Source organism: Crocodylus siamensis, chromosome 5 (genome assembly GCF_052110815.1).
Source record: "Crocodylus siamensis isolate JL-2025a chromosome 5, ASM5211081v1, whole genome shotgun sequence".
NCBI lineage: Eukaryota > Metazoa > Chordata > Crocodylia > Crocodylidae > Crocodylus > Crocodylus siamensis.
Genome location: NC_143399.1, coordinates 2,314,084 through 2,532,225, shown reverse-complemented (window position 1 = coordinate 2,532,225; position 218,142 = coordinate 2,314,084). Strand labels below are relative to the sequence as shown.

Here is a 218,142-nt window from a genome sequence, read left to right as displayed (position 1 = left end):
TAAAGGCTGGTGCCAGAGAGTCCACAAGGTACCTGATGACAAAGGATGGGGGTAATGTGATGGAGGTGTCTATGTTTGTCATGTAGATAGAACTGCTTTTTCATGCATAGGAGGTCTGGAGAGCTTTGCAATGTACCAGGCCTAGGGGAGGCGCACCGTGACAAGCGGTGCCTGTGCCTTACCACTGCATCCACCTCTCTGGACAGGTGTGCCAGTGATGTTGTGCTGGATCCCATCCTAAGCTGTGAGGGGATGTGGGCATGCTAGAAGGGAGGAATAGGCTGCAATCAGACCCAGACAGGTTATAGGGATGGGCAGATGAGAACAGGATGGGATTCAACACCAACAAATGCAAGGTGCTGCACCTGGGGAGGAAGAGCCAGCACCACACCTACAGGCTGGGGAACTCCCTTCTCATCAGCGCAGAGGCAGAAAAGGATCTGGGGGTCATCATTGACTCCAAGATGAACATGGGCCGGCAGTGTGGGGACGCGGTCAGGAAGGCCACCCGCACCTTGTCCTGCATCCACAGATGCATCTTGAGCAGGTCCAGGGAGGTGATCCTCCCCCTCTATACGGCACCGGTCAGGCCGCAGCTGGAGTCCTGCATCCAGGTCTGGGCACCACACTTCAAGGGGGATGTGGACAGCATGGAGAGGGGTCAGAGGAGGCCACTCGCATGGTGAGAGGGCAGCAGGGCAGGCCCTACGAGGACAGACTGAGGGACCTGAACCTGTTCAGCCTCGGCAAGAGGAGGCTGGGGGGGACCTGGTGGCTGCCTGCAAACTCCTCAGGGGAGATCAGCAGCAAACAGGTCGAGCCCGTTTCTCCCCAGCACCGCGTGGGGTGACGAGGAGCAATGGTAATAAGCTGATGGAGAACAGGTTTAGGTTAGAGATCAGGAGGCAATATTGTACAATTCGGGTGGCCACAGTCTGGAAGCAACTTCCCAGGGAAGTGGTCCTCGTCCCTGCCTTGGGCAAATGCAAGAGGAGGTTGGATGATCCCGTCTGGGGTCTTGTGAACCCAGCACTCGTTCCTGCCTGTGGCGGGGGGCAGGCGAGATGATCTGATCAGGTCCCTCCTGACCCTAGCGACTACTATGAAACTTTGAAATTCCTTTCTTAATATTATGCCTGATAGTTGTTACCAGATACACTGTCTATAATATTATAATGAATAATTGCATAATGTATTTAATTCTAATATAAAACCTGCACCTTTTTCTTTAAAATAATAGGGGAAAAAAAGAAAAAAAAAAAGAGATATTTTTTTATTCTGTGAATGTACAAATACTGTGAATTCAGTTAGCCAAAATAACCTTATGAACTAACTGGAATAGACTGAAAAGCCCCCCCCCCCCCAAATTAAGGAAGAATTTAAATTAAAAACAGCTAGTTTAAAACAACCCCCCCCCAAAAAAAATCAGTGTCCAATGTACACAGACTGGCGTGAAAAAATGTACTGCAAGGCAAGGTGCTATGAAACAGTACATGTTAAAAAAGTTAAATTGCAGCAGTGTTACTGTTCATTCTGGTTTAGTTAATGCCTGATATATAAACTTTTGTACGACTGTCGTGTACTTTTACTTGGCAGGGTGGGGAAGCGAACAAATACAACCATGAAACTATATGAATTGCCCATACAAAAAACACATGAAGATCAATCCTTTGAAGTCAGAGAGTAAAATTAGGTAAAATACACGGTATCACTCTTCCCCGGAGACCCCTTCCATGATTATCACAAAAATGAGCAGCGTGCATTCGGAAGTAATTCTGCTGTCAGGTTTTTGAGATGCTAGACTATTAGAAAGCAATTGCTAAGCAATTGGGAGGACCTACACATCTCACTTACATCAATAGGAGGAGTTACAGATGCTCCGCACTTCTCAGGAGTTGCTGCTGTGGCACTAAGCAAAACATCAGGTCAGGTATCAACGAAAATAGCTTAGCAAATCGTAACTGCAGTAATTAAAGATTTGCAGAATTCCAGTGTGACGGTAAAGCTACTGAAGAAAAATCCTAAAATATCAATGATACCATACTGGGCACTGTAGGCTTTCACTTTATTACCGAATTCTAGAATATTATACCATCTAAAAAACAATCCTGTTCTTTTACTGTGAGAGGCAACGATTTCTTAGGGTGATATCTTTTATGGGACTAACTATGTACTTGGGATAGAGTTAGACAAACTGCCAAATGCAAGATATTCTTTGTCAAGTCCGTTTATTGTGTGCCGTCATGTTAGTCTCTCAGTACATAAGCAACTTGATGAGAGATAATTACAAAAGAAAGTATACTCATCCCAGAATCAAATCTGATCATGCCCGCTGTTATACATCTGCAATTCTAACATTTACTTTCCCTTTCTATCCAATATGGTTTATTTCTGTGTATCTGGTGCATAGTCAACATCTCAGGTTCTCCCAAAATTAAACTGTTATGTTATTTAAACAAAAGTTCACTCAGTATTTTACTTTCTTTACCCAAAATAAAATGTGAAGATAAACACATTACAAAAGACATCATCAAAATTGTAACAGTGGTCTTAACTATTTAACGAGTGAATTTCAACACAAAATATTTAACTTTTATAAAGTCAAACTCTGATAAAAAAGTTGTAACTTCAGTATAATTTCTTTCTACATGACAGTATTCCAGGACGTTGATCTTGGTACCAATATGGATCCTTTAGTACAAACTTGTAGTAAACTCCATTTCAACTCTGTGTCAGTTAAGAAAAAAAAAAGGACCACAGTAACAGTGTAACCATAAATAATTCCAAAATAAAACTTCCAAACTGAAATACTAAAAAAATTCCAGTACCGCACATTAAGTTGTAACCTAATATATGCTTACATACATAGAGTGCGGGTGCCACCACACACATTTTGGATCATGCCATGGGAAGAAACAGCCAGACACTTTCCACGCTGGTCCCTTGCCTTTCATTCTCAGCAGCACCTTCCCTCTCCTGCCTCTTGCCGCTGAGGACTTTGGGGCTCTCGTTACCCCTGGGGTCAGCCAGGTGCAGTGGAGGCAGAGGAGGGGGGCAATGGGAAGGGAGGGGGTGGGCTGCTGCTGAGTATGAAGAGGAAGGACAGGGATGCTGAGAAGGGGGATCCTTACCTAGCCCAGGACTTAAAAAAAAAAATTAAAAAAAAAAAATCCCTGGATACTATTTCTGCAGTGCGATCTGCCTGCCCTGGTGGGGAGGCTAGAGGGCTACCAGCCACCCATGCAATGCTGGTCACTGCTCCCACACCCCTTCACAAAATCCTGGATCTGCCTATGCACATATGCAAATATATTACTGTTGTAACCCATATTGTGCACAATGATTTTCAGGTGCATCTAGTCTCCTCTTGAAATGCACCAATAAGTACATCTCCAGACACTGCTATATCCACCAGACCATATCTCGAATGAAAAGTGTTCTTGTTTTCCCTCTTCAAAAGCTAAAGAGGGAAAGAGACTAAGGCAGAGGACAACGTAAATAATGGGTCAGGTCATCTCAGCAAGAGAATATGAACAAAACTGATGAAGACTGAAATTCCAGTCTTAAGTACCACTTAATTTCATAGAAATTAGAGTTTGAACAATCAGCCCTAGTGCAAGTAATCTTAGCAGCAGCCTTAGAGGTGTGCTGCTAAAATCCATACTTTAGATTTTACTGTGCATATCAAAGTTGTCGGCTCCATTTCAAGAGTCTGTAATAATATTTTTTGGTGGAGGACACTTGCCTTGGGAAAAAAAACCTTGAACGTTTACCAAATTTGCAGCTGGGGAAGACAGAACAGCATGTTAAAGTGACTTGTTTAAAAGTACACAGGAAAGATGGTAGGGCAGGATGGCACAGGCAAGATGCTGGAAGACTGTATCTAGTACATGGGAATTCCTGGCTTGCAATACTATGCTTTATTTAGTCTATGCCATCTCATGGTGTTGTAAGGTAATATCCTTCATTACTCATGGTAAGATCCTTCATTGCATCAACCCCACTGATGCCCTCTGTAGTCCTTTCCTCAAGTATGAGCAAGGATTCAGTTTGTTACAGGGTGCAATATGCTCAAGTAGACCAATCGGTGTGAACCCTCATCTTTTAGCAGCTCTTTAGTGATCTAAGCAGTGTGAAAAAAGGACAGAAAAGCAACAAAGCTTCCCAACCAATGCTATGAGAGGACTTTGGGGAGGCAGATGCTAAAAAAGTTAAAATAACTTAAAAAGAGCCAGCTATTCTTACCCTGGCAGTGGAGAGGGTGCTAGGGACCCTGGCAGTGGAGGGCGCTAGGGTCTGATGAACAGGACTGAATGAAACAAGATGAGCTGTGCACACATAGAAGTTGCAAAGAAATGGATCACTCAGCCTAGCTAGTATGTGCCACCCTGTTCAGATGGACTTAAGTTAAAATTAACTTTGCTGAATTTCTGACAAGCAAATTCTTGCAGCAAAGTCTACCTTAATGTCTAGGTCCACAGAAATGATGTAAAACTACAGCGTAAATTACAAACGAGAGACCTGGTGCTTGATGCTTTACGGGATTGGAAACCCTCAAGTTATAACTATAAATAATTAGCTTAGTGCAGGGGTTCCCAACCCCCGGGCCAGAGTCCCATACTGGGCCACGAAGGGTTGACTGCTGGACTGGAAGTGACCAACATACTGCAGATCAGCAGCCAACCCTTTTTTTATACCGATTATAAAACAGGGTTGGGGTTGGCTGCTGGCCCGCCGTATTCTGGTCACTGCTGGTCTGCAGTTTGCCAGTCCACGGTCATTTCTGGTCCACAGTATAAAAAGATTGGGACCCCTGGCTTAGTGTATAGAGACTGGTTTCACTTATAGCTTTAGTATACATTTATATTAATCTCCCATTTCCCATGCTCCTTTAAGCATGATTCAATTTCACGGGACAGCCATTTAAAAAAAAAAAATGAAGGTACAGTTCTGTCTCCAAATGCTACGTCCAAGAACGCAAGTATAACACAAGAACCAGAGAGGTACAAACTCTTCGTCTCTTGGCTTGCTTACTCTGTACATGGGACAGCATATATATTAACCTACAGATGCATTCAGCCAGAAAGCTTGCTCACTGCGTGTGCATGTGTGTGCTTCCTCACACAGGAAAAGACCAAAGCCCTCTAGCTGTACAAAAGCATGGTGTCTAGCTCTTCCAAGTCAAAAAATAGGGTCCACTCACAATCAAACTACCTTAGGTTGAGTTAAATTTCTGGACTAGATTTCAAGGTGCATGCCCTTTAAAACATTTTACCTCATGATATAATCTCTCAGGGCAGTAAAAGTGCTAGATATATGTTTGGAAAAAAAATCTGCCCTGAGTTCATCCAAAGACAAACTGTTTTGCAGCCATTTTTTTGAAAATTAAATAATTCCTTACTATTAAATTAAATAAAATAAAAAGTCTCCCCAGATCAAAAATAGTCAGTCTTTCCAAACAGCAGCATAAACGTCCCAGCCTCGAGGGCACCTAAACTCTGCCCAAATGAAAGCCAGGTGATACTTCACGAGGGTCCAGAAGGATACGTCTGTAAATAGCAATAACCTCGAGCAGACTTGCAGCTGCCTTCCTGTTTACGTCTAGGCAGATGCCAAACCCTGGCACGCAACGCTCCATTCTGACCTGAAAGGGCAGCTTTTGGATTGAGCTGGAGTGTATGATGCTAGGATGTCATCTCTATACCATCAAATCCCCTTTTCACAGCTACTAGAAAGGATTATGGGGCTTGCGAGCTGCACTTTGCTCGCTCCCTGCCTCGTACACTAAACTATGTAACTCAGTAAAATGCATTTCTTTGGATTCCTCCTTGTAGCCCCAACAGTTTGAAACGCTCTGCTGGAGGGGTTGCAAAGTACGTTTTCTGCTCCTCTGAGTATCGTTCCTTCACTTCAATGATATCCCTGTAGCTCCAGTCCTGCCAGTGGAAATTGAACTTCTCCAGCAACTGTATTCTTTTCTCCTCTGTGGTCACGCAGTCGATAGGGGCATACTGCTCCAGGAACGGCACCTGAATTTCTGGAAATATGAGGATAGCCCGGATGGCAAACCAGCCTCCATACTGGGGATGTATACACACACCATAGATCTTCTGAAAGAGAGAGAAAACCTGGTACATGTTACTCTTTCTAAACATTGCCCTGCCTCTGAACATAGACAGACTTTGAGGGAACCATGTGCAGACCTGGCCAATTGATATGGTACAGTAAATGCAAGAAAAGCAAATTCCTTCTTGCTGTTATGCTCCAAAGAATTTGCTTTGATCCCTCATTGCTTGTGCCCCTCCCCTGCAGTAAATCAACCACAAAACAGTGTTTTGGAAGGGTCATCTCTCTTTTTTAAATAAAAACTGATCGCACTGCAAGTTTTGCTTAGGCACGGATTGCCAGATTTCTCTCATGGAAATGGAAAGGTTCTAGTTTGTTTTCTCATCCTTTTTTCTCTGCCTCAGCCAGAATTGGTCCCTATGCTACATCTGCCAGTGTTTTTGCCTTATTTAGATTAGGATAGCCCATTCTTCCCCACCTTCCTTGTAGGTTTTATAGATCTCATAGATTAGGATGATTTTCCTGTCATTTTGCTTACATTCTTCTCACTTTAGTTGGTTTTCTTCCATTTATGCCCACTACAATACCACAAAGAAATCTACTCCAAAGAAATCAACTGTTTGCACCTGTTGCCAGTGCTAGTGATATCTGGGAGAGGCACATAAAAATCACTGTGTCGGATTTAACCATTTAATTTCCAAGAGAAGGAACCAGTGAACAAATAATGTTTTTACATTCCCGCTACTGGAGTGGCTCTTGAAGGACCCTTGGGTTTTGGCTTGTAGCTCACCTTTTCTCCCCAGGGATCACACTTCACATCCTTCCTCTGGTAATAATATGCTGCTCCAGACACATGGGCGGCTGTCTGTGCCAGAAACTTGGGTTTCCGGTTTGGCAACATCTCATAGTCATAAATGATATGCACCTTCTCATCAGGGAAGTGCTGGAAGAAAAGCTTAAGGCCAGAATGACTGGAAAGAGCATGCTCAAGGCCCTGTATTTTTTAGTTTGTACCATGTGCACCTAGGCTAAAACACAGACACTACATTTCTCCCAGGGCAAAGCCTTGCATATTTGTAGGAATACAGAATAAAAATCCACTGTGAAGTATTGAGATGACCCTCTTTCCACCAGGGCAATTGGGTGAATTTAAGTTAATTGTCACTGAAGGTGCTGTATATAACTAACTGTCCCCACACTAGTCAAAGCCTGAGACAGTTCCATCTGGGATAAACCCCTAAAGGCCAGCATAACAGGAGAGAGAAAAGGAAGTCAAGCCCTCACTGGCACTCTCAACGGGGAGAGTTAAATTTATTTGGCCCTGTGGGCTGGATCCAGACTGTGGGGTTTCTCAGACTGGATCCAGACCACAGAGCTTCTCCTGGGCCAGGTGACCCACAGTCATGGGGCTATTTCCCTGCAGTTGCTGCACCGGGGAAGCTCCAGAGCCCACGGGCCTAGTGGCACTGCTTGTTGTCCCCCTCTCCCCTTTTTGCCCTGTTTCCCCAACAGTTAGTGTTTCACTGGGGCAGGCGGCGAGCAGTGGCAGTGTAAACCCCTTGCGTTCTGGAGCTGCACTGACGCAGCTGATCTAAATAGTAAATTAGCATTAGGAATAATACTTCGAGTTTACGTGACCGCTTTCCAATCATGAAAAGAATTTTATGAGACAAATCCAGTCACCACAACCCCATCAATACCACCACTTTACAGTTAAGAAACTAAGAGAGGGTAAAAGACTTCCCAAGAGTTGTCATCAGCTCCCTGCTTGGTCCATGGTTTAGCAAGGGGAAATTGTCTTTAAAAGGCTTTTACCTCTTTCACAAGTGATAAGTGATGAGAAATGCACTGGTCCACTGGATCCCGGATCCTTTTCAGCAGCTGTTTGCTCACAAAGGGTTTGAAGGCTTTGTCAAACATGGAAGGTGTGCTGAGGACAACAAAAGCCAGGGTGCTGTCTGGGTAGGCCAGGTGAAAGGACGGCTGAAGAACAGTGTTGTACCATCCAACCTGCAGTGAACACAGAAAAAAACCCTCCGTTAGGACAGCAGCACCAACATTGTGCTGGCAGCAGGAATTATAAAATGGAAGAGGCTGCAGCTGCCTTCACTGACGATTCAGACATGCAGTCTGCCAGCTGCAAAGTGCACCACTCAAATCAAGATGGTACACTGCATGCAGGGATATACAGTCTCTACAAGCTGCACTTCTATGTGAAAGGTAAGGAGGGCCTTAAACTGCTTGATATTGCACTTTGGCCAGCCCTGACCTAGAAACCAGTATGCAGCCAGCAGTCCTGCCAATGCATATCAGAGGTTTGATTTAGATGCGATTTATTCTGCATGACAAATGTGCCTTCTCTGCTTCTCCTTTGGCCTCGGTTATTTATTGCTCAGGGCAAGGCTTTGGCTGTTGATACTGCATATTAATGTAAGGCTGGAAGGAATCTCGAGCACGTATCCAGTCCACCCTGCACATGGTATCAAGCATGTCCAGAATACCCCTTCTTCCCCAGACCTGAGGAAGGGCACTATGTGCTGAAAGCTTGTCTAACATCTCTTCCAATTATGCAGCTGGTCTAATTAAAGATATTACCAAACAAACCTTGCTCCCTGCATACTCGCCAGACGGCTTCAACAACACTGTGATCCTACAACAGCAACCCTGACAAACGCGAATTGGAAGAGATGACACTAGGCTCCATACCAGTAACATGGGTTATTACAAATTAAAATAGCGAGCTGCAGTGCTCAAAGTCTGCTTCTTCCACAGGACAGTTTACTGTATATAATGAGACTGTACAAACAAGAAGACGGCATGCCAAGAAATTGAGAGCTGGTCTTATTTAGTCTGCAGAAGAGACAACTGAGGGGCGACTGAATAGCAGCAGCCTTCAACTCCCTGCAGGGGGGCTGCAAAGAGGATGGAGCTGGACTGGTCTCAGTGGGGGCAGACAACAGGACAAGGAGCAATGGGCTCAAGCTGCAGCAAGGGAAGTTGAGGTTGAATATTAGGAGAAAACTTCTCACTAGGAGGGTAGTGAAGCGCTGGGACAGGTCACCCAGAGAGGTGGTGAAAGCTCCAGACTTGGGGGTTTTCAAAACCCGGGTAGACCAAGCCTTGGCTGGGATGTAGTTGGGGCTGGTCCTGTTTGGAGCAGGGCGTTGGACTAGATGCAACCTCCTGAGGCCCCTTCTCACCCTAATTTCTATGACTGTATGAGTCACACCATTGTATGATTCGTCTTCAGAGGAGGTTGGATAAATTTCCGACTGGGGTATTATGATCCCAGCACTTGTTCCTGCCCAGGGCAGGGGGCCAGATTTGATGATCTATTCAGGTGCCTTCCGACCCTAGAAACTATGCCTGGTGTCTCCTCTGGGTCCATTGTGCAGACCTTGCAAATTCACTCTGCTCTCCGATTGTTAGCTGTTTGGTTGATCCTTGCTTTCTTTTAGTCCATCCCTGTTATTGAGGGATGGCCACTTTTGTTTTTTTTTACACGGACAAAATGGGCCCAGAGACTGCCACTCTGCCCCCACTGAAAAGGAGTAAGCAGCTCTTCAGTCACTTGATAGGTTGCATGCTTTGCTTCTTGAGTTTAAATATTCATTTGTGAATGCAAGTGGTGCTACACGCTCAGCGGCACGTTTATTCCCCAGCGGAACATTAGGTGCATCACACGGATTATGACACATCTAGACTTCAGGATTTCCCTTTGAGGCGGGACACATCATAATGCAGCGTAGTTGCAGTGTCAGAAATTAGGAGGCAGAACAGGCCAAGACAGCAAGGAGACACGAGCAGGAGAACAGGGGACTCAGCCCAAGAAGTGCTGAGGACAGCAAGGTAATTTATAGCTACTCTGAAAACAATACCCTAACCCTAACCTGGCTATCCAAATGACTTGACTCTTTTTATGGACCACTGTGACCCAGCAGCTGCTTCCAGCTCTGCCTCTTGGTGTGTCACAGAGGTCATGGCTAACGTGCAAAATTAAATCCAGCGGTTTTGGAGATAAATGCTTTCTAAGGGTCTGAAGTGGCAGGGTCGGACCACCTTCAAGGACAAGTGAAGCCATTTTGAAAGTCACTTTAAAGGAGTGGAAGGTGCCCAGCAACATGCTGGATCAGGACCCGGAAAGGAAATGAAGTGGCAGTAAAGCAGCCTCTTTACAAGCTCAGGCCTGGGAAGTCAACTCAGACACAGGGATGCTTTCAAGATGGCGATTTTAGAAGAATTAATAGAAAGATTTTAATTTAAGTTTTATGCCCACCGGGAAATCAGTAGTCAATAAACTACCAACAGCTGCATCTTACAGAAAAGCCATAATAACAACATTTTCTCTGGGTAGTTACAGCCTATTTGGGGAAAATGGAAAGTAGACCAGATTTTGCTTGAAATACTAGAATGATTGCTTCTAAACAAAGCCTGTTTTCCTTTGTGTTTTCACTGGATGAAGATTAGATCCTGTGACAAATCAGGAAAGGCAGCAAGATTTAGTTTGCTAAATATAAAGATTAAGCTTGATTTCTTCCCCAAGAATCAACTCAGACTATACTAAAATGTTTTAAAAAAATGTTCTTCCTTTCCCCATTCTCCACTCCTACTTGAGGTCAATGCTGAGCTTATAACTTGACCTGCATAACAACTGCAGATTAAAACAAGTAGTGAAGCCTTAATTTCTGATATAGAATTAACCACTAAAAAACCCGAAGTGAACTGAATTAGGACACTAAACAGCCAGATGATTTTTTTCCTACTGATCCAGTGTCTGGGCTGATTGAGGTAACCAACATTTGACTTAATATTAGAAAAAGGAATCTCCACTTAAATTTTCTAGATGGTTTCATATTCAGATATTAAATTTTAGAAATTGATTAGAAACATTTAGGATGAAACTCTGCTCTCAGTTACATTGGTACCAATCTGGAATAATTCAACTGTCTTCCAGTGGGCTGGAGACTGCTAGACACTGAACCCAAAATCAGAGCAGGACCTTGGTTCAAATCTTTGGTTGATCTGTGCTGTGCTGTCATACGCACATTGTTATTAGGCTCGATCTAGTTTAACACCCTGCCTGTCTGGACTTTTTCCTTAGCAAGGACCATCATTACTGCATTGCAAGCTGTGCATCATGCTTCTCTGTAAGTAAGGACCTACCAAAAAAATCACACAGGGATTTGCGCGCGGCGCCAGTTTTTGCGGTGAGCCCCCTCCCTCACTGTCAATTGGCTACGGAGCCCCAGCAGCTCTGCTCCTTGCTGCTAAGTGGCAAAAACTACAGCATAATTAAATAGAAAAGTCCATGGAAATATCAAATATATTGCCACGTTATTATAAATCTAAGTATTACATCTAAATCTAAGCATATTATGATTATCTAGCTTCTTAAAAGACAGCACTGTAACTCTTTGGCACCTTCATTGAATCTACGTCACAAGCTCAGGCTCTCACACACTCCATGGCTGCAGGGATTGCCATGCTTTCCTTGTATCCCAGTAAGCTTTTATTTTTTTCAGATGATTCTACACAGAATCACGGGAAACACGGTTTTTCACACTGATCGTGGAAACCGCTGTTTTCCGTGACAATCACAAAACTGTGATTGAAGGGAGTCCCTGTCTATAAGCATTCCTTGGTTTCAAGTGACAAATCACTACTCTGAGCTGCAAGGAGCCATGCAAAAATGCTGTGGGATTTATAGGTGCAGATCTGGGTTCCCCAAAGTGTTGATATGCTGTGCAAAGGTGTGGACTTAGGTTTATGGGTGTGCATACTCCCTTTCCACTAATGGTGGGGAAAGGTAAGGAACAGATTTTTCTAATCTAAAAGCCTAACCTGAACATCTGGAAGGCAGCGCCACCTACCGTCTCCCCACAGCCGTGGGCCTGCTCCCACAGACCTGCACCAGTGGCCACTGAAATCAAAGTCTTTCCATGGGTATTATTGGGTATGGCACTGAGTCCAGGTGTAGTCCCAGCACACAAGTCACCTTGCTGCAGCCACTGCACAGTAAGGACACGGAGCACCTCTCAAGGGCACCCTGCAGGAGCTAGACCGCAAATGGTAAACACCTGGAGCAGCTAACGATCCTGCGATCATTAGCAAACATTAGTCTTCGCAACACCACAGGCAAGGAAGTAACCCCCGCTGACACTTTGTGAACAATAAACTGAGGCACAAGTCAGTCAGATGGAAGGGGTCACCCAGAGAGGCGGTGGCCTCTCCATCCTTGGAGGTTTTTAAGGCCCAGCTTGATAAGGCCCTGCTGGGATGATGCAGTTGGGGCTGGCCCTGCTTTGGACTAGACATGACCTCCTGAGGTCTCTTCCCACCCCCTTGTCTGTGATTCTGTGACAGATGACCTGAACACATGTAAATAACTCCGGCCAATAAGTCAGCCAGCTCTTCAAGGATGACAACATACAGTTTAGCAGAAGTGACTCAGAGCTGGAAAAATGGCTCTAAAAATACCATTGGGACATTCTTTCTTTATTCTGCTTCAGCGATCAGCAGCTCTCATTAGCTCAAGGTATAAGTCAAAGAAGATTTCCCCAAGCAGTCAGCTTGTCTGCAGACAGCAACTCTATTTTTTTTTCTGTCAGCTAACTTAATATTTCTTAAAAACGTTAGCTTACAAAGAGTTTAATTTGCACAATGGAAGAGGGCATTCAGAAGCTGCACAACAGGACGCATAATGACTTTGTATAATCAGGATCGACTGACGCTTGAAGAAAATCCTGGTTTTCCCTTTGCCTTGTTAACAGTTAAACCTCACATCAATAAAACCTTCACTTGGAAGGCAGTCGGGTACTGGACAGTCGTCAATATTTAACTTCCAAGTCCATCTGAAATGTTTACCCCAACAGAAGCCAATTATTCGTTCAGCGTCATCTCACGCAGCTTGTCTGTGAAAGGGAACAATCTTTCCTCCTCTTTTTATCCTACGCTGGCTGTGTCCCAGTCAGCTCCTCTGCTGATTTTTTTCAGCCGGATGTTACTCTCTTCGTCGCCTTCTGCATTCGCTGTCTCAGTACCCGGGGAATACTTTTCCTTCCACCTTTACTAAAAAACACTTGCCCAGCTTCAGTGGCTACAAAGAAAATGGCACAGCCCATAGAACTGCGCAGCAGCTTTCGGGAGCCATCTGGAAGGGCAGTGATGCCCTCCCTCGAGCTGACAGACACCCTCCAAGGAGACACTAATACCACATGGCAAAATTAAAGGGAGAGGGGAGGCATCCAGCACTCTGCAGGAGCAGGCTCCTTATAGGGAGGCCTTAACGCCAATGCTGAAGGAGACTGACCACGTCACCGTCCCACCCGGCGGCAAGCAGTGCCAGTAGAAAGCAGGGAACGGTGACCAGCAACAACAATGGAAGGGACGGCAAGTGTGAATCACACATGGATTTCCCTCCCAGTGCAATGTAATCCAGAAGGAATTACCTGCTTATACTCACAGGTTTAATTTTCATAGATTTCATCGACATTAGGGGCTGGAAGGGACCTCATGAGCTCATTCGGTCAACCCTCCCCCCCGCCACCACCATAGGCAGGAACTCAGCTGGGATCAAGTGACCCCAGCAAGAAATATATCCCCTTGTTTTTCTGAGAGTCCAGAGCAGGTGCTCCATCCATCCATTTTATTTTAAAGGAAAATTTTGTGCGTCCCAGGTCAAGTCAGTTCCAAATCCTTCCAGTCATTCAAGAAACACGTGTGGCCCTACCTTTTTTTTTTGGGTAAGTATTATTTTTAAGGAAAATGTTTTGCATTCCATGCCAAATCAACCAAATCTGTGAGTCATTCAAGAACCAAATGCGGCTCTGCTACCGGCACGCATCCTCCGCCCCTGCCCGGGGCTTCAGATGCTGCCAAGTCCTTCGGCCCCCGCCGCTCCTGGCACGTCCATGGAAACCGGCCGCGGCGAGGTGAGCAGCCACCACCGTTCCCACCGTACGGCCCACCCTGCGGACCCAAAACACGTGCGCGCCCGACGTTTAACGGGTGTTTTAGCCAGCTCCCGGGCTCCTGGAGATTGAGGAGACCACCGGGGCGACGTCACACGACAGATGGGTGACGTCAAGCGGCCGGGGCTGAGGCCATGGCCCCGTGACGTCACCCCGAGCCCCCCCACCCCGCCCCGCACCTGGAGGGGATGCAGCTCGAAGCCGAAGGCGCACAAGTAGTCGCGGAGCCAGCGCTCCACCAGCGCCGCGTGCAGCTCCATCGCGCGGGGGCTCACGGGACATGTAGTCGCTTCGTGGCCGCGCGCGGGGCAGGCCGGGATCGCGGCGCGGGAGAGCTTGGGAGGCAAGCGTCCCCGCCTTCCTCGCTCAATGCATTCTGGGGGAGGAGGGAGCGAGGCGCGCAGTGCATGGCGGGAAATGGGGGTGTCGCTTTGCTCTCGCGATGCCTGCTGGGAGATGGAGTCCTGCCGCAGCCGCGAGCGGACTGCATCTCCCGGCAGGCCCTGTGGCCCGTTGGGGGAGGGGATACCCCTCAGGCAGGTCGTCCCCGGGTGTCTGAGGTGGGGGGGACAGGATTGGAGCTGTGGGGGTGGGGCAGGGGGGTGAGGGGGGCAGAAAGGAGCCCCCCACAGTTGCCCCCTCCCCTCCATTGATTTCTCTGCTTCCTTGTAACGCGGCGATGCCCCCCGGCTGGGGAGCCCAGGTCTCTCCTCTGCACCCCGCAGACCCATTCGAGGGCCGGGCCGGGTTGTGTTGGCGACAGTAAACACTTAAAAGCCCCGGTCTCCTAGCAACATGAATTGGGACACGCGGCTGAACTCCATACTGACTGAGACAGATGCCAGCGTGGCCAAAATAAAGGCAAGTTCAGCTGCAGCGTTTGGACACCCGAACCGCGTGAGCCGGCGGCACACCCGTGTAGCCAAGAAGGCGACCGGCGTCCTGGGCTGCACTGGTAGCAGCGCTGCCGGCAGATGGGGGCAGCGATCCTTCCCCTCTGTTCGGCACCGGGGAGGCCACATCTGGAGTCCGGTGTCCAGTCGTGGCCCCCACTGCAGAAAGGACGTGGACACACTGGAGAGAGTTCAGCAGAGGGCAATGAAAACAGTTGGGGGCTGGGGGACAGGACTGGTGAGGAGAGGCTGAGGGAACTGGGCTGACTGAGTCTGCAGAAGAGAAGACCGAGGGGGGTTGAACAGCAGCCGTCACCCCCCTGCCGGGGGGCTGCAGAGAGGCTGGAGCTGGGCTGTTTCCAGTGGGGGCAGAGGACAGGACAAGAAGCAATGGGCTCACGCTGCAGGAAGGGAAGGTGAGGTTGGATATTAGGAAAAATTTCCTCCTGAGGAAGGTAGTAAAACACTGGAACAGGTTATCCAGAGATGTGGTGGAGTCTTCATCCTTGGAGGTTGTGAAGACCTGGGTAGACAAAGCCTTGTCTCGGATGATGGAGTTGGGGCTGGCCCTTCTTGGAGCAGGGGATTGGACTGGACGTAACCACCTGAGCTGCCTTTCCGCCCCTGTTGTCTGTGTTTCCAACACATCACTAAGATTCCAGCTCTGGGAAAGAGCTGTTTAAACCAGTTTGTTGTGCAGTGCTGGCAGTGTTGTGGACCACTGGATGTCAAGTCTCGGGGATTGATTTTTGTAGCTGTTTGTGCTCCTGTGGTGAGGTTTCAGATTCGTAAATGATTCACTAAATTCTTGGTGCTAGTACTTGGTCAACTGAAAAGATCAGTTTCATGCAGGACCTCTTGTCTTTGACTGTAGCAAATAAAGCTTCCTTTGCTAATGAAAGTGCTTCTGCCAACGTGCCAAGCATGTGAGCATGCAGGATAGGTGATAACTCACCTTAAAATGAAGAGGAAGGGGGTTCAGCATAAGTAGGGCGCTGGACTGGGGAGGCATGGCTTGTGATTCCTGTGTTCTAGAAAATTGTGGGATCGGACAGGTGGTAGCATAGCAAACACCATCGCAATTGAGTCCTTTTTGCCCTAATAAAATCCACCAGGACACCACGTGCATTGCAGACGCATCTGGAACTAACACTCTGCAGCTTTTACTAACCAGTTAACTAACTAACTCTCTACAGTACTTTCTAGTCTGTTCATTGAAGAGCGATTCTTTTTGCCTTCCCCAAGAATGTTTAATCCCGTATTGTGATGGACTATTTGACCAGGTTTACAGACCCTTCAATACATCGTAATTCAGAGGGAAGGGGCTTGCTCCTCTGAGACAAATATTTTCCGTAAAGACCTGCCGCTGCCTCTCAAAAACATAGGTAGCCTCCTTACTGTGATCGCTGGTTGATTAAAGCAAAGGAACTTGCAGAAAAGGAGGAAGTGCTGCTTTGATGTGTATATTTTATTGCTGCTAGAAGCATGGCAGGGAGTTCTGTTAAAGAGGAAGCAGTAGCAATATTGTTAAAGAGAGCATAACTCAGCGCTCAGGGTGAGAAACTGGGCTTTGGGATTCCTCGGTTTTGTTCCTAGCTCTGCCCCAGGTTAGAACATGGGTTATAGAAATGTGCTTTAGGTGCAAATATAATTTAAAATCTACTGATGCTGATCCTAAGCAGTTAACGAAGGGGTAAAGGATGCAGTACCTTGTCAGCTTGGTTATGGTTGTGTAGGGCTCTGGGAACTCCACAGATTTTCCTTTCTTTGTAACTGTCCCAATGCTGCCCAGCACTGCAAAATCATATTTAAAAATGCAAATTTCTTCCGAACACTTTGATGCCTGCTTTTTTTTCTAGCAGACCTGAACCCTCTACTTCTCTGTCATCTTCTCACTTAATTGCTCTTGTTTCAGCCCAGTTTGCTTGCAGGGTGAGTTGAGCAACAAGGGAGCGCTTCTCAATCTCATTCTTTTAGGCCTATCCCCTGCGATGGCTTGGATTTTATGCCAGGTTTCTTCTGCAGGCAGTGTGTGAAGCCTGTCCTTCCTAGGTATGCAATTCTCACCTGTTCTTGCTGAAAGCAGGTGTTAGTATCTTTACTACATCATCTGGTTTCTCTTTATCCCTTACAGCAGCGACTGAACACAACCAGCATCTCTTCCAAAGGTAAATCCTCATCTGACTTTCTAAAGCATGTGGCTCTAGAGCATCTAGCATTTCATTGCACAGCAGTGCTTTGTTTCTGTATTTCAAATGGATAGCTATAACTGTCTTTATTTTTATCTCTGTTTCGTAAGAGCTGCCAAAGCCCTGGTTTCAAAATCCAGGTTTTTCTTACCCCAGGTGGCAGACCCTTTCAAACCTTTTTTTATTGGAGATTGGGTGGGTCATTTAGGCAGAAGTTCCAGGGTGAACACGCTAGCCTTTCCCAATGAGAGTGTGTACGATCGCACTATTTAAGCAGGAACAGGAAAGAATCTGACTGCTACTTGTACAGCTTCAGCTTGGCTACTTGTACAGCTTCAGCTTGGCTTTTTCCTAAGTTCCCTGCCTTAGGCATCAGCAGCAGCAAATTTAAGAATGCAGAAAACCCCAGGGGGTTCCTATCCTTGCAGCTCCTAGTAACACTTCTTGCTTTTCATCTCTTAGTGGATCTTCTGCTTGATAAAATAAACACAGAAGACGCTGCATTTGATGAATCCCTGGCCAGATCTGTGCAGCCGTGTCTTACCTGCATAAGTCTTCCACACTGCAGGATGGCAGCAGAGGAGCTAGCAGCCATCCGCAGTCAGCTGCATTCTCAAGCCAAGGTAACCCCAGACTTACTGTGACATTTATCTCTGCTAACAGGAAAGAGATGACTTTTGCTAGTGTAGTAGTAATGCACATCCTTTCAATTGCATACCCAGCACATGGTATATGAAAACCTGTCCCCCCTGAGCTAGTAGAGGCTCTTTGAGACATCTAGAATGGTCTCTGCATAAAGATATGGGATGTTTTCTTTTTTCCATCATCCTGGGGGAGAGCATATTACCTGTGTGGCATCCCATGTCCTGCTGGTCTGGGGCTTCAGCTGCAAGCTTGGATCTGGGTCTCTTGTGGCAGTGTGCTACAGGCCCTATAGTGTGACATACTTAGAAGATAGGTAGGCAGTGACATCTCCGGCTTTTTCATCTGGCAGAAGCTATATGAATACTCTGTCTGCCAGTTCACATGTCCCTTAAAGGAAAGCAGGTCCCTAGAAGCACTGGCTTTCATTTGCTCTCCTGTGGTCCACTGTACCGTATAGAGGCTGCCCTTCAACATTCCCCCAGCCAGGGAGGTCTGTCTTGCTCAGCCAAGTTGAGTTGCTTTCAAGTCAGTCTGTAGGGGCCCATCAGCATTCCCATTTTTTCAAGCGAACTCTTTGCTCTAGCCAGCGGAGTCCTCTCTTAGCCTAAATCTTTTTTATGTAAGACTTGTTCTAACTTATGTCTTCCCTTCAGATCATTGAGTCCCTCACCCAGTCCGTAAATAGACTGAAACAGGAGAGGGAGCTTCAGCAGCAGCGAATCAATAAACTGGAAGGTACTGAAGAATTGCCCAGTTTGAGGTCACTGTGAGATGCTTGGAGATACTTGTTATACAGATTGTGTCCCTGTCTGTCGGGGTGCTGTTGGTGAGACAGCAGATTGCGAGCATAGATCTTGAGTGGGGCTCAGTCCAGTGCTCTTCTTTGCTAAACAGGGAGAGCCAAGGCTGTCAGATATACCACAGGACCTTGAGTCCGATTGTCTCGTTTTTCCCTTTTAGTGATACTTGTTATACCCTCTGAGCACTGTGTGGGGAAGGATCAGGGGTGTCGGCTCTTTGTTACATGCCAGGATACACAGCTGAAGCAATTGGCCTTTCGAGTGTCCTAACTGGAAATGAAATGTCCCAACACTAAATCCCTTTCTCTCATCCCTAGACCACACAACTTTGTTGACACAGATGCTCATAGGAGGTCAGCTCTGACCTTTGGTTTGTGCTTGTTACCTATTCTGCTTGAAATAATCAGTTGTATAGGATTGGCCATGAGAATTGAACTCTCCTCTTGCCCAGCAGGCTTGCTGGGGGGTTGTGGGGAGCTCTTAAACTGACACTGGTTGTGCCATACCCCTTTTCAGGGTGGGCGGGGCGAGGGTTAGCAGAGGTGCTCAATACCTCTGGCAGTTTTATATCAGCATCTTCACCCTTTCTGTTGACATGACCGAGACCTAATTGCTTCCTGCTCTTCCACTTGCTGTTGCAGGGGAGGTTCATCGATTGCAGAACAGTCCTCACAGTGGCTTGGAGTCCCTGCTGGGACACAGGATTGAGGGACTGAAGAGCGAGTTTCATAACCTGCAGCAACAAATGTTTCACCAGCCAGATGGAGATCGCACTCCAGATGTGTACCCCAGCTCCAGCATCCTGCAAGAGATACACAAGAGGTCAGTACTGCATCTGGCAGCAACCTGGCTGATGGAGCAAAGGCTGATCTTCCCTTTTCTCTTAGGGGGTAACCCCTCTTCCTTTTCTTGCAGCAAAAAGCTTCTGTGGCAAGAATATGAATGTGTGAGGACAGAGGTAGAGCAACTGAAGCACACGCTGAGTAAGTGATGCTCTGCACTGCTCACTGGGGGTGGGCGGGCAGAGAGGGTGTCTTGGCACTGCCTGGGCACGACAAGCCAGCAGTGTCTTGGGAGCCTGACCAGGAGAGGAAATGGTCCTCAGTTGGGAGTATTGGGGTGTTTAGTTCTGTTGACAGTCCCCATTCGGGAGGGAGACAGCAAGGGACATTGTGGCAAAGCGGGCCCAATGCACTTCATGCAGTACATTGGCAGAACTGTGGGAGAGCAGTCTCTTGTGCTGTGGTGCCTGGGAAGATGGTCTTTGCCTGCAGGGCGCACTGTTGCAGTGCGCTAGCCATTCACTCACTTCTATACCTATGTTTTTAAAAAATGGCACAAGACAAAAATACTGGGAAGGAAAAAATGCGCTCCTGCTTGGCCTTTCTTGGGGACGACTATCTGGTGGTACTTTGCCTAAATAAAAGTCCATCCCCAAAGTACCCTATGCTTTAGATTATCAAACTCTGCATCTTGTCTTAAAAGCAACTGTAACAACCCCTTCCTACTCATCAGCCCCCCTCTGTCAGATCTGCTGACTAGTCACCAAAACCTGTTTTACCTGCTTCACTTCTGTTAGGTCCCAGAGCTAATATGGCTGTAGAAGAGGGTGCAGGATTTTATTTGTGCTCTGGAATTTCTGGTAATGGGTTGTGGGGTAACAGTAGGGGGCATCCCTCTGGAGGCTGTGCAATATATACTCCCTATAACGAAGGGTAGTGTTTGAGCTGTGGAATTTTTTTAGCATCGATGCAAGAAAATGAAAATACCTGCCTTGAATCTCGGATCTCAGGCTCGTTATACTGCGTTGTTTTGCATTCTGGGGATACCTAAAGCGCTCAGCCAAGACTGGGTCCCGGTTGTACTCGGTCAGTGTGAGCACAGAGTGCAAGACCACATCCTTCTACAAAGTCTGCCAATCTGAATAGACAAGACAGACACATTGTTGGGAAGCAGGTTGACCCACTGTTTACTTGTAATACGCCAAGCTCAGTGATGACAGTAGGCAGTATGTGCAAAATCCCACTGCCATCTTGATCAGTGATTCAGAGCAAAACTGTGTTAAGGAACTTGGACCAAAAAGACCTTTCTGATTTGAGCCTTTTATGCACTTATGAAAGTAATGGCACTGGGTATTGCACGCAATTCCCAGGGGGGACCACCAGGCTGTGCTCACTGTGCAGATGAGTTCTCAGTGGAAAATGATTCTAGCATCAGAGTTGCCCTCTGAGCTTTTATTGAGACTGCACAGACACATGAATATAGAGGTGGCTGTTTAAAAACAGGCATAGGATTGAAGCAAATTCAGCTATGCCCAAGACCAAATCAAGTCAATTAGTTGTCTCTGTCCAGGCAAAGCCAAATTGTTTTTCTTCTCAGACCGGCAAGAGGAGGATCTATTCCATCAGATGTCTGCAACTGATGAAATGAAGAGAACTCAAAGTCGATACTGCAAGGTACCTTGTTTACTGGATCACTTTTCCCAAGAAAAATCTAAGCATGTGCTGTTCTGATGACCTGTGGAACCCATTGCCTCGGGGAAAGGCAGAAAGAGGGCGAGTAGGATTCCTTATGGGAGCAGATGTCATCAGACCCACATACAGATAGAATTTTCCATTTTAATAGCATGGGCAAAAGTTGCATGGCTGTGAATTTGTGTACTTCAGCCCTACACAGATCACCAGTTGGGGGCAGGAAAGATCTCCTGTCATGGACCAGCATGGTAAGAGAATCCAGGAACTTCATGGAACTTTATGCTCCTCTTGAAAACTGGAGCAAAGATCTCAATTTTTGGTGGCCTGCTCCTGTATAGCCTTTATTTTCCAGGTTTGCTGCCTTACCATTGCTATGATGCTTGGTGCTACATTGACAAAGGCTGGGAGGTGCTTACATTTACCAGTCTTCTCATTGCTGCTGAGAGTAGACCCAGCCCTTGTCTCTGCATGGGTGTGGTGGTTGTATTTTTTTTTCTCCTTATGTGACCATGTTGGTGGGATTAAACATTGATCTTGTAACAGTCCTCCCTGTGAGGGTATTACACAATTTGTTGGTATTTCTGAGATTCCAAACATGTGGGTGACTGGTTGCTGTATATGGAACATTAATATCAGTGTGATTACAATCTCTGAAAGGAAGGAATTTATTTCTTCTTTATTTAATATCAAGGTTGTAGTACAGACCCCAAACAAGAGACTGCTATGCAGTATGTATGCAGTACATACACATTTCTAAGGGGATTGATATGTAAAGGGTGGGTAAGACAGGTTTATTCAACATGTATATAGGAGTGTGTGTGTGTGTGTGTGTGTGTACCTAGTTGGGAAAAAGGCATGGGTACTTGTATGTAAACACCTTGACTGCCCCCAGCCCCACTTAGCCCGCTGGCACCACAGGCAAAGTGAGGGAGCTTCAGAGCAGAGGTCTGGTGCCTTTAGAAGCCCATCGAGGAAGGATGTTCCATGCTAGGGTGTGGATGCATTCACAGTTGCGACTGGTAGCTGCCAGGACATGGGGATGAAGGGGGCAGAGTTCTGAAAGGCCTAAAATACCCCAGAGCTAACGAAAAGATCTAGTGCTAATTTTCAGCAGGCAGCAGCCCTGGTGATTTTTCAGAACCCACCTGCTGTAGAGCCCCTTCTCCATACAGTAACCTGTCCAAGAGGGGCTGAGCTTGTTCTCAAATTGACTGTATTATTGGGGGAGGAGGAACACAGAGCTTGTGGGTGAAACCTGGCTAGCAAGAGGTCTTCAGAGTGGTTCCTGATGTGCATTAAGGAGGACTCGTCTGAGAAAGTGATCGTTATGTTGCAGCCTGTTGCTTCATGAGGGAATGGCCTATAAATACTGCCTTCTGTGGGGGCAGGGTGGAGTGCTCCTTGTCATGGAGCTGTGGGTCTCCATGGCTCTGTTTTCTGGAGCTGTTTCAGGCCCATAGTCTCCCATAGTGCAAGTCGGATGTCTGTTTTCTGCTGGGTTCAGAGCTGCAGGGTAGAACCAGGGACCATTTTTAAAGAGTCCTTTGAGGTAGTGTCCCCTCTTCTCTTCAGATGCTGGAAGATCTGATGAACAGCTACAAAGCTCAGTCTCACGACTTGGATAAAGCCAAGGTGGAGACGCGGAGCACCCAGCAGGAGCTCAGCCACGTCAAGTAAGAACGTGTCCTGCCAGGGGCGGGTCTCATGGGAAATGCAGCACTGTGTATGTGTGCATTGCATGGTGGGGTGACTCCTCTCCCCTTGCCACGCTTGCTGGTATGTGTCCAAGTGCAGCTATTGTTCCCAAGGGCTCTCATCCCAGCTGGCACCAAGAGACCCCTTGTTTGCAGTCATAGAGAAGCCAAAGGCTGCACTCCCATCTGAGCCTCAGGCAGCCCCTCCAGTGTTAGGGTCCCATGTCAAGGCAGTGTGTAAGGGAACTGGCACTGTACCGACTAAGGCTAGGGGTAGAAAATATCCCTCTCCAGTCACACTAACCAGGGTGGGACCATGGTACTCAATTTTCTAATGCAGAAGGTGCTGGGTTGCCAGCTCTGGAGGTTCAAGTCCCCTGTTTAAGCCTGGAACACACAGGGCATGGTTTGCTGCAATTCAAGCTTGTCCCCTATGCTGGAGAAGATCTCTGGCTTGGGGCAGGTGTTGCATTTGATTGGAGATCTCTTTGCCAAGACATCCAAGATGGCGACTGGTGTTGGTGTCCCTTTGTGAGAAGGATACCTATACGTTGACAGCCAGGTCGAGCACTTCCAGTTTGTTTCACATCGGCATGAAGCAGCCATCTGGTGCAAATGACTTCTGCCATTCCCACGCTAAGCTGACCCTGAGCTGGGGCCTTGGCGATGAAAGGTTTTGTATCAGACAGCTGCTCCCCTGGGCCTCCCAGTCCCTGTGTGGGGATGCACTGTGGAATGGTGCCTGCTCATTTTCCCTGGGTCCTGACATACTGGAAGATCCTGCTGTCTCGGAGTTAACCCATGTGGTTCCCCCTTTACTTCCTTCATTTCCTGTCATCTCGGCAGGAACTGCCTCTCGCCTAGGGCCCCTCTCAGAAGAGATGCCCGCTTGATTTGCCTAAACTTCAGCTGTTTACCAGCTTGCCCTCCTCTCCTCTCTCACTGCATTCCACCAGTGGGAACAGGCTCTGCCGTTTGTCTGCAGCCTTTGCTCCACCAGGCCTTGTGGGCTTTGGCTTGGTCCCTGGGGAGGATGGTGACGTCTGAGTTTCTCTCTTGACAGTTCTTGCATCTGCCTTGCTTTGTTTAATTGTACCCTTCTCTGTTCAATCCCAGCTGTCCTGGGATATCTGCCAGGTATAGGAGTTGATGTGGGTTTAACTGAAGATGGTGGGACTCTCTCTAACCCTCATTCCCACATACCCTAGTACCATGGCAGGATAATGTTTCACAGAAGAGCTGGCCCATCCTTCTGTTGTCAGTCACTGATCCCTGACAGCTCCTTCTCAGAGGAGTCTTCTGCCCACAGCAGTCCCATTCATCATCATCAGTCTAATACTGAAGTCCTTTGTGATACAGCAATGCTAGGCTTAGTAAATATTGTTCCAGAGAGGCTTTTGTTTGAAATATCTATGGATTTGGCAGGCTTTTACCAGCCAACAGAAACATTATGTGCCAGTTTGGGACAGGAAGTGGAGAGTACGTTATCCCCAGGACTGTGGGGCAGCAGCAGCCTAGGAAGGCAGAATGTAGCTACCGCAGTTAGAAAAAGGACAGGCTGCTGGTGGCAGCATCCTTAGCACCTGCTGGAAGGAGCTCTTCCCACCACTCAGCAGTGTCCTGTCCAATGGCATTTGGTCTGCACAGAGCTGTCCTCTTGTGATACAGGGCCTTGGACAGATGCTGACAAGGACTGGTATTATGGCATCCACAGAGCACAAAGCCCTTCTCAGATACTGAGGTAATTCTTGCAGTCTTCCCTTCCCTCACCCCTGTGAAATGTATGGGGACATGACCCCCTCACTTCACAGCTGTGTAGGTTAGATGCCGAGGTGGCATGACTTGCTCCTGGTTGCACCATGAGTAAATGACAGAGCTGGTATTATAACACAGGGGCCTTGCCTCTGTCCTTTTCCTCTGATGCCTTTCCCCACCTTCCCCCATTAAGAACCAATATTACTGGGAAATACGCGAGATAACACCTAGTTCTCGCTCAGCATTGAGCTCAGCAGGGCTCTGTTATTAAATTCATGTTGATTAATCTTCCTCTAATGTCAGAAACCAGACTTCTCTGCCAGTCTATAGCTTACCACCATGGAGGACATTATATTAACTTGGAAGCCATCTCCAATAATGGGATTTTATTGTAGTTTGTGGTTAAATATTGATTCTTGTTTCTGTTATGTCTCTGCCTTATATAATATTAGTTGCTCAGAACTGCATCCAGCTGCTATAAACCACGTATAGAGGGAGTTTGCCAAAATCCCGCTTAGAATTGCCCCCAAAAATGAATTATGCTTCTGTCCTTGAAGCTGATCAGTGTTTGTTTCCATCAGATCTACAGTCACTGACCTGAAAGACCAAATGAAAAGTCTGTGCTTGGAGGAAAAGCCACTTATGAAGCTCATGGGAAAGAAGAGAGCTTGTCAAAGTAAATAGCATGAGCTTTTACATCACTGATGCTCTGGGGATTTGTTTCTGGAGCCTGTTGTTGATTTTTGAAGCTGCCTGGCTTGGAGTCATAGCCATGTCACTTTAGTCTATTCCAGAGGGGGTGCCTGATATATCCAGAACTGGGGAGGAGATCAGGCAAGGAAGGATGCTGAGGAGTCTGGGATTTTTCATTTCTCCTGGGAAGTTTATGTTAATTGCACATTCATGAAAGTCAGGGTTGGGAAAATTCAGTGCAAGGGCATTCCACTTGATATGCATCCCATGTAAGGTTATGTGCTTTGGGACCTGTCTGCCCATATAGTCATTCCCACCTGTGCCAGGTACAAGGGAAAGACTGTTCAAACAGGTTAGGAGTATTTTTCCAGGTACAAGAGACAGCACAAATCAAAGGCAGCAGAGAATTAGACCTTGGCCTTCAATCATGGACTCAGCTTTCAGCTTATCCTGCTTCTCGGTGCATTTCTCCTAGAGAGAATCAAGGACTCGATGAGAAAGGAGATGTTTACTTCCTCCGTGATTGATGATTCCACCTCTGAGCTCAGTCTCACAGACGTCAGCTCCGATGAGCTTTCCAGCACCGCAGAGATCAAGGAGCCAGAAGGTAACCATAGCGTGGCTGCTGTAAAATTCCTTGGTATTTGAAGATTATAATATTTTCAGTGGGTTGTGAATATCCAATGCCTGAAGACCTCCCTGTATGCGTCCTGCTTCCTTTCCCTTCCAATGTCTTAGTGAACCCTAAACTGAGGTCACTAACAATTGGATCAGAGCCCCGAAGCTGTGCCAGGACTGGTTGGTAGGTATTTGACACCCAAATATAGGGTGCTTCAGTCATCAGGGTACTAATAGATTTGGGACTTCTGGGTTCTAATCCCAGCTCTCCACTCACTAACAGATTTGCTCTCCTGGTCCTGGGTCTGACCTACACAACAAAGGTTTACCCTAGGTGGCTAGTGGGGAAAAGATCGCACCCCCTAGCTGATGCAGCTATGTTGGGAAACACTCTCTAGTCCAGTGGTTCTCAACCTTTTGTACCAGGACCCATTTGTAAACATCAGTGGCCAGTGCCCCCAGGCCCCAACCCCCTAGTGTGTGGGGTGGGGGCGAATATGTGGGGCAGGGGGGATGTTGGGCATGGGGGGGCTCCTAAGCAGCCCCTCACAGGCTGGAACTCTGCCAGCCTACAAGGAAAAAGCCACCATTTCTCAGATTTTTTTCCTTTAAAGTTTGTTAATCCATTTTTAAAGTTTGTTCATGCTTTCCTACATTCTCGTGAACCATTTTTGAGAAGTGCTGCTCTAGTCTGGACACAGCAGTTTGAGATCATGTAGCTACACCAGCAGAAAACCCCCTTTTGCTGGCCACACTCCCTGTCTCCACCAGGAGGCTGTGCCAGCATGGCTTTGCCTGCATGCCTATTGCATCAGGACCTCTATAAGGTAGACGTGCCCTTGAGTTTCGTTGTCTGTGGGCTGTTAGGCTTGATCAAAGGTGTTGTGTCAAAAAGAAGTATCGTGCATGAGACAGAACCAACCATCAACCTCTTGCATCTGAGCTGTTGAGTAGCAGCCCTGAGATGACATTTCCCTGCGTGCACCATGATGGCAGGCGCCTCTTTGCGTGGAGGTGTCTGGTCTGTCCTAGCTGTGTGCTAAAGATGAACCCTGCTTGTGGCCTGTGCTGTGAAACTGCACTTGGCTGGCCCCTGGACCAAGGCACTTTCTGCTGCTTGCTTTGATGAGGAAAAAATATCAAAGTACACAAGCCATAGTTAAAAATACACTGCCCTGTGAGCACTGCTGCCTTGCCAAAGACTGGGGCAGTGTATATATATGTTCTCATCTGTTCCTTGATTCCCCCCTGCCCCACCCAGTCTGGCTTCGGGGTAACACTTGGTTGGGTGTGAGGCCAGTTGTGATATCTGATACTTCCCCTGGTGGGGGTAGGCATCAGATTTTAATGTTGTCATTCCTCTTTGAGGTTGGTGCTGGCACTCAGTGAGATTAGGAAGAAGGTGAGAATTACCAGCTTCAAAAAGTTTCCTCTTTCAACCTGTTTATCTCTTTGGATCTGCACAGTTGTTTCTTGGGATATTAAAGTCCCCCGTGTTTGCAGTAATATTTAGCCTCGGGGGAAATCCCAGGCCCAAGAACAAAGTGGTTAATATTCTTTTTAAGGACATTCATGCCCTACTTTGGTAAGGTGCTTAAGATGCTCATGAATGGGAGTTTAAGGCATATTAAGCTGCCTTGCTGTTTTTTCCAAGTACTAATCCTGCTGGTTTAGTCTTTATTAACAAAGCTGCTGCAATTAACTGCTTTGCAGACAGTTGTAATTAACTGCTTTGCAGACACAGTTGTAACATGTCAAGCTGCTGTTAGGACATTCCCTAAGGCATTCTCTCCATGCCACATCAAAGGGTTAAGTTCCCTTCTTCAGTATCATTCCCAGGCACACGCCAGGGATTGAATTTAATGTTTACTCAGCAAAGTTCTGTGTCAAGCAAAATGTACCATTTTATAACAGGAAGTTCGTTATCTTATGTTATTAGCAGTACATATTTATATCATAGGAGCAACCACAAGCCTAATTAGTATGAAAGCAAGGGCACCCAGTGAGTGCACTGGCAGTTTGCTAAGAGCTTGGGGCCATGGTTAATTTAGAGTGGCACCTAATTCTAGTCAAACCCCTGTAGTTGGCATTTTTACTTGTATTTTATCTGCCTTGGGAGAAGGTGACTGGGTACTGCTGGATGTTGGAGCTCATCAGTGACTGCAGACATGCAGAGAATCAGTTCCAGGAAGGCTGTGACTAGGGGCTGCAGCTTCCTCCAAGCCATTTTCTCTTCAATGCTTTGAGCTTGGTTTCTCAGGAACAAGGTTCAGAGCATCGCTAACTTCTCCGCAATGTCCCTGTAGGTTCCAGAAATACTTCCACCCCAAGCCTGGAGCTGAAAGCAAGCATGCCACGAGAGGAGGCCGGAAGGATGCTGGATGAGGATGAGGACGAGGACCTCGGCAGTGACCTGTCAGACAGTCTGCCTGAACTTAACCTGAATGACCTGTAATGTGTAGCCAAAGAAAGCCTGCTTCTGTCGCATAAGAAAATAATTAAAGGTGGAAAGGGAATTGGCCTCCTGGAATTACCTACAGTGATGGTGGAGTTTCCATCCTTGGAGGTTTTGAAGACCCGGGTAGACAAAACCTTGGCTGGGATGATGTAGTTGGGGCTGGTCCTGCTTTAAGCAGGGGATTGGACAGGACGTGACCTCATGAGGTCCCTGCCAACCACCATTTTCTCTGATTCTATGAATGGGCAGGCTCCTCAGCTGACCCTGCACATAGTCACCAGCATGGTGGGCTGTGAAGGAACCAAGGCAGGTTGCATATGTTGATAGCATTGGGTGTGCAGTGCCTTCAGTGATGCATTCAAATGCTCTTTTTCTAGAAGACAGCAGTGGGGTTTCTTGGTGTGGGGTTGGACTTCTGGCTCAACTCTTTTTTAGCTTCAAGTCTAGGGCATGTCTGTGGAGCCAGGCCCTGCATGTAGAGAGAACACAACAGACCTTTAGCTGCTGGGCACAAATCTGCTTGGTCAGCTAAGAGCCAAGGAGAAGCAGCTGAGCTGTGCCAGGTGCTGGGCCATGGCTTCCCCGGGGGATCTGAAACGGTCTGAGAAGGTCCCTTTGTTGAACAGCGTTTCCATGTCTTCTGCAAGGGGAAAGTTGCTTTGGTTTTGGAGAAGATGGCTGCAGTGAGGAAAAGGTGTCTTATAAAATTCTGCTCTTCCGATCTGTGCCTTGCATCTAGATGTTTTAATTGATTTCTCTGTGGAGTGACTCTGATTTTACGATGACTGTAGTGAATGCAGGGGAGGAGAGGAGAGGATGGTGTTTGCTTGGAAAGACTTAGTGGTCAGGGGAGGAGAGCCAGGGTCCTGATGGGGTGGTCATTCCTGCTCTGGCCAAGGGGCAGTGAATAGGAGCTACTGGAGCTTGCCTGCCCTTGGGCGGGGAGGCTTGGATGTGCCTAGACTGGAGCCTGGCGCTGTGTTTGGTGATCTTGGATTCCAGAAACTAAAGCTAAACAAGATGCTAGGGAATATCAGGGTGCAGATGTTTCAGTGGGGCTGTGTGAAAATTGTTTGAGGTTGTTTCCCTTTAAAACTCCCTGCCATCTCCTGAAGGACACCTGACTCCCTTGCCTCCAGACAGACACAGACAAGGCTGTACATGGGTGTGGTGTTTCGATTGTATGGCTCAGCGTGCTTTGCAAAGGTGGTCAAGATCTTTTATCCTCATCTGCCAGGTAGGGAAACTGAGGCACAGATCAGCTGAATGACTCCCCCATGTTACAACAGTGGGGCAGTGGCACTAATTTAGTTTGGTTGCAGCTGCCCTCAGCAAAACCCTCCTCGCTGAGTCAGTCGCACTAACAGCCTCAATCCAACTGGGATGTGTTCAAAGCCCGCGAGCCTCATCTTGTTCCAGATGAGGCCTGTAATTTAGCCTGCGATTCTAACACAACATTGAGCTTTAAGCACATGCCAGAGAGGGCTGACGCTGCTCCTCTCTCTTCCTGCAGCTCCTGGGAAAGGCCTGTGCTAACGGGAACACTTCCGTGCTTGCCAGAATCATCTGTGGCAACCCAACCAGCGTGTCTAATTTCAGAGTAAAAGCACTTTAGAAGGGGAGAGGATTAAAATGCGGGGGGAGGAATTGCCCTGCAGGAGATTAACTCAACAGATGTTCCATTATAGTTCAAAGAGTGTTGGCAAGTGGGTGCTGCAGCAGGAGCGTTTTAATCCCAAGCAGACTGTAACACGGAGACCTGTTTAGGCTGCTGGGATGCATTGGGCAACTTATTTACCTCTTCCTTCATTAGCACCATGGGCATGGGTCTGGATCTGCCCATGAGTGCAGAGGGAGCTGGGCAGCAGAAGCCAGGGTTTCGGTCCATCTCCCCCCAACTATTGCTACTGCTATTCTGTTGTTACCTCTCTGGGCTTGGGAGGCTTCCAGGCTCCTTTGCCCCTTAAGAGAAAATCACTGCATGTGAAGTAAGGCTAAACAGTAAGCTAGCTCCTCGCACGTTGGACGCAAAGCAGCATTTGATGCTCTCTACCCCCACACATCTCTTGGACACAAAACAGGGAGTCTGATAGGCAGGGTCATGCAAGCCAACTGCAGTCTCCAGTTGTGGTCTCAGGCCACTAGTGGCCCTGAGGTTGTGATCCATGGTCCATAAATTACAGGAAGTCTGTGTGTCTTTAGAGCATTGTCAATGAAACTCTTTGGTGCTGAGGCTGCAGCTGGTCCGCAGGAAACAGCTAAGGGTTGGCAGCGAGTCTGTGGAGCCCAAAGGTTTGGGAACTATGGGCCAAGGACATGGTTTAAAAATGCACAAGTCCATGAAGAGCCTGGATCCTAGACAGCAATGTTGTTTATGGGCAGCTCAGAGCTAGACTCCCCCATAGAGATTTTAACCATGGTTATTGCTGATAAGGGCCTCTTACCTCAACCTGTACAGGAGGCCTGATTCGCGGTCAAGTAGGATGATGTGGACAGGGCTGAGGGCTTCACTCGGCTCCGATTATTCTGAAGTTGTGCCTCGGGTGGTTGGAGTTTTCTTGTTGCAGAGCCGAGAGCTGGCATTCCCTCCTTTGGCAGCAAGGACAGGTGGCTCACCTAAATGTAGGACACAAGGGCAGGTCTTGTATGAAAACCAGCTTTAAGGGTTCTCCGGGTCAAAACAAATCCGTCTACAATAATCTGGAATTGCTGGCTCAGACTGGCCAGCCCAGTGCCTGGTGCCAGTACTGGCTGGAGCCCAGACTTCTCCAAGCCAGCCTGGAGCTTTGGCAGCTGGTTGCTTGCTGCAACACCAGCATCATCACAGGTTTGAAAAGCACCTCCTTTCTCCTCCTGCTCTCTCTGGCAAGGTGGAAGGAAGAAGACCCTCTTCTTCTCTACAACTGCAAGTGATGATCAGTTGGGTCACTCCGGTGGGGAAACCCCCTGGCACACTCTGGGTGAGAGCGGGGCTAAAAAAAATGTTCCTCTTGAACCTGCATTTCTATAGGAGCTAGGAAGAGGTGAAAGTCTGTCTACCGTCTCATTCACAGGCTCCTCCACTGCATCATAGCACGTTGTCCCAGCTATGCTGCAGCCAGACGCTGTGACGGACAGCCTGGCATGCAGAGCGTTGGCATCCAGCACAGGTTTTTCCTGCTCCTTGGAGGTACAGGGACCTGCCCTTTGAGAGAAACGTCTTTGGACAATTCAGCCTTCTGCTGCTTCCCCTTTCCTGCGGACGAGTCCTCTGAGGGCAGCGGGGGTGGCCGTGGGGGTCTCGGCAATCGTATTCTTTTATCTAGGCTTCTTTCCTACCCACTTGGCTTCAAATGAAACTGATCTGATTGATTTCTTGTCCCTCACTAATGAATTATAATTAAATCCAAGGTTGGAAAGCATAAAGACTGAACTCGAGAAGGCCATCAAAGGCTTGAGCTGTGTTCAAAGGACATGCATGAATTGGCTATGTGCCTGCTTTAGCACCATCAAAAGCTTTTTGCTTGGCCACGTGGGGGAAATTGAGCCCAGAAGACCTCTCCATGGCCCATCCCAGGAGAGTCACGGCACCAGAAGCTGGCTAGATGCCTGGGTCACCAAGGCAGATTTCCCCCCCCCACAATCTCCTGCTGGTGTGGTTTCTTGCACATCAGAGCTGGGCTGCAGACAGGAGCTGGAGGGAAGCTTCCCTGCTGCTGCCTTTGGCGCTTAGTCTGTGGTTACTGCTTCAGCAACGGTATCTTTTTGGAGGGCTGGGGCTCTGTGGATTTGCCTTGCTTCCAACCATCAGCGCAGCTGATGTAACCAACCCAAGCTATTTGCCCCTTGTTGTTTGGCCTGGTTTCAAGGGCAGCTGGTTGCTGATGTCTGTAATTGAGGCAAACCCTTGCATAAGCCAGGACCGAGTTCAGGCGAAGGGCGGGCTCTGGAGCGCGTGGTGCATTTGTGGCACCCGTTCATTCCATCCTTGTAGCCCTCGTGGTTGCAGTGGCTGTTACCTCGGGCTCAAGTCGCATTGGGCACGATTCTCTGTAGGGGAGGATCTCTTTTTTAGGATTGGGAACATCCTGTACAGGTCCTTGCAGCAGTGAGCCATCACCAAAACCTCTGGACATAGCCTCAAATTTACCTCTTGGATCCAGAGCCAGGAGCCTTTTCCCCAAAGATTTAAGCCTCAGAGCCAAATAGTTCAGCCTGCACGTGTTGCTCACAAACAACTGTTGGAAAGTTTTGTCTAGTTGGCGCTTGTAACTGCTCCACAGTAAATGCAGCCCTGGCACTATGGGTACTTGAGGGAGGTTTTCTTTTCACATGGGTGCTAGGAGTGGGGGGTGCTGAAGCAGGAGGTCCCACAGCTTGGTACTAGCCAGGTGAAAACCACTGGTTTATCAGAGCCTCCCAGCACAGAATGGTCCCAAGCCACCAGGCTTGTTCAGTATTATCCTTTGGGCCTATGGTCAGAGACGAATAAAATCAGGATAATCACCAACCTAGAGCTCAGCTGCCAATCAGAGTTGAAAGGTTGCCTCCCTGGCACATGACATACCCAGCATGTATAATTACAGCCCCACACCGGCCTGTCCTAGAGACTCCACCTGCTCAGTCCCGTCTCTCTTGCATTTCTCTCTACACCCATGTAGAGCACCTGAGAAAAGTGATGCAAATGCTTCTGTGCCCTGGAAACCTAGCCCGCCATTCCTCGCAGCACGGCTCTACGCGGTGACTTCCAGGCGGCTTTGAAAGGGCACCTGTCAGCCCAGCAGCAGTCGAGTGCCATAACCCTGCAGATAGCCACATCTGTCCCATACTGCAAAAGCAGAGAGGAGGCGCAGAGTGGAGGTAGCTCAGCCCCACTTCATCCCAGAGTTTTCCCAAGAAGTGCTTCTAACGGTCTAACAAGAAGCGCAGAGAACTATGGCATCCCCTGGGATCAGTTAAAACCAAGCCGAGAGTTGCAAGCACACCTGAGGCTGCGGGTGAGAAATGGTGCTAGAGAATCCCAGGGAGGGCTTTCCAGTCCAGCCTGACAGCAGGGGAGTGTCCTAACCCCAGCAGCCCCCACCCCAGGAGTGACCCAGGTATCGCGGGACTTCGGCGGGGGAAGCAGTTGCAGCGTGTGAGCCAGCACTTGTGCCGCCCTGGAGCAAACAGACAGGTGCAGCTTAGAGCCCCTGGCTTACCGAGCTAAGCCAAGTCATCACCATTTTGCATACAGATGCACAGGCAGGGCAGGGCGTTACTACCTTTACTGAGCACAGCCGAAGCCTCTGGCTGGTACAAAAGGGAGGCAGAAGCTCCTACACAGCCTCCTCCTGAATGGCCAGGTAGAAAATAACTGTGCAGTCCTGTGAGGAGGGCAGCATGCAAGGCCATACCCTTTGTCTCCCCTTATAATTCTTCCTTGCTTCAAAGCAGGTGCATCTGGGTTTTTTGGAGACATGCAAAGCACTTGGGTACCCGTCTGCCTGCCTTGCACACCTTGCAAGTTCACTCATTATGCTCCACCTCACTCCTTTGCCTGTCACAGTTTGCAGCAGGGAATCCTAGAAAATGAAGGTTAGAAGGGAGCTCAGGAGGTTGCATCTAGTCCAACCCCCTGCTCCAAGCAGGATCAGCCCCAAACTCCATCATCCCAGCCAAGGCTTTATCTATCTGGGGCTTCAAAGCCCCCAAGGATGGAGACTGCACCACCTCTGGGTAAAAGCAGTTGGGTTCAGCTGGGGTTGATGGTTGCAGTTTGCCTCACTGTAAGCAAGAGGCTGTTTATCCATCATGTGTCTGGCTGTGCAGCACGGGAGCAGCTCTGATGAGGACACTGGGGAGCACCTTTGGCAGTTATAACTTTTATTGCAGAAAAAAAATCCACTATCAACATATAGAAGAGAAAAAGTTGCACTTTGGTGTTTGCTGAGATCCCTTCCTCACCCCCACCCCCCCAGGTCTGAGGCAGGGGAGGTGGGGGTAGCCAGGCAGTGCCCTTACTGCTGTCTCAGCCACGCCAAAGTTGTTTCCATCAGGAACAGGCTTCTGTCTGTGCCAAACAGTGGCAACACCCTGCCCCCAAAGCCGGGAAACAAGTCTGCTGTCTGTAAACTGCTCCGTGCAGAAGTGTTCTGCCCTCGAGAGCCCGTGAATCCCGCCCAGGGCCTGCAGCACAAACCACATGCCCTCACTCCCGTCGTTACTTTTGAGCATCTCAGTATCATTAACAGACCTGCACCCAACGCCAACAGAACCCAAACGACGGCGCAGGGCCTGGTACCAGCTACTTCCAAAGTCCCAGCCTGCTGCAGAGAGGGGGCAGCCCCCCTGCCTGGCTCCTCCGCCTTGTCCCTCTGCCACATGGCCTAAATGATAATCTCATAAGCCAAGGAGGAGACCTGGGCCTTGCTGGTGGGAGAAGAGGTCCTGGAAGCATAGCGCAGACACTACCATAGCTGTGGAGATGGGCAGCTGGGTGTTAGTGGGGCATACGACTGATGGACAGGCTCCGTCTCCAGCGGTCGTGTGCCTGAACTCTGCTGGGAGCAGCTGGGCTGAGAGTACTGCCCTTCCCCGTCTCCACACCAAGCCCGGATGCACCCAGTTCTGGCCCTGGAGGATCTCTGGCTGTTCCCAAGCCTGGTGCCTCTTGCTTATACAGCTGTGGCAGCTCCAGGTGATGTTCAGCCCCTGCCCTGCGACCAGACAAGGGATAGGAGGAGCTGGAGAAGAGCCATGGCTCAAGCACAGCGCAGGGGATATTGTTTATGCTAGTGGCGATGGAGGTGGGGAGGCAGGACAAGCCCAACAGCTCCGAGGAAGAGGAAGGGAGAAGAGTAAGGCTCTTTTCACGAACAGGCGCCAAACAGCTGAGGCAAGGACCAGGGTTACCAAAAGACTGAACAGGGGAGCTCTCAGCTATGGGCAGGCCGGTCTCCCCCTGCCAAGGGGTCCAGTGCCACTAATAGGCACAAGCTGACCTCTGAAACTCAGGCACTCGGGCAAGGGCAGCAGGGGCAGGAAACGGGCAAGGGCACCCACCCACAGCCTGCAAGAGGGGGTTATGTGCTGCTCCGGGGGGGAGAGAAGCAGGGCTGGGGGCACTCAGCCCTGCCAAGGAGCCACTGCTGATGCCACAGCTCTGTGGACATCCAGTGCGACAGTCTGGTACCCCTGCAGGCAGGGGGCACGCTGCTCCGGGTGGCGCGGCGGGTGGAGGTGTTGTGGTTTGCCAGCTTCTCTGGGCTGACCACGCTGCTAAGCCAGAATGGGAACAAGAGGTGCACGAAAAGCACAAAGCAGGCGGGAGCCGACCTGCTGCCTGACTCTGGTTCCCGGCGTCCATGTGGAAACCCAGGAGCTCCTTGGGCTCGAGGCGTCTGCCCTCTGGCCCTGGGCAGCCGGTGCCAGGGGGCACTGGTGAGTCCTCGCCAGAGATGGGCAGTAAAAACCTTGACACAGCCACGGGGCTAAAGCCCGAACTGGAAAATGCCTCCTGGGGGAGCGCCAGGGCATTTGCAACGCAGCGAGCAGAGGGCCAGGGCCAGGCAGGGGCTCTGGCCGGCTCTGGCTCTCGGCATAAAAACTTGAAAACCAAACGTTTAAAAAGTCTAAAACCAAACCAAACTGTCTGAAAGGAACGTTTCTGTCCCTGTGCAAAAATCAGCCCCCGTCCTCCAGGGCCTGCTCCTGAGGGCACTCCAGCCTCTCCGATGCTGGGTGGAGGGTCACCTTCTGGCGGCCTAGTAGCTGTACAGCGAGAGCGGCGTATCCTCCATCATGTCATCCTGCAAGCAAAGGAGAAGCACGCAGGGCATTGGCCAGTGTTCACCGAGGCCTGGAGGGTGATGGGGTGCTGCCTCCCGGCAGGGGAGCATATACAGCAGTAGCTGCACTGCCATTTCCAGCACTAAGCAACTCAAATGCTCCCTGCCCAGTGCCTCTTCCAGGACTGCTGCCCTCCCCTCCTGCTGTGGCCCTCGGAGAGCGGATGAAGAGAGGAAGAAAAGCCACTGCAGGCAGACTCCATTCGTCCTGATAGCACCCACAGCCCCAGGGCACTTAGTCCTTCCCGGCTGAGACGGCCCCAGCCTCCCCCGGCGGTATCTGGGCTTGAGATCCCTCTCCTCCATCCCTCCATGCACAGGGTGACCACCCCAGGTGCCTTTTTTCCCCACGGGTTAAACAGTGCTTCATCCGCTGTGAAACGGCAGCCGCTTCCGGGGTGGGGCACGGCAGCTGGCTATCCCCAGGAACACGGCACAGACGCCCTGGAGCAGGGGTGAGGAAGGAAGTCGAATCTGCTGGAAACTTGGAGCGGGACTGAGGGAGGGAGGGAGGATGGAGCTGCTCGCTGGGGAGTCTGGGCCGCATTCGCTCTACTTTCTGCACATAATTTATTCACCGTCCCCTGCAGCGGGGAGGGCGTCTCTAACTCGCCTCACCCACGTGCCTGGAGGGCGGCTCCCCAGATGCCCCCCTCCACCCCGATCTGCTCCTCACCAGGCTGGGCGGGGATCAGCAGTGACCCAGCCGCCCGCCAGGCTCAGGGCCCGTTGCTCACCATGGGCAGGTCCTGCAGGCGCCGAAACTCCATGCGGCTGCTGTGCTGTCGGTACTTCAGGAAGCCCACCAGGCCCAGCACACCCACCGTGATGACGAAGACGGAGATGATGGCGATGACCAGGGGGTCAGCTCCCGCCACCCCTGTGACAGGCGAGCTGGGCAGCTCTGCTGGGAGAAAGCAGCAAGAGTGAGGCCACGGGACGGTCCGTCCCCGGGTGCATTCGGGGCTCCCCTGAGCAGCATGGCCACCCCGTGACCTCCCCTCCTGCCCCGCTACCCTCTGCAGCAGAGACGAGAGCACATGGGGCTCAGAGCACTTACCCTGATCCTCCTCATCCCCCACATCTAGCACTGGCACTTTCTCGTGCACGGGGTCCACTGCTTGCCGTGTCACAGCCGCTGGGGGTGTCCTGATGGTGGTACTGATGGCGATGACGGTGGCGGTGGTGGCAGAGGCAGCTACAGAGGTGCCCGTGGTGGCGCTGGAGGCAGTCGTGGCCAGCCCAGCCTCTGTGGCAGGCTCCGTGTTGCTCTCCTTAGTGGCACCCTCGTGGGCTGTCCCGGGCACGGGGTCGGGCCTGCCCGTCCTGGGCCCCGAGGGGCTGAACTCCGAGGGCGGCTGGGCACGGCCTTGCGTGGCTGCAGGACAACAAATGGCCAGTGCCCCTCAAAGCAAGAGCCAGGGCCTGCCCGAACCCACAGCACGAGCCACGGGCCACGGGCCACGGGCCACGGGCAGGGCGGCAGGAGGAGCTGCTCCGTGGTTCCCACCACCCCAGAGAGGACCGTGCTGGAGCGGTCAGCAGCGCCATTGGCTGGCCAGCCCTCTTCCCCACAATGCCATTGGCCAGACTGTGGCAGTAAACCCCTGCCCCGTGACACCATTGGTGAGGTTGTGCTAACAGATGCCCGCCCGCCCACCCTGCGATGCCATTGGCTGGGTGGCGGCAGCGGACGCCCACTCTGCAATGTTATTGGCTGGGCTGTGCAAGCCCAGGGGGAGCTCAGGGCTGCAGCCTCTTTGGCAGGTGTGCAGGGAGGTCCCCTTGACCTCCACATAGGGAGGGAAACACCCACCCTCCCTCCTCTGGGTCCGATGCCGCCCTCCCCACGTCCAGCTGGGCAGCAATCTGGGAATCTGCCCCCAAGGCCTCTGTGCCAAAATGCTCCAGGGATTCAAGACAGGCTGTCAGCCCCCCCCCCCCCCAACTGCTCCCCCCGGCAGCAGGGTCCCCACAAGCGCACCAGAGAGGAAGTGCTTGCTGGAGCCTGCCTGCAGACTGCTAAGGGGAGCTGAGATGTGGCCTGGGAAAGGGAACAACTGCTCACGTGACGGTGCCCTCCAGGGAGCACAACTGCTGCTCTCAGTGGCAAAAATAGCCAGAAAGTCCTATGCGATGAGGTGTGGAGGACAGGCCACCCACAGACTCAGAGCAGCGGGGCTCGCACCAAGTCCAACCCCTGCCCGAGGCAGGATCAGCCCTGCCCAAACCAGCCCAGAGACGCATCCACTCTAGTCAGCTGCAACGCGCTGAAACCCCAGCTCAGGCAGGGTTGGTCCCTGCTCCCTGTGGAGAGGATTCGGGGCTGGACATCAGCTCCCGGCCTGCCCCTGGCATTGGCCCAATCCTGACCGGTCAGAGTGGCTAAGCTGGCAGCTGCAGGCAGGGGGATCCCGATGCGCTGCACTCCCAGCTGCAATGCGTGGAGGGGTAGGGTGGCCTCCTTGCTCCCCGAGGAAGGTGGAGGGCAGCTGCTGCCCAGGGATCAGCGGTCCTGGGGGGGAACTTGGCTCTGAACACAGCCCATGGGAACCCAGCAGCATGCAGGACTAGGCCCTACATCCCCAAGCTGTGCCTCCGAGGGCAGGCCTGCTTGTGCCCCATGCAGTGGTGAATGGTGGTCTCACCTGCAGAGTCCTTGGGGGTCACGGGCGTTGGAGCCTCTGTCCTGGCGCTGAGCTGGCCGGGGGTGCTGGTGGGCTCTGTCCCTTCGTGGCCAGGCTGGTTGAGCTCTGTCACGTTGGCAGTCGGAGGAAGAGAGGGGAAGTCCAAGCTGCTGTTGGCTGCCTGGCTCTCATTGCGGAGCCCTGTTGTGGCATCTGGGGCGCTGGTCACGACAGGAGTCTGCAGCCCCTCTGCCTCGGTGGCTGCCCGCAGGCTGGGGGGCAGAGATGGCTCCTCCGGTTCAAGTGTGCGGGGGCCGGTTGCGCCGAGTTGTGTGGTGGCCACGTCCTGGTCTCTGCTTGTCACAAGAGGGGCCACTGGCTTTGCACTGAAGCCGCCCGTCTCAGGACGAAGTGAGCTCGGCGTAGTGCTGGGCAGGGCCGAGGGCGCTGTGACGTTGTGCCCATCTTCTAGTCCAGGGGAGAGAGAAGGAGACGCTGAAAAAGAGGCAACATCGCTGTGACAAGGACGGGCACGTGCCACCCACCTGCGGGGCACCGAGATGGAGAGGGAAGAACAGCATCCCACAAGCAGCCAGGAGCCGAGGGAAGGGCTTTGGGCAGCTCTCCTGCTTGCACAGATGGACAATGGTCTCAAGCTGCAGCAAGGGAAATTGAGGTTTGATATTAGGAAAAGCCACTCACTAGGAGGGCAGTAAAACACTGGAGGCTCCCCAGAGGTGGTGGAGTCTCCATCCTTGGAGGCGTTTAAGACCCGGGTAGACAAAGTCTTGGCTGGGCTGATATAGTCAGGGCGGATCCTGCTTTGGACTAGATGTGACCTTCTGCGGTCCCTTCCCACCCTCCCTCTCTCTGATTTCCAGACACAGGGAAGGAAGGGGGACAGCGGTCAGACCTGCACTTCTGTAGGGCATCCGATGTAGTCGTCCACCACATCCCAACAGGAACACGAACGCTCCACGGTACCAGTAATGCACACACGCTGCACAGGTACCGGTGGCTGGCGGCTATCGCGACGGAGCCATTGCCTACCGGGTTTCTTCCCCCTCGAGGCGCCCGAGAGGGTTGGAGCACGGGGCGGCTCCCCGGAGCACTCGGGACTGCTGGAAAAGCCGGGCCCAGCCAAATAAAATGCACCTTAAACACACGGCTCGCCGCACCTCTGGGCCTGCACGTTGCAGGCTGCGCCTGATCGGGGGCTGTAGCAAGCGCTGCTGGGACCCTGGGAAGGAGGCAGTGGGCGCGTGAGCTCTGATTAACCTCGTGTGTGTGAAACCAGGGATGCCAGGTGGAGATTTCAGCTGCGTGTGTGACACTGAAGAGACCAGCCCTGGGGAAAAAACCCCAAACTGGCCAACCCCAGTGCCCACATCTGAAAACAATGGAAGCCGGTGAGAAGATGCCCCCAAGTCACCGGAGAAAACACACACCTCATCTTGTGGCCTGGAACATAGCACTGACCGGGACCCAGGACCACCAGGTTGTATGCTTGGCTCTGCCACTGACCTACCAGGTGACCTTGGGCACGTCACTTCACCTCTGTTGCTCCATTACCCCGTATGTAAAAATGAGGATCGCAATCCCAACTTCCTTTGTAAAAGCACTTTGGGGTCTGCGGGTGATTCTCGCATCACAGATCCTTCATTCTCCCTAGTGCAACACACTTATGAAGCACCTTGGGAAAGTTTCCTCCTCCTCTGTGAGCTGTTTGCGAGTGGAACCATAATCCAAAACGACACTTGTTCCTGCACGGCCGGGAACCGGCAAGCAGCTTCAGAAATACCACAAAAAGGAGCAACCCGCCTCATTCCAAACCCACGTTCCCTTATCTGCCCAGACAGACAGTGGGAAGCCAGAGGGAAGAGCACCGAGCACCCTCACGCTGCACCTTGGATACTGGGTGAGGTGCTCTCTGCATTCCTCGAATAACCAGGTGCAGAAACCAGGTCCCAAGAGATGCAAGTCTGTTCAGCAGACACAGGGTAGACCCAACCCGACTAATCCTCACGCAGGAAGGGGGTGTATTGAAGTCAAGGGCAAGAGGTCCATGCCCGCCTTGGTAGCCCATGAGGGAAGGCCGCACACACGCGATGCTGCATCTGCCGCTAGCGTGGCCATGTTCGCAGGAGCACGGCCTTACAGGTGCCCACGTTGGCGTAGCCTGTCCAGAGCCACCTGGCTCATCGACGCCAGCCGGCGGGAGTGCAACGCCCCAGCATGAAATAACACGCGGCTGTTCGTATCCCCGCGGCTCAGCGCCCTCCCGGACTCGTCCCCCTGGCCTCTCCGGGAAAGCCCTGGAGATAACCTCAGAGAGATGCAGAAGGGGGAACACCTAGCAGAGAGGGCCAGTGCCAGGGGCTGGGGCACGGAGGTTTATGGCCCAGGTTCCCCTCCCTGCATCCTGCGGGCTGCGTCTCCGGCGCCACCCCCTGAACAGCCTCAACACCGAGCAGGAGGCCAGTCGTCTCCGAAACCCCAGCCGCGCAGGGTGGGAATAAACAAGTCCTCCCTCCGCAAACACCCGCTCGCTCCTGTCTATTTATAAGCTCAGGGATGGCAGAACAAACAGGAAGCGGGGTAGGGCCGGGCAGGCTGGCAGCGCGTTCGCGTGGCACCTCCGCCTCGGGAAGGCTGTGCAACTCGGGGAGTCGGAGGCGGTGGTGGGAAGCCGTGCATCCAGAGCCAGGGCAGGCGAGAGGACCCCAGCCTATCTTAGGGGGGAAATGCTTGCATTGTTGCAACACCTCTCGTGCCTGGGTCCTCCACAGCGTCCTTCCCATCTCACCCAGAGACGCGGGCTTCCCCAGGGTGGACAAAGATCCACTTTCAAAATCAAGAACAGCCACTTCAACCTTTCTTGCTTCAAAACCAGGCTTTAAAAAGCCTTGTCCAAACGAACACCCTATCATAAGCTCCGATTTATTATCACCAGGGATTCAAGGGACGTCTGCGCAAGCCTGCAAAGCAACCCGGGGAAAGTCGCACGCCCCTGGAGCCAGAGCTTGATGAAGCTCGCAGCTGCCTCTCTAGCAGGGGCAGGGAGAACGTTTCCCTTTCGGCCTCGGGCAACGACGAGAGAGCCGCTCCTGCCCCTGAAGCCCTGCCTGGCTCTTTGGAAGTGGCAGCAGGGCCCAGCGGGTGGAAGTCAACGTCCTAAGGACACACGGAGCCTGGCTGGGGGACAAGTGGGAGAGAGGAGCCTGGGGCCAGCTCTCCCAGCCATGCCAGTCTGCAGAGCAGCAGCTGGAGAGATGAAGCTGAATGATGGCGGGGGGGGGGGGGGAAGGTGGGAGATGCTTCGGAGACATGTGCAGTCCCGAGCACTGCACGGCACGTTTGCAGAGCAGCCGGGAGAGCATCCTTCTCCCCTGATAAGCGGCTTGTCAGGAGCCGAGACAGAAGCTGAGATCAGATCGGGCGGGCAGCGCGGCTCTGCAGAAGATCAGAAGGGCGGGCAGCGTGGTGCCAACCTCCGCCGAGGCTCAGGTCTCATTAGGGAGCTGGGTTACCCCGAAGCCTCTGCGCCAGCCGGGCTAACGAGGCCAAGCGTCGCCAGTCAGGAACGGTAACACCCACGGGAGCCGCATAACGAGGAGCAGACAGCCGGGGGCCGTGAGACGACAGCTGGCTGGGGAGAAGCGACTGGTATTTCGTGGCCTGGTTTCTGGGCTAGAAGGACGACAGTCCATGCAGGAGTGCAGTGCTGGAGGGGGCAGGGAGCGCTGGTAGAGCAGCTGCTTTCCAGCTAGGCTGTTAATCCAACATCCTTCCTACCAGGCAAGGAAAGACCCCAGGGCAGCTCTGCAGAGGAGAGGCTCCCCCAGGGCCTCACACCTCTGCTTGCTTTACACCCAGGCGCCTTCTTTGGGTGGCGATAGGAGGGACAGGCTTTCTAACCAGAGCCCGCGGGCTCGTACAGCTCGGCCTCCGTTGCAAGCTCGCTCAATTCGGGAAGCCTCGTGCAGACCTGCCATCCGCAGAGCTTACGAGGGAGAGCCGCTGGCAAGGGAAGCTTTCAAACCATTATCGGAAAATTCATCAGCCTTCCCCCCCACCCTCTTGCAGGGGAGGTCAGCCGTTGCTTGGGCCACGGAGGCTCGGAGAACAGTCTCCTCTACTGCTTCAGCAGCTCCCAAGCACCAGTGCAGACCTGGCAGCATGGGGAAGACGCAAGGACTCTCCCAGCACCGCGCAGCACGTCGGTGGCAGAGGCAGGGACCGATCTGCCCCTGGCCCCGCTCCCCACCTCAGACAGGAGGGCATCTCTGCTCCCTACCCCCCAGCCCTGCTATGCAGCTGCTCCTTCCCCCTTTCAGCCCTGCCAAGCACAGGCAGCAACCCTCTCGTGGCCCCAGCTAAAGCATACGCAGGCCTGGCCAAAGCTTTATAGCACCGCGCTCCTAACAGGAGAAAGACTAGACCCTCCTCCTCCTTCCTAATGCGTCACGGTGGATCAGATGAAGCAGAGTGGAGGGGCTGCAGCCCGGCTGCTCGCATGCTTCAACATCTGTCGTGTCCATCACCACGAAGGGCGCGTTGCACGCCCTGGTCTCGGGGAGTGTCTCTTGCAGAGAGCAGGAGGGAGGTGCGCGTCCCCTTAGACCAAAGCACCTCAATCCCCCGGGCTGAGCGCGAGGCGTGGAATCAGGGGAGGCTGTAAGGGAAGGACCCCTCTACTCGGCACTGGGGAGGCCACATCTGGAGTCCGGTGTCCAGCTGTGGGCCCCCACTACAGAATGGATGTGGACATGTTGGAGGGAGTCCAGTGGAGGGCAACAAAAATGGTTGGGGGCTGGGGGACAGGACTGGTGAGAGGCTGAGGGAACTGGGCTGTTTGAGTCTGGAGAAGAGAAGACCGAGGGGGTTTGAATAGCAGCCGTCACCTCCCTGCCGGGGGGCTGCAGAGAGGACGGAGCTGAGCTGCTCTCAGTGGGGGCAAGGATGACAGGACAAGGAGCAATGGGTTCAGGCTGCAGCAAGGGAAGGTGAGGTTGGATATTAGGAAAAGCTCTCTCACAAGGAGGGTAGTAAAACACCGGACTGGGGTGTCCAACCTTTTTGAACGTGGGGCCGGATCATGAACTTTTTACCACCCAGGGGGCTGGCGAGTCATATTCAAAGACCTCACGGGAAGTGGTATCGCATCACCCCCCCGAAACAAAAGTACAGTGTTTACTTTTGTTTCCTGTTGCAACACCTTGGGCCTCAGAAAACAGACTGGCGGGCCACATGTTGCACAAGCCTGCACTGGAACAAGCTCCCCAGAGAGGCGGGGGAGTCCCCACCCTTGGAGGTGTTTAAGCCCCAGCTAGACAAAGCCGTGGCTGGGATGATGCAGTTGGGGCTGGTCCTGCTTGGAGCAGGGGGCTGGACTACGTGCGACTCCCGAGGTCCCCTGCAGCCCTCACTTCCCATGAAACGAAGAGAAAATGAAGCAATGGCAAAGATTTGGGGCTTCTGATGATGAAGCTCCTGCAGCAGCTCTTCCGTGCCCCCGGCGTAGGAGGACTCTGGGCGTGGACACTTTCCCCTTCACACCAAGCGCATTTTTAGGCCGCTTTGGAAGTGGAATAAGCTCAGCCGCTACAAGGCCCTCGGTGCAGAGCCAGGGTGTCCGCGCAGGAGCGCATGCAGAGTAACCGCTGCCCTTTGAAGGAAGGTCTGTCCCGAGCAGACAGCCTGAGGAGCGGCCGAGAGGACATGGAGATCTCCAAGGACAGCAGGGGGAAGCTACGAACCAGGCGATGCCCGCAGCTCGGGCCCAGCAAAGCTGCCACCGCTGCTTCTTCCCAGGCTCAAATTGAAGATCAAACCCTGGAGGAGTCCGGCTGCGAAGGACAGGGCTGGGCGGGCTGCGAGCAACAAGCAGCAGCGGGCGGAGGAGGGAGACCTGGATCAGGGGACCGTCTCCATCCCAACACGGAGAAGAGCAAGATGGGGAGTCTCTAAAGTTTGGGTGGAAAAATGAGGTCTCAGGGACGGTGTCGGCTCTGGGATGGGGTGGAAGAGGGGCAGGCAGCAGCCTCAGGACCAGTCCTTGACAGGGGTACAAGGGTCTATAAAGCGCAGCTCGTGCGAGAGCTGCAACTCTGCCAGCTGGAGTACGGACCGAAGGAGGACTGGGAGTTGCAGCCGCGCCTGGGCTCGCAGAGCTGGCAAGACGACCTTCTCTGCAGCGTGAGAGCCAGGAAGGAGCTGGAGCAGAGACAAGCCCAGCTCTGTGCGCTCCAGCTGCCCTGCCAGCCCCAGCTGCTAATGCAGCTTTCCACGCAGGGAAGGAAAGGAAAGAAGAAAAAAAAGCACCCGAACACCACCAAGGTGGAGAGACAGAAAGGCAGCGCCATGTGGAGAGACAGAAAGGCAGCGTCATGGCCCAAAATACTCTCAAGTCTTATTTCTGAGTCACCAGGCTCCCGAAGGAAGCGGGTTTCTGGCGGCAGCGAAGAAAGACGGCATTGACGGAGCCGAGGCAGGCGGGGAGCGACGGGGCGAATGAGGACCAAGGGCGCCAGCGTCTCCTGGGGGAGTCGCCTCATCCGAAAAGCCCTCCCGCGCTCGGAGGGCTGGCACCCCCGGGAGCTCAGGCAGACGCTGCCTGCGCTTTGCTTGCACGGGAGAGGACAGCAGAGCAGCTCTGTCTGCACCGGGGAAGCCTCCCGCACGGGCCGGCTGCTGCCACGGCCACGAAACCCTGCTCGGGGTCTCTCCGGGGCGACCACGTCCAAGGGGATTTAGACACCCGTGGTCTGGCCCGCCAGCCGGTTTGCGTTATACAGCGGGACCAGGACAACTGATAACGCGGCTGCAGTTGGGTGGAAAGGCACCTTTACACCAGCGTAACAATCCTGTTTTACGGGAATCCATAAAGCACCCTTCTTTCTGCAGGACCCCGCTGCCCCCCAGGACGGCCCCGCTCCCTGGAGCCGTGCGGAAACTTGTCTGTTCACCCACACCTCAGTTATGCCACGTCCACACCCTTGAGCGGTACGCGGAAGTACAAGTCTCTGCAGGCGGATGCGAGGAGGGTGCGTTGGTGACCTGTTAAAAAGTTGCCCGGCATTTCTAAACAGGTAGCACTGAGGGAGTCGCTTGGCTTCACCGCTCATCATCACCTGCCAGATCCCATCTTTGCTCTTCATCCCACACATTTAACAACCCTCTCTTCTTTTTAATGGGCTTGCTGTTCCTTTTAATGCCCTTGAAGCTCTCCTGTCTTCTGCATTTCTGCTCTGCTAATTGCTCCTGGTCACAAAGCTCCTATTTCACAGCCCTGCAAACTGTTTTCAACTCACTGCAATGCAGTTATGTCCATTTTTGCCTCCATCTTAAACTGAGTCGTCCAGCCCCGGGCTTAGCAGTCATGCTTCTGGATGATTAACTGGAGCATAACGTGTGTGGCCGTACGTGTGAGGATGCACCGCACCATGTGTGCTGCACCTCCCTTTTCAAAATCCTACGTCCACCCATGCGGATCTCCTGCTCAGACCGGCCTCGGCCTTACTGGAAACCACACAGACGGGAACACAAGTCACTTCTGAAAATGGACCTGAAGAGCTTCCCAGAAGCATACCCTTAATTAGCCCTCACAGCAGCTCCACCCACACTGGGGATCTGGCCTTGGCTTGGCTGCAGAGAGCGTCTCGAAAGCAGCCCGATGCTTTAAATACCGCGTGAGCCCAACCCGCGTCAGCTTTCAGCTCTCGACCAGGCCGTGCTGCAGAGCCGGCTCAGGGCTGCTGCTGGGGGATGTTCAGAGCTTCTGGGCTTGGTGCAGGGTCAGAGCCTGGAAGTTTTACAGCATTTCCCCCCCACCGATTACAGCAGCCCAGCAGAACTGGACAACGTCCCCCGCCCCGGAGGGTGCCCATGCAACGCCGGCTCAGCTCGGATACCAGTGGTGCCTTCAGCTACAAGTGCACGGTGGTCACGGAGGAAACAGGAGGCTAGGGGGCCTGCTGGTCCACAACGTTGGGGAACCGCTGGTTCAGGCCGGAGGCTTTCCCAGGGGGTCACTACCCGTGGTCCTTATGACTCCTCTCCTCTCCGTTTAGCAGCCCTGCCCCTGCCAGTCCGGTCACAGCATCTGACAACACCAGCTCGCGCTTCTCTGAGCCAGGTTGTGTCCAGCTGCGGCCTTGACCTGGGGGCCACGGCCTGCCCGGTGCAACCACTCATCCCAGTCCACCTCCTCGGCTGACCGTTGAGGTAGACAGAGTGGGTCAGCACCTGAGATCTGGGCTTAGCCTCCCAGCCGGCCTTGCAAGCCGAGTGGGCAGCTAATCCCTTACCCCTTCCTGTAAAAACCCCTGATTCAGACGAGGATGCATCGGGGCGACAAGGTTCAGTCTTGCACCCAGGCTGTCTTGCCTTTGGCTGGTGCTTTTATGGATTCATCAGGGAGCCAGCACCCCGAGTGCGGCTCTACCCGACTCCGGTTTTGATCTCCAGGATCCCTGGCCAGGCTGGTACCTTGTCCTCTGCCCGACCCAACTCCGACTTGGGTCCCTGGATGGATCCGCTGGCTCCCGTACTTTCAGACTCTGCACTCCCCTTGGATCCCAGTTGCTTCTTCTGACCCCCAGACCTGGCCGCTCACCACCTGGCATGACAACTAGTCTACAAGGTGCCACCCCATTGCGAACGCGGGCTAGCACCGCTAACTACCCCCCAGGTTGGTTATGGTCTAGGTGTCTGGCTGCAGCAGCCAGCTGTGGCACGGATGCTGAGCCCTCACACTTGCAATCAGAGCCAGCGGAGCTGGTCTTTGGGCTCAGACAGCCCGATCGTGGTGGAAAAATAAATAAATAAATAAATACATAAATCAGCTCCTGGGCATCCAGCGGATGTTTTCAATCCTCCCCCTGGGCCTCGGCTCCTGCCTCTGTAAAATGCAGACAGTCCCTCATCTCCCCAGGGAGCTAACAAGAGCCATTACTATTTGTCACACGCCGCATGGCAGGGACGCGCACCATAAACCTCCCCCGAGGAAGCGCCCCGCGTGTCGAGAGCGCGGGTGGAATCGCCGGGGGCCGCTCGCTAAACAAGGAGGAGAACAAATACCGCGCTGCGGCTCAGCAGGGAGCACGGGCCCTTCTGCGCCAAATACCAGCTGTGGAGACCACCTGCGAAGCCACTGGTGCTCGAGGCAATGAAGCAGTTCAGAGCAGTAGTAGGTTGTTATCCAGCCCGGGGACCAGCGGGAAGGAGCTGGCATGTGTTTGGGGGGGGTCACAGATGGCAGCAGGCAGAGCGGTGACCTGGGGGTCTCCAGGCTCTGGCAGGGACTCTGCTCTAGTGGGAACAAACTCCCCCCCCCAATCCTTCCTGCTCTGTTCCCATCCCAAGTCCTCTCCCCTTCCCAGTTTACCCCAGCTGCTGAGGTCCTGTGTCCCGCCTCCCCTCCCTGCCACCTAAACCCTGCAAATCACGCCCCCCCCTTTTAAATCAGAGGTTTCCTCCTTCGCGCACCCAGGACTCAGCAGGGTGGGCACAGACAGCACAGGGCGGGCAGGCTCCCTGTCCCAGCTCCCAACCTGGTTGCAGTCCACAGCAGCAATTACTAGTGCCATTCGGCTTGACCCCTGGCCCACGGCGGGCCCTGAACAGCTGGGGAATTAAAGCTTTGCCTCCACGCAGACTGCCCCAGGTCTCAGGGGTGAACCGTGGGTGTCAGCTGAAGAAAGGAAAGCCCCCATCCCACGTCCAGGCTCTGCACCAGAGCACGGGGCCACCTGTCCTCAAGGCTACCTTAAAAAAGCGAGCAAAAGCATTTCCCCCTGAAACAGCTGCAGTCTGCCCTGACACGGCCAAAAAATCCAACCCCTGGCTTTCACCCACCACAAACTTTAAGCCCGTGCATGCAAAGCCTGGCAAAGCCATGCGTGACAGAAAACAGGGGCTTTCAGTGGAAAAGACCAGGCAGCCTTAGCAGCCCAGCACCAGAACCTGGGCTACAGGAGGCCGAACGGGCTAGCTGCATGGCGCGGTACCCTGCTAAAACAGCAGCGTTGCACTGCTCGGCCTGGGCCCCCGATGAACTCGCCTCTGCGAGCGAAGAAACTTCTTGCCCATGCACCCGGGGCTCCTGCCAGCACTGCCAGGTCTGGTGAGGGCGTGATTATCCACCCCGTGCTCCCAGAGCAGACTGGCCCAGAACCAAGCAGGAAGACCGTGGTGCAGCAGGAGCCATGTGTTTCCACACCCACGCTCCTGGGCTGGGCATTTTCTCTTTCGCAAGCTCCTGCTCACCCTAATGCAGATGAAAGGCCTTTTGGTCATGGCAGTCACTGCCGGCCGCTGCTCTGGGCGAGCGAGGCAGTCACTGTCCGCTAGGCTTTGCTGCACGTTTCCCCTGAAGCAGCCGGGGCCAGGAGCCGACCACTCGGTCCGCTGCCCTGCAGCAATGCCTAGGATTGGGGAGGGGTGTGAATCACTTCTGATTTCCTTCCCAACTTCCCCCCTATAAGTCTGAGCTTCCTCCTCCGAGGCATTTACAGACAACAGGGTCCAGGGCACCAGCGTTTTACCCCAGTGCTGTGCTGCCCATCTACTGCACTGCGCAGCTGTTTGCATCGCTGCTTTCTAGGAAAGCCCAAGCAGCTCCAGCGTCCAGGGGCAGGGACAAAGCACCCATGCGTCTTCAAAACCCGCCAGGGTGGTTTCCCTGCACCGAGCCCTTGGAGCTCTGGTTCACCCCATGCCAGAGGGCTATTAGAGCAAGCTGCAGCCGGAGAGGTGAGCTACCTGCAGGCCCACGCGGCTCAGCTGCGCGGTTTGGAGCGATCGCGGGCGACGGGCGCAGCCAGCCCCGTCCCATGCTCTGCGCGGGGAGTTCTCCTGCAGCGCAGAGGAGCTCTGCCGAGGTGGGACTGGAGAGCTGCCCCCAGCCCGAGCGACGGCACCAGAGGCGTAAGCTGCACACCCGCAGGCGAGCGAGTGGGACTTTCGAAGCCAAGCCACCCCGGCTTCAAGTCCTGCCTGCAGAAGAAGTTACAAATATCCTGGAGTCTCCTTTCTTGCGCTACAACCACAGCAAAGGCCTGGGACACGCACGCATCTGCCACTCGCCTCACGGCACCCAGACCGCTGGTGTAGAGACTTTAGGCCGGCAGGGTGGGGGAGCCATGATTTGCACCCTCATATGGCCGCATATGGAGGTTTGTTGAGCCGTCACGGGCCAGGTCAGCATCGCCCCCCATGCAACATCTCACTAAAGCTTCCTACGTGCGATGGGACCACGAGCAGGGGCGGGCTGGGGTCACGGATGGACAGGGAGCTGCATCCAGGATCTTGGGGTGATGGGAGCGTGGGGCTGGAGCCGTGATCTGCTCCCCACGTGCCCCTGCCCGTGGCAGCCATGTGCATTGCAGGGATCTGCAGATAGTGGATCACTATCACTGCCCCAAGATCCTGGGAAATGGAGTCCAGCCGCCGGACTGCCCCAGCCCTGCCGTGCCCCTGGGGGCAGCAACACCAGCCGCACACACCACGGCCCCCATGCCTGCGCCAGGCTGGGCCGAGGGACCTGCTGCAAGCCAGACAAAATCTGTCCTCAGTGGCCTGGATCCAGTCTGTGAGCTGTATTTTGCAAACCCCTAGTTTAAGCTCTGCAGGCAGCCAAGTCTAGCACAGCTTTCCTGGGGCACCTGCCTAGGGAAAATGTGGGCAGCACCACGGACCAACCGGCAGTGGATTTCAGGGTGAGACCAGGAGAAGCAAGGCGGATACGAAGCAGAAACGGAGCGCGAGCTGTGCTGTACCTCTAGCACGTAGCTTTTGGACTCATCTTCTCCACGAGCTGGTTTTTGGGCAGCAAGTCTGCATGGCGCTGTGCAGAATGGGCTCGGAGCCCTGCAGGTAAGTCCACCTGAAGCCTTTCACCTTCTGAATGTGGTTGAACACCACGGTAGAGACTGGGTCTCATCAGCAGATGCTGCTAGCAACAGCAACACTTGTGAGGTCTTGGGAGTCGAGGAAGCCTAGCGCAGGCACAGCCTGGGGGCAGGGGTCATCCGCTTTTCCATTCCTTTTAAGCCACAGTTCAGTTCAGCTGGCATCAAGCTGGAATCCAGCTAGTCCTACACCCCAGATGCATCTGCACACAAGACCACCCCGTTTTGCAGCTGGCACCAAGATCCAGAGCAGAGATAGCGCCAAAGACCTGTGATTTCAAAATATGTGGGCCAAAGCCCCTTTGTCTTCCCCTCCACCCACTCGCACATCAGCTTCAGGCATCTCCCAGTGCTGCAGCCACAGAAGCAGGAAAGCTTTGGCAGATGCCTCCTCCTCGAGGGCACCGGGTCCCACATCAGACGGTGCAGGTGACCGCAGCCTGGCGGAGACGCAGGATGCTCGAGTCACATTCGGGGGAGGGATGAAACAATTAAAAGGGTTTAACGCAGGTGCAGCGAGGACTGCAGGGCAGTGCCCTGTTATCACCAGAGCTCCTCCTCTGGCAAACTGAACATCTTTGACTTCTGGGGGCTTACAGCCGTCAGGCCCCTAGAAGCAAAGCCGGACCCAAGTGCAAATTAGGATATTCCCCAATGTTCACGGAGTTTGGATGCGGGTTTCCAGGTAAGGATGCAGAAACACCAAAACCATCACAGGAGAACAGCCAAATGGCAAAGCCAGGCCAGCCGGCAGGGACGCAGAAGAAGAAAGGACCGCGACAGACTGCACCTGGCTGCAACCCTCAGGTAGGTGCTTCCCGGCTGAGCTGGTCAAAGCCCCTCTGGAGGGCGGGCGCGGAGAAAGCTGCCCCGCTTCGCACTGATGTGCTGAGAGCGCGCTTAGCTCCTTTCTGCACATCCATCCCCTCAGGAGTCTTCCCACCGATTCCACCCGCTGAGGATCAGGTCCTTCGACTCCCCCGTCCCACTCCCCTCCGTCAGCAGGCCCGCGGAGGATGAACTGCCCTCTTGCTCCCACTCCCAACTCACTGCCGACTCTAGGCGCTCTGTTAGTTACTCTTAACAGACCGGCGCAGGGCACTGGTGCCGCGGTACTGAACATCTCAACACCTAGGCCAGCGCTTTTCAACCTTTTTCCTCCATTTGCAGACCCTGAAAAAATGTTGAAGTGGAAGTGTGGGTATCCGCGCACTTTTGATTGGTCACGGTCACCTTTTGCAGACCCCTCCGAGCGTCTGCGGCTCCCCGGGGTTCACAGGCTACAGGCTGAAAAGCACTGAGCTAGATCGCTTGGATCAACTTGGGCGGGGGAAGCGCTTTGAATCTGAAAATTGTTTTCATCTCCCAGAAGGAAGAAAGTCGCTGCTACAGCTCCTGAGGCCTCGCTGGCCCCGCAAGCGGTTCGGACCACGTATCATTCAAAAGCTTCACGAGCCCCTTGCAGAAGCTGCAAAAACAAATAGCCGCCAGTGTGCCCCCCCCACCCCCGACATCATGTTGGATGCTTGTCTTGCCTACGGCCCCAGCTGCCTCCCTGCCCCCGGGGCGGCGCCGGGCTCGACGACTCCCGAGGTCCCCGCCAGCCCTGGCGTCTCCGCAGCCCATGAAAGCAAGCGGTTCCAAGTCAGCGATACCCCGATGACTCCCATCAGCCTGCAGGCACAGGCGCCGCGGACCAGGGCGAGAGGGGCTGCGGGGGGCCGAGCACCGCGCGTCTCCGGAGAGCGGCGCCGCGCCCCCCCCCGAACGCGCCGGGACCCCCGGGCCGCGGGGCTCCCACACGCCGGCCCCGCGGCCCGGATGTGGAGGGGCGGGGCTGCCCTCCCTCCCCGCCCCGCCCCGGCCCCGGCCCCGGCCCGGCCGGTACCTGCGGGCTGCGGCAGCGCGGCGCGGAGCAGGCAGGCGGCGGCGGCCAGGAGGAGCGCGGCGCGGGGCCCGGCCATGCTCGCGGGGTGCGCGGCCGCGGCTGCCACGTGGTTCATTCACAAACACTGCGAGCCCCGCCCCCCGGGAGCCCCGCCCCCGGCTCCTGCCGGGTGCCCCCCCCCCCCCCCGCCCCGCCCCGCCCTTTGCCGCCCCGTACTTGTGACCCCGCCCTGTTCTCCCTGCGCAGCCGCGCCCGCCCCCACACCGGGCCTGCGGGGCGCTGCTCGTCTGCTGGCCGGCGAGGCCGCGGCGCGCGCTGGTGCCCGCCGGGCAGCCGCGCGGTCCCGGGCCGAGCCCCAGTCCGCGCTAGTCGTGCAGAAGTGCCCCACGTGCCCGCGACGCAGGACAGCCCAGAGACCCGAGGGGTGAGGTGGCCCTGGAGTAGGAAGGGCACCGGCGGGACTCGAGGGCCTTGGCGTGAGCAGGACGGCAGACGGAGCTGGGGCTGTGACTCCAGTATCGTCTTCCCTTAGGCAGCACAGACGGGGCCAAAACAAGAAAAGCCGAGAACAAATGCCCCCCGTGTGGTTTTGCTTCCTGTACTCAGGTGGGAAATACTGATAGCTATTTTCCCCTCCTCTGGTTACAGATGGGACTGAAGAGGCCATGGGTGTTTGGGTTTAATCGCAGCAGAAATGGTGATAGCCTGCTCTCAGAGCAACCTCTGTATCATCGCAGCCAGGGCAGCCTTTGTTCGGTTTGGCTCCCATCCCCGGAGCAGTCACTGGATTTTTTTCTTCCTTGGTGAATTTCTCTGGGTTTTATTTTTATAAACCTTATTTAGAACATGAGAAAATGTCAGAGCAAGCTCAGGGAGAGATTTTGCAGGGTGAAAACATAGTTTCCCCAAGGGGGGGGGTGGCTCTGGGGCAGAGACCGTGTGTTTATCCACCCCTTTGTAAAAAGGGGTCCAGGCCACTAGTCCCTGTTTAGCACTCCACTACACCGCTGGCTGTATGCATCCACCACTGCTCTCCGCTTGATGAAATCAGCATCACTCAAGAGTTTACATATAGTCCCGTGTTGCCAACAGGTGAAGGAGATCCTCTTACAGGCACTATAAGTGCTCGTATAATAGCACCTGAGTTGCCACCATAACGATGTGGTTGTGATGCCGTAAGTGGAAGGGCATTTAAGAGCAATTCAAGGGCGCTTTTCCCAGGAAGCAGCTGCGTGCGACCTTGGCTCTTCCACTTCGGAGACGCTGCTCATCCATGTGCTGAGAGCTTGTGTGCTTGTAACTCGACTTCTCGCTTCCAGGGAGATGGACTCTCTCTCGGGAGATGCTACAAATGTCACTGCCGGCCTATGGACAGAGAGAGGCTTTCGGTTGCCAGGGTTACTTGTCCTCTGCTTTAATTAAGCGGTGATATATGGACAGGAAATTTTCAACAGGCAGAGCCGTACTGCTGCCCATCCCTAGAGATGGGTAGTAAATAACCTGAATATTCTGGGCAGATGAGCCCCTCTCCAGGTCACAGCTAGAGTTCAGTAATCCGGCACACTATTAATTACTATTATTAATAATAAATTAACCAGTGCCCCAGAGTGCTCGTTTCTGCAAAACAAAGAAGAGATGACTGTAAGGACACAGAAGGCTGCAGTAGTGATGTCACGCAATCGTTACAATGACACTCATTGCTCTTCCCCTAGAGAAAAAAGGAAAAAAAGCTTTTGAGTTTGACTGGGCGTAGGGGTATTTGGATGGAGAATACTACCATTAGATGCATTAAATTAGCAGAAGATATCAAGGGACTCAGAAGCTAGGATGACCCTAGCAAAGGTTTGCAGCCCATTTAGCAGCAAGTTTTCAACGTCATGCTTTCAGGTGTGTAAACCAATATGAAAAACCAAGCTGAAAATATCCACTGAGATCCACAAGCCTTTCTGATTAAAGTTGCACATGTGATAAGCAGTGCATTGATTCCTGCCAATGTCATGTTTGCTTCTCAATGTGCTTTAGCTTCTCTCTGGTTGTTTCCGGCTGAGAACCACTGCAGAGACTGGATCAGAGATTATAATAATAATTAGGTCATTTTATAAGGAAACAGATGATGGAAAACAAAGGAGAGGGAAATAAGGAAGAGAAAAGGAGAGGCTGAGGGGGAGAGAGAGATTTTCCATCTTGAAAAGACCAGAGATTGCAGCTAGAGGAAGGACACATTCATACGATGGCGTGGCCCTGGCCTCCACAGGGTGGATTCAGCCTGGCTCAGCTGTGCGTCCTGAGCCCTGTACTGCTAACACCAAAACTGTGTTACCCCTTCTCCACCTTCCCAGAAGTATGGGCAGAGCCGGTGTCCCATCTCTCATGGACCTGGAGTGCTATTTCCATTGCTGTCATGAAATCCCGGCTGTGCACTGTGAAGTCCTAGGGGGGCACATCTTTGCTGCAATACAGCACACAGGACAGCTATTTGGACACGATAAGGATGGGGGATGTTGTTAGGCAAAAAGCTCAGCAGAGGAGGCTTGATGAGAGGCATGGAGAGAGGGAAAGCCTGTGATGCTGGGGAAAAGGGCAGCTGTGCTAAGCGTGAGATTGGCATTTAGTAGCCTTGGCCCTATGCCCAGCTCTGTTGGATGTCCTTGGGAAAGTCACTTAATCTACTTGTGCCTTGGTTTCCCTATGGGCACAATGGGGTCAGTGCTACTGATCTCCTTCGTGCAGCAATTTGTCCTCTACAGATGGACATTGTGGTATAAGGCCTGTGTGTTGTTATTCCCAGGCTTAGGCAATGCGTGTTGCCCATTTCTCCTTCCTTCAGTTTTGCAGAGCTCTTGCAGACTCAGGTGAACGCAGGGGAAACCCGTCAGCCTTGTGCATCTTCAGCAGAATGAGTCACTCCGTGCTGATGCCAGGATGGTTGGTGACAACTTAGATTTGTCTTCCATCAGGCATGCACCATGATGTGGCATCTGACCTGCGCACACCTCCAAGCGCCCCAAGGAGGTGGATGGACTCAGGGACTGGTCTCCAGTCGTAGTGTGTTATATAAACCCTGTGCAGGGGGGAGAAGGGCTATGACCAGGGGAAACTGCTTGAAGCTGAATAGCAAACCAGAAGAGACAGCGCGGGTGATTGCTTCTTTCCCAAGGTCAGCACATACGACAAGCACATTTTTATAAAAGGCAAATTAAAACCCAGGAGGCCAGGAGTGAAAAAGCACTTGTCAAAGAGAGGCAGCTGCCTCGGGGTGACTTGCAGGCACAGTTTGCTCTGTGGCTCCCTGTGATGTTACAGCTCCTCCGTCATTGCCTCCTGTGTTCAGAGAGATGCCATTCATCTATCTTTAATAACGGTGACGCAGGCTGGAAGCGCGTCTTCCCCCCCCCCCGCATATCTGCCTCCGTCATCTTTCCCTCCAAGGACACTTCATGGCTTCATAAGGAAGAAAGGGGAAAAGTAGTTAAATAAAAGAGATCAGACAGGAACACCTCAGAGCTGAAGAGTTATCTTTGGGGAGGGATTACCATCAATGCAGTTCACATGACTCAGAGAAATGGCACTGGGCTAAGTTGCTGACTGGTTTGAATCTAGGTTTGTGTAGGGGAAAGGGTTTGGGAATTAGTCACTGGAGGGGGGGAGCTGGAAGACAAGATGAGAAACTGGTGCTTCACTGCAGTGCCAACTCCTAGCCATTTCCCAGGCAGGATTCAGCAAGTAGCTAGAGGTCTCTTGGGAGACATCCTGGGGTCATCAGAAGTGTTGCTGGATAACTGACTCATGATGTTTGTGCCTGAAAGCTTACAATTAATCTTTTTTTTCCCCAGCGATTTGAGTTGGTCTAATAAAAGATATCAGATTTACCCAAAGAGCATTGTCCTCCTCTGTCCTTAGACCAACGTGGCTACAACCTATACCCAGCACTAAGAAGACAGAGGCTCCTTAACCCAGGTGTTTTGTCTCTGGGAACCCCAAGAGGTCACCGGGAACCTTGGAAATCACCACATCTATCAACAGCATCACTACACTGGCAGCACTGCTGCACTGGGCATGTGAACAGCAGCTGGCAAGCACTTGGGTGTTGTTTGAATCAGTTACTGCTGGGCCTGGGAGCACACCCAACCTATACCAAGTGGCACCTCTCCCAAACTGCTGTTGTCCTAAGGAATCTTAGCTTTCAGTTAAGCAAAGCCAGCTAAGCCTCTTGCTAATAGTGATGCACAGAACATGGACAGAGTGTCAAGGAGGCAGAGATGAGTCTCTGTAGAGAACCAGGAACTGTTGTTGGAGAGGCAAGAAAGGCCCCATTCATTCCAGAGAGGTGTGGTGCGAATGGCCCCATTCATCCCACAGAGGTGCAAACTCAGCCCAGCAGCAAAGATAGCTTTCAAGCCAAGGCTGTTAAACTGCTTCATTCCTCAGGTGAGACAAGCAGCAGCAGATCTTGGGCACAGACCAGCACCCTCTACTCACCTGGACCTCTCAGTCTGGTGCCAGAGACAAATGGGATTTGGCAGGTGCCAGCAAGTCTCAGCAGTCGAGGATGATCATCTTTCATGGTTGTCTTATCTGTGGGTCTGAAGATGGCTGATGGGATTGACAGGCTCTGTCGCATCTCGGACACCTGTTTCAGTGCAGGGTGAGTGACTCCAGATTCTTGATTCAGTCCGCAACACACTGTTTCTGCCAAAACCAGCAGGTACCTTCCTCCATTCAAAACCCCTGGGCATATTCAGGCCTGCAGAGGAGAACAGGGGCTCCAGCAGGCCAGTACATCTCAGACTGCTGCATGGAGATGGGCTGAGCACATGTACCACCTGCTGTGATTCTCTCTGCAGGTCATTTTGACAAGGAAGCACCCCCTCCCATGGAAAGGGTGAGCATCAGCTGAAGGCACAAAACCTTCTCACCATACCTTGTGTTCTGGACAGAATCCCAATGGAGCCTGGGCTTCGTACATGTCCTGGGGGCCATGGCACCAACCTCTTCCGCAGCAAAAGACAGGCTCTGCCCATACTGCAGCACAGAGCTCAGCACAGGCTAACTCCCTCTTGAGGCTAACAGCTCTTGGCTGAGTTTTTTTGCAGCTTGCACTGAATTTGGTGCTGCCATGGCTATATTACTACCAGTTCCCAAGCTAGTTAACTGAAACCTAGCATGGATAGATCTGTGCTACACTGCAGTGACAGCAGTGCTTGCAGGGTAGACATGCCCTGAGTCTGTAAGAGAACAGATGTGAATGACAAACAGGCTGGCCCCCACAAAGGAATAACGAGATAAAAGCCGTGTTCTCTGCAGAACAGCTGCCTCCCTATCACATCCATCTGCCCTTGAGTTTCTAACACAGGGTTTCCTTGCAGTCCCACAGATCTCTAGCTAGTTTAACAGGAGTGTAGTTAAACGTGAGCAGACCAGCAACCTCTGGAAAGTCCAGTGTAGACAGGACACGCTGCCTTTCACATGCACGAAGCCAGGTGAGTGACGACTTGGCTTGCATGTATTAGAGCAATCACTGCTTTGCCTCTGCTAGACATTTCAAACATATTAGCTAACACATTAACCACTGTGTTCTGCCATCACACCTTCACATCTTAATCCAGACCAGGCACACAGACAAAAGGGCTCTGACTGCCATGCTTGGAAACATGTCACCACCAAGGTAACTAGGCAGAGAAAGGGGCAAGGTGGGCTCCAGTGCTTGGCTTCATTGTTTGAAAGCAAAGTGGGAATTCTTTATCAGCAGATAGAGCTCCAGTGACAAACCCATCTGGGATACATGGGAGGGGACAGGAAATGGGAAGAACATCCTCGAGGGGAGCCCACCAAGAAGTCTTTTGAAAATCTTGCGTTTGATGTGCTGCAGAAGCCCTGGAGGATTCGCTCCTCAAGCTGCTCTATTTCATTTCCACAGGAACAAAAGCCAGTGAAGAGACATCAGATGGACCAAATTCTCCCTAGTGGCACTGATTTACACCCAGCACAATTCCAATGCCTTCAATTAAATTCTTCCAGATTTACACTCACAATGTTTTAAAAAGAAAATATCCCCCTGGTGTCCATTGCCCAGACAGTTATTCCAAAAATAAATCTCTCAGAAACATTGATTTTCATATATTCTTGCAAAATAATTAGCAACTTAGCAAGTCTGTGGCCCTTTGTTAGTTGCTAGTAGTATAGGACCAATACATCCAGCTACACAGATCCATCCAGCTGAAAGCAGCTGTAATACATACTTCTCCCACGCTTCCTTATGAATGTCATTTGGCAAGGTGCTCTGTCCTGAGACCCCCATACAGAACATACAGGACATGTGTGCTTCACTTTAAGCACAGATTGAATGTAATTAGAGAATGTTAAGAGTCATGAACCAGAAATGACACAGCCATAAGGGAAAGACAGTGCCTAAGTGAGGGACTAGCATATGGGGGTGAGGAGGAGAATGCAACTAGGTTAAAGAAACTAAACCCTTTCCTGGATCAGACAGCGTAGCATCTTTTGTGCAAAGATCGCCACCCATCACATAGCCAACCGGGCTTATTGTCTCCTTGCACTTCCCTGTCTGTCTGTATTCCTCTATAACCTCTTGTTTTATACTTAGCTGGTGAGCTGTCTTTGTCCCAAGTTTGTGTAGTGTCTGGCATGGTGATGGCCTGTGTTTAGGGTGTCATGCTGGTGCTAACATGCCAACCTTACTAGGCTAGAAGGGAATATTGCAATCATTTTGCCTGACTTCTGGGACAGCACAGGCCAGAGAACCTCACCCAGAGATTCTGGCCAAGCTAAAGCAGATTTTTTAGAAAAAGACCCCTCCCCAGCATGATTTACAACCTTCAAGTGATGGAAAACCCACTACACCCCTTGGGTAGATGCCCCAGTAGATAATTTCCCTGCTAATTTAAATGTGTGTTCTTTATTTTCTGTTTCCAGCTCTTGGAACTTGATTTGCCTTTGCCTGTTAGATGAACAGATCTCACTCTTAAGAGATACCTTCTTCCCCTGGAGATACTTAAAGGTTGTGATCAAATCACCTCTGAAATCACCTCTGGTAACTTTTTTCATCATTACTACCAAGAGCATTTTCCAAACCTTGGACTATTCTTGCAGCTCTTTTTCTGAACCCTTTTCCAGTTTGTCAGCCTCCTTTATATGTGGGCACCCAGACTGGACACAGGATTGAAGTAATGGTTTCAGTCGTGCTGCATACAGTCATCTAAACCCCTCTCTCCTCCCATTCCACGTTCTCCTCATTATTACTGGTGTTCAGAGCCCTCTCCAGGACGTAGGCATTCACAGAGATGGTTTTCTTTGGTAAAGAAGGAACATCTTTCTATCCTGCAGTCCCAGGGGCATTTCCCATGCTCTGCAGCAGAGACTTCCCCTCTTACCGCCTATCACCTGAGCTCTTTTTAAATCAAATTTTGATTACTGTGGGGTGAATTCATGTTTGGCTTCTTGCATGGCCCATGACAATTAAATAACCCGAGCAGCCTCTCTAGAGAAGGGAGTTCTACCGAAAGTAGAAAGAAGTCAACCACAAGCCACAGAACAGTTTTTTCAAGCATTTGATCATTAAGCAAGACAGTCAGCTCAACGGCTGTGTGAAGAGGGTGTGGGGGGTGATACCCAGGCTGTGCAGAGCTTCCTGTAGTGGTATTTTCAGGATGCATGACTCTTGCCTTTCTTCCTGAATACCAGATAAAGATCGTTACTAATAAAGGTGACCCTTGTGGATCTTTCTCCGATCACTTTCTATCTACCATTAATTTTCTTCCTTCAGGAAACAATTAAAAGTTTTTTAAGCCACTTGCCTATCTGCAGGTTTGAGAGCCAGTGCTACAAGCATTGCGTATTTTTGTGAGTGAGGGAAGTGGCAAGTAGGAAGCAATCAGCTTTGGTTTCAGACAGGGCTTTTGCTGCTTCTGCATGTGCCTATGAGATCATCAGCAAAACTTTGGTTCTTCTTATTCCCAAACACAGGCTGCTTGCTCTTGAAAAAACAGTAGCTATGCTTATAACAATGTCCCAATGTATAAGCCATCCCACACATATGGATTGTCCCTCTGTGTAATTATGAGCGTGAAGCTGCCTGTGATGAGTATATGAGAGAGAGCTAGAGATGTGAAGAGTGCTTTCTACAGAGTAGGTAATCCCCAAGAGAGCTTTGTCATACTAGATTATACTGGCATATGGCAGTAGGGAATTTCCAGACCTTTGGTTTGCTTTAAATGCCAGCACCTGAAAGCTGTCAACAAGGCCACTGGTGGGGAAAGAGAGAGAGCCATTATCTGTGTTGAAATGCAGGACCTGGGTGACATTGCTGAGGGACTGAAGGGGGAAAAGATGATGTGTTTGCTTCAGTTCAGTGATTCTGTCCTAAACCAAATGGAGGGAGAGAAGTGTAAGCCATGAGGTGTCAAAGCAGCAGCTGGTACAAACGGAATAAAGGGAATATCTGCAAAAGCTGGAAAATACTGGAGTTAATTTAACTGAGCATAAAACAGCAGCAGACGTGTGATTCTAGAGGGATCCTTCACATGCTGAATATTTGGGATCTGCAGAACACATATAAAAGCATTGGGATGTTTAAGAGTTTACTCTATGTAATCTTTTAAACTTAGATCAAGGTAGAGATGCCTGAACAAACTTCCCTCTGAATTTCTAGCACTGAAAACGTAGCTTTTAAATATTGTAAAGGAATTTAAGTCTGGTGGGAAGTGCCATCCTGGAGCCAAGGTTGTCAGGTGTCCAGGAGCTGTCAGGCTGCTTTGGAGGCAGCTCCCGCTTTGAGCACCAGAAAACAAAAGTAGCTGACAGATCTGAATAGGTTTGTTTGCTTTCCTTGGCACAGATCAATTAGGTTATGATGAATAAGAGGGAGGAAGCAAACTGCCTGAAATGGTGGGGAACAAGAACTGGAGGAAGGAGTAGACCGGAACGAGGAACCCCAGGCATGGGCAGGACTCTCGTGGGAAAAGTAGTACATACACAAGTAAAATGCTATTTCATACACATGGGAGAACCCAGTTACAGGTGCAGAAACCAGATTAATTCTAGCATGTCTTAACTTTGGAATCCAATTATGTTAGGGTGAATGGGGGCCAATCATGAGTTTGACAACGTGCCAATGAGATTTTAAAGCTAGAATCTAAGAGGCTGGATTTGCCGGTTGCATAAGATTATAGTCAATATTGGAATTGGATTAAATTAAAACATCCTTTTTAATTAATCCAAGTGAGTACTCACTTCGTGCTAGGTTTTTTTTTCAGGTCAGCTCTCACTGTGGGAAGTATTTCTTAGGTAGGGCACTTGGTTATTCTTAACCAAGCAACAGATTATATAATCGCCAAGAGTTGTGTAAGTATATAGCCAGCTGCTCACTGGTCAGGTGCAGACTAAACAAGCATTCTAGACATGGACAGGACACAGACTACAGGTACATAATTACCTGTATGCAATTCACACAGACCAGTGCTGTGCCGTGACATCTGTAGCAGGGAATAATATATACCTCTATGTGCTTCTGGTTGGTAGCTGCTATCTTATGGGCTTCCTTTTGATTGCCAGAAGTAATATTTTTAGAGAGGTGACAGGTCAGTGGATCAAGGAACATTTGGAAATGTTTTCATTCTCTCTTTCTTTGATTTGCCAATCAGCCACACTGGCTGTTTATACATTAGAAGCAATTAACTGAAGTCCTGGACAGATCTATCCCTATTAAAATGTAATGGAATAACATTTGATGAGAGGCTTGCCTTGGAGAAATCATTCAAAAAGGGAAGAGAAGATTAAAAGGTTTTTGCATTATTTTTTTCCTTTGACCCAGGTGTGGGTATTTATTTATAAGAGTCTGGTTTCCAGATGAGAATCTCAAATAAGTGTTTGGGTATTTATTATTTAAATCAGACCCAGTATAAGGCTTTAAGGATCACAATTCCCCATCTCTCTCTTAGCAAAAGTTGAAAAATTGGCCCAGAATAATTCAACAAAAGGCAATGAGGACAGGGTGAGCTGCCTTTCACAGCGCCTCCCCAGCACAAATGGGAAAAGATTTTATTGTGGAAGATTTTCCTAGACCCTATACTGCTCTGAGAATGTTTTCCTTCCATGCTCAAAATTTGCATGTGCCATCCGGCAAATATACACTTGCTATCTAGATTCTCCTTCACTGAAAGTTTTAAAAAATTAGTCAGATACGTACTAGTAAGGAAAGATTTAGGACTAGCATTCCTGCATTTGCACTGGGCCTTAAACCGGGTGACCCACATGTTCCCTTCCAACTCTATGCCTATACGGTTAAAACTTCATAGTTTCATAGCTAGTTTATAGTTTCATAGTTAGTAGGGTAGGAAGGGACCTCAGCAGATCAAGTCCAACCCCCTGCCATGGCAGGAAAGAGTAACTGTCCAGCAAGGTGTACATCCAGCCTCCTCTTAAAGACCCCCAGGGTAGGAGCCAGCACCACTTCTCTTGGAAGTTGGCTCTAGATCCTAGCTGCCCTGACCATGAAGTCGCGCCTCCTGATAGCTAGCCTAAACCTGCCCTCTGCCAGCTTGTGACCATTATTTCTAGTCACTGGCCTAACCAGTGCCGCACAGAGGGGGAGGATCACCTCCCTGGACCTGCTCGAGATGCATCTGTGGATGCAGGACAAGGTGCGGTTGGCCTTCCTGACCGCCTCCCCACACTGCCGGCCCGTGTTCATCTTGGAGTCAATGATGGCCCCCAGATCCTTTTCTGCCTCTGCCCTGATGAGAAGGGAGTTCCCCAGCCTGTAGGTATGGTGCTGGCTCTTCCTCCCCGGGTGCAGCACCTTGCACTTGTCAGTGTTGAATCCCATCCTATTCTTGTGCGCCCACCCCTGTAACCTGTCTAGGTCCGACTGCAGCCTATTCCTCCCTTCTAGCGTGCCCGCATCCCCCACATCTTAGTGTCATCAGCAAATTTGAACAGGTGCTTTTTACCCCCTTGTCCAAGTCACTGATGAAGATGTTGAACAGTGCGGGCCCGAGGACCGAGCCCTGGGGGACCCCACTGCCCACGTCCTCCAGGCTGAGAAGGACCCATCCACCACCGCTCTCTGGGTGCGGCCCTCCGGGCAGTTGGCGACAAATCTGACTGTGTGGGTGTCGACACCACAGCCCCCCAGTTTCTTAATGAGAACGGGGTGAGAGAGTGTCAAAAGCCTTCCGGAAGTCCAGGAAGATGATGTCCACTGCTACCCCTGCATCTAATGATCTGGTGATCTGATCGTAAAAGGCCACCAGGTTGGTCTGACACGACCTGCCTTGAATGGACCCGTGTTGGTTGCCTCTCAGCATGGTCTCCCCCCAGCCCCTTGTGGACATGAGCCAGAATAATTCTCTCAAAAAGCTTGCCCAGGACCAAGGTACGACTAACTGGCCTGTAGCTCCCCGGGTCCTCCTTCCTCCCCATTTTTGAAGATGGGAACCACGTTGGCCTCTTCCAGTCCTCTGGCACCACACCAGAGCACCACGAGTGCTCGTACAGCCGTGCCAGGGGTCCTGCAATGACCTCAGCTAATTCCCTCAGCACTCGGGGGTGGAGATTGTCCGGACCCGCTGATTTAAGTACGTCCAGTCCCTCCAGACGTTCCCTGACTAGATCCTCACTGACCCTAGGCCTGGGTGCACCTCCCTTGGGACCTATGGAGGTCCCGGTAGGGGGTGTGATCCGGTCCCTGCTCAGGAAAATGGAGGCAAAGAAATTGTTAAATAGGTTAGGTTTGCTGTCTGGTGCAACGACCAGATTTCCTAGCATGTTTTGCAGGGGCTATGTTACCCGGTACCTTCTTTTTACCCCCTATGTATTTAAAAAAGGACTTCTTGTTGTCCTTGATCTGGGTCGCTCATCCCAGTCCCATCTCTGCTTTGGGCTTCCTGACACCCCCTGCGGCCCCGAGCAACCTCAGTGTAGTCCTCCCTGGTGATGGCCCTTCCCTGCCATTGGGTGTGCACCTCCCTTTTAGCTAGGAGACCTTCCCGGATGCTTTTGGTGAGCCATGGGGACTTGTGCGCCCTCCTGCCCCCTTTGATCCGTGTTGGGATTACCTCCCTTTGGGCTTGGAGGATCCTCTCCTTAAGGAGCGACCACTCTCCTTGGACACCCAGCTCCCCTCCCCTCTGGGACCTCAGTGTGTCCCCGACTAGTCTCCTTATCTCACTGAAGTCTGCCCTCCTGAAATCTAGGGCTGCTGCCTTGCTGCTGGCCTTTGCCACCTTGCGCTGGATGGTGAATCCCAGCAGGCGATGATCGCTGTCGCCCAGGTGGTCGAGCACCTGCAGCCCCCGCACCAGGTTGTCACCTGTGGCCAGCACCAGGTCCAACAAGGCATCTCCCCTGGTGGGGCTGCGCACTCCTGGGTTAGATGGAGGTCCTGCACTCTGGCCAAGAACCGATGTGAGCGGTCAGACCTGGCCGACTGCTCTTCCCAGCAGATGTCTGGAAAGTTCAGGTCCCCCATGATGACCACATCTTTTGACCTAACTGCCTCTGTGAGCTGACTTAAGAATTCCTGGTCTAGCTCTTCCCCGTGGTTGGGGGGTCTGTAGTAGACCCCCACCATTAAGTCTCTTTCCCCACGACTGCCTTGTATTCTAACCCAGAGCACTTCCGTGTGCCCCTCCTCTGACTCTGTGCTACCTGATGAGGATGTGTATTCCTCCTTAATGTAGAGTGCCACACCCCCGCCTCTCTTCCCTGTCCTGTCCCTCCTGTACAGCCGATAGCCCTTGATATTCACCGCCCGGTCATGCGTTGGGTCCCACCACATTTCAGTGGGCCCCACTATGTCTGGATTGGTGTCAGCTAGTAGGAGGGTGAGTTTCTCCTGCTTGTTCCCCATACTATGAATGTTTGTGTAGAGGCATTTGAGGCCTCCTGTGGATGCGTGCACTGGCCCCCTAATCACAGCATTGCCCGGGCCCCTGTTGCTTACCTGTGTATATGTCCATTCATCGGTCTAGGCTGGGCTGTACTTGTGAGTGCTGCTTGGTTTAGCGGCCCAAGGCTTCCTCCTCCCTTGTCTATCCCTTCCCCCGACGAGCCTAGTTTAAAGTTTAAACTTCTTCTATCAGGTATGTCACTGATCCCAGAATGCTGGAATTATTACATCTTCTTCAGGGAGTTAATCATATTTGCCCTTCGGGTCTCTTTTTCTGTTTTCTATCATTAGAAATGCTCATGTTTGAGCACTAGGTGTCAGCCTCATTTCATACAAATGGACATCTGTGCTTTTCTCCAATCATGGAGCCACACTGACAACTTGCCGGGAGCCCACAGGTCATCCAGAATCCTGACGAAGTTGCATTACATGGATGAGGCTGCAGGTTTCATGTGGAGGATCAGCTCCAGGAGGCAGGGCATGGAAACCATAGCAGGATCCTACACACTGTCCTGCGTGACTCTGCCTCCCCCTTCACTACTGCTCTGTGGGGTTGTAGCAGCTTGCCCCCTTCTTGTAACTAACTACATGAGCCTTGCTATTCTGGGGGTCCTCCTACACATTCAAATCAAAGTTGGATGGAAACCAGCTGTAGAGTTGTCACACCTTTTCAAGCACTAACTTTATAGCTGGTTGGCTCGTTATAGCTGGGTAATCATTTTTATCCCACAATAATGAGTTTGCACATGGGGCTACTTGAAATTTACTGCATGCTTAACCAGTTCATTATATAAAGTTTAACTAGTTAATTGTATGATATATGTAATGAGTAGCAGGGGCCTGGGAGCCGGATAATCCAGCTCAATCTCTCCTGATGGCAGGGGGGATCTGGTGGTATGCACTGGTGCATATGCACCTCACTTAGGGCCCTGCTACAAGTTCAAACTCAAGCTGGATAGAAACCAGTTATATAGAGAGTTGTTACACCTTTTCAAGCACCAATTTTATAGCTGGTTGGCTCTCTTTATAGCAGGATGATCATTTTTGTGATGTGATGATTACTTTGCACAGGTGGCTAGTCTAAAATGGTTGTGCAAATCACCAGTTAATTATGTGATAATTACTGTTTATGTACAACTGGTCTTACTTTGCACAGGTTGCCAGTCTAAATTTATTGCATGAATCACCAGTTAATTGTGTGATGATTACTTTGTACATATGAACAGTCTTACTTCGCATGGATGGTCAGTCCATATTGTGCAATTCACCAGTTATTACGTTGTATGTGTGAACAGTTTTACTTTGCACGGGTGGCTAGTCTAAATTCCTTGCACAATTCACCAGTTAATTATGTGACAATTACTTTGTATGTGCGACCAGGTTTACTTTGCACGGGTGGTCAGTCTAAATTTATTGCACGATTCGCTAATTAATTGTGTGATCATTACTTTGTACATATGAACGATCTTACTCTGCACAGGTGGCTGGTCTATATTGTGTGATTCACCGGTTAATTGTATAAGGATTGTTTTGTACATGCGACTGGTCTTACTTTACACAGGTGGCCAGTCTAAATTCATTGCATGATTCACCAGTTAATATGTGATGATTACCTCGTACGTGTGAATGGTCTTACTTTGCACGGCCGGGGGGTCTAAACATCTTGTGCGATTCACCTGTTTCAGTCTATTCGTGATGTAGCCTTAGATGCCCGCTGCTCCCAAAGTTTGAAAGCACTTGGCACTGTTTCCAGTCAGCTTGTCATCATCTCCCACAACCCTTCCCCACTCTTCATTCCCCAGGTGTTAATGACTCTCTCTTCCTGTTAACAGGCTTGATGTCCCCCCATATTGAGCTCCCCTTTATTTCTGCTGCGTTGGCTGCTCCTGGTCACCGAGCTCCTATTTCACAGCCCCGCACGTGGCTTCTCACTTGTGCCAATGAGATTATATCTGTTTTTGCTTCTATCTTAGACTGAATCTGCGCCGCCGTAGGCCCCCACAGCATTAGGAAAACTTCTGGTGTATTTTGAATTAGAGAAAAATGTGTGTGGAGGGTCCCGGCTGGGCTGGTGCGGCGCTGAGGGAGGAGTGGGCACTACGGCGCACTGCCTCGTGGCTGTGAGAGGCCGGGGTGGAGGCCATGCCATGGCAAGGGCCTCTGAGACCCGCCTCTGGCCCCTGAGGCAGGGCAGCGCGGTGCACGCCAGAACCTGCCTCCCCCCAGATGCCTGCCTGGCTGACAGCCTCGCACCCCCGCCTCTTGTCAACATTTTATAATTGGTTCGTTGTCCTATCCATCAGCACAAGACTGCCTTCTGATAGGCTAGCTTCTTATTTATATCCCGCCCCTTGCAGCTGGCCAATGGAGTCGAGGCGCCCCTAGTAACCTCCTCCCTCTTTTCCCAGCCCCATTGTTGCTATGGAGCGGAGGGGTGGTGCCTGAGTGTGGTTGGCTCAATCAGCCGTCCATTGAGAGTCCCGACAGCCAACCCAGAGGCGCCGCTGACTCAGAGAGGCTTGAAAGTGGCGCCGCGTGCGTCGCCCTTTGGCATAGGCTGGCTTGACACGCCCATCACCCCTCCCTCGGTGCCCATTGGCTAAGAGGGCGGGGTGCGGGAGGGGGTGGGGTCGCGTCTTGGCCGGGCTGAAGGAGCCGAGACCCGGGACCCCGCGCTCCTCCGAGCCCCGGGCCTGGTGGGGCGCCGCCATGACAGCCTGCCGCGCTTGTCGCAGGTACAGGGCGCGGCCAGCTCCGGGCCCAGCTCCGCTCGGGTGGCTGCTGGGGGTAGTTGGAAGCGGGCTAGGGGGGCTCAGGGCAGGCTGTGGCCTGGGGGGAGCTACCTTGGGGCTCAGGGCAGGCTGTGGCCGGGGGGGGGGCTACCTGGGGGCTCAGGGGGAGCTACCTTGGGGCTCAGGGCAGGCTGTGGCCTGCGGGAGGCTACCTGGGGGTTGGGGGGCTCGGGGGAGCTACCTGGGGCTTGGAGAGGGTTACCTAGTGGCCTCGGTGGGGGGATACGTGGAGGGGCTGGGGGGCTAGAAGGGGCTACTTGGGGTTTGGTGGGGGCTCAGGCTAGAAGAGGGAGCTGGTGGGGGCTGCCTGGAGGCTGGGGGTTTGTGGGGGGCTGGAGGGGGCAGGCTGGGGGAACCTGGGGGCTCAGAGGGGTGGTGGGCCCGGCTGGGTGGAGGGCCGTGCGTCATATTCCATGGGGAGTGCTGCTATGTCGGTGAATGAGCCACAAACCACTTCTGTTCTCAGTCTTTCCTCCTTTTTCTTTCTTGCTTTCTTTTTTTTTTTTTTTTTTTTGCTTGAAAGCGCGCGTTGCTGCACGATCGTCTTGCTCGGTTACTCCAAGATGCGGCTGTGCCCTGTCAGAAAGCCCGTGGTGCGGCTCTGGCCCCTGGGGCAGCAGTCTGCTTGCAGTAACTTTTTGTGGCTGTGTGTAAAACATGATTAGCATGAATGCAAACGCAGTCTTTTCCAGCACTTTGGTGGGGCGGGGAGCGGCACACGTGCTGGTCGGGCTGTGCGTTGTTTTTAATATAAAGCTGCTGTTGTGCCAGCTGTTTATCTGCTTTTCCATTCTGGAGGGGGAGCAGTTGGCTGGAGCTGGGGTAAGAATCGGGTGTTTTTCCTTCTCTAGTGTAGGTGTGTCCGTGGAAAGACAAAGCTGTCAGAAATGAAACGTGTACAGCATAGCTTGCCTGTAACTTGGGCGTATCCTCAGGTCCATGCCTGCTTACTTATATTTGTGACTCTTCGTGTAAATGGTTTCACAGTTCTTTGTGAAAGGTGTACCAGGCTTAAGGGTAGGTGCTCTTCCACATAGCTTGGAACAAAAAGAGAGCAGCAGGTCGTTACCATCCACTTGTTTCCTTTTTGGCTGTCCAGATCCTTGCACACATGCATACGGATACATGAGAAACGTGCTTACGTTCTCTTGCAAAACTGTGTGATGTAAGATGCTTGACCTTTCAAAGGGAAAAATAGTCAGTATTTGTCTAGAGTATTGAACATGTAAATGATTATGTAAGCTGACCTCTGCTCAGACCTTCATTCTCCAATCTTCAAATCTTTAATGCACCAAAAAAGAGGAACTATCAAGTTACACATGTAATAACATCTCTCCTGATCAGTCACTTGCATCTCTCCCGTTGCCCCCAGCTGCTGTTTGTAGCCAAGCCCTCTTGTGTTGTCTTATTTAGATTGTAGAGGTCTGGTCTTGTCTTATGGATCTGTTTGTTTTAACTGCGCACCAGTGGCACTGCTTGTGTATCGTTATATATACTTACTATTGCCATAACTGGTTGCTGTGCAGAGCTACAGTGGTCTGCATTGCCATGGAGCTCCCATCTAAAATGCTTGTGCCTTTTGAAAGTGCAGTGCACTTCCTTCTGGCTGCATTATGAATAATGCAGACTGTGTTTTATAGTTTAACACATGGCATATGTTGGAATAAAACAAAAAAGTGGCAGAAAAGTCAGTAACTTTTTTTTTTTTTCTTTTTTTATGGTGGCTGCTTTTGTTTCCTGTGGCTGAAGTGTTTGATCTTCTAGTTGAATCCTGCATGTAGAAAAAGAAAAGTAAGAATGACTCTTTACTGTGGAAGTGTGCAACCCAGGGGTGGGCAGTAATTTTGGGCAGAGGGCTGCTTACTGAGTTTTGGCAAAACATCGAGGGCTGCATGACGAGCAGCTCAGGGCAGATTAATATTAATTTTCTAAATTTTTAGGGGCCCCGAGGGCCAGGTGGAAAGGCCTGGCGGGCTGCATCTGGCCCCCAGGCTGCATTTTGCTCACCCCGGTGTAACCTAACAAGCCCCAAGGATGTGGTTGGTTTGTTTGTTTGTTTTTGGGGGGGGGGGGTTGTGTGTCTCTGCTTTTTTGTCTTTCTAAGCATTTCCTTTATCCTGTGTTGCTGGGCTAGATTTTCATTGCTGTCTGACCTTTTTGGATTGGCTGTGCCAAGGCAAAGGGTCTGTAAAAGGGTTGAAAATTGCTTCTGTCACATGGGAAGAATCCTGATGACACTGTGGGGCACAATAGAAGGTCTGCCTCTCCCTGATAATCCAAGCTGAAAATGTTGTGAGAGGATCCCTGTTGGCACTTGAGGCAGGAGTGAGCTGTCCTGACCTGTGCCATCTGCGATCCAGGAGACATGAGACCCCCCTGTCCCCTCAGCACCTGTGCTAAGCACCAGTGCAGGGGTGAACTGAAGCTATCGTGTCTTCAGGATAACTTTTATAAATGTCTCCTTGTGGGAAAGTACAGTGCATTTAAATCATCCATCTGAGGTGTTGGTATTGTGCATGTCATCACTCTAGAGCAGGTCATTGTCCTTTGCTTGGTTGTGGAGCAGAGTTAAATTCCTGCCCATGCTACAACTTGGCGCTGTTACAAACCCGGTAGAGGACAAACAAGCTACTACCAGATCCTGCCGTAGGCTTGTTTTTTGCATTATTGTAAATGGGCCCTAGACCTCGTTGGCAGGGCACAAACCTAAGGATATCAAGACTATTGTTTGCCGTTCCTAAAGGTGTAGCAGGCCCTAAAAATACTTGCACATCTGCTATAGGGCAAAGACCTGTAACCCTGGGCTCTGTTCATTGGGTTAATGACTGCTCCCTTTTATCAAATTCACACTGGGCTTTGCTTGCAAATTTTAAATGTGTTGTTTGTTTCGGCTCATCTTCTTGTGAAGGCTTGTTCACATCATAAAACTATCGCAGAGTTTAGCAAACTGACAGTCTCTGGCTGGGAGCAGCGGGGGTAATATAGGTCACTTCTGAGGAACGTTGGCTCTGTGTGTGGGAAGCTTGCACTGTGATAGCACTGGCTAAAGCCAGGAAGCGTTTTCCTTGTAGAAGTTCACAGAGAAACATAAATTAAACTTACTGTTCAACTTTCATATTTACATAAAATAAAAATACAAAGTGAGAGGAGTTTTACATTTTATTGTAACTTTGCACCTTAAGTTCATCAGGACTGAAGGCTAATCTGTGAAGGTAATGATAACGTTTGTGGAGAATTGCACTTCAGGGTTCTTGTACTGCTTTGAAAAAACAATTTGTTCTTCATCTCATGGGAGGGCGTAAGGTAGATCTTGCCCCCACCCCTCCAGAAAATGAGAGCAATAAGAGACTGAAGAGTAGGCTGTAAACAGATGTTGCCAAATGAAGTGGGTCAGCTGAGCCAGGACCCATCCTGGCAGAGCTGATTTGCTTCACTGGTGAAACAAGCATTGCCTGTTGTCTTGCAAGATCAGTTCTCTTGCCGCTCCCTGCAAGGGAGTTCCTGGGGCATGCAGAACTGGGCCTCTAAAGGCTTGGGAGCACCTGCCCTGGGTGCTTGGGGAGTGTGGGTAGTTCTAGGCTGGCCCCCCTCCTACCTCAAAATAAATAGATGTCCACCGCAAAATACCCGCACAAATTAATATGACCTTTTATTGTGGCCATGCACTTGGGCGTTTGTGGCCTGATGAAGGGCAGGAACATCTGTTTTGCTCTTACTTTAGGCCACTATACATTTTTTTTTTTTTTTATGGAGGTACAAAGGCGACATCTGTTTGGAGCATAAGTTACTTGGTGAAAAGCCGCAGCAAGCTAATGGTCATGCCAGGATCAGAACATTTGAGTCTGTCTTCTAGCTTCATGCTGAGTCCACAGGATTAGGCAGCTTATGTGGATCCAGGGTCTGGGGACAGCTTGCAGAAATTCACTGATGGCAATGGAGGAGCGTTCTTTGTTAGTGATACCAAATCTACTGAACATTGAGTTCTGAAACCAGCCTAATTAAATGTGCTGTTTTAATGTGGCCTGTTAATGTGGAAAATCTTTTGGTCTGCACTGGGAATGAGATGGTACAAAATGTTAGTCCTGAGAGCTGAAGCACAATTATCCTTGGAGAAGTCTCCATTGCAGAACAAAATCTTTTTTCATTTAAAAATTGAGTTGCATTATCTGGTCACACAAACAGATAGCAGATGAGACAAGAGGGGAAATCCCAGTAAGACTGTATTTGCCTGGATTGGGAATTTACTCAGTCAACATGTTGAAATACAGTGTAAAACACTCAGCGTAGACAGGCTAACACTATGTTAAGCACGTCAGCCCTTCTCAATGAGTGTGCAACTACACTAATGTAAATTCCCAGTGTAGTGGAGTACAGTGTTTATCTCCCATTAAAACTATTGGAAGCGGCTGGATTGGACTGTTGTACAGAGGTTAACGTCACGCCTCGGTTTCCTAGTCTAGTCTAGAGACGGTCCTGACTTTGGGGAAGCTGTGGGAATTGGTTAAGTAACATGCCTGTGACTAGGTGGTGGTGACACTTGGGAAGAGAGTACCAGAGTTCTTGGTTCTGAGCTCTTGACTTGTTCAGTTTGGTCTGTTTTTTTACCTCTCCAACATTTTGCAGATCTCAGAATGGATCTTGTGCTTCTCAGGTGGGAGTATTCTTTTGACAGAGTTGGGATGTGTGTGATTTGTAACCTCGTTGTACAGCTTTGACTTAGACTTTTATAGTAACGTTGCTATCTGCCATCTAACTGTTTCTCTTTTACAGTAACACTGGGGATTCAAGCTAGATCAGAAGCTATAGGTGCAGGACAATTGGGAAAGAGTCCAGTACACAGCAACAAAAATGATTAGGTGCCTGAGAACCAAGATGTGTAAGGAAAGGTTGAATGAGCTCAGGCTATTTAGTCTGTAGAAGAGAAGACTGAGGGGGAATTTGATCACTGTCTTTGGATACCTGAAGGTCTGTGACAGAGGATGAAGATGAGCTTTTTTTTTCTTTGGGGCTGCCAGAGACAGGAAAAGCAGCAGTGGCCTTAAGCTTCAGCAGGGGGAACTTTAGGCTGGAGATTGGGGGGGGGGGGACTTTCTGACTCAAGGTGGTCATGCATTGGAACAGGGTGCTAAGGAAACTGTGGGATCCCCATCCCTGGACACTTTCAAGAGCAGGTTGGACAGACATTTATGAACTTTGTCATTATTATCTGTTTTCAGAACCAGTGCTTATCTGCAAACCAGACCACAAGTAAAATTACTACAAACAAATTCTACCACCTCTTATATCTGTCCAACAGTAGGCTCATGCAATGGAAGAAAATGTCTTGATTAGAAATCAAATTCAGTTCAGGCTTCCAAGAGATCTTGAATTGAGAAATTTTAAAGAATTTTTTTTTAAATGTACCTGGACAGTGTTTGTCTGAGCAAATAAGTGATTAGGTGAAGGCAAAGCAGGGAGTATTTTGGGGAAGATATCACTGCAGCTGTTTTCATTCCTGTAAGAAACTGGTGATTTACCCTGACAGCGGGGTAAAAACATCCAAGAAAGAGGTCTGAAAGCCAATGGATGGAACACACTTTTCAAACATTCCTTGTTCTTGAATTGACTGTTGAGCATAATTTAAGAATCTTCAAAGCTGAACCTTAATATTAAAAAAAAGTGCTGTTTTGCAACATGATCATCTTGGAATCTGTGCAGTACTCTTTAATTTACTACTTTGTACAGTTAATTAAAGTACCCCAGACTGACTTGACAGTCGATTAAACCCCGGTTGATTTAATTGAGGATGTGATCATTAATGTAATTGGCCAAAATGACAGGAGGCCCATTTGGAATGCTGCCCACTAGAAATTTTCCTCTTTCTAATCCTACATGTGCAATCCTGGTCAGAAAACTAGACGGATGGTGTTCCTATACCAGCACTTTCTAGGGGAGATAATATATTTTATGTTATAACAGTCTGGAAATGAGACTAGCTTTAACTGGCTTGGATGAAGGAATGGGTAACTTGGGAATCCAGATGGTAAAACCTTTTGGGTTTTATGTTCTGCATTAAGCCCTTTGAATCTATTTTTATTTTTATTTATTGTGGGACTTCAGGTTTCTCTGTAAGACCCCCATGTGATTTCAGTCACAAAAACGGCACGTCTCTGTCGTCCCCCCCCCCCCCACACACACACACTTGGCTTCATCTGGAGTCTTCATTACTCCGTAGAACAGTTTTTCCACCAAATGGCTTGCAGTGTAATCTGTGTTTGGAGAACACTTAGCACACTTTGGGTGCTACTGCATTTAATGTAATAGATTCCCTTCTGCAAGTGTTTTTTCTTTTCTTGGAGGTCTCTAAAGATGTCTGAACGGGAAGCACAAGTAAATTGCTGGCACCACAGCCTCCCTTCTGCACCTTTTCAACCTTGAGCATTTTCTTCATCTCTCTTTACAGGCTCTTTTAGAGCCTGGCGCGGCTCTATGAGCACTCGTGGTGGTCTGGTGAGGTGCCGGAGGACTGGAAGAGGGCCAATGTAGTCCCTATCTTCAAAAAGGGAAAAAAAGAGGACCCGGGAAATTACAGGCCAGTTAGTCTTACCTCAATCCCGGGTAAGCTCTTTGAAAAAATCATCCTGGCACACATCCAGGAGGGCCCTGCGGGGGAATGCATGCTCAGGGGCAACCAACACGGGTTCATCAGTGGCAGGTCTTGTCAGACCAACCTGGTGGCCTTTTACGATCAGGTCACCAAATCATTAGACGCAGGGGTTGCTGTGGATGTAGTCTTTCTGGACTTCCGGAAGGCTTTCGACACTGTCTCTCACCCTGTCCTCATCAAAAAGCTGGGAGACTGTGGTGTCGATGCCCACACGGTCAAGTGGGTCGCCAACTGGTTGGAGGGCCGCACCCAGAGGGTGGTAGTGGATGAGTTCTTCTCGACCTGGAAGGACGTGGGCAGTGGGGTCCCCCCGGGCTCGGTCCTCGGGCCCGTACTGTTCAACGTCTTCATCAGTGACTTGGATGAGGGGGTAGAAAGCACCCTGTTCAAGTTTGCTGTTGACACTAAGATGTGGGGGGATGTGGGCGCACTAGAAGGGTGCAATAGGCTACAAGCTGACCTTGACAGGTTGCAACGGTGGGCGGATGAGAATAGGATGGGGTTTAACACTGATAAGTGCAAGGTGTTGCACATGGGGAGGAAGAACTGGCACCACACTTACAGGTTGGGGAACTCCCCTCTTGCCAGCACGGAGACGGAAAAGGATCTTGGAGTCGTCATTGACTCCACGATGAACATGGGCCGGCAGTGTGGGGAGGCAGTCAAGAAGGCCAACCGTACCCTGTCATGCATCCACAGATGCATCTCGAGCAGGGCCAGGGAGGTGATCCTCCCCCTCTATGTGGCGCTGGTCAGGCCGCAGCTGGAGTACTGCGTCCAGGTCTGGGCGCCACACTTCAAGAGGGACGTGGACGATATGGAAAGAGTCCAGAGGAGGCCACTCGTATGATCAGGGGTCAGCAGGGCAAGCCTTATGAGGAGAGGCTACGGGACCTGAACCTGTTTAGCCTCCACAAGAGAAGGCTGAGGGGGGACCTTGTGGCCTGCTACAAACTGGTCAGGGGGGATCAGCAGGTATTGGGGGAGTCCCTGTTCCCCCGTGTGCTGCCAGGAGTGACCAGGAATAACGGTCATAAGCTGGCAGAGGGTAGGTTTAGATTAGATATTAGGAGGCGCGACTTCACAGTCAGGGCGGCTAGGGCCTGGAACCGGCTTCCAGGGGAAGTGGTGCAGGCTCCTAGCCTGGGGATTTTTAAAAGGAAGTTAGATGAGCACCTTGCCGGGGTCATCTGACCCCGGTGCTCTTTCCTGCCAAGGCAGGGGGTCGGACTAGATGATCTTCCTAGGTCTCTTCCGACTCTAGCTACTATGAAACTATGAAACTACAATGCCTCTAAATAAGTGGCAATGTTGGTCCAAGGTCTCTGTTGGATCCCTGAGAATTGCTATTTGTTTTAAGCCTGCCTTAATTTTCTGGAGCATTAGTCTTATGGCTTAAGAGACTCTCTGCTGAAGAGCAATGCTAAGTGGTGTTTCTTTGCCACCCATCCTGCTTCCATAGCACTTTTAGACCCTTATAGCTTGCAGAATGAGAACATGACGTATGAAACTGGATCTCTTGCTCCTGCCTGGCAGTAAGCCACCGCATAACGTTCAGTGTGTACAGTGCCACTGTCTGAAAACATTGGACATCTATGTGGCAAACTTAAGCAGAGTAAAAGCATTTTGTAGGAATACTGTAATGGGTGGCGAGTGGGGGGGAGGAGATTTAATATTGGCATCTGCTGGGGGTGGCTCATGTTTTTCCCCTGTCTCTTGTTAAGGACATTTCTCATGCAGCCAGATAACAGAAGAGATGTTGCACGTGTGAAACATATCACCAATCTGGAGAAAGTTAATCTGAACATTATTCTGCACTGCCCAATAAAGGTTACTGTTGAACGGAGAAGGGTAGTGTCTGTTTTTTCACAGCATTTTGGCATTGAAATAGCATGTCTTAAAAGATGCATTGCATACAAAACCTACTTATAAACAGTATTGCTGTGTGTCTGAAGGACAGCTGGCGAGCCTCTATTTTCTGATATGCTCCTTTAAAATGTGTGTATATCTTAAATCTTTGCTAATGATAATTTCAGGTTTAAAAATCCTACATTTGTGTAAGCAGAAGTAGAACGGCTTGATTTCATTACCAACTTGTCTACTTCAGTATATGTCAAAACCGTTTTTCTTTTGTCTTGGACACATTTCTTTCCTTCATTTTACCCTTAAAATGCTGGTCAGTCTGTGTGACAGTTATTTTATTCAGATTTACCAAGGACTCATGGCTATAAATGAGCAGTTAAATAGGAAAAGATGAATGTCTTAGTGAGTCTAAGGTTAAATAAAAAAAAATAGGTCACTTGTCAAGTCCCCCAGTACAACCCTGGTTTGATAGGCTCCAGAGTCATCCTGGTTACTCCAGTATCCCCTTTTTTTAAAAGTATATTTTTTATTTAAAAATATAAACCTATTGCTGTTCTTCCTCCCGCCTTCTTTTTTTTTTTCCTACTTGACAAATAACTTATTTTCTGTGTTTTAGCTGAGCCGAAAATAATGTAGGTTTAAAAAAGCAAAATGCTCACTCTGGCACTTTACCTTGAGCATTTCCCCCCCTTATGCAGCAGCATCGCTTGCATAAGCTTGGGGCTAAACCGTCAGCTGGTGTTAACTAGCTCTGGTAAGCGCAATGGAGCTAGGACTGACTATACCAGGTGAAGAGTTGGTCCTGAAGCTCTTGTGTAAGGAAGCTTGAATAAAGTGTGTAGGTGCTACCACTATTAATGGCAGCAACAGTAGATTCTCCTTTCCTGAACCTGAAACCGAAACAACTTCCAGTTCAGTTAAACACCTAGTCCAGCCTCAGGATGGCCCCTCTCATGCTGGCAGTGGACTTTCATGAGCTGTTTATTAACTATCACTGATGTTGAGTAAAGCCAAAAATATTCCCTCCCCCATTGGTCTACAGACTAATAAATATTGGTGGTTTTATTTCATGCACTGAAGAATGTCTTATGAAGAAGACAAAATCCCTTCAGGAAGGGAACTTTTTTTTTTCCTTATCAAATTTTTGGGCCCAAAGTACTAAGTCTGTCTCCTTATCTGGAAGTATAAGGCATTCTTAGATGGAGAATGCTCTTTTAGACTGTCCAGTTAATCTCTGTGACAATATGAAACTATTCCCTGATGCTGTATATGCTTACTTGCTGATTTTGTGTTGCCAAAAGAGAGCAAAAAATTGGAAGGTAAACTGATGTGAATTGAGTTGAGCTCCTCAACTATGTTTACAATAATGGTAGCTAATCAGACTTATCTGATGTGGTTTTTTTTTTCTTTTTCTTTCTGTGTCTAGCATCCAGCAAAGACGGAAGAAAAACGAATCCAGCACCTAAGATGTGAGAGATCCTTCCCTTTGCAGAAGGAAAACTTCTTTGCAAAATGGATCGAAGTAAACGGAACTCAATCGCGGGATTTCCACCACGTTTGGAACGCATTGAGGATTTTGATGGGGGTGGCGGAGGTGATGGGACTGTGTCCCAGATGGGGAGAGTTTGCACCTCTTCGTACAGAGCCCTGATAAGTGCCTTTTCCAGACTTACGCGTCTTGATGACTTCACCTGCGAGAAAATAGGCTCTGGTTTCTTCTCTGAGGTGTTCAAGGTGGGTGCCTAATCTTTCATGGTGCTAGTGCAGAGAATGTGATTGAGGCTCTGAACGAGGACTCTCTCTAGTCATCTGCAGTCCTTGTACGTGCTTTGCTTGGGGTGACTGATTGATGGGAACCTTGGCAAGTGGCATAAATATTCTTTTACCTGTCTCTGCCTACTTATGAAATTGTGGGTCACTTATTTTAGGGAAGCTGCACAGGAGCTGGGGGGAACGAGGGAAACTTTGGGCTTGGCTGCTACTTTCTCGTACGTATTTTAATGTGTGTGTATATAATTTATTAAATATAGATGCCTCGTATGAGAGAGCTCCTGGTTTGGATGACTTCCATTTGGCTTGATAATCAGCCTCACAGGACTGCACTTGTTTCTGTAGTACAGGTTGTTGATTATCTTTGCCTACTAACAGGAGAATCAGACATGTTGGGATTTCAGCATGTGACTGTCGTCTCTGAAACTATATGTTTTATGGCACACGCACAGCACATCTGTAACCACTGGCTCTCTTCTGCTTCTCTTTGTTCTCTTTATTTCCTCTGTTCACTTGCTCAGTTTTTCATTACAATAAATCTTTGATTCTTTGAGCAGATCCGGGGTTGTCAGTGACCTGGTTCTCCTTGTATTTGGAAAATCAATAAAAGCCATAAAACTGAAGTTGAGGTTATGCAATCCTCTGTCTGTCAGCCATGTTCCTGCTGTGCTGAGGGTTCTAGACGGTTTATAGTTCTTTGGATTTTTGATAGTTTTTATTAGGCCATGAAAAATATTTAAGCTCTTTTAAATAATCTGTCTCCTATCCCCATGGCACAAATTAAAATGGTCTGACTTGGGTCTTTCGGGTGTTAGAGTTGAATAGTTTTTTGTCTCGGACTATGGCTTTGGATAAAATCAAAATTGCATTTTGTATTCCTGTGACCTGAGATTTTTTTTTTTTCCCCAGCATTTTCATCTGTGACGCTACACTTCTGGTCATCTTATACCACGTGATGTTTTAAAATGTTAACTCCCCCTTGCCTGAATTTGCGGATAGGTTCATACATTTTAAGTTGTAATTTAGGTAATAAAACAACATTTAATTTTATACCACTCCGGCAGAACAGAAGCTTTTAATACTTTCTATGTAACAAGCTGGGTTTTGGATTAAGACTAAAAGAATTGTGTTAAATAAACTCTTGGTAACTATACCTCTGAAGTTTAACATCACTTGATAAGATTATCGGGGCAAGTGATCCAGGTCATTGTACATCTGGAGGGTTCAAATGGCTTGTTTGTTTAAATCAATATTATTTGTACTAGCAGTAGATCTGAGTGTTTGTGCTTCCATTTTTGTCTTTAAATCTTTCCAAAGTAATTGAAATCATTGTAATGACATGTACGGTAGTGAAACTGCTATATGTTTACATACCATAGTAGATCGTGTGTGTGTATACATGCATACAAATACACATGCAGTGAGAGCGCTCTCTCTCTCTCTCTCCCCCCTCAAAACTACACAGGAATATAGACAATTATCCATGAGGTTTACTGACGGACGGGCCGACTTTATTTAAATATTTGAACAACTGGAGAAAAAAGGTGTAGAGCTTGGTATTAGAGTTTGTGGTTTGTTTTTTTTTTTAAACCTTAGTATCTGAATTGGATTCCTGGGTACTTGCACCTTTTTATGTCTTGATGCTTCCCTGAAGATGGAACTTGCAGTCTAATCAGGCACATAGTAGACAAGAGCTGGATGTATTTCCAGGTATCCAGAGAATGGACTGATGGCCTAGCAGCATTGAGGGTGATTTACCATTGCTTAACTGCAGCAGGGACTCTAGACATTATTGCAGTTTGGCCATTATCCGTGCTGCACAAACAGGTTTTTAGGTTAACTAGCTGGCTTTCCTTTGTTCAATATTAGCAGATGTTGTGGGAGAGGATCCTTGAGGAGAAGGTGGATGCTTCTTCCCTAGGATGGGTAGAGTGTTAAGAGTTAGGGAAGGGTGGGGGGAAATAATATGGTTGAATATTGGGGAAACAAAGCTGTTCTCTCTGAATCCTTCTCTTAAGAGTGAGGGCTGGGCAGAGCAGAGATGAATTGCTAGCATATGTGATAGCTGATATATTGCCTAAGGCTTCCGGATGAGATGATCTTATCCTTGAAGAACACTTGGTTTAGCGTGGTAGAAGATGTTTACTTCCATGTTCTGCTTGGGGGGCCTTTTTTAACTGAGAGAAATCTGTGGTATTTGGCTCAGGATGTCAGCTGCAAGTCTGGGGGAAAAAAAAAAAAGATTGTCCTCTTCCTTATAGGCTCGGGTTTTTTCATCTTTTACATACAGCCTGAGAAATGTTGTCTTTTCCTCAGGTAGAATTTCTGTCAGTTGTGTTCATCTCCCTGTGCAACTCACCTGGGTCTCTTATACACTAAGCCTGTGGTAGGTAGTGTAGATCTAAAAACTAATCTATCTGGGACCTACTCCTCTAGAAGCAACAGCTCTGTCTGCAGAGGGGCAAAGCGTACCCACATGGTGAAGTTGTATCCAAGTTTTTTTTTCCCCTCCCCACTGTCACTGAAGCTAAGGTTTTATTTCATCCTTTTGGAGGAAAGGGTGGGAAGTGTTTCAAGGCATTAATCCAGATGCAGCTTGTGTTCATTTGGGCAAGTTTTGTGCCCTGTGGTGATGTCAGTGTGGCCACCTAAGCAACTAATTCAAGTGTGCTAACGATCAGATTTCATGCTGAGTGCCTTGATGTACTTCCAGCAAGGGGAGAGCCTCATGGTTCAGTGCAGTTCAAGTACAGTCTGGTCTGCAGCCTCCCAGTGGAGGGATCAACATCAAGTCAAATCCAAGAGCATCTTAGAGGTGATTTTTAAGCAACTTAGTGAGTGCAGAAAATCAACTTTTTTTTCATTTAGTGAAATGATATAAAATAAGAGGGGAATAATCACTCTAAGTATGTAGTAAACACCAGACTAAGTAGATTTTGCACCTGTAACATAACATAACATAGCCCTATTTTGAAGGCTATGTTTTATGGCTATATACCAGACTCATTCTTTTTGTTTAATTTTAGTGATTTATCACAAGAAACTCTTCTCAGTGTACAGTCTTTCACAGTGGGTGTAAATTGGTTGCATTTGAAGTGGAGGTTGGAATACATATGAGTATAGGAAAAAAACAAATACTAGTTTTGCAAATACAAAATTGCAAGAGAAAACTTGGATATCCTAACAAGAGCATTCTTGGTGAGTTTTAATATCAGTGGTTTTGTAGGCCCCAGTAAGCGCAAAATGCACTATTCAAGCCTTTTTTTAAATGCTTCCTATGAAAACTGCAGCTGAAAATTTCAAGTGGATTTTTTAAAGCTTATAGCATAATGTCAGTGCAAAGTTACTTATGTACAGATGGTTCTCTGAGTTTACCTCCACATGTAGTATTAATCTAGAATTTCATTAGCCACCCATGTAGCACTTTAAGTATCTTTTAAACATTAAGCCTAATATTTTTCTCAGCTGTTGAACTATAATAGATGCAGCTGGCTAATTGGCTTCAGGCTTAGGTTCCACAGGCCTTTGCAAATGATGGAGGACTCTCTCTTTTTCAAATGGTGCTAAGCATGAAAAATCTTTTTATTAATAAAGCAAAACTTTAAAGGTTCAAGCTAAGAAACAAATATATTGCAAGACCTGTAGGTACTGATAGAGCTGCTGTTAATGTGGGAGAGATGTGTGTCATGCACTGAAACTAAATAGTGAATTATGAAACTTGCTGTTCATTATAGAATATGCGTTGTACAGTCTGAAGTATGAGAGCCATTAATTTCTCTTCTGTTAGATCTGATAATTACAAGTATATTGAATACTTGCTCAAAATTTCTTGCTATAAATTTGTTCTGCCAAAATTATACACTTTATTAGCCTTATTCAAGGCTTTGTGTATTCTGCATTGAGCTTGAATTCTGTGACAGACTGGGTGTTCTGTTGCAAGTTTGGGTGACCCTTTTTTAAAGTTTTTTGGTTTGGGATTTTCTTACTCCTTGACTACAGCATGAGTAATGTAGCCAGCCCAGAATCCTTTGTGGTGCTTATTCTCATATTCATTTAATTTAATTTCCACCAAGCCCTGTCCTTCCCATCCCTGTGAATTCTCAGTGTCCAGAGTGCTGCAGACATACTTTGACAACATTAACAGAACAGTAAGCTTTCAGTGATGAAGGGATCAGTGGAGTTTGGTGGCATTCAGGAAAAGTGAAAGGGTATCTTGGGTTGTGGGATAAACACATGAAGTGTCCTTGTAGAAAGGTGCAGTAGCTAATGATGGTACTTTATTTTATTGCCACCAGCTTTTCTGTCTCCTTAGATGAGAGCTTCCACCTCTCTGGTGGTGGCCTAATAGGAGGGAAGTAATCGGAAGCTGGCACACTCAAGTTAATTCTGTAGCGGGGATACTTCATTAGGGATGTTTTGAGTTGGAGTGGGCCACTGAGGCTGCCTGTCCCTCCCTCCATACAGGTCCTTGATTTGGAACAGGAGGTGTTTGGGCAGCAGGGCCTGGCCTAACCCTATATTTCTTTGCTGTTCCTTCAGACTTGCTCCTCTACTTTACTCTCTTTGTGTGACTCTTTTTGGTTTCTTGACCCAGGTCACTTCTAGACCTCCTTGCTCTCTGACTCAGTGTCTTTGGAGTCCATTCACCCATCCTGACTCGGCCACACATGTCCTGGCATGACAGGCGTCCACTGTGCAACAGAGGTGTGCATGTCAGAGGTGCCAAAAGTGGAATTTGTGCATTGGCATATCTTTATTTTCCAAAACCCTTGGTTTGGGTTTCCCGTTTTTTGTTTTTTTTTTGTTTTTTTTGTTTTTTTCTTTTTGCCCCCTTTTTGCAAGGAAAAAATATTCCATGTGGTGAATTGGAATGGCATGGGCATTTTGGCGTGTTTTCATTGCCCAGCTCTTGTCTTGTTCAGTGATGCACGAATCAAAGTGGCCTGTGAAACTGGCTCTGCAGTGCTAAGGGGCTGGAAATGTGGGCAGTGGAAGTACGAGGAGGCAGGAAGGACAGGGCTGTCTGGATGTTTTAACTAGGTAAACAGCCATGTACTCGAAGGTGGGGGTTAATGCGATGAAGCTTTTCTTAAATACCTCGCTGTAGGAATTTGAAGATTTTTTTTTTTTTAAGCATCTAAATTTAGGCTCATAAATGTGTAGGTTGACTCTGCTTAAAAATGCTGAGCAACCAGCTGGGAGGTACCTAATTATATACCCATGAGTTTAAACCTAGGCTTCTATTTTTATTATTTTTGCATGTGTTGACTTTTTAATGTTTGTGAAGTGCTTGGAAGATGTGTGCTAACTATTTAAGGTGAACAATGGAGGCAGTTGATGTATGATGTATTTTGCAACCTGCATAGAGAGTACTACCTCTGTAAGTACTTTGTTCTCCCTTCCCAAGTTCTTGCACACAGAAGGATTCCTTAAGAAAGTATTGAAAGTTTTGCTATGAAGCACATGTAGGAAGTGAATGTCCTTTAAACATTCCCCAAGGGAAATAATGTTGCTAGCTGGCTTGATGTGCCAAGTTTATAAGATGCACATTTAACACGTCCGAGAAGCACATCTCCCCTGAATGGTAGGTTTAAAAGTTCTTTTAAAAAAAAATTGTATGCTGCTGAGCGTTTCTGTTACATTAGCAGGAGCTACATGATTTCTTTCCCCTTCCTCTTCAATACTGTATCTGTAGCATGTTACACTGATCAAAATTGGGACATTAGTTCTAAATTGTGAGTTCATATGTCCAACTGCCTGACAGGCTGTGTGAGGGACCAGCTGGTAGGATTTCACCTGTAGTTGCTATTAAGGCAGACAGATCATTTGTCTATTTTATACGTTTCTGTGGAGATTAGAGAATGCCAGTGACAGCCTCTAGGAGTATTTTTCTCCTTGCTGTGCTTTTGTATACAAGGTATAACCTCAAGGGAGGTTGGATGTTTAAGAGTAGTAGTTGCTATTTCAGAGATGCATGGGGTTTAAAGCCAGAAGGGATCATTGTATCAAAGTCAAACCCACAATCCTATGCCATTATGTTTCACCAGTTACCTGGCACAGAGTCAAATAGTGTTTGGCTAAAGCTCGTCTATGCGTTTATGCTTAGATGTGAAAGGGTGATAACAGCCCTTACATTTTATTTGCAAAGACCAATCTGTTCCTGTTGCAGCAGAAACTGGGACTTCATTTAAATGATGAGTATTGTGTAGGGCGTATCATTGGCTCATACAGTTCACATATTCTGGGTTTTTTGTTTTTGTTTTTTTAACCCTTAACTTCACTGGACCCCCTTCCATTCCCATCTGTCTCCTTTTTGAAACAGAAAATTCATTTGTGGAGAAGGTGGTTCACTTGTGTACAATCTTCAGTGCACAGATGAAGACAGGAAAAATAGTGGTTTTGATTATGTGAGCCGTTAGGCCATGAAGTCTGTTGAGGGGAGCTTCTTGCAACCACAGCTTGCTTCATGTTGCTTGTGCAAACATATTTTTGTTCCTTGGACTTGCAGCATACTAACAAACAGTTTTCTCTTTGTCCTCCTTAGTACATGAAATGCTTCTGCTCTTAAACTATCCTTTGTAGTGGCCATTACACACAACAGTTCTTTGGAGCTTTTGCATTTGCCATGCTTTTGGTAGGATCTTTTAAGAGAGGTAGGCAGCTGTGTTAGCCTGAAGTCAAGCAGAAGAATTAAGGCTGCAGTCTTGGACCTACCATGGTCAGGGTAACTGGTAGCTGCTGTATCGTTCTTTTAGCACCTTTGCTTCATAATTCTCCTCTGAGATTAAATAAAATCTTGTAAGTAGCTTCTTGTTGAAAGGCATCTTACCATATTTCCAGCATTTGTATGGCTTCAGGTTTTTGTTTTTCTCTTGTGGTACATTGCTGTCTAACTTGGGTGAGGTAATGGAGCTCAGATCTTGAGAGGGGATTCTTTTATTAATAGAAAGTGTGGGTCTCAGCTGCTCACCCAGGGGGGTTTCTGTGTCTGTATTAACCATGCATTGTTAGATCCTTTGTAAGTGAGCTATCTCTTATATTAGTAGCAGTAAAGTTGCGTTAAAATTCCCCCCTGCCAAGCATCTTAGGAATTATTTTATTATACTTTGAAATACTCACAGTGCAAATATCCCTGAAATGTTTTCTTTCTCCATTTCCAGTTACCTAGCAAAGTTATGCTTGTACACTAGACTTCTTTTGTGTGTGCATGGCTAACTTCAGGGAAATCCTATCCTGCAGGCAGTTAACACGGTGCTGTAAGAGTGTACCTATTAGACTGCTTGATGTGCTGAGCTCCACAACTCTATTAAATGGTTCTGCAGACCTACAACAGAACAGGTTTCAGTTGAATGTATTAATGACCTGCAACTTAGTATTTCCAGCAGTGGGATTAAAATATTATGAAAGCAACACTGGAGAAGTTAGCTAGTAACTTGCTAAAGCACACAGGAAACCTCAAATCCAGCTCTGCGTTTTCGCCTTGTCTTTACCACTTGATCTGAAAGTTCTCTGTCCCTTGTCCTTAACATGTCTCTATGAACACTTATTGCCAGGCCCATAGCAGGAAAACGAATTCATTGACTGCACTGAAGTGTAAATAGGGGGTGTGTTAGAGTAACCATCCTTCCATAGTTGCTTAAAACAGTGATGTGATGATGTATGATAACCTTGTTGTTTGTGGGCCCTGCACAAGACCATTAGGTGACTAGCTTGTAAAGGGCTTGATTTGTTTATATAAATTTCTAAAATGCTAGAAGAGGACACATTTTTATGCTGTAGACACTTTCAATTTATTCTAGGATCAAGACTTTTTTTCAAGTGCTGTTGCCAGACCTATACAGTTTTCTAGTACTGAAGATGGGGAAGAAGATAATGTTACACTGGAATAAGGGTAGAAAAAAGCTGTCAATATAACGCAAGGGCTGGAGAAAATGCCTTCCAGCTGCAACCAGCAGTTATTCTGTAGCTTTATTGGAGAGAGAATTGAGAGGAGACTCTATCACAGTGTGTAGGTAGAAAATGCCAGTACTAAAGGGCTTCTTTTGGGGAAACTGCTTTGGTGGTGGTTTGTTTTTTGTTTTTTGTTTTTTTGTTTTTATCACAATTTCCAGAAAGAGGTAAAAATCCAGGTCTACAATGCAGTCACCCTCCTCTATGGCTGTGAAACATGGGTGATCTACCACTGAGTCTGGAGCGGTATCATCAGTGATGCCTTGGGGAAAATCCTCCACAACGGGAATTGCCCCACAAATGCCAGCTTCCTTGCTGAAGCCATTGTTACCAGCACTGAGTCAGTGATCTTCAAGTACCAATGTCACTGGACAGGACGTTGTGTGCAGCTGCCCAACTTCGACTCCCAAAACAAGTGCTTTGCTCCCAGCGTAGTAACACCTGAGGTCTCGCAGTAGCCAGAGGAAATGCTACAAGGACATGTTGGAGGCATACCTCAAGAAAACACATCCTGAATTGGAAGGAGCTGTCTGCCAACTGAGTTCAGTGATCCTGCAACCTCAACTAAGCATCAGCCAGTTTCAAGGTAAAGTGTCTTGCCCTCGAAGCAGAGAAGAGAGAACAGAGGCAGGAAAAGGAGAGGAATCTCAGCCTGCAGCCTGTGGAAAGGCCTGCAACTTCGGTGGACAGATCTGTGGCTCAATGGTTTGGACTCTTTTTAAGTCATCTTAAGACCCATCAATGAGCCATGGTAGAGATCATCATCCTAAAATTAAGGGATTGCTGATGACTACAGGGCTTCTTAATTAAACAGATAAAGCCAAAATGAGAAACTGGCTAGAAGCTGAATTTAGGCCAGTTAAATATGCACCCAATTTCTAGTTTATAGTGTTGAAAGGTGAGTAATCACTGGAACAAACACGAAGTGAAGCAGTGGATTCTCTGTCTTCAAATCAAGCTTGGATGACTTTGAGGAGGAGGATCTACCAATAGTCAGACACGCTGAGTTCAGTACAGGAGTCACTGGCCTGAACTGTAATGGTATGTATTTATAGAGGGCATCAGACTAGATTACTGTGCTCCTTTCTGGCCTGATCAACGCTGTAAGTAGCAGTACAGGTGTGTCCCATAACTACCAGCAGCTTGAGCAAATTTAGTCTCATCTCCAGCAATCTTTTTCTCAGACAGTTCTCCCATTTTTAGTTGCAGGTTTTTCATCTGGCTTCTTTGCTTTATGCAGTGGAGGCCAGGAAACATCTTCAGCCTAAAGTGGGAGAGGGGTGTAAGGTGAGCAGGTTCTGGCTGAAAACGCAGTATGTTTGTGTGTTTGCCTTTCTGCAGTTTTTCTGTATTGAGTTGAAGTTCTGCTTGGCTCTTGCTTACAACTTTGACCTTTTTTGGCACAGTTTTTATGGGCCAAAGGATGCACAAAAACCAAGCAAGTAAAGAGGTATTGCCAGTTTCTTGAAGTATTTCTTGAAGAGGGGACCTGACCTGTATTCTGCTTGATCTAGGTGCACCTTGAACTGAATATAGCCTTTTTTTTTTTTTTCTTCAGACTTCCCTCCCTATGATAGCTCCATAACCTGTTTTGAAATGAGGAAATGATACTGAGGGATTGCTTCACCCACCACTGAAATAGCTCTCATTTAACAGCAGTGCTGCACCACAAGAATTTAGAGCAGGCAATGAAGTACACTGCTTTATAGAGAGGATGCTGAGGAATTTGGCCAGGCCTCTGGAGCTAAGACCTTTTACTTATTTTAATTGTCATGGGCTGTTTAACATAGTGTCAGATCTATGGCTCGTCCAAAAGAGAGAACTTGCAATGATGATGATCTATAAACCTCATTGGTCTCAGGACAGTGCTTGATGGTGCCTGGTGTATCAGTACTTAGTGTGTCTGTCTCCAGACTTCTGGATGCCTTCTGCTCCATCATGCCTGCCAGACTTGCCTTGTCTGTAAATGAGGGCCCCTTGAAGCCCGCAGAAGACTAGGTGTGGCTAAAGTAGATGCTGGCCTCAACGAGTAGTGGGCCAAAGGAGGTACCAAGCCCTCTCCTATAGGTTGAGTGCTTTTGCTCCTACTTTGTTATATGGTCCCTTGCAATAAGAAGTTACTGACCATGAGGATCTGGTTCTTCAGGACACGATGTCCATATGGATTTCCTCACCTGCCGTCTTTGCCCCCTGCTTCTGCTTTTATTGATCCTTGCTCCCCTGGGCTTCAGTTTTGGCAAAGGAACTACATGCTGGTTGGGCCTGCTGAACCATTGGCATACTTGGGTGGAGAGCTGGAGAATATCTAGGGTGCATGCAAAGCTCCAGTGAACGTTGGTGTCCAGAAGAATCTAATTTCCCCATGCACAGGCACATGCACAGAGTGGAGTCCATGTGGGCAAGAAGTCTCCAACAAAACAATTACTTAAGCAGCTGTTCTTTCCTAAACAGTTTCAAGTTAGGTCAGTCCCAAGGCTGCTGTGACCATTGGGGGGCACCTTGGATGCTGTAACAACCCTTAGTTTCATTCCATCAAATATCTGTGTCTTTAGGTCCTGAGGCTTGGTCTTAAACACCTGTGGTAGTCTAAGATGGCTCTTCTTGAAGAAACAAGGAGAGAGACTGGGAACAGAGTAAAGCAGGGGAGGGGAGGAGAAGTGGCACAATGCTTTTTTTTGCTTTTCTTACCATGTTGGATCATGAAAGCAGGGAGAGAGGTTACCACAGTGTGCATTCAGTAGTCCACTTGCCACAGCATCACTTGGTCACTCTGGTACTTGCTTTAAAAGCAGCCACCAAGTAGCAGATCTGCTGCATTTGCATGCAGTGTCTTGGAAACTCATTTTCAGCATGAAATCCATTTTGCTATGGACAATTTTGAATTTGCTCGAGTTACAAGACCAAAGATTACTGTGACTGAAATAAATTGTCTATCCTCTCTCCCCTTTCTTTTGGTTTGTTTCCTTTGCATGGTCTATCTCTGTGTGTTTTCCCTCCATGGGTAGTCTGTCCTGGGCTAACCACTCTGGGGTGGAAAGTCTTTCTTATATCTAACCTGAATCTCTGTTGTCACTTGTGTCTGTTCCACATCAGATGGTGGGCTGTACAAATGTAGTCACAGAATGATAGAAAATTAGGAGCAATTAGAAGCAAGAAAATTAGTCCTACTCATAAACCAATGCAAGAAAGCTGGTTTGTGCCCCAACCAATCTAGAAATAAAAGTTAAAAGAAACTACTGCAGAGAACTGTAACTTTTAAAACTGTGCTACCCTCAGCCTAAGCATCTGGGATAGCCATAACTTCTCCCTATCAGCAGATGTAGCAGTGAAGCGAGACAGTAATTTCCAAAAAACCCAGTGATGTTGTTTCTTCTAAACCATTAGTCATGATGGCCACTCCCCTTCTCTGCCTTCAGCACATGTGGAGACCTCTTCGTCTTGCCCGGGGTTTGGCTAGGCCTCCTTCTGTTGGTCTCTTGGGGGGGGCGTAGAAGAGTTGTGGGGGTTTTCATGGTTAAAGCTGGGGAGCGAGCAGGGGGTCCTGGTTGACACTGGTCTGCCTCTGAGGCCGCTGCTGGTGCACGTCTCTGACTAGCTATTAACATTATGGGAACGTTGATCAGAGCCGACTACTGTCACTTAGATGTGAGCAATTGTGTTACTACTGTCTTAGTTGCTCTCCCCTCACTTCAGTAAGTAAAACGCAACACTGGAAGCTACAGGACACCCCAGGCGACGTCTTGGAAAAGTAAGTTTAGCTATTTCTAACCTTCGGAGCTTTGTGAATAAATAACAGTGCTCGGTCAAACTCTGCCCCTTGGACGCTGAATCAGACCAATACTTTCACTTAAGATAGATTAGGAGATTATTCATCGCATTTTAAATATTAAGTACCTTTTGTAGCAGTACTGGAAGCACTTCAGGAAGGGCTTTTAGATGCATCAGATTATTGGTACATGGATATTTTCTTCCTTACTATGTTTCACAGCAACCAAAAATGGTACTCTTGTACCCCAAATCTCCTCTTCTTTAAAGCTGTGGCAAAATCATAAATGCAGTTTGAATTCTACCATGGGCACTTCCCTAGCATCCCGAACACGGCCTGTTAGGATGAAGTGTAAAGAGAAGCTTCTTAGCAAGTTTTCAATCATAAAAACAGAACTTGGTGAGAGAAAAAATGCTGTCAAGACATTTTTTTGCTAGAAATGTTTCTTCAAGTTCCCCATGAAGATTCTAGAAAGGAAATCAGCAGATATTATTTTGGGTAACTTGTGACCAGCAGGTCACTTATGCAGCAGGAAGGGGGTTAGAGTACCAGATGCAACATATAATGTGATCCAAAAGACTGAAGAGACGGATCATGTAATCTTCTATCTCAAATTGTGCTCCAGGCTTTGTATGGTTATTTTTATTCCATTTAATTTTTTCAACAGGCTTAGAAAACATTGTAGTTTAATGGAAATGTATTAGCTGTGCATTATAAAATCCAAGCCATAAAGGGAATAATTACCAGGTAATATTTAGCTTTTGGGTGGGGAAGATTAAGTTCTTGTCTCTCTTGTGGTTCATCATGAAGATATGCAAGTACTATGCAAAAGTGGTCTATGAAGGTAAAGCTCATAGCTCCCCTTGCAAGCAGATGAGCTTAATCCTCTTCATTTTACTGATGGGGGTAGGAAGACTAGAAGTACAGAGATGAATTACTGTGCCCAAGGCCTCTTGGTGAGAGCTGGTTGTAGTGCAGGACTGAGTCCACTCCTGAACTCTGTTTCAACATACTTTTGTTGCCTGCCTTATCATAGCTGTATCATGACTTTTAAAGCACAATAAAGAAATAAGCTCCCTTTATTACTTTTTTTTATTTGCTTGCCACTGTGTGCACTGTTTGCTGACACTGTTAAATTGTGTGCATCTCTGAACTTGCCCATAAGAGGTTCAGTGTGGCTTTATATAATGGTACTAAATGACCTTGCAAGGTCTCTTCCAGCCCTGCTTTCCTTTCCTACTCTGCTGAAATAGCAATAAAATGAGTGAACTTCTCTGGAGCACTGGCCATGCTGTGTTTACATAGATCTGATCTCAAACTCTGGGCCAGTACTCCTTTGATAAGACTGTATAGTTTTTTTCCTCATAAAAGCAAAAGGTATAATAGTCTTAATGATTTTGATCAAGAACAAACTAATGATGGGGAAAAATGCAGGTTCTTATCAGTAAATGGCACATACAAATATTGTAGTCCATATTCCAGTTCTGAATTTGTAGTGTGTGATGGAGATAACATAGAAGAAACATGAAGGGATTTTTTTCATATAATGAATGAATAAATGAATTTTAAAAGTAACAAACTATACAAGTTTTTCATTTGCTGTAAATTTTTGCTTGTTTTGACAAAGATTACATTAGGATAAACTTATTTGATCTTTTATAATATACAGTATATCATCTCAACTTATTACCTTTCAGAATATAACATAATTTTGCTTTAACTCCATTCCCACTAGCACATCTATTATGGTCATAGAAGGACTTCTTAGGGACAAAATCCTTGAAATGAAGAGTAGGTTCTCTCTCAAAAGACATCAATGGTAGAAACCTGCAGCAATTTTGAATCTGTTCCATCTGTGTTTTATGAGGGGGCAGTATTTGGAATTACTTCTGAACGTGTGTTTTAAGTCCTAATGATACAATTCCAGTTGGTTTTAGTTGGGAAAGCGTTGTTCTCTTGTGCATACATTTCCCTCCCTCTGAAGAATTGAAAGTAGCGGTGTTAATATAACAACTAATCAGTATGAAAACCATTCTAAACCAATGTTACTACTTCTCTTTTTCTTGGAGTAACTTAGTTTTAATAAACTCGTACTTGGCACCCAGACTACCCTAGCGTCATCTTCCTTTGTAACCTGAGAAATGTTGGTCTTGAAGAACTTGTATTATAAGGTATGGCTGTCCAAAGACGCTGGTGCGGTGAGGGAGAGCTCAGGGCTCCATGTGCGACCTGTGCAGTAGGGGGGGTTCTGCCCAGCGAGGGTTCCCATGGGGCTGCCTTTGTAGCGTGCGTCACATGTCCAGCCTGGATGCCGCCAGAGGCCACAACCTGATTTTAAAGGACCCTGTGTATAGGGGTAAACTGGAATGTTTCTTAAATCATAGAAAATTAAGGGTAGAAGGGACCTCAGGAAGTCATCTGGTTCATCCCCCTGCTCAAAGAAGGACTGTGCCCAGCTATTTCAGCCCAGCCAAGGCTTTGTGTAACTGGGTGCGTCTACACATTCATGAATGCGCTATAATTATAGCACATTAAGTTTTTTACCTATAATTATAGGTACTATCTTAATGTGCTGTAATTAGTGCTACTGCACATTAGCGCTGGCACATGCTTTTTTGGTGACACTAATGCCCAGTAGACTAATTCTACTGTGCATTAGCATGGGTTTTTGCCTGCCATGCTAATGCCCAGTAGAATTACTCTACTGCCCTCAAAGCATTTCATGTAGATGTGTCCACTGGGTCTTAAAAACCTCCAAGGATGGAGACTCCACCACCTCTCTGGCTAACCTGCTCTACTGCTTTAGTACCCTCCTGGTGAGAAATTCTTCCTAATATGTAACCTACACTTCCCTTGCTGCAACCTAAGACTGTTGCTCCTTGTTCTGTTTATCTGCCACTGTTGAGAAAATTGGGAAAGTGAAACACTTGTTTATAAAGGGGGGAAAAAAATCTTGGTTTTGGAAAACTAGGGGAAATCTAACAAGTTAGAATAAGGGGTGGCAGGAATTAAAGGAAAAGAACACTTATACAATCGAAACTTGTACTTTCAGGGATGGCCCATCATTTGACAGCTTCTGCCATTGAGATACCAGAAATGCTTACTTAAGTAAAAGAAGATTCATCCACATGCAAGATGTGGGCTGTGTCACTCTGGTCCAGATTGCTGCTGTTTTATGACAAGACTTTAAAAGAGAGTTTTTTGCGGGTATAACTTTCACTGAGCCCTTCTGCCCTGATGCAAAGGTGTCTTTGAAAGAGGAGAGAGAGAAGGAGAATTCAGGCCGTGGAGAGGAAGAGCACTGTGCTACTTTGGATGTGATTGGATTTGCAGGCGAGCTGGGATGTCTGCAGATGAAGTCTAGCAGTGGGAGAGTAGGGTGGGAATGGATGTTGGTGACTAAAGATAAGAAAGTCCCATGATTTGGTGAGAGACATGAGTTGAGGTAGAGCGGGAACATGCATATGGTGCTGGTGAGTTGTGGCAGGTGTTCTAAAAGGCGGTGAGGTGGGAAGATAGGGAGCTGGAGAAGGGGAAGGCAAAAGGAAGTGGAAGGAGTAAACTCTGCTTTGGAGAACTACTGTGGATGCCAGTGAAGAATGCAAAAGGAGGCATTGGCGATAGAGATGGTTAATAGCCTCTTGTTGCTGAGGTATTAACTGACTAGGGAAGAATGAATGTAGTTAATGAGAAGCCACAGGAAGAGCTGAGACCTGTAAATGTGTCAATCTGATTTCACCTTTAGGAAGCATTCTTAAGATTTATCTTAAGGACACACCTGGAAAAGGTCAAATTAAGTCTGAGTCGGCTTGGCTTTGGGAAGGTAAGTCAGGTGTCTATGTACACATCTGTCATTCCCTTCCCCCATGTGAATTCTGCTCCTTCTCCTTGGCTTAGTTGGTTTTCTTAATGTCTGCATTTCAAAAAGCTTTGACAGTTTTTATGTGCAAGATTATTTAATAATCTCTAAAAATGGTTTGGCTTCCTTTTTATGAAAAGGGAGAAAAAATTAACGAATGCAAAGCATAAATTTTGACATTAAAGAGGCACGCTTTGGAAATATATATGAAAGTCCTTATAAAAAGGCAAAGCTTTAATAAGTGAAATTTTTAAATATTTACAGAGGATTTGAAGCAGGAGTGGAGCCTCGGAGGATATTGCTGACTTTTCTTCTCTCTCTCTCCTCCCCCACAATTGATAATGTGGGGATCAGGTTTAGGACTTGTTTGCACTGATGCAAAACTGATTGTGTGAATGACAATTAGTTGTACATGGGGCAGCACTGCTCTGAACTGGTAAATTGCTTCTGAGATTTGTTTCCTGTCAGTATGGGGAGTAAGTTCCCATCAGAGTTGTGTATGTTATAGTTATGTTAATATGATGACCTCTGTCCTCCACAGTGTTCAGGTGATCTGTCAGTGGCTTTCTCATGCTGTTTCTACCTTCACTTGTGGGCCTGTGTACTTGTGGGACCCCTGCTGCTCTGTGGTCATGGTGTACCTTTCTGTCTTCAAAGCTAGCATGCAGTCGGGGTTTGCCTCTCTTTGGACTCCCAGAATCCCTCTAGCTAGCCCTTTGCTGTGCTTGTCATGCTTCCAGTTGGACCTGTGCTGCAGTCCTGCATCTCCTTGTCCTCGGGAGAGAGATGAAAGTACAGGGAACTGCTATGGCATTGACCAAGCAAGGTCACAACCAGGATGTCATGTGAACTGTGCCCAAATCATGGGCATGCCTGCAGGTTCAGGATTAAAACAAGGCAGCTGATAGCACGCCAGCCACCTGTCCATATTATGAAGACTTAGACTGGATTTTGGCACAAGATGCTGGCACAGACCTTCCCTTTCCTTTGGGCATGACTGATAGAGAAGATGCAAAGGACTACACAGCTGACTCCTACCTGGCAGCCAGGAACGCTGATGCGCTGGAGCCTGGCCAAGATGCTGCATGCATACAGGGCTCAGGTAAACGGTCCTGCCCCAGTTGTCAGCAGCCTTTTGGCCCTGAGCACAGTCAGGCTGTAAGCAGTACTGGCAAGCATCGTTGCATCTGTCTTCTATTATAAGTGAGTGGTATTGCTTGCCAAGACATGACAGGTGTTTGCTTTATTCCAAGTACTGGATGCTGCTTTCTTGGGCAGATATGAGCAGTATCTTTTGCCTTCTGTCCCCTTTCTTTAGCTATAGTCTCCTTGTACTTGCCCAAAGCACTGGCCACAGTCGGTAGCAATGCACTAGAGAGGCTGCCTACTCTGCGATGGCCAGGCAGTCTTTCCTTCCCACTTCTATCCCAGTACTCTCTCTCACATCCTCCTTTCAAACAAACCTTTTACCTCTTGTGCGTTCACACCAGTAATTCTAGTCGTCTTATTAACTAGCTGCCTCTCCTGTCCCACCAGCGTCTCTGTCTTCATCTCCGAATATGCCATGTACTTGCTACTTAACTGCACCATACTGGGGGAGGGGGGAGAATAGCCTGTCCTCATAATGTGTTTGAGAACCAGGCATTTAGCATTCGTGTTTATAAATTAACCAGCACCTTTTGGATCAGGCTGGACACTGACTTCATTAACATAATGCTTGCATGCCAGCAATAAATTGTCTAATCAGTGCCAATTTCAAGAGGTTTTTCTCAGGAGAACCTTACAAAGGGATTTTTATCAATAAACCATGGGCACTTCTATCAGTAAAGCATCATAAATGCATTTTCCTGTTCTGTTAAGAACCATAATGTAACCATAAGCAAGCTGTATCTAGACAGCACATTGCATAGTGCAGTTTACAAGGCACCAGTACTGTTGATTTCCTCAGTACCTACAACACGTTGCAGAGACGATATAAAAAGAACTTTTAAGGCTGCCCTCTCCTTAGCTCCTGAATAAGTGGCTAGGTCCCTCCAGCTATGCAGAATACCAGAAAGTTGCATTTTGGTGAATGACCACAATGTGTTGCTTCCTGGCTTCCCTTTTAATGTTCATAAATGGATTGCTGTGTTGCCATTTCATCTCATGGCAAAAACCTTCCTTTACCATGCACATCTTCCTGAAGCCAGAATGCAGGCGTTGACAGTTGTGGCAGCACCTTCTCAACTCTGCTTCAGGCCATGTCCCAAATCTGCTCTTAAGAGACCTGGCCCCATGCTGAAATGAAATGGAGCACCACAAGGCTTCAGCATGGCCTGCGTTGTGGCCAGTTGGCCGTACAGTCATGAATATAGCACCTCCCTGGCTCAAAAGAGACTGTCTCCAGAGTGTCGCGAGTGGGCAGAGGCCCTGGGGATAGCATCCTAAAATTGGTGGATGAAGTTTTTCTCTCTGCTCCAGTGGAGCCTGAACAATGAAGAATAGAAGGGACGTGTTTGGAGAACCAGCCTGAAGTTCTGCATGCATCTTCCACTGTTCCTCAGAAAAGAGGGACCAGCTGAGAGAGGACCCTGTGGGTACAGGCAGCTGGCAGGGGGAGGGTTCACTGTGGAAAGGGAGAGGCTGTGAAGGAACAGAGCTTTGGTATGACTGTGTGGGCTGTAGGAATGGACTGGAGGTGCTGAGGCAGTGGATGGAGGTGAATAGATAGATATCCTTGCTGGGAGAGCAATCCTCTATCCAAGCTGCTGCTTGCCTGCTTCACCTCCCTTCTCCGCATGCACTGTAGCCTCCAGGTCTGCCAGTCCAGGTTCCACAGGCTCTGGAGGCCTTGTGTGGGAGGCATAGTTTGCCAGCAGATTTCCTTCCAGTGTTTTGGGGAGTCCAGTGCCCTGCCACTCTTCACTCTAAGCATGGGTGGGTGATGCACCACTCCAGGTCCTGGGGGATTCCAGGTGGGCTCCAAGATGAAAGGCAAGCCAAAAGCTCCCAGCACAGTGAGCTGAAATCTCCCTTACCACTTCATTTAAATTCACGCTATTTGCCTGGTTAGAAAAATAAAGTTTCTCTTTTTAACTTTGATTCCCCTCACCCCACAGCCAAGGTGCTGCTGTTTTGTAAAACTCCACGTGTAACAAATCCTGCACGGAGACATTGAGCCTCCCTATGTGAAAGGCATACATCAGCAATTCATCCGAGTGCATGCACAAGAATGCCACAGAGCGATTGTACATCCCTTCCCTCTGCTGATGTAACATATTTTATTTAAAAGCAGCAGAAGCTTGCAAAGGAAGCAAAACCGCAGCAGAATACCCTATGTAGCCCAGCAGGGCCTGACTCAGGCTAATGCTGTAATGCACCACAAACCACGATAAGCAACTCGGAAGTCCTGGGCCAAGTACGTATCCAAAACATGATGTCCTTTTTCTTGGGGCTGATGCAGAAGTCAAGTGAACAGGGCCAGGCAGGATGCATCCTAGAGTGCTCAAGGAATCGGCTGAGGTAATTGCAGAGCACTGGGTCTTCTCGTTGAGAGGTTGGGGGAGTCCAGCAGACAGCAACAAAAATAGGGTCTGGGAAATGTGAGGAAAGGTTAGGAGAAGTGGGGTTATTTAATTTGGAGAAGATAGGGTTGAGTGGGAGGTGGGGGTGTGTGAGAACAGTCCTCAAATACCTGAGTAGTGCTAATAAAGAGGATAATAATAAGTTATTCTCTGTGCCTGCAGAGGACAGGGCAAGAAGTAAATATCTTAAATTGGCACAGGAGAAATTTAGGCTGTTTTAGGAAGAACTTTCTCGCTATGAAGGGGGTTAAACATTTGTATTTTGGTTGTAGAACATCCATCTTTGGAAGTTTTGGAAAACAGATTAGACAAACATGTGCCTGGGATGGTTTAAAAAGGGCTGATTTTTGCCTTGACCTCCTGAGGGCCTTCTCACTGTGACCTCCCGAGGGCCCTGCCAACTGGACTCTTCCTTGATTCGAAAAGGTCTATATGGTCATGGCCGGGGCATGTTGTGATTTAAATGGCGGTGTCGTGCAGAGCATTCAGAATAGAGCAGACGGATGATTTCCCTTGGCTTCGGAGATTCAGAACGTGGCTGACCTCCCCGTTCTCGGTGAGGCTCCCTTGCTCTTCTGTGTCCTGCACAACAGACTTCCTAGTGAAAAGTTTTGCTGCCTCAACACTTCCACTCAGGGGTGGCCACCTACCCTTCAGTCCTTCCAAGCCAAACTCCCCTGCCATCCTGCAGCTGCTCAGACAGTAGTTAAAACAATTACTTTATACATTCAATGCCTTTAGTAAAAAGGGTTCACCAGCCACGATGGGGTCTCCCAGGATGAGAGGAAGAGCATGGATGTCTCATTTCCACATTTTAGCTGTGTGCTCTTCTCTCCCTTGGGGAAAGGCCACAATCCTAAAATTTTAAGGATCTCTTCCAGCCCAGCCCAGCCCACACTGACAATGCTGCGGAGCGCACGCCTTTACATTTATGATCTTTGAAGGATGCTGCAGATGGCTTCTTCCCATTGTTCCTATGCAGTTGTGGACTCCCTGCATATGCAAAGCCGTTGATGATGGCTTGAGGATTGGCAACCGCACTTCTATCACAGCAGCCCCATGAGGTGACATACCCACAGCAACCTGGTTAGCAGCTGACAGGTAGCAGATGGGGCTCTGAGTTTTTCTGATGTCCAGATGGATGTGTCCTATCACCATGGGGTGCTCGGTTGCCTGTGTAGGTCTGGGCCCTGTTCTGGTTGCTGCCAGGTTGGCATCTCAGTTGTCTCCACCACTTGTGAACCCAGGAATAGCGCTGTTTGCAGCGAGGTTGTTTCATTAGAAGTCCTTCCTAAAGCAGTCTCGTGCTCAGCCTTGTTCCTGTTCTCCTTTGGGTTCAGCTGCTGGCAGGAAAAAGGAAGCTATAGCTGCTGCTTGATCTGCAGCCCAAAGTGCTGGTTAGCAGAGCAGTGAGCTTGCAAAGCTGCAGCCATTTGGCAGTGACCTGACAAATGCATACAGCAACTGCCTATGCCCAGCTTCTGGCTTTGCAGCAAGGAGAACTATTTTTGTCCCTAAAGATATTTTAGGGGACTTAAGCAGCAGCAGCGACCTGAAAAGAGGACAGTCTTTGAAGTGAGGGGAATTGGTGGGACATTGAAACATCAGCATTAACCAGCTCCTTCCCTGTCATTGTAGTGGGTGTGCCTGAGTTTGTGCGTTTTGAGAACTTGAAATAGCTGTTTGGGGAAATTTGGGGGTAAATGATTGCTTGAGAACATGGGGGCCTGGACTCAGTCACTCAAGGCCCCTGTTTTCAAGTTGAATTTGATCACTTCCAGCTGGCTTCTACATATCCCATTATACCACGGGGTCACTCCTACGATGCACAGAGCCAGGGTGCAACGCAGAAGTGCCTGGGGAAATTCATCCAGGCTGCTGAGTGCACAGTTGGGAAGCAGCTCTTCTGTGTGTGGAGGAAGTGACTTGCCGTGAAGTAAGAGCCAGCTGTTCACTGTCATGGGCCACTGTACATCAGTTCACTTGAACCAGTTGCATCGAGAATCTTGCCTCAGAGTAAATCCCATCCTTTGGCATGTTTTTAGAGATGAGCTATGCGATGTGATCCATCTTAATGTAGACAGTGATATACTAGAGAAGAAATCCTGTCCAAATTGTATTGCAGTTTAAAGGGTGCTGAATTCCTCTGTAGGGGAGAGGAAAAGGGTTGTGATCAAGTGTGCAACACCAGCAACAACAACAGCAACAGAGTAAGTACGATGTTGGCTTATATTCGGAAGGTTGAAGGTTTGTGCTAATGAGTTAAGTGCTGGTTAGACTGTTTCAGAGTGCTCTATTCAGATTCTTTTCATTTGCTTTGGAGAAAAGTTATCACAAAGGAAGAGTTTGAGAGTTGAGAGCAGCAACATTAAGGACATGGAGGACACATCTACATGAGCTGCTTACTGCAGAGTTGCCTAATTAGTTCCACAGTAAACATCTGTATACATGTGCTGTTAGGATGGAATAAGCTTATTAACTCTGCTGTAGGTTAGTACTTGTAAAGACAAGTACTATCCTCTGGTGGAGTTTTTTATTCCATAGCAGTGCATGTGTAAACACTGATGAGGCTGGCTGGGGCACAAGGGTGCTTTAGTGTGGGGCTGCCTGCTGGCTAGCCGTGCACTGAAGTACCCTCTTGCCCCAGGCAGCCCCTCTGCAACATGCTGAACCAGGTTGGAGCAGCCCTGGGCTGGCAGACTGACCATCCAGACACCCTGCCAGCTGGGGCTGGTGCAACCCAGACTCAATGTGCTGCGGTCCCAGGTGCATGTTCAAACATGGTGCCCAGGAGCAATTAATGATGTGATATGCACTGGAGTTTACTGTTGCATATTAATTGCACATGTAGATGCACCCACAGGAACCAAATATAAGCAATATTGGGATGGTTGCTCATGAAATGACTTATCTGGCAGAAATGTTGAAATCAGGTAAAGGCTGTTATAATAGCTGAAAGCAGGAAGAACGGAACTTTGTGCATAGGTTTGAATTGTGGAACAATTGTTAACATAGATTTGTTAAGGAGTTACTTTCATTGAGTGACAGATGCACAGAGTGTTGATCCATGTAGTGGAATAGAGCAAAATTAATAAAGCTGAATGGCTACAGCAACTTTATTTGGTCCTAAAATTTTACTTTAGTTAATTTTTTTTGGTGTTGTTTGTTTGTTTTATCCCAACACGACCAATACTTATGTAGACCTTCCTCTACAGTTGTTTGAAAATCAAATTCATGCTGGGCATGTCTACATGTACAATTAATTCTATTTGGTTTTAGTGCACAGCAGACTAATTTACTGCACAGTAAGATCCTGCATGTGTAGATGGTAACACTTTACTGTGCAGTAGATTAGTCTACTGTGCAGTAAAGCATCTCATGTGGATATGGCCACTGGATCTGAAAATGAAGCTGGCTGACTTTTCTGAACTTGAGAAAGAGATATAAAAAGTCAGGTCGGGTTAATTAGTAGCAAAAGTATTGACTTGTTAACACCTCTTCTCTTAATACTTCTGGAGGATAAAATATTGATTTGGCTATAATTCAGGATTTTACTGTGACAGTGTTCCTTGGAGGCTACAATGGCTGACTTGGGAATATGATGGTTTAAAGGAGAATTTAATTTGTTGTTCCTTTGTATCTGATGCCTTTTTTTTTTTTTGGGGGGGGAGGGGGAGTCTGAAGTTCATTGGAGAGGTAAGTATGTGCATGTGTGCACATATAGGTGCACAAATATCAAACACTAATGTTTGTTGGCCTGTTGCTGGATGCCGAGCCTCTATTTTCAGAGTCCTCTAACATGTTGGCTTTTGAGATGTTTCAGCCATTAGGACCTCTCAGAACAGCCACATTTATATGGAACAATAAAACTGACCTCTGGTGGCTCAGGAGGCATGGAAGTGACCACTTCTGGGACCAGTCCTCCAACGCTTCCTTTGTTCTTGCTTACACAGACAAGCAAATGACCTTCCCTCCCCCTCTTCCATCAAGTTGTTTTTCCTACAGGTTGAAAAGTAAGAGAGAAATAGCCGTTTTAAATACTTGGAGCCCTTGGACATGAGAGTGATGTTAAGTGATGCCATGGCTGGTTTGCAGGTTACAAAATAAAGTCCTGGCTTTCTTTTTGTATGCTCCCATGTTAATGGCTCATTGACCTTGTGCCTCTTGCCCTTAAGACCTTTTCACCTCTGTTTTCCTTTTATTCTGTAGGTGAGACACAAAACTTCAGACCAGGTGATGGCTTTAAAGATGAACACGCTGAGCAGTAACCGAGCAAATATGCTAAAGGAAGTCCAGCTCATGAACAGGCTTTCGCATCCAAACATCTTAAGGTATCTTTTTTTCCTTGATTCTCAGGGGGGTAAATCAAGGTCCTTTTGAACAGTTTCTCTTCAGGTTCTGTGTATAACTGATTCATAATAGATCCATAGGGGAAAGAAGGACTTTGCATACTTTCTCTGTGGCTCTGAAGGCAGATGAAGGCTTCAGTGGGATGGAGGTCTCTAGTTGTCTTGGACATCCCTGCCACTGGGTTCAGGGCTCCCAAGTAGAACATATGCCCACATTGTTGAGTGGCTTGCACCTAGTAAGAGCTAGTCACTTTTTAAAATCAGGCTTCGAGCTGAAATTGTCCCAGCAGGAGAATTTATGATGTGAAGCTTGAGCTATGGTTTCTTCTTGCTCACTTAATTTGCATGGTTGAAGACATTGTGGATGGTCACAGATGAATTGATCTTTAATTGACTGCTCCCTGTAAGCATGATTTTCACTGTGTTACCTGCATGTTGTGCAAAGCAGGATTCCTTTTTGTTTTGCTTTTAAGTGTGCTGTGCTCGTTTTGTGTTCCCTGGTCCATGTGGGACAGATCATGAGGCACTGAGGAGTAGGAGCAAGAGTGTGATCCTGCTAATGCTTTTCCTTTTGAGGTTAAACAAGCCTGGGCTTTGCAATAGCTTGTCTTGTGCATGTTTCAAATGCTTCGCAGCGTCTTTTGTTGCTGCCCTTTGAACCTTTTGAGCAGTGGCAAGCAGCTGACATGATTGTTCAGGTGAGGCTGTAACATTGTGAGATACCTAATGCAGTGATGATTATAATCTTTTTCACTATATCCAAGAAACCTATTTTCTTTCTTTAACTGCTGCTGCTGTTGGCCAGGTCTCTTGACTGAGCTATTGTGAAGGCTCAAGTCTTTCCTCGGGGAGTTCTTGAAAGCTCAGAACGCCTTGGGGAGCTTGAAACCGTGTCATGTTCTCTTCTTCCTGCCGACTGTTAACGCAGGTCACAGTACCAGTTTCTGAGGCAGTGTCACTGTCCGCTTTTCTGCCCTGCCAAATGACTTTTTTTTTTCCCCACTCCCCCTTGGCAATCAATGCGTGGCAATACTGTACCCTGTTTATCCCCTCTAATATTAAGTTACTTGGAACCTTATCAGAAAAAACTCCTAGAAAGGGTCCCATCAGCTCCTGGCTAACTTCTGTTTTGTTTTTTGTTTTGTTTTTTAAGAGAAAGTTTGCCAGGTTAGAGAGGCATAATTTTTGCTCACAATAACCATGCTGGTTGTAGGTTATCAGATTATGCTTATCCGAGGGTTGCGCTAATCTACCTTTTAATTAAGCTGTCAATCTGTTTTCCCTGTAGCAAAGTGAAGTTTTAATTCCTGACGTGTATCTGTGTGTGTCTGTCATCTATCTTTTAATGGTACCATAGGGGAAGCTTTCAGTTCTTCAAACCCATTATTATGTTTTAAGAATACATTTCATTTCAGTGCTTTGTGACTCTTCAGAGTGGCATGAGGTCCTGGAGGCTGCTACAGCTGTGCTTGAAGTACAGTTTAGAAAAGAGGTGTTTTAGAAATGATATTGTAAGTCTGTGGAGCCCTACAGCTCAGTGGCTTCCATTTTAAATGTGCTTAATTTTGTAAATACAAAAAAAGCTTCTGTTGATTTGCCGGGGCTGCAGACCTGCTCTGAAAGTCCAGATGTTCTTATTCGTCCCTTCCTAGATGGTCCATCCTCATTAGGAAGAAAGCTCCAGCAGGCCAGGTGCTGTGTTGAGTTACACCCAAATGTAGGTTTCCTGCCTTCAGCTGGGTTGTACAGGTGTGACTGTGACCATGAGTAATGGGATTTGATTCTGGGATAACTGGGTGAAAGATGGCTTGTGACACTCGGATGATCTGTCTGACCAAATGCCCCTTCTGGCCTTGACATCTAGGAATAATTTGAAGATGGTGAAATTGCACAAATGGAATAATATTGTTAGTTATGCACAAAGCAGAAGAGGACCTCAGCTTGGGCTCTTACTGGTTCTTCAGGGTTGATGAGAAATAAAATCTTCATTTCTTCCCCATGCTCAAGTACACACGTGTGACTAAATGTAAAAGAAGCAGCTGAACTGAGTAAGAAGGTGGCATGTTTATGTAATGAGTTTTCAGAGTAGATCTCACATGTCTAATGTGCTTGATTTGTGGCTTCTTTCTAAGGGGGGGCTTCACTCTGTTAATCACTGATTTTTTTGTTTGTTTGTTTGTTTGTTTCCCTGCCCCCCCCAGTCTTATTAAAGAAGGTGATTAAAGGGATTGCCTCATTGTTTGTATTAAATGCCAGTGTAAAAATGTATTTAATTTTGTTAGGTCTCCAGTCTGTCTCTCAGTTCTGTGGTTCCCCTCCACTTAATTATTTTATCTGAGTCCTAACTGATGTCTCTGTGATACTTACGGCAGGATTTTGACTCTTTTTTTTTTTTTTTTTTGAAGACTTGGCCCTCTTTCTGTTCACTAGGGAGTATTTTCTCTTTAACTCCGAGCATTTTATTCTACTTCTTCATTCATATAACTGCACAGAGATCTACAAGGCTAGGTGCAGACATTCAAAATGCCTGAGACGGCATTGATCTAAGTTGCATGGTTTTCTGTAAGTGGTGTAGTTGAGATCGGTAGCAGACAGGACGCACATTGGGCCTGTGGTGGTGCGGGGGGAGACCTTAGGGCACCTCTACACGAGTGTGGCGGCTACTCTGACATGCTGTAAATCCAGCGTGTTGAAGTAGACTCAGTTGCGTTTGCTGGAGCGTGGCAATTGCCGTGCTCCAACAGCCTCCTGCATCTCCTGTATCAGCGTCCCTGTGTTTAAAAATGTCAGCGGAGCACTTGAACTAAAGCTCATTTGATGAGCTTTACATCAGGACGCTGGTACAGGAGACGCATTTTTAAACAGGGGGACACTGATGCACAAGATGTGGCAGTGCTTTTTATTTAATTTAAATTAAAGCGTTGCATGCCCCCCCTGCCCGAAAGTACCCTTAGACTGTGTTCTGCCATTTTTAAACCAGTCAGTGTGTGCCAAACTTCTGTTCTGGTATGGGTATAGACTGGTTTCTGGTTACCCATACTGGTAAAAATGTATTGCCTGTACCTGGCCCCTGTCACCTATGCCCCAATGCGCTGGAGAAAGAAATTAGCCTAGGAGTTGTTAAATACTTCTGAAGGAGTTGTTGTTTGTGTGTATGTACACACATGCCAGCATTTTGCTTTTTCAGTATAATGAAAGGAAAAAACTCCATACGCTGACCTACTAACGGCAGCTAGGAGCAGGATCCAGCAGAGAGATTAATCGCTAGGAGAATGTTCTGCCACAGCACGGTTCTGCTGAAACACTTTCAGGAATGATCTTCTGGCGTTTTTATGTTGGGATTAGTCAGTACTTAAAGAGAACAAGTCTTTTGCAAGAAGCAGCTTTCTTCTTCCAGGGATTTTCAGTTTGCTGTTACCACTCTTCCATTCCCTTTTAACATTTTCCTTCTGAACCTTTTTCCCCATGTTTATTGCTGGAGTTGTTCCTTTTTCTCAGCATGATGTTGATTTGTGTAGTGTTTGGTGTTTGATCAGTTCACCTCCTCCACCTGCCTCCAATATGAGCTCTGGTCTTGTGTATCATGCAATTCTGAGTCTCTTCAGCATTCGTAAGCTCTGACACTACCTGCTGTAAAAAGTGATTGTATGTGATCGTGGTTCCTAAACCCTGATCTGCAGCTCACCAGTGAAATCCATCGTGCGCTCCTCAGACTGAAACGTTTTGAGATTCATGCCCTGTTGTAGTTGTATAGTGTGGCAAGCATTGGAAGATCTCCCTCCAGGAAGTGGTTTGCAACATTAAAGATGGTTAACCAGTGGTTTTATGGCACAAGAAACTGCTCGTCCTAACTATTGACAGCAGCATCATTCAGCTAGTTTGATGGTGTGGCAGTAACGGTCATTTCTGCCATAGCAGGCTCTGTAATCTGACTTGATTTCTAATATACTAAGTTCCTTTTTAATTGTTCTGGGGTCTTGTTGTATCCTTGGGGATCTTAGCTGAAATTTCCCTTACTTGAAACGAACCATCTTAGTTCACTCCATGGGGGGTCTCCCCCTCCCTCTCCCTCTCCCCTTCACAGCATGATTCTCGGTAGGCATTTCATCCCACTTTTAATCATTCCAGTCTGCCAGATACCAAATTATATGGCTTCTTTCCATAAAATGCACATTCCTGCATGTTCACATTTGGCTTTCAGACTCTACACCAAAGTTAGCAGTAAAGATGCAAGCAGCATCATTATCACTTGCATGATTTTCTGTATCAGATGAGCCTTACTGTTGGAAATCCTTGCTTGGTTTCTTTCTCCTAACTTGCAGCCACCTGCAGCATTGGAGGTTTGACCCCTGGGGCCTATCAGGATTGCATGGTTTTCTTCCAGTTCTTGGCTTTTATGGGGCTTATTTAGATGTATGACCAGGTACCTAGTTCACTTGCGGGGAGAAGCCCATTGCAGTCCTCTTCTTGGTGCTTGATTGTGCCTGTTTCATTTTTGAAGGGTATCTGGGTGATGCCAAGGTGCTCTCATTATTCTCTTTCCTGGGGCTCAATGAAATGGAATTTCTTTTTCCACAGCCAGACTCTGGGAATCATTCATGGAATGATTTCCTTCAGAGAAAGTGGAGGTATTTGTGAAGAAGTAGTAAAGACTAGCACTTGGGAATAAGAAGCTTTCACACTTAGAAGCTGGAGAAGCTTGGAATGGAGTATGGGGTTGACTTGGGAATATGGGGTTGGCTTGTTTTTCCTCCTGTCTTGCTTCCATCAAATTGTTCAAATTCTGCTTTTAGACAGCTGATTATATCAGATGAGTCTGATGAAATGCAGACAGTGGCTGGGGACAGGCCTAACTTGAAACAGCTTTACAGGGGAGGGGATGTGGTCGCTCAGGTGTGCACAGCAGTTCATTCAGAACAACTGGTACATCCATGGGTTTCCAGAAGTGAAGTGAATTAAATTGCTGCACCTCTAACCCGAGTGGAACAGATTTTATAATGAAACCATTGGTACCAGTGTATTTTGTACCAGCATGACTGTTGTCTGTCCACACCCTTAAAATGGTTCTTCACCATTAGGAGACAGTGGCCCAAGGCACCTTGCTGTCTCCCTGAAGACTGCATGCATCCACAATAAATATGAACATTTATTAAATAAACTCTTAGTCTCCAACACACACGTGCCCGTGCTGTGGGCAACTTTTTCCTTTTGTGTAACAGTGTGGTAGGTGGTAGATCACCAAAGCAGAGGTAATTTGTCAGGCTCTGCTGGGGGTGTTTTTGGAAGAGATTCCAGGTTCCTTTTTTGTAGCTGTGCTTATACTGCTGGACTAGCTGAAGCAAAAACCAGTAAAAGCCAACTTCCCTCATTCGTATTGAGACAGGACTCCAAACATGCAGAGAACAGATTATGCAAAAATTTATGCTTTTTTACCCAATCCCATTTTGACCATGATTTCTCTTGAACCTTGCTGTTGAGCAGTATTTCCCTCTGCTGATGTTGACATACCCCGTTGTCACGAGGTCCTAGCAAAAGCAGCCTACACCCACTAATTCCCTTTTTGTCCTGGTGGAAAGTCACTTCAACAGTCCCGGCTAATGGACCAGCCTCAATCTGCTCCTTCCTCTCCTGTGCGCTCTTTCAAATTAGGGCACTGTCAGTGCAAGATTTGGATTTCAGCCTTTTAATATCACTACTGTTTGTATGAAAAAGTTCTTTATTTAGTATGTACTTTGGGGATTTTTCATATAAAAATATTCTGTACGCAGAAGGTCTTAGCTCATGTCTTTTAAGTGCTCTCGGGGGAGCATTTTGAAACACTGCTTCGTGTTTGGCAGGGAGTGTGCAGGCAGATTGACTCATTGATTAAACCTACTTTCTGAAAATATAATAAAAGCTAAAATAAAAAGGCTCTGTGTATGTGTGTGCGTGTGGTGGGAGCTTTTTCAAGGAGAATTTCTGTCATCTGCTCTTGTATACAAATCTAGCATGCTGGGAGTAGTGCTGAGCTGTTTTCTTTTTCCTGCAGTTGATTCCTCTCCTAAGGCCTTGTTTGTGTGGCATAATTTGTGGTTGACTATAGGTGCAGATAGAAGTGACAATTCTTGCATGATCTGGCCCCTGAAAGCGCTCTACAGCTGTGAACAAACACAAGTGTATGGTTACAGAGTGCTTTAAAAGGGCCCGATTCCACTACAGTCTGAACCTTCATTACCAGGGATCCTGGCTTTCTCTGTTTTTTAAAAATCACAAATTCTTTTTTTTCTTTTTCTTAATTTTTAATTTTATTTTTTTTTAAACCCCTGCCCCTGCGAACTCTCTGATTTTTATAAATTTTCAAATACCTATAAATTTTGGTATTTGATTTTCATAGTTTCATAGTAGCTAGAGTCGGAAGGGACCTAGGTAGATCATCTAGTCCGACCCCCTGCCTTGGCAGGAAAGAGCACCGGGGTCAGATGACCCCGGCAAGGTGCTCATCTAACTTCCTTTTAAAAATCCCCAGGCTAGGAGCCTGCACCACTTCCCCTGGAAGCCGGTTCCAGGCCCTAGCCGCCCTGACTGTGAAGTCGCGCCTCCTAATATCTAATCTAAACCTACCCTCCGCCAGCTTGTGACCGTTATTCCTGGTCACTCCTGGCAGCACACAGCGGAACAGGGACTCCCCCAATACCTGCTGATCCCCCCTGACCAGTTTGTAGCAGGCCACAAGGTCCCCCCTTAGCCTTCTCTTGTGGAGGCTAAACAGGTTCAGGTCCCGTAGCCTCTCCTCATAAGGCCTGCCCTGCTGACCCCTGATCATACAAGTGGCCTCCTCTGGACTCTTTCCATATCGTCCATGTCCCTCTTGAAGTGTGGCGCCCAGAACTGGACGCAGTCCTCCAGCTGCGGCCTGACCAGTGCCGCACAGAGGGGGAGGATCACCTCCCTGGACCTGCTCGAGATGCATCTGTGGATGCATGACAGGGTACGGTTGGCCTTCTTGACTGCCTCCCCACACTGCCGGCCCATGTTCATCGTGGAGTCAATGACGACTCCAAGATCCTTTTCCGTCTCCGTGCTGGCAAGAGGGGAGTTCCCCAACCTGTAAGTGTGGTGCCGGTTCTTTCTTCCCATGTGCAACACCTTGCACTTATCAGTGTTAAACCCCATCCTATTCTCATCCGCCCACCGTTGCAACCTGTCAAGGTCAGCTTGTAGCCTATTGCACCCTTCTAGTGCACCCACATCCCCCCACATCTTAGTGTCATCAGCAAACTCGAACAGGGTGCTTTCTACCCCCTTATCCAAGTCACTGATGAAGATGTTGAACAGTGCGGGCCTGAGGACCGAGCCCTGCGGACCCCCACTGCCCACGTCCTTCCAGGTCGAGAAGAACCCATCCACTACCACCCTCTGGGTGCGGCCCTCCAACCAGTTAGCGACCCATTTGACTGTGTGGGCATTGACACCACAGTCTCCCAGCTTTTTGATGAGGACAGGGTGAGAGACAGTGTTGAAAGCCTTCCGGAAGTCCAGAAAGACTACATCCACAGCAACCCCTGCGTCTAATGATTTTGGTTTTTATCATAAAAAATCAGAGCTCCTCCTGACCCCTTCATTCACCAGGATGCAGGTGCAGGCCCTTCACCCCCCCCACAGTCCCCTTGTCCCCACCAGACCTGCCAGAGGGGGCCTCCAGCTGTCAGGGCAATGGGGCCAGGGACCCGGGTCTCCAGCCCTGTCTCCCACAGCACTGCCTGAGCTGTGGCTGCTGCCTGCAGGAAGTGGCAATGGCTGCTGCGGTCTGAGCAGGGAACAGCGCAGAGCCCAGCTCCCCCATCCCTGCAGGCAGCATGGCCAGAGCACAGCCCGTGGGGTGGGAAGGGGCAGGCTGCCCCCTGTGGCTTGGGGCTCCCAGCCCTGATGCTTCTTCCTGGGGCTTTGGTGGCCCCACAGGTGGCACCTGGTGTGGTAGGGGCTAGCAGAGCATCCCATGCTGGCCCAGCAGCAGTGAAGGGTCCAACTCTATGCCACCGCTGCTTGCAGCAGCAAGGAGCTTACCCATCTGTCCTGTTACACTAGATCTCGCCAGCTGGGCTATGGAGACCCTGGAGGAGGGCCTGCAGTGGGCAGCCTGCACCTGTTTCCACCCCACGCACAGAGCTGGGGGGCATGTTCCACCCCCCGGGAGTGTGTGCAGTAGTGGGGAGCCAGTCTCTCCACCCCCTAGATGAGCCACCCGCAGCTCCATCCTGCTCCCTGCCCAGGCCCTGCAGCTGCACGTTCTGGCCCCAAGCCTCAGCCCTCCCTTAATGTCCTTCCTTCCTCCCTGTGGGCACCTCAATTCCTGCCCGCCCCCCCACTAGACTTACCTGTAGGAGCTGCTCTCCAGGCTGCCTGGTGGCCTTGTGCATATGCGTGCATGTGGCACCCCCTTCCTGAGCGCCCTCCTCCTGCTCCCCCCAGCCCCTTGCAGGCTGCAACTCTGCCAGACTTCAGAGAGCTCTTTGCAAAATTGGAAAATCCGTATGTTTCTCTGTTAAAACGTGGATTTCCCATTTTTCTTGGTTAAAAGGGAAAATCCCCCCTCTTTTCCATTTTTCTGTGGGAAATGGAAACCCGGATCCCTGCTCATTACATGAGGGCTCTGATGAGGACACTCCAAAGTGGAGTTCCTTCATTACCTGGTTTCTGTGTGTGCTGGGAGCAGAGCTGGGGTGATGCAGCCATGCGTTGTGCCTAGTGCTGCTTTTAGAATAAGGGGGAAGAGACTGGAGGGAGCTTGTTCTAGGAGTTGCCCAGCTGGTACTGGAGAGTGGGGTCCCCCCCAGGCATGGCTGGAGAAACCCCAGAACAGACTTCCCTCCCCTGCCTTCTCCCCCTCCCATACTGGGACAGAACAGGAGCTGAGAAGGGGAGGAACAGACCTTCAGTGGAAGAGGCTGCAGAGATGCAGCCTCTCTCTCCTCTCTCTGGATTGTCTCCGAACTGGATGTCTCTCTCTCTCTTTATTTTATTTTATTCCCTGCCCCCTTCCAAGCCAACAGCTGACATCTGTTGGGTTGGAAGGATTGGTCTAACTCTTGGTGTTTTCTGTGAAGTGCCATAAGTTAGACCTAGGAATTGCACTTCTGTCTGTGCCTTATGTTACAATAGACAGAGCACAGGCATTATTTTATTAGCATCTAATTTTGAAAATGTAAAACCTGGCAACACAGCTCTACCACCCTCCACAACAGAACCATCACCATTCTTGGATCTTACACCTGTACCTCCAATAATGTAATATATCTCATCTGTGCACCAAATGCCCTGATGGAAAATATGTAGGAGAAACCAAAGAACAACTGCGTACCAAAATGAATGCATACCAAAAATCTATCAAAGACAAAAATACCCAACTACCTGCAGGTACCCACTTCTTACAAAATAGCCACTGTCTTGCCAGTCTCTCAGTTGTAATCCTCAAAGGAAATTTGCAAAACGCCATTTGCAGACAAGCCTACAAACTTCACTTCCGTAAATCTACTGGCTACAAAAAATCATGGACTAAATATAGACATTGGATTTATGGCACACTATAACCTGCCTGACATCTGATAACCCCAGGTAATCTGTGTGCATTTTACCAGCTGCATTTTACCACCACCTTCCCCTTTTCTCCCTCCCCCCGCAACTATCTTTTCACACTCATTGTATCCCATTCCCCTACTGCCACACATGCGTTTTCACAGACCTGTATTTTGCATTTTGGCGTCTGTTCTTCCCAGGAAAGCAGACAAATGCAAACAGTCGCTTTCCCCTATGCCTGAAAAAGGGCATTTGTGCTTGAAAGCTTGCGAAGAACAATTTTTCCAACAGTGTAGGTTGATCTAACAAAAGATTCTACATCTACTCAAAGAACCTTGTCTACCTCGATACAGTTTACACACATAACCATAAGTAAGTGTGCCTCAATTTTTGGCATGGTGGAACAAACCTATTCATGCCTGACTTTGTTCTCTCCTTATCTGGCTGTGTAGCTTTAGAGGAATCCATTGCATATCTTCTGTTCTCTGTCTGCATGTTTGAACTTTTTTTGTTGTCTTTAATCTGCCATCCACCTAAATCCCAAGTGTTATTGCAATCCAGGAGTCTGACATTTTCTACTGTATGATGCAGGCAGTGTATTAGGCAGGACATCAGCTCATATGCTGGTGCCATGTTCAGTGTCTTCCACAGATGAGCGCTGTGTCCAGTTCTGGGCACTGCACTTCAAGAAGGATGTGGAGGAGCTTGAAAGAGTCCAAAGGAGAGCTACACGTATGTTTAGAGATCTGAAGGATAGGCCATATGAGGAGAGGCTGAAGGACATGGGACTGTTCAGCTTAGAGAAGAGAAGACTCAGAGGGCACTTGTTGGCAGCTTATAAGTATATAAGAGGCAAACATCGGGGCTGGGAGAGTATCTGTTCACCAAGGCACCCCAGGGGAAGGCGAGGAATAATGGACATAAACTGCTAGAAGATTGCTTCAAATTGGACATAAGGAAAAACTTCTTTACAGTTCACATGTCTAGAGTTTGAAACAAATTTCCCTCAGAGGTGGTATAGTCACCTACCCTGGAGATCTTCAAAAGACGACTGGACACTCGTCTTGCTGGGGTCAGCTGACCCCAGCAGTGCTTTCTTTCCTGCCTAGGAGCAGCGGGAGCTGGACCTGATGATCTTGTGAGGTCCCTTCCAGTCCCCAACTTCTATAAATCTATGAGTGATATGTCCACCATAACATCCTTTTCCTGGGAACCTTATACAACCTATAGTTGACCCACTGTAGCAGTACAAATGGGATATTAGGTTGTTCTTGTAACTTGCCCATGAGATAAGAGCCATCCACAATCCAAGGCCGCTATTTTTATTCTCCCTACCTCCTATTCATGACTTGTCTGATTTTTGGTTTTCTTCTTCTTCTTCTTCTTTTTTTGGAAGAGTGAATTCTGAGGGCAGAGGCGTTCCTCCAAGAGATGGGTTTCAAATGTCTAAAGGCCTCTAATGTTCATCAAAAGAAGTGCTTCCTGATGGAAATGTTTTGTGTCCTACTACCAGAAGCGGGCTCCAGGAAATTCCTACACCTTCTAAATGTGAAAGCCTCCTATTCCCAAGTGCTATTCTTCACTTTTTTTTTTCACAAATACCTCCATTTTCCCTGAACGAAATGGATTTCTAGGATATTGGGCTTCCAGGCCCTACTTGGCCACATTTAAGAGGAGGAATTTTATATCAACTGTCTCACCAAGGCCTCTTCCAAGTAGAGCACTTGGAAGTGTAGCCTTTGGCTGGGAAGAGACCGTAGCTGCTGGAGTTCACGTAAAAGAGCATCTTGGCACTTGGCAGTGCATCTAGCCAAGAGAAGTGATGCAGAATAGATTGGACAAACAGGTCAACTTTCGGTCCAGATATGTGAAATCCCACTTGGGCAGTCATGTCCTAGTAGCAGCTGTCTGTTACCTTCAGCAACATTATTTTCCAACAGCATTTGGATTAACGGTGAAGCTTGCTATTGCCTCATGTAGCAATGTTTTTCCATGCAGGAGGACTTTCCAGGAATTTGGATTGGTAGAGCTATTAATTTCTTTACCAGATTAAAAAAAATTAAATTCTTGGCAGTATTTAAAGGACTAGATTTATGTGGCTTGCAAATGCATTAATAGCCCAGTCTTCAATGGCATGGTTGGTTTCTCTTTTCTTTTGTAGCAATTTCACGTTGTGTTGGTTGAGAAATTTATGCTTAATTCTTGCTTGTCGTATGAGCTCATGCTGCTTGTCTCTGGTTTCAGGTTCTGAAACGGGTTTCTGTTTCCCAGATCGAAAACCAGAATGCTTCACGGTTCTTAAATATATTGCTCCTTTCAAAAAAGACATGTTAGGAATTTGTGCTGCTTTGGGCTTTTGAACAGAAGTACCTGGCGTCCTGAGGAGCAGAGCATGACATCTTTCTTGCTGTGTATTTCAGGGAAGCTGTCAAGACTTACTGACTTTTGTCTTATTTTGACTTTTTTATAACATCCCAGTAAAAGAAAATGAGAGAGGAATTGGATTCTGTCTTGTCTTTTTTGTCCTAGTCTCTTGTTTTTTCTTGAACTTAAGTTTCCAAATCAGTAACCTAGTACTTCAGAGTTACTGCTTCCTGTCTCCTGTTAAAAGTAGGCATGAATGCATGAGTACGTGTGTTGCTTCAACGTGGTTATTAATATTTTTATTAGTGTAAATGAATATGGTTATTACTTGTCTGTTGAGAGCCCTTTTTATACAGGAAAATATTGCAATGCTGAAGTTTTAACAATAGCATGTCAGCAATTGTTTTTCACAAAGGGAAGAATAAAGTTGTCAAGACCTCAGACCTTGTGCGATAGTGATAGCTTCTGGCGTCAATGATCTGAATGAGTTCAAAGGCTGCAGTTGTGTATGTAGCAGGCTTTTTTTTTTTTTTGGAGAAGTTGTTTTGTATTTTGTGTTAGTTTTGTTTTTGAGAAACAAAAGAAAGCATTGAAGTTGTTGACTCAAGAGCCTTGGTTCAAACAAGGATATTGCAGTATTGGTGTGCAGCTAGCATATCTGAGCTGTCCAACGATTCTAAAATATTAAAAGGTGTGTCCACAGTCTGGACACCCTGACTATGAAGAAGTGTTTCCTAATGTTTTGCCTGAATTGATCTTCCAGGAGTTTGTGGCTGTTACTCCTGGTTTTCCCCTCGAGTGCCCTGGTGAACAGTTGCTCACCAAGCCCTTGATGTACTCCCCTAGTGTAGCAGTAAACTGCTACCAGGTCCCCTTGCTTGGCCTTTCCTCATATGGCTTGCCTTTTAAGACTCTGATCATGCGGGTGGCCCTTCTTTGGACTCTCTCAAGCTTGTCCACATCCTTGTTGAATGCGGTGCCCAGAACTGGACGCGGTACTCCAGCTGCAGCCTCACCAGTGGTGAGTAGAGCGGAAGAATCCCCTCCTTGGCTTTGCTGGGATGCATGGCATGCCTAGCTTGGCTGCAGAGAAGGACCTGGGAGTTGCAGCTGACCGTAAGATGAACACGAGCCAACAGTCAGCTCTTGTTGCAACAGAGGTCAACAGCTTACTGAGCTGAATTTAACAGGAGCATCACTTGCAAATCAGAAGAAGTGATTCTGCTCTGTTTGGCACTGGTGAGGCCTCAGAGTCATCTGTCCAGTTTTCGGCCCTGCACTTCAAGAAGGAGGCTGACAGTTTGGAAAGAGTCCATCACAGAGCAACAAAAATTATTAAGGGTCTAGGAAGCAAGATTTATGAGGAAAGGCTGGAAGAACTAGGGTTATTTAGTCTGGAGAAGAGAAGACTGAGGTGGAATTTGATAAGTCTTCATACCTGAAGGATGATTACAGAGAGGATGGGGATGGGCTTTTCTCTATGGCTGTAGGGGACAAGGGTAAGAGCAATGGCCTCAATGCAGCAGGTTGGAGATTAGGCGGAAGTTTCCAACTCTCAGGGTGGTCATGCATTGGAACAGGCTGCCTAGAGATACTGTGGCATCTCCATCCTCGGAAATTTTCAAGAGCAAGTTGGACAGACACTTTTTTGGGATGGTTTAGTTGGGGATGATCCAGGGAGCTGGCCTAGATAACCTTGTGAGGTCTCTTCCAGCCCTGCTTTCCTAGGATCCTATGAAGAGGCAGCAGACTGGATAGCTGTAAATCTGTTTTTGGACTCGGGTGATGCCGTGCTCTATAGTTTTGCATTATATGAACCAAAGAGCATTTCCATTTGCACACTCTTTAAAATGGGGTAGTGGTAGGAAGAGTTATTATGTGAGGCAAGAGCAAGTGAGAGGTTTGACAGTGCAAACTGAGTCTCTTTTTCCAGTTACAAAAACAGATTCCCACAGCTTAGTTTAGGCAAAGGACCCTCTCTATATTTTTCTTGGGCTGCCAGTAATTTACCAGTCAGCTTTTAGACAAGGGAGCGGTGAGGATCATTAACTTCTTCAAAAGCAGCTTAGCTTAACTAGTACAACATGTCTCTTGCATTTCTTTGTTTTTAGATGCAGAAGTGCTCAAGCATATAAAAGGTAATTTCTTTCACCTGCAAATCACTCCACAAGATTCCCTTGGTGCATTCAAAATGTTCATAGTTACTGAAATCATGCCTTTCTGCTCCCTACCTACTTCACAATTTAAACCCAACACCCTCCATTTACTGAAACAGTATTCAACTTGTGTTTGCCCCTCAAGTGACCAAATTATAAGTGGAGCAATTGGAAATCAGTTCCACAAAGAAGCTTGTGCCTGCTTCTTCGGTTACCAACAATACAGTTTTGGACTCTCAAGCCTGTAATATGCATCTGTCTTGACTGCCAGATGTGGTCTGTGGGCCAGGGTAGAAGAGCCTGTTCCAATGACACCAAGCTGTCCAAAGGGATGGTTATAAGAGAACTTTTAATACACACATTAATCTGAGCATACAGTAAGCAAGAAAAATTACACTGCAGGAAATGTATAACAGAGTTATAGTTGTTATGGTAACAAATGGTAGAGAGTTCATGAACCTGAAGGAGAGAAATGGTTTAAAACAAATGGTGAATTTCTCTTGACATGAAAGAGAGAAGAAGGTTACACAACTCGAAACAAAGAAAGTTGCTTTAGTACTTAATTTACTAAATTACTAAATTCTAACATTTTTAAGAATCACTGACAGGTGGCCAGTCTGCTAAGAAAGAGCTTACCCAAATTTCCAAGGCTAAGTCCTGAAAAAGCAAGGGTATCTAACGTCTGCCAGTGGTTTCCTGCGTGAGCAAGAGTGAAGTTCATGGGGAGTGCTGCGTAAGGGCAGAGCTCTTCCTTTTATTAGCTTATCAATAATATGAAGCTGCAGCAGCCCAACTGTGGCAGACATCTGCCAAAGATGCATAATTTTGTCATTCTGCGGTTAAAGTAGTTCTAACTAGCTCAGAGCTAAAAAAAAATCCCCCGCTTCTAAAACATTCCTCCGATGTGACCCAATTCTGTAGATCTCTAGCCTGCAATGTTTTCTAGCCTAGTACCACTTCCTTTGATCCCGTTTCCCTTAGTAATTTGGCTTGGTATAACTTAGGATGCATAATGGGAGTTAGGCCAAGTCAGCCTAAGCCTTACTAAACTGTGCATGTGTCAGGTTTTGGTGAACTTCCTGATTGGAGGTATTGAGTTTATCAGTGTTTGCAAGTGTGGATTCACATTCAGCCGCACCAGGGATGAGATCTGCTACATTGAAAGGGAAAGCTGCCTTTTTGTGGTAAACACCAAGACCTTTAACCTGTGGGAAGTGGGGGAGTAAGATGAGGTCTCAAGTACAATTCCATGGTCTAAGGTGGAATATTCTCTTTCTCTTTAACTTCCTGCTTGGATTTTAGCAGGACAGTATTGCCAATGAAGTAATGCTTTGGAGCAGCTCTTGCTTCCGGTTCTGTCGTGGTAGGCATGCTACAGGTGCCCAGCAGAGGTGGTCCATGCCCTCAAGTGTTCAAGGATCCCTGAATCCTAATGGTGACGTTACTATTTAGTGGGGGGAAAAAAAAAAAAAAAAAGGACTTGCCTTGTGTGGCTGTGCAGGAATGTATGGGAAGCACGAGGTACTTCTCCCCTCTCCCCAGCCCCTAGCAATGGTGCCAGCATAACTGAGAAGACAGAAGGGAAAATAACATGCCACTTCTATGGGCCAAGAGCAGATTACTTGGTGTTGTCCTTCCTGAGCAAGGGAGGGGCATGGGAATAAATCCTGATTCTGGGACTGTTCCTTTCTGTGAGTGGCACAGGTGCAGCCACGTGCTGGCCATCCATCAAGTTAGGAGAAAGTCATCTTCTACGTGTGAGTCTTGTCTCCACTGAGCTGCTCACTCCAGGTATATTGTACCACAGCCCCCAGCCTCCTTGTCAGGTTGGGATTTTCAGACTCTGTGTCTAATTAAGGATGGAGATTTTGCTAGGACTGCTTCTTGCATGATCGTAGTACTTGAACATTGAACTGGCTCCTTTGTTCTCTTCTGCCTACAGTCACTCAAAAGGCTTTGTTTCGTGTCTTGCAGGTTTATGGGTGTCTGTGTACATCAAGGACAACTTCACGCACTTACTGAGGTAGGACTGGCTTATATTCAATAGTGAACTCTCCATGTTTATGCTTTCCTAGAGCCAGATTCTGCAGCTGTTCTGAGCGGCAGGCATGCCTTGTCTTCGAGGTTATTCCCATGTGCGAGTAAGTGTAAAGACTGCAGAACCAGGCCCCTTAATTGTATTTCAGTAATAAACTTATAAGGCTCAGCTTTCACGTACAGACCCTTAATAGGATGAAAAATGAACAGATGGTAGCCACCAACAGAGCATCTAAATAAGATTTGGTTCACCATTAAGATTTCTTTATTTGAAAACATGTATGTGCGTGATTATTTCTTCCATTTATCTTTATATTACAGTTCATGAGTGAGAGCATGAGGGAGAACTCTGTAGAATAGACATACTTTGCCTTTCATAAGGTATTGGAGTCAGTTCTCACGACCTCTTCATTTAGCACAATGCCAAGAATAAAAAATAAAATCAAGGTGTCCAGGGAAGAAATTCTTTAACTGTCTATATATCAATGGTGAGAGCTTGCATAGTAAACGAGAATAACTGGAATTTCTCATTGACATGGTTGGTGTTATGAAACATGGTGGGAAGATTCATGTCCCTTGATGTATGGTGATAACTTGTTTTGGGAAATTTAAGCAAGGAAAAGGGGTGGGGGAAGTGCTACCCAGTTCAAAATGGCATTACTTGTCTGAGTCTGTGATGATGACAAAACTTGTATACATTGCTTTAAAAAAAAAAAAAAGCAAACTCAGATGAGTGATGATGAGAATTTTTAATTTTTATTTAAAGAATAGCAAAAGAAATCTGTAACTGATTGGACATTTTCTGACAATAGCCTGTGTTCTGTAAATGAAAAATGCAAAACCATGTGAGAGAAACTAATGTGCATATGATTTTACTAATGTTTAAAATGAGGATAAATAATAAGTAAGTAATGTGCATGTCTAGGAGCTGCTGTAGAAGGGGAAGATAGGATAGCCAGGGGTGTGTGTGTGTGTGTGTGTGTGTGTGTGTGTGTGTGTGTATTATATAACAAACAAACCCCCCAAAAAACAACCTAGTGTTTTATTACCAATACAGAGCATTACAGGGCCAGATGCGTCAAGGTGTGCCCACACTTTCCCACCTGTCCAGCTTGCATGTACAGTCACGATTTGTATGCAGCCCATACCTAAGCTCTCAGCAGAGATGCGTCCTCATGGAGAGCTACGTTTGGATGTTCTGGCTTTCGTCCACCACTTCAGAGTTCTTGGCAAGCAAAATTTACTTAATCTTGAAAGCATGATTTTTACTTGGGTTGCCCATAATTAAACGTGACGGCAAAACGATTCCTCAGACTTTCATAATGTTGTACACTTGGGTTGAAACCAAGAATGAGATATTTCAGACTGAAGGAGACTTTTGAAAAAGTTATGAGCAACAAAAGCTGGGGAAGCCGAGAGGCATGCTTTATGCTGGAATGCTGTGTGCCATTGTAATTACAGTGTGTGCGACCACTCATGTGAGAACCGAGGTAGAAACATTTAACGGCCTAATAATAAAAGCACTGTTAACGGACATTTGTCATGGAAGCAGCGAGCACATACAGGCACTCATTAAATGCAGGAGCTGTTTTATGAGTTACTAGTTAATATTTGTACAGTGCTTTAAGAATGTAAAGTACCGTGTCGGCTCCAAGTAGTTTTCTGCTAATTGTAGTGTTGTTTCTCTTCTGAAACACTGTGGATAGAAATGGTCACCTAGCTTAAGGGAGTCCTTGGGGCTTGGAGCAGAGGGGCAGATGTGCACACCTACAAGAAGTGGTAGAAGGGTGTATACTCTGTCTCTAGAGCCACCATTTCAAATGCAGCCCAGGTAGATGAAATAACCAAAGCCGGTTGCCATCTGGTGTCTATCTGCCAGCTTCTGTGAAACCAGTTGGTGGTGGGCTCAGGACACGGGCAGATGACACGTTTACTGTGCTATCATTGGCATTACGCTGGTGTTTTTAAAAAGGTAGCAGGCACATAATGCAGCCCCCACAATCGGAGCAACTTCTAACACAGTGGAGGATCATTCTTGACCGAATCGAGGAAGACAACTCCACTTATGTAGAAGTACATGCGTTTTAAACTTAAGTTGTCCCTGTCCATCCCAAAGTAGCTGCTTGCTTCCTAAGTAGGGACCAGAACAGCCACCTCCCCTCGGGCCCCCGGGGGAGACACACCTGGGCCAAAGGTTAGTGTGGAACTAGTTAGGGGGCTTCCGGCGCTGGACATGTTTAAGTCAGCCAGCCCGGATGATCTCCACCCTAGAGTCCTTAAGGAATTGGCCGAGGTCATTGCAGGACCCCTGGCACGGCTCTATGAGGACTCGTGGTGCTCTGGTGAGGTACCAGAGGACTGGAAGAGGGCCAACGTGGTTCCAATCTTCACAAAGGGAGGAAGGAAGACCCAGGAAACTATAGGCCAGTTAGTCTTACCTTGATCCTAGGCAAGCTGTTTGAGAAAATTATGCTGGCACACATCCAGGAGGGGCCAGCAGGGGACTGCATGCTTAGGGGCAACCAACACGGGTTCATCAGTGGCAGGTCCTGTCAGACCAACCTGGTGGCCTTTTACGATCAGATCACCAGATCATTAGATGCAGGGGTAGCAGTGGACATGTGCCTTCCGGAAGTCCAGGAAGACTTCGACACTGTCTCTCACCCCGTTCTCATTAAGAAACCGGGGGACTGTGGTGTCCATGCCCACACAGTCAACTGGGTCGCCAACTGGCTGGAGGGCCGCACCCAGAGGGTGGTGGTGGATGGGTCCTTCTCAACCTGGAAGGACGTGGGCAGTGGGGTCCCCCAGGGCTCGGTCCTAGGGCCCGCACTGTTCAACATCTTCATCAGTGATTGGACGAGGGGGTAAGAAGCACCCTGTGCAAATCTACTGATGACACTAAGATGTGGGGGGATGTGGGCACGCTAGAAGGTAGCATCAAGCTCCAATCAGACCTAGACCGGCTACAAGGGTGGGCGGATGTAAATAGGATGGGATTCAACACAGACAAGTGCAAGGTGCTGCACCTGGGGAGGAACAACCGGCACCATACCTACAGGTTGGGGAACTCCCCTCTTGTCAGCACGGAGGCAGAAAAGGATCTTGGAGTCGAAATTGATCCCAAGATGAACATGGGCCGGCAGTGTGGGAACACAGTCAGGAAGGCCAACTGTACCTTGTCATGCATCCACAGACATCAGGAGGCGCGACTTCATGGTCAGGGCGGCTAGGGTCTGGAACCAACTTCCAAGAGAAGTGGTGCTGGCTCCTAGCCTGGGGGTGTTTAAGAGGAGGCTGGATGAACATCTTGCTGGGGTCATTTGACCCCAGTAATCTTTCCTGCCATGGCAGGGGCTTGGACTAGATGATCTGCTCAGGTCCCTTCCGACCCTAGAAACTATGAAACGGGCTATAACTTGCTCCCCTGCCACCTTGTTATGAGGTGCAGTAGTAGCAGACTGCTGTGCGCCACTAACATGGGATAGCTGCACATCTGTCCTTTCCTGATCCGGGTGTCATTAACATTAGTAAGCCAAAGTTATGTGAAACACCAAGGTATGTATATGTCTATCTGTGCCCTCATTCTGGTTTCTGGTGAACATTTCCCCACTTACCAGACTTGTCAGTGTGATTGATTGTAATCTGTCCCCTTCTCATTAACACTTCCAGAAATGTTGCCTAGGACTAATTTGGCCTGCGAGACTGGACTGTGTCTAGATGCTGTTGCTTTCTAGAAAACTGTTCAGATGGTATACCAGGAGAGTTTTCAGCTATGGGAGTCTGTGCTGCATCTGTTCTTTGGCTGAATAAAGACCTTCATATGCTAGCATGTTGAATATATTACAGATTAATTGAACCTAGGTCAAGACTACAAAAACAGCTTTAAAAAGAATTAAAATCTGTTGAGGGTCATCTGGGCCAACCCCCTGCATGAAAGCAGGAATGCTATTCCTAAATCATCTCCAAGTAGTGCTGCAGCATCCTCTTGAAAACTTCCTGTGAAGGAGATCCCATAACTTCCTTGGGCAGTCCATTCCACTGCCTCACTCTTTTAACAGTAAGGAAGTTTTTCCTAAGGTTTAGTCTAAATCTACTTTGCAATTTCAAGTCATATAAAAGCCACTCAGTAAGTGTACTCCACTCCTGTGCTTCTGATTGTCTAGCTCCCTTGCAAAAATGTCTCGATTTCTGAGGAAGGGACCAATATAAAGTCCAGAGAGGGAAAAGAGGTTTCATATAGCGCTTTTCATGCCTAAGATACTTGAAACTACTTTGTACAAAGTGAGTTGTATATTGGGAATGCAGCGACGTAGAAGGAAACAGAAGCCCTGAGAGCTTTGTGTACATAAGATGGAAAAACGTTGCTGTAAAGTACTGGTAGGGACAACTTAAGGTTGTAGTGTGACTTTTCATTCCCAAGCATTGTACAAGCCTTACTTGTGCAGGGTGGCAGCGACATCAAGCATGAAATCCCCATTCTAGCCTGGTTGCTACTGATGCAGTCTACAAAAATCTCTACCCATTGTAGACAGAGACCCACATGCAGTGTTGCTGCGTTAGCTGAGCCAGTCCTTTGGACTTCATCAGACATCGGGATGCTTTGTATCGGGAGTCCCCAAGCGTCCTGGGACAGCCATGCTGTGCACGTGGATACAGCTGTGCTCAAACAGTCCTGTGCAAACTGGAAGATATGCTGAGAAGGGAATTGGAGGCCACCTCTCTTTCCAGGCAGTCACTGTCTTGGCAGTGGTTTCCTTGCTGAGGAGGGTAGGCTCTGCTGCCCCGTTTAGTGGCCCTGCACACCAAACCCTTCCTGCATCGTGCCTGACTGATGTTATACTGCAGTGCCTGGAAGTGCATTGAAGTGTGATGATTTCCGCCCCCCCGGCGTCGTTAGGATGCTGCAGTGCTCCCTACCACAGTACATGTTGGCAGCCCACGGTATAGGAAGACAGGGTGTTAATGTGGATGTGCGTGCCAAAATGCATTAAAAGGGAAATATCATGACTGCTGCTTAAGACATCGGGAGAGGGGGGGAAAAAAAGAGCGTGAGAGAACCTAGCCAAGGTTAATTGAACTTGTGCAGTTTCAGCACAATGAGGGGTTTTTTTTATAGCTGTGCAATAAACTTCAGGAAAAACAGTTTACAGTGGAAATGCTTCCAGACATGTTCATTTTCATCTTGGACAAGGCAACCCCTATTGGACTTCTCTGACGCATGGCATTGGAATGGCTCACAAAATAAGCTGCTGTCATCTTTATTGCTGTTGATTTACAATTGATTATCCAGAGAGAAGGTTGCTCCTATGTAGCATTTTTGTGGGGGAAGAAGCGGTGCATTTTTTTTTCTTGTGCTGCAGGTCCCTTTTATAAATTGTACTCCCAACTCCTTTAATGTTACTTGAATGTGTGTCGTGTTTCTGTTTGTCTTGCCAGGACATCTGCCCTGCCCCCCCCTCTACAGCCCCAGCATAGGTAAAGTGCCAATGCAATCAGTGGGATTTGAGGACTGTTTTATATGTAGTACTTAGAATTTACTCTTGGAGCCAGGCATCAAGTGGGAAGAGAAAATGTCAAAAGCTTATAATTTCCTCATGTTTAAGTGGTTTTTCATCCTTGAAGCTAGCATAACATCTGATAGCAGAGATCCTTGTGCTCACTCCTGTTTCTTAGCATGGAGCCTCCACTTAGGAGCATGTCTCAGAGGCTCATTAGTATCTCCACCTCTTGCAGATCTCAGGATTTGGGTTTTTTGGCTCTGGGTTGGGAAAAGCAGCTGAGCCCTATTTGATTCTCCTTCATTCCCAATCCACAGGTTGCAGCAGTGTCAGATGGATGATCTGCTGCTTGGTGCTGCTCCACATCTTGCATTGCCTCCAAATGAAGGCTTGAGGGTTTCATGATGGGTTTCCCCCCTTTAATATACAAGGATTTTGAGGGCACAGCCCATGCTCCCCCTTCCCTCTACCATGGGTCTGCGTTGTGTACTTGGGTTAAAAACCTTGCTATAATGTGTTGATAGGGACATCTAGGGGTTGCAGTGCCTCACAAACCCTGTGACTGCAGTTCCCAAGCATTTTACAAGCTGTTAGCCTGGTTACCACTGATACAGTTTACAAAAATCTCTACTTATTGTGGAGAGAGAATCAAATGTGGTGTTGCTGCAGGAGCTGAGCCAGCTCTCCAGACTTCATCATACACTAGACTGTATGCCGCTCCATAACTGGGGTTTTGCAGGACACTAATACCCTGCATTTCCCCCCAGTGATCAGGGGATGGGTTCAGTTGGGATCTCTGTTAGGTAGGTCAATCTGTGGAGAAGAGAGTGAATCTGTGAGAGCTGTCATCCAGGGTCAGCTCTGGAGACACCTTGTCATCGCTGGATCTCCTGGCCTCTTTCCTCCCTGCTCTGTAGAAGCAGGCATTCACCCAGATTCCTCTGAGGAGGACTTCTCCTTCAGGTTGCAGTCAGTTCCTAGGCAGGGTGGCACTTGCAAATAGGGCATTATTGTTATTCTGTCCCATCTCTGATTAACCCTGACCAGTTGAGAATGGAGTTAATGAGAAGAGCTGTGGATGAAGGGCAAAGGAGTGGTGGTGGCAGAACTTACCCCATAGCTCCTGGTTCAGATCCAGCACTGCTACCTATTTGGCACTTCACTGTGATCCTACCCCACCATGTTTGAGTGCCTGAAAATCCATGACTGCATCTGTTTTTGTAACGCACTTATTTTTGCCTTAAACCCAAGTCACAAAAACAGTGAGGAGGAGAGGAGGACCTGCCCAACGTTTGTACTAAGTTTTATAGGGACTTGAGCAGAGTGGAATAGGATCATACTTGGGTGCCTATGGCCACTTAGGCAGAATAAGATCTGGCCTAAAAGCCTTGTCTCTGGAAAACTTGTATTTGATAACTCTAGGCATTACCCTTTTTAAACTGTCACTCCTTTTCTCCCTCCCCTTCTCCCTTGCTGGTGAAAGTCTTCATCACTCTGGCATGTTTTTGAACAGTGCCCTGCCTCTGTCATTATGTCCAGAAGGCCCCAATGTTACTTTAGCAAACACATATTCTTTCTCTTCTTTTGGCCAAAGAATTATTTTGGGGTTGGAGGTCTTATTTTTCATGTGATTTGAGTGCTTAGTAAAATCTCTCAATGTTTTAGTGTACATTTTGTGCAGTTATTTTTAGTAACTGCAAAGCCATTGGAGAAACAGGAATCTGGTGTTGGCAGCCAGTCCCCGCTAATAATGGATGAGTTTTTGTTACTTTATCCATGCCGTTGATTTTTCCTTGCTCTACTTTCCTACAGGCAAACCATAGCAATGCAGAGCTTTCAAACCAGAATGAAGATCCATTTGTGCGCCATATTGTCTTGTGCTTTTTCATGAGCCAGATTCATTGGAGTCTTTAGTATGAATAAACTGGTGGTAGTGGGAGGAGGTGCTAACTTTTCTTATTTTTAAGTCTAGGCATTTATTCCATGCTTCTTATGAGAGCAGCAGTTCACCAGGAAAGGTTCTTACGCTTATGTTTTCCATAGGGTTTGCGGCCTTGCATGTCTTTCCTTTATGAGCTGAATTTTGAAATGTGATGTTATTACCATGTGTATAGCTACATAGCACTTCACTGGGGACTGAGAAGGAGTGTGGAGGCCTGATTGGTGGTAGGATGTCTATCTACCTTATTGTCATAGATTTATTGTAGTTTCCATGGGTAAAACTCATCTGAGTACTCTTGGGGGACTGGAAGGGTGGCTCTGGAAACTTTCTCTGGGAACGTCTGGCTGAGCCAGCTCTGGGAACTCCAGTTTATCAGCTAACTGTGTAGTTTCTTGTTGTATTTTATGGGCATGTGAATCCTGATTTACAACGTTTCATAAAGATTAAAATTTGCTTGGAAAGCAGACTGGTGCTGCTAGTGAATCCTAGAAAATGAGGGCTGGTAGAGACCTCGGGAGGTTGCATCCAGTCCAACCCCTTGCTCCAAGCAGGACCAGCCCCAACTACATCATCCCAGACATAGCTTTGTTGAGCCAGGCCTTAACCTCCAAGGTTGGAGACTACCACCTCTCTGGGTGACCTGTTTCAGTGCTCTTCCTCGTGAGTTTTTCCTAATATCCAACTTAAACTTCCCTTGCTGCAACTTGACACCATTGCTCCTTGTTCTGTCCTCTCTCACCATTGAAAACAGTGGGTAGCTTTGAGGTTGCTTTTCCTTTTTAAATGCCTCTCAGTTCTGAGTTGCCTCAGAGGTGTTAGTCTGAAGGCAGATGAGTAGGGGACGGTGGCACTTTAGAGGCTGGTTCAGAGAGGCATGAGCTTTTGTGGGCAACAACCTACTCCTTTAGATGCTAGGAATGGACAGAGGAACTGCCTTACATGCTGTAGTGTTCCAAGGGTAAAGCTACACAAATAAGTTATTGTGAGGTAAGCGATGGTATGAGCTTGCTGAGTGTCAGTGTAAGCAGTAAGTTTTGGTGTAAGAAGTAAGTGATGTCAGTGGGGGGGGGGGCACGAGTGCCTGTCGGTGCTTGGCACCCACCTGCAGATGCCACTGGCAGCAGCAATTGAGGACAGTCTTCACTGCTGGCGGCAGCGGGGGGTGGCAAGTGTGGTGAGTGCTGACCAGCGGTCAGCGGTCGCCTGCAGATGCTGTCAGCGGTGGCCAGCGGCGATCAGGCACTGCCGACAGACTCTGCTAGTGGTGTTGGTGGCGAGCGGCGACTGCCTGCAGGCATTGCCAGCAGCATCAACGGTGCTTTTTGCAGGGGGTGCACCACCAAGCTCAGGGGGTGCACATGCACCCTCGTGCACCCTCTATGCATTGCCAATGCCCAAGTCAGTCCACATGCAGTGTTAATGTGCTTTAATGCCTACACATGTAGACGCTGACCTATTCCTGCCTACTGTGCAGTAAATTTTAAGCCAGCATAAATGCATGTGTAGACATGCCCAGTAAGTAGGAAGTAGCTTGCCTTTCAGTGAAGCTGGGTGAGCTCCTTTGCTTTGCTGCTGTTTGCTGATGGGCAGTGACTGTGGAGTATCTAACAGGCTACACGTTTGCTCCCTTGCCTACTGCATGGTAACTTGTTGTGTGGCCGTGCTGTAAGTACATGTAAAACTCTGGTGGTTAACTTTGGGATTGGCTCAATCCCCATGATCTTCAGTGTGATTTTTTTTTTTTGGCTTAACACTAAACCAGCTGTGGGCAACTTTTTAAGGCTGTGGGCTGGATTGACTTAGTTTAGGTCAGAGGTGCTAGGACTCAGCTGCTGGTGTTGCTTTTCTCCATGGCAGCAGGGGAAGAGCATCCATAGCCAGCACTTTTCCCTCCAACGGCAAGGGAAAGCAACTGCTGCCAGAGCCCCCTGCTGCCAAATACTACTGAAGCTCTGTGTTTGTGGGATGTCGACAGCATGGAGAGGGTCCAGAGGAGGCCACTCGTATGATCAGGGGACAATAGGGCAGGCCCTACGGGGAGAGGTGACGGGACCTGAACCTGTTCAGCCTCCAAAAGAGAAGGCTGAGGGGGGATCTTGTGGCCTGTTATAAACTAGTCAGGAGGATCAGCAGGCATTGGGGGGGTCCCTGTTCCCCCGAGCACCTCCAGGAGTGAGCAGGAATAACGGTCACAAGCTGGCAGAGGGCAGGTTTAGGTTAGATATCAGGAGGCGCGACTTCACGGTCAGGGCGGCTAGGGTCTGGAACCAACTTCCAAGAGAAGTGGTGCGGGCTCCTACCCTGGGGGTGTTTAAGAGGAGGTTAGGTGAACATCTTGCTGGGGTCATTTGACCCCAGTACTCTTTCCTGCCATGGCAGGGGGTTGGACTCGATGATCTGCTCAGGTCCCTTCCGACCCTAGAAACTATGCAAGTGCTTTTGCTGAAAGTACCTTCCATTAGAGGATTTTAAAGGAAGAAAAAGTGTAATTAATTACATAATTAAAAGAACAACTTTCTTACTGTCTTTTGTATGTAAGATAAAATTGGCATGGTTGTTAGAGCATCATCTCAGTCCTTTTTCTTCTGAGGTCCCTTCCTGCCCTAATGTCTATGAAGTCTATGAAGGACTGAGAAAGCTAGAGTCCAGCCCCCCGCCCAAAGGGCAGGAAGTCAGCTGGGGTCATAGGATCCCAGCAAGATAAGCATCCAATTTGCTCTTGAAGGTGTTCAGTGTAGGTGCTTGAACCACCTCCGGTGGCAGGCTGTTCCAGACCTTGGGGGCTCGCACAGTAAAGAAATTCTTCCTTATGTCCAGCCTGAAACAGTCTTGCAGGAGTTTATGACCATTAGACTTCGTCATCCCTTGGGGTGCTCTGGTGAACAAACATTCCCCCAGGTACTGGTGGTTGCCCCTAATAAACTTATAGGTGGCCACCAGATCACCCCTGAGCCTGTGCTTTTCCAGGCTAAAGAGCCCCGTGGCTCTCAGCCTGTCATTGTAAGGTCTGTTTTTTTGAGCTCTGATCATGCGCGTGGCTCTTCTCTGGACTCTCTCAAGCTTCTCCACATCCTTTTTGAATTGTGGAGCCCAAAACTGGACGCAGTACTCCAGCTGCGGCCTCACCAAGGCCGAGTACAAGGGGAGAATGATGTCTCGGGATTTGCTTGAGAAGCATCTGTGGAATCAAGCCAGCATTTTGGTCACTTTACTAGCCGCAGCATCGCACTGCAGGCTTGTGTTCATCTTGTGGTCAGTGATGACCCCAAGCCTCTTTCCGTAGTGCTAGCCAGCGTAGCACTGCTGAGCCCATAAGGATGCCGCAGGTTTTTCCTCCCGAGGTGGAGACCCTTGCATTTTTCGGTGTTAAATGCTATCAGGTTCTCGTCCGCCCATTTGCTGAGCTTGTCCAGGTCAGCCTGGATCACCCGCCTGTCTTCTGGTATGGATGCTTTGCCCTAAAGTTTGGTGTATAGTGAAGTAGCATAGTAAACAGACAAGAGCCAACAAGGTTTGGTGTCATCGGTGAACATATCCATTTCCTTTCCTTATTGCTTCTCAGCCTCTTCTTGGCTAATATCAAGGTAGACGTGAGAAATGAGGGGATGGACTGACCCCCACCCACCCACTATAGATTCGCAAAGGCCATTAATGCCTATGAATATTCCCCACCCCAGCACTTGTAGACCACGTACTAAAATCATTGTCAGAGAATGTCTTGCACCCTGACCACTCTGTACCAATGCTCTTACTATGCACAGGGCCTTGTCTCTCTTCTTTCTATAGTATTACGCTGCAACTTTTTACCCACTTTACCCCAGATTGGGATAGTCTTCATGTCCTAGATTGCACTGCTATACACCAACTACATGCCTATGTAGCTACTATACATGGGATCCTATATTACCTTCCATATAACTGATTTTTAATATTTTCTAATAAAGGTTTAAATCTGCAGCAGACTATATAACTTTACTGCATGGAGGGTTGGTAAAGCTGAAATGAACCTGCAAGTCACAGTACCTCTGCCACCCAGTGCTTGGTAAATCTGTCATCTGAATAGGGGCACAGTACTGCTGGATAAGAAGATAATGTAGAACATTTAAATATGTTGCTGTTTGTGCTGCTGTCCATTTGAGCCAGTTTTGGGGCACAGTGTAAAACCGAGTGCGTCACCTGCAGCATGGTTTCACCCTGGTTAGATTAACAGTTAAAAGAAGGCTCTGGGCAGCTTAGAATAAAAAACAAGACAGGTTATAAAAACCAGATAATACATTATAAAACAACTCCTCAGAACTTAGCCATGTGTGCTGAAAGCCTGTCCAAATAAAAAGGTCTTGCAATGTTATGGCTAATGAAGAATAAATAGTTTCTGCTAACTATTGCTTTGCCATGCAAGAACAATCTCCAGGTTGATGACTTGTTTGCATGGCCAGGATGGCACTCTGAAAAAATGAGGGGTGGTTGAACTCTGCTAAGGCCCTGTGGGCAAATGCTGGCCATGGTACCATCCAGGGCACAAAAGGAGGAAGAGGTATTGGATCCTCTAGAACAGTGGATCAAACTTTTTTGAACGTGCATCCCTATCAGTTAAAAAAAATTAAAAAAAAAATTGAGCATGCCCCCCCCCCAATATATGTATATTTATATAAATAAAAGTTCTGGTATTTTCTTCCCACACCCCAATGGATGGTCTTGCGCACCCCCTGGGGTGCACGCACCTCACTTTGGAGACCACTGCTCTAGAAAACCTTCAAAAACTTCTCTAGCTTCCTTCCTTCCGTATCCCACTCAGGCTGCCTTGTTTCAGTAGTGCTGGAGAAATCCAAGCTGAACAAAAGCATCCCCAAGTACAAAGCTGTCCAAAAGCCTCAGTGTGTTTGTAGTCTCAATGACCCTACAGGCAGTCAACCAGGATTTAACTGGCCATGTTGTTACTGAAAACTTCTAAGCTGTTTTTGAACCGGACACCTCAAACAGGGCACTGATGGGGCCTTTGCTATGCCAACAAATCCCTTTGTAGACAAGTTCAAACCTTATTGACTCTTGTCTGTTTACTATGCTACTTGGTGGCCTTCAAGCTCTTCATGCTGATGATATCGCCTTAAGATAGCTGAAACCATATGCCAAAACTGCATATATTAAATAAATAAATAAATGTGCTTGAGAGAGAATCCAATTCCTTGGCTCCCTTCAGCTGAAGGTAGGGAATTGTTGAGCCCTTCCCGTCAAATATGACTCTGACTTGATGTAGGGTGGTGCTCTTTTCCTCTCAAACGTCTCCTGGAAAAAAGGCTAAAGGAGTGATGAAAGCAAGAGATTTGGTGGCTATGACTCTGCAAGTGGCAACGGATGCTCCTGACACGTTAAGGCAGATTCATAGCTGGATTCCAGTAACATGGTATTAATCCTGGCAGGACCACGTCAGGGCCAGTCCAGAGAGCGTGGCTTTCCGCAACTGCCTACCTTGGTGTCAGACCAATGGGTATTTTGGATATTGTAGCTTAGGGCTACCCCATCGATCTACTTTCCCCTTCAGAGACCTTTGTCATGCGAGTCTGTTACTAGAAGAAGTGGCTTCATCCAGGTGCTGTAGAGCAGTTAGCACAAGGAGGAAGTTTCTGCTTCTGTTCTGACGTAGCCCAAAGAAAAAAGAGATCTTTTCCTTTTTATGGAGATTCAGCAGACAAGCAAGCAATCTGGGAGACCTCTTCAGCAGAGCTGTGATTGATGGATCATGGAGATGGCTAGTGACTTGCAGACCAGTTCCATCTGGTGAGAAGGCTGCAACCCGTTCTTTCTGACTCAGATCTGACCACAATCATCCATGCCTTTAACTTCGAAGCTAGGTTTTTGCAATGCGCTCTATGCAGGGCTGTCCTCGATGGCTGTCTGGAAGCTGCAGCAGTGGGTGGGTTGCCAGGAACGTGCAACTCCAGTGGTCCAGTGCCTGTATTAGCTCCCAGTAACTTTCCAGGTGCAATTCAAGGTGCTGGTTTTGATTTCTAAGGCCCCAAATAGCCTGGGCCCTACATGCCTAAGGGATCGTGTCTACTTGTGCTGCATCATTATTTCTGAGGTCAGGTGAGAACGGCATTCTGCAAGTACCATTAGTGCACCTAGTCTGCTTGATGGAAACACGTAGGAGGTCGTCCTCAATAGTTGCCCCTTAATCCTTTACCCTGTCCAGAGCCTGAGCCTGGGCATCTTTCAAAAGTGTTGCAAGACCCTTCCTGTTTGGGCAGGCATTTAGCAGACAAGGCTAAACTGGGATGTTGTTTTTGAGGGTTTTTGTTCTATAGGTTATCTTCATTCTCTCATCAATTTCTATACGTTTCTCCTGTTCTGCTCTTTGGTTTGCTTTTGATAAGTTATTTTGCTCTTTTCTGTAAGCCACCCTGAGTCTTTGTTGGGAAAGGCAGAATATAAAACTAATACATAAGATAAGGAGTTTTAGTAGTTCAAAGACTTTAGTAGTAAAATGTGGATTTTTTTCTTGAAAACAGTGTCACTTTTAGTCTTAATTTAATCATTTTGCAACACAGAAAAAGCAGCATGGTATGCGTAAGGTACTGAAAAGTTATTTCATAGTTGTTAAGACAAGTGCATATTCTCTGCTGTGTTTATATTATTTTCCTTGGGAACCAAATATTTTGTGAACCTCCTAAAAGAAGCAAAAAGAATTCAGTCTGCAAACACAGCTTGATGTGCTCCACATACCAGAAAAGTCCATTTCAGATCACACAACAGGGCCTGCTTTTAACTGAAAAAAGGGAGGGAACTCGAGAGTTCTGGCTGAACCTCCTGGTCATGCTCTCACACCCTGATATTACAGCATGTGTGTCGTTTTTGACTGCAGTTCTTGCTCAAGCCAAAGAAATAGATTTATTTGGAGTTTGCACCAAGTCCTTATGATTGTAATATTGCCAAGTTTAACTAGTTTAAATCTCCTCAGGGAGGCTTCCAGAAAAGCAATAGATTGATTTACAAACCTAACATTTTTTTGTCTTCTGTTTTTGAAACTTTAGAGGACTCCTTGCGTCGCATCTTAAGCTTTTTCTACGCAGTTGAGGGCTAGAGACTTAGCTTATGAAAAGTTAAACCTAAGTCTTGTCCTATTCCTTGTATCAAGAAATTCAGTAAAAAAGGCCAAATGTTGCAGATCTTGCAGTCAAAATTGTGAGAGTTGGTGTCACCGGATGGGCCCATGGTACATGGATTCTCTTGTGCTTGCAGTCCTCTCCGGTAGGAAGATTGGAGCTGCTATGCCTGGTCGCAACATAACCGGTTTAGGACAGAAGGGTTTGTCACAATTTGTTTTTCTTTTACTGCCTACATCCGGGGAGTTTCCTTTGGTGGGGCTATCCATTTGCTTAAAAGTAAATACATAGTTGAGTTTTTAGTGCCGTAGCATATGCCACACTCATATGCACTCAGCTTTTGAGGCTTCTGTAGTCCAAAGGACCAATTGTGAGTTTATTTTGAGGACAAAGTTGCCTCGCCCATCTGCTTCCTCTCCTGTAGGTTTTTCTTTTTGTCTCGTGACTTCAGTCCATCAGTAATTCATTGCTCTTCAGAGACAAGGAAGAGGTCGTGAAGTCAGGGCCTACAAGAGGAATGAGCCAGCCCTGACCCCTGAGTGCTGTGTTTGGTCCTGTCCTTGAGGTGCTTTGCAGGGACACGCAGGGAGACTCCCATCACTATCTGGTGTTCTCTGAGCCGATCGGGCAGAGGCTCCCAAACTCTCTCTCATTGCATACCCCCTCCCAGATTTACCTGCATATGCTGGCAGGGAGACGCTTTATATTTTAATCCCTTAAATGCCAGTTATGATGATAATGACAACTCCATCTGCCATTACACAACTTCTCCCATGTAGCCCCTGAGGAGATGTCTTGTGTACCACCCTTTGGGAACCCCTGCCATAGGGGGTGGGAGTTCTGTCTGTTCAGCATACTGTACTGGTGGAGATGACCCAGAGCTTGTCACCATGACTAGCTAAGGAAATGGCATAGAGCTGACTTGGACGAGCTGTGTCCTGTCTCCTTTTATCTAAAGGACATGAGCAGTGAGCTGACTCTTGAGTATCACCAGAGTGGAAGGAGGAAGGGACCTGGCAGTTGCATTTGCCAGAAAGAGCTGGGAGCAGGGCTCAGGAAGTAGATGGTAGGTTGTAATAAAGAAAAGGGCTTTACATCTAAAGCAGCACAGAAATAAAAAAAAAACACTAACTGGAAACGTTAACTTAGTACAGACTCTGTGACAGGAGTGGAGGAGTCTAATTTAAGCTCCCATATCCATTTATATGCATGTAAAGAAGTGCTCGGGTTTCTAGAAGTGATGAGAATCTACTTGCTTCAGTGGGAGCTGCCAGGCGTGCAGACTCTTGAAAGTCTAGCCATTTATTTTAGCCATGTAAATAAGGTATAAGAGTTGAAGGAAAGCTGTTCGGTTTTTTGGTTTTGTTTTTGTTTTTTTAAAAAAAAGGCAGGTGGGTGGAAGCTTGACCAGAGCATCGAATGTGTTGTATGGACTGAGCACCGGAGGCATGCTGCATTCAGCCTTTTGAAAGTTGACTCTGGTTGGGAGCCCAGATGAGCAGTCTTTCCCTTATCTCATGTAAAACAGAACACCCTTTCTCATGCACTTCTGTGGCATTTTTAGTATTAAAAAAAAAAATGGTTTTAGTCAGGCTAAAGAAAGACACGCTTCTTAACCATTGTGAGAGGGGATGTTGTGCTGTTTTCAGGGATGGATTTTCCTTTATTGCTTGGATATCTGATCACACATGGGCTTTACAGCCCTTGTATATATTGGACATTAATGTCAACCCTGGAATCTTTCAACATTTTCTGTTCCTTATGACATCCTCCAGTGGTTTTACAGACCCCTGCGCTCTCCTTCTCTTAAAACTAGATTCTTTACTTGACAAATGTTTGTAGTTATTTTTGCTTATTAACTGTCCAAACTAAAAGAGGAAGAGCTCTTTACTATTGGAGTGGAAGAGCTACTAATACTAATGGAAGCTCTTATACTCATGGAAGAACTGACTATTTATGTGCGCCTATGACCCTCTTCATCTGGAATTTTTGGCACTTCATAAACTTCTGTAAAACTTCACAGTTCCCTTCAAGGTAAGAAGATGCTAAGGCATATCCACATAACATCTGCCAGGGCTAGAAAAAGCTACTGGTGTTCTGCAGCATGGTTTGTGTGGCTTGATCCTGTCTATAGAGTCTGTTTGAATGTGCAAGGAGCACCATTTCTACTTTAAAGCTTGCACACAGTAGGCAGACCCTCATACCCACTTTGCAGATGGGTAAATGGAGACAGATCAGTTAAGTCACTTGGATGAAGTCATGCAGGAATTGAATCCATGGGTCTCAGTTTCTAGAGCTTCTGTGGAGCCTAGATGTAAAAACATATTTAGGCTGGCAGCAGTGTGGATGTGGGAAGGCAATATAGCCACAGATCACGGAGGTAGTTATTGGCTATAACTGCACTTCCTTTTTCAGTGCTAGCACAGTCAGAGCTCAAAAACAGCAGTTTACCAGGAGCTCAGTCTGGGTGCAGGTACGGTCCTCTCCTGCTCTGGAACCACCGTGTTTACATGGAGATGCTGTTTCTGTTGCCTTTGACAGCAGCAAGGTGCTTTCCCTCCTCTATGCAAATTCAGTGACTAGTCCACTGCTAGCTTGCTATAATCTAAAGCTTTTCTTTTCATTGTGCCTAAATCTGGGCCATGCCTCGCTGTTCATAGGTGGTGCATACAGATTACAAACTCTGCTTTTCTTGGCTGGGTCTCTCTTGCTTTCTGGGTCTGCATTACTATAATTGCAGGAAAATGGTTATCAAGGTCAGTTTGCACAAATATACTGGGAGGGTTTTCCGGTTCCAGCAAAATTAAACTTATTTCCTGGACTATTTCAAGCATGAATGTGAATCTGAAGTAACCTCCCCAAACCTTTCTTCAGAAACCCAGATTGCAGCAGTGCCTTGTGGTTGCTGTACCCCAGCAGCTGAAACTTGCTGTAGAGTATGTTCTCTCCAGCTGCACAGCCACTAGATGAACAAATACTTTTTAGTTGGAAGAATGGACGTGGAAAAAGTCTTATGCAGAGGAGCTGCTGGGCAGGCAGAATTTGGAGGGTGGGATAGACACTTGCCTTCTCTTATTCAAATAACCTGTTTTTGCTCCCAGTATCTTTAAACCTGAATGGTGACAAACGTTGTCATTACACAGCGCTTTCCAGAGCAGCACAGTACTTGACCCTTTGAAGTAGAAGCATCCCCTCACACCCTTCTTCTTTTCATAGGTTTGGTAGACATTAGGGCTGGAAGGGACCTTTTATAGAAGGGAAAGACAATTTGTGACGTGCCCAGGGCCACAGCTGAGTTGCAAGAGGCAATTTGAGCCATTGTCTATATAAAAAGCCATATCTTCTCAGAGTACAATGGGGTAGGTAGGTAATTAACTCTTAATCCTCTGAAAGGTTACTTGGGGACTGAGCTACTTTTCTTCTTCACTTGTATTTTTTAGAACATTGTAGATCAGTAAGTGTTTGTAATCAGATTGGTATTAAATTGCATGTTTCTCTTTCGTTTTTAGTTACCTAGAAACTGGAAACTTGCAGGAATGAAAGGCAACCCTTCTTGGCCTTATCTCTTCTAGGAAAAGTCCAGGCTCCTTCTCCAGCAGTGCTCTGCTCCATACTTCTGTTTGCAAATTGCTTGGGTCCTTCTGGTTTCTCATGCAGGGTCTTTTGAGCATCGTTCTTGTGAGAGGTACTTCTTTGCCCCAATCCCTTATCCTGTCTGGTTCCCTTGCAGGACTTCTCCCGGCTTCTGCATTGTGCCCTCAATACCCAGCCCAAATCCAAATCTCAAACTTGTGCTTTCCAGCAGAGGCTCGTTCTCAGGTGTCCACTGCCTGCAGAGTGTTGGGCAGTTCAGGCATGAAGGAGGCCAAGTCACTATCCCAAGATATTTAGGCCTGCTGGTTGACTAACGTATTTTGTTTTAAATTGTGTATCTCTTGATGAATAAGCAGAGCTTTGGGATCAGTTTGAAAACTGATAAATGTAATCTCGTAATCGAGCCACTGCATGCCAGCCTGTGGGATCTGATATCTGAGCTGATGCTAAAACAGTGTCTTGGTATAACAAGCCTGCGTGCACGAAGTTGATAAACGCAGTTATAAAAACTGGGAAATTTCCAGTCCTCCCACAGGAGCTAATTATGTCGGAGGTGGCAGAGGGGTACGTGGGCTGGCTGCAGTCATCTGGTTGTCCTGCAGCCAGCAGCCTAGTAAACTGCAGAGAATAACTGGCTTCTTACAGCAGGAGAAATAAACACTGAGCTCTGTTCTCCTTAATACAGGCTGCTTCTAAAGCCTTTTTTGTTGTTGTTGAGAATACTCAGCAAGTTGAGTGTATGGGAAGAGCTGATTTTTCCCTTCACTATTGAATGCAGGAATTATCTGTGTTCTTCCAGGCTTAGAAACAATGGTCTGCGAGCTTCTTGCCTCTGACACTGCCAAAACTCTGCTCCATGCTCTTGTAACATGGTGACGTTATTATAATTGCTTATCCAAGTCCACCCGTTAGCTCCACTGTTCCAAACCACAATCCCTGGCCATGTCTTGGCTTGCTGTCTCCTTGCGCTAGTCTTTGATGGATTGCGTTCTGTCGTAATCTAGTCCCTTTCCCCTCCTCGCTCCCTGCCCAGGCTCTTCATTCAGCTTCTTGCTGTAGTTCATTCATCCCTTGCTCTCTCCCCACCTCGCTGTTTCTTTTTTGGCTCTCCAGAGCTCTCCCACTTGCTGTTTCTCACTCTGCTCATCATGTTCCAGGTCCTCTCAACGCACGATTCCTCTAGCCACTTCGTACACATGCTTTGTGCGCTGATGTTTGTGTGACCAAACTTTGTGGTGGTGAGGGGAGCCTGTTCAAATTGTCCTGCTTAGCTTGTGACGTTTTTCTTATGCTGCACTTGCCCAGTACCTGAGTATTACAAATGAGATGTTATATGAGGTCATAGCACAGGTGGTTAGTAGCAGATTAGTGTCAGTGGTAGCCTTGCTAAAGGCAATTGAATTGAAATGCATGGCTCTGATCACAAAGGGTGCATCTACACATGCACTTTAATGCACATTTGCCTGTTTTAATGCTTATTAAAGCATCACTAAAAAAATTGTGCTATTTAGCTAATGCACGTTAAAATAGGCTAATGCACATTAAGTGTCACTTAAACTGTGCTCTTTAGTTAATGTGTATTAAGACAGGTTAATGTGTGTTTTCCTAGCTCCTCACAGTGGAGATACCAGATTTAATGTGCATTAACTAAAGCGGGTCAGTGCACATGTAGATGCACCCACTGAGCCCCTGAGCTTGGTCCTTGCATTAGAGTTGTGTGAAGGCGTTGGACAGAGCCACCAAGGACAGTGTTGCCACGAGCTGCGCTGTTCCCATTGTGGCAGACTTTAGGGATCTGTGCCTTTTGAGTGGGTTTCATTGGGGTGATTTGTGTTACTTTTGCTTTCTTTTGCACAACAGGCTTATTTATGTTGAGACTGAGACCGAGTGAGAAGCCACTGGTGTTCTGTAGCACTGTGTGGTCTTTTATCTCAAATTCAGTGATACTTGGAATGTCTTTTAAAAAAAAAAATCCCCCTGTTGCTGGAGTCATGTGGTTGAGATGCTTCACACTTACTTTTTTAAAAAAGGGTCTACCTCTTAAGCACAGAGGAAATCCTTGACAGCCTGAAGCTTAAGCTAAAAGCCGGATGGCAAAGGAAATGCAACACTTAAGCCCGTACTATGGGATTTTGAGGGCTAACTTGATCATTATTTTTGTTTTTGACAGTGTGGGGCTGACAGCGCTGCTGTAGCTGGCCTGCAGGCTAGCTCACTCCCAAGGTCACTTGAATATTCTCTCTGGTTGCAGCGCAGAAAAGGAGTCCCATGTCTGTCTGTCATTGTGGATGAAGCTATGATGGAGGCCTGGTTCAGGACCAAGCAAGAGAATGCCCTGACTTGTTTGACCTGTGAGGCAGTTTGATTTCTTTTTCAGGAAACTCACCCCTCCTCTAGGAAGAGGCACAATACAGATTTGTTCCTGTCGAACCAGCAAGCTGAACTTCTGCTTTGGCACCAGGAGCCTGGGTAGATTTCAGCATGGATAAAGGTGTAGGAAGGGAATACTTCTACCTTTGCTGCGGTGCCAACATCTGTGCTATGCCAAAGATAACGTTGTTCTGTTGAGTCATCGAGGCAAAAAGTAAATGAAACCCATAGCAATTGCTTTTAATATCTAGCAACCAGATTAAATTAATCACTCATCTGCTGTTCTTCTGAGCTTGTTTGTGATGCAGTCAGTCAGCCGCTGTGGCCCTGCCATGTGATGACACACGACTTATGAGTCCATTGTGACAAGGTGCCAATATCGCTCCATTTTTTCAAGTCTCCACGAAACTTTTCCAACAGCATCCTTCGTGTTCACGCTTGCAGCCTGATCTAATCTCTTCCCCCGCATGCAAGTACATGTGTGCAACACCTGTTTTAATGCCTGCAGCGTTGCTTTGAGACTAGGACCGTGCTGCAGCTGTACGCACTTTCTGTCTGAGATCTCTGGCACCACAATGTTTCGGGGGCATAATGAAGTCCAGTGTTCCTGGAGCAAGAACGACTTTCCCTCCTTCAGCATATTCTTATCGCGCAGAGCTCATTCGTGGTGGCAGCAGGGTAAACAGCAAGTATTGGGAACAAAGCTTTCTTTTTTTCCTCTTGCAGTAGCAAATAGGCCACCCTCCTTCTCATTCTCTGTGTTTAGGGCAGAGCAGCAAATAAACACAACTGAGCACAATGGCATTGTTGGAGGGTTCGGGGAAAGGAGGCTTCAGGCTGGCCTGACTGCTTATAGCAATGACATGCACTGCAGCTGCTTCAACCAGCATCATTTGCATGAGGAACCGCAAACCAGGCCTGCTGGGCCACAAGGCAAAGCTATGAAAATCCTCTGCCTGTGGGCTAAAGTGTAGGGCTAGAAAGCACGGTGTGTGACACAGCATGGTGTATAACACAGCATGGACAACTTGGTTGGGAAGGGTCCCGCTGTGCCTGGGAGTGCAGGAGAGATTGGACCCCAGAAACAGGACTTCCGTCTCCAGCAGCTCAGTGCATTTATTAAGATTTTTTTTGTAGCACTTGCCAAGTATGGCAGGTTCCTGCTAGGAGGCCTAGTGGCTTCTGTACACCATGCACTGCAGACTTGGGTTTGATTTCCCTGTTTTAAATCAGTGGCTGGGTTATGAATACAGTGCAGCTGCCCTGACTGTTTCCTGCTGGAGCAAGCTAGCTTTCCTCTGCTGCATTTTTGTTAGTGGGCTTACACCTGCTGGACTTTATCTTGAAGTGGGGCAGTTGGACCCTCTCTTAATAACCAGTAAGTGTCAGTTGGAAACCTGTTTGCTCTCTCTGCCAGGGTGCTACGTATTTGGTTATAATATCTTCTATCAAACTAGTGTATGCAAATGATCAATAGGTGAGTGAATTTTTAAAATAGATTTTAGTTGGGCTTTTCTCTTCTCGGCTCTTGATCATTCATTCCTTTTTGATAGTCCAATATTAAAGCCTTTTTTGCCTCTTTGCTTTGGAAGAGGCCAGTGTAAAGGAGAAGTGCGCATTGTAGAAAATGTAGGACCGGAAGAGATCTCAAGAGGACTTGTAAATTCAGGCTCCCTACCAAAGTAGGGCTAGGTATACCCAGTCTGGCCCCTTACAGGTTTGTTTGACCTGTTCTTAAAAACCTTCAGCAAAGGAGATTCCCCAGCATCCTTAGGGAGCTTCTTCCAGTATTTCGCCATCTTAACAGCTAGAAAATTTTCCCCGATAACCAATCTTTGCCACAAATGAAGCTGATTTTTCTTTCTTGGCTTTTCTTTATGGAAGTGGGCTTGGAAAACAAGTGATCACTGTTTTCCTTGTTAATAGCCTATTTATGTGTTATCAGGCACTCCTCTCTTTCAGTCTTTTTTAGACTAAACAAACCCAATTCCTTCAACCTTTCCTTATAGGTCATGTTTTCTCAACTTTTGTGTCGTTCTTTTTGAACTCCTTCAGACGCTCTCTAGTTTAGGACTGTCTTAATGTTTGGTACTTTGAGTTGGACAGCATTCCTACTGGCCTCACTGATACCAAGAAGAGCTCAATAACTATCTCCTGTGTCTTGCATGTGATAATCATAGCATCAGATTCGCCTTTTTATTTGAAACAGCATCACATTGTTGACTGACTTAATTTGAGGTCTACTATCATCCCCAGATCCTTTTGTGGTCTAAATTGCTGTTTAGACAGCTATTTCCCGTTCTTTATCTGTGCATTTGTTCTCCTTTCTGAGGTTTTTTACGTTTTGCCCTTTTTTGTTGTTGCTTTTATTGAATTTCATCTCACTATTTTCAGGACACATCTCGAGTTTGTCAGGATGCTATTTAATCCCAATCTCATAAGCACTTCCACCTTTATTTTAGGTGTACTTTCTGTTCATGTAATTTAATGAAACAAATTAAAGAACTTGCAAGCTGTTTCTAGCATGGATTCTGTGTTGGACTTGATAATACCAGATATAAATGGTGCCTTGCCCAGGTGAGAGAACCTAAAACTGGCACACATCAATATGTATATTAGACCAGAATCGCCAGCCCCCTTTCGTGATATTGCCTTTTCTAGCTTTGGGAAATGAAACGTACAACTTTTAAAATTCTTTCCAGATGTCTTATCTAGGTTGGAGCAGTGAGAAGAAACTTCCCTGTTCCCCCTTCCCCCTTGCAGTAAAATATAGATGCAAGGTCAGGCCACGATAGTATATTGACACTTTTAAATATGAACCTTTGGCCAGATCATGGTAGAAGGAGAAAGGTCGATGCTGGAGGCAGAGGGCGTTGTGTGCCAGGTACGCGGGGACTTCCTCAGCAAAGTGCAGGGGAGCCAAGTCGATACCTTTTATGGGGAGGACTGTGAATCCTGGTGCAGCTGTTTAAATTTCCCACCGCCATGTGCCCTGCTGAGCAAGCTTCACTCAGTCTCCTGGTCAGGGGGAAGTGCAAGGAGGTGGAAGGGAAGACATTATGGAGGAGTGGCGTTTCACATTGCTTTACAGAGCCCCTCTCTGGCAAAGGATCTATTCCAGGCACACTCAGTAGCTGTCAGGTGCAGCCTTAGCTATGTACATGGAGCATATTTAATCTGGTTGGCGCTGAATTTGTGGACGGAGCTAACAACCACCCGACGCTACTGTACCATGCATCACACAGTATTTAGGCATCTGTTGTGCTTTGACTTTGTGTTGTATTTAGGACACCAACTTCTGCAAAACACTTTGGGGCTCGTGGCTGCATAGCTGACGTTTCTGAAGAGCCCATCACCATAATATCCAACTGCTGTGAGAGGAGTACGGGGTGGCTGCCTATTAGAATTTTAGTATCAGTATATTTTAAAATAATTAACATGAGTCTTTTTCTAGGTCATACCAAACGCAAAGAATTTTTCTGAAAACAGCAACAGCAAAATCTTTCAATTGAACTGTTAACATCAAGCTTAATGTAAGTAATTAATGGCAAATTCTGTTTTGTCTTTTCAGTACATCAACTGTGGTAACCTGGAACAGCTCTTAGACAGTAACCAGCATCTGCCCTGGACAGTGAGGGTGAAATTGGCCTGGGACATTTCTCTGGGAGTCAGTTATCTTCACTATAAAGGCATTTTCCACCGGGACCTTACGTCAAAGGTACCAAGCATAGAACAAAGGGGACTTTAATGGATGTATTATTCTCTAAGAGCACTTCCTTGCTGGCAAATATAACTAGTAGCCCAGTCCAGTCCTTCACCTCCTCGCCCTGTTACATAAAACATTATTTAGAAGAATGTGAGAAAGTTGAAATGCAGTTCACAGGATTAAAACTTTTCCACAGAACAAATTATTTTGGGCAAGTTGACTGTAAGCCAAAGAAGTAACTGACCTGGAAGGTTGTTGCTTGTAAATGAATCTGGATTAGGGTTTCTGAGAAGGCGGCTGAAAAGTTCAGCTCATAATTGCATTTAATTTATTTAAGTCTCAGGCTACTTAAGGATAAAATTCTAATGATTGGAACTAGATAAAAATCCTGTGATGGTACCAGAAGAGTGGAGGGAAATTTTTCTAAACCCAGTTTAAAATCTTATTCTTATTTTAAACATCCCAAGCTGTGTGTCCAAAGGGAAGGGTGCGGGCTTGCCATAGATCCAACCTTCACTCTTATTTTCAGACCTCCTCTCCTCTCCACCAAAGTTGAATACATCAGTCCCTCCAAAAAATTCCATGTGAGAGAGGGTCCTATGGAGAAGGAGAAATCCAGTATGGGAAATAGGAGGCAGTCACTTGGAGAGGCATGTGGTTGCCAGGGAAGAGCTTTAAAGTTAAGGTTCAACTTGGCTTTTTTGTAATATGAGCATGTGAATGGCTAGAGCCACCAGTACAATACCAAGCCTCTCCTCCCCCTGAGCATAACTTGGGGATATCCACAACACCAGCTCAGGCAAGATAACTTTTCCATTAATAACTGCAAAGACCTGCCTCTGGAGCAGATCCATAGTGTTGTCTCTTTGGAAGTGTTGTCCACGGGGTATTCTAGGGGTATCTGTCTGTGCTGCAATGGGTATGGCTATAGCTTATGTAGATGACCCCAGGTAGCTTTATAATGGCTAGCAAAGATGGGCATAACAGTATGGTTGCAGTAGCATTGAGCTCTAAGCTAATTACCAGATCTTAACCCTGATTCTTAATGGCCTTTGCAGCCCAGGCTGAGGTCTGTACTGCTGTGGCTTGCCTGGTACTGTCCAGGTCCAAGCTGGTTTGGGTACATCTACACGAGTTGCATGCTGCAGGGTCCACCTGCCACAAACCAGTTCTTGAGAAAACCTTAGATTGTACTTCTCAGAAGGTTTTGGCTGAAGTGGCGCATTCTTTCAAAGTTAATAGCCTGTTTATTATTTTTTTTGCCTGGGAATAATTTGAATTTGGAACAGTGGTAAAACGAAGGAGTTTTGACAGCTGGGAAAAGTGTGCATGTTCATGTGCATGCATGTGCCCATGTGTGTGAACCCAGAGTATATGCCATTCTTAATTGCAGGTGACTGAGATTTCCTGAGTGAAGGTTAGTCCTAATCACTTGATTAGTTTCCTAGCCGGGGTAACTTTGTCCTGCTAAATTCCTCCCTGCAGTTTAAATTTAGCTAATAGTTTTCTCTGTGTCATATTTAAACTTTTTTCTGTAGCTGTAGGGTTAGCATTTGAACAAATGTCCTCACTTCAGAGGTGGCAGCACTTAATTGGTGAGTGAAATGATTCATTTAGGAGGTTAGCGGAATTGGGGACCTACCTCAGTCGTGGGGAGACAGTGGGTTTTTGGTGGCGCAGAGCCAATTTTGTGGTGGCCCGCCCCTCACTGCTGACTGGGGGGGAACCTTTGCTCAGTCTGTCCCTACTGCTTTTTTTGGGTTGGTTTCATGGGAAATCATGGCCATTGCACGCAACAATGTTTTTTGCTGTTCCCACAAAATCTGTGAAACTGCAGTTTAGGTAGGTCCCTAACTATAAACATAACTCGCCTGAACTCTTCAGGGATTTCTAGGATGAGTTGGATGTTTGACCCTGACTTATCAAAAAACTTCACTTCTGTTACTTCAAATTGTCTAGTCAAGTTAAGCACAATATTGATGAGCTAAAGATGTAGCTCAAGAGTATCCTTTGCTATTCTTCCGGCTTTTGAGGAGTTTTAGGGTGGTCTGTCACAAAGAACCAATGTCACATAGGGAAAACACTGTGCTTGCAGTGTTCAGAATCGGCAAACATGCCGGAGTAGCCAGTCATATGAAAATCCATTTTCCAAGTCCTCTGTGAAGGCTTTTGTTGCTCTGGAGCTTTGCATAATTGTGTGTAGTTCTTGGGAGCTGTCCTATCAGTCCCTCAATGCTGGCTATTGTTGTAGCATTGAAACAGCCATTTAGAAACTACACTGCTCCAAGGAGAGCTTGGTGCGAGCGCAACAGCAAACCCATCTGTGCTGCTGGGAACGGAAAGCGCGATGGCAAAACGTGGGCCTTGCCCCACAGAACTGGCAGCTCTGCTCTTTGTTCAAACACAGAAGATAACGTGCATTGACAGGTTGTGGTGGGGGCTGGAAGTGTGAGCCATCGGTTGTGCTGTGAGCTTCCCTTCCTGGCCCTCCTGTTCCACAAAAAACATTGAGCAATAATTAGTGCTCATCTTCAGTTTTTGCAAAGAAAATTGGACAAAATGCCTGCTCCAGATGTCTGTGAACTTCAGCGCAGCGTTATCGATCTGTTAGGGACATATGCTGTAAATGAAACCAGTTGTTCTGTAAATGCTTCCTCCTGAATGGTAAATGGGTGACTCTCCTTCACCTGAAAGGACGCAATTCATGATGGCAGGGTGGGGGAGAATCAATAAATCACTGTAGCAGAGACATGGGTCGCACAGATCAGGTGTCTTCTGGCTGTGGCTCATGAGGATGTGGCTAATTGTTCACTGTTAGGAGGAACAAGCTCCCACTCTTATTAGCACTGCAGTTAAAACGTTTAATGTCAGTTCAGGAAAGATCTGACGTGCTCGAGCCTCTGAGCAAGTGTTGTGGCAGGGTTTGCCGTGGGTTGGCAGGGGTTAAGCAGGAACACCATTGAAAGCTCTTTGTAACTGACCCACTTTTCTTTCCAAACGCAGCAGCATTTGAAGCAATGATCCTGGTAATCAAAAGAGGGCAAACACAAGGGATTTTGAGTGTTTGCAAACATTGGAAGGGCTGTGGCAGCCAGAGATTCGCTTGAATGGCTGGAGCCGGCTGTACCAGTCAAGGCGAGAGCAGCCACTCATCAGTTTTCTTTTTCCTTTTACTTGTTATGTCGAAATGGGTTGAGATCCTTCTGCAAAAATATACCTCCATAAGGACTTCTTCATAGAGGGGGCAGGCTCTTTTATCGAAGCAGCTTAAAAAAACTGGCAAGAATAGATTTCTCCTCTGTTTTACCTTTTTCCCCACTTTCTAGCAAACTTTGATTGCTTTTGCTTTTTCTTGTAGTAATTACCATTCCTGAACGTTGTGTACTCCATCAGCGACGGCAGCAAAAATAGGTCTGGTTGTAGCAATAGTTCTCTGTGGGCATGTGAGGATCAATGGTGCTATGCCTCACAAAAATAAAAGCCTTGTGCGGGGGGCAGGGAAAGGTCCTGGAGTGAGATACTATGCAGATTTTCTTTTTGTCACATAGTTTAAATGATAAAAGTTGACTTGTGGGTTTCCCCCAAGGTGAAGGGGAGGGGTGAGGCTCTTGACTCTGCATGCAGGAGGTATGACCAGAGGTTGATTTAGGGCAAGAGCTATTTTGAGCTCCGTTGGCACTTAGGATGGTTGAAGCAGCAGTACGTCCATATCTCTTTCCTCTCCATGGCTGTTTGCAGCCTGTGTGCACCTGTGTCCCTGGAAGGGAGGTGATCAGACGTAAGAGTCGATGCTGCCAGTCAGAGGATGAGGCCAGCGGAGAGGTAGTGGCAGGACGCAGACACTTAAACAGCCCTTGACTCACAGAGCTGGTCTCCATGGCTGTCACATGCTGCTCGCCGTTCCATATCTAAACTGCAGCACGGCCTGTCTCGGAGCCGGTGGGTCACATCTTCCATTTGCCGCATATTAAAAAAGCATGGAAAATTTTGGCCTCAATCGTCAGACCTTTTTCCAAGTTCTAACCACCCGAAAGTACATCAGGTTATGGCCTTAACTATGCGGATGTCTCTTAGAAGAAAAGATGGTAGAGAAACAAAAACGTATTACAGGAAATGCTTGAAAGACTGTGAAGGAACCAGTGGACAAATTCTCTAATGTGATTTTTTTTGGGCAGCATTTGTCTTCTCTGCTGATGACCAGATATAATAAGGCTAGTGAGGTGCATAACAGGGTGTGTGGAAAGGAGCAGGTCTCCCTGGACAAAGCTGGGTTCTTGTGTACCCCAGAAAAACTCATCCACCTGTAATGGCTAAGCAAGGAGTGTTTCTGTGCCTTGAACTCCTCAAACTCGGGTTTGAAAACAAGGTAATGAATTTTCTCGGGGGCTTTCTGTGACATTCATTGTGATTGTATGTACTTTCAGAAATATTGATGCATTTATTTTCCACAGTAACCCAGTGAGATGAAGGTCTCTGTTGCCATTTTGCAAGCACAGAGGTTAGGGTTAGGAGGGCCTAATATGGGGTACCTTGTTCGGGACACTCTGACTTTTTCAGAGTGCTTGGCATTTTGCAGCACTTTGTGTGCAAGGCATGGCTCTCGCTAGCTGTGTTGACCCCGGGGTCTCAAGGTGGGCCTGCAGATAAGGAGCACCACACAGCTGAAAGGTCCTGGTTTAAGCAACTTCCTAGCACAGTGCGAGAACACTGAGGCAGAAGGAAAATCCAGTTTGCAAGCACATCGTTCAGGTGTCTGTGCCATGTGGCCATCCCTGGTCTTTGGGCCACCCCAGGTCATGCTCGCATCTTCCAGCTTCTGCAACAAGTGAACCAGGGGTCCTGCTTTCAGCTCTACTGTCTCCTTCACATACTGCTCTGATTCATCCCAGAGCAGGTCCCTCCTGGGCTCTGGGCAAGGGTAGTTGTGTGGAAAAATGTGCTATATAATCAGATGATTAAAGTCCTTTAACTGTAATGAATGCACCCAAGAGAACTGAATTCAGGTTTGATGGGGAAACTTTTGCTTTCTTAACTTGAATGCTTGAATTCACAACCTTATTCCCCCCCCACACGCACACTTAATTACGGGTGGTTTTGTGCAACTTCCTAGCCTTTTAATAAACCAAACCAGAAAGCAAACTAGAAACATTGCCTGGCATCATCCTGGTGCTGTCTTCGAGCAGGCTGGGGATGCTGAGATCCTCTGCTGCTTGAGCTGGGGGAGTAACAGCAGTAGCAGGTTGTCATTTCCATGGGCTAGCATGACTGGAAGGTAAGAGCCAGATTTCACCAGTTGTTTGACAGCAGAGGAAGAATAGGTATGGGGATCTTGAGGCCTTCTGCCCACTTCCCAAGGTTGACCCCTTCTGTCCTGTCTCTTCCCCATCCCAGCCTTTATTCCAGCTCCTTCTCGTCTCTTCAGTCCTTGGGCCTCTCCTAGTCCCAAAGCTTTTCCTTGTCTAGCGATTCCTAGTTTCTAGGCACCAGCTCCATGTCCTCAGTCTCTTTGCCCAAATAGATCCCATATCTGCCTTCCTCAGGTCCTCGTCCTGTCTGTCTCTCCCTTTTGACCTCCGCTCACTCCCCTCCCAAGCTACCCCTCCAGTCTGTCAGCCCTGCCACCCTAGGCTCCTTTTCCCAGTCTTTGTCCAGCCAGTCCCAGTTCTTTGCCCGCATCTCAGCTCTGTCTTTTTACTCCCCCACCTTACTGGTTCCCAGTTTCTCCAACCACTGCCTGTCTTGGCTTCCAGCCTGCCCAGGGTTGTTTTCCAGACCCCCAAGGCACCCCATCTCGATATGCTTCCTCTCCACTGGCTGGTCCAGTCCTTGCCTCCTCTTCATTCAACTCAGCAGCTTGTCTTCTATACCGCCGGGGCCCCATCCGGGAGCAGTCGTCGTGAACACGGGGCAGAGACTCTCACCTGTCTAGCAATGCCTATTACAGGCCAGAGCCACCATTGCATGGAAAGTCCTGCCCAGCCCCAGGCTGGCACGTGCCTCTTGTCGACGCCGTCTCCAGGGAGCTCAGCTGCCAGTTCTTGCTAGTCTCTACAGAGACTGTGCAAACTATCGTTATTCCAGAGGTTTGTAACTTGGTCCAGTTGAGTGGATTTTCATGTGGATATCAGCCTTCATCCTTGCAGGGTAGGACACCTCCTGCCAAGCTTCAGGTCCCTCCAAAGCCAGAGGGCAGTTGTTTCTCAGAGAAAAAAATTGTCAGTACTCAACGGGGCAGAGTGTGCCGTGTCCTAGCTTGGTTCAGAGAGAGGGTTTCGCTCCTGGGGCCACTGTCAACCTGAATCGGTCTGGCGCTGAGAAAGCTGCAGTCCAAGCCGCCCAACCGAATTGTAAGCAACTGGAAACGGGGGCTTAGAATAGGAAGCGTTAGGCCAGCCTAATGATAATGATAGGTGGTGCTGCCAGCTTCCCCTACGCAAGCTGTGGGCTCGCTGCAGTCTTTTCATGCGATGTGCTGTTTGCTTACTTTAGAAACCCAGCAACTATTTCTAGTCGTAGCAGAGTCGGTTGAAAAGCATTGAAACGCAAACCGGGACTGTGTCGCTGAGGAAATGTGCTGTTGTGGCGATTGAGAGTTGTCTGGGACTGTAGCATTGCTGTTGGTCGCCTCCTTGTCTGCGCTGTTCCCGGCAGGAGGAAGCCAGCTGATGCCTTCCAGCTGACGCACAGGTTGTTGGACTGAGGAGCAGTTGCCAGAGGCCAGCGGGTGACACAGCAAGAACGTTAATGAAGATATTGATACGAACTGGAATAAAATCCCTCGCAAAGGAATTCATGCTCAGTGTCAGATTGAAGAACAAAATGCAGCAGGCTCTTCACTTGCCTGGCTTATTTTTAACTCCCAAATTCGTGAGTCTATTTCCATCTTTGTTTACGTCGAACAGAGAGGAGACCACAGCTCTCGCCCGAGCCAGGTCGGGCTGTGCAGAGCAGATGTGGAGCTCCCCGAATGCACAAAAGGGGCTTTATGCATGCTCACATCTGTCTCTGCATAAACAGCTTGGTTAACCCTTGCGAGCTCATACACAGAGCACCTCCCTTTCATCAGAGCAAATATCTGGTGTCTCCCCCATTTAAAAAGGAAAACAAGACATGGTGTTGCTGGGCTGTGTAAAACCTCCTGGAGAAACAAGGCATCTAGATCTTTGTGGGGATGTTCAGCGAGAAAGCTTTGAAATCCATCATGTTTCATTGCACTGCAGCTCCTACCAAGAGCTGGGGAGGAGGAGGGAAGGGGTTTTTTTTGATAGCCTGTTGTAGGACAGCTTGGCTCTTCATTTCCCTGGCTGGCCCTGCTGTCACCCTTTCCATTTCTGAACTCGGTTCAGCTAGAAAAAGTTCTTTGCACCAAAGCAGTTGCTTTTCCCCCCCTCCCCCCCCCCGCTTCCACCCTGTTTTAGAACCCAGTTTTGTAGTTATCCTACACTTACTTTGGGAGCAGGGTGTGTGGGCACAAACGGCCTTCATAGGGTGCATGCGAGTCCCATCACTCCTACTTATGGGAGGCCCTCACGGTAGCCCCTTCCAGTATGGCATGTTAAATCCAGGCATGCTTTATGCAGGCTCTGAATTGCCACGTGATTATATGGCGCTGGGAAGGTGAAGATGGATGTAGTGGTGCAGGGAATGTTTCTTCATGGGCTATTTGGGGTGTGGTTGCAAGCACGGAGGGAGGCACAGATCTGCTTTTTCAGGCACTGGCTCTTTGGCTCCAAACCATCTCAACAGGTTGCAGGTGGGGAATCTGGCTTCTGTGAAAGCAATGGAGAACTCCCAGTGACCCTGCCATGGTCCACGTGGTGGCTGAAGACTTGGAACTTGTCAGTAAACTTGCACCTGTTTTAACTCTACCATTTTCTTTAATATAAGTACACCTCTTTGTAACCAACGGAGGGCTTGTTTCACCTGTGGTTAATTGACCTCAAGCTAAGGCCACTTGTACTGGAATTAGTGCACCTGCAAAGGGGTTTGCAGTGGTTTAACTATTAAAGGAAAGCCATAGGTAGAACTTCTCCACGTAGACAAGACCTCAGACTCGCAGCAACAGAAACAAGGATGTTCAGAAAGCAGATAACAACTTAACCCATCTGTGAAGCCCAGCAGGGCTGCACAGCTAATAATGAGTGCCTGGCCTAAAGGGAGGCCCCAAGCACGCTCTCCCCTCACCTCCCCTGGGTTCTGGCATTGTGCACCGGCTCGCTGGCAGTAACATCAGACACGGGGATGGGAGGGTGCTCAGCCAGCGGGGTGTAGTAACTGCTTTGCTTCCTTTTTTCCAAAGACCCACTTCAAAACAGACTCTGGAGCCAATCTGCGAGTGCTGCAGAGCCATCTGCAGAGCAACGAGTTCGCAGCTGTTCGCAAACATCGCTGGGGAGTCAGGCTGTGCGGTGTTAATCAGGCACTTGGAATTGGGGTTGGCAGTAGCTGAGTGCAGGACGTGGGCATGAAGGTTGATTAAAAACATGACTCGCCTTGATCAAGGGACCCCATTATACCAGGGGCGTCAACCTCAGTGCTCCTCACAGGCCAGATCTGGTCTGCAAGGTTTCTTGTGGGCTGGATCTGCACACAGCAGTGACGGATCACTTGACCCCTGCTGACAGCACATCCCCAACAAGGCTCCAAACCCTGAATTTTGGCAGCAGGCCCTGCCTCTGCTCACCCCCAAATTCTTGGCTTCTCTGGACCTCCTGGGCCAGACAGCACAGCTCCATACATGCATTCTGCAGGTTGTACGTTTGACACGCCTGCTTTTGACTAAGAGTTGGTTTTACAGGTGCGAACAGATGCTGCAACCATGGCACCGAGTGATAAAAGGGGTCCCTGATGTCAGGTTGATGCAAGTTGGAGGTTGCTTTTCAAGAGGACACGAACATTTGTGGAGCATCAGGGTGGTAGAAATGTCCCTATATATTTCCAGTTCCAGCACAAGCATTTCTGAGTTCTGCAGTCTTTGCAAACTGCTCGCTGAAGCAGCATGCCAGTGCAGGAGAGCCAGGGGGTGAAGGGAACCGGCCGATTCTCTCCGTTTTACCTGAGCCACTAAACGGTGGGTATGAACGGGGAGAAGCAAACCCAGCTCCAAGTGTTCTTGTTGTGTGAATAATGAAAGGGGTGTATAAAACCTGCCAGGCAGCAGTTTCAACATGACTTGTCATCTGACTTTCCATTGTAAATGTGACCTGAGTAGTGGGTATGGTTTAAAAGTCCAACCTTTCACTCCACCAACCTGTCGTATGGTGCTTGTGACATTTAGTAATGTCCTTCTCTGCTTGGTTCGGTACTGAATATGATGCAACGGCGCCTCCATTCAAGCCGTGACAGTAGGGCTCGAAAAATGTTCTAGCCGTCTAGGACGCGGTTGCATTTTACAACGAACACGTGTTCAATCCCAGGCGAGTGAGATGAATGCACTCTTTGATAAGAGATAACAAAGCCCATAATTGAGCAGCTTCATTGCACTTTGGGCCTGTGTGGTTCACTTAACTGAGTATAAATGTAGGAATCCCAAAGCCAACTATTTATTATAGTTGAGTCATGTTAAACAAATAGGCCTTTGCACTTAGGAATCTAAGGCAGCCTGCCGGATTTTCTTTATATGAGAATGGCCTATTTAACCTTTTTAATCAAGAGGAGGAAAAACATATTTACTTTGCAGACGGGGCTAGTGTAATCTCTGTATATAATGGATAGTGATCTGCATTTGATCTTCCAGACAAGGGACTCATTCTTTTGAGCAGATGCTTTTTCCGGACAAACACAGGGGTGGGGAGTGGTGAGGGGTTTCGCGCACAGTGAAGTGAGCACAGCGAGTTTCCTGCTCCTAGCTGTTATCACAAGGTACCAGTCTGGGGAAGTCTGCAGAGGGCTGCCTATCGCTGCCATCGTATCTTTGTGTGGGCAGCAAGAAATGCAGCCATGGGACGCATTCTTCTGTGGTGGGTGGATGGAGTAAAACCCAGTAAGAATCTTTTGGGAAGAAGGAGGAGGAAGAGATTGCACTGATCCTCCCATCCTGTGTTTCCCTGTGCTGGAAGACTGTGGGACTGGAGCGAGCTCAGCTCCTGCCTAAATGTTTCATTAAATGAGAGGGAGGTGGGGTTAGGAAGGAAAAGAGACTGCATTTTTTAATGGCTTTTTTTCTTCCTCATATCTACACCCTTCAAATGATGCTTTATGGTGTGCTGCGGGTCACGACTGTGGCTTAATTTGGGACTTAACAGCCTGTTAGGACTTTCATTTCTTACTGGAAGCTGCTCATAAGGAAGTGCCCTTACAATATGGTTTTAAAAACTGGGTTTTTTTTGGAAAACCATAGGACAAAAGTATGTTAAAGATCCCTCTCCTCTCAGATAACATCAGTCATACAGCTTGAGGTGTTCTGGCTTAGTTCAAGCAAACTCTGAGGGTTGTTCAGGGTTTACTTCAGACCAACAGGATGGGATTAAATCACTCTAGTTCTTGCTAAAAGCTGGGTATTTGCCATCTCTGGTAATCTGCTGTCTCAGCAAGTTTTTTTAAATGTGTAACTGTATGGCTTTTTTTCAGCACCTCTAGGTTTGATTGACGTGTGCATAGTTTGGCTCAAGTGTGTCTCCTGTCTTCCAAACCAATTCTAATCATCTTGTTGCAATTAATATATATGGATTGGTTGGAGGATTTTTAACCCAGACTGTCTTCAGTTTTTCCCCTTTTTCTTTCCACTTTCAGAACTGCTTAATAAAGCATGACGATAATGGATACTCAGCTATCATAGGGGACTTTGGCTTAGCAGAGAAAATCCCTGATTGCAGGTATGTATGGTCTTTGGTTGCTACTCAAGATGAGGAGAGCGAGTGTGGCATGGTTCTACGCCAGAGGAGGGCTGTGATCTGTGAAGCTGAATGCCGGAGGGTCATTATTAGGCTTTGATGCGACTCACAGAGAACAACCTCTGATTTGAGGCAAGAGCTGTGAGTTGAATAGAGATGGGCAAAATGCTCCAAAGGCTAATTATAGTGTGCAGTGATAGACTTTGATGGTGGCACTTATCCTTTAAAATGCTTCAGTGATTAGAGGGCTTGCCCAAGCATTTCACTGGATTTCCAGAGCAGGTGTTTGGGTCTTTTCTGTACAGAGCTATCCATCATTCTGAATTGGGAATCCATTATCAATGCCCTTGCCAGTGATTCCAGATGTTTTTAATTAGCTGCTTCTTAATTTCATGGGCTTCTGGCAAGCTGCTGAGATCCATGGTTGCAACCAGACCGCATTGCCATCTGGTGACTGTTTGGGCTGCTGGGGACTAAGATGCTACTCACGATCCATTTGAGGGGTGAGCAGGTGAACATCTCTCTCTAGCCATCATTGTATTAGCCCTCCAGTAGGGAGACCAAGGAAATAGTGCTGTTACCCCTTCTCTGTAGGCAGCCTCCTCCTGTGGGTGTTGCCACAAAATGACACCTCAATCAAAGATTTCATTTAATGCTTTTAGCTTTTCAGCTGTTTTCCTTGTGGACATAACACGAGCCCACCATAGTGTTGTCTGACTTAAGACCAGTGATTCTCCACCAGGATGCCATAGCACCTTAAGGTGCCTGGGATCCTTTCAGGGGTGCCACACAATGTTAGCGGTGGTAGGTGTGCAAGCATGATTCACAAATAAACCCAGAGATTGCAAACAGGAATTCATAGGGTTACAAGCATCCAGACCTGTTGCAACCTTTCTTAGTTCTTTGCAGCATACTAATTGCTCTAGTATTTTTCTGTAGTCAAAAAAAAGAGTGAAAACAATGATCTGGCATTTTCCAAGGGGCATCTTGAGACCTATCAAAGGGCGCCTTGAGTTTAAACAGGTTGAAAACCACTGCTTTAGATGTAAAACGGTAGTTCAGGGAGCTGTAATGGGTCCCATTCATCTAAGTGGGGCATTGATGCAGAAACACATAGCGCCTGAAAAATGCAGGGTTCTCCACCTTGGAAGGAAAAACCTGCAACATCCTTATAGGCTCGGCAGTGCTACACTGGTTAGCACTACAGATGAAAGAGACTTGGGGGTCACGGTTGACCACAAGATGAATGTGAGCCTGCAATGCGATGCTGCGGCTAGTAAAGCGAGCAAAGCGCTAGCTTGCATCCATAGATGCTTCTCAGGCAAATCTGAGGACGTCATTCTCCCCTTGTACTTGGCCTTGGTGAGGCCGCAGCTGGAGTACTGCATCCAGTTTTGGGCTCCACAATTCAAAAAGGATGTGGAGAAGCTTGAGAGGATACAGAAGAAAGCTATGTGCATGATCAGATGTCAGGAAAACAGATCTTATGATGAGAGGCTGAGAGCCATGGGGCTATTTAGCCTGGAAAAGCGCAGGCTCAGGGGTGATCTGATGGCCACCCATAAGTTTATCAGGGGTGACCACCAAGATCTGGGGAAAAATTTGTTCACCAGAGCGCCCCAAAGGATGACGAGATCGAACGGTCACAAACTCCGCCGTGACCGATTCAGGCTGGACATAAGAAAGGACTTCTTCACTGTCTGAGCCCCCAAGGTTTGCAATAGCCTGCTGCTGGAGGCGGTTCAAGCCCCTACTTTGAACGGCTTCAAGATGCATTTGGATACTTATCTTGCTGGGATCCTATGACCCCAGCTGACTTCCTGCCCCTGGGGCGGGGGGGCTGGACTCGATCCGCTGGGGTCCCTTCCAGCCCAAATGTCCGTGAAATGTCAGTGCTGTTAACTCCTGCCGCTAGTGATACATTTGGCAGGAAAATCAAATGCATTTTATTTTTCCAGTGCTGCCTCAGGTGCTGAAACCTCCTGCCAGCCTTGATGAAGGCATGAAAACATCCATCTTCCACATGCTAAACCCCAGGTGGACTTGGGCATTGTCAGTGCCCTTTTCTGAGACTCCCAGAAAATGGGGAATGTAGAGACAGCTTGAAATTGGGCACAAGTGTCAAAATAATGTGATGGGTCCATAATGATTACACCACTTCTATTTATTTCAGTCCAGTCTCAGTTTTCAAATTTAAATCGGTCCAGTCACATAATTTCCAGCTTGGACTGGGATGCCAGAGAAACAGAGGGACGCTGCCATGGCATAGAGCCTGCTTCCCAGTGAAGACGCCTGGTTTTCGGATGTAGTTCTCTGTGGTCAGGCTTGGGATAAGCGTGCAGTGGTGCTGTACGTGTCATGCTGGTAACAGAGGCTGCAGGCTCCGGCTGTATGGCAGTATTGTAGGTTATACAGACCAAACTGACAATCAGCTGTGTCCTGACTCCTTCCCTCTCTTTCCTCACTTAAGTGAATCACACTAGAACTCAGTTCTTTTTGGCTTTATTTTAAAGCAACTATTTGTCAGTCACCCGTCAAGGATTTTGTTTTTACATTTAACACATGGGCCTCAGTCTAAATGTCCTTCTTTCTCACTAATGAAGGGAATGTCTGAATTTTGAAAGGCCATATCACATTGCCAGATATTCGACTTCCCAGGATGAGTTCCTTTCAGAACTGCCCACAGCAAAGCCTCCAAAACATGCAGCAAATCAAGGAATAGGTCCCTTTCCTCCAGGAGAATCCAGATAGGAATAAAGACCTTCGTGAACCTGAGTCTAGGGCAGGGAGACTGCTCTGCCTGTAGCCTGGAGATTGATAGGGTCCAAAGTCTCCTAGTGAAAGAGGCTACTGCTCTTAGAGCAGCACTTAGAGAAACAGAAATAATGTAAGTTAGCAAAAGTCCACTACTTTTATTCCCTACCTGGCCCTTGGACTGCCTATCACCTGCTGGGCACAGAAAGCAGAATTCAGTGCGAATGGCATGCAAACAGCCAGCACGATCTTCCTCCTGCTGAAAGCTGCTGTTGAGGCTTGGAAAGTGCCATGCTGATTTTGATATTTAAAAAAAAAAAAAGGTCTGTACTTCATTCACTTCCTCACCACAAGGAAAATGTGTATGAAAATGAACTTTTCTTTCAATATTGGTTCATTCTTCTTTCAAACTGCAGCACATACGCAGTGGTTACAAGGAAAGAGGGAATCAGTTGTTCTTTTTATCCTCTAGGTAGGAGGAAATCAGCCTAATTTGCAAAAATGTAGCCTCAGGTTTAATATTAGAACCAATTTTCCTATCTAGGAAAGTAGTGACACGGTGAAACAGGTGCTTTGGGTGTTGTGGGATTTTTGTCAGTGGAGGTTTGTAAGAACAGGTCAGACAAATGTCTGTCGGAGACACTGAGCAGGGGGATGGACTGGGTGACCTCTTGAGGACCCTGCCAGTTCTGATCCTAAATGCCAGGCCAAGAGCATGTCATGAACAGCTTCCTTCCTCTCTTTTCTCCCCTCCTTTGCATGTATAAAGTGAGAAGCTGCCAGTGGTGGGCTCGCCCTTCTGGATGGCACCTGAAGTTCTCAAAGACGAGCCTTACAATGAAAAGGTGGGTATGTCTAATGGAGCTTGATTTTTGGAAGCGTCTCTCCAAGGCAGACTTTGTGGTTTATCAGAGGCTTTGAAGCTTGTCCGTACCTCTAATTGAACAACATGACTGCTTCTAAATTAATTGAGATTAAGGTTGGGTGCAAATTCAAAAAGGAGCAGCTTTTCTTGAACAGCTCCTTGCATACTGTCAAGAGTCAAGGTAGCTGCCTTTTTTTCCAGTTTGGTTTCATTCATGTATAAAGTGGGTGAAGCTAAACTGGAACAAAATGCTCTTATTTCAGTATAAGTGTGTTCACACATGGATTTCCTCAGAGACAAAATTATTCCAGAAGAACTATTTCCAAATAACCCCTTATGTAGACAAACCCTAACTTGCATGGGTGTCGAACTCTCCTGTGCCATGGAGTGGATCTGGACTGTGGAGCTCCTTGCAGATCGGATCCGGACTGCAGCGTGAGGAAGTTGCAGCAGCAGCGGCAGCTCTGGCTTCAACCGGAGCAGGTGTCAGTGGCTTCACCCCACCATGTGCCCCATCCTGGGGCCAGGGTTGATGCTGCTGTGTGCCCCTTGTCCTGTGCCATGGAGGCAGCTCCAGCTCCAGCAAAGGTGGTGCATTGGGTTTTGGTGGCCAGGGAGATGGGGCTGCAGCAGTACAGGTGGACAAAGCAGCTAGGGGGTGGCTGGGGTTGTCAGCCCTTGCTTGCCTTCCTGCTGCTGATTGCCCGAGAGCCCTGGGTTCTGTGGCAGGCCATGCTGGTAGTTTGGCAGGCTGGATAAAGTGGCTCCATGGGCCAGCTCCAGCCCTTGGGCCATATGTTTGACTTAGTGCATCTTTGCTTAGCAGAGCTTAGCACAACATGAGTAGACAGTTTGATGGACTCCTCTTGTCTTTTGGACCTGAAGGGAGCTTTTCTGCAATAGAAACTTAAATGGAATGAGGGCAGTTGCATGACCATGTACAATATGGAATTGAAAGAACAACAGAGGTTCCACATTTCATCACCAGATTTCTAAATCTGACTTGCCTAGACAGGACCTGTTCCAAAGAATCTTTCCAGCCCCCTTTCTCATGGCATCATGTAGCTGGGGCAGAGAAGGAACGAAGAAAGGCAGACTGGAAAGCAGTCTTTGGGCTGCGTGGGTGTGCGTGCATGCATGTGCATATAGACACGCACAATCCTGGTGGAAACTGACTTTTAGTGGATTCTGTCTTGGGAATGCTGCTTTGCTGTATGAAGTCCACGCCTTCCGCCCTCTTTGCCAGCAGCACCAAGTACTACTCCTGGATGTAGACATTACCATGGCAAACTGGTTATCTTTAGTTGTGGGCGTTCCACTTTTCATGTCCTGCACAGCCTTTCCTGCTCTCCTTGGGAGACCCAAAGCTGTAAGGCCATCACATTACCCTGCTTGTTAATTAACACAAAAGCTGACAGTCATGTAAATAGACCTTTATACTCGGTATCTGAAGAGGAGCCCTGCTACTGCTCTGTCTGGATTCCCTGTTTGCTTGAGCTTTATAACGTGGGCAAATGTGAAGTGAGAATCTGGGACATGCAGAACATCGGAGTGTGAAGGACAGGTGATCAATAAGCATGGTGCATGTAGGATGCTGCAGCTGGAGTGGGTGGAGGTGGCTGGGTTCCTGGCACCTGGGTGGGCATGTCACAAAGCAGTATTAAACCTGGAAAAGGAAGAATGGACTGAGTTTTTAACCTGCATTAACGTTGTAGGCAGACAGCGATCGCTTATCTTCTCAATTCTGCTCCCCAACTGCTCCAATCTGCGGTCATGTCATGTTTGGCTGCATTTGTGATTGCTCACAGCTGTGGGATATCAGCTGCGATTTTACCCCTTTTGGCTTGGAGTGGGCTTTCATCTTCCGTCATGCTCTGGAGCAGCAGTGACTGGAGGAAATGTTTGCATGCAGGTGAAAGCATTGGGGCTGGTCCTGCTTGGAGCAGAGGGCTGGACTAGATGTGACCTCCTGAGGTCCCTTCAACCCTCATTGTCTGTGATTGTGTCATTCTTTCTGGCATTAGTGCTGCCAGAGCACTCTGCCATGGGCATGTATTTCCTCAGCTGCAAGTGTGAGTTGTATTCCTGTTAGTGGTTGGGGTCAGAGTGGTGGGTTCTGGATAGCCTCTGAAACCCCCTTACGACAGGGGAAACCTGGTGGCAGGTGAAAACACGGACTGCTCCTAACTGAGCCATCTGTTTTGTTTTGTTTTTTCCCTTCATCAGGCGGATGTGTTCTCCTACGGCATAATTCTCTGTGAGGTTATAGCCAGGATCCAGGCAGATCCGGACTATCTCCCCCGCACAGAGGTAGGTGGTGAGTGTTTTATATGAGCTGTGGGAAGGGGGGAGCACTTATGAGTGGTGGCTGGTCATTAGTAATTTCAGCACAGCTGCCAGGGAGGTGATGAATTAGCTCAAGTGTTTAAGGAGGCCTTGAACGAAGATCCCATCCTCTGGCAGTGCTGTTTGCAAAGAATGGCACGAAGGCCATATTTTCGCATAGGTTTCCTCAGCCTTCATCCAGTGACAGACTGCCTTGGAAACATGCTGGAGGAGTTGGCATGGGATCGTAGGAGGATAGGAAAGTAGGGTTGGATGGGACCTCCTGAGGTCATCTAGTCCAGACCCCAGCATTGCATGGAACAGATGAACGCCACCTCTTGCTGGAGAGAGTGGGGCAGCTGCAGAGACTGTGGGGCCCAGCTGGGCTCTGCTTTGCATCTAATTCATTGGGAATCCAGGGAGATGCTCGTATGGGTTTTGGGCCAGGCCTCGTCCCTGAGGGTACCCCTGTCCATCTTCTTCAGGTAGCTGTGACATTCCCTCCCCCTTCTCTGGGTGCAGGCATGTTACAGGGGCTTGGGATTTCAGCTGTGGCGATGCAGATGTTTTTCCTTCCTTCCCCCCTCGCTTCTCTGAGAACAGGAGACCTTGCAGGAGGGAGTTTCAGGGATCTGAAGATTTTTATAACTAGTCCCCGCACAGTCATGGCAAAATAGACCGTTTCTATGAGCTGGCTGGGATGAAAACGTGAAGTTTCAAATTTCATCAGGCTGACTGTGCAACTTATTTATACAGTGCGAGTCGTGAGGGCCAGGCATTGTAGTAATACAAGTTGCGACTCTGAGGACCACGTGAACAGCCCTGCATGTGGTTAACCCATCTGCAGGAGCCTTCAGACCGTGCTCTGTTCTCCTGGCTGATGTGATCAGCGGCAACGGGAATCACCTGCTATAATGAAATGCCCTACAGAGCTGTCAAATATGGGGCCAGATCTGAAGAGTGGTGGTTTTAATTTTAGACATTTTTAGGCTGGAACCAGGCCAAACCAGTGTTCTTAACGTAAAACCCGTAGACGCAACTTAATACTTTCCCAATGCGGTGCATTACCTTCCCTGATCAGCTTTCAGCCTTTGGCACTTGTTTCTGCTCCCATCTGTTTTGCCTGCATGCGTCTCCCCTTCCAGACTTCCTCTGTCTCTCGTGGGTTCCATTCCTCTCCTTCCCTACTTTGTTTCATTCACTTTGGTATGTTTTAAAGTTCACTTTTTTTCTCCCTCATTGTTCTTCCTGTCTGGTTTCTTAGCCTGGTTGTCCTAAGACAAGGTTATCATCTCTACTACTGTTTTTTCCCCTCTCCCCTATTTGTGTATCTCTTCATTTTTACTCTTCTTTCTTTCTTTCAGTTCATTTCTTTTCTCTCTCCATCCCTTCCTTTTCCTACTAGCAACAAGGCACTGATTAGTCAGTGCCAGTTGTTCAGACAGGGGTCACACTGCAGTGTTGTGCATCTCTTCAGTTTTCACTGGATAACACAGGAGCTCCTAGATTTTTTTTTTTTTTAATGCTAATTTAAACCATTCAACCAGATCTACATGAAACAAAGAGAAATTGAAATAGTTGTCCTGCTTTGAGTTCTGTTTGCTCAAATGCATGTGTTGGAATAGTGCAAGAATCTGGCACTGAAAGGTAATAGAGAATTATGATGCCATTTGGGAAAGAGCATGATTTTGAAGTCAAACCGTCCTCATGGAAGATCGCGCCCATGAGGAATGCAGCTCAGCATCCCCCTGATGTTGGCTTGGCGATGAGCAGGATGGGTGGTGAGGGTAGGGGGCTGTTCCCAGCCACTGTAGGAGCCTGTGAAAGAAAGATGGTGTGTGCCAGGCAGAGAGGAGAGTATAAACTGGGCTCAAGCTCTCAGCCACAGTGTCCTCTTCTTTTTGTGCAGAATTTTGGATTGGACTATGATGCCTTCCAGCACATGGTGGGAGACTGTCCCCCCGACTTCCTCCAGCTGGCCTTCAACTGCTGTAACGTGAGTATCTTGCTGCGAGCAGAAGGGCTGACACAGACTCCTCCTCTGGGCTGCTTGTAAGATGGGGATTGCATAATGTGGGGCCCCCAGTAGCTGACCCAGGTTCTTTCCCATCCCAGGCTCCTTAAAAGTGAGCTGAAAAACACTTCTCACTCTGTGCTTCCTCCTGCTGAGCCACCAGGCTTCTTGCAGGCTGGTCCAGCACGCTCTGGTTGTACTTTATGGACCTTACAAGACTACCAGAGCCCTTGGAATCCAGCCAGTGTAATGCCAGCACATGCTGTTTGGTCGGGGATGAGCTCTGAGCCCTTCTGCGTGTAATAAGGACAACAGGAAACCCACAGGGAACTGCCCCAGAGTGTCCGTAAACCCTCGTAGGGGAGAGGGTAGAACCCAAACCCTGCTGTGTTCCATGGAGGGAGCAGGGCTGTGGAGCTTCAGTTCAGCTGCCATGGGTGTAACACTGAAATAAAAGCCATGAGAGAGGTAGTACTTTGCACTGTCAACGCACTGAAGGGATTCACTGACCCTTGCACACATCAGAGGCAGTTGGGCTCTACAATGCTGCTGTTACAGCTCAAGGAACCAGCGCAGAGAGACAGGAAGGCTGCAGCTTTCAACAGTGACCTGATTTTTGACAGCTCAGTTCACTATCACTAGGCCTGATTTCCACCCCCCGAGGGACCGGGCCCCTGCACCTCCTAGTGGATTCGGTGCAAGTCAGAAGTGCTCAGCGTCTCCACTCAGCTTCTGGGGGCATCAGGTTGTTACCCAGCATTAGAGGGCACTTTTGAAAATGTGGTCCAAAAAGACTTCATCCCAGGCAGTAAGCAAGCAAGTGCAGAACCAAAGAGCATGTCCCAGAGATTTGTGGATGAAGGAAGTTGGGAGCGCCCCATTCGGTGCCTGGCTCAGTTAACGTCTGAAGTGCTTTGGCTGCCTGACATGTTCTACACAGCAAGTGCTAAAAGCACTGCTTAGAGGAGCAATTGGATTTTGGGAGTTTGCAGCACCCAGCTCAGACCACGGCACTTCTAAAGGCAGGAGTCAGAATAGTTTCCTAGTATCGGAGAGACAGTCTGAGAAGCAAAATGACCTGCTGTATTTATTTCACTGTCTTACGTAACAACCAGCTCTCTTAACAGAGGGAGAGTTTGGGAGAGTTGTCACTTCTCAGGTTAATAAGCACGTTGGGGATGGTCCTGGCTTAGAGCAGGCGGTTGAACTAGAGACCTCCTGAAGTCCCTTCCAACTCTCATTTTCTATGATTCTTCATCTTTCCTGAGGGCAGCTGGTCCCAAGCACAGCACCAGTGAACAAACTGGAGTGACTGTCACATTGACTTAACCATTGACAGAATTGCACCCTGGGCCCAGCCTGGATCATTCCTTTGCTCAGCACATGTGGGATGAAAAGCAACTGGGAGAAGGTGGTCTCCTACCTCTTCTAGTGCCTGTTTGTGCTTCACTAGACAGTGACTTGGGCCTCACTCTGCACCATGGCTGGGCCGGTCCCTTTGTGTTTTCTTTGTTTAATAAGCTGTTGGACAGCCCGTGTGAACTGCGTGGCTCAGCCTAATCATCTGCACCATAAATATGCAGAGATGCAGGTTTTATGCTGCAAGAGAATGTGCATTAAGGTAGCCCAGAGAACCATCAGACCTCAAATACATTTCTTATGCATTCAAAAACTCCCTAAATTCAATGTTAGTGTTGAGACTAACACGCACAAACCTCAAAGTCCCAGATTAGGAATCTACTTACAAGTCCAAGTCACATTGCCTGTGTGTGTGTGTGTGTGTGTGTGTGTGTGTATGTGTATGCAGTCGTGTATGTGCATGTATCCAGAGATCCAGCCCTTGAGTTACTCAATGCAGTCCGTCTACTTCAACCTAGCAGCTTGTTTCAGTGGCAGCTCCACAGATCAGAGGCATGGCCAGGACAGTCCTACAGCTGAGTGGACTGAATGCTTTAGCAGAATTTAGAGCTGCAGTGAAGGCAAAGGTTGCTCAAAGCTGCCTCTTGATGCCTTCCTCTGGCACAAGCTAGAGCAACTGAGACTGTAGTGGGGCTGTTAGGAAGGCTAAGGCGGAGACAGAACTAGTGACCAGAATCAAAGACAAGAAGTCCTTTTTTAAATATATAGGGAGTAAAAAGAAGGCACCAGGCAATGTGGGGCCCCTGCAGGACACGCTTGGCAATCTGGTGATCGCACCAGACAGTAAAGCTAACCTCTTTAACAAATTCTTTGCCTCCATTTTTCTGAGCAGAGACTGGGACATCCCCCACCAGGACTCCAGACTCACGAGAGACTCTGCCAGGCCTAGGGTCAGAGAGTACTGAGTCAGGGAACTTCTGGAGGAAATGGACATGTTCAAATCAGCAGGTCCAGATGATCTCCACCCCAAGGTGCTGTGGGAATTGGCAGAGGTCATTGCGGGACCCCTGGCATGGCTGTACGAGCACTCGTGGTGCTCTGGTGTGGGGCCAGAGGACTGGAAGAGGGCCAATGTGGTTCCCATCTTCAAAAAGGGAGGAAGGAGGACCCAGGAAACTATAGCCAGTTAGTCTTGCCTTGATCCTGGGGAAGCTTTTTGAGAGAGTTATCCTGGCGCATGTCCCCGAGGGGCCGGGGGGGAGGTCATGCTTAGGGGCAACCAGCACGGGTTCATCAGCGGCAGGTCCTGTCAGACCAACCTGGTGGCCTCTACGACCAGGTCACCAAATCCTTAGACGCAGGGGGAGCAGTGGATGTAGTCTTGCTGGACTTCTGGGAGGCCTTCGACACTGTCTCTCACCCCGTTCTCATTAAGAAACTGGGGGCTGTGGTGTGGACACCCACACAGTCAGATGTGTCGCCAACTGGCGGGAGGGCCGCACCTAGAGAGCGGTGGTGGATGGGTCATGTTTGACCTGGAGGGATGTGGGCAGTGGGGTCCCCCAGGGCTCGGTCCTCGGGCCCGCACTGCTCAACATCTTCATTAGTAACTTGGACGGGGGGATAAAAAGCACCCGGTTCAAATTTACAGATGACACTAAGATGTGGGGACACTAGAAGGGAGGAATAGGCTGAAGTCGGACCTAGACAGGTTACAGGGGTGGGCAGATGAGCATAGGATGGGATTCAACACCGACAAGTGCAAGGTGCTGTACCTGGGGAGGAAGAGCCAGCACCATACCTACAGGCTGGGGAACTCCCCTCTCGTCAGGGCAGAGGCAGAAAAGGATCTTGGAGTCATCATTGACTCCAAGATGAACACGGGCCGGCAGTGTGGGGACGCGGTCAGGAAGGCCAACCACACCTTGTCCTGCATCCGCAGATGCATCTGGAGCAGGTCCAGGGAGGTGATCCTCCCCCTCTGTGCGGCACTGGTCAGGCCGCAGCTGGAGTACTGCGTCCGGGTCTGGGCGCCGCACTTCAGGAGGGGTGTGGACAGCATGGAGAGGGTCCAGAGGAGGCCACTCACATGGTCAGGGGGCAGCAGGGCAGGCCCCACGAGGAGAGGCGATGGGACCTGAACCTGTTCGGCCTCCACAAGAGAAGGCTGAGGGGGGGACCTGGTGGCCACCTATAAATTTACTAGGAGGGGGGACCAGCGGGGAATGGGAGAGACCTTGTTCCCCCGAGCACTACTGGGAGTAACAAAGAATAACGGTCAAGAGCTGGCAGAGGGGAGATTCAGACTAGACATCAGGAGGCGCGACTTCACAGTCAGGGCGGCTAGGGTCTGGGACCAACGTCCAAGAGAAGTGGTGCAGGCTCCTACCCTGGGGGGCTTTGAGAGGAGGTTAGACGAACACCTTGCTGGGGTTGTTTGACCCCAGTACTCTTTCCTGCCATGGCAGGGGGTCAGACTTAATGATCTGCTCAGGTCCCTTCTGACCCGACCAACTATGAAATGATCATTGTTCGCTGCTCTGTTTAAATTCTCAGCCCTTCCCTTGCTGGTCGCCATTCGAGCACTGAGCGTCTGTTTCAGCTCCACCTGGTGAAACGCTGCCCCTATGATCTCAGCTGCCCTGCACCCCTTTATATCCCTCTAGCCGTCGTCCTCCTCTCTGCACGTGGACAGCGTGGAGGAGCCCCCTTGACTTCTTGGGGCACTTTTGTATGTTCACAGATGGACCCAAAGTTACGTCCTTCATTTGCTGACATTGTCAAGACACTGGAGGACATTCTGAACCGCCTGAAGAACGAGGAGTCGGAACGGGAGAGGAAGTTCCTGAATCTGGATAGCGCTGAGAGAAAACCCATTTCCAAAGGTGGGTGGGTGTGCACGCGGGTGTGCATGTGTGGCAGGGGTCGTTTCCACAACGGCTGTTAGAGATGATTCCAGTGAGGATGTGATGCTTGTCATCACAGTGACCGCTCCTTCCACCCAGTTCCCAAAGAGGCCGTCAAACCAGGTGTAGTGTTTAAAAGCACGTGTGCGTGCGTGCGTGCGTGCGTACACCACGTTTTCTTCCAGCTCCTTTAAGAAGCTCCATCGACAACCACGAGCTGGAGCATATCTTGGCTTTGGTGTCTGGGTACGATAGAAATATCAGAGCTGCCCCTCCGAAACAGTCCGGCGGCTCGGATCAGACAGAGTGCATCGAGTATGTCAAGCACTCTTATGAGCACAAAGCCCTGTCGTGGCCCGCATGGAAGGCAGCCCTGCCCCATCCAGGGCCCCTGTGTCTTTTGCCACGTCGCCCTGCATTTCACAACGCTCTGCTGCAACTCCAGCCTTTTTTCAGATCCTTTCTTCTGCAAAGCTAGGTGCTGCAGCACAGCGAGGCCAACTCCATTAGAGGAGAAAGGACACTTAAAGGTGACCTCTGTGGGCATAAACCAGACCGGGACAAATGAACAATACCTCCCCACAAAGCCCAGTGGCTCCTGCTGCACAAGTTAGATCTTTACAGTCTTGCCTTCGAAGGCCAGCATCCCAGAGCCAGCGGAGAGGGCAGGGGGTGGCCCAGTGGCACAAGCAGCCTCTGGGTGTGGCATGTGGCAAGGTAGGGAGCAGAAAGCAGAGCAGTGGATCAGGCAGGGGAAGGAGCTCAGAGTGGCTCTGGGGGGTGCCGGGCATCTGCATTGCGCCCTGCAGATGTTCTCACAGCGCCCCCTGGTGGCAGAAGGGGTGGGAGCGCTCCTTTGAGTTTGGGGAGCAAGCTGGCCAGACCCCTCCTTGCACGGATGTTCGGCTTTGGGGGCTGACGGCCCGGGAAGCAGAAGCAGGGTAGCTCTGAAGCCGAACAAAGAGCGCGGGCACACAGTGGAAGTTGTCCACAGAGGAGAGTAGGGAGCAGTCCTCTGTGCCCCAACTTCTCCCCAAAAGTTCCCTGATGGATAAAGAAACAACACAGGGGGTTCTTTTCAATCACTTCCACCGCCACTTTGGACTAGCAAGTTCCTTCAGGCTTCAGCTGAGCTGGAGCAGGGTCTCAAGGAAATACGGTGTACATGTGTCACTAGCAGAGGTAGAAACCAAAAGGAATAAATCCAGCCTCGTTCCTACCACGGAGGGCGGATTCAACAGTCAGCTGCAGCAGAAGTGTCCTCTTTGCTGCCAAGTGCAGACACAGAAGTAGCTTAGAGTGAGGGGCAAAGGGTGTCTTTGAAGGAGGTAAGGCTGGGTAATCCAGGGGGTTGATATGCAGCGAAGGAAGGGTTTCCTTTCTTTCTTTCTTTTTTTTTTTTTTTTTGAAGGATGCTTGAAACATTTAAAAAAAAAAAAAAAAAAAAAGGCAGGGGGGGAAATGGGGCAGTTTCCTCTGGGGTTGCTGGATCTGTGCTGCTCTGTCAAAGCAAGCATGTGTCTAGGCAACAGGAAAAAGGAGAGTTGGGCTAATTTATGACCCAGGAGCACATGCGTGAGAGAGAGAGAGAGAGAGAGAGAGAGGGTGTATGTGTGTTGGGGGAGGTGGAGGAAGGATGCTCCCTGTTAAAGCGCAGCTCTAGGAGCTGAGGAATCTCCCTCCTTCATCTGGTTGCCCTGCCACAGCTCTGGCATGAAAGTTGAAGGGTGTCTCTCTCTCCCACCCCCTCTCCCCCATTCAGGCCTGATCGAGAAAGGACAAGGAGTGAAACGCCTGAGTTCACTGGATGACAAGATCCCACCCAAGTCACCCCGTCCGCGCCGCAACATCTGGCTGTCGCGCAGCCAGTCGGACATCTTCTCCCGCAAGCCCTCCAGGAAGATCAATGTCCAGGACCCCTACTACACACCCAATAAGGGGGCAGGCCGCAAGGTCAACCCCTTCAATGCCAGGGAAGACCTCAAGGGGGGAAAGATCAAGTTTTTCGACATGCCGAGCAAGTCTGTCATCTCCCTGGTGTTCGACTTGCACTCCCCTCAGGCAGGGGGCTTCCCCAAGGCTGGCCAGTCCCAGTCTCGACTGGCATACAGCACGGACTGGCAGGAGTCCTCCCTCCCGGGGAGGCGGTGCCGATCTCTCCCGGTCTCCCCTGAGATCCTGCATAAGGACTGTGCTCCTTTTGGGGGTCTGTCTTCAATGGTGAGCAGGTGTGACTGCAGCCAACTAGGGGCCGAGGTCCGGCAAAAGCTCTTGAGCAGCAGTAAGTACGGTGTGGCCGAGATCCCCCCCTTCCAAGCCAAGTCTTGCAGGCAGGAGTCTCCTTCCCTGCCTGAGCCGGAGGAGGACATGGACTGCTCCAACGGGCCGGAGTCCCAGGAGGAGAATGGGTTCTATCCAGTGAGCAACACATACGAGACCCCGGCCTGCTGCCAGCCCCTGGCACCAGCTCGGCCTGAGGTGCTGGCCTACAAGGAACTCTCCACCCAGAACTCGGTGACCTCTGAGGAAGGCGGCTCCTTGGAGCTGTTTGCCAGCGGTACTCCCTCGGAGGACATGGAAGTAGAGGACGAGATGCAGAAGAACCTGCTGCCGGCATCTTCCCAGGCTCTGTTCAGTGTTAAGCCCTCTCTGGAGCAGGACAAAGACATGCTGCCATTCAGAGGTGGGGGAAGCTCTGCCCCACACCCACTGGCACCCACTGGTGCGGCAGCAGCTGGTGGTGCGCAGTCAAGGTGTGACATCTGAGGAGAGCGCATGAGCCCCCACACCCGTCCCTGTGGGGTCAGCGGTCCCCAGACACTGGGCGTCTAACTCTCTAGTGCTAAGTCTCAGAGCTCAGGCAGCCCGGGCGCATCCTAGGAGCAGCAGGAGGCTGCCGAGGGCATCTGAAGAGATGGTATTTAATTTTCCAAGTGTCTATCGCTCCTTAGCTCACTGCAGCGGGTGACTACTGCAACTGCCAGTGGGCAGGATGCCCTCCTGGCTGGGGTCCCAGAAGCCTTGCAAGCCTGCATGCAGCAGGAGCTGGTACTGTGCACATGGTGGGACCGTGAGCTCCATGCAGCTTCCAAGCACCTGCTCTGGCCTTGGGGATAAGAGAGGTGCGTTTGTCTGAAGGACCATCCATGCCCTTTTACATCTCTGCATTGCCCTGGAATTGAATCGGAAGCCTGCCCAGCTGTCTTGGGCAGAGCTGGGCAAGTCTAAAGCATTCGGAGGAGTAGGAGCAGGGGGTGAAGTTCTGGCTGAAGGGCTGAGCAAGGAAAGAAGTGTCCGTCTGGCAGCAGGGGAGCACATAGCAGCTTTGCCAAGCACCTGCTGACCCACGCATATACAACAGGACCTTCCCTTGTTTCTTGTTCCTTTGGGAGTCCGTTCTGATCTGTCAGCACTGCTGCACTAGGCTGGCCCAGCAGCCCAGTCCCAGCCGTAGCACCAGCAGGACACAGGCTGCAGCAGCTTGTGTGCACAGCCCTCAGTGTGTCTCAGTCCTGATGGGGAAAGAGAGATGCCTGCAGACTCGAGGAAGACTCGAGAGCGCAGGTACCAGGCAGTCTTGGGAAAGCGCCAGTTGTGCTGGCATGTTTTTGTGGTGTGGAGGAAGCTGAGTTGTCACCATCTCAGTGCTGGTCTCCGCTCTGGGAGCCACCACTGGGGCACTGCTGATCCCAGCCGCGCTCACACCAGGCCCCCTTGCCTGCTTTCGGCCTTTGCACCAGGCCGTTCTGAGGATGCAAGGCTCTTACCACCACAATAACCATCTGCCCCTCTTGAAACCAAGCAGCTTGCTCCATAGGTACAGCCAGGAACAGGAGGCTGCAGGGCAGTGGAAGCGGCAGCAGTTTTTGGCCATGTGAGCGCAATGGTGAAGGACCTTGTCTTTGGGGGAACGTGCTGGATTCTCACGGGCAGGCAAGAAGCTTATCAGAGAACCTGAAAAAGATCCATTTCTCCCAGTGAGCTCCTTCCTGTCTCTTGGGCATTAAGGATGATAATCTCTGTCCTTTGGTGGACACTGGAAGGAAGCAGAGGTGCGTTTGAAACCCCCCTTGGTGGGAGCCCTTGTGGATGTTGGAGCCTGGCCCGGCCCTGCCATGGAGGCAGAAGGAAAGCTTGTTCTAGGATAGTAATTTGCACAGTTTCCCACACAACCCTTCTTCACCCACACCTCCCCACTCTCTCCCTGCACAGCCACTCTCAGCCCCGCTGGTCAGCTTCTCTGCAAGAGGTACGCTCGCTCTGGCCCCGTCTCAAAGCACCAAAGACGGCAGAAGAGGGCTTGTCAGAGCCCATTTGAGAGGGGTCAGTAACTCCTTCCTGGGCCACGAGGAATGCCAGAGGTGGTGCTACCTGTCTGAACCCAGCCGGCAGCATCGCCCCGTAACGTATTGGCCCTGAAGAATCGAATAGGAGCCTCAAGCTCCTTTGTGCAGCCCTTGCCAATAGGCAGCTTCCAAGAAGGGGCATCGATGTCCCCCTGCCCCCACACTCCTGCCTCACAAAAGTGCCAATTCCCAGCACGATCCTTTTCCTGTCCCATGTGGCCTCCGGGGCTGGGGGAGCCGCAGAGCCTGGTAGGGAGCCCCGCTGGCTGCTCAGTCTCTAAAGGGAACAGCGTGCCGGCCAACACGTCTTCACTGCCAGCTGATCCTTGCTGGGCATGAGGGAAACCACCAGCTTCGGCACCAGTGTTGGCTGCTACAAGGCCTGTTGGGGATCTTGACTCCAGACCAACGAGCAATAATGACACCAGGGGCTCTGCAGCTGGGACTGTCTCTGGGCTGTGGATGAGTCTGTCCTGCTTCCACTTGTGGCCCTGCCTCGGAGGGGAAGGGGAAGGACAAGGCACCTCCTCGCTGGCTCTCACCTGCCTTCGCGCTTCTCCGAGCACGGATCCCAGGTCGGCCAGTAACACTGCGCCATGGGCACCTGCTGCCCTGCACGGTTCCCCCGTCATGTTAGCAGACCGCGATGTTTGGGTGGAGTCGGTCTCTGGCACAGCCCTGGCTCCGGTCACAGCAAACCCATCTGTTCCCAACTCCTGGTTTGGCTGAGACAGCAGCTGGTAAAATACCCCCTACTTGCACTGCTAAGAGGCTCTTCGTTTGGGAAACAGTTCTGCTCCCCGTAGCAGGCCAGCTGGCCCAAGGGGGACGCAGCTCTCTGGTTTTGTAGCCTCTGGGGATGGGAACCAGGAATGCCACCTTCACACCAGGCCTCTCAAGTCCTTGCTTAAGTGGTGGATGTGGCACAGAAATCCAGTTTTGAAAGGGGGCAGTATTGGTTACCGCCAGGCCTGGCGGGTGGTCTGGATGTGGCAAACACTAACCCTGAACAGCCCCTCGAGCAGTTACGTGGATGCAGGGGCATGGACAGATGGGCGGTTTTTACTATTGGGAGGATGGGGGCTTACCGCTCGCTCATCGGTGCGCAACGGCTGAGCTGCCACGGCGTCTGTCTGCTGCTCTCCTGCAGCAAGCGAAGCTGCACTGCAACAATTTTAACGCCCAGTGAAACCGGCAGTATGTTCCTGCAGTTGAGCTGCTGCTTGCCCTGGGATAGCACGGACAGATTGCAGCTACGGCCAACTCAGCTGAACTGCGGTAAGGCCCCATCTCTCCTTTTTCCCGTTTCATCTGTCTGTGGCCTGTGTCCCTTGTCCCTTCATGGAGGCTGCTCTGCCTAGTGCAAGCCATCAAGCCAACTCCTCATTTTATAGGAACGCTGTTTGTTCTGATCGGGTTTTATCATGTTTTCTACTTCCTTCTGGAGGCAATTTTTTGCTCTTTTAAACAGCTGTTTCTACACATGGCTGTGTTCCCAGGAGAAATCTACACCATTTTAATTCACTTTGAATCTTTGTAAGTTGGGATGAGTTTTAAATGTCTTATAAGCTATTTTTTTTTAAAAAAAATTGCTGATTGATACAATACAAGTAGGACGGCACTTGCAAATCACTGCCCCAAGAGAGGGGCTGTGGGGCAAGGGGCCGCTGGGAAGGCGTTGGCGTATTATGGGTAACAGAATATTGGTATTTCTTGCCAGTACAACTAAAGACACTTGAATGATTCCTGTTTGCACTTAATGCTACTGTTGTATCGCATGTCACTACATTTCTATGCAAAAAACAAATAACCTTTTCGGGGCAGCCGGATGTTTGATTTAAATATGTTTTAAAGATCTTTGCCAGATGACTATCTATTTTCATATTTATGAAGGAGTTTTACGTCTTAATATTTTCCAGTCTGTAAATAGCTAAACTTGTAATTAAAGGCTTAGGGAGAAGTTTGTAGCCTGTGTATAATAATAAGTTAACACTGCCAGGAAGAAATCTTTGCAAAACAACTTTTCTAATATTGTGGGTATTTATGAAGCTGTAAAGAAAGCAAATCCTGTTTATGATGTCAGTTGCTCTCCCGCTCAGGCGCGGATGTCTGTGTTGTTGGAATCGCAGTAAGAAGTAACCAAAGATGAAGCCAGCAAAATATTTTCATAATTTTTCTTGGTCAGTTTTTTTGTAAATTGTTTCCCAACTCGCTTTTAAAATAAAAAGAAAACCAAGCGCCGGCTCCTGTCCAGGTAAAAGCTACCCCCCCCACCTCCGCCCCGACTCCTCACTGGTGTTTACGGTCCAAGAACAAGCAGGTTTTATCTTGCATTTGTTTTTGAAGTGGTGAGGCCTTTGCAGGGCTTGGCTGCCTCTGTGCACAACCAACTTGTGCAGCTTCCTGACAAGCTGCGCTGCTGTACCAGCAAGCACCGGAGAGCCTGGGCTGCCCTCCTCCCAGCCTGGTTAAACACAGACCCTCTTATTGCAAACATAGATGCTTCAGTGTTTAACGGGGAGGAAGCTACGTGGCCCTGGCTGCTTCACAGCAAGAGGTGTCCCTGCTCCTGAGCTCAGGGGCTAGGCTCTGGCTTCACAGCTCGGCTCATTACAGTGGGAAGGCAAGGCAGGGTGGGGTAGCCCTTGAGAGAGTAGCTCGAGTCTTGCTGTATTTAACTAGGTTCAGTAAGGAGAGGTGCAAAATCCTGCACTTGAGCCAGAGCAATCCTGTGCACTGGTACTGGCTGGCAGCAACTCTCTGCAGAAAAGGACCTGGGGGTGGCAGGGGACAAGAAGCTGAAGAGGAGCCAGCAGTGCGCCCCTGGTGCCAGGAAGGCTACTGGCATCCTGGGCTGCAGTGGCAGGAGCAGTGCCAGCAGATCAAGGGCAGTGCTTCTTCCCTCTGTTCAGCACTGGGGAGGCCACAGCTGGAGTCCTGTGTCCAGTCATAGCCCCCACTGCAGAAAGGATGTGGACACACTGGAGAGTCCAACAGAAGGCAATGAAAATGGTTGAGGGGCTGGGGGACAGGACTGGTGAGGAGAGGCTGAGGGAACTGGGCTGATTTAGTCTGCAGAAGAGAAGACTGAGGGGGATTGAATAGCAGCCTTCACCTCCCTGCAGGGGGATTGCTAAAAGGATGGAGCTGGCCTGGTTTCAGTGGGGGCAGATGACAGGAGCAATGGGCTCAAGCTGCAGCAAGGGGAGTTGAGGTTGGATATTAGGGAATGCTCTCTCAGCCCAAGGGTGAAGCACTGGAACAGGTTCCCCAGAGAAGTGGTGGAGTCTCCATCCTTGGAGGTGTTTAAGCCCTGGCTAGACTATGCAGCTGGGGCTGGTCCTGCTTGGAGCAGGGGTTGGACTAGATGTGACTCCTGAGTTCCCTTCCAGCCCTTATGGTCTAGGACCCTATGAACTACCAGTAGGTTGGTGTCAGCTGAGACCACTTGTCATCCTGCTTTCCTGGGGGACTTTCCTCTGGTAGCTGGGTTTGTTCACATGGGGATAGGTCTTTCTGCCTGCTTTGCTCCTCAGCTGCTGCACTTCGCAGAGGTGCTGCTTGGACCAGAGAGTCTGTGTTCAGGGGGACCCAACTCCAGCTCTGCCTTCAGTCAGACATGCACAAAGTGGTTCAATGCATGTACAGTACCAGAGCTCCCCCTCCCCAGAAGTCAGAGTCCAAGCAGCTGGTTACCAGCCCTAGGAATTCCTGGCACAGCAGCTGAGTGCCTCAAGCAACTTTGCCAGTCAGTGGCTGCTGGGGCCCTGCCTGGCACATCCCAGAGTGCCCCAAGAGCACCACTGCTCCCTGCCTGCGCTCCCATGGGCTCTATGGGGAAGGGCACTTGGGCAGCTGGGAGCAGGGATGGCCCAACTCCTGGCTGAAGCAGCCACCCCCTTTCCCTTGATCCTAGGGGCCCCTACCTCAGGGCAGGGGCCAGTGGATAAGGTGGCAGCAGTGATCCCCAGTCCCGGGCGGCCCCACTCAACCCCCAACCTTCATGAAGCTCTCACCTTGGCCTCAGGAGCGTGTGAGAGTTCTCCAAAGAACCGAGCTTGCGCAGACTGCTCCTGCCACCCCAGTGGGCTCTTACCTCAGCCGCTTTCTTGGCAGGGAGCAGTTTTATGCCACCACGGGTGAAACTCCAGGTGCAGGCTGAACATGGGCCCTGGCCCCCAAAAGCTCCATGCTTGAGCTCGGCCAAAGCTGGCACAGATCATGTACTGCCCCAAAGGACAAGCATGTAGGGCTTTGGGGGAAGAGCAGTTTAATTGTCCTGGCATTAAACAAGAACAGGATGGTCCCTCCCCTCACCCCACAAATTGTTCATGGAGTCAAAGCCTCAAACTTCTGGAGGGAAAATGAAAGAGCTAAGCCTCCCCCCACCCTTCCCCTGCCCCACACTAGCCACTGGCCCAGGCCAGCTTCATCTTCTGGCAGTGAGCTTTGGAGGACTTGGAGAACAAGCTCTTCACGATCTGCAGCGGCACTGACTTCCCACTGAGGTACAGCTTGTTGTGACAGTCTGGCAGCCACGGCCCCGACTCGCCAGCCGTCCCTTTCTTGAGCATCCAGACATAGGCCATGATGTAGCCAGTCATGAAGGCGTCGAAGCCAGCGCGGTGAATGCCCCCATATGCAGGTGAGGCCTCGGCCTCCGGGGGCTTCCCACCGGGGGAGCCAGCAGCAGTGTCCAGGGAGCAGTCTTGCGGTGGCAAGGAGCCTGGCTCTGCTGTGCCTTCCTCTTGCTCGCCATGGCATGCACTCCCTCCAGCGGTTGGTTGTGTGGTGCCCTCCTGCTCCATGGCACTCCCAAACTCCTCCACCCTGACATCTGCAGTCCAATCCACGGTGCTCTCTGCCTCCTTGCTGGGTGCCTTCCCCACAGGATCCGACCCCACTCTGCCCTGCTGGCCTGGGCAGCACTGCTTCCGCGGGGGCCCGCCCTCCCCGTTGTGGACCCCCTCCACTGCCCCTGGCTCCTCCGGTGCCTTGACAGCCTCCTCTGCATTCTTGCGCCTCTTCCACCTCTGCTTCCGCTTCTTCCGCTTCTCGGCCCGGAGCCGCTCGTCCTCATCGATGATAAGGTCAATGTTGTGGGACTGGGTGCACTTCATCCCATTGGGGCACCACCCGTAGGCCTGGCAGGAGGGAAGGGGGAGACATTAGCACAGCCTGTAGAGCAGGAAGAACCTCCCGTTCCCCTACAGTTGCAGCCCAACTCCAACCCTCCTCTTGGGGCCAAGGGGCAGCCAGGAGGCCCATGGAGCCTCACTGATCACCTGAGGCGATCTAGGGAGTCAGTTTACAGCTCTGCAGGCCACAAACAGCAAATGATGCTGGTCAACTAGCAGCAGGTGCTGGGGTGGTCTCTTGCGGACCCTGTCGCATGCCAACTCTCCCTGTTCTCAGAGCCTGGCCCAGGCAGTGTGTATTCCTCACGGGGAGGGCCTGGCATCCAGAGTGGGCCACCCCCTACCAGCAGTCCGTGCCCCTGGGCACAGGCTTATTCTGGGCTGCTTGTTTCCACTCCAGCTCTGAAAGATTCTTGACTGCAAAGACTGTTCTTGAGGCATGAGACCAGGTGACCAGAGCTCCCCGTCTGCCTTCCCTGGGCCTAGTCCTTGGACCTGCAGCAAGGGACAGTCGCACGACTCACCGAGAAGGTCTCACAGACAGAGACCTTGCTGGCCTGGGCTGTGCTGTGGTTGCCGCCCTCCAGCGAGCAGTATCGGTAGTCGATGTAGTGGGCCATGCTGGCGGGGTAGCTGCAGAACTCTACTGTGAGGTGCTGGCTGCTCGAGTCCTTCAGCTTGATGTTCTCCCGCTTGCTGGAATGCACAGAGGCGCAGTGAGGCTCATAGCTGAGCTCCCCGGGCCTTACTGGGGCAGGGAGGGGAAATGTTTCACCTGGAGACCATCTCCTCTGGTTCTCAGAAGTTCAGCCCAGGCTTGGGAAGGTCTCCAGGGAGAAGCCACCTTTTAGCAGTTAAGTCTGTCACCAGGGTGAATATTCAACAGCTCCTCCTCCTCGTACCCAGTGAAGGGTCCTCCTGCCCTGGTATGGCTTGGCCAACGAGGCTGGGGGTGCTAGGCAAAGCTGCCAGGGCAGGGCAGGTCCAGCCTGGTGACAGCCAGGGATGATGCAAGGGAGCTGTATGTCAGCAAGTGAATGGGTCCAGGGTGGGAGATCCCCTTGGAAAGGAATGCCAGGGAAACCCTCAGATGAGGGCTGGGCAGGGAGGTGTTGTGGTCCTGCCCAGCTCGGTCAAGCCTGTGGGACAGAGACTGCAGGGCAACAGCGAGTCAGGTCTGCAAGTGCTGAAGCCAGCCCTGCCTGTTCACAGAGGGCTTCCCCATCTCAAAGCACCCGACGGTTGCAGTCAGGGAGCACGGGATTCCTCAGGCGCAGAGCCAGGACTCTCTTCCTGGGGGAACTCGTGGGGCTGCCTGCTGCAGGTTGCCTGTTCTAGGGCCCTGCTCCTGCTGCAGCCAGAACTGTCTGGAGAGGGCAAGAGATGGACCAGGCTGCTTCCACCTCCTGCCTGCAGGAGTGCATGCTACCTGGGCAGCAGCACATCCCCATTGCTTGGGAAGCTGTCAGTTAGGCTCTGAACTGAAGTACAAACCACAGTTGTGCCTTGTGCATCACTGATGGAAGCACTGTACTTGCATGTGGAGCTCTCCTGCCCCTCCCTGGAAATCCTGGGGATGGATGGGCCCAGCTAAAACCTCCACCTTCCTGTTGCCCGTTTCCTGCCCAAGCTGCATGCATTGGGGCTAACACATTACCCAATGTGTTCGGGCCGGGGCCTGAACGCTCGATGAAGACCCAGAAGGTACAGAACGACACCAAGCACTCTGCGCCCTCCCCCCAGACCCACCAGGGCTCCACGTACCACTTCTTGTAGGCATACTCCAGGTAGGAGGCCACGAAGCGGGTCTCAAACTCGGAGGCATACTTGCTGTCATAGATGCCGGCGGGAAACATCTCCGAGAGGTCGGCGGTGAAGGTGCCCAGGCTGTCAGGGAGGTGGGCGTAGAAGCACTGGTACAGGAACACCAGGTCGATGAGCCCGTTGTGCAGAATCAGGGGTTTCTTGGCCCGGATCAGCTCCAGGAAGAAGGACCGCACGCTCTGGTTCTGGTTCTCATTGCCCTGGGAACGGGAGTGCTCCGATTAGCTCCATGCTACTCCTGGCTGTGCAGAGACCTGTCCCCAGTACAGGCCTGGCTACACGTTCAAATTCAAGCCAGCTTGGAACTAGCTATAGCAGTGTTGCACATTTTCAACCACTAGATTTGTAGCAGGTTAGCACTCTTTAGAGCTGCACTGTCATTTTCATGGGGTGATCATTATTTTGCCCGTGAGGCTGGTCTAAATTTATTGTGTGATTCACCAGTTAATTGTGTAATATATGAAATATGTAGCAGGGGCCTAAGAAACCTTAATGGGGTCTGTCCCAGGGGGTGGGAGTGATCCTTCCAGCACAGGGCAGCCTGGGGCCATGCTGCAGTCAGGCACCTTTCCCAAGCAGGCACAGATGGGGGTCCCAGACCACCAGCCAGCCCCTAATTCAAGTCCCCCTGTGCACTGGCCTCATGATGGCTGCAGCTTCTTGGACCTGCTTGAAGCAGGTTCCCCCCAGCCCTCTGCGGGTACTGGAGATATAGCCCCACCCTTGAAGCAGGTCTCCTGCCGGTTACCATGCTGTGAAGGGGGCCGAGGACAGGAGCCCACCGGGGCACCAGTACCTTGTCATTGCCCTTGTGGTAGGGGATGCCCTGTGAGTACTGCTTGTTGAAGTCAAAGCCGTGCTGCACAAGGAACTGCACCGACTGCGGCTCGATGACATAGTCCTCCATGCACAGCAGCGTCAGGTTGTAGATCTGCGACAGGTAGGTGTTCTCCGACTGTGGGGATGGGCAGCAAGGACTCAGCCTGGCTACAGAGCCCCATGCATCCTTGCCTGCCCCCTGCCCCCAGGTATCTCCGATTTCAATAGGACCTGATGCTGGCTTCCCTCAATGGGAGTGTTCTTTTCCTTCATCAGGCCCTTGCAGACCCCCCAGCACACACTTCTCCAGGACATCAAGAACTGAAGGCAGTGTCTGGCACAGCCTGGGAGGTCACAGCCCCAACCTACCTTTTCTGGGAGCTGCTTGAAGCAGGCGATTCCCAGTGACAGGACAGAGCGGGTCTTGGCGGCATTGCAGACGGCCTTGTATCGCTCCTCGATGCACCTGGGCAAGAGGGGGTGTGAGGCATCACCGCAACAAGCAACTGATCCCAGCAAGCACAGGCGGGATGTTCTCAGGGTGAGAAATGGCGTGCAAGGCGGAGCGCCCGACTGCTCAGGTTTCACGTCTACGTAACCGACCAAAGCTGCATCAGCCATGAAGAGGGGCAAGATCCTTGCTCTCCCCCTCCACGCTCTGATAGAGCGGGCACCTCCACTTGCTGCTGCTCCCACCTGCCGCCTGGTCGCTAGTGTGTGTCATCTCCTGCCCGGGAGATGGAGCTGTCCCAGCCCCAGGCCTGCAGTTGGGCGAGTACAGGACAAGTGCCACGTGCTCGTTGGTGCCATTCATCTCTCATCCCTGCCTCAACTCTGCTCCCACCTTGCTCTGCCTGGATGATTTCCAGAATGAGCAGAGCCCCCAGCCTCAGACAACAGACAGATCAAAGGGGACAAGGAAACCAGACTGGCATCAAGGGGAAGGCATGACGCATCTGGTACCGAGTCACCTGATCACTGGATCACCCTGCCATACCCAAGCCTCAAGAGGCTGTGTTTCAGGACCGGTGTGAAAACTGATGAGAACAACCCATACTGCTTCATCCCGGGGTGGCAACCACTTACTTACTGGTTTAGCAGGCTTTTCCTCGTTCCGAGGCCGCTTAGCTCCTGCAGAGAGGGGAGACTGGGTTAGTCGGCTTTGTGCCATCTCCTCCGGAGCCTGACGTGAAGAGGAAGATCAGCTTCTTCCCACAATGGTCAGGGAGCAGTGAATCGGAGACCCGGCTCCACTCTCAACCCTCAGACATTTTTGTGTGAAGAAGACTCTTCTTCAGCAAAAGGGATTTATTGTTTGCTCTCCCTCGCAGTACAACTCGGGGTCATAACGTGAGACTAGTGGGTAGAAAGTTTACTTAACACTACTTTTTTGTTTTTTGCACAGCATGTGGAACTGGTGGCCACATGTGGAACGCGGTAGAAGCTGAGATTCACAAAGGGATCGGGCACGGTCTCGGGACCGAGGGGCACGGCCTCCGCTTTCTAAACCTGCACGGCTGGAGGCTGCAAGGGGGAGCAGGGGAAAACCCCGCTGGGATCCAGGTCGCTCCCTGCCAGCTGCCATGCGCCACGTGACACTGGGTCAGATGGAGCTGGGGCCTCACCCAAGAAACACCACGCCTGGTGTTCGCTGGAGGCAGGTCCCACCTGCTGCATCTTGTAAACCCACCAGGCAGCTCAGGGTTCCCACCAGGCCCTCGGGAAGGCCCCTGAAATAGCGACCCGGCCACGCGGTAAACGCACGAACGCCCGGATAAAATACGGAACGGGCCACGCGGTTATCGCACACAATTACTGCGATACCTTTGCGGGGGGGTTCCCGACTATCTCAAACTGCACTGGGGGGGGGATGGGACGGGACCCGGCCGGGGGGGGGGGAGGGGGCGGCGCAGGCTGGCCCGCTCGCGGGCTCACCCCTTCCCGCTCACCGTGTCCACGGCCACGAAGCTGGAGGTGCGCACGGCCAGCAGCATGGAGGGCCACAGCTCCTTGAAGTTGTCGTTCTGGACGTCCACCACCGGCACCTGCCAGCCGGGCATCGTCCCGCCGCGCTCGCCCCGCCCGGGACGCACGTGTGGGGCTCAGGTCGGGCGCAGGCAGTCTCCCGGGATAACCTCCCCGGGGGGCCTTCTCCTTCCCCCCGCGGACGAGGGCCCTGGGAGGCGCAGACTCACGAGGCCGCCACCACCGCGCTCAGACCGCCGCCATGATACCGCTTCCGGGGCGTTCCGCTCGGGGTCCTTCCTTTCTGCAGTCGCGTCGGGTCTGCCCGCGCAAGTGCCCTGTCGGCTCGCTCCGCGCTTTCGCGGTCGGCCTCGGCCCACGACCCAGCTCGGCGCCGGGTCCCCGCCCCGCTCGGCGCCGTTTGGACGCGACAGGCGTTTGCCTCGGGCAGCCCTCGCGGGGTCCTCGTGGCTGAAGGAAGGGCGGGGGGGAATCCAATGCTCTGATTGGTGGCTGGCCCGCCAGTCCGCCTGTCAGGAGCGCTGATTGATCAGTGAACCGCTAATCCCGCCCTTTCCCCCCTCGGAACGAGAACTCGCCCGCCCGCCTCTTCCGCCCTTCCGGCGCTCGTTCTGATCGGCTCCTGTTCACCGGTGAGGGAGGCTCTGATTGGTCCCCGCGACACGGAAGTGTTTTCCCGGGAAAATTCAGCGTGCGGGTAAAGGGAGAGCGCTCGGTGCGGGCGGGAGCCGCGTCGGGGCATGCGGGGCCCGGAGGCTGCCAGCCTCTCATTGCCCGGGGCGCACAGTCCACAGCGTACGGTGCATGGTCCACGGGCCAGGGTCCCCGGTCCACAGTGCATGGTGATGGTCTGTGGTCCATGGCGCACGGTCCGCGGCGCCTGGGAGGCGGGGGGCTCCCACGTCCACTCACACCTGTTTCCCCTTGCCCCCAGCCAGGCCATGGGCAGACTCGGAGCAGCAGCTGCTGGCATTGGGCGCAGGCCACAGCCGGGCGCGGGGCCGGCGAAGCGATCGTCTGGCAGGTGCGGGGCGACGGTGGCGCCCCAGAGAGGTGATGTACCAGGAAGCGCTGGCGGGGCTGGGCTGGCACGGCGGCAAACGCAGGCTGCCGGCAATCGCTCGGTTGGGGGGTGACCTCTAGGATGCGTTTGGGGGTGACCAAAGAGTCTGGTTCTCGAGCCGCGGACCCGCCCGCAGAGGCAGCAGGTCTTTCCGCAGGGGAGAGCAGGGAGCAGGCTGGGATTCCTCTCCTCTGCTTCGGGCGGCAGGGAGATGCCTCACCTGGAAGCAGGCGGCTGCTTGGTTGAGGTTGTGGTGCTGTTGGAGTCGTTCGGCTGCTCCCAGCTCTTGTTGTCCCTGTCTGTTTTCTTGAGTTCAGCTTTCAAGCGTGTCCTTGTCACCTTTTTGGCAAATAGCAGCAAAGCCTGCCTGCGAGTGATGCTGGCTTGGTTAGTTCAGCTCCTGTCAAGCATTGGTCTGGCTTGGCCCCGAATTCCCCGCTCTCATGAGAACATAAGAGCTGCTGTGGACTGGGTCAGACCCAGTCCCAGCATCCTGTCACACCTCAGCGCAGAGCGGAGGCTGGAGGGAGAACAACTGGGTCCAAGCAGGGTTTCCCCCCCTTACTCTGTCTCTTGCAGCCTCCAGCACCAAAGGGCTGATGCAGGGGCCGTGTCCCTCGCTCCCCTGCTCAATAGCTCCTGATGCCCCTTTCCTCCAGCACGGGTCTGATCCGTCTGAATCTGGCTGGCCTCTCACATTCCCCCACATCTGGTGGCAACGAGTCCCCCCTTTAATGCCTCTCTGGGTGATAAAGAGCTGCCTTGTGTTAGCTTAAAACTTCCTACCTGTGGCCCCTAGTTCTTGTCTGATGAGAGAGAGCCACTAATAAATCTCTAGCGACTTTCCCATTACTATTTAACATTTTGTAAACCCTTATCGTGTACCCATCATGCAGGACCTGGCTTTAACACGTGGCCTGGATCTGGCCTGCACAGCGGGGTCATCCGGCCTGCAGACTTTGCCTTGATGCTGGGTGCAGTGGGGCATCTTGCCGTAACGGCAGCCAAGTGCCCAGTGGAGCCCCAGGTTGGACACCGTGCATGTTGGGTCCACGATGCGGGGCCGGGGGAGGGGGAGGAACGTCTGTGCCTGATCCAGCCTGCGGGGCTGGCCCTGCGGCATCCGACCGGCCCATGAACTGTTCGCATGCCACTTGTCGGGCTGGATGAGTTCGACAGCCTTGCTTTAATGCCCACAGGGGAGCTCAGCTCCCTGCCTTCTCAGACCTCTGCCTTGAGCGCTCTTCTCTTGCAAGTGGTACCGCGGGGCTCCTTGTTTTCAGTACCTGCCGCTGTGCCGTGCTCTGTTTGCTGACTGCAGCAAACGGGGTCAAAGTGGCATTATCCGAGGCAGCGGGGGCCGACCGTTTTGGCAGGCGTGCCCAGGTTGGCCACCTCTCATCTAAATGAAGGCTGTTTGGGGGTCATGAAAGGCACATACAGAACAGTCTTTGTTGTGATGAGCTTTGCCTTGTTCTGATGAGATGAGGGTGTTGTGTTAATTCCTTCATTGTTGTTTAATCTCATGGTTCTGTTCGGTCTTGGGATTGGGTGGGCGGAGGGGTTAGTGGGTTGGGTTCAGCATATGGGAGCCTGGAGGAAGGGGCCTTGAGGGGGGGTTTGCAGCATGTAGAGGCCTGGGAAGCAGCTGGTTGAATCCTGCTGAGTCCTGGCGGTGCCTGCGCAGCCCTTGGGAACCAGTGTGGCTTTGTGGCAGCTGCCGTCTTCATCCTCGTGGTCTCTCCGGGCAGATGGAAAGTCTCTTTCCTTCCTTCCCCTCTTCTCTGTCCATCCCTTTAGCAAGTGGCCCCGATCCTAACTGGCATCTCTGTGTGTGTGCACAGGAGCGAACTGTCCAGCGCCTACCCAGCCGTCTGCCTTCCATCTTTTTGTCGACACAGCCGAGATTGAGGCCTTTCGGACGTCCTTGCTTGCCTGGTACGACAGATGCAAGCGGGACCTTCCCTGGAGGAGACTGGTAATGCAGGACAGGGTCGGACTTGGGTTGTCCGTGGGCCAAAGGGACAGGGCCACATCCTCGGTGCAGCCGTGGAGCTGCAGACAGATTGGCTTTCTGGCCAGTGCTGGTCTCCAATCCTGAAACCAGACGTGCTGGTTTCCTGGTGTGTTTCCATTCAGTGCCGCGTCCTCCTGAGGCAGGAGATCCTGGGTCTGGCTGTCTGGTTCAAGGTTCCCAGGCTGCAGAGAGGTGTTTATTCACCCTGAGATATGGACTCTCCTGTTCCTTCTCTCTCCTTGCAGGCTGTGAGTGAACCGGACGTGGACAGAAGAGCGTATTCAGGTGAGATGGTTGTCCCCAAAGGCTTCTCTTCTCTGATTACTGGGGCGTGCTGGCGTGTGGCGGGATGATCCTTAGCTCGGGGCGGGGGAACAGCAGCCACGCATGGACTCGGTCGCACCCCTTTCCAAACCTGCCTGCAGCAAACACCCGCTGAGGCCTCTTCAGAGGCCAGCCCGTATGTGCCCACCTGCACCTGAGCCCTGCGGGTCTGTGGCTTGGTCTGAAGCGCAGCAGCAGCCTGAGGGAACAGGCAGGTGCTTGGGACACACTTCACAGCCTCGGTGCTGAGCCTGCCTCAGATGCATGCCCGTGCCCACGAGTGCATGCATGTTTAGGTACCATATTTACTTGAATCCCAGGCGAGGCATTTTCCCCGGTTAACATGTCCCTTGTCTTGGATACGAGGACTAGGGAAGCTCCGACCCCAACCTCCTGCCTGGGGTTGGAGTTCAAGATGCCTCTTTGCCCCCACTATTCACCTGCCCCTTGCAGCCTTTGCTCCCTGCTACCTCTGCCCCCTCTTTCTCTGGGGGACCAAGCTGAGGGGGGGGATACAGGTGGCAGGGAACAGGCCACGTGACACCCTGCTGCTTTCCATGCTATAGTTGAAGGTGACCCTCTGATAACTGGACTCTAGACACGGGGAATTCGAACATGTGTCTGAATTGTCAGCATCTAGAAACTCATTCTGGCGGGGGGTCGCCTTAAATTTGAAGCTGTTTTGGATTTGGGTAAATATGGTAGATGTAGGCCAGGCCTTGGGAATCTCTGCTCCCCCCAGTTCCCCAGGGCAGGCAGGGACATGGCACGAGGGGACGGCGCCTCACGGGCCCCTGCGATCGTATTGCTTCCTCTGCCTGCAGTGTGGGTGTCGGAGGTCATGCTGCAGCAGACGCAGGTGGCCACAGTGATGGACTACTACACCCGCTGGATGCAGGTGAGCTGCCCGCCGCCCCGGGGGTCCCCTGCATGGCCCCTGCCCAGCTCTCCCCCGCTAACAGCCCCCTGCTTCCTTTGCCCGCAGAAATGGCCGACGCTGCAGGCGCTCGCCGACGCGTCGCTGGAGGTGAGTCCTGGAGGAGAGAGTACGGGTGCTGCTCTGGGTCTCTCAGCCCCGTAACGCCTCGTGCTCTTTTGGGACAGGAAGTGAATGCACTGTGGGCCGGCCTCGGCTACTACTCGCGGGGGAAGCGGCTGCAGGAAGGAGCTCGCAAGGTACCCGGGGTGGGGGCATTTCCTCCTGCCAGCGGCTCCCAGGGGAACCCCAGCACCGTGGTCCCTCTGCTCTGTCACCGAGGGGTCACCGGGAGCTCCAGCTGGGCTCCCAGTTGCCCCCTCCTCGAGTCGGGCGTCCTGCCCTGCTGTCTCACCGGTCCCGTCCGACCCCCAGGTGGTTTCCGAGCTGGCAGGTCGGATGCCCCGGACGGCTGAGGAGCTGCAGAAGCTGCTGCCGGGAGTGGGGAGATACACAGCAGGCGCTATCGCCTCCATCTCCTACGGGCAGGTAATGAGAGCGCTGCCCAGGTGCGACCGCGGCTGGGGATGGGGGCCCCGTGGGCGGCTGTTCTGGTTCTGCCTCGAGTGGCACGTCCCGCTTGCCGGTTGCCCACCCTGGTGCCCAGGGTGCGACATCTGAGGACCAGCCAGGCTCTCCCAGGGGCACCGGGCGTTGAGAGGAGGCCTCGTGCTGCAGCCTGGGTCTGGGGTGTCTGTGCCCAGCCCCAGCCTGGCCTTGTTGCCTGGCCTCGCTCCTCACCCCGGAGGAGCGCAGGCTGGCCCAGCTGCCCTCCCAGCCTGTGCGCTCCTGCCCGATAACCGCTGCCTGTCTGTGTTGCGCCAGGCCACGGGCGTGGTGGACGGGAACGTGACGCGGGTCCTGTGCCGCCTGCGGTGCCTCGGCGCCGATGCTAGCAGCCCGCCTGTCACCGAGCACCTCTGGTAGGAGCTGCGCCTCGGTCAAAGAGGCGAGGGGAGATGGGGGAGGGCGTGTGGGGCGGCACGGTGCTGGCTCCTGCCTCAGCCCAAAGGCACCAGCCTGGTCGGGGTGACTGAGGTGGGCCTTGTAGGGGGTCTCAGGCCCCCTCTGATCTGGGGATGGCTGGGGTAGGGGCGGGCTCTGCTCTGCCCTCGTAGAGCAGGCAGGCTGCTCTTGTCCGTCATTCGCTCCTTCGCCAGGCCACCCACACCCACTCCTGCCGCCGTTCCCTTGCAGGGACCTGGCCCACGTGCTGGTGGATCGGGCCCGGCCCGGAGACTTCAACCAGGCGCTGATGGAGCTGGGGGCGACCGTGTGCTCTCCCAAGACCCCGCTGTGTGCGGAGTGCCCCGTGCGGCCACACTGCTGGGCACAGCGCAGGGTAGGTCTGGGCCTGGCCCACGCGGAGGATTCGGGCTTGCGTGTGGCCCAGGGGTCAAGGGGGCAGCTCTGCCACAGGCTTCCTTCGTGGCCCTGGGCAAGGCCCTTTGCCTTGTGGGGTCTTCGTTTCCCTCCCTGCCTAGCAGAGCTGTGACTTGCTGAGCCCTGAGGTCCCCTCTGGCCCTGCAACGCCACGACCACAGACCTGCCTTCCTGCTGGGCTCGGGGCCCCCGTCAGCAGCAGGGACCGACGCCTGCGGGGAACAGCTGCAGGGGCTGGGCAATCTCACCCTGGGGCTGCGTCATCCCCAGGGCAGCGTCTAGCCCGGTTCTGCACGCCTCATCCCTTGCAGGCCTGTCTGTGGACTGGACTGGGCCCTGGAGCCAGCACCAGTGCCCAGGCCCATTCCCACCGGGGCAAGCCTGTTGTGCTTTGAGCCCGGGTCACGCCGTTGCAGGGCACGATGGCAGGGGGCTGTCCACACCAGACTCCCCACGGAGCTGGGGCGAGCGGACCCACTGCCCTGTCGCTGACCCCATCTCCGTGCACAGGTGGAGAAGGAGCTGGAAGTTGCCTCCAGGAGACTGCTGGGAAAAGCCCCCTCCAGCTGCCCCCCGGGGCCTGACATCGAGGAGTGCGGTAGGTGTGGGAACGTGGCTGCCCCGTGGGGAGGAAACTGCTTGTGCCCCTTTGCTCACCCTCTGCAGGGTCCTGTCTGGGTTGGGGGGCGGTGGTCTCACAGGGACCAGCCGTGTGCTGGAGCCAGGCGGGGCAATGGGGCAGCTTCAGGGTCTCGTAGAGGGGGGTTTCGCTGGGGTTGTGCTGGGAAGGGGCAGTGGTGCCCGGCAGCGAGCTCTGGGCGCGGTGGGAGGAGGCAGGGCAGCCTCGGCGGGGTCTCACCCCGCAGTCTCTGCCTGGGCTGGCCAAGGTCCCCGTCTGGGGTCTGAATTGCCGGCTGCCAGAGCAGGATGCGCTGACAGCAGGCGGCGGGTGCTCGTGGGCAGGGGAGCGATGCGGGGTTCACGGGCTGCTTTCACGTCTGCAGCTGCCGGCGCCTCGGGGAGCTGCCCCTTGTGCCCCCCTGCCTCGGAGCCATGGGACAGCAGCCTCGGCGTGGCCAACTTCCCCAGGAAAGCCGCCAAGAAGCAGCCCCGGGTGGAGCGGACGGCCACGTGCGTGCTGGAGAGGAGCGGCCGCCGCGGGGAGCCGGAGTTCCTGCTCGTGCAGAGACCCGGCTCAGGTACTGGGCTCCGAGGGCGCCAGCGATCCTGGGAGCTGGAGGGGGGCGGCTCCTTTCTCCAGAGAAACAAAGCCCCTTCCTCATTGCAAGGCAGGCCAGCGGGACCCTGGGCGGCGTCCCCGCCAGTGCAGGGAGAAGTCTCTTCCTCTAATTTCGCTGCCTGCCGCACCGGGACTGCTCTGGGGCCTTGTGCTTGGAGGAGGAGGTGGGCGAATTAGAGTCCAGCAGAGAGCAACAGAAGCGGGCGCCGAGTTCAGGCTCTCGGTTCCCGCTGGCAGCCACGGGGCGTCCGTCCCGGGTGCTGAGACCCGTCTCTCCCAGGCTTGCTGGCGGGGCTCTGGGAGTTCCCCAGCCTGCTCGTGGCCCCGGGGCTGAAGGAGAAGCAGCAGAGGGAGGCGCTGGCGGGGCACGTCCAGGCCCAGACGGGCACGGCCATTGCAGCAGGACGCCTGCGGCACATCGGGGAGGTGAGTCGGGCCGTGCGGGGGTCAGGGCCATGCCCTATGGGCCTGGCTTCTCTGACTACCGGGGCAGCTGCCACGTGTCTGGACAGACGGGACCTTGCCCCAGGGCCCTGCGGCACTGGGAGGGGGGTAGCAGTCATGACAGGTTGCCACTCGGCTTCCTGGCACAGTGTGTTGGCCGATTTTTCGAAAGCTCGGTGGGGTCTTTTGCACCTGCTCCATCCTCCATTGCCCTGATTATAGGGTCCCCAGGTTCCCTGTTCAGCCCCAGTGCCCCGCACCCCTCAGCCAGGTCCTGCCACTCATTGCCCCGAGGCTGAGAACAGACACAACTCGGCTCACTCGTGGTTCCTCCCTCCCCACCACCCTGCCCTGCGGATGGTAACACCCCGTTCCCCCTCTGCATCCCAGGTCGTCCATGTCTTCTCCCACATCCACCAGACGTACGTGGTGTACTCCCTGCTCCTCGGCAGCCCCGGGGCCACGGCGCCAGCGAAGCAGGAGGAGGAGCCGGAGCTGCCGGCCTCCCGGTGGGTGACGAAGGCTGATTTCCAGGCAGCTGCTGTCTCCACGGCCATGAAGAAGGTACCCAGGGGCAGAGCACCCAGCCGTGCGTGTCCCTTCCCCTCTCGGGGTCTCCTGCTCTGCACCCTGCGGCCGTGGGGGCCAGCAGGCTCCCCTCCCCGGCTGCCGGGCTCAGCCCTGGTCTCCCCGCAGGTGCTGAAGGCCTGCGAGAGGCAGACCTGCGAGGAGAAGCGACCCCGCACGGTGAGGACCTCGGTGCAGGCACGGCCAGCGTCTGGGACCGCGGCACGGCACGTCTCAGCCCGGCCCTGCGCGGGTAGAGCTGGGGGAGTCTCTTCTTTCCCCCGTGTGTAGGGCCCAACCTGTCTCCTGGGATCCCCTGGGCATCTCCGCTTGTGCCCCGGGGTCTCAGACCTTGCCAGGCTCCTGCCCTGCCCCGGGGCACCCGAGTGCAGTCTCCTGGAGCAGTTTGCTCCACACCTGGGGGTCACAGGTGGGGCCAGGAGGGGATTTTCTCCCCTTGTGGGGGGTGCCAGCCATGTTGCTGGTACGGAGAAACCCAGAGGTCCCTGGCTGGGGGCTGGCTCTCCCACTCAGGGTCAGACCCAGGACCCCCTGTGGGGTCGGGGTCGGGCAGGGGCAACTCCTCCCTCCCCGGGAGTGGCAGGGCCTTTGTGCCACACAGCTGCATGGCAGGGTTTGCCCTGTTTTGGGGGACTCCTTGCCTCCGTGGTCCCACGAGCACATGGCACTGGCTTTTTCCTCCATCCCTGCCCCCTGCCCCCAGGTCTCCAAGCGGAAGCGGGGTGCCGCCCTCGAGGATGCCCCCCGCCCGCCTGGCTGGGGGAAGGCGGAGACGGCTGCAGCTGGCAGCCTGGCCAGGGGCCAGCTCTCCCTTCACGCCTTCCTCAAAGCAGAGTGACTGTGGTCTCCAGCTGGGTCGGTCGGGATTGGAGCCCACTGGTGAGTCCTGGGGCGCAAGCTGTGGGGTGTCGTCCCGCGTTCGGTGTGTGGCTGTCCTCCTGGCATCCTCCAAAAGAACCAGGATCGGCCGCAGGGTAGCCGCGGGGCCGGCCGGTATTGGGCCCCGGACACCTGCCGCTGTACACGTGATAAAATTAATTGCGTCCGCCAGGTTGTTTTCAGGGCTGTTTTGGGTGTTTTTAGGGTATTTAGTCCTATGAGTCTCTCTCCTTGCTTATTCTCCCAGACTCTGCAAGAGCGCTCGGTGTGTCTATAGTTATGGGCTCATATTGAGGGGGAAAAGCCTGGGTTGTTTTTGTTTGTTTTTTAACCCTCAAAACTGAACCTGAAACCGGGGGGTCAGCCTGTGCGTGGCTGACGTGGATGCGGGGTGGACTCGTCGCCGGGACAGGACGTTTCCTGCAGGGCGAGAGGCGCTGACCCTTCCCTGCCATCTCCCCCCGTAGGCACGGTGGGGTCTGCGTGCACCTAGGGATCGGACAGTGATGCCACGTGGAACCAGCTGCGCCTCCACCCGCTGCCCGTCTGCTCCTCCCAGCCCCCAGAGACCCCTGCGCGCGCCCTGCCGGCGGGGCAGTCCCGGCTCTCTGGAAGGCTGTATCGGGCGCTGTTCGGAGCACGAGGCGCCGGCTCCTTTTATCTCTGCTTTTACCAATGTTTTCCTAATAAATCCTCTTTTTTTTTTTTAACTAAGACATTTGGAAGTCAGGTTTGTGGCTCCACTGAATGTCATCCGACTCCCTCCTTCCCTGAGTCCTGGAAGCAAAATAGCAGGGAAATGCCTGACCCCAGCCAGGGCGGAGGGATCCAGGCAAACGGCGCGGGAGACAGGTCTGAGGCCAACCAGAGCCGTGCAGGACCAAGACACCAGCTTGGTGCCCCGTGCGCATGGTGGGATTCGCTGCTCCATGGGCAAGCGGCCGCCTCCTGCACTTGCTGCATCGCCCCCCCCCCCCCCGGTCCGTGCTGTGTCTGGCGCAGTGCCCCCGGGGGCACAGACCGTGCCGGTCCCTGTCCCCAGCAGGAGAATCGGGTGAGCGTGTCGCATGCAGCCTGGCCACAGAAAGTTCCTCGTGGGAAGCAAAAATTTCTGACTTTTAATAATTCGGTAATTCAAGTAAACAGCGAGTTCCCAGCCCTTATGGGGTAAGTCTCCCCCGCGGGAGGAAACAGCAGGAGCGTGTGTGCTGGCGCAGGCGGAGCAGGGGCTGCCCTCGGGGCCCGGAGCACGGCAGCGTGGTGCTCCGCGCTCCGTTTCGGGCAGGGCTGGGGCCGAGCTGCTCCCAAGACCCGAGGACGGGGCCGGAGCGTGGCTGCAGAGGGGAAAGCGGGGCCCTGCAGCCCTGGGAGTCTGCCAGCCGGGGGAAGCCCCGCGGCTCCGGAGGGTTCCCGTAGCTTCTAGCCCCAGCCCGGACTGGCCGCGGACCCTGCTAGAGGCGCATGAGGCCGGAGGGGGGCCGGGGGGAGGGCAGTAAAACCCAGCAGCAGCAGGAACGGTGAGAAATTGGTGCAGCCCCAGCCGGCGGGGCCCTGGGAACGTCGGCCCCCCCAGCTGCCCGTCTGCCTTCCCAGGGGGCGAGCCAAGGGCCCTCAACCCACTTGCAGCCCCCGTGGGATGCGAGGCGCTGGGTAAGGATCGACCCCGGGCCCTGGGAGAGGGGAAGAGGACAAGCACGCCCCCCCAGAACTGCTGGCGCGGGCCCGCGGGAGGCCGTGCCGCCGTCCTACTGCTGCCGGTCCATGTAGCCCTGTACAGACTTCCACAGGGCCCGGATGTTGCCCTCCCCGAAGCCCGAGGCCCCGCGGCGCTCGATGAGCTCCAGGAAGAAGGTCTCCTCGGGGAAGAAAGGCTTGGTGAAGATCTGCATCAAGTAGCCCTGCGGCGAGGAGGTCTCCCCCGCCAGCTCCGCGTCCAGCAGGATGCCGTGGCGTGCCAGCGCCCCAGGGTCCTGCCCGGCCCCCCGGATCTCTGCCGCCTTGCCCGGCTCGCTGTAGTAGGCGGGGGGCGGCTCCACGAACCGCACGCCGGCCGCCGCCAGCGTCTGGGCCGCGGAGACGATGTCCGCGGTGTGGAGCCCGATGTGCTGGACGCCGGCCCCGCCGTGCTGCGCCAAGAAGGCGTCCACCTGGTTGGGGCCCTGCTCCGGCAGGGACTCGGCCAGCACCAGCCTGCAGCCGTCCGCGGGCGCGGCCCGCAGGCCCACGAGCCGCAGCCCCACGCCGCGGCCCCGCAGCACGTAGCCCTCGCCCGCGTCCTCGGCCCCGTGCAGCAGGAAGCGCCGGAAGCCGAAGCAGCTCTCGTACCAGTCCCGCACGGCGCGCGCGCTGCCGCGGGGGCAGGCGTAGGTGACGTGGTCCACGTGGGTGATGGCGGCCCGGGCCGGCGGCGCCTCGGGGGCCGCGGCCAGGGCGCGGAAGCCGGGCAGGAAGGGCCCCCGGTAGCGGGCGCGGTCCAGCAGCGTGTGGCTGACGTTGCCCACCACGGAGCGCACCACGGCGTAGGTGACGGAGCCGCCCGCGTCCGCCACCTCGGTGGGCGGCACGGCCAGGCGGCAGCCCCGGGCCCGCAGGCGCCGGCAGGCGCCGGGCACGTCGTCCAGCTCGAAGCACACGTTGCAGGCCGTGCCCACGGCGCACGCGGGGTCCACGTCGTACAGGAAGTCGCCCGGCGCGGGCCCGCAGGCCGCCGCCAGCCTCTCGCTGACCACGAAGACGGCCGCGCCGCTGCGCACGGCCAGCTGCCGGGCGCGCGCCGTCTCGCGCACGGCCACGGGGCGGAAGCGGAACTTGCGCACCAGGTCGCGGGCCAGGCCCTGCCCGCGCGGCACGTGGAAGGCGACGTGGCCCAGGCGGCTCACCGACGCCGCCATGCCGCGGGGCTCGGCACCGGACGCCCGCCGGGCCCCTCCCCCCCGCTGCGGCCGCGGCGGCGGGACCTTACCCCCGGGCTCCGGCCCGCGCCTGCCGGCGGTGCCCCGCGACCTTGGCCGGGCGCGCACGTGGGGCCGGGCCGGGCGCTGTGGGCGGGGCCTGGCCTGCGCGCCGCGATGGGCCCGCCCAGGCGCAGGGGGCGGGGCGACGGGGGCGGCCCCGCGCGAGCAGCCGCCGGGCTAGACACGCCCCCGCCGCGCTCTCGCGGGGGGCGGGGTTGCACATCCGCCCACTGATTGGCCCGGGGCGGAAAGGGGCGGGGCGGGCGCTTAGCGCGGGGCAGGGGCGGGAGCGCCTGCTGCCGCGTCTACCCCGCAGTAGGGCAGGCGGGGGGCCGTTTGCCCATTGGCTGCCCCGGGGCGACAAGGGGGCGAGGCCGGGCACGTCCCGGGCGGGCAGAGCCTATCCCGGGTTAAAGCAGGGGCGGGGGTTAACCCCGGGCTTGGGGCTGCCCTGCGGGGCGGGGCCAGGCGTGCGTGGGACGGAGCGAAGCGGGGCCAGTTTGCCGCGGGGGGGGGGGGTGATGTGTGTCCGCCCTGCGGGGCAGCTCGTGCCCCTTATCCCGGGGTAAGTTAAGTGCGTTTAAGTGGGGCCCCGGGCCCCCTCCGTTGCATATCAGAGACCCTGTACTGCTGCGGCCGGGGGAGGCTCCCCTCGAGCTGAGGCCTGCAGCGGGGCTGGGCCCGGCAGCTCGCGGCCCTGGGGCGGTAGGGACGCGGCCCCCGCGCCGGGCGGGGAGGGACGGGGGACTCTGGCCCCGACGCCCCGCGCCGGCTTCCCGGGGGTTTGCCCCGAGCCCGGTGCAGCGAACCGCTCACATATTTGCCTCCCCTCCCCGGCAGCCGGGCCGCGAGCCCCCCCCCGTTGGCCTGGGCGCTGCCGAGACTGAGGGGGCTTCAGCTCCCCGCTGCCGCCCGAGGGCGCGGAGCTGGTCTGCCCCCGAGGACCGTCTGGCAGCTAGCGCGCGGGGAAGGGGCTCTGGGGTCCTGCCGTCGCGGGTGTCTCCTTTGGGGTGGATCCCTGCCGCGGGTTCCCCATCCGGGGGAGGTTCGTGGGGCGTGCTTTGCGGTCGATGGCTGCGTCAGACAGGGCAGGCGAGGCCTCTTGGCGCGGGGCAGCCTGCCCCTCCGGCGAGGGTCGGGGTGCCGGGGCAGGGCTGGTACCCCCTGGACGCCTGGGGGGACCGAGGGGCGTGGAGCGGTCTTCCTCCTCCCCTGCCGACGGCGCCGAGGGGTGCGCGAGGGCGGGGGCCGCATCCCGGGTGTCTTGCACCCTCGGGGTGCCGTCCCGGAGCGTAGAAGAGGGGCCCGGCTCCACCTGGCCACTTGGCTAGCCCAGACGGGCCGGGCCCGGCAGCCGGGTGCGCCGGGGGTGCTGCTTTTCCAACAGCGGTTTGGTTTCTTGCAGCAGATCTCCTGTGCTGCTGCCCGGGGCCTGGGCAGATCCCAGCCGCTCGCCCTGGGCTCGCGCCCTGGCACGGCCTGGGTCCGGGGCTGGGAAGCCTTTGAAGGGACAAGTCACGCGGCACCAGCCAGTGCCGTCTCCGCCGTGTTGTTTTTCCTCTGGGGCAGGGGCAGGGGCTGCAGCCCTCCCTGTCCCTCCCTCCCCCCTGGGTGGAGAGAGCTGGGCTGGGAAATAAAAGGAAGCAGGAGCTCGGTGGAGCGCGCAGCGCAGCCCAGCCCAGGACCAGCCGAGGTGCCTCCAGGCGCAGGCAGAGTATCTCCTCTCTTTTCCACCTCGGGGAAGCGCGGGGGGCCCAGCAGCCCCAGGGCTTGGGGCGGGGGCGAGAGGCACGCCCTGGAGGGCTCGGGGGGGTTGTAAGGAGGAGCCGGGGACACCTGAAAGGAGGGCTGGCCTCTGGGCCGTGTCCAGGCCCGTCCGCCCGGGGTGAAGCCGGGAGGAGCCCAAGTCTCCGGGCTCTCCGCAGTGGCAGAGCTCGGCCAAGGGGCGAGCGGACCCCCAGAGCACAGCGGGGCTGGTGCCGCTGCGGGATCGGATCTCGGCTCTCCCGTGGCATTGTCCGTGGCTCCATGTACCGACGGGGGGGCAGGGGGGTTCATTCCCAGGCTCCTAATGCAACCGCTAGAGCCCACCACCCTTCGAGAGGCAGGAACAGACCCCACGAGTCCTGGCCCCTAGTCCTGGGGGAGCCCACAAGGTCCCTTTCCCCTCCCAGCAATGGGACGAGACCCCCGGCGCCCCGGGGTGCAGCCGGCACGCTCGAGCTCGCAGCCTGGGCTGCTTGAATCCGCCTGGCTCGCCCGGGAGCCGCCAAGCCTTCTCCAGCCGGTACACCCGGGGGCCTGTCCTGCCGCCGCAGTGGGCGTCTGCGACCCAGGGCGCAGCTGGGTCTGCGCGTTAACCCCGGGGGGCTGCGAAACCCTTCCCCAGGTGGGGGGGTGTTGGTCCCTGTGCACGGCCAACACAGATCCTTAGCCCCTGTCCCCCCAAAACCCCTTCTGCTGCTCTTTACCGGGGGTGGAGATCCCTGCTTCAGCTGTGCTGTGCCCTGCGGGGTACAGCTGCTGGGGGTCCTCCCCAGAGGCGGCTGCATTTTGGCGCAGCGTGTGAGCGTGTTGCACGTGGGTGCTGCGGATGTGGGAGCCCAAGCACCGCAGGGAAAACCGGGTCTCGCTGTATGCCCAGGCACGGGTGTCGGAGGCGCCCCGGAGCTGCTCCCTGGGTTAGGGAGCCCCAGGAAATGCGGCCGCGCGTCAGTCTGACCCCGTCTCAGGCCTTGGCCGCGCGTGCAGGGAGAGGCCAGGCTCGACACGGCTCCTAACACTCCTCTCTCTCCCCAGGCTTAGGCGGGGATGGGGCCTCCGGCCCTGGCCGCGGCCGCTCTCCTGGGGCTGGTGGCCGCCGCGCTGGCCGACGTCGCCGACCGCATCTGCCAGCCAGCTCCGCCGTGGAGGGTCAATGGGACGGTCCCGATGGACGAGGCGCTGGGGCAGGTGACGGTGGTGGCGCTTTTGAAGGCCAGCTGACAGTTCTGTCTCAAGCAAGCTAGCAGGTGGGCTTGGGGCTCGCTCCGTCCCCCCCAGGGAGCCGGGGGCGCCAGCCGCTCGTCTCCTCACCCCGGCTCTTCCCCCCCCCAGCCTCGGCGGCTTGCGCGAGAAGCTGTCCCGGCGCGGGATGGCCGACGTCGGCTACATGATCGTGAACGAGAAGGCCCCGCTGTCCCGGGCCATGTACTGGGAGCTGAAGCGCCAGGCCCCCGCGGGGGTGCCCGTGTACCAGCAGGGCGTCCTGGACCCCGACGTCTGGCAGATCCTGGACGGGGATAAGGACGACTTCCTCATCTACGACAAGTGAGCGCGGGGCGTCGGGGCCGCGAGCTCGCCGATCCCTTGCGGCCGACGCCCGGGCTTCGGCGACCGGCCTCGTCCCTCCGCGCCGGCTCGCTAGGAAGCCGGCGTGGGCAAGGGGCGGGCGTGCAGCTGTGGCTCCGGGCCGCGTTGCCTGCCTGACCCAAGCCTCGTCGGCAGGCCTGGAGGTGGCGGGGGTCCTTTTCGGCTGTGACGCGGGACGATCTAGTTGGGATGGTCCGGCTCGGAGCAGAGGGTTGCACTAAGGTCCCCTCCAAACCCTCACATCCTAGGATCCTCTGACTTCTCAGTAGGTCACCTCCCCGTGCTCCGAGCCTCGGTTTATCCTGGAGAAAGTGGGTGTAACACCGTGCAGCCCATTGACGGAGGTAGGAGGGTAATGACGGCTGGAGACGTCCCTGCGGGCCCTGGTAGGAACAGGCGAGAGGAAGGCCAAGAACATCCTGAAGGCCCTTTATTTATCTGCGTGAACCGCCAGGCCTCTCTGGGACCCCGCACGAGGGGCGGGAGCTCGTGGCCGAGAGACCCGGGGCTGCAAGTGGGGGTTGCCTCCGCGAAGCCGCCCGCCTCGCCCTGCCCGGACCCCGGCTTTGTGGCGTCTCTCTCCATCTCTGTCGGGGCAGGATGTGGGCAGCCCGGAGCACGGGGAAGTTGGCCCGATCGCTCCCCTCTTGCTGCCCCCTTCCTTCTGCGGGTGCCACGTGCCCCCCGCCTGGCTCCGTCCCCGCGTTGTGTAACCCTCGCGGACTGCGGTTGTTTTCCTAACCCGCCGCTATCGTTTGCTCCATGGGCCCTTGAACTTTGCCCCCGGAGGAGAGGGGGCTGCGAATAAGCACGCGGCGCGGTCAACGACCTGCCGGGACGGAGCTGGGGCGATGCAGCCGAGAGGCCTTGGAGCGGGGGCCGAGCTGCCAGGAAGGGCACGGGCTTCGAGGGTCCCAGAAAACCTTCCCACAGCCCCCACGCGCATGTGTTTTTGGACCTGGCCTGTGCTTTTCTTTCCTTTTCCCCCCGTCTCAGTTGCACACGCAGTGCAAAGCCGACACAAACCAAGGCAGTGACACACAAGTGCATCCCGGGATCCCCTTGCTGTGCAACGACTCTGGTTGCACCTCACCGAGCTTCGGCCTTACCCTGTAGCTCTGGGAGGCCAAAATCCAGAGCACGGTCCTGCTTCACAACCCACGTGGGATCTTCAAAACGCGACGGGATTTCGGACCGTTCTGGCTAGCGAAACCACCTGATTGTGGTGCCGCGGGCAGGCTATTTAGCTCTGCCGAGAGACAGCTAGCACTAGCGAGGTGCTGCTTGAACGCTGCTCTCCCCTGAACCAGAAGTAATACCGCTGTGTCTGCATGGACTAATTAGCTCGGCCTCTCTCTGGTTTTTATTCTGGGCTTTGGCCTGTAACTACTCAAGCGATGTCGTCGCAAGCCCACGAGCAGGTCTCATTTTACCTCTCCGTGCCTCAGTCTCCCCCTCTCCTACAATGGGTTTACTATCCGTTTGCACACGAGGCTGTCCTCCTTTGTAGAGGCCAGGGAGATCTGTGGAGGGCAAGCTGTGCGTAAAGTGTGGTTGCTGCTCCCCGTTGCCGGACGGCAGGGCCTCGCTGAGCTGCCTCTCGCTTCGCTTTGCAGGTGCGGCCGCTTGGTCTTCCACATCTCGCTGCCCTACAGCTTCCTGCACTTCCCCTACGTGGAGTCCGCCGTGCACTTCGTGTACCACAAGGATTACTGCGGGAACTGCTTCCACTACTCCAACAGCACCCAGCAAGAGGTAAGCCGCGGCACGGCCTGCCCTGCGTTGGTACCACGGGGCGCAGTACGAGGGAGCGCGGTCCTTTCGGGCGCGGTGGAGGAAATTCTGCCCCCGGCCTCAGCAGGTCGGGGGTACGATGCTGCTCCCGCCGCACCCGCGGGGACGCCGGCGGGCTCTTTCCAAGGCAGGGTACGTGTCTGTGCCTCGCCTCCAACCTCTGACCTTCCCTTCCCAGGCAAATGGCACGGCAGAAGCGCAGGCGAATCCAAGCCTGGCCCCCAGACAGGAGAAGGAAGAGGAGCCGCCGCCCCGCGTCCACCCCACACCCCGCCACGAAGCCGATGGCAGCGAGGCCTCGGTCCTGCACGGCAAGGCCGGCCCTGCTCACGGCCGCCATCGCGAGGGGCACCAGCGCCGGGCGCCAGCCGCGCGGGACGAGGCGCGTTAGCGAGGGGTGAACACGGAGGCGTGCAGACGCAGCGGGCTCGCTTCCGCTCCTGCGCCCTCGCGGGCCCCGTCTCCCCCGCTCGGCGGCAGCGCCGGGGTCCAGCCCGGGCCCCGATCCCCCACCCAGCCCCAGCCCTGCCGACCCTCCCCTCCTGCCAGCGGGCCCCCCCTCAGCGCAGAGGCGCCCGCCGTGGGGCTGCTTCTGGCCCCTTCCTCCCTTGCCTCGGGCCTTTTCTGCACTCAGTGACGCCCTCGGTGCAACCCGGGTTCGCCCCCGGTCGCCGCGGACAGATGCCGTGTGGAAAACCAGGGCCAAGGGGCAGGAGTCAGGACCAGCGCTGGCTGGGGGAGGCGACGGCATGGCTACAGTCTCTTCCCTCCCCCGCCTCACCCCCCTCGGGCACCAAAACAGCTGCGGGGGCAACGCCACGCTGAAGGGGAAGGGGGCAGGGGTGATGGGACAGCCCCTCCTGGTCCATTTCTCCTCCCCAAAGCTCCCCAGGCCTCATCTTCTCCCCACTTCCCTTAGCAATCCTTGCCTGGTGTGCCGGGGGGGGCATGGCTCCTGCCCTCTGTGTCCCGCTATAAATAAAGGCAGTGGTGGCAAGTCGCCGCAAGGTGGCACCCGCGTCCTCACCCAGCCACGGCAGGCAGGCCACGCCGGGGGGGGGAAGAACGAGGGTGCAAATAAAGTGCTGTGAAGTGGCGCCGCTCGGGATGGGTATGGGGGCCCCGGGCTCCAGCGAGCAGGGAGGTGGGGCGCACGCTCCGGCCAGGCGTGCGGGGGACGACGGCCGAGGTGAAGGGCCCTGCTCGGCTCTGGGATTCGACCCTTTTGAGGCAGCCCACGGCCTTCTCCTGAGCTGACCCCGGGGCGGCGTGGCTGCGTTCGACTGCCCTCCGTGAAGCCCTGGCATGGACGCTGGGTCCTGGCTGGTGGGCGCTTACCCCTGCCAGCTGCCTTCTGCAGCCCCGGTCCCGGGGCATCGGGGCGCGGGGCAGCAAGGGCGCTAGCTGCCGTTGGCTTCTGGTCTCTGCTTGGCCTGGGCACGGAGCAGCATCCCTGCGAGGCCGGAGGACCAACCCCTGCCGCCAGCTGAGTGCTGAGCACGGCGGCGGGGGGAGGATTGACCTCGGAGGCGGCGGGGTGCAGCCTGCCCCCCTCGGCAGCTCGCACCCTGCTCTAAGGGCAGGAGGCATCGAGGCCCCGCAGGGACTTCATGCAGAGCGAAGGAGGCCGGAGGACAAGGGATCGCAGACCGGGACTGAGACCACTTGCAAAGCAGGAGGCAGAGCCAAGCGGGGTCGCGGCGGGGGTCGGAGAGCTGGGTGGCGTCCAGCTGGCCGCCGGCTGCTGGTGTTTATCTTGGCTTTTGCCCTCCTGCAGTGCAGTCCCGGTCAAGGAGATAAATGATGGCAATGAGACGATAGCTCGTGACGAGTTAGCGGATAACCTCGGTGGGGCCCCTCTGTCCTGGCCGCCGGCACTGACCCCTGGGCCGGCTCCTCCCTGCAAGCCCGGTCCCAGAAATGAGCTCATCGAAGCCTTGCAGCTGTGCTGGACCTTGGCCTCGATTGCGAAGGGGAAGCATCGCTGGTGTTCGACCTTCTCTTTGTGAAGGGCAGGGCATGAGAGCGGCATTTCCTTCTTATCCACGGGGAAAATGGAGCTCAGGGTCACAGATCTGCAAAGGCAAGTGGGTCCGTGACCCTCAGGGAGGATCCCAGGAGTGTCAGGTACCGAAGTACCTTGGAGAAGCTGAGCCCAAGAGATTCGAGGCCTCTGCTTGCGTTGAGTAGACAAGCTCAGAGCTGGCGCATCGTTACAGGCACAGACTCTGCCCAGCGCCCTCTTCGCGTCCCAGAAGCAGGATTTTGCTGCGTCTGCACTAGTGCCGTTGTGACCCGTGTTAGGTGCTGGGGTATGTGGGGGTCTGCCCCGGGGTGCTCGGTGCCTCGTCAAGCCAAGCAGCTCTGGAAACCGTTTCTCAGCCAAATGTGGGGGAGTGCGGCCGGCTTTGGATGGATGAAATATGTGAAAATTGTGGGGGGGAAACAGGTAGAAATGGGGACTTGCAATCTCTCTGGGCAGAGCACTCAGCGACTTCAGCTCCACCTGGGGTTGTCCGCCGATGAGGAAGCAATTGATGGTGGCTGGTAGAGCCTGTCAGCCCCACGATCACCCCCAGCTCTTCCCAGCTTTGCACCCCTGGCACGGCAGGGGTGTCGCACAGAGACCCTGGCACGGGGTATCGTGGTGCATGGAAGGGGGAGCAGGGGGGATACAGAAGTCCTGGCACAGGGGGTACCAGGATTCATGGGGGGCGTATGGGAGCTCTTGGAAGGGGGAAAGTGGCACGAGGAAAGGAGAGAGGCAGCAGGGAAGAATAGAGGCTGCAGCCCAGAAAAGGTTAATGAAGGGCCTAATTACCTCCCAGCTTTGAGCAGGCAGCCACTTAGGAACAGCTGCTGCTCAGAGCCTGCTCCAGGTGGGAAGAGCCTGGCAAGCAGGCAGGGTAGGGGCCAGAAGGAGGGGGGGGCTTCTCTCTGTGGTGCAAGGGGGTGGAGCGGTCCGTGCCTGGTGCATCCCTGGCTGGGGAAAGCTTCACTCTTGGGCACGTGGCTCCGGGGACCTTGGGGGTGCATCGGACCGTGCGTGCCAGGTCTGCCCCTGGAAGTGGGGAATGCTGTGGGAGATGCACACAGACCCTGGCATGATGGAGCGGAGGGGATGTCTGGGGGGAATTTGGCCCAGTAGGACTGGGAAGTGGGCTCTTCGGGATACCCCGGCTGTGAAGATCTCCCTGCCCACCCCTCCTGCTGCAGCCAGCTCCTCTGCGCTGGTGGCGCAGGCAGCTTTGACCCCGCTGCAGCCTGGTCCTGGTCCTGGTCCTGTTTGCCCACTAATTGCACCCAGCCTGTGTCTGGAAGAGGCATGCAGAAGGTCATTACTTTCCCTAAGAAGGTTCACCTGCCCGCCCATCCCCTGGACCGATAACCGGCTCCTCCCAGGAGGGCTGTGGTAGTAGCGGTGTGTGCAGCCTGTTGGCTCTGGGCTTAGGGTCCGGAAACCTTGTTCCGGGTGGGGAACCACCCTCACACTGACCATGACCTTTCCATTTGATAGTAGGCAGATTTATTGACACACAGTGATAACAGAAAAGAAGCAATGCAAACGATCAAGCAGTTCTATGTATCTACCACATCCCAGGGCTGTCATCAGAGTTAAAGTACAGCTGTGTGTGTGAGACCCAGGCTTCTCAGAAATCGGCAAACTCCTGCTGCCCATCCTGAACCATTCTCATATATGTGTGTGTGTGTGTGTATATATAATATCTATATATTGCATATCTATATAAGCTAATTCCCCAAAACCAAACCTTTAGATGCTATTTCTAAGCTGAAGTGCACACCTGGTATCTATGGGTGCTGCGGCCTTATCTGAAGGGTCGGCTTGTTGCGGCAGCAATGAGGTTGTTAACTGCCTGGCTGATTGCTAGAAAGAGGGGAGAGATGTTAAAGCCTCAAATGAGAAACGTAACCTCCCGCATGCGAGTAGCTTGTGGATGTCTGCATGCACACAAGTATTCTTGGAGCCGGCGGGGACTCTCTGGAAGAAATCTACAGCTGCCTTCTGGAGACGTGAGCGTTGGGCTGTTCGGGCTCTGCAGCTGGGCACATCTCCTGCAGATCCAGTGGCAGGAATATGGTTGAGAGAAGAAAAATGGTACGTGTTGAGGGTCTCTTGGGCTGCAGTCTGCCAGGATGAGATGAAAAGCAGACTGTGGGCCTGGTGTTACGGTGCCCCTTGCCATAGGGGAGCGGATACTTGAAGCTGTGGATATTTGACTTTCCCTGGTTTTGTACGAGCTAAGGACTGAAGCCTTGAAGGGCACCAGAGCCCCTTGCTCAGGAGATGGGTGTACCAAACACCCTCATATTCAGTGGTTGGCTTGTGCGCTCTTCCACATTTGGCATTAAAGTGAAATTGTTCAAAAACAGCTGGATTGCAACTTGGCCTGTATGGGGCTTCCCTGCATGAGCTGCCTTTCTCTCGAGTCCGGGAGCAACTAGGATAACTCTTGGGCAAGGACTTTGGTGGGTGATCTCTTATTGGCCCAACTGCCTGGCTGGGGTAGACTTAGATGAGCATTTGAATGGGGCACCTGCTTCGTCCTCTGAGGAAAGAGGCCCAGCAAGGAATCTTCTTCCGAGCTTCTGAACTGGTGCGCAGTATAAAAGGTCCCCTACACTTCATAGACATCAGGGCTGGAAGGGACCTCGGGAGATCATGGAGTCCAGCCCCCTGCCCAAAAGGCAGGAAGTCAGCTGGGGTCATAGGATCCCAGCAAGATAAGCATCCAGCTTGCTCTTGAAGGTGTTCAATGTAGGTGCTTGAACCACCTCCGCTGGCAGACTGCTCCAGACCTTGGGGGCTCGGACAGTAAAGAAATTCTTCCTTATGTCCAGCCTGAAACGGTCTTGCAGGAGTTTGTGACCGTTCGACCTCATCATCCCTTGGGGCGCTCTGGTGAACAGACGTTCCCCCAGATCCTGGTGGTCACCCCTGAGAAACTTACAGGTGGCCACCAGATCACCCCTGAGCCTGCGCTTTTCCAGGCTAAAGAGCCCCATGGCTCTCAGCCTGTCATCGTAAGATCTGTTTTCCTGACCTCTGATCATGCGCATGGCTCTCCTCTGGACTCTCTCAAGCTTCTCCACATCCTTTTTGAATTGCGGAGCCCAAAACTGGACGCAGTACTCCAGCTGCGGCCTCACCAAGGCCGAGTACAAGGGGAGAATGACGTCCCGGGATTTGCTCGAGAAGCATCTATGGATGCACGCCAGCATTTTGGTCGCTTTACTAGCCGCAGCATCGCATTGCAGGCTCATGTTCATCTTGCGGTCAATGATGACCCCCAAGTCTTTTTCTTCTGTAGTGCTAACCAACGTAGCACTGCCGAGCCTATAAGGGTGCTGCAGGTTTTTCCTCCCAAGGTGGAGAACCTTGCATTTTTCGGTGTTAAACACCATGAGGTTCTCGTCTGCCCATTTGCTGAGCCTGTCCAGGTCAGCCTGGATCACCCGCCTATCTTCTGGCGTGGATGCTTTGCCCCAAAGTTTGGTGTCATCGGCGAACTTGGCCAGTCCGCTCCTAACTCCAATGTCCACATCATTAATGAAGATGTTGAACAGGATGGGTCCCAGGACAGAGCCTTGAGGGACCCCACTGGTCACAGGGCACCACGATGAGTGACTGCCATCAATCACAACCCTCTGGGTCCGACCACGGAGCCAGTTTCCCAGCCAGCGGATCGTGGTGGAGCCAAGGCCACAACTAGGCAGTTTGGCCAAGAGGTGATCATGGGATACCAGATCAAAAGCTTTTTTGAAGTCAAGATATATGACATCGATCTCTTCTCCCTTGTCCAGGTGATAGGTCACCTGGTCGTAGAAGGAAATGAGATTGGTCAAACAAGACCTACCCGCAACAAACCCGTGCTGGCTGTCCCTTAGGATGTTAGCCTGGGCCAGTCCCTCAAGGATGGCCTCCTTAATAAACTTTTCCAAGATCTTCCCCAGGATAGAAGTCAGGCTAATGGGCCTGTAGTTAGCCGGATCCACTCTCCTCCCTTTCTTGAAGATCGGCACCACATTGGCCTTCTCCCAGTCTTTGGGCACTACACCAGAGCGCCAGGAGCTCTCGAAGACCCGTGCCAGGGGCTGGGCTATGACGCTCGCCAGCTCCTTGAGTGCCCTGGGGTGCAGGTTGTCAGGGCCGGCTGACTTGAAGGTCTCCAGCTTCTCAAGGTGTTCCTTCACGAGGTCAGCATTGATGGAGGGTAGGGGATCCCATCACCCAGATCTCCCTGTCCCATAGCAGGCATGGGCGTCCCGTGTGACTGGTGAAAGACTGATGCAAAGTACCTATTTAATAGGTTGGCTTTTTCCTGGGCGTCAGTTGTCAGTTGCCCCATCTGGTTTAGCAGGGGTCCAACATTGCCCTTGCTTTTCCTCCGGCTCCCCACATATCTGAAAAAGGACTTTTTGTTGTCCTTGATGCCTGAAGCTAGTTGGAGTTCAGTTGCAGCCTTGGCTTTCCTGGTTTGCTCCCTGCAGGACCGGACCAGCGCGGAGTAATCCTCCTTGGAGGTGAATCCCGTCCTCCATCCTTTGTAGGCTTTCCTTTTTAGCCACAGGAGGTCCGCTAGGTCTCTGGAGAGCCGGGGGGGCTGCTGTGCCTTCTTGCTGCCTTTCCTCCGTGTTGGAATAGATTTCGCTTGTGCACTGAGGATCGCTCCCTTGAGAAGCAACCACTCTTCTTGAACTCCCATCTCCCTGGGGTCATGGTCCCTGAGGGCCTGACCGACAAGGCTCTTGAGCTTGTCAAAGTCGGCTTTTCGGAAGTCAAGGACTTCTGTGTTGCTGACTGACTTGCCAGCTTTACGGCGGATGGTGAAGGCGATCGGCTCATGGTCGCTGTCACCCAACTTCCCATCGATCACTAGGTCCCCGATCGGGTCACCCCCAGCAGCCAGTACCAGGTCGAGCAGCGCTTTGCCTCTCGTTGGCCCTGGAGGCAGGTAGAGGTCATCCATGAACGAGAGGAAGCTTTGCAACCGCTCAGATTTTGCTGAGTGATCCTCCCACGAGATGTCCGGGTAATGAGCCATTCATACTCTACTTCAGCTTTCTGCCCTCTACCTAAAGTAATACCCATACTAAGTAATGGTCCACTATGACCTGACTTGCTGTCATCTGGGGACAGCGGAGGAGGTCCAGACAGTTCTGGGAAGGAACTTGGGGTGTTCAAAATAGCACTTTAATATGCTACAGAAGGGGATTTTGGGGGGGAAATGTTTCTGCTCAAGTACTTGCATTTGGGATCTTAAAATTCACTGTCTGAACACAGCAGAGGGGGCACGATGGGGGTGTTTGAAGACAGCCCGAGGTTCTCGTCTTTGCAGAAACATGAACAGACCTTGCAATTCTTCCTCTTGCAAGCAGGTGCTGCTGCAACACTAGCCACCAGCTCCGGACCAGGTCCCAGAGCCGTGCCAAACCCACACCCCAGCGACCGCATGGGAGCTGCCAAGGGACGTTCCCACTTTTATGTAGGGGATGCTTTAGACGAGGGTCACAAGCCAACGGGCTAAGGAGAGGGGCACAGACGCAGGTGAATCAACATTAAGGTACGCAGACTTAGGAAAGGGATGGTATTACTCTACATGACATGGGCCTCCCGCTACAGAAAGGAAGTGGACAAACTGGAGCGAGACCTCCCTAAGTCCTCTAGTCCAGCCCGTCGCCTGAAGCAGCAGGATCATCCTTTTCCAAACCATCCTACACAAATGCAAGATCTCCCAGATTTCACTGGAGTTTGGTGCTGAGATTTGGGAGGCTCCTGGCATCTCGTGCGGACCCACCCATCCTGGCTGCTGGCCCTGGCCATCTCCCGTATTGCCACCTCCTTGCAGGCCACGCAGGAAGCATCTGGCCAGCGCACGCCTGACCACGGCACCTTCTCACCGAGTCTCGCTCCTGACTTCACCACATCCCGTGTCTTGTCTTTTCAGGGGTTCCCCCCATGCAAGGGCTGAAAGGGAAGGCACTTTGCGCTGCTCGTCCCCAGCACGCAGCCACCTCGCCAGGCATCTCACTATGGCCAGTACCATAGACCAGTACTCAACTGACATGAGAATTAAAACCCGAAGGCCAAAAGCACTGCAGGAAGGCTGGAATTATCTCAGCGCCAGGAAACTTGGGGCTAAAAGAAAGAGGGAAGAAACCAAAGTGAATGGGGGAAAGATGCCCGGGTAAGCCTTCCCAGATGTGATGATGGCACGCTGGGGACTGAGCGGTTTGTGCAGCCGCTTTTGGAGTAAGAGGACTTCTGAAAGCCCCTGTGCTTGCTTTGCCTTCCTCCCTGTGACGGCTGGAAACAGCCCAGGGGAGCGAGGGATGACGGGATGGGTCAGCGGGAAGGCCGGGGCGTGGACCCAGGATAGTGCCAGCAGGTATCCCATGATGTCGGGCAGCTACTTCCCAGCCCGTGGGAGCCTCCTCCTGGTGCCTTCGGTGAGACGATGCTCTGGTGCGAACGCGGCTGAGCGACGTGGACGTGGATCCGCCTTGGGGACCGAGAGACCTGCCTCCCCCTGTCCCGCAGGCAGGCCGCGGCTAAGGTGTTGAAACGCATCGGCCATGAAATAATCTCCTTCCTCTCCCCTTCACCTCGTGGGCCATATCCGTCCTCGTCTGCATCGGGGGCTAACGAGGCTCCACTCCCCGCCCACGCCGGCCGTGTCGCGGCTCCGGGAGCAGCCTGCGCCGGGGACCCCTTCCCCGCACTCTCCCCCCAGCTCCTCTCCCTCCTTCCAGCGGCCTCCTCGCTCCGTGTTTGCGGTTCCCAGTCCCCTTTTCCTCGAAGGGGTCCTTCCTCCTCAGGAAACCTCCATGCAGACCCCTCTGCGCTCCCTCCCTGCACTGCAAAGCCTGTGGATAATCAGGCCTTTTAATAAAAGTCCAGTGGGGACCACATCTCTCACCCACGGGCAGCGCAAGCAGCTGCAGCCCTGAGGATCTGGCCCTGATCCCCCCGGGTGACCACAGCTGGGGGAGTCCTCTGGATAAGAGATTCAACCTACATCCTTGGACAAGAGAGGGTTTTTGTCACCGGCAAGGCTTGCACGAGTGACTCTGCCGGTGAGACGCGGCTCTGGCTGAGCTCGGGTCGGGAACGGGGCTCCAAAGAGAAGAACACGACAACGGTGGGAGTCGAACTTGCGGGTCCACGAGGCCATAATAGTGTCTCTTTGGGCACTTGCCCCCTTGTCGTAGCCCATCCATCTACCCACTTCCTGTCTCAAACTTGCACCAGAAGCAACTTGGGGCTTAAAAACACGAGAACTGCTGTTTCCTGGGTCAGACCCAGGTCCGTGTCGCACAGCCGCAGAGAGCGGAGGCTGGAGGGAGAGCGACTGGGGCTGAGCAGGGTTTTGCCTCCTGTTCTTCTCCCCTTTGCAGCCTCCAGCATCGACGTGCCGATGCAGCAGCCGTGCCCCTTAGCGAGTGATACCCCTTTCCTCCAAGCATGTGTCCGAGCCCCGTATGGCATCGGGTGGGTGCTGGGCTGTGAACGGGGCTAGGTCCAGTTGAGGATGATTTAGCCAGGTTGAATTGATGACTACTGTATGGCGACCTCCTGGCCAAAGTTTCTTACTCCAGTGCTGTACCATGCTCCCAGCTTTTCTGCTCTGCCTTGCCTCCGGTCCCTTGGGTCTTCTTGCACATGCCAGTGGCCACGTGCAGCGAGAAACACGAAAAAGGGGAGCGACTGTGCTGCTCCCCCCAGGCTGGAGCTGGGATTAGGGCAGGAAGCAGTGGGTGGGGAGGAGACGTAGCTAAAAATCTTGCTTTCCAAATACAACATGACACCGCCGGGACCGCCTGGCTCCTTGCAGCTGTCTCGGTGCTGCAGAAAGCAACTTTCTGTCCTCACTCAACGCCGCGCCGGCTGCGTGGGGACCAGGGCTGGCTGGTCTAGCCTGGAGACCGGAGCAGCCCTCGCTGCTGGAGAGACCGGGCCTGGCTTCCCAGCACTGTCCTCAGTTGCTCTTGCCTCCTCCTCCTTCACCATCAAGGTCATGACTCTCCCCCGCCGCTCCCCGACCCCGCCCGGGGCTGCAGCCTCCCAGGCTCCCATGTTTGCAGCCGGGGAGGGGATGCAGGCGAGGGGGCTTATTGCCATCACTGGTTCGGTGAGGGGCCTGGGCAGCACTGGGGGGGCTGTGAGCACAGGGTGGGGAGGGGCTGCATGCTGGCATCTCCTGGCCCGCTGCTGGCTGGGCCACAGCAGATCCTTGCGTTGCTTTTGGCTGTGCAGTTGGCACTGCCAGGCGCCCTGCCAAGGTCTAGCCCTGTTGGTTTTGAGCGTAGGAGGATGGGACTGGTGGGGGGGGCTGCATCCAGCAGGCTGAGGAAGCGCCGGATAGAAGCCAGTTTGCACTTGCAGGCATTTGCACATCCCCTGCTAGTGCTCTGTGTGCACATGGGGCAGGGTCCTGTCTACACTCGGGCTGTCGCTGCCTTGGGGGACCCCGTTGCCACAGTCTGATGCCCTGGGGCGCAGCAGAGCCTCGTCTCGGATAATCCAGGTAGGGATTTATTGAAGGGAGAGTAGACAGGGATTTATTCTTTACTGTCTCTCACAAGCCCAGAGCTAGAGGTCATACCATGAAACTAACAGTAAGTTTACAGCTAGCACCAAGTCATGAAGCGGGGGGACTCATTGCCACCAGATGTGGTGGAAGCTGATGGTTTCACCAGGTTCCCAAAGGGACTGGACATATTCTTGGTGACACGGGGCACTGGGCAAGACGGGCGCGGGGTCTGACCCAGCACACGGCAGCCCTGTCCTTATTACGAAGGGAAGTCAGGCCGGCGGGGACCTTGGGAGGTCATATCTAGTCCAAGCCCCCGCTCTGGACCCTGTCGACAGGGTCAGTCTGTGCCAGGAGGGGACTGGTGCCCCCGCCCTGCCGCTGCGCAGGGGCAGCTGGGTTGTGGTGTGCACGTGTGTGCATCTGCATGTGCCGGGAGGGTGTCCATGGTAACTGTGCACCACGGCGCACATGTGCGCACAAGCGCAGGCGTGTGCAACATGCGGGCTGGGGGGTTCCCGGCTTCTGCTTTTCGCGGCTGTCGTGGGTTTAGGTTTAGCCCTGCTGGCGCTTCCGTGTCCTCTCTCTGTCTGTCCGGCCGTAGGCGAGCCGAGCAGGGCCCAGCTAAGGGGAGGGAGGGTTACAGACCAGGGCGATGAGCCACGCGGTGGAGGTGGGCGCTTGGCCGAGCTGGACGGCGGAGCAGCCCATCGCTTTGCAGGGGCAGGCGGCGCTGGGCCGTGCGGGGGGCTCCGCCGTGCACAGACCCAGGGGCCTCCCGCAGCAGCTGGAGCCGGCGGCTGCGCTTGCCAGCGGGTTATACAATCCCTCCTCGGGGAGCAGTGACAATAACAAGGTGCTGGAGCTGCCGGCTCCCCAGGGCCCGTGGCCTCGGAGCCGCCCGAGCGCGTGACGGGCCTTTCTGGACCGTCCCGGGAGCCGCTCCGATGCCGCTGGGCCCTGTGCTCTCTGCAGCCTCCCCTGTTTTGCTGCTTGCGCTCTGTGCCTGGCAGGAGAGCAACCCCAGGGCAGGCTGGCTTCCCCGGTCCCTGCTGCCTGCGTTTCCCAGTGACGGCAAATTGCTCTGCGCAGGCACCCCAAGCGTGGGAGTCGCTGCTTCTCCAGCTGTGGCAGGGCTGGTCCCTTGCAGCTTGGTGAGCGGAGATGCCCAGCCTGGCACTGGGCTTTTCTGAAATGCAGCGACCAGCGGTGCCCAGGATCTCCTGTGGTGCACGGAGCCCCCAGTCCTTGCAGTCAGTGCTGTCCCCCTGGGCAGCCCCCGCTATCCAGGCCTCTCCTCCTCCCTGCCTGGCTGCCCCCAGGAGCACGGTAACGCTGCTGCCTATGCCAGGTGCCAGGCACCCAGGCCATGGGCATGGCAGGGGCAGCTCTCTAGCTCCCTGACCAGCCAGGCGATGAATACCAGCTGAGCTACAGCTGCACGCTCGGTCCGTATATTATCATAGCCCAACGGGCTATTCTCCCAGTGAGCGCACTTAAACTGCTTGCCGTGCTCTCTCCCGTGCGGCACATGCGGTCCCCTTGCCCGGCCCCCCGGGCAGGAGCTTGCAATTAAACAGAATGACAGGCAGCTTAACGAGAGAGCGAGCTCCCTCGCTGCAACCCACGGCTGCGGCCTGGGGCTGGAGACGAATGCCCAACAGCAAGTCAAAGACTCACAGAAGTCGGGTCGAAGGGACCTTGTAGATCGTCAAGTCCGACCCCCCGCCTGGGCAGGAGAAAAACTGGGCTCAAATGACTCCAGCCAGGTAGGCATCAAGCCTCTTCTTCAAGCCCCCCAGGGCAGGAGCCAGCACCACTTCCCTTGGAAGTTGGTTCCAGCTCCTAGCCGCCCTGACCGGGGAGTAGTTCTTGTGGATGTCTGATCTACACCTCCTCTCCAGCAGCTTGTGGCCATTATTCCTTGTCATGCGGGGGGCGCTCGGGGAAACAGGGTCTCCCCCAAACCCTTCTGGTCCCCCCTAGTGAGTTTATAGACGTTCACCAGGCCCCCCTCAGCCTTCTCTTGTGGAGGCTGAACAGGTCCAGGTCCCGTCGCCTCCCCTTGTAGGGCCTGCCCTGCTGCCCCCGACCATGCTGACCTTTTCAGCCTCCGCAAGAGAAGGTTGAGAGGCGACCTGGTGGCTGCCTATAAGTTCGTCAGGGGGGCACAGAAGGGAATTGGTGAGTATTTATTCACCAAGGCGCCCCCGGGGGTTACAAGAAATAATGGCCACAAGCTAGAAGAGAGCAGATTTAGACTGGATATTAGGAGGAACTTCTTCACAGTTCGAGTGGCCAAGGTCTGGAACGGGCTCCCAAGGGAGGTGGTGCTCTCCCCTACCCTGGGGGTCTTCAAGCGAAGGCTAGATGTGTATCTAGCTGGGGTAATGTAGGCCCAGCACTCTTTCCTGCTTATGCAGGGGGTCGGACTCGATGATCTATTGAGGTCCCTTCTGACCCGACCAACTGTGAAACTATGAATCTATGAATCTATGCGAGTGGCCTCCTCTGGACCCTCTCCATGCTGTCCACATCCCTCCTGAAGTGCGGTGCCCAGACCTGGACGCAGTCCTCCAGCTGCGGCCTGACCAGTGCCGCATAGAGGGGAAGGGTCACCTCCCTGGACCTGCTCGAGATGCATCTGTGGATGCAGGACAAGGTCCAGTTAGCCCTGCCAACCGTGACCTCGCACTGTCGGGCCATGTTCATCCTGGAGTCAACAATGACTCCAAGATCCCTTTCTGCCTCCGTGCTCTCAAGAAGGGAGTTTCCCATCTTCTAAGTGTGCTGCTGGCTACTACTGCCCACGTGCAGCCCCCTGCACTTGTCAGTATTGAAACGCATCCTGTTAATGCTAGCCCACCCCTGTAACCTATCCAGGTCTTCCTGCAGTCTTTCCCTCCCTACTAGTGTGCTCACCTCACCCCAAATTTTGGTATCATCAGCGAATTTAAACAGGTTGCTTTTCACCCCATCGTCCAAATCGCTGATGAAGAGATTGAACAGTGCAGGCCCCAGGACTGAGCCCTGGGGGACTTTGCTGCCCACTTCCCCCCAGGTCGAATGTGACCTGTCCACCACCGCCCTGAGTGCGACCCTGCAGCCAGTCTGCAATCCATCTGACTGTGTAGGCATGAATGCCACAGTCGCCTAGTTTTTTAATGAGCATGGGGTGAGAGATGGTGTCAAGGCCTTGCTGAAGCCTAGAAAGTCGGTGCCTGGATCCTGCTGCACCCACCTGGGGAGGATCTCGGTGCAGCCCCGTGTCAGCCCGAGTCCGGGGGACCACGCTGGGGTCCTGCCGTGTGCCTTGGCCCTCGCTTCTTGATCTCCTGGCCCGTGCACCTGCAGGCACCAGGCCAGGAAATGCCTAGTGTTAAGTTGAAAGGGAAGGCGGGGAGCCTGGCTCCTATGACATCTGCTCTCCTGGGTCCCTGTGCATGTGCGGGAGCTGCCGGGGGGGGGTCTGCGATCTGCTCTTGCACCTTACGGCCTCCCTGGGGCTGAGGCCAGGAGGCCTTGTGGGGTCTCTGCAGAGGCTGGGGAACAGCCAGTCCTAGTGCCAACAGAGGCCTCTTGTGCTGCGGGGCTGTGCCAAGGGGACGACCGGTCCCTCCTCCCACTGAGCGGGCGGCTAGGGCTGGCGAGCTGCCACGGGAGGCTGCGTTGGAAGCCTTTCATCCAAGAGGCAGCTAGGAATGGCAGGGCTGTGCGCAGGGAGAGCACTATAGATGCACTGGGTCATGTTCAGCCGACCCCCCCCGCCTGGCTCTGCCCCTTGCACAGCCTTTGCCTCCGTGCAACTGTGAGTGCGAGCACCCTTGTGCCTTCAACTCACCCGTTCCCGCTGGGGCTGTGCTCAGCATCAGGCCTGGGCATCGATTTTTATATATTTATTTGCGGGCCCCCCCACACTCCCAGCATGAAGGAAGTTGTGGGCATACGATACATTTATGGTGGAGTAAATGGATTCCTCTCTGAAGTAAGAGGGGAGCAGATGCACGCCACCCTGCCTTGCACCGGGGTAAGTCTCTGCACTGTGGGGCAAAGTTACTGCTCGAGGCAAGGAGCATCAGTTATCCCAGTGTAACCATAGTGTGTCTGCTGTCATAGCCCCGTACAGCCCCAGGGCAGCTGTTTCTGGTCCTTACTGGGCATGTTTACACGTGCATTTACACCAGCTTAAATTTACTGCACAGGAAGCAGGAAAAGGTAGGCTTACACGTGTAGGCATTAAAGCTCATTAGTGCTGGGTGCTTGGGACTAATTTGGGACTAAAATTTGGGACTGATTTGGGACTAAAATTAATGGCAAGTCAGTCACCACACACAGTGTTAATGCACTTAATGTGCAGTAATTTATCTACATGTGTGTTACTGCACAGTAACTAATAGGGCATGAATCTGATACCTGCATCATGCACCAGGACCTGCATTAGTTACCGCATGATGCAGGTATCAAATTTAAGCTCAAGTCAGTGTAAGTCGCCATATTTACTTCGCAGTATGGGTGTGCACCTGTAGACGTGCACCCACACTGCGCGGTCATTTTGGTTACTGCGCAGTAAATGCCACATGTAGATGCTCCCAGTGCAGGATAACTTCACTGCAGAGTGGCACCCGGGGGAAGTCACTCTGCAGGGATCAGGCTGTGTTTCCACACTCACAAGTGTGGGAATGCACCAGGCCAGAGCCCCGGCTGCTTCTGTTAACCCTTGTCTCACCAGGGTCACCAGCCAGATCCTGCCTCTGGGATGGAAACTCCATGTGGAAGTGGGGCTTACCTTGCTACGGCCCTGGGAACTCTTATGTCCCCTCGGCTGCCAGCCAGTGCCTCCCTCTCTTCTTCGGGGACAAGCACACAGAAGCATAGGCAACTGGATTAGTTTCCCAGTGGCAGGGTATGGGGAAGTCTCCTGGAGGGCAGAGGGAAAGCCCTACCTAGCTCATGGGACAACCTCTTTGGAGGAGAGCCTATAGGGACAGTCTTGCCCTGACCCAGAGATGACTGCTGAAGGTGAGTGGGTCTTTTTTGATTTCTAGTTGCCGTGATCCTTGGAGCTGACGGTGGAAATCAATGGAGCTGCCCCTGGGAAACCGGACCCCTTCTACCTCGCCATCGTGCCCCCGCATTGAGCTGCCCAGAGCCAGCCTGCCTGCAGGTGACTGGGGACCTACTGCAGCCCTTCTCCCACATGGCAAGAGACTGGGGTGGAGGGGAGAGGCTCTTGGACTTGAGGCACTGAACTGCAGCCCCGGGAGCGCTTGGCGCAGCCAGGCTGGATGAATTTCCAGCCCGGCGGTCAGCACCGCCTCGGATAATGGGAAGTGACTGGCACTATCTGCTGACCAGATGCCCGGGGCGCCCGAGGGAGCGTGGAGATAGAATTAGCCTCTCCCCGCCGGAGGGGGAGGCTGGGCTGACAGTTCAGCACAGAGGTCATTTAGTGAAGCAAGGCCGGGGGGGATTAGCAGACGCTGCACAGCCCGGTGCTGATGTCAGGGGAATATGGGCGGCCTTGGCACGGCCAGGGTGTCCTAACAGGGTCCCTGGCATAAAACCACAGGAGCTTTGGGGCTTCCCCCAGTGAATGATGCTGGCGGGTAAAGTGGTGGGCTGTGTAGTAGCTCCAAGGAGGCATTTCTGGCCTTGGTGGGTCGTGCTTTTACCGGTAAAGCTGCTTCTACCCTGCACCATCACTTATTTATCCATATTCTGTCCACTGTGGCCCAGAACAAACCAGCTACCACTCCAAGCCGTGATGCCGGCTTGCTTGGGCTCCTCCCTTCATCAGCCAGCAATTAAAAACCTCAGCCCAGCACAAACAATTTGCTTTTGTTGTTTTCCTCTGAAGGTTGAAAGAGGCTCAGTGCAAGCAAACAAAGCGGGCCCAGTGCCGCAGCACCCCGGGACCCGGCGTGAGGCCGGGCACGAATGGACTCTCATCACGGCTCGGGTGCCCGGGCTCTGATTCGAGACTCGATCCAAGCCAGGCCAAGGCATTAGAAGGAGTTTGAAGGAGATTCACTGGGGTTTTGTTCCCACCCCCTTCCTTTCCTTTCCTTTCCCTGTTTTTTTGTAAGGGGAATTTAGTGGAGAACAAAGGAGCTGAATTAATCCGCAGAGCCCTGCACTTTGATTAGCAGATGGCTGAAAGCTGAGCAGCCTCCAGTCTGCATCAGCAGAGGGAGCTTGCCTGGAGCCTTCCTGCCTCGCGCAGTGGGCCCCCGAACACATCTGGAGGGAAACGGGAGCGCCCAGATGTGCAGCAGGGCACGGGCTGATGTCCAGGCCGATGCTTTCAGAAGCCAGAGGCAAAGCTGTGCCTGAAAGGAGACCACCTTCAGGGTCACGGCCCTGATGCTTTGCCTTCAGTTGCCACCTCCGTCTTGGGGCATGTGAGACACAAAGCAATTAGGGCATCCAGATGGGAGGAAGTGCCTTGCAGGCCTTGGGCTGGGAGCGCTCCTGAAACAAGAGGCAGGAGGGTTTTCTCGTGATTGCCAATGCAATCTGTGCCGTGGTGAATGATGCCCATTTGGAAGTGAGCGAGCCGCTCTGCTCTCCTGTTTAGGGCAGGCGATGGGGTCAGGACTCCTGCGTCCTATGCCTTGATCTCAGGCCCCTCCAGCCAGTGTTCGCACACGGCCTCTAGCTTCTGGGCCAGAAGTGCTGCCCACCCTCAGTCCTGGCCGATATCGCCCCAAGCTGCAGGCAGCCACCCCACGCCAGAGCTCTGCTCCTTGGATGCATGACTTCAGTCTGGCCTGTTCAGAGGCAGCTCTTCAAGACTTTGTCTTTGCTTGCTCCGTGGTTCGTAGAGGAGCCAGAAAGGAGCAGCACGGTTGTCCACGCTGCCACCTTTCCTGTGCCGGTACCACGTCACCTGGTGCAGCCTGCATAGATTTCATAGCCGTTAGGGTCGGAAGGGACCTCAGCACATCATTGAGTCCGACCCCCGCCACGGCAGGAAAGAGCGCTGCGGTCAAACAACCCCGGCCAGGTGTCTGTCCAGCCTCCTTAAAGACCCCCGAGGTAGGGGAGAGCACCACCTCCCTTGGGAGCCCGTTCCAGATTTTGGCAACCCTCACCATAAAGACATTTTTCCCAATGTCTAATCTACATCTGCTTCTTATATGGAGGTGCTTGATCTTTTATTATTTATTAAACTTTTCCAGTCTGTTCTCACCTCACAAACTTGAACAAATTCTAAGGGCCAACATATCAAACAGGTCCAAGTTATTGAGCCCATGCTTGGATCTAGATGTATTCAGTGCTGTATTTTTGGCACACCGTAAAGGAACAAAAGACGCTCGAGAAAATCAAAGCGAAGGCATGAAAAGGCAAAGCAGAAGAAAAGAGAGAGGAGAAAGGACAGGGAAGGAAGGCTGGGGCGAGTACATCTCCCTCCTTTCATTGAGGCTTTCTGTAGGTTTTTCGAACAGCCCTAGAAAGCTGTTCCAACAGGACTGTAGTTTTTTGAGGGGTTGTCATTGCTCTCATGTGAACTTCTCCTTCTTAGCCAGGCCCAAGCATAGAAACATAGGCAGTGAGGGCTGGAGGGAGCTCAGGAGTCACATCCAGTCCAACCCCTGCTCCAAACAGGACCAGCCCCAGCTACATCACCCCAGCCAAGGCTTGGTCTACCCGGGTCTTCAAAACCTCCAAGGATGGAGATCCCCCTACCTCTGTAGTGGTCCACGTGATACCAGCCTTCATGTCTTGCTTTTCCTGTGGGAATCAGCAACCTATAAGCCTGCATGCTGGATCCGGCCCAGAGCTGTTGGGTCCAGCCCATGAAACTGGGGGCTTTGATGGCATTTTGACAGTGGGGAGCTTCATCTGGGGTGGTAGGGAGAAGCAGCAGTGGTGCGGCCCTAGCGCCAACCTGCCTTGGACACAATCTGGGTCATTCCAGCCCATTGCTTGACCACTGCCCTATAGCAACTTTTAATACCTCCTAGCCAGTGGAGCTCCATGCCGCTACTCCCTTTATCATGGGGATTGCCTTGGTCCCCGGGAATATGAACCAGCCTGCAGGTGTCTGCTTTTAAGAGGCAGCATAGTCTGTTGGCTTGTGTTAATTTTGGCAGTAAGCCCAACCCAGCACCTTGAAATTTCAGTGCTTGAGCAAAGCGTAGGATTCCTAGTTCGTAGTTGGTCAGGTCGGAAGGGACCTGAGGAGATCATTGAGTCCGAACCCCTGCCATGGCAGGAAAAAGTACGGGGGTCAAACGACCCCGGCAAGGTGATTGTCTGGGTGTGAGAGTGGTTCATTTCCCCCCTGCACTTTCAGCATTGGCACAGCGTTGATTGTCCAAAAGAATAGCCCTTCTGGGTGCTTTTTTGTTGGCTGAGATGTCATTGGAGGTTCAAGTTCACGTTCTCAGTCTTTCATGCTGCTCTGTTCTCATGGAGGGGTAAGCCATGTATTGCAGGTTGCATTTCTTCATGGATTTCATAGGGAAGTGGGGCTGGAAGGGACCTCCGTGGGTCACATCCAGTCCAACCCCTGCCTGAGACAGGATCAGCCCTGTCCAAACCATCCTAGACAAATCCATAATGTAACCTCTGAGCAAAATTGCTGCCAGCCCTGACAGGAGACATCACACCCAAACCTGCCACAGGGAAAGCAGGGGGTTGGCAGCGGCCACCATCCTCTGCTGTAAAAGGTTGTTAATAATAGATCCCAGGCAGAGGCTGTGCCTCCACCACAGAGGAAGGCAACCCGCACCCGCCAGCCTGTACCAATCTGACTAGGGGGTAAAAGTCCTTCCTGACCCCAAATACGGTATCAGTTTTACCCTGAGCAGGGGAACAAGGCCCTCTAGCCAGGAACCTCTGGGGTTGCGTCCCAGCAGAAGCATTGGCCGAGGCCAGTCCCATCCCCAGCCTGGGCTGTGGCTAGCACCCAGCACTCCTGAGCAAGGCTTAAAAACACCCTGATGCATGTAGCAGAAAGAGGGGAAGGGGAGGTTAGATGAACATCTTGCTGCGGTCATTTGACCCCAGTACTCTTTCCTGCCATGGCAGGGGGTCGGACTCGATGATCTGCTCAGGTCCCTTCCGACCCTACAAGCTATGAAACTATGAAACTAAAACCCAGAAGCCTGGAGATCCCCATAGTAGAACAAAGGCAGAGCTATGCCTAAATCCTCCCCAACCAGTGGCTATCCAGCCTCTTGAACACCTCCAGTGATGCCTGATCCCAGCTGTATCCTCTCTCTGGGTCAGGAGCAACCTGCCCAATGGATGCATGTGCTGGGATGGGGAGTAGTAACGCCCTACAAGATCCAAGGACTCCTGGAGCTCGCATGCTGAACTCCGGGGTGCAGAGATGCACGGACTTGAACATGCTGCTATTTTCAGTACAACCTACTGAGAGCTGCAAGTTGGTGAGAAGTAACCAGTGGGGTCTGGCACTCATTTATGAGTTGGGTTGGGATATAGAGAGGATGCTGTTTCTTCCCCATTAGCATCTCCTCTCCCAGCTTCTAGCATGCCATTCCTCCAGGTTGAGGCATCTGCATGAGAAGAAGGGTGGAGAGTACCAGACAATGAGCCATAGGTGGGGAATAACAGCTATAATAGAGCACAGGCTCATCAGATGACAACTGATGGCCTTATAGGACCAGATCCCCTGAGAAGGCCTCATTCTGATCCTTGCTAGCCAGAGGAAAGGAGCTCAGCACAGCCAGAACCGGTGGACATCAAACTGTGATGCAGGACAGCAGCTAAGTAATCTGAGTTTTGTGCTTTTTTCTGTTGTAACACCAGAAGAGTGGATTGCGGCTACTGGGGATAGAAGGAGACCACGAAGGGGCCTGTAGCCCCAGAAGGACTGAGAGGAAAAAGACCTGAGCCCGAGGACATGAGAGTGTGTAAGGATGAGAAGACTGGCACCTGACGATGAGCAGTGTGGAGTGGACACCAAAGGCCTAACTCCGATTCTCTCTCTGAAGGCAGCCTCCAAATGTTATATTTCCATATAAACTAAGATCAAGGCATGGCAGGTACGAAAGTGGGAACAGATGCACTTGGCTATGGCAACTGTGGCCAACCCTAGAGACCTAGAGCCTTTACAGCACCCAGAGACCAATACAGCTTTGGGTGACCAGAGGTGGGACCTGCCCTTCTTCAGACGTGTCCATGCAGGTGTTTTGTTTGTGACAGCGTCGATGTCCACTGCTTCATGGCACAAGCATGGCATTATTGCCACAGATTTGGGCATCAAACCCCGCTGGGTTAGCAGACCATACAATCCTAGAGAAGTGGGGCTGGAAGGGGCCTCTGAAGGTCACATCTAGTCCAACCCCTGGCTCAGGCAGGATCAGCCCCGTCTAAGCCATCCCATGCAAGTCCTTGCTTAACCTATTTCTTAAATGGCACAATCAACCCTCTCGCGCAACTGCAAGGCGTGTTGCCCCAAAACAGCCAACCTTCCCACGGGTAAAGCAGGGGGATGCTAGCTGTCAGTGTCCTGCCACTGCAAGGTTTATTCAGACGCTGAGTTTTTAGTTGTTGCCGTGTTGGTCTAAGGACATAGGCAGGCCAGGTTCTTTGGTCAGATGTGATATCTTTTATTAGGCTCAGTTGGTGTAGTAAAAGATATCACATCTAACCAAAGAGCCTTGCAGGTTTATTAAGATGCACTTGAGAAATTTAAGGAAGAGAGCCATATGCCCTATTACAGAGGAAGGAAAACCTGCCCAGCCCATACCAATATGACTAGGGGATAAAATTCCTTCCTGACCCCAAATATAGCCATCAGTCTCTATAGTGGAGGGGAAGACCCTGCAGCCGGGACCCTGCGGGGTTGGTCCCAGCAGGAGCATTGGCACAGCCCAGTGCTTCAATACTTGGAATCTCTTAAAGTTGCAGAGGATGTTCCCTGGTTCCCAATAAATTCCTTTTTTTAAAAATGGATCTTTTTTTTTTTCCTGCAATGAATGGGCCGAATCCTGAGCTCACGTATTAATCTGGGTGGCGTGTTCATTTTTTACTAGGCTTATTTCCCCCCATAGGCCGAGGGTGCTGGTTTCCCCTTTCTCCAGGCCATTAGTGATTTGTGCAATAATTGGATTGAAGTTGATTTTAACTATTTGCTTTAAGCCTCTGGGGATTAGAA

The 218,142-nt window shown here is 51.0% G+C and overlaps 8 protein-coding genes and 1 long non-coding RNA gene across 30 annotated transcripts; 5 read left to right on the top strand and 4 right to left on the bottom strand.

Moving 5' to 3' along the window:
- Window positions 1–2,211: 2,211 nt before the first annotated feature.
- On the bottom strand, window positions 2,212–14,767 carry MMACHC (metabolism of cobalamin associated C). 4 transcript variants are annotated; one of them, XM_090050202.1, is made up of 4 exons: window positions 14,216–14,504; window positions 7,882–8,076; window positions 6,857–7,021; window positions 2,212–6,110 (listed from the first exon to the last, which is right to left on the bottom strand). In XM_090050202.1, the coding sequence occupies exons 1-4, from the start codon at window positions 14,294–14,296 to the stop codon at window positions 5,799–5,801; spliced, it is 753 nt and encodes a 250-aa protein (XP_089906328.1). In that variant the 5' UTR covers window positions 14,297–14,504; the 3' UTR covers window positions 2,212–5,798. The 4 variants fall into 4 exon arrangements, with proteins under 4 accessions (XP_089906328.1, XP_089906329.1, XP_089906330.1 ...); XM_090050203.1 differs by having other exon boundaries at window positions 6,857–7,009; XM_090050204.1 differs by lacking the exon at window positions 6,857–7,021 and having other exon boundaries at window positions 2,212–6,128; window positions 14,216–14,767.
- LOC149863373 (coiled-coil domain-containing protein 159-like) lies at window positions 14,638–28,327 on the top strand. 2 transcript variants are annotated; one of them, XM_090050206.1, is made up of 11 exons: window positions 14,638–14,897; window positions 17,064–17,097; window positions 17,581–17,741; window positions 18,417–18,498; window positions 19,205–19,385; window positions 19,479–19,546; window positions 20,943–21,019; window positions 22,610–22,710; window positions 25,068–25,162; window positions 25,655–25,786; window positions 28,104–28,327. In XM_090050206.1, the coding sequence occupies exons 1-11, from the start codon at window positions 14,832–14,834 to the stop codon at window positions 28,250–28,252; spliced, it is 1,146 nt and encodes a 381-aa protein (XP_089906332.1). In that variant the 5' UTR covers window positions 14,638–14,831; the 3' UTR covers window positions 28,253–28,327. The 2 variants fall into 2 exon arrangements, with proteins under 2 accessions (XP_089906332.1, XP_089906333.1); XM_090050207.1 differs by lacking the exon at window positions 17,064–17,097 and having other exon boundaries at window positions 14,640–14,897.
- A 5,006-nt stretch (window positions 28,328–33,333) lies between these two features.
- LOC149863372 (uncharacterized) lies at window positions 33,334–52,627 on the bottom strand. Of its 6 annotated transcripts, none has more exons than XM_090050210.1 (5): window positions 52,491–52,618; window positions 38,712–39,158; window positions 37,124–37,441; window positions 36,801–36,970; window positions 33,334–36,024 (listed from the first exon to the last, which is right to left on the bottom strand). In XM_090050210.1, exons 1-5 carry the CDS (start codon window positions 52,603–52,605, stop codon window positions 35,980–35,982), a joined length of 1,095 nt encoding a protein of 364 aa, XP_089906336.1. In that variant the 5' UTR covers window positions 52,606–52,618; the 3' UTR covers window positions 33,334–35,979. The 6 variants fall into 6 exon arrangements, with proteins under 6 accessions (XP_089906336.1, XP_089906337.1, XP_089906339.1 ...); XM_090050211.1 differs by lacking the exon at window positions 52,491–52,618 and adding an exon at window positions 49,455–50,457 and having other exon boundaries at window positions 38,712–39,185; XM_090050213.1 differs by lacking the exon at window positions 52,491–52,618 and adding an exon at window positions 39,604–40,147 and having other exon boundaries at window positions 33,335–36,024.
- Window positions 52,628–52,733: 106 nt separating this feature from the next.
- On the top strand, window positions 52,734–171,914 carry TESK2 (testis associated actin remodelling kinase 2). Of its 4 annotated transcripts, none has more exons than XM_090049031.1 (12): window positions 52,734–53,096; window positions 56,391–57,135; window positions 78,125–78,432; window positions 101,816–101,937; window positions 118,002–118,050; window positions 142,143–142,289; window positions 153,009–153,091; window positions 156,633–156,708; window positions 158,955–159,038; window positions 160,963–161,049; window positions 165,170–165,311; window positions 167,095–171,914. In XM_090049031.1, exons 3-12 carry the CDS (start codon window positions 78,211–78,213, stop codon window positions 168,096–168,098), a joined length of 2,016 nt encoding a protein of 671 aa, XP_089905157.1. In that variant the 5' UTR covers window positions 52,734–53,096; window positions 56,391–57,135; window positions 78,125–78,210; the 3' UTR covers window positions 168,099–171,914. The 4 variants fall into 4 exon arrangements, with proteins under 4 accessions (XP_089905157.1, XP_089905155.1, XP_089905156.1 ...); XM_090049029.1 differs by having other exon boundaries at window positions 56,324–57,135; XM_090049032.1 differs by lacking the exons at window positions 52,734–53,096; window positions 56,391–57,135 and adding exons at window positions 68,020–68,132; window positions 69,939–69,980.
- Window positions 171,915–172,063: 149 nt separating this feature from the next.
- TOE1 (target of EGR1, exonuclease) lies at window positions 172,064–179,833 on the bottom strand. The gene is made up of 7 exons (XM_090049042.1): window positions 179,409–179,833; window positions 178,550–178,590; window positions 177,829–177,925; window positions 177,437–177,595; window positions 176,581–176,840; window positions 175,341–175,512; window positions 172,064–174,822 (listed from the first exon to the last, which is right to left on the bottom strand). Exons 1-7 carry the CDS (start codon window positions 179,517–179,519, stop codon window positions 174,085–174,087), a joined length of 1,578 nt encoding a protein of 525 aa, XP_089905168.1. The 5' UTR covers window positions 179,520–179,833; the 3' UTR covers window positions 172,064–174,084.
- Window positions 179,834–179,995: 162 nt separating this feature from the next.
- On the top strand, window positions 179,996–189,059 carry MUTYH (mutY DNA glycosylase). Of its 8 annotated transcripts, none has more exons than XM_090049040.1 (17): window positions 179,996–180,142; window positions 180,380–180,498; window positions 182,353–182,486; window positions 182,771–182,810; window positions 183,674–183,747; window positions 183,835–183,876; window positions 183,954–184,025; window positions 184,201–184,314; window positions 184,651–184,748; window positions 185,023–185,167; window positions 185,719–185,806; window positions 186,213–186,407; window positions 186,729–186,874; window positions 187,283–187,456; window positions 187,589–187,639; window positions 188,184–188,359; window positions 188,827–189,059. In XM_090049040.1, the coding sequence occupies exons 2-16, from the start codon at window positions 180,387–180,389 to the stop codon at window positions 188,316–188,318; spliced, it is 1,620 nt and encodes a 539-aa protein (XP_089905166.1). In that variant the 5' UTR covers window positions 179,996–180,142; window positions 180,380–180,386; the 3' UTR covers window positions 188,319–188,359; window positions 188,827–189,059. The 8 variants fall into 8 exon arrangements, with proteins under 8 accessions (XP_089905166.1, XP_089905159.1, XP_089905161.1 ...); XM_090049033.1 differs by having other exon boundaries at window positions 180,020–180,077; XM_090049035.1 differs by having other exon boundaries at window positions 180,023–180,138; window positions 180,384–180,498.
- A 397-nt stretch (window positions 189,060–189,456) lies between these two features.
- Window positions 189,457–191,401, bottom strand: HPDL (4-hydroxyphenylpyruvate dioxygenase like). The gene has a single exon (XM_090048778.1). The coding sequence runs from the start codon at window positions 191,248–191,250 to the stop codon at window positions 190,105–190,107; it is 1,146 nt and encodes a 381-aa protein (XP_089904904.1). The 5' UTR covers window positions 191,251–191,401; the 3' UTR covers window positions 189,457–190,104.
- A 309-nt stretch (window positions 191,402–191,710) lies between these two features.
- LOC149863367 (selenoprotein Pb-like) lies at window positions 191,711–197,460 on the top strand. Of its 3 annotated transcripts, none has more exons than XM_090048781.1 (5): window positions 191,711–191,878; window positions 194,113–194,324; window positions 194,410–194,622; window positions 196,281–196,419; window positions 196,637–197,460. In XM_090048781.1, the coding sequence occupies exons 2-5, from the start codon at window positions 194,125–194,127 to the stop codon at window positions 196,847–196,849; spliced, it is 765 nt and encodes a 254-aa protein (XP_089904907.1). In that variant the 5' UTR covers window positions 191,711–191,878; window positions 194,113–194,124; the 3' UTR covers window positions 196,850–197,460. The 3 variants fall into 3 exon arrangements, with proteins under 3 accessions (XP_089904907.1, XP_089904906.1, XP_089904905.1); XM_090048780.1 differs by lacking the exon at window positions 191,711–191,878 and adding an exon at window positions 192,827–193,027; XM_090048779.1 differs by lacking the exon at window positions 191,711–191,878 and adding an exon at window positions 192,865–193,022.
- An 11,161-nt stretch (window positions 197,461–208,621) lies between these two features.
- On the top strand, window positions 208,622–217,911 carry LOC149863366 (uncharacterized). The gene is made up of 3 exons (XR_016442506.1): window positions 208,622–208,780; window positions 212,057–212,175; window positions 216,792–217,911. It is a non-coding gene; the product is annotated as an uncharacterized LOC149863366 (long non-coding RNA).
- The last annotated feature ends 231 nt before the right edge of the window (window positions 217,912–218,142 follow it).

Bases quoted from the DNA above. Each gene is read 5' to 3' on its own strand.
- MMACHC (XM_090050204.1), bottom strand. From the start codon at position 14,767: ATGGGTCTGCGGGGTGCAGAGGAGAGACCTGGGCTCCCCAGCCGGGGG. The intron at 8,077-14,215 runs GTGCGGGGCGGG...TGTTCACTGCAG, and splicing joins TCGAGCTGCATCCCCTCCAG to GTTGGATGGTACAACACTGT. The intron at 6,129-7,881 runs GTAAAAGCCTTT...AACATGTACCAG, and splicing joins ACTTATCACTTGTGAAAGAG to GTTTTCTCTCTCTTTCAGAA.
- LOC149863373 (XM_090050206.1), top strand. From the start codon at position 14,832: ATGAATTGGGACACGCGGCTGAACTCCATACTGACTGAGACAGATGCC. The intron at 14,898-17,063 runs GCAAGTTCAGCT...TATCCCTTACAG, and splicing joins CCAGCGTGGCCAAAATAAAG to CAGCGACTGAACACAACCAG. The intron at 18,499-19,204 runs GTACTGAAGAAT...TTGCTGTTGCAG, and splicing joins GCGAATCAATAAACTGGAAG to GGGAGGTTCATCGATTGCAG.
- LOC149863372 (XM_090050208.1), bottom strand. From the start codon at position 52,605: ATGAACCACGTGGCAGCCGCGGCCGCGCACCCCGCGAGCATGGCCGGG. The intron at 36,971-37,123 runs GTAAGTGCTCTG...GCTTTCTCCCAG, and splicing joins GGGGGATGAGGAGGATCAGG to CAGAGCTGCCCAGCTCGCCT. The intron at 36,025-36,800 runs GTGAGCAACGGG...CTTTGCTTGCAG, and splicing joins GCCTGCAGGACCTGCCCATG to GATGACATGATGGAGGATAC.
- TESK2 (XM_090049031.1), top strand. From the start codon at position 78,211: ATGGATCGAAGTAAACGGAACTCAATCGCGGGATTTCCACCACGTTTG. The intron at 101,938-118,001 runs GTATCTTTTTTT...CGTGTCTTGCAG, and splicing joins TCGCATCCAAACATCTTAAG to GTTTATGGGTGTCTGTGTAC. The intron at 156,709-158,954 runs GTGGGTATGTCT...TCCCTTCATCAG, and splicing joins ACGAGCCTTACAATGAAAAG to GCGGATGTGTTCTCCTACGG.
- TOE1 (XM_090049042.1), bottom strand. From the start codon at position 179,519: ATGCCCGGCTGGCAGGTGCCGGTGGTGGACGTCCAGAACGACAACTTC. The intron at 178,591-179,408 runs GTGAGCGGGAAG...CCCTCTCTGCAG, and splicing joins GCTTCGTGGCCGTGGACACG to GAGCTAAGCGGCCTCGGAAC. The intron at 174,823-175,340 runs GTGAGTCGTGCG...CCCTCCTGCCAG, and splicing joins CTGTCTGTGAGACCTTCTCG to GCCTACGGGTGGTGCCCCAA.
- MUTYH (XM_090049040.1), top strand. From the start codon at position 180,387: ATGGGCAGACTCGGAGCAGCAGCTGCTGGCATTGGGCGCAGGCCACAG. The intron at 183,877-183,953 runs GTGAGTCCTGGA...CTTTTGGGACAG, and splicing joins TCGCCGACGCGTCGCTGGAG to GAAGTGAATGCACTGTGGGC. The intron at 184,026-184,200 runs GTACCCGGGGTG...TCCGACCCCCAG, and splicing joins TGCAGGAAGGAGCTCGCAAG to GTGGTTTCCGAGCTGGCAGG.
- HPDL (XM_090048778.1), bottom strand. From the start codon at position 191,250: ATGGCGGCGTCGGTGAGCCGCCTGGGCCACGTCGCCTTCCACGTGCCG.